The 211,136-nt window shown below is 42.4% G+C and overlaps 1 protein-coding gene across 1 annotated transcript; it reads left to right on the top strand.

Annotated features, from left to right (window-relative positions):
• Positions 1-54,430: 54,430 nt before the first annotated feature.
• On the top strand, positions 54,431-199,833 carry LOC121291459 (mannosyl-oligosaccharide 1,2-alpha-mannosidase IA-like). The gene is made up of 12 exons (XM_041212665.1): positions 54,431-54,991; positions 86,805-86,901; positions 98,667-98,782; positions 105,129-105,209; positions 108,025-108,119; positions 118,735-118,858; positions 155,587-155,680; positions 163,300-163,415; positions 175,724-175,943; positions 180,260-180,432; positions 189,655-189,770; positions 193,677-199,833. Exons 1-12 carry the CDS (start codon positions 54,482-54,484, stop codon positions 193,804-193,806), a joined length of 1,872 nt encoding a protein of 623 aa, XP_041068599.1. The 5' UTR covers positions 54,431-54,481; the 3' UTR covers positions 193,807-199,833.
• The last annotated feature ends 11,303 nt before the right edge of the window (positions 199,834-211,136 follow it).

Raw genomic sequence — 211,136 nt, 5'->3', positions numbered from 1 at the left:
AAACAGAATTACCTGGAAAAACTCAGCAGGTCTGGCAGCATCGGCGGAGAAGAAAAGAGTTGACGTTTCGAGTCCTCATGACCCTTCGACAGAAGTTCTGTCAACTCTTTTCTTCTCCGCCGATGCTGCCAGACCTGCTGAGTTTTTCCAGGTAATTCTGTTTTTGTTTTGGATACCGCCCTTTAAGTCTGTTCTATTTGTTTAGATAATGGCTGATCTGTTTCTTAGCTTAGCTCCCTTGGTTCCATAGCTCTTAGTACGCTTGCCTAAGAAAACTCTTATCAATCTTAGTTTTGAAATTTTCAACTGATGTTATCTTAGGTGCTTTTGAAAGAAGAGTTACAGATTTCCACTATCGCTTTGTGTGAAAGCTTCTGACATCACCCCTGAGCCTTTTAGCTCTACTATTAAGCCTACACCCTCTTGTTCTAGACTCCTGCATCAAAGGAGATAATTTCTCTCCATGTATCCTATCAAATACTTTTAATGAATTACAAAATCACAGAAACGTTGCAGTACAGAGGGAGGCCATTCAGCCCATAGTGCATGTGCTGGCTCCCTGAAGGAGCCAGAAGGGGATTGTGCCATTCCCCTACCTAATCTCCCTGTAGCTCTGTACATTTTTCCTTTCCAGATAATAATCTCTTGAATGCCTCGATTGAATCTACTTCCACCACTCTCATGCAGTGCATTCCAGATCCTAATCACTTGCTGTGTAAAAATGCTTTTCCTTGCTGCTGCTTCTTTTGCCCATTGCCTTAGCTCTTGCAGCAACACATTCCTGGGAATGTAAATCAACTGATGTAAAAGCTGCATTTTTGCAGGGTGAGAAATTTCTAAGGGAAGTGTTTTTGAAATCATTTAAAGAAGCTGGCAATATAGAAGGGAAACTGTGGTTACGAGCCCTAAAGAGAAAAAAAGGAAGAGATCGGGCCTCGGAGGTTGAGAACTACAGTTCCAGGGAACCGTGGTGGTCTCTGTGCATGCACCAGCCCTGGAATAGCTGCTTTGTCCTGGACGGTGTCCAGCTTCTTCAGTGTTGTAGAAGTTGCACTCATCCAGGCAAGTGGGGAATATTCCACCACATTCCTGATGTGCCTTGTAGATGATGGTCAGGCTTTGGGGTGTCAGGAGGCGGGTTATTCATCACACGATTCCAAGCCTCTGACCTGCTCTTGTAGCCACAATATTTAGATGGCTAGTCCAGCTCAGTTTCTGGTCAATGGTAACCCCCAGGATGTTGATAGTGGGGGATTCAGCGATGGCAATGCCTTGAACATCAAGAGGCGATGGTTGGATTCTCTATTGTTGGAGATGGTTATTGCCTGACACTTGTGTGATGCGAATGTTACTTGTCATTTGTCAGCCCAAGCCTGGCTATTGTCCAGGTCTTGCTGTATTTGGACCTGGACTGCTTCAGTATCTGAGGAGTTGCGAATGGTGCTGAACATCATGCAGTCATCAGCGAGCATCTCCACTTCTGACCTTATGATGGAAAGAAGGTTAAAGATACTGCCTGAGGTGTGGTCAGAATAGAGGCAGGGCACACTTGCAGAATGGCTGGAGAGAGGAGACCATGAGTCTTCTTTTTGCTGTTACCCACTCTGGGGCGGGATTTTCCCCCAATACACTAAGTGCAGGGATAGGCGTGGAAAACGGCATTTTACCCACCAGCCACAATGGTGGGTTTTTGTACCATATCATCCACTTCCCACAGCATTAATTATGCACCCACGGGAAACACACCTGATTTCATCCGCCCCACTGAGAGCTCACTGCTTCCTCACTCTGGGCTCCATATTTAAGCGGCACCAATGTACAGCTTTTTTAATGTCTGCAGCCCGGGACTGCTCCATGGCTCCAAAAGGGAAGAAGCATGCTGTTCCAAAATTCAGTGATGCCTCATTGGAACTCCTGCTCGACACAGCCAAGTCCTGCCATGATGCCCTGTACCCCCGTGATGGCTGGAGGAAGTCCACCTACCTCACCACTCCAGCTTGGCAGGCGGTGGCAGCAGTGGTCAGTGCCAACGCAATACAGAAGAGGTCAGCCACTCACTGCAGAAAGAGGGTGAATGATCTCATCCATGCTGCCATGTAAGTCAACCATCTCAACACTCTCAACAGACACACTCATAGGTTCATCAGACGTTCGCTGGCATTTCATATGCTGCCAACTCAAGGGACATCATCACTCAAACTCTCACACACATCTTCCCATCTCTATCTGGGCTCAGCCTTTGGAGCTTATGTCCTCATTCCCTCCATAGCTGCACTCACCACCCACACATGCCAGGCATCCTTATCATCTGCCCTGGCATGCATCCTGCTCACACTCTGCATGTCTTTATGCAGGACAAGCTCACACACAATTGCAGGGAGAGGTTTCAGGCAGGGGGTGGAATGCCGGAACTCAAGGTCCTCACTGCCTTTAAGAACAGAGCCATCGAGCTGGCCAGAGAGGATGTGCGTGCCTGTGGCAACGTTGAGGTCGGCAGACACAGCCACGTCAAGATCTTGCACCAGCTCATCCCTCTGACAACCACAATGTGAGTGCATTGTCCTGTTTTAGAGTTGCTTGCCATGCACTAATCATCTCTGCTTTCTTTTGTAGGCACCTCTCCGTAGCACCTGAGGCCCCCAACCAGCCAGGCCCTTAGCTCAAGCCCCGACGACACCTAGATGAGGAACCTTAGGACAGCACTGTTGAAGACCCGTCACAGTGCTCACCCACACCCTCCAGCTATGCAGACACACACACACCTCAGTGGGACCTAGTTCTAAATCAGCCTCAGGGTCAAAATCTAGTGAGCACACACACAATCTGGTCCACAGCAGGCAGAGGCAGGGACATCCAAGGTCACTGGCACTCAAAGGATTGTTGGAGGCCAGAAATCTGCAGGATCCAAGTCAGATGACGAGCCTCCAGACTCGGTCCTAAATAAGTTGGTGGAGTTACAGCAACAATCATGGGAACATCAGGAAGGGGTGTCAGCTGCATTCCTCAGATTGCAATGTATGATGGAGGAGTTTGTCCACCTTAATCTGAGGTGATAGCGCTGGCAAGCCAACTGGTAGGATTATGCGCCATGGTCTAGGACATTGGTCCTGCACTGCTGCAGGAGCAGCACTCCATCGTTGTAGCCATTGGTGGCATCCATCAGTGGCTATACGAGACCGGGGTGGGGCGGTCAGAGCACTTAGATCTCACTCCAGCTTCCCCTTCTTGTGGAGTCAGCCAGGGGCCCTCGGGCACTCATAGGGAGGAGGACCAGCAGCCGGTCGCGGGGCCAGCATTCCATTACCTAAACTCTTGCTGAGACTTGAGATGCTAATTGCAAATAGTGATTTTTGTCAGTCAGTAGAGCCTTTGAGCATGCTCTGAAAGTGCACATCGTAACTTTACAAAATGTTGAGGGGAGCAATGGGATAGGAGCAAGGATGTACTGTAGCTGAAGTGTGCTCTTTATCAGCAACAACTCATCACCTTGAGGGCTTGATGGTGCCTGAGCATTTTGGAGTTCACAAGGGCCAGGGCTGGCCATGAGGGCCATAAGACAATGTGTGTCTTAAAGAGAAGGCATTTTAATATCTGGCATACAAGTGGTTGAATGTCATCATCCTCAGATGATCCACATGCATATTAAGGTGCGGATAAAAGCAGGCATGCATCCCTAACTGAGATGCTGGATGTTAATATGATAGAAAAGGTGATACAGAGGATTGAGTCGTCTCTGAATAGTTGCACACCTGCAGGACTTCCTTGGCTGCCTTGTCTCAGTGTCACCTATCAGTTTCACCATCGAGGGTACACAGGATATGTTATCAGTTGCTGGAGATGGATCTCTTTGAGGAGCTTTGTCAGATTGAAGGCATGCAGCTACAAGCCCATTGAGGATACTGGAACAGCTCCTGGCACTTGAAGAGGCAGCACCTTCTGACCTCTGATGCTGGGACTCCCTCCGCCAGTAGGCACCTCATCTTAACAAGGATACATGGTCCTGAGGCTTCATCATCCTTCAAAGGATCAGTACAATGTGAGCCTGATGTGTAACTATTCACTGTCATATTGAAGTTGACAAGAAAACAAGAAATTGTAATATTTTTCATCTGCTAATATTTCTGTCATTTTTCTTATGTACTGGAAGATAGGCAGTTAACTGGAGTAAGAGTCAGAGTAACTGCATGAGTCTAAAACCAACAGTAAGGAGTGGATTTGATATATTAATGATCCAAGAGGAACTTCAACAGAGTTGTACATAAAACAATAACAGGAGTGTTTTTGAATTGAGTTGTTTTAGTTCAAAGGGGAATATATGCAGGTTGTAAAAGATGTAAATAAGGAAAAGATGGGGTAAGTTTGTTTTCACAAGTCTAAGAGCCAGAGTAATGAAACAAGTTTAATCAATTCTGGGAACAAAGCATTTCTGAAAAGACTGGTTGAGACAATAGAGAGATCAAAGGGAAGAAATGCATTTAAGGAAATACTGATGCCTAGGTGGGGGTAGCTGGTCAGATCTCCCAAAGGGCAGCAGGGTAGCTGTTTAGAACTCCCTGAAGACTGTCAGGGTGAACAAGGCCAGACTGGGAGAAGCAATTGTTGTCAGCCTTAAAGGACACCCCAAGGAAAAAGGCACTATGTGGTAACAATACTGGAATTCTATAGATTTTAAAATTTGTAAGGATAGTTGTTGAACAGAAAAGAGGACGGTTAGCTCTGACAGTAGTTCAGAGCTTGTGGAACTGTTTTAAAGTATTGTTTACTGTGTGAAGCCATTCTTGTGTTTAAGTGCTATTATGTATTTTTTTACTTTATTCTTTTAATAAACATTTACTCAAATATAAAATAATCACAAGCGGTTGGGGACATCATTTCTTGATTTTAAAACCTCTCCTCATACAATACAAATTGGAAGAACTGTTTTGGCAGCTGTTTCAAGTTTTCCTTTTGTGATTTGGGCAGCTCACCATTTACCATCAGCTGTGCCATAACAAAGTGCATGGTTGAAATGAGAGGAATAGTAATGCTGGTGTTCATGTTGACCCATGATGGAGGGCACTTTCCAATTGGGTACTCACTGCAACCCGTCATCCTCCTCCTGGAATCTGGTGGCCATGAGGGCCTCATGCGCATGCCTGCCTCATCTGGCACATGCTATGGCCTCTTCCCCTGCAGCCTCGGCTTCCTCACACTCAACACCCTCATCCTCCTTGATGCCCTCCTCATCAGAGAGATATGCAGCTCCTCCATGTTGGCATCTGGCATGTCGACCCCCCTTTGCAGTGTCAGGTTGTGCAGTGCCCAGCAAGCCTTGATGATCCATGAGACCCTCTGGGGAGTATACTGGAGTGCTCTGCCAGATGTCCTGACATTGGAATCCTGTGGACCCTGGATCCTGTGTGGTCTCTCAAAGATGTCCGAGATCTGTGATCTACTCAAGATGTATGAGTTGTGAATGCTTCCTGGGTATCAGCTGCAAACCTGCAAGATAAGTTTCTTATGGTTGCAGACCAGCTGTACATTGAGTGATTGGTAGCCTTTCCTGTTTATGTATGGGAGTGCCTGTTGCTAGGGAGCTTTTATAGCAAAATGAGTGCAGTCGATGACACCCTGCACCTGTGGGAATCTGGAAATTTCAGCAAAGCCCAGTGCTCTGGAGTCCTGGCTTGCTTGATCTCTGTTGAAGTTGACATAATTGTGTGCCTTGGCAAAAAGGGCATCTGTGACCTCATGTATGCATTTGTGCATGGACACTTGAGAGATTCCACAGAGATCCCTAATGGAACCCTGAAAGGTGCCACTGACGTAGATGCTGAGTGCAGCCATTACTTTCAGAGCCACCAGCTGTAGATGCGAATTATGTATACCCTCAGTCTTGCGAGCCGCCTACGCATGACATTTCTGTGACCCTCACTCTCTGTGTCCAAAGGGACCTCTGCTGCCCTTGGTCTTGAAGGTTTTACTCCTCCCTTTGGTGAACCAGGTGCCTCTGTCACAATCTTCTCCTTCTCTTCTGCCTGTAAGCGATTATGCAGGCAGCAATAAATCCAGGCTCCATCTTCCTTATGGTCTCCTCTCTGCAGTATCAATGAGAAACAATGAGAATGAAGGATATTCATTCACTGCACTCTAATACTACACTCTTTGGAATAAACATGAGGGAAAATGTTTTGTCAGGAAACAAGATTATTTGAGGGGGGACTGAGACTTCTCTTCTGTGAAGCTGCCAATGCCATGATGGAGCCTGTGATGGCCCCGCCTGGGAGGGAGTGGCCACTTCCAGAACTGGCACCTCCCCAGTTGTTGCAGCCTCAATGGATGCAACGGTCACTGGCAGAGGGGCGGAGGAGCTGCTGCCCTCATCTGGAGCACCCTGAGAGGAGCTCGCAGCGACGACAGGCAGCTGCTGTGCCGACGTGAGGTCACATTGGACCTCCCTGCTCACCGTAGATGCATGGACACCGAGTGGCGACACTTGGTACCCAGAACATCTCCCACATTGCGAATGACCACCTGTGGCTATTACCGATGTGAGGGTTTGCAGGTCAGAGGGTAATCCAATCAGAAGGGTCTCAATCCGATCGAAGCCCCTCTCCATGAGAGTCGTCAATTTCTCAGTGGAGGCAGCCTGAAGCTTGGTCCTGAGGTTCATGCTATCACTGACACTCTGCCTGGACTCCTCCACCACAGAGACCAACTGAAGCATACCCTCATGCAACCCTGCCAGATGCTCCCACGCATCCTACCGCTTGTCCTGCAGCTGCTGCATTGGTGACATCTCCAGAGGCACATCCGGACTCAGCATGTGCCTGGTCCCCTGTAGTCCTCCGGTTGCTGGCGTCATCAGCACTCTCTGTTCGTGCCATCTCCTCCAGTGATTGTGAAGTGCCCTCTCCACTGTGCCCCGGGACACTATCGGACATCATATTCCCCACCGAAGTATTTGTCGCTGCGCTGGTGCCTGGCTGGCTGAAATGATGTATCACAAGTTGCAAGTCTTGGCCCTCAGGTGTGGAGGGGGGCTCCGGACTTGTTGGTGGCAGCCATGCAGTTGTGATGCTGAAGTTAACAACAAGGACATTGCATCAGTTAGCGTTCAGTCAGTAACACCTTTCATCCCTTTCCCCCCCAGCCTCATAAGTTGCTCACCCTACAAGAACCTAAGGAGACCAACATTGGTAGGGTGGTAAATAGTCATGAGGAGGCCCAAACATTACAGGCACATACAGACAGGCTGGTCAGGTGGCCCAAGGAATGCCACATGGAATGTTATGTGGACAAGTGTTCAGTTAAGCACTTGGGCAAGACAAGTAAGGTACGGGAACACATGAGTAATGGTAGGACTGTGGAAAGTCATGACGATTACAAGGACCTTGCTGGGCAGACCTGTTAAGGTAGCAGAACAGGAACATAAGGCGTTTAACAAGGTCGAAGCCAGACATGCCTTCATTAGACGAGGAATAGAATGTAGGAAAAGGGAAGTCATGTTGCAAGTGCAGAAAATGCTGTCGAGGCCACATCTGCCCTTCTGCGTTCAGTTGTGACCTGTGCTTCATGGGAGGGATGGCATTGGAGTGGGGAGAGTGCAGAGGAACCTGACCTGGATGCATGCTGGCCTGGAGAGTTGGAGTGATGAGAAAACATTGCATACACTTGCGACATTTGCCGTGGAGCACAGGAGATTGACAGGTCATATTATTGACCTTCATACCGTTATGAGGGGCATAGAACGGGTGGAAAGAAGGTAACATTTCCCCTTGGCGCAGGGATGACTAATGTGGTGGCATTTATTTAAGTTGAGTGCCGTGAGGTTGACAGGTGAGGTGCTGAGCACCTTTTGGACAGAGTAATGTGGGATGCACTGGCTGAAAGGGTGGTGGAGGCACAAACCCTCCTAAGATGCAAAACGTCTTAGTATGTGCAGCAGCGATGCCATGGCATGTTAGGCCATGGGTATAGTGGTCACAAATGGGATAAGGCGACTTTGGAAGGTGCTAGAGACGCACATCCTCAAGGGACTGAGGGACCTTTGTATATGACCCACATGTCTGACTGTATCAGTCTGTGAATGAGCAGTGTTGCTGCATTAATGATTGCAGCAATCATCAGCGCTTTGGATGGTGGGGAGACAGAGAGGATGGGACTGTGGGCCTCAAATACCCCAGCCTCGCTGACACCTGCCGCCCTGGCTGCCTGCCTCCTCCCCATCTCCATGGCCCGCTCCTTGTAGGTGGTGAGGCACTGCAGCATGGCATGCCCACCACCAGTCCGCTGGCGCTCCCTCAGATTGTGCTCTGTTTTTGCCTGCAGAACAGAGAAGAGCATTTATTGGGGCTGTTCGCTCATGTACTCTGCACGCGCACGCTGCACCCCAACCACAGTGGCCCATCTGAGGTCTCCAGCGGTCCTGTCCACACTACTGGTGATCAGCCCCTAGAAGATAGTACAGCTGCTCCCAACCCTCTCCCCCAATGGACACCTTGGACACATTCGGTGTCCATCACTTTGAATAACACACAGGTCTTAGCGCCCATGGCAAGGAGGCGCAACTAGGTGCGGCACTGAGGCTAGCAGATGCCTCTTGGTCACGATACCTTGAGGCTCCCCTTCCACCATCTCATCACCACCAATAAGACATGTGTTGGTGTTCTGAGTATGTGTCTAGCTGCCTCCCTTGCAGGTTGCCCCCAGACTACTTAAATGCGACAAACACCAATATATGCTGCAGTGAGAACCCATCTTCTCCTCAACCACTAAGGCTAATGTAAGCATGGTCACTATCTGTTTGCCCACCCAGCGTGTGCCAAATGCCCAAAGCAGTAACGACACTCAGATGTGGCTGGGGCAGGGGGGCTCAAAGGCTAAGGTTACCTGCTGGGTAAAGAGGACAAGGCTGACATGGTACTCACCCTTCCAGAGCGCAACAAATCATTGAAGCGCTTGCGACACTGCATCCCGGTGCACCGCACATCATCATGGGTGCTTACAGCCACAGCCGTCTCCTGCCACGCCTGCCTGGTGACGTTGGGGGGGCCCTCCTCCTCCCATCCTCCGGAAACAAAATATCCCGATGGTTGGACATCTCTTGGAGGCTTCTGAGAACCGTGGGGCACAGTGGACCCCTGCTGGCCTACCCTGCAGCCTGCCATCCTCCTCCTCCTCCTCCTCCTCTTCCCTCAAACCAGCATGTCCTTCTCTATGAGTGGCCATGGTGCACTGCCTAAAGGAGGCTGCCTGGCCGCTCTTTATACAGACTGCCGGTTCCCCATTGGAACCGGCGGTCTGAATACGCCCGCCGCCGATTCGATTTTCCCTTTGTACACAGGAGTAGCAAACTCACTGGGCAGGCCTTAGTTGGCCCACCCACGCAAAATGGCGGTGCGGCCTGTTCAGCTGCCCGCCCACCGCTGAGTCAGTCGGGCTCGCCCGTCTGACAAGGGCAAAATTCAGCCCATTAACTCTGTTTTTCTCTCTCCACAGATGCTGCCAGGTCTGCGGAGTATGTCCAACATTTTCTGTTTTTGCTTCAGAATTCCAGCATCTGCAGTATTTTCCATTTGGATGAACAGGCTGGGACTGCCATTGCTTTGGAGAAACTATGATTGTGATGTGCTTGAAATGATTATCAAGACTTTTTACAACATGACACATAGCACCTAAGCAGTAACACTGCGCCCACACAGTAAATAAAGCAATGCACTATTCTCTGCCAGCCACTTAGAAAACAGGGACTGGATCACTTTATATGTGGAATGATAAGTTCATTCCAGCTGTGCTTTAAGATGTACTTATGAAACAAGATAGGAATACTGCGTAAGGCCAAACAGGATCCTAAGTGGTATAATTCAGGAGTTACACTCCAGCTGGATTGCATTCTGAGTGGTCCTAATATGATCTGGTAGATGGGGGCAGAAAGTTACAAAGGGAATTGATAGATTAAGCAAGTGATCAAAACTGGCAGATGGGAGTTTAATATGGGGAATTATAAGGTCATCCATTTTGGATCTAGGAAAAACATGTCAGAATATTTTCCAAATGGTGAGAAGCTAGGAACTGTGGATAAGCAGAGAGATTAAAGGTTCCATGTACAAATATCACTAAAAGCTGGTGCGCAGGTACAAAAAAAATCAAAAAGGCGAATGGAATGTTGGCCTTATCTCAAGGGGGCTGGAATACAAAGGATTATAAAGTTATATAAAGTTCTGGTTAGACCTCTATCTGGAGTACTACCCTCCATTCAAAGCACTGCACCTTAATATTGGTCTTGGTGGGGGTGCAGTGCAGATTCACCAGAACACCATCAAGGTGGAAGGTATGAGGAACAGGCTTGTATTCCCACGGGTATAGGAAATTAAGGGGCAATTTAACTGAGATGTTCAGGATGATTAAAGAATTTGATAAGGCAGATAGAAACTATTTTCTCTCATGGGAGAGTCCAGAACAAAGGGATGGAACCTTAAAATCAGAACCAGGCTGTTAAGGATAATATAAGAAAGCACTTCTACACTCAGGTCCCAGGTGCCCTGCTTCCCTCATTGTGCCGTATAAGCTTGCACTGTCAGCAACTTTGTCGATAAAATGTTTTGAGTGTGCCCAGCTTTCAGCTGAAAAGAGTCATAGAATGATACAGCACACAAGAAGGCCATTCAGCCCAATGTGCCTCAATTCTATTTATTTATGACACTGTTCCCATTTCCAAAGAAACATTAGTTTCTCTCATTTGTGCAGCATGTCACTAACAGGACAAAAGGAATTCTTTTTACCAGTGGAATCTCAGGGGTTAATTTGCTTATCAAAGTGGTGTCAACATGTTAAGGCTGTTGATTTAGATTCAACCGAGATTGAAGATGGGCTATGCCAGTGGAGTTTTATACCAGATGATCCAGCACCTTCAATAGAAGAGTGGAAAAAAATTCAGAGAATATTTTTAAAAATTGCTGAAAAAAGATGTATTCCAAATTGTATGGTGTGAATGTTTTTCTTGAAACACAGTATGTTATAGTTCCATCAATGGTTCAAAGATAAATAATCTAGCACTGCCTGGCATTTAGTACCCAGCTCAAACATTGATGTCATTCACAAGTACTGTGATGTGCAGATCAACACAACACCTTTTAATGTTTCTGGTGACAGGCAAAAGTCCTGAATTATTTCTCAATTTTTTAAAATGTGGGTTATAACATAAACCCCACAATCATTGATGAATAATGGAGGGATTGTGACTGTTCTAAACTCTACAACTGCACCCTGCCAATATCCTCAGTTAAACTGGAATGTTCCTGCAATGTTACTCACATCCAACAACAAGCAATCAGTTCGACTCAAAGCTTTTAATCTATACATTATTCATTTCTTTGAATTTAACAGTCTCATAGGTATCAGCCTAAATATTTAAGTATAGCCAGGAAAATGGTTTGGATTAGTGAACCCTTTCATCAGCAATTAGCTTCTGACTTAGAAAGCCAACTCAATTAAATCCTCCTATCTGCAGCTCTCCAAATTATGGTATTACCGTCATCCCTGTGTTGTACAAATCAATTTAATCTCTGTGGAGTTGCTCTTGTTCCCCAATTATAATTTAATTAAGATCACATCTATGTATTTCCTTATGTAATCTAACTGTTGTACAATTAACAAGGGCTAGCTATATGGTTAAAGAAAACTGACAGCTTCAAATTAAATAAAATACGTAGATGTGACTGAAATATTGTCACAATCTGATCTGGGCTGTGGTGTTATAACTTTAGTTCAAAAAATAACATTTTAATTAAACTTTCAGAGATTTAAACGTTGTTCTCAGGAATTTAAACTCTATTCGCAGGTAACTGAGAAGCACCATTATTGATACCAGAAAACCCACGTATCAGGACATTAAGATTTCTAACTGGTATCCTAGAATTTATGACACAGAACGCCATTCGGCTTGCTATGCCTATGTCAACTATCTGATAAAGCTTATACAAAGTATAATACTGTGAAAGCTGGAAATCTGAAATAAAAACAGAAAATGCTGGAAATACTCAGTAAGTTTGGCAGAATCTGTGGAGAAAGGAGCAGAGTTAATACGGGTGTTTAATGGACATGATAGGCTCTCGGTTGCCTGCTGAAGAGCTATTGAGAGCCCTGCATCACCTGTTTTCGGGAAAGCCCGCTCAATTAGACACTTAACTGGGCAGTGGCAGCCTTCACCAGGATCAAGGACCCCAGGGGTGGATGTGCCGCCCACTGAAGTGCCAGGCTCTCAGAGGCCAGCAGCTCTTCATTGCTGACAATACCACCAGGGAGGCAGTGGCTGCTGCCGATACTACACCCACTTGAGGCCTAGGATCACCATGGACATGGGCATGGTGGAAGGGAAGCCAGCAGTAAGGGCAGGGGGTTGCTCTCAGCGGACGCCCCTTCCTAATGCTGCGTCCCTCGATCAGGCACAATGAGGCTTGACAATGAGGGAACCCCGGGCTTGCTTTTTAAGCTTCCTCCATGGCGAGTCCCATGCCCGCGCTTGGGTAAATATGAGCGGCTGTGGAATGAGGACCTTAAATGTGTATTAATTGCCCACATAAGGGCCTCAATCGGTGGTGGATCGGGAAGGCCATCGACAAACAGAGGAGGGAATGCAGCGGGCACTCCACCTGCCACCCTCCTTCCTGGTTAAATGTCCCCCAATAAACTTGTCATGGGAGGAGAGCATTAAATATGTTGCAAGTTTGTGCCTTTTCATTAACACAGAGATGCTGCCAGGCCTACCAAGTATTTCCAGAATTTTCTGTTTTTATATCTAGAAAAGCTTTCCATTTGGTCTCATTCCCTTGTTCTTCCCCCATTTGGCCCAGTAAGCCTGTGTTGGTTTGTTCACTTAATCTAATTCAACTGTTCTTTCCCCATACTCCTTTAACTTTTTCTTTTATCCACTTTCGCTTTAAAAGCTACAATTAATCCTGCTTCTACCACTGTTTCTAGTTGGATGTTCAATGTCTCAACACCCCTCTATGTAAAAAAAATCTCCTACCCTCAGTTATGATTATTTTCTTGATGATCTTAAATTTAAGCCCTCTAGTTACTGGCTCAGTGACCACTGGAAATAGTTTTATTCCCAATTTACCTTATAAAAAAGCCTCATAATTTTTAACAGCTCTGAATTCTCCTTTTAACCTTTGTTCTAATTAAAACAGCTCTAGTTTCTCTAATTTCTCTTCATAATTAGAACATTTCACCTGTGATATTATTGTATTAAATCTCCTCTGTATTCTCTCCATGGTATTGACCTCCTCCCTAAAACAAAACTGGACCCAATATTATAACCTTGGTCTAACCAATAATTTTTCATAGGTTCAGGGCTCTTTGCCTTTGCGTTTTATATCCTTTGTTACAAATTTCAAGCCTTTACTAGATATTCTCTCAGGTTCTACAAGATCCAAATCTTTTACAAGTTAGGATTTATCTTTACTGTCCAATATTCAGTCAAATGGTAGTGTAACCCAGGAGCTGTTAAACTGAAATCTCTCGTCATGTGGACTGGATGCAGTACTGTAAGCTTGCACATGCCCCACTGCCTTACTCCAAACATCCAGAAGGTGGAATAATGAGCACTGTCCTCAAATTAGGCCAATTGTAAACCAACAGGCTGGCTTACTTTTTTAATTTGTAAAATATGACTGAACAAATTCACAGTGAATTTCAATGTATTTCGTAACTCTGGAAACAAAATAACAAAGCACACTACCTTACTTATGTTAGTGGACTAACTTTTATTGGCCAACAAGTCTCTGAAGCTGGTCAGTGAAAAACTTAAGGATTTAAAGAGGTTTCGTGCAACTTCCCTGCTTTTATGCTCTACGCCTCTATTTATAAAACCAAGAATCCCATATGCTTTTTTTTTAAACAACCTTTGCAACTCATCACCCCACCTTCAAACATTTGTGTACATTAACCCCCAGGTGTCTCTGCCCTGCTCCCCTTTTAAAAATGTACCATTTTATATAAATTGCCTCTCTTTCTTCCTTCCAAAAGGCATTTCTTTACATTTCTCTGCATTAAATTTCATGTCACTGTAAAGCCTGATTATCATGAGGGAAGTTTCCCCACACAAAGTGCAGCCAGGTGTCAAATGGATGTCAGATTAACCCAATGGCTGATATTTCCTTGATTTAGTTTCCTACTGATCAGTGTACTTCTTCAGGTCTACTGTTTACATTACTTCTCTTTATTTTCCTACCAAATGCATCGCTTCTCTGCATTAAATTGCATCTGTTATGCATCTGCCCATTTCATCACACTGTCTATTCCTCCTGAATTTTGTTACTAACTGCCTCACTGTTTACTACATTTATAGGTTTTGTGTCAGCTGCAAACTTTGAAATTATACTCTATACAGCCTACATTCAAGAACAGGTCATTAATATATATCAATAAGAGCAGTGATCCTCATGTCAACTCTGGGGGACATCACTATATACTTATCTCCACTCTGAAAAACAACCGTTCATCACTACTGTCCACTTACTGTCCCTCAGCCATTTTCAGGTTCATGTTGCATTGTTCTTTTAATCCCATAGGCTCAATTTTGCTAGCAATTGTGTTATGTGGTTCTTCATCAAATTCCTTTTGAATGTCGATATAAAAAACATTAATGCACTATCCTCAACAACCATCTGTTACTTCATCTAAGAACTCAAATGACGTTAATCAAACAAGACAAAAACAGAATTACCTGGAAAAACTCAGCAGGTCTGGCAGCATCGGCGGAGAAGAAAAGAGTTGACGTTTCGAGTCCCCATAACCCTTCCACAGAACAGTTCTGTGGAAGGATCATGAAGACTCGAAACGTCAACTCTTTTCTTCTCCGCCGATGCTGCCAGACCTGCTGAGTTTTTCCAGGTAATTCTGTTTTTGTTTTGGATTTCCAGCATCCGCAGTTTTTTGCTTTTAATCAAACAAGATTTGCCTTTGACAAATCCATGCTGGTTGTCATTTATTAACCCACATTTTCCCCAACTGACAATGAATTTTGTCTTGTATTATTACCTTTAAAAGTTTCCCCACTACTGATGTTGTACTGACTGCCCTCCAATAATCAGGTTTATTCCTTTCCCTTTCTTTGAACAGGGGTGTAACATTTACAATATTCCAGTCTTTTGGTACCACTCATATTTTTAAGTAAGGTTGGAAGACTATATATAAAGCCTCTGCTATCTCCACCCTTACTTCCCTCAGCATCCCACCCGGATTTGGTGACACTAATACTTTTGAGCATGGCTAACATTTTTAGTACTTCCTCTTTATCTATTTGTCTTATGCAATATCACTACTACTTCTTCCTTTACTGTGGCAACTGTGGCTCAGTTGGGAGCACTCTCACATCTCAGAAGGCTGTGGCTTTAAGTCCCACTCCAGGACTTGAGCACAACAGTCTGGACTGACACTCCAATGCAGTACTGTGGAAATACTGTATTGTCAGAGTGTACAGTCATATAGATAAAACATTAAATTGAGGCCCTGTCTGTACTCTCATAAATAATTCTATGGCACTATTTTAAGAAGAGCAGGGGAGTTACCTTGTTTCTGGGCCAATATTTATCCCTCAATTAACATCACAAAAAAAGTTATCTCGTCATTATCACATTACTGTTTGTGATTAGCTGCCATGTTGCCTACATTACAAAAGTGACTACACCTCAAAAGTACTTAGATAAAAACAAAAAACTGCGGATGCTGGAAATCCAAAACAAAAACAGAATTACCTGGAAAAACTCAGCAGGTCTGGCAGCATCGACAGAGAAGAAAAGAGTTGACGTTTTGAGTCCTCATGACCCTTCAACAGAACTAGGTGAATCCAAGGAAGGGGTGAAATATAAGCTGGTTTAAGGTGTGTGTATGTGTGGGGGGGGGGTTGGGTGGGGGGAGAGAAGTGGACGGGGGGTGTGGTTGTAGGGACAAGCAAGCAGTGATAGAAGCAGATCATCAAAAGATGTCACAGACAACAGAACAAAAGAACACATAGATGTTGAAGTTGGTGATATATATCTAAACGAATGTGCTAATTAAGAATGGATGGTAGGGCACTCAAGGTATAGCTCTAGTGGGGGTGGGGGGAGCATAAAAGATTTAAAAATATTTAAAAATAATGGAAATAGGTGGGAAAAGAAAAATCTATATAATTTATTGGAAAAAACAAAAGGAAGGGGGAAGAAACAGAAAGGGGGGGGATGGAGGAGGGAGTTCAGGACCTAAAGTTGTTTGAATTCAACAACTTTAGGTCCTGAACTCCCTCCTCCATCCCCACCCTCTTTCTGTTTCTTCCCCCTTCCTTTTGTTTTTTTCCAATAAATTATATAGATTTTTCTTTTCCCACCTATTTCCATTATTTTTAAATATTTTTAAATTTTTTATGCTCCCCCCACCCCCACTAGAGCTATACCTTGAGTGCCCTACCATCCATTCTTAATTAGCACATTCGTTTAGATATATATCACCAACTTCAACACCTATGTGTTCTTTTGTTCTGTTGTCTGTGACATCTTTTGATGATCTGCTTCTATCACTGCTTGCTTGTCCCTACAACCACACTCCCCCTCCACTTCTCTCCCCCCACCCAACCCATCCCCCCACACACACACCTTAAACCAGCTTATATTTCACCCCTTCCTTGGATTCACCTAATTCTGTTGAAGGGTCATGAGGACTCAAAACGTCAACTCTTTTCTTCTCCGCCGATGCTGCCAGACCTGCTGAGTTTTTCCAGATAATTCTGTTTTTGCCTCAAAAGTACTTAGTTGGCTGCAAAGTGCTTTGAAATGCTGGTGTATGTGAAAGATGCTATATAAGTGTAAGTATTTTTTCTTTTGACGTTGACAGCATCCTGTTCTTTAGTGAAGGCATATGCAAAGTACTCATTTAGTCTTCTATTTTTAAATTAATTTATGGGATGTGGGCATCGCCAGCTAGGTCAGCATTTATTGCCCATCCCTAATTGCTCTCGAGAAGGTGGTGGTGAGCCGCCTTCTTGAACCACTGCAGTCCATGTGGTGTAGGTACACCCACAGTGCTGTTAGGGAAGGAGTTCCAGGGTTTTGACCCGGTGACAGTGAATGAACAGCGAAATATTTCCAAGTCAGGATGGTGAGTGGCTTGGAGCGGAATTTCCAGGTGGTGGTGTTTCCACATGTCTGCTGCCTTTGTCCTTCTAGGTGGTAGTGGTCGTGGGTTTGGAAGGTGCTGTCCACCAGAAGATTCTTTTGGTTCGTGATCAGCCCGACCCATCATTTGACTACCCTATTATTATTCATATGTTTACAAAAGACTTTCCTTTTATGATATCTTCTCATCTGACACACTTTCTTTGGCCTTCCTATTTCCTTTTCAGTTCTCCTCCATTGTTCCTGTATTCAGCTTGGATCTCTACTGTATTATGAGCCTGACATTTATCATAAGCCTCCTGTTTTCGTTTAATTTTAATCTCTATATTTCATCATCCAAGGATCTCTAGGTTTGGATGCCCTTCCTTCCCCATCTCTTGGGAATATGTCTAGTCTGTAGCTAACCTACCTTCCTTTTGAAGGCCCCCCGTCATCAGTGAATGTCCCCAGTTCTGACATCATGATGGACAGAAGGTCATGATTGGGCCGAGAACACTAACTTGAGCAACTCCTGCAGCAATGTCCTGTGGCTGAGGGGATTGGCCTCCAACAACCACAACCAGTTTCCTTCGTGCTAGGTATGACTTCAACCAGTGGAGGGTTTTCCCGATTCCCATTGACTTCAATTCTGCTTGGGCTCCTTGATACCTCACTTAGTCAAATGCTGCCTTGATGTCAATGGCAGTCATTCTCACCTCATCTCTTGAATTCAGTTCTTTTGTTGATGTTTAGACTAAGGCTGTATTGAGGTCTGGAGCCAAGTAGCTCTGGCAGAACCCAAGCTAAGCATCTGTGAGCAGGTAATTGGTGCCACATGATAGTACCGTTGACTACAAGATTCATCACTTTGCTGATGATCAAGGATAAACTGATGGAATGGTAATTGGCCGGATTGGAAATGTTAGGATAACTGAAGGTTCCCATCACCACCATAGGTCCATATCTTTCTGAAACTTGCTCCTCTATCTCCTGACCACTATTTGATGGCTGATTGTATATGCCAGTAGTCTTATAGCTCCCCTATTGTTCCTTAATTCTGATTAAATAGATTTTTTGAACATTTAAGTATGTCACCCTTTCCAATGCTGGAAGAGTAGATCAACAATGTCACCCTGCTCCTTTTTCTCTTTCCTATCTTTCCTGAACACCTTGTAGATGTAAGTGAGGGGTCTGTTATTTAGACCATATCATAATTCCATGAAGCAAATTGTAGCTGCAATTCACCAACTTTATTTACCATGCTCCATGTAATTACGTACTCATACCCCATTCAAATCGATCTCTCATTTCCCTTGCCATCATCTGATCCCTCGTATTTGTTAGGTCTGATTTATTATAATGCTGTTTGTCTCTGCCAGCCCTTTGTGTGCTTAATTTGTCTTCTCTGCACCTTGTTTCTCCTCTCATTGTTTGCTTCACTGCTGATTTTGCAGCAGGTCTTTGGCAGTTCAGTACTTAAGGCTTGAAATATTCTTGTCAAGAGAGAAATCATTATGCAAGGCAGGAAGGAGCGCTCCATTCAAATTTAGTACCTAATTTTCCAAGCAAGAAGATGAGTTACTTCCTTCAATGCTGAGTCTTATTGCATGGTGTTTAAAGTGCAGCACTGTTTCTTTAAAGTATTCAGCAGCAGATCCAGATCAGGAATGAGGAAACAATTTTCTCAGCAGTTTTTCTGAAAACTGAAGTGGGGATCCATGAGAAGTACCTTTGGGCATGTGGATGCATCCTTGAACTTTCTTTCAGGATTGGTTAAGTTACTAGAGATGGTCAAGAATTCTTCCCTTCTTTCTACTAGATCTGTTGTGGAACTAGGACGTAACCTATGAGATCTGGCTGTAATCTAAAGCCAGTCCTAAACTGGGAGAGGGTACAAGGCATCTGCTTCTAACTTTTCCTTTCATAGGTGAAGAAACTTGAGGGGAACTTCTGGGTGGTGATGTTCCCATCCATCTGCTGCCCTTGTCCTTCTAGACAGTAGTAGTCGTGGGTTTGGAAAGTGCTGTCTAAAGAGCCTTGGTGAATTCCTGCAGTGCATCTTGTAGATGGTACATACTGCTGCCACTATGTGTTGGTGGTGGAGAGAGTGAATATTTGTGGATGTGGTGCCAATCAAGTGGGCTGCTTTGTCCTGGATGTGTCAAGCTTCTTGAGTGTTGTGGGAGCTGCACTCATCCAGGCAAGTGGAATGTGTTCCATCACACACCTGACTTGTGCCTTGTAGATCATGGACAGGCTGTGGGGAGTCAGGAGGTGAGTTACTCGTCGCAGGGTTCCTAGCCTCTGACCTGCTCTTGTGGCCACAGTATTTATATGGCTAGTCCAGTTCAGTTTCTGGTCAATGGTAACCCCCAGAATGTTGATAGTGGGGAATTCAGTGATGGTAATGCCATTGAACATCAAGGGGCAATGGTTGGATTCTTGCTTGTTGGGAATAATCATTGACTGACACTTGTGTGGCATGAATGTTACTAGCCACTTGTCAGCCCAAGTCTGGATATTGTCCAGGTCTTGCTGCATTTGGATAGGGACGGCTTCAGCACCTGAGGAGTTGCAAATGGTGCTGAATATTGTGCGATCATCAGCAAGCATCCCCGCTTCCAACATTATGATGGAAGGAAGGTCATTGATGAAGCAGCTGAAGTGAGGGCACTACCCTGAGGGACTCCTGCAGTGATGTCCTGGAACTGAGATGATTGACCGCCAACTACCACAACCATCTTCCTTTGTGCTAGGTATGACTCTAACCAGCAGTGAGTTTTCTCCCTGATTCCCATTGACTCCAGTTTTGCTCGGGCTCTTTGATACCACAGATGGTCAAATGTGGCCTGGGTGTCACATTTCACACCTCACCTCGGGAGTTCAGCTCTTTTGTCCATGGTTGAACCAAGGGTGTAATGACGTCAGGAGCTGAGTGGCCCTGGCGGAACCCAAACTGGGTGTCAGTGAGCAGGTTATTGCTAAGCAAGTGCCACTTGATAACACTGCTGATGACTCCTTCCATTACTTTACTGATGATCGAGAGTAGACTGATGGGGCAGTAATTGACTGGGTTGCATTTGTCCTGCTTTTTGTGTACAGGACATACCTGGGCAATTTCCCACACAGCTGGGTAGATGCCAGTGTTGTAGCTGTACTGGAACAGCTTGGCTAGGGACGTGGCAAGTTCTGGAGCACAAGACTTCAGAACTATTTCCGGTATATTGTCAGGGCCCAGAGCCTTTGCAGTATCCAGTGGCTCCAGCCATTTCTTGATATCACGTGGAGTGAATCGAATTGGCTGAAGAATGGCATCTGTGATGCTGGGGACCTCTGGAGGAGGCCTAGGTGGATCATCCACTCGGCACTTCTGGCTGAAGATTGTAGCAAATGCTTCAGCCTTATCTTTTGCACTGATGTTCTGGGCTCCTCCATCATTGAGGATGGGGATATTTGTGGAGCCTCCTCCTCCAGTGAGTTGTTTAATTGTCACCACCATTCACGACTGGATGTGGCAGGATTGCAGATCTTAGATCCCAATCAACGGGAACAATAAAAATGAAAATGTGCAATAAATTGGAATACATATTCTAACCAGTTGCAACAAACCAAAAAATAAAAGATTTGCATGTTGGCATAGGTGCAAAGGGGTGGATGGCCATCTATGATGTATGGTTCTACATTGGAAAGTATGATGTCAAAGTGTGACAGTGAAGTGTCTTAAAGTTGTCAATGTATCATTTACCAAACTTCCACCAAGGACTCCCCCTGCTTAAGCCCTGAACTTACATCTTTCTCTAATTCCTCTCCCATCTTCTCTCAGGCTTTCTCTGACCTCACCTTGTCTCCGGGTCCCACTTTCTGCTCCTCATCCCTATTCCCACCCAACTGCTGATCGCCTAACTTTCTTTCTGGCCCTATATTAGTTGATATTGAATGATACCCCTTGTCCCTGTCCCTTTCAAACTCCTGTCACCACCCCCTCCTCAAATGATACTCTACAGTCTCAATCCCTCTGTCCCTGAAAACTACAGCCTCATCTCAAAACTCCCTTTCCTCTCCAAATCATTGAACATTTTGTTGCCTCCTGTGCCTATTTTTTCACAATTCCGTTTGAACTTCTCCAATTAGGTTTCTGCCCTGCCACAGCTGAAACGGCTTGTCTCAAAGTCACAAATGGTATCCTCTGTAACTGTGATCACAGTGCATTATCCCTCATATTTCTGATGCCTTTAACACGGTTGACCACACCAGCCTTCATCAATATCTCTTCTCTGTTGTCCTGCTCAGTAAGACTGTCCTTGTTAGGATCCTTCTTACCTATCCAATCATGGGCGGAGAATTTTTAACAAGTACTTCTCTTTCGACCCTTTTACCATTATCTCTGAAGTCCCACAGGGATTTGTCCTTGGCCCCATCCTTTTCTTCATCTAAATTCTGCCCCTTGAAGACATCATTTGCAGACATGAGATTAGCTTACAAATGTACATTGATGATACCTCAGTTCTACCTATCTTTTATCCCGTCATTGGTTTCCATGCCTTCTATCATTTAGGCATCACTGGTTTGGTCTGTATGTGACTCTAGCCACACCAAAGTGGTTGCCTCTTAACTGCCCTAGCAAACCAGTCTGTTGCATCAAACTGCAGCAGTTCAAGAAGAAAGCTCACTGCTACCTTCCAAGGGCAACCAGGCTTGGACAATAAATGTCAACCTTGCCAGCAGTGCCCACATCCCGTAAATGAATAAAATAAACCTCACATTTGCACAGATGCTTGGCAGGTGGGATGTCAGACACTATCTTCCAGATGATATCACACTAGTCAAAAAAACATTAATCTCATTATCTCAATTGAGACAACAAGTAACCCCGTTGGTCTTGGATCAATAAAGCAGAAGAATTGTGAGCATACTATTTTAGTTACATTTATATTCAATAAAATTATATTTAGTTATTAGGGAGAGTGAATGGTACAGTTCCTTCTAAAGCTACAGTGAAAAGCTCAACTATTAAAATTCTACATCTTTTACTCAGTATTAATACAATACAATAATTAGAGAGTGATCGTAATAATATTGACCTACATTGGCTCCTGGTCTCCAACCATTCAGTACTTTGACCATCCAGGCCTGGAGGGAAGATTCTTAAAAGAAAGTTATCAATTACTTTTTGGGAGTCACCTGTTTTAAATGACTAGAAATTGAATTTCTGCTTGAGGGCTTGGTGCTATGTTACTTCTGCAGGGACCTTCTTAGTAAGATTTAGTATAATTCTTTAATTAATGCAATTAAAGGATAACTGAAACGTAATGGGATTACACGTGTCAGCACTGAATTCACTACAGCTTTCATACAGATTTGACAAAGCAAGTGACTGGAGAACTATTGAGTCAAAATGCTCTCTAAAACATCCAGTGGCCATTAACACTTGTGCCAAAAGTGGATATAAGTATTACTACCAGCTGTTTCTCTGCACCTGCAAAGTCATTGAGTGCCAATCCAACACAGTTCCAATTTCTAATATCTTGTTGATATTGACAATTTCTCATTTGTTTCTACCAGGGAAAATTACCTGCTATTTCAGCAACTTTCCATACATAAAGACAACTTGACCATATTCTGCACAATGGAAACGAGGTGTGATTGATTCTACAGTTCTGACTCTGTTTGAATCCATATAAATCTCTTCCAGAACAAAGTGAGTTCATCTGCAAAGATGGTGCAAAACAATAAACTAAGAATAAACTATTGGCAATATATAAAACTGAAGGGAATGTAATAATAGTATTTGAATGCTCCATCTATTAGTTTGTGAGTCTGATTCATAATTGTGAAAATGTTACAAAAGTTGCTCAAAATCACAATTTCAAATGAAAAACCACCTTACATAATCTTTCTTAATAACTTAAGATTTGATATAATCTTTATAATGCTATGCTGCGTATTCAAAAGAAAAATATTTCTTCCTATGATATGTGGGCACTACCTGTAGCAGTCACTTGTCTAGCATATCAGTCATATTTTAAAATGCCTTATAGTACTTGAAAGTGTCATATAAGCAGAAGTTTGTGTCACAGTGTACCTAAATTATTGAAGGTGGCAGGACAGGTTAAGGGAGCATTTAATAAAGCATATGGGATCCTGGACTTTATAAATAGAGGCATAGAGCCCTCAAGCAAGGAAGTTAAGATAAACCTGTAAAAAACACTGGTTCAGCCTCAACTGGAGTATTGCATCACACTTTAGGAAGGATGTGAAAGCATGAGAGAGGGTGCAGGAAAGATTCACAAGAATGGTCCCAGGGATGAGGAAATTCAATTACATGGAGAGGTTGGGACTGTTCTCCTTTAGATCAATGAGAAATTTGATAGAGGTATTCAAAGTCATGAGAGGTCTGGACAGAGGAGGTAGGGAGAGACTGTTCCCTTTGGTGTAAGTGTTGAAAACCAGAGGACACTCATTTAAAGTGATTGGCAAAAGAAACAAAGATGACATGAGGAAAATGGTTTTTCTATGCAGCAAGGGGTTAGGATCTGGAATGCACTGCCTGAGAAGGTGGTGATGGCAGATTCAATCTGGGTTGTCAAAAGAGAATGGGATCATTATTTGAAGAGGAAAAATTTGCAGGGCTACGGAGAAAAGGCGGGGGTATGGTATTAGGTGAATTGCTCTTGCAGAGAGCTGAAGCACACACGAGGAACCTAGCAACCTCCTCCTGTGCTATAACCATTCTATGATTCATTCTATGATTCAGGAAGTTTCATGAGTAATTCAACTGAAACATTCTCTCCAATTACATAGAATTCAAATAGAACAAACGATTTCCAATTTTCTGTTGAAATTATAACATGGAAACAGGCCCTTTGCCCCAACCAGTCTGTGGTTGGTGTTTATACTTAAGAGAAGTATCCTAATCCCATGTGCCCGTCCAGTCTCTATGTCCCTTCAATAAAATGTCAAACCTATTTTTAAATGTTGTCATGGTCTCTGCTGTAACCACTAACTCTGGTGCATTTCACGGTCTCACAACCCTTTCTGTTGAAAAAGGTTTCTGTTCTGTCCTATCTTTGCACACTCAGTCCAGACCTGCCAATCATTGGAAACAATCTGTTTCTAACAACTCTGCCTATCCCTTCATAACTTAAAACAACTGTATCAAACCAACCCACAACCTCCTCTGTTATAATGAACACAGCCCCAATTTTTCAAATCTTCCTATTTGTATTTTCTCAGACCATGCAACATCCTGGTGAATATGTACTGTGGCCTCTCTATTGTTTCAAAATTTTTATGCTAAGGTTTGGCATTACATTTTGAGTCTTAGATTCTATGCATTTTACCACAAAACCCAGTTCCCATTATGTTTCTTAATTGCCTTATCTACTTGAGGTGTTGCTTTCATTGTCTCATGAACCTGAATCCCCAAATTCCACTTCTCTTCTACATTGCTCAGCTTTCCCCATTCAAAATATAATTATTACCTTTCTTAAGCCAAAATGTATCATCTCCTCATCTACTGACATTGAATTCCATCTGCTACATTTTTTATTCATTCCATTATCTCATGGGAACACCTGGTTTGATCATTCACATGTTAAGGAACCAGACAAATCCTTAACTCTTCACTTTAACTCCTTATTAAAGAGCCATCTGGGGATCTCCTACCCAACTTAACTCTAGTAGTGAATGATGACTATGATTTTAGTAAGTTCAACTGTCTTAAGTCACTAATTTGGATTACGTTTGAGTTCACTTACCAACCCTCAAGATATTAAGTGAATTAATTAACTTTTTTTGGCCAAATCGTCAAACAAAAAGTCAGAAATTTCAGGCATTAATAATTAATAATTAACGATAAACTACAACTGTCATTACTTAAATTTAAACATTGAGTATACAAATAATTAATTGGAATAGTCATAGACATGGCCATTAAGCAAATAATTAATGGGGTTAATTAACAAAAGGAATAACTTCAGTTTTAAAGGCAATTCATTAATCTTACCATAATTTATCATTAGCTGGATCACTAATTGTCAAATTATACTTGAGATCAGTTTTTGATATTGATACTTAAGAGTATTGCTTAAGAGACCAGAGTCAGAGGAACAAGTATTTTGGGTTCGGGGAGAACTCCAGATATATTGGATTGGAAGAAAAGCCAGTAAAGCAATAGTTCAGTTGGTAAGAGTGGAACAAATTGAAGGTGATTCCAACTGGCTGGACAACAGAGGAAAGATAGAGAAGGAGAGTGTTGTGGTCAACTACGTCAAAAGCTGCAGAGAAGTTGAGGAGGACAAGGAGGAATTATGTACCACAGACAGATGATGTCATTTGTAAGTGATAAGACCATTTTAGCGTCATAACAGGGGTGGAAACCTGATTGGACATGTTCAAATATGAAGTTGCAGTAAATGTGGGTGCAGGTTTGGGAAATAGCAACCATTCCAGAACTTTGGAAAAGAAAGGGAGGTTGGAGATGGGTCAGTTGTTTGCAAATCAGAAGGGTTGAGAGTGGGTCTTTGAAGAGGGGTGATAATAGTGATTTTGAAAGTGAATATTTGAGGAAAGGTTATCATTTACAATGTGTGCTTGTGAGCATATAACTATGAGATTACAACTCTTTTATATTTGTTTAATGAATATTTATTGAAAAAAACAATGATAGATTACATTTTATAAATGAGGATTATATCATAACATAAACAGTAGTTAGGGCTAGTTATAACATGCCAGTCCTACTTAAGATGACATACAATTTTTAAAGCACCTTAATCAACAGTTTGGATATGCAAACAAATATTGATTAAAGAAAAGTATACTTACAATCCAGTATAATTTCTTAAAGACATTGAGGGTCTTTGCCTTAATTCTTAGATGAATTTTAAAAGTGAGAACTCGACCCTTGTGTACCAAGATAGCTGACTGACTGTCTCTAGCTATGGAGTCATTTTAAGAATATTCTAGCTGAAGTTAAACAAGATTCTATTGTCTATTGTTTCATACTAAAACAAGTTATTAATAAATCTTTATGAACTTAAGAATCCCTGAGGAGTACATTTATGTGTCTGGAAATTGCAGGTGGCTGGCTTTTTGCTGCCTCCCATAAGTAAAGGCAACCCAATGACTTCTGATAAGTTCTCGCGCTTTCTGTGGCAATAATTCAAATATTGCACAGTGTTCTTTAATTTTTTGCTTCTTAATTCAATTAACACCTCAATTTCTGCATTAAATGTGTTATTTCCTTTACAACGTAAAAGATGAATGCAGAGAGAACATGAGAGGAGAGGGGAGAAAGATATGGGTTGAGGCTAGGGCAAGGTGGGGAAAAGCAACAGCGGGACCTGAATGGACGATCTGAGGCTGGAATTTTCCGTGCCCAGTGGTGTTTGGCATGGGCAGACAATATGGCGAGAAGTCCAAAAATTGGTTTCATGATGTCATGAAAATGTTTGCAATCATTTGCTCTGCCCGTCAATGGCAGGCCATGGTTCCCACTGTCGGATGTCGGGAACCTTGTTGTAATACACCTGCATATTATTATAAGCCCAGCCTGCCGGAATCATCCCTTGCGATTGAGACAAGTTGGGGGGAGATCAAGGGCTGCCCTGCAGTTGAGGTGAGTTGGCGGGCAGGGTGGGTGGCAAGGGCTCCCCTGCAGTTGATGGTAGTGTTGATGGGTGGGTGGGGGAGGGAAGTAGCCACGCATTAGGGAAACATTGTATGAAGTGACCATTCCTCCGCATCTGAGACAGTTCAGATGCAGCCACATTGATATGCTTGGAGTCGAGCCTCTGGCTTATCTAGTCACTCAAGCAATGCAGACATGAAAGTGCCAACAAGTGCTCCAGAACTTTTCACCGCTCAGGCACATACTGCAAACTAATGAGCATTTTAGTGGACTGCGGAACAGTTGTATGGCTGCACACATTGTACAATCTCCTTGCGAAAGCTGGCCATGGAGCAGTGGATGTGCTCACATTCCCTTGCAATGTCATAATTCCAGTTTGGACCAGTCTCCACCATGGTTCAAGCTAACAGTGCAGCCTTGCAGTGTGGTTAAGAGAATGCCTGCACCTGAGCTGAGAGCACAGCATGCAGTCCAGTGGGCAAAGCTGTTGCCAATCGATCAGGTGGAGTGGACGGAGGAAAGTGGTGTTTTGGGTGGCCATGCAACGTACTAAACTCTGGCCATCCAGAGTGGTGGCAAGCAGTCTCCGAGATGTGTTAAGGAGCCTTCAGACTTAACCAAGAGAGGTTCTTACAACACCCAAGCTAATTCATGCATCTCTATCTTTCATCCTGCAGGAGTACATCAGGAACATGAAGCCTGGTGAATTAGTTGTATGTCTTGTGGCGTATAGAGAGCGGAGATGACAGAGAAGAGAGCGAAGGAGGTGCCTGGCTGCGCAGAGGGAGGAGCAGCAGCCTCAGGAGGATGGGGCTGCTGGGGCTCCCACATGTGCCCATGAAAAGCCACAGCGAGCCAATGCTGGTCGATGCCTAGCAAGATCCACGGTCTACAGATGCCACCTTTCATTCCTGCAGCTGACTGACAACCAGTGTCGCTGAAGACTGCACATGTCTAGGGAACTGGTTGGTCACATCTGCCACCTGCTGCAGGATTTAGTGCCACGGGGATGTGGAGGGCACCCACTGCCCGTGGTCTCGAAAGTGACCACGGTGCTCAATTTTTATGCCAGTGACACCTTTCAGGGCTCCAGAGGTGACCTCTGTGGGATATTGCGAGCCTCCATCCACAAATGCATCCATGAGGTCAAAGATGCCATCTTCGCGAGGGCACATAACTTTGTGCATTTCGCCCAGGACCAGGAAAGCCAGAATGCAAGAGCAATTGGATTTGCCCAGATCTCAGGGTACCCTGCATCTGTGGCAAACATCGATTGCGCTCACATGGCACTCAGACCTCTGTCGCAACATGCGGTCAACTATGTCAACCACAAGGGCTTCCATTTGATTTGCAGCTGGTGTGCGACCACCACAAATGCATCCTGCAGGTCTGTGCTCAATTTCCAGGGAGTGTCCATGACTCCTACATTCTCAGTCAGTCACAGATCCCTGATGTCTTCCAGGGTCCACAGAAGCTGCAGGGATGGCTCCTTGGGGACAAGGGCTACCGCAGAGGACATGGCTGATGACATCGGTGCAGCGGCCTCAGACTGCAGCAGAGCGAAGGTATAATGAGGCTCATGCTGCAACTTGCAAACCATTGGGATGCTGAAAATGATGTTTCGATGCCTGGACCAGTCTGGTGGAGCCCTGAAATATAGTCCACAGAAGGTATCACACCTCATTGTCACCTGCTGCACCTTTTACAACCTGGTGCTGCAATGGGGAGAGGAGCTGGCTGAGGAGGAGATGGAAGAGCTGGACGTCAACGGGGATGAGTTCCTCGAAGGCGACAATGACGGCGATGAGGCCATTGCACTGGCCAGACGAGGCAGGCGCTCTCAGGAGGCCCTCATAGCTGCTAGATTTGTGGAGGATGATGACGACATGCAGTGAGGAGACACAATGATTCTCAATTGTGAATGTTTGACAGCTATGGCAGTGCACAAACCATCTATGATAAGGGTCCGGTCATGGAGACGCAGCGGAGGCCCTAATAGTTGCTCAATTCCAGGAGGATAATGGTGACATGCAGCGAGGCACTACATTAAGGTATGTTGCCTCCCAGGTGCCAGGGTCAAGGATGTCACTGAATGGCTACAGGGCATTCTAAAGGTGGAGGGCAAATAGTCAGAGATTGTAGTACATATTGGTACCAACGACATAGGTAGAAATCAGAATTTAGGGAGCTAGGAAGCAGATTAAAAAACAGGACCTCAAAGGTAGTAATCTCTGGATTACTTCCGGTGCCATGTGCGAGTGAGTATAGAAATAGGAGGTTAGTCCAGATGAATGCATGGCTGGAGAGATGGTGCAGGAGAGAGGGGTTTAGATTTCTGGGGCATTGGGATCATTTCTGGGGGGCGGTGGGACATGTACAAGGCGGATGGGTTGCACTTGAACCAGAATGGGCCCAACATCCTTGCAGAGAGGTTTGCTCGTGCTGTTGGGGAGGGTTTAAACTAACTTGGCAGGTGGATGGGATCCTGAGAGGAGGTTTAGCAGGGGGAGATGCACAGCCAAAATTATAAGAGAGCAAGTGAGTCTGGAAGGCATAGAAATTATAGGCCAGTTAAGGCACAAAGGAGTTTGGCAAGGTTGGATGGTATTTATTTTAATGCAAGGAACCTGACGAATAAGGCAGATGTAAAAACAAAAAAACTGCGGATGCTGGAAATCCAAAACAAAAACAAAAACAGAATTACCTGGAAAAACTCAGCAGGTCTGGCAGCATCGGCGGAGAAGAAAAGAGTTGACGTTTCGAGTCCTCATGACCCTTCGACAGAACTTGAGTTCGAGTCCAAGAAAGAGTTGAAATATAAGCTGGTTTAAGGTGTGTGTGTGGGGGGCGGAGAGAGAGACCCCCCACACACACACCTTAAACCAGCTTATATTTCAACTCTTTCTTGGACTCGAACTCAAGTTCTGTCAAAGGGTCATGAGGACTCGAAACGTCAACTCTTTCCTTCTCCGCCGATGCTGCCAGACCTGCTGAGTTTTTCCAGGTAATTCTGAATAAGGCAGATGAGTTAAGGGCACAAATTAACACTTGGAAGTATGATGTCATTGCCATCCCAGAGACCTGGTTGAGACAGGGGCAGGATTGGCAGCTCACTATTCCAGGATATAGGGTCTTCAGGTGAGACAGGGAAGGAGGTAAAAGAGGAGGGGTAGTCGCAATATTGATGAAGGAATCAATTACAGCAGTAAGGAAGGATGACATCTTCAAATGAAGCCATACGGATAGAACTTAAAAACAAAAAAGGAGCAATCACATTGCTGGGAGGCCCCCAAACAGTCAGAAGAGTGTAAAAATAATAAGGTAGTGATAGTGGGGGATTTCAACTTCCCCAACATTAACTGGATTAGTCATAGTATGATGGGTTTGGAGGGAGCGGAATTCTTAAAATGCATCCAGGAGAGCTTTTTAAGCCAGTACATAGAAGATCCTACAAGAGAGGGGACAGTCCTGGACTTAATTTTAGGGAATGAAGCCAGGCAAGTGGTAGAGGTATCAGTGGGGGAGCATTTTGCAGACTGTGATCATAACTCCATTAGATTCAAGGTTGTTATGGAAAAGGACAAGGATGGGCCAGAAATCAGAATTCTAAATTGGGGGGAGGCTGATTTTAATAAGGTCAGATATGATTTGGCCAGAGTGGACAGGGAGCAGCTACTTTTAGGTAAATCTGTGTCAGAGCAGTAGGGCTTATTCAAGAAGGAAATAGGGAGAGTACAAGGCCAATATATTCCAGTAATGACAAAGGGTGGGACCAACAAATCCAGGGAATCCTGGATGTCAAGGGATATACAGGATTGGATAAAGAGAAAAAGGGAGACTTATGGCAGATATCGAGGGCTCAAAACAGCGGAAGCCCTAGAGGAGTATAGAATGTGTAGGGGGAACTTAAAAGGAAATTAGGAGACCAAAAAGGGGGCATGAAAAAATATTGGCAGGAAAAATAAAGGAAAATCCAAAGTTATTTTAAAAGTACATTAAGAATAAGAGGATAACCAGGGAAAGAGTAGGGTCCATTAAGGACCATAGTGGAAATTTGTGTGTGGAGCCAGAAGATGTAGGTAGGGTTCTAAATGAATACTTTGTGTCGGTGTTCACAAGTGAGAGGAACGACATGGATATGGAAATCAGACAGAAAGACTGTGATATAATTAAAGAAATTAGCATAGAAAGGGAGGAGGTTCTAAGTGGTCTGGCAGGCTTAAAAGTAGATAAATCTCCAGGCCCGGATGAAATGTATCCCAGACAGTTGAGTGAGGCAAGGGACGAGATAGCAGGGGCGCTGTCAATAATTTTCAAAACCACTCTGGCCACAGGAGAGGTGCCAGAGGACTAGAGGACAGCCAATGTGGCCCAGTTTTTCAAGAAGGGAGGAAGGGATAAACCAGGGAACTACAGGCCAGTCAGTCTAACTTCAGTGGTGGGGAAACTATTGGAAGCAATTCTGAGGGACAGAATTAATCTACACCTGAAGAGGCTGAGATTAATTAAGGACAGACAACATGGTTGTGTTAAGGGGAGGTCATGTCTGACCAATTTGATTGAATTTTTCGAAGAGGTGACCAGGTGTGTAGATGAGGGCAATGCATTTGATGTAGTCTACTTGGACTTCAGCAAGGCTTTTGATAAGGTCCCACTTGGGAGACTGATAACGAAGGTAGAGCCCGTGGGATCCAAGGCAATTTGGCAAATTGGATCCAGAATTGGCTGAGTGGCAGGAAACAGAGGGTGATGGTCGAGGGGTGTTTTTGTGACTGGATGCCGGTGTCCAGCAGGGTTCCACAGGGGTTGGTGTTGGGTCCCTTGCTGTTTGTGGTATATATAAACGATTTATACTTGAATGTAGGAGGGTTGATCAGTAAATTTGCGGATGACATGAAAATTGGTGGGGTGGTAAATAGTGAGGAGGATAGCCTTAGATTGCAGTAGGATATAGACGGGCTGGTCAGATGGGCTGATCAGTGGCAAATGGAATTTAATCTGGATAAGTGTGAGGTGATGCACTTGGGCAGGACAAACTATGCATGGGAATACACAATGAAGTGGTAGTACCATGGGAAATACCAAGGATCAGAGGGACTTTGGTGTGCATGTCCACTAGTCCCTTAAGGTAGCGGGACAGGTAGATAAGGTGGTTAAGAAGGCATATGGGATACTTGCCTTTATTAGCATTGAATATAAGAGCAGAGAGGTTATGCTGGAACTGTATAAGTTGCTGGTTAGGCCACAGCTAGAGTATTGCGTGCAGGTCTGGAACCTGAATTATAGGAAGGATGTGATTGCACGAGAGAGCGTGCAGAGAAGATTTACCAGGATGTTGCCTGGGCTGGAGAGTTTTAATATGAGCAGAAAATGCATAGACTGGTGTTATTTTCCCTGGTGCAGAGAAGATTGAGGGAGGACATGATTGAGGTGTATAACATTATGAGGGGCATAGATAGGGTAGACAGGAAGGAACTTTTCCCCTTGGTGGAGGGATCAATAACCAGGGGGCATAGATTTAAGGTAAAGGGCAGGGGGGTTAGAGGGGTTATGAAGAAGGATTTTTTTCACCCAGAGGGTGGTAGGAATCTGGAACTGATTGCCTGAAAGGGTGGTAGAGGCAGAAACCCTGATAACATTTAAGAAATATTTGGATGTGCATTTGCGATGTCATGGCATACAAGGGCAAGGGCCTAGTGCTGGAAAGTGGGATTAGAATAGTTAGGTACTTGTTTGACCGGCGCAGAAGGACCTTTTTCTGTGCTGTAAACCTCTATGGCTCTATGAGATCTTCACATCGCCTCTGTGAATGTCTGACTCCTGTCGGGCCGAGGGCAGCTTGCTTGCGCTCTTTGATCAGGGTCATATACATGGAGACACAGCCCTGAAAATTTAAATGCATCTGATCCTGTGTCAGCCTTCAACATGTGACCCCTTCAGGAGCACAGTGTCACTGGTCACAGATGCCGACATGGTGGGGGCCAGCCCCACCTTAAAGATGCTGAGAGCACACAGCGAGAATGACGGACTCTGTGATGCCTGCCCATAACATTCTGGCAGCATTAATAATCACCATTGAGGTGCAGGCATAAGGAATGTGTTCAGAGAGGCTGAGGTAGGACCATCACCTTGGTCTGAAGGCCGCACAAAACACAGGGAAGAGGCCCTGGTTTGAGACACCTGCCTTTATCTTGTGGAGGAACCAAGGTTTCAAATCTGAATGACACGAACACTGCTCATCAGAACAAGGAGACTTAGGCAGGGAGACATACTTGGGAGTTTATTTACAATAGTGAACATTATGTACAAGTGATTAACACCCATGCCCAGGCTGTTCTAAATATCCAAGTGGTTATGGTACTGGGCTTGTAACCCCAAGATCAAGAGTTCAAAATCTCACAATGGCAAACTATGAAACAATGTAACTTCATCTGAAACAGATGGAAACAGGTTTGTACTCGAAAGAGTTACATCTTCTAACTCTCAGGACACATGCCCTTTTTGCGGTCTTGTGGAGTCCGTGGACCATCCATATATAGGGTGTGGTAGGTTGCACTCCCTTTTTAGTTATTTGAAAAACCTTTTATTGATGTTTTGTTTGCACTTCAGCCCCACGCTCCTGATCTACGGGCACCCGGTGCGGAAGGGGGTCGGGAAGGAGGAGGACCTCCTCGTGAACCTGCTCCTGGGCCTGGCCAAGTTGGCCATTAACAGGTCCAGGCAGCGGGCGATCGACGGGGGGAGTCCTGCCCGATTGTTTGTCCCTCTTCCGTGGCTACGTTCGCGGCCGGATGTCCCTGGAGAGGGAGCACGCGGTGTCTGCTGGCACACTCGAGGCCTTCTGTGCTCGGTGGGCACCGTGGGGACTGGGGTGTTTTGTTGACCCCTTTAATCACATTTTGATTTAAAGCTTGTAAGGTTCCTTTAAACTTTGTTCTTGGTTTTACAGCTGACCTGAATTAGGGGCTGTGCCTGATTTATCCCAATTTTGTTAATTTGGTTTTATTGTTTTGACTCTACAAGAGTTACATCTTCTTAACCTTCCTCACCCTGCCGCTATGTCTTGGTGCTCCCCAGACATCCACAGCGGAGGTAAAGGCAGCTTGCTGACTGCTACACCCTGTCTGTTATGACTTTGGCAGACATCCTTTGGAGGGCCGGGACCTGGAGTGCCCTCGCCTGCTTTCAGGGTCCTGCTGTGTGGCAGTGGCAACCTCCTCAGCCTGTGGAGCTGGACCTGCTGGGGTCACAGGAAAAGGGATTCGGATGGGCCAGACTCCCAGAGTCATCTGGTTGGGTGGCCCTGGGGTGTGCACCTGCTGATCCTCCTCCCTATGGGTGCCCAAGAGGAGAACTCCTTAAGGAGAAGAGGTAGCTGGAGTGAGATCAAGCTACCCCATACCCTTATCGCGTACACACTGTTGGAGGCCAATTATGACGTCAGTGATGGAGTTCAGCCCGCCCAGCAGTGCAAGAGCGATGTCCTAAACCAACGTCTTCATGGCAGCTGCCATTCTACCAGTGTTGACTTTGGTGCATTGGACATGGTGCATTGGCATGCCAGCACTATCATCTCAGCCTGAAGGAGGATGGACTGCTCCATTGTGCCTTGCAATCTGAGGAGTGCAGCGGTCATCCCTTCCTGATGTTCCTGAGGTTTCCTTTGTAGATGCAACAACTGAGGTATGACTGAGTCTAGAGGCTGGTCATCTGACTCGGACTCAGCAGATTTCTGGCCTCCAGCTATCCTCTGTGAGCCAGAGACCTGGGAAGACCCTGCCGCCACCTTCTGTGGATCAGACAGTGCAACATGCTCACCAGATTGTGATCCTGAGGCTACGCTAAAGCTAGGTCCCACCAAGGTACGTGTCTCTGCACTGGTGGGTTGTGTGGGTGAGCGCTGTGATGGGTCTTCAATGAAGTGCCTTCAGATTCCTCTTCAGAGGTTTCTTTGGCACTTGATTGGAGGCTCTGAGTAATGGACTCCATCGGCTGTTTCCCAGATACGCCTGAGAAAGCAAGGAGAGATAATTAGTGCATGGCAGGGGCTGCAGAATAGGACACATCACTCACAGGATAGTTACCTGATGGATGTTGCACTGCTGGATCCTGACTTGGTAGAGCACTGCCGACCTCACTGTCAGCACAGGAATGGTCCAGATCCTCGCCAGCCAGTTGGCTGGCTCTATTTTCAAAATCTGAGAGAATCTTGATTTCAGGCATTCCTCCACCAGTCTGCAACCTCTCCCTCTTGTTGTGTGCCAGCTTGTCCTGCATGAATAGAGATGGAGAGAGTGTAAGCAAGACACTTGTCAGGCCAGATGATAAGTATGCCTGGCATGTGTGGATGGTAGGTGATCCCACAGATGGGATGAGGACAATGAAGGTGATATGAGAGAGTGAATGGTGATGTCCCTTGAACTGGCAGCGAGTGAGGTTCCTGTGGATGTGTGATGGGCTTGTGCAAGTATGAGTTGAGAGTTATGAGAAGAGTAACTTACCCTGGTGGAAAGGAGGAGATAATTCATCCTTTTTTGGCGCTGTGTAGCTGTTCTCTTTTGCAAGACACTGGCACTGACCACCGCTGCCAGCTCTTCCTTTGCTGGATTAGTGATGTTGCTGCTCATCCTGCGGCCACAGCAGGGGTACAGGGCGTTACGGCAGTCCTCCACAGCTTGAGGGAGGTGTCATTGAACCGGGAGTTGGCAGTCCTCTTGCCTTTTGGGGCCTTGTCTTATTTTCAGCAGTTGTGGTCTGGAAGCACTGAGAGGTGTGTGCACGGCTGAACTTAAAATATGGTACCCGGTGTAATGAAGCAGCGAGGTGATGAAATGGCAGGCAAATGGGAGCCTGCCCGCCATTATAACGGCGTGTTTCCTGGTAATGCATAATTAATGATGCAGAATTGGTGCAATATAGCATGAAAAGCCACCATTGTGGCCAGGAGGTAAAACATCCTTTTCCCCACCCGCCACTTAGTACAAATTTGGGATGATTCCACCCTGAATGTTATTGTTAAAGTAGTCCATTCGTTCCTCACACTTGTTATTGGAAGTAAGGATGGAGACAACATAGGAGTGGGTTTTGACAAGAGATGTTGATCATGGGGAAAAGAAGCCAGTAAGTACTGATTCCAAAGTGATCTGGAAGAGCATGTGGTTTTGCAGAAGAAACTCCAGCTCAATGTGGTTCGGCCAGATGTAGCAATGGATGCCAGAAATGGTCAAGTCTGCAGCCATTAAACTTCAGGGAGCATACCATTGGAATCGACTAGGATGTCTGAGAATTAAATATTACTGAGGATAAATGTTCTATTTCAGAAAACCAGTTGCTGGAAGATAGAACTTGAGTCCATTTTCACATACTTGTACACATATTTACAGAGTTAAATAATACACATATGTACTTCCGAACCCAGCACTCAGACTTCCAGTCCGTTGTTTTTATTTTTTTGTGAGTGCCCAGTTAATGGCCACCACCTGCATACAATTAAACACAACTAATATACAATTAACAAGGGATCAGAAGTTGATGCAAGGAAGTGGTTAAGCAGATCAATGGCTGTAGTTGTATGGTGGCAAATGAATGGTTATGGGTTAGAATTTAATTGCTATTTAGAAAGTGCATAGAAACATAGGAGGCTATTCGACCCATTGTCACTGTGTCAGTTCTTCAAAGGAGGAGTTGAATTAGTCCTACTCTCCATTTACTATTGAAGTTACTACTGAACTTGCTTCAATCCCCCTTCAGGTAGTGCATTCCATTCATAACTAGCTGTGTAATAGGATATTATTACATAAGCTCCACGATTTTTTTGCCAATTACATTAAATCTGTGCCTTCTAGTAACAGATGCTCTTGCAGTGGAAATAGTTTTTCCGAATGTACTTTATTAAAATCCCTCATAATTTTGAATACTTCTATTAAGTCACCCCAAAATCTTCCTTGCTCTCATTAGAACAAAACTGGCTTGTATAATCTATAATGGAAGTTCATAATCCCTGATACCAGGTTAGCGTATCGCCTCTGCACCCTCTCCAAGACCTTGACATCCTTCCTATATTGTGGTGCTCAGAATTGAACATGATACTTCAGCTCAAACCTATTATGGCACAGCTGGTGGTAAATGCTGAGCTGTTCAAATCCCAGAGGGAAACTTGAAACAACTGTCTTAACCAATTTTTGCAATTTTTATATTTTGAGACGCAGGCTTTGAATTCAGTTATAATAAGACTACCGAGTCTCAAGGTTTTCATAAATTAAATTAAACATTTCTTAATTAAAAGATTGTAAGCACATACATATGTCTACAAATTACTATTATAACAATGTCTAAAAAAATCCCTTAATTAATCTGACTCCCAGTTACACTTCTGTTAAGGCAACAGTAAAACACATGGATTTAAACAGACCCCTGGCAAATCACACTCTGGACAGTTGCTTTCAAAATGAGTTTCTTTCAACTTTGGGTCCTTGGAGACAGTGGCTTGAGGCTTACAGGCTCGAGGTTTTAGATCTTAGAATCCCTCTTCCTTTACCAACAGCCTTTTTTTTCTTTATACATACTTTCCTCTTTGAATGGAAATTCTCATTGTATCACTAGGTTTTTTGAACTTTACCTCTTCCAACAATAAAACCCTTTCATAGCACCAATTTTATTCATAAGCTTTGGAAAAAATAAACACATTTTTTGGCTTCTTCTGGCTTGGTGTAATATTTCACACATTATTTTGAATGGTTTATTTAAAAATGCAAATTGCCCCCTTTACACTTCACCTTCTAACTTCCCTATGTTTACCTAATTAACAGTTCCAACCTACTTCTCTTCTATACATCAAAGCCTCTAGACCAGCTGGCTTTAATCCAATAAAGACACACACACATAATATGACATCACTAGAACTCTATTTTAAAATAAAGAAATATTATAGACGTTATTATACCTTCTTGACAGACCTAACTAGTGATGGATAAAGGTTCAGCATACCTTCATTAATTTTGTAATCGATGCCTGTATTTATAAACATCAGAATCCTGTATACTTTTCTAATAGCCATCTTAACTGGTCCTGCCATCTTCAAAGATTTGTGTAGTTCAACCCCCAGGTCTCACTGTCCCTGTAACTTCTTTAAAATTGTACCATATAGTACAGTTGTAAAGTATAAATGTCGGGGAGAATTTGAAGGATGCAGAAGAATGTGATGTTGAAAAGGATAGCTGGATTTGGATGGTGACAGATACACCACAGTAATTGGAGATGTCCTTGTCTGTGATAGACACCATGGAAATAGAGAGGGCACAGGAGGACAAGATTGTGGCTTTGTGTATGCATCGAGGGCAGCACAAAAACAGCAAATGGAACTCGGATGAAGATTTAAATCACTAAGGATGAGATGCTGTGTATGTTATGCTCTGGAATGCTAGGTGGTGAAGATAGAACTGGAGCCAATTTTTATACGTGTTTAGTTACAGAAATACATTACAAACATGCATTTCCTCATTCACTCCATGCAGTTTCAGGCTGTCCTTTTTTCAGGGGCACTAGTGAATCTCCATTTAATGCCCACCACCTGCATACAATTAAGTGCACAATTAACAGTGTTTCGGCTCAGGGAGGAAAGAAAAAAGTGGCGATCTTATTGGTCACTTTGGGGTGGGGGGTCTGAGAATGTCAGTTGAGAAAAAGGATTGTAATGGAGAGGCGTGCAACAAGATGAGGTCCTCAAAGGAGGAGACAGTTGTCGAGGAGTAGGGGGAGATATCAAGATGGGGGAGACCTCAATAAGGGTAAGGTGCAGCTGGCCATAAGCTACGTTTCTGCCAAAGCCATGATATCAATGCAATCATGCACATTAAGATTGTAGGTATAAGAGCATTTTTGTGAGTGAGCAGACATTTTTGAGGGAAATACAGGGAAATTTGTCAAGCATGACCTTACTTTCTGAAATCCATGTTGGCTTCTTCTAATTATTTTCAATACAACTGGTTATTTACTAATTTCATCTTTACTTACGATTTCCAAATGTTTCCCTAAACTAACTGGTTTGCAATTGTATCAAATCTTGACACTTCAAACCTCACCTTACCTTTCTGTCCTGTTTCTATTCTCTTACATCACCCTTCTTTTACCCCATTCCCCCTCCATTACCCTGACTGCCCCTCTTATCATATGTGAATCCATCCTCCCCTCCCTCTTTTACACCATTCCTTCTTCTCCCCATCCTCACTCACCTCATTCTCCTTTTATTTTTCTTCCTGTATCCTTATTCGCTCCTTTATCCATCTTTGTGTTCTCATCTCCTTCTTCTCCCATTTCCCCTCTTCTGGCCATCACTTCTTCCGACTTCCTCCTCCTTTCTCTTACATCCATTTGAGCTCTTTCCCTTCCCTCCTTGCACTTCCACTGTTTTCCTTGTCACTGTTCACCTCATTCAACTACCCTCTCCCTCTCCCCTCCCCTTTTCACCTCCTAGCCCCTTCTTCCCCTCCCACTTCCCTCTGAAACCCCCTCCTTCTTCTCTATTCCTGGCACCCTCCCATCCATTTCTGGTCTTTTTAAAAATTCATTTGTGGGATGTGAGCATTGCTGGCAAGGCCAGCATTTGTTGCCCATCCCAAATAGCCCTTGCAAGAGTGGTGGTGAGCTGCCTTCTTGAACTGCTGCAGTCCATGCAGTGTAAATAACCCACAGTGCTGTTCGAGAGGGGGTTCCAGGATTTTGATCCAGCAATAGTGAAAGAACGGTGGTATAGTTCCAAGTCAGAATGATGTGTTACTTGGAGGGGAACTTGGAGGTAGTGTTTCTATGCATCTGCTGCCTTTGCCCTTCTCGTTGGTAGAGGTTGTGGGTTTGGAAGATGCTATTGAAGAAGCCTTGGTGACTTGCTGCAATGCATCTTGAAGAGGTTACACATTGCTGCCTCTGTGTGCAGCTGGTGGAGGGGTCCCGATTAAATGGTTGCTTTGTTCTGGATGGTGTCAAGCTTCTTGGGTGTTGTTGCAGCTGCACTCATCCAGGCAAGTAGAGAGCAAAGCCTCACCTCTTCCATCCTCCCAAACTCCTTTTTCTCCTTCTATTCCCTATTCCACTTTCCTTCCTGTCCCACTTCCTCCTCCTTTATCCTTTTCTCTTCCTACCCTATCCCTTCGTAATATTTGAAGGTCCTAAGGAGGTAAGAGAGAAAATTGCAGGAAATCTGGCAATTGCTGAATACTGGAAAAGTAGCTGAGGACTGCAGAAAGGCAAGTGTTACTCCTGTTTGTATTTAAAGTAGCAAAAGAGACCTAGGAAATTACAGACCAGTAAGTTGTATGTTATAAAAATGTTCATAAAAGATAAAATCATGGATAGAAATAAAATCATAAAAGATATCAAATTTAGGTTCATAAAGAGGTCTTGCAATCTAACTTACTGTTTTATTTTTGAGCATGCGACAAAGGCACTTGATCAGGCAAACCAGTCGTGGAGAAGGGCTGTCAAACAAGTGTTTGACCATTTATTTGCGTATGCAAGAGAGGCTAATGCCTACTTCAAGCATGGGCAAAGAAACGCCTCCCGTCTATCTTTACCTAATATGGTGGGCAGTGTGCTTCTGGTTGGAATGTTGGCATGATTCCTATACTGAGGCTTTAGCAGGTTAGACTAATTTCTAGGCTATAATGTTTATCCATAGCAAGTGGACTCAAACTCTATCATTTCTCTCTTCTCCAATCCTTTTAATTCTCCCCATCTCCCATGTCCCTTCCCTCAACAACAACTTGTATTTAAATAATGTCTTTTATGTAATAATATTCTCTGAGTCATCGGCTGTTATAAAGCAAAATTTGATTTGGGCAACATAAAACAATATTAGGGCCAATGGTCAAAACTTGATCACAGAGATAGGTTTTAAGGGGAGTTCCAAAGATGGATAGAGATCTAGAGAGGGTTAGGGAGGAAATTCCAGATCTTAGGGCTTGGCAGTTGAAGACATGGTTGCCAATGATGGACCAATGAAAATCGGGGATATCTTTGAAAGTTGTGAGGCTCAAGGAGATCATAGAGATAGGGAAGAGCAAGGCAATGGAGGAATTTGAAAACAAGGATATAAATTTTAAAACTGCGGTGTTGCTTAACTGGGAGCCAATGCAAGTCAGTGAGCACGTGAGGGATGGGGGAACAGGACTTGGTATGAATATGGACACAGAGTTTTGGTGGATCTCAAGATTAGAGGGTAGAATGTAGGGGGCTTGCCAGGAGAATGCTGGAATAGAGGCCACAAGGGCATGAATGAGGGTTGTAGTAGGAGATAAACTGAAACAGAATCACAGAATCTTTACAGTACAGGAGGCCATTCAGCCTATCGAGTTTGCACTGGCTCTCTGAAAGAGCATTCTACCTAGTGCCACTTCCCTGCCTTATCCCCATAACCTTGAACATTCTTGCTTTTCAGGTAGCAATCTAATTCTCTTTTGAATCCCTCCATTGAACCTACCTCCACCACTCTTTTAGGAAGTTCGTTCCAGAATCCAGCTCTGGGTGAAAAAATTTTTCCTCACTTAACTATTACTCTTTTTGCCAATTATTTTGAATCTGTGCCCTCTCTTTCTTGAGGCTCTCTTGAGTGGAAACAGTTTCTCACTATTTTCCCTGGAAATACACCTCAGGAGCTTAAATAACTCTATCAAGTCTACTCTCAGCCTTCTTTTCTCCAAGGAAAACAATCCCAACTTCTCCAATCTATCCTCATAGCTACAGTTCTTTATCCCTGGAATCATTCTTGTGAATCTCCTCTGTACTCTCTCCAATGCCTTCACATCCTTCCTCAAGTATGGTGCCCAGAACTGGACACAGTACTCCAGATTAGGCCTAACTAGTGTCTTATACAAATTAAACATGACCTCCTTACTCTTGTACTCTCTGCCCCTATTAATAAAGCCTCAGGTACTATATGCTTTATTAACTGCTCCCTCAACAAGCCCTGACATCTTCAATGACTTAAGTACATACACCCTCTGTTCCTGCACCTCCTTAATAGACTCTCCCTTTATTTCATACTGTCTCACCATATTCTTCCTGCCAAAATGAATCACTTCACACTTCTCTGCATTGAACTTCATCTGCCACTTGGCTGCCCGATCCACCAACATATCTATGTCCTTTTGAAGTTCATAACTATCCTCATCACAGTTGACGACATTTCTAATCTTCGTATCATCTGCAAATTTTGAAATCATGCCCAAAACACCACAGCCTAGTCATTAATATATATCAGGGAGAGCAAGGGCCACAACAATGACCCCTGGGAAACTCCACTACAAACCTTCCTCGAATCTAAAAAACAACCATTTATCACTATTCTCTGTTTCCTGTCACTCAGCCAATTTCTTGCCTACTTTCCCTTTTATTCCATGAGCTAGAATTTTGCTCACAAGTCTGTTGTGTGGCCCTATATCAAATGTCTTTTGAAAATCCAAATACACCACATTAACAGCACTGTTCTTATTAACCTTCTCTGTTACCTTCTCAAAAAACTCCAGCAAGTTAGTTAAATATGATTTTCCCAAAATGAATCCATACTGAATTTTGTTAATTATCTTGCACTTGTCTAAATGACTATTGATTTTGTCCTGAATTATAGCTCCAGAAGTTTTCCTACCACTGAAGTCAAACTGGTCTGTAGTTGCCAGCTTTATCCTTGCACCCCTTTTTGAACAGGGGTGTAAGATTCACAATTCTCCAGTCCTCTGGCATCACCCCTGTGTCTAAGGAAGATTGGAGGATTATCACTTGTGCCTCAGCAATTTCCACTCTCACTTCCCTCAGTACCCTTGGATGCATCTCATCCGGTCCTGGTACCTTATCTATTCCCCTTCTCAATTGTAAATTCTTCTAGTGTACCAGTTACCTCCTCTCTCACCTTGGCCTAGATACCATCTTCTTCCATTGTAAAAATAGATGCGAAGTGCTCATTTAATACTTCTGCTCTTTCTGCTGTGGCAGCCTAGACAAATAGGGAACCCATTTAGTGCTGAAAGGGTTAATGGAGAAGTTGAATTATATGCCTAGGCCTAAGAGAAAGATACTGCAGCCTTGAGAACAATACCATCTTGTCTGACCACAGTTGTAGGATGAGCCCTGAGACAATCCATTTTGTTCTTTCTCAGGCCAATGTAATCAGGATTGTGATAAGCATTTGTGTAAGCGCAACATCTGTTGTGCTGGGAACGAAAATTTACCAAAATATGGATTGTCAGTAAACTTATGCAAATAAGCGGATTGACTTGTGCAAAATTTACTGATTGGCTGTAAAATGCTTTTAAGCAAGTGTTTGTGTATTCTGCTTTGAGACGGTACAACAGCTTTCATTGTATTGTTCTCCCTTGTGAAGAAGTAATAAATGTATTAATGATGCCTTGGTGTGATTAATCTCTGACAGTTTCTTGGAGGTTCCGCAGAGATGACTAACCCCTGGGGTTGAGTCACAGAGCGTCAGCGTTAGGACCTCGCAGTTCAAGGACACCTCAGTCCACGGCAGCCCCATTTGGGCTTCTGGGGTTCGTTGACCTGCAATCTGCCTTCGCCTGCCTGTGGCTGACTCTTAGGGTAAGTCATCTATTTAAGTATTTAGGAGATTAGTTTGGCCAGTAAGCTCAGGGTGGGGTTGGAGCCCCTGGAGCCTAGATTTAGTGTTCTCAGGGTTCGAGTCCCCTGGAGTTGTAAGTAGATTTAGTGTACTCAGGGTTCGAGTCCCTAGAGTTGGAACAGTGTGTGTGTGCTCAGGGTTGGTAGCCCTTCGGAGTTGGAATGCTGAGTGTGTGTGTGACTGTGGCTCGGGGTCTGGGACCCATGGAAACATATGAGTGAACTGATTGGTGAAGGCTCCTTGTAGTAGTAGACTGGGGGGTCGAGGACCCACCAAAGACTGGCCTTTTTTTTGTCTATATTATTAAATAAAAATGGGTAATATGGCATCAAAGAAACCCCAGGTTCCCCCTTTGAAGGGAACCTCAAATGCTTATATGTATGTCCATTACAGCCCTGAAATTGTCCAATATGTTTCTGATTGGGTTAAATGGACTCAAGGTAAAGCAGAGAGCTTCCCATCAGATGGAACTTTTAATCGGGACAGAATTGAGCGCTTATAATATGTTTTAAGGGAGGTAGATAGTCCGCTACTGAATTTTCTGTAACTTAAAAAAACTGAATTGATCTAAGTTACAAGAGTTGATTGTGCTGGAGAGAGAGAGAGAGATAGAGAGAGAGAGAGAGAGGGTAGCCCTAGGGGGTTAATGGGCATTTGACAAGCAGCAGCAGAAAAAATGTGAGCTTTCGTCAGCTTGAAGGTCCCTATAGGTGGAGCCTTCAAGATCCATTTATTCCCCCCAAAGCTACTTGAAGCTTTGTTTAGAGTTAAGTTCAATATTATAGGAATATCGATACATATCTTTATCTATGTGTTTGTGTGCAATGAAGCACTTGTATGTGAGCTTTAATGTGTTTTCTTCCTTGAATTGTCTTTTGTGTGTGTAATTGAGTCAAAAGCCCCATATTAGATTAAAGGAAAAGTATACTCAAACATTCCAAAGTTTTGAGTATAAGGTTTGAGTTGAGATTTCTGGCAAAAATCGTAATTTGAAGGTAGAGTAAAGATAAAACAGGGCTTGCCTTTATTTGAGATGAACCAACCCTTGTACCACCCCCTTGCAGACTAGTAGGGTATAACCCTCATTATCAGCTTCCAAGCTGATTGGGATTAATACATACGAGTTAGTTTTCTAAAATTCTGAGGAAAAAAATTACTTGAAATTCAGAAAGATTCTAGGAAAACCAAAAGACATAAACACAAGGTCTAGGTGGTTCCAATGGATAAAAGGGGTTTCTTATGAAGAGATGAATTAAATATTAAAGGAAATCTGCTTTTCAAAAGCACTGGAATTTGAATCTGGGACAATCTTGAGATGTAAAGTGCAGTGTAATTTAACAGGTTACTTTGAATAACGAGGATGCTATCTAAGATAAAGAATGTGTCGATAAACATACGGAGATTATAACTTGGATACAAATCATTACAGATGAAAAAGAGGTTGTTTTAATTTTGATAGTGTAAATTACTGTTCTTAGAAAGTTTAAAAATTTGAGGTTTGGTTCTTGATAAAGTTCTCAAAAGGGAATTTTCATTTTAAAAGGTTTGACAACAATTGGCACTAATTCAAATGCTGCAAACTTTTGTATTTGTAAAGTCTGTTTCCAAAATATAAAGCTAAGCTCAAGACCTTGACAAAGTTTGGCAGAAATCCAAGTTTTGGCCGAGTTAATGAATCTGGGATAATTCTAAAAGAAAAGGGTCAGACACAATTTAGTGGGTTGCTTTTGAGACAATAAAATGTTTGAGAAGATAAGGAAGCAAAACCTGACTTCTGTTTTTAAAACTGTTATGAGAATATTTTATTTATTTTAAAGTCTCTCCAGGCAACATGAACAAGATAAGATGATAGCTGTTGCATGTGTAAAATGGTATGAGGCAAGTAGGAGAATGAGTTTTGGAAAGAGGACATAATGTACAAACTGTTTTAAGGGAAATGAATTTGATAATCTGGCCATCAACTGAGGCATTGGAACTGCCTAAAGAGTAAGGAAACATTTTAAACAATCAAGACAATAGAGAAACTGACTTCAAGAGAATCAAGATGATCGTGGTCAGGAAAAAAAAACCTTGGAGGTAAAATAATTCAGTGTCTGTAGTTGAAGCAATTGAAGGGCAAGGAGTGGGGGTGCTTGCCCAGATGGATTCAGATCAGGAAACTCATTTCACAGGGAGAGTCATTAAAGAAGTGTGTAATCTTATGGAGATTAAACCGAAATTCCATACTCCTTACCACCCCCAGAGTCCAGGGATGGTGGAAAGGATGAACTGAACTTTTAAAAAAACATCATTCAAGAGACAGGGAACAGCCCAATCTAATGTGCTGTGGGCTACCCCAAGCAGGACCGCTGGGTTCACCCCAGTTGAAATGAAAACAGGAAGGGCCATGGAATTACCTGAAGGCATTATAGTAGGAGGTGTAGGGTCACTGAAAGGAAAAATACAGGACAATGTAAGGGAATTAAGTAGGCAATTACATGAGTTGAGAGAGGAAGTTAGAGACTGACAGGTGATTAAGGGTATGGAAACAGGCAAATCCAAACAGCAACAATGGACCAAGTGGGGAATAAGGTGATGGTCAGGGTGAGGTCGGAGCGAATAGGCATGGACCATACAAGGTAATTATGACAGATGATACATGCTCACTTGTAGATATGAGAACAAGAGCCAATGTTAATGTCTCCATAGATCTACAATCCTGGTTGAGGGCATTTCATTACTGGCAACAAGGTCGGGGATCACTGCAGGAGGAACTTTGGTACAGCACCGACAGTGCCGAATGACTCGCAACGGGGAATGATAAATGTAACAGTAGGAGAACAAGTGCTTTCAAATTGTAGTAAGGGTTTACTTCAGATCGGGTATGGGAGGTCCGCCACTACCCAGCCACCTCCCACCTCTACTTTCACAGTCCAAGTAGAGATAATTGAAGCCCCTCAAACCACACCGACTGACCCATCTTGTCCGACTATGCATCCAGGACTGGTGAATGGTTTGGTACTGGTTAATCAGAAGTTTTGTATGATAATATACATCATGGGCTGGTACTCGTAGTCTTGAATGTATCCGGTGTCATCCTGCCCCAGTGGTGCTCAACCCATACCCAAGCACTCTATACGGCTCTGACGTGCTAATTGATGACTGAAGCAGTTCAGTTCAATGGCGAGATGCGATCAGGCTTGGGAGGGAACCACGTTAAGCGCAGCCTGATAAATGATGCTGCTACGATATTCAATATAGGGACATTAGTGGTTAATTCAGAACCTGGCTTCTGTTGACCAGAAGGTCTGTACCCTGAGCTTTAAGCTTAAGGAGATTCTAGAGCGGGGACAGGGGATCCAGGATACCCAATTAGATACGGACTAGGACGTGACACGGTTAATCCAAAGCCTGGCTACCGTGCTCGAAGGTCATGCGGAGACTATCAATAAATTAATTGAAATAGGGAAAGATATTTCAGATGAAGCGAGTAGAAATGATGTATGCAGCACTTATGGATCTTGGGCACTGGAACAAGCCCGAGAAAATTTAAGACAGATTAAAGAAGGGGTAGTCCCTTTATGGGTAACTAATGAGCATTTATTTAATCACTCATGACACAAGAATCATGACTTGACCGGTTGCCAGCTCAGAGGTTTAACACATGTATATAGAATGAAAGTTGAATGTATAGTGAATAGTAATATGCTAATAGGCATTGTATTAGTAATACCTGTCACACCTATGTCAATGACATAACCCAGGCAAGACGCCCAGAGTGACTGCGGGTACAGGAACCCAGCCAAGGGGCCCGTTTGTACACCTACAAATGGACTTTATACAAATGTCTAAATGTATGGGATATAATTATGTTTTAGTTATAGTTTGTTTGTTCTCGCAATGGCTGGAGGCATATATCACCCGACAGAATTATGCTGTTATTGTTGTAAAATTGTTGTTGCGTGAATACATACCCAGATTTGGGATACCAGAGATTTTATCGAGTGATAATGGGCCTCATTTTACTACTAAATGATAAAGGAACTGTTGAGGGCCTTACAATGCAACCATCACCTTTCCTGCCCATATCACCCCCAGACTACTGGGGCAGTGGAAAGACAAAATGGTATTCTGAAAAACAAACTAGCTAAATTATGTGAAGAAACAGGTTTGAAATGGCCTGAAGCTCTACCCTTGGTGCTCATGACTATGCGCTCTCACCCTAACCGTACCACCTCCCTCTCTCCTTATGAAGTTGTAATGGGACATCCTATGTGCCTCCCAGTGGCCCCACCTTTGTCTGCTAGGGAAATGGACATCCAAGCTATGGATGAGGGAATGATTACATACTGTATAGTGTTTACTAATTCTCTCAAAAGCTTACATACGCAGGTCGTAGAAGCTCAGAAAAAGCCCATCATTGAAGACTGCCATCAATACCAGCCTGGGGATCTAGTCCTGGTAAAGACCTTCAGGAGAAAGAACGGTTTGGAACCTCGATGGGAGGGGCCTTTCCAAGTCCTGCTCACCACCCATACGGCTGTGAAGGTTGAAGGACGACCCTTGTGGATACATGCATCGCACGTCAACCAGACGCTGACCTCGGACAGAAGTGCTTGTGCAGGAACTTTAACTGAGCTGTCAGAACGCTGACTCTGATTTGGATTCTGTCCTGCGTGGTCTTTGTGGGGGCATGGACTACCAACTCTGCAGTTCAACGAATGCAGGCCATAGCCTCGCAAGTTAATCGGACTAAATGTTGGATTTGTACCATCTTCCTGTTAACCCCTCCTCCTCAGAGATGCATTTTTTGGCTTTCCCCTCAAGATTCTACATGGTCCTTAGGTAATACAGGTGCCCTCATTCATCGAATGCCCATTTGGAGACGGGAGCCCACCTTTGTGGTTGTTAAGGGGCCGGCCTGGCTACACATCAGGAGAAATTATAACAAGGGTGGGCAAGCTGCCATTGGGTTCCTGTGCCTACCTTGCTGATCCAAGCCGGCCATCTATTCCCTCCCTCTCCTCAGGGATCAAGACCCCTCTGAGGATGAAGCCCGGCGGCTCGGATACATAGAACTTGGCTAAGGGTGGTGGATTGTCCTTGTAGGACAAAAGCAGGGAAGTGTGGTGGCCTAGACAAATAGGGAACCCATTTAGTGCTAAAAGGGTTAATGGAGAAGTTGAATTATATGCCTAGGCCTAAGAGAAAAATACTGCAGCCTTGAGAACAATACCATTTTGTCTGACCACAGTTGTAGGATGAGCCCTGAGATATTCCATTTTGTTCTTTCTCAGGCCAATGTAATCAGGATTGTGATAAGTATTTGTGTAAGCGCAACATCTGTTGTGCTGGGAACAAAAATTTACCAAAATATGGATTGGTCAGTAAACTTATGCAAATAAGCGGATTGAGTTGTGCAAAATTTACTGATTGGCTGTAAGATGCTTTTAAGCAAGTGTTTGTGTGTTCTGCTTTGAGATGGTACAATAGCTCTCGTTGTCCTGTTCTCCCTTGTGCACAAGTAATAAATGGAGTTTCTATGTATTAATGATGCCTTGGTGTGATTAATCTTCAACGCTGCTGCCAACCATGTGCAAGTCCCCTTTTTCATCCCTAATTGGCCCTACTCTTTCTTTTACCACCCTTTTATTATTTATATGCTTCTAGAAGACCTTGGGATTCCATTTTATGTTAGCTGCCTGTCTCTTTTCATGCTCTCTCCTTGCTTTTCTTATTAATTTTTTCACTTCCCCTCTAGTCCTTCTGTATTCAGCCTGATTCTCCATGTATTTTCTACAAGACATCTGTCATATGCACACTTCTTTCTTTTCATTTTCACCCCTATCTTTCTTGTCATCTAGGGCACTCTGGATGCATTGTCCTACAAGGGAATATCCCTTGACACTGCCTGCAATACTGTTTCTCTGAAAGTGGCCTATTGCTCATCCATGTCTTTTCTGGCAACATTTGATTCCAACTTACTTGACTCAGATGCATTCTCATCCCAATTAATTATCCCTGCTCTGGATTGTTCTTTGTCTTTTTCCATGGCCAACCTAAACCTACAATGGTCACTGTCCCCTAAATGCTCTCCTACTAAAATTTGATCCACCTGGGCCAACCCACTTCCCCAGAATCAGGTCCAACAATGCCTTCCCTCTCATTGGACCGGAAACATACTGCTACAGACAATTATCTTGAACGCATTCCAGGAATTCTTGCCCCTCTTGTCCCATTGCACTATTCCTATTGTTATGGCACGGCTGAAGCTAAATGGCAAGCAGCTCAAATTCTAGAGGGAAAGTTGAAACAGCTGCCAAAATGGTTTTTGCAATTTGTATAATATAAGGAGCAGTTCTGAAATCAGGAAATGATTTCCCAGACAACTTGTGATGATTTTACAGTAAAGTAAACATTTATTAAAAGAATAAAGGAAAAAAAACACAATTGCATTTAAACATAAGAATGGCTTCACACAGTACTTTTAAAACAGTTCTGCAAATTTTAACTTAACTACCCTCAGAGCGAACCTTTCCCCTTTCTGTTCAGCAACTATCCTTATAGATTTTAAAATCTATAGAAGTTGAGTAATTTTACCACACAGTGGGGCGTCCTCTGAGGCTGACAGCAACTGGATCTTCAGGTCTGGCCTTGTTCACACTCTCTTCTGGGAGTTCTGACCAGCTACCCTGTTGTCTTCTGGGAAATCTAAGCATTTATCCCGTCACATAGGCTTCAGTATTTCCTTAAATGCGATCCTTCCCTTTGTTCTCTCTATTGTTTCAACCAGTCTCTTCAGAAATGCTTTCTTCCCAGAATTGATTAAATCATTAAACTTGCCCTATCTTTACCTCACTTCCTTACACCTGTTTACAAGCTGCAGAGATCCCCCTTTGAATTAAAACAACTCAATTGAAACTATTGCTGTATTGCTTTATGTAAAACTCTGATTGAAGTTCCTCTTGGTTCATTAATGTATCAAAACCACTTCTTACTGTTGACTTTAGACCCTTGCCGTCACCTTAGCTCTTAATCCAATTACAGCCTGACTTCCAGTCCATAAGAAAATGTGCCAGGGTTATTACCAGAAGAAAAATATTACAATTTTTTATAGTTTTCTTGACACTATTCCGGTCTATATTTGGATCACTGAAGTACCACATTACAATTACTCTATAGTTCTTGCACTTCTCTGTAATTGCAAATTTGTTTCTCTACATCCCATTCCGCTAGTTGGTGATCGATACACTATACTGATCAATGTTGTTGCACCTTTTTCAGTCCTCATCTCTAGCCAGAGAGATTCCTTCCTTGGCCCCTCTGGAACATCCTCTCTCTCAAGTTCTGTAAGGCCATCTTTGATCAACACTGCCACTCCCCGACCACTTTTATTCCTTTCCTGTCTCTCCTAAACACCCTGTACCCCAGAATTTGTTTAAATTCATTCATGGGATGTGGGCTTCGCTGGCTGGGCCAGCATTTGTTGCCCATCCCTAGCTGCCCTTGAGAAGGTGTCGGTGAGCTGCTTTCTTGAACCGCTGCAGTCCATGTGGTGTGGGTACATCCATAGTGCTGTTAGGAAGGGAGTTCCAGGATTTTGACCCAGTGACAGTGAAGGAACAGCAATATATTTCCAAGTCAGGATGTAAGTGACTTGGAGGGGAACTTCTAGGTGGTGGTGTTCCCATCTATCTGCTGCCCTTGTCCTTCTCAATGGTAGTGGTCGTGGATTTGAAAGACGCTGTCGAAGGAGCCTTGGTGAATTCCTGTAGTGCATCTTGTAGATGGTACACACTGCTGCCAGTGTGCAACTGTGGTGGAGGGAGTGAATGTTTCTGGATGTGGTGCCAATCAAGCGGACTGCTTTATCCTGGATGGTGTCAAGCTTCTTGAGTGTTGTGGGAGATACACTCATCCAGGCAAGTGGGGAGTATTCCATCACACTCCTGACTTGTGCTTTGTAGATGGTGAACAGGCTTTGGGGAGTCAGGATGGGGGTTACTCGTCGCACTCTTCCTAGCCTCTGACCTGCTCTTGTAGCCACAGTATTTATATAGCTCGTCCAGTTCAGTTTCTGTTCAATGGTAACCCCTAGGATGTTGATAGTGGGGGGTTCAGTGATGGTAATGCCATTGAACATCAAGGGACGATGGTTGGATTCTCACGTTGGAGATGGTCATTGCCTGACACTTGTGTGATGCGACTGTTACTTGCCACTTGTCAGCCCAAGCCTGGATATTGTCCAGGTCTTGCTGCATTTGGACACAGACTGCTTCAGTGTATGAGGAGTCATGAATGATGAACATTGTGCAATCATCAGTGAACACCCCACTTCTGACTTTATAATGGAAGGTCATTGATGAAACAGCCAAAGATGGTTGGGCCGAGAACACTACCCTGAGGAATTCCTGCAGTGATGTCCTGGAGCTGAGATGACTGACCTCCAACAACCACAACGATCTTCCTTTGTGCTAGGTTTGACTCCAACCAGCAGGAGGTTTTCCCCGATTCCCATTGACTCCAGTTTTGCTAGGACTCCTTGACGCCACACTATGTCAAATGCTACCTTGATGTCGAGTGCAGTCACTTTCACCTCACCTTGGGAGTTCAGCTCTTTCGTCCATGTTTGAAACAAGACTGTAATGAGGTCAGGAGCTGAGTGGCCCTGGCTGAACCCAAACTGGGTGTCAGCGAGCAGGTTATTGCTAAGCAAGTGCTGCTTGGTAGCACTGTTGATGACTCCTTCCATTACTTTACTGATGATGGAGAGTAGACTGATAGGATGGTAATTGGCTGGGTTGGATTTGTCCTGCTTTTTGTGTACAGATCACACCTGGGCAATTTTCCACATAGCCAGGTAGATGCCAGAGTTGTAGCCGTCCTGGAACAGCTTGGCTAGGGGTGCAGCAAGTTCTGGAGCACAAGTCTTCAGTACTATTTCCGGTATATTGTCAGGGCCTGTAGCCTTTGCAGTATCCAGTGCCTTCAGCCATTTCTTGATATTACGTGGAGTGAATTGAATTAGCTGAAGACTGGCATCTGTGATGCTGGGGACCTCTGGAGGAGGCCTAGATGGATCATCTACTTGGCACTTCTGGCTGAAGATTGTGGTAAATGCTTCAGCCTTATCTTTTGCACCAATTTGCTGGGCTCCTCCATCATTGATGATGGGGATATTTGTGGAGCCTCCTCCTCCAGTGAGTTGTTTAATTGTCCACCACCATTCACGACTGGATGTCCCTTAGGAGTTGGCCAGCTTGGTCAGTGGTGGTGCTACCAAGCCACTCTGGTGGTGGACATTGAAGTACCCCACCCAGAGTTCATTCTGCCCCCTTGCCGACCTCAGTGCTTTCTCCAAGTGGTGTTCAACATGGAGGAGTATTGATTCATCAGCTAAGGGAGGAGGTACGTTGTGATCAGCAGGAGGTTTCCTTGTCCATGTTTGACCTGGTGCTATGAGATATCATGGGGTCCATTTAAAGCCCAATCTTGCCCTTCTTTAAGCCAGGTCTCTGTTATAGCAATAATATCATAATTCCATTTGCCTACCTGTGCTTGTAGTTCACTAGCCTTACTAACCACACTCAATGTATTCACATACATGCATATTAACCCTGATTTAGGCTTTTTTACTTTCCCCTTATTCTGACCCCATCTAATGACTTACTATTGCCTACTCCAATTCTATCAAACTCTCCAAGTATTCTATTTATTTTAATACTACTCTGTTATGTCCTCCTTATCAGTTAATACTTCTCTTCTTCCTACTGCCAGTTTTTCTCATCTCCACTCTGAATTTCTGCTCAGGTTCCCAACCCCCTGCCATATCCCTTTCTCTCATCGCCCCCCACCCCCATTCCCGTAAGGGGCTGAGTCAGGTTACGTTACAAAGGTGGAAATAGGCGACTTGATGATAGTGCAGTTATGTAGTTGGCAGCTCATCTCTGGGATCAAATATGACTACGAGGTTGTGAACAGTTTGGTTTCAGCCACAGACAGTTGCCAGGAAGAGGGATGAAACTGGTAGCTAGGGAGCGGACTTTTGAAGGGATCGAAGACAATGGCTTCAGTCTTTCCGATAGCTATCTGGAGGAAATTTCAGCTCACCAAGTATTGCATGCTGGACAAGCTGTCTAATAACTTAGAGACAGTAGAGGAGTTGACAAGAGGGAGTAGCGAGATAGTGCTGAATTTGGTAAGTGTGCATATGCAAACTGATGTGTTTTTGAGCGAAGTTGACAGTAGGCAGCGGGAAGAGGAGAAATTGGAGGCAGCGGGCAAGGCTAGATCCTTCGGGGATACCAGAGTAACAATGCAGGAACAGGAAGAGAAATCACTGCAGATGACACTCTGGCTATGATTAGATAGATAAAAATGGAACCAGCTAAAAGCAGCTCCACTCAACTGGACGATAAAGGTGGAGAGGTGTTAGGAAGAGGTCGGTGTGTAACATGCCAAAGGTTTCAAAACAGGTCGAGAAAGAGGATAACATTGTTTCCTCCCCTGTCCCTTTCTCTCATTCCCCCATTCCCTCTCTTTCGCACCCTAGACTTTATGTACGACTACAATAAAAAAAAATGTCCTGCTCTTTATATTGCAGCCCTCTAGTTATGAAGGCCAACACTGCAGTGGTCTTTCACATTACTTTTGATCTACCTGCATACGTTTCCGTCGCGTGCGCGGACTGCCTCTTCCCGCCTCTGTATTATCTTAACTGACAACCGAGGTTGACTAATGCTGGAGGCGGAGGCGGGATTTCCGGTGCTGTGTGTGTGTTTGAGGGATTGTGACGGGAGAAAAACACGGCGCGCGAGCGGACGGAGGCTAACGGTCAGTTGCGAGGCAACGGAGCAACGGGAGGGAAGAGTGAGGCTGCGCGGCTCTAGGGTGACATCGAGCCCCGGGGAGGGGAGGGGAGAGGAGGGGAGTGAAGGGGGTTAGGGGGTTAGGGGGGGGGGGGGTTTGTTTCGGACTGAGCCTTTTGAGTTAGAATTTTTTGGCGAGGGGCGGCGGGGCGGCGGGGGGGCGGCGGGGGGGGGGCGGGGGGCGGGTGGGGGGGGGTGGCTTTGAGGGAGATCCCATTGGGGTTTGCGACCCACCCTCACGCTCAGTCGTTGCCTTGTTGTGCTGATGACCCGAAGGCTGTGTTCAGGGTCCGGGCTGGGGCTGGGCAGTCGCTTCGGGGGTGTTCGCCTCTCCAAGCGGTTCGTCTTCCTGATCCTGCTCAGTGCCTTGGTCACCGTGTGCTTCGGGGCCATCTTCTTCCTCCCGGATTCCGTGCGCCTCCGCCGCTTCTTCTTGCTGCCCGCCGAGCCGCAGCGCATCGACAGTGCAGGAGGGAGCGGACTGGGGCTGGCACCGGGACCGGGACGGGGACGGGCAGCCCCCGCGGGCCCCCGGCACAGTCAGACGGAGGCGCACATCGGTCCCGCTCGGCGAAGGGAGGAGGACAGATTCGGAAAAGAGCCGGTGCTGGAGCGGATCCGCCAGGAGGTGACGGAAAGCGAGCACAGACTGAAGGGTTCGGAGAACGGGGCAGAGGTGCTGGAAGCCAGCAACAGCCGCTCCCCACCACTGCTGGAAGCAGGGACAGAGTCGGCAGATCAGGACGTGAGGAGCCACCGGGAGAAAGTCAAAGAGGTGAGAGTTGATGTGACCCCAAATGTAAATCGGAACTAAAAATGAAGAGGGCTAACCAAAGTTAACGATCCAAAATAAAACCCGCTGAAATACTAGCAGCAAAGATGTACATTGGTGTTAGAAGCGGTTGTGGGAACACAATGGATTCGGTCCACGTTGGAGTGTATTTATTATCGGGCCAGTTGCATTACCATTAACTTGGAGCTCTGGATGTCGTGGTATGGGAGACCCTTCATAGCTTTTCAGATAGTTGTACTGGGAAGTTGTGTCTGATTATAGTGATGGTCTAATTGCATATAATGAAAACTGGGGATATACATTAAAAGTAAAATACTGCGGTTGCTGGGAATCTGAAACAAAAACAGAAAATGCTGGAAAAACTCAGCAAGTCTGACAGCATCTGTGGAGAGAAAAAGTGTTAACGTTTGGAGTCCATTATGACCCTTCAGAGGTCCACAGATGCTGCTAGACCTGCTGAGTTTTTCCAGCATTTTCTATTTTTGTCTGGGGAAATATATTTATGTTTCAATAATCGTTGGAAGACGAAAAGCAAACAAACCTAAGAGTATTCAAAGCAGTGTGCCAATCTTTCTATTTCTTCCATTCAACAGATCCTTTCACCTCCAGCATTCTCCCTTCACCTGAACCCCTCCCTCTGGCCTCTTACTTGCTCTTGATGTTTTCTTTGAGAGCTGTTGGTGTGAAAGCCGTGGTCTTAATTTCTCTGCTCCTCGTACTCACTCCACCCTGTCTCTTTCTGAACTTGCTGCACTCTGTTCTGTCAGATCCAACCCTGACTTTGTCAAAACTGCTGACAAGTGTGATGCTATTGTTGTCTGGCATGTACCAGCCCCTATCTTGCAGAGGCTGAGCGCCAACTCTAAGACACTTCTTCCTACCTCCCCCGGACTCTGACACCACCACTGAATATCACGCCATTGTTTCCAGGACTGTCACTGACCTCATCTCCTCTGGCGATCTTCCCTCCACAGCCTCCAACTTCATAGTCCCCCAACTCTGCACAGCCTGCTTCTACCTCCCTCCAAAAGTCCACAAACAGGAATGTCCTGGTAGACCTATCGTTTCAGCCTGTTCCCACCCCACTGAACTCATTTCCTACCTTGACTCTATTTTCTCTGCCCTTGTGCAGTCTCTTCCCACCTACATTCATGATTCCTCTGATGCCCTATGTCATTTTAACAATTTCCAGTTTCCTGGCCCTGACCGCTTCCCTTTCACAATGGATGTCCAATCCCTCTACACCTCCAGCCCCCACCAAGACAGTCTGAGGGGTCTCCGCTTCTTCTTTGAACGGAGGCCTAAACAATCCCCATTCACCACCACCTCCTCTGCCTGGCTGAACTCATTCTCTCATTGAACAATTTCTCCTTTTATTTGGATGAAGTTAGACAAGTTAAAGGTGTGACCATGGGTGCCCACATGGGCCCCAGTTATGCCTGTCTTATTCTGGGGTATATGGAAAATTCCTTGTTCCAGCCCTACTTGCGCCCCCTCCCAGTTTTGAGCAGCACCGATACAGTCATCGATGCACCGGAAACCTTCTGTTTCCAGTTCATTGATGGCTGTATCGGTGCTGCTTTGTGCTCTCATCTGGATCTGGAAAAATTGATCAATTTTACTTCCAATTTCCGCCCCTCTGTCACCTTCATATGGTCCATCTCCGACACTTTCTTCTCTTCCTTGACTTCTCTGTCTCCATTTCTGGTGATAGACTGTCTACCAATATTCGTTGCAAGCCCACTGACTCCTATAGCTATCTTAACTACACCTCCTCACACCCTGCTTCCTGTAAGGACTCCATCCCATTGTCCCAATTTCTCCACCTCCATCGCATCTGTTCAGATGATGCCACCTTCCACAATAGCGTTTCTGACATGTCTTCCTTTTTCCTGAGCTGAGGTTTCCCTCCAACTTTGGTTGACAGGGCCCTCAATTGTGTCCAATTAATTTTCTGCACTTATGCCATCACCCCTTCCCACCCCTCCCAGAACCATCTCTTGTCTTCACTTTTCACCCCACCCAGCCTCCGCATTTAAAGGATTATCCTCCAGTCACCAGTTATCAGTAATGGGGACTACGAAATTACAGGATTGGCATACTAATGCAGTAATATGCTTTAGGCAAGAAAATCCACTGTCCTTAGTTGGACGTACTTGATGGCCCACTCCTTGGGTCTTAAAGGTGTGGCTGCAGAGAAAGTAGATGCATTGGTAGTGATCTTCCAAAATTCCCTAGATTCTGGAAAGGCACCAGCAGATTGGAAAGCTGCACATGTTAACACTCTACCAAACACCACCAAACACATCTTTCCCCTCACCTCCGCTGTCAGCATTCGTAGGGACCGTTCGCTCCGGGCCGTTCCTCTGTGACCCAACACCTCATCCCTTTCCCGTACAATTGCAGGAGGTGTAACACCTGTCTCTTTACCTCCTCAGCCCTCACTGTCCAAAGCCCCAAACACTCCTTTCAGGTGAAGCAGCGATTCACTTGCATTTTCAATTTAGTTTACTATATTCACTGCTCACAATGCAGTCTCCTCTACATTGAGGAGACTAAATGCAGACTGGGTAACCGCTTTGCCGAACACTTCCGTTCAGTTGGTATGCATGACCCCAACTTGTCTGGCACTTGCCATTTCAATTCACCATCTTGCTCTTATGCCCACATTTCTCTTGACCCTTGTTTTACTATTAACACGTTCAGCTAACTGAACGTTATGTCGCTATTAACACCTGCTTTAGTTTTTCATTATTATTACCACTCCTGTCATCATGTGTCCATTATATCTTTATCAAATTTCTCCTGAGCTCCTGCCTATCCCTGACCTTCTATTTTGCTCCACCCCTTCTCTTCAACAGCCTAAAACCACATTTCTACCTCTCTTCAGCTCTGAAGAAGAGTCAAATGGACTCAAAAGATTAACTCTGTTTTTCTCTCCATAGATGTTGCCAGACCTGCTGAGTTTTTCCAGAATTTTCTGTTTTTATTTCTAGTTTTCTTTGTAATTTTTATTGAGGTCGAATATGTCATTTTAGGAATAGCTCTGCCCTCTTGACCAGGAGGTGGCCACAATACCTGAAAATGGACTTCCTTCTCTGGATTCAATGCTGCACACAACTCAAACCTACGACTCCAAGTAGTTAGTTGTGCATGGTGACAGCAGCACCCTGGGCAAATGCATTGGCTTCATTAGGTGGAGGGTAGTCCTTGGGCGAATGTCCTTGAGTGATAACAAGATATTCATTTTCCTTACTAATGTACTAATATACTAATTTCACTTGTCTTGAGAGTGCATAGTCGCAAAGTTCTATGTTAGCTGAAGTCATTGGTGCTGGTGCATTAGATATTGTGGACCAACAATTGCAACAAGCCATCTGCAGCTCTCTTGCCTCTGTGTTGCCACTGTATCTTGATGAAGGAAGCCTCTCGAATGTTATTCCTCAACTCTACTCATGTACTTCATAGAATCAAGAAACAGACAACACAGAAAGAGGCCATTCGGCCCATCATCCCTGGCCTTTTGAAAGAGCAGTCATGCTTAGTTCCCATACCCCTAATTTTTGTCTGACCCTGTAAGTTGCGCATCCTCAAGTACCTGCCCAATTCCTTTTTTAAGTTATTTATGAAATTAGGATCCACCTTTTCAAGTAGTGTTCCAGATTCCAACAACTCTGTGTGAAAACAGCAACTCTCTTCTAGATCTTTTGCTGATTGTTAAGACTATGACTTATGAGCTAGAATGAATAGTTTTTCTCTACTCTGTTAGGCCACCTCTTTACCTTCTCTGCTCGAAGGAGAACAGCTCTAACTTTTGCAACTTCCCATCATGACTGAAGTCCCTCATCCCTGGTAGACATCCTCTGTACTATTTCAGAGGTCTTTACATTTTTCCTGAAGGGTGATGCTCTGAATTGTTCACGATATTGCAGAAGCCCAACCAGTGACACAGAAAAATTCATCATGACCTCTTTGCTCTTACATCCTATGCCTCTATTTATAAACCCTTTATTTGTAAACCATTTGCCTTTTAAAATACCTTATCAACTTGCTGTGTCACTTTTTAAGGATTTGTGTATCTGGATATCAAGGTTTCTCTGCTCACCTACACTTCTCAAAATCATGCCATTTTATGGTATACAGTCTTTCCATGTCACTTCTCCTGAAGTGCATCATCACCATATGTTTTTGCATATAAGACCATCAGCCATGCTTCTGCCCATTTCTTTGCCCTGTCTATGTCATCCTGAAGCCTATTCCATTCCACCTGCTGCCCTTGTCCTTCTAAGTGGTTGAGGTTGCAGATTTGAGAGATACAGTTGAAGAAGCCTTAATAGGCTTCTCTAATACATCGTGTAGATACCACAGAATACAACCATAGTGTGCTTGATGGAGAGGAATGCCTGATTAATGTGGTGGTTGGGCTGCTGATTCAGCAGGCTCTTTTGTCCTGGGAGCTTTGAGCATCTAGAGTATTGCAGCTGTATCCATCTAGGCAAACTGAGAATATACATCTCAACCTTGATTGTACCTTGTGTGTGCTGCTGGATACCCAGCCTCAGACTGCTCTCACAGTCACCAAATTATGTGGCTGGGCAAGTTGAGTTCGTAAATGTGTGACCCTCAGGGTATTGAAAGTGAGAAAGTCATAGAGAGGTGGTTAAACTCTTGTATGTAGGATGTTGTCCACCACTTTTGTGACATAAATGTTACCTGGCACTTATTGGCTCAACCCTGGATGTTATTTGTTTTGCAGCATGTGGGTGTGTGCTACTATTTTGCAAATGGGTCTGAGTACCACAATCATTAATGAACAGCTCTACTTCTGATCTCATAGGGGAAGGTCATTGATAAAACAACAAGTGCTAGAATGCTGTCCTGAAGAATTCTTGTAGCGATGTCCTGGTGCTGAAATGTTTGACCTCCAGTAACTTTAAGCATTTATAAATGTGCTAGCTATTTTTCTGGCAGCTGGAAAGTTCCCTGCTCCTGCAGATGCCCAGCTGCAGCCATCTTCCTTTGTGCTAGTTATGACTCTGGCCAGTGGAGACTTTTCTCTCTGAACATTGACTTGAGTTTTACTAGGGCTCTATGGTCCCATACCTGGTCCATTGCCCTCTTGAATCAGGGCAATCATTTAACCTCATATCTGGAATTCAGCTCTTTTATCCAAGGCTGTAATGAGATCTGGAGCTGAGTGGGCCTGCAGAAGTCCAATTGAGCATTAGTGAGCGGATTATCGGTGAGTAAGTGACACTTGATAGCACTTTGCTTATTCAGAGTAGTTTGATAAGGTAGTAATCGGCTGGCTTGTGTCTGTTCTGGTTTACTTGGAGAGGACATTGGGCAATTTTCCACGTTTTCTGGTAGATGCTAGAGTTGTAGCTGTACTGGAACAACTTGACCTGAGATGCGGCTAGTTCTGCAGCACAAACTTTGGCACTGCTGCTGGGAACATTTCAGGATCTATGACTTCTGTGTCCTGTGTCTCAGCCATTTATTGATATTGTGTGGAGTGAATTGAGTTGGCTGAAGACTGACATCTGATGTTGAGGTTTTTGGGAGATTACCAAGAAGGATCATCCAAAATTGGCACTTGGGGCTGAAGATGGTTGCAAACGCTTCAGCCTTGTCATTTGAACTCCCATGCTGGGCTCCGCAATCATTGAGGATAGGATGCTCATGGAGTCTTTTCTTTCTGTTACTTGTTTAATTGTCCATGGCCACTCAATACAGCAGGACTTCAGATCTTTGTCTTGATCCATTGGTTGTTTAATTCTCTCTATAGCATGCTACTTCTGTTTAGAATGCATATCATTGATTGTTTGTAGCTTTATCAGGTTAGCGCTTCATTTTTAAAGTATACCGGGCATTGTTCCTGGCTCTTCTACATGGCTTATTGAACCAGGATTGATCACCTGATTTGTTGATGGAGTGAGGAATTTGCCAGGCTATAGATTACACATTGTAGCAGAAAAGAATTGTGCTCCTCATGCTGGCTCATAGTGTCTCATGGGTGGCTTATTTTGAGCTGCCAACCTCTTGCCTAATCTGTCCTATTGGGTGCAGTGGTAGTGCATAGTGAAAACAGGACTTCATCTCCAAAGGGACAGTGTGATGGTGTTACGGACACCTGTGACAGGTAGATTGGTGAGGACGAGTACAAATAAATTATTTACTTGTGTTGGTTCACTTACTATCTTTTGCAAGTCCAGACTGACAGCTATGTTCTTTAAGTTTCTGCCTGCCAGTGGTGATGATACTACAGAGCCATTCTTGATGATGGGATGTTGAGTTTCCCCCACTCTGAGTATATTCTGTGCCCTTGCTATATTTATTGTCCTCCAAGTGGTATTCAACATGGAGGCCCACTGATGCATCAGCTGAGGGATGGCGGTAGCAATCATCAGCAGGAAGCTTAATCTGAAACCATAAGACATGAGCTATGGATTTCCAGGGTCACACCCACTCAACATTGAAGAAGTATTTAGATGAGCACTTGAAAGGCCATAGCGTACAAGGCTATGGGCCAGATGCTAGAAAATGGGATTAGAATAGATAGGTGCTTGATGGCTGGCATGGACACGATGGGCCGAAGGGCCTGTTTCTGCGGTGTGTAACTCTATGATTCTAACTATGTTCCCATCTCTGGGCCTGCCATCGTATCGGACATTCCCAGGATAGGTGTTGAGAGATGTTGGCTGGTAGTCATGCTCACAAAGTCAATCATATCTGTCAGGCTGTTGCTTGAATATTCTGTAGAACAATGCTCTCAACTTAAGTATCAGTTCCCAGATGTTAGTGAAGTGGACTTTGCTTGGTCGACTGGGTGTGCCTTGCTGTACCCGAATTTTATGGTGGTTTTTGTTATGGCAGTTTTTGAAATGGACTAACAAACCGCTGCATTGTACAGAGGGTAGTTAAGAATCAACTACATTGATGTGGACCTGGAGTCATGCAAAGGCCAGACCGGATTAGGGCTGACTTCCCTAAAGGACAGCAGTGAACCAATTGGGTTTTTACAATAATCTTGATAGTTTAATGGTCACTTTTAATGATGCCAGCTTTTTATTTCAGAATTGGAGCTGAATTGAAACTCTCAAACTGCTATAGTAGGATCTGAATTTGTGTTCTCTGGATTATTAGTCCATGACTCAGTTCAGTAATGTAAGAACTATGCTACTGTACCCATTTCAGTAAACCTGAAGTGTTAACTCTGCTGCTTTCTCCACAAGTGTTTCCAGCATCCTCTAGGTTTTGGATGCATGTTTCATTTCACTTATTTCTCTCATTCTTATTGTTTTTGTTTCATGCTGATACTGCTCCAGTCATCTTATCATCTCCTGTGCTGGAAAAACTCAGCAGGCCTGGCAGCATCTGTAGCGAGAGATAGAGTTAACGCTTCAAGCTCAATGTGACTCCTTTGGAATTGAAGAGAGGCAAAAATGTGATGGGTTTCATGGTTGTTGAAAAAGGGGAAGGTCAGGTGGAACAAAAAGGGAATCTCAGGGATAAGTTAGAGGACAGGGGAGATTAAATTGCAAAGATGTCATGGAACAAAAGGCAAAGAGAGTGGGAATGGTAGTAGTAAAAGAACAAAGCATTGGTCCAGAATAGGTGTTAATAGCAGAATAAGGTCAGTGCTGTCTGAAAGCAAAACATGAGATCAAGATGCAGACTTGCTCTAGGGGAAAAAAAATACAAAATGGAGGATAGAGTTCATGGTCCAAAGCTGTTGAACTCACTGTTGAGTCCAGAAGGCTGTAAAGTGCCTAATCGGAAGATGAGGTGCTGTTCCTCCAGTTTGCATTGGGCTTCTCGGGAACATTGCAGCAAGCCGAAGAGCATGAGAGCAAGGTGGTGAATTGAAATGGCAAGCGACAGGAAGATTGGAGTCATGCTTACTGACAGAATGGAGGTGTTCTGGAAAGCGGTCAGCCAGTCTACGTTTGACCTCCCCAGTGTAGAGCAGGCTGCATTGTGAGCAGCGAATACAATAGACTAAGTTGAAAGATGTACAAGTAAATAATCCCTGCTTCACCTGGAAGGTGTGTTTGGGGTCTTGGACAGTGAGGTGGGGAGGATATAAAGGGGCAGGTGTTACACTTCCTGTAACTGCATAGGAAAGTGCCATGGGAAGGGGATGAGGTGTTGGAGGTGATGTAGGAGTGTACCAGGGTGTCACAGAGGGAACGGTCCCTTTGGAATGCTGATGTGGAAGGAGATTGTGTTTGGCAGGGCATCATGCTAGAGTTGGCATGAATGATGGAGGATAATCCTTTGAATGCGGAGGCTGGCGGGGTGGAAAGTGAGGACAAGGGGAGCCTTATCATGGTTCTGGGAGACGTGGGAAATAGGTCGGATACAGTAGAGGGCCCTGTCAACCACAGCGAGGGAGAATCCTCAGTTGAGGAAAAAGGAAGTGCTTTTGTGGAAGGTAACATCACCAGAACAGATGCGACGAAGATGCGTTTATTTAGTTGCATTTAATACAATATATTGGCCTTGTCTGGGTACAATGCTGATTCAAAAGAATGGCACTGGGACTTAAAACATTATGTGGAAAATTGGATAATCTTGACATGTTCCTTTTGGGTTTAAAAGGTTGAAGGGTGATATAACTGAGGTGTTCAAAATGATAGAGGTTTGATTGTGAAACTATTTCCTCTGGTGGCAGAATCAAGAACAAGTGTGCGCAATCTTAAAATTAGAGCTAGGCTAGTTAAGAGCGAAATTGAGAAGCACTTTTTTCCACACAGACTGGTGGAACTCTTTCAATTCCCTGTACCCACCCCCAATCAAAAAGCTATGGATGCTGAGTTATTTGAAATTTTCAAGTAAGTGAGCAATGGATTTTTCTCGGGTAAGGGTGTTAAAGGGTATGGAGAAAAAAACAGGCAAATAGATTTGAGATAGGGGTCAATCATGATCTGTTGAATGGTAGAACAAACTTAAGAGGCTCCTTTTCCAGGATCTTATTTTTATTCATTTTTCCAGGGTGTGTTTCATGAAGTATGTTTAATAATTATTTCTTATCAACAGTACTGTGTTCCTTTAAGTCTATTTGAAGTTAGCTAATTACTAAGTAAATTTGTTCTTGTAAAGGAGGCAGAATAGAATCTAATTAACTGTGTAACAGATTAAACCTGATTGACCTGAGCCAGGATTAGCATAACTATGCAGATACTTGTAACAAAGTAAACTAAATTCATTGATTGCTCTTTTATATTCATCTTGTAGTATTAAGGCAAATTGTGCAATTTACCAATTCAAGTTGATTTGGGAATCTGTCGTCAAAATAAGGAAAAGCAATACATTTCAGTAATACAAGAGCAAATTACTGCAGATGCTGGAAATTTGAAATAAAAATAGAAAATGCTGGAAATACCCATATGTCTGGCAGCATCTGTAGAGAGAGGAACAGAGTTAATGGACTGGATTTTAGGCTCCCCAACAGCAGATTTGAAGGCAGGGGGACATGTAAAATCCAGAGGTCAGCTTGCCTGTAGCCTATTTGCCCGCTTCTGCTCCCACTGCAAATTTACAACTGGCAGAGGTGGCACCAGTGGCCCGGCCGCCAGTGGGGCAATTTTTAGCCGGGGGGTGGAGTTGGGGGTGTTGAGGGAGGCAGGTGGGTGGGGTTGGGGTGGGAAATCTAGCATCTCGTATAATTCAGCCCAATGTTTCAGGTCGGCGATCCTTTGTCAGAAATGGGAGTTTTATGAGGTGTAATAGTTTTTAAGTTAGACAGGGAAATGGGGGTGTGGGTGTGGGAGAAAGAGAAAAAAAGAAAGGATGATAGGATGGAAGGCTGGAGAGATTAAAATGACAAAAGAGATGGTGGTGAAAGGCAAATGGGAAAAGTAATGGGGCAAGTAAAGAAACAAAGGTGTGTTTAGAGAGGGTGTAAATGGGAAGACAGAATCACCACCAACAGCTGATGTCCAAGAAAGGGGGCAGAGGTTTTGAATGGAAATTGTTGAACTCAATATTGATTCCGAAAGGCTGTAAAGTGACTAGTTGAGAGATGAGATGCTGTTCCTCAAGCTGTATATTAATTCAGTCTTCGATTGAATTGTGAAGTATTTCGCTGATTATTTCTCCAGGTTGCATGTCTGTATGCACAACATGACTGCTAGTTGAGGAACTAGAGGAGTATTTAGTGAGAAGATTGAACATCTGAAATTAATCTTCAAATGTTGCAATATTTTTCTATGTTGAAATTCAATGTATTGGAATTCTGTTTAGAATTTAATTCAGTGAAAATTTCCTTTGTAGACAGGGGCATTTAGTTTAAAATAAATCATCTTGTCATCATCTGCTTTAGCTTGCTGGACGTCTTGCGGGTTTAGACCTGTTACATTGGCTAACATTTCATCATCTGCCAGCTTTTTGTTGGCAGCTTCTTGGTTGTTGATTTCCAGCCATGCTTTCTTATCATTATCTAATTCGGCTCCCAAGTGTGAACCTGGAGTTGTTTAAATTGTGGGCATTGAATCTCTCATAGTCCACACTTAGAAATTCACTTTCATTTATTTGTTCTTGATTGAAGCCTTCGAATCATCTTGTTGCTTTTAGTTTCTGTCTTGAATGTAACACATTGTGCATGTTTCCAAGAGTTTTAGATAGTTGATTTATCACTTTTTGCAAGCCAAAGGCGCATATGTACATTCCCTTTTTCCCTTTCAGTTTCTTCAGGCAAGATGTCACGTCGTCTTTACTATCTATCAGTTCTCTTCTGCTGAAGATTGATGTGATGCCTCGGTCAATTTTTGAAGTTGTGTTTTTCAGCAGTTAGATGCATTTGGTATTTGCATCTTGTGTTACCAGATTCTCTGAGGGTGGATGTGCAGAACGAACAGTTGTCAAGTAGCAAGATGACCTTCTTTGGTAAAAACAAAAAAACTGCGGATGCTGGAAATCCAAAACAAAAACAGAATTGCTTTGAAAAACTCAGCAGGTCTGGCAGCATCGGCGGAGAAGAAAAGAGTTGACGTTTCGAGTCCTCATGACCCTTCGACAGAACTTGAGTTCGAGTCCAAGAAAGAGTTGAAATATAAGCTGGTTTAAGGTGTGTGTGTGGGGGGCGGAGAGATAGAGAGAGAGGTGGAGGGGTGGGGGGGGGTTGTGGTTGTAGGGACAAACAAGCAATGATAGAAGCAGATCATCAAAAGATGTCAACGACAATAGTACAATAGAACACATAGGTGTTAAAGTTAAAGTTGGTGATATTATTTAAACGAATGCGCTAATTAAGAATGGATGGTAGGGCACTCAAGGTATAGCTCTAGTGGGGTTTTTTTTAATTTTTTTAAATAATGGAAATAGGTGGGAAAAGGAAAATCTTTATAATTTATTGGAAAAAAAAAGGAAGGGGGAAACAGAAAGGGGGTGGGGATGGGGGAGGGAGCTCACGACCTAAAGTTGTTGAATTCAATATTCAGTCCGGATGGCTGTAAAGTGCCTAGTCGGAAGATGAGGTGTTGTTCCTCCAGTTTGTGTTGGGCTTCACTGGAGCAATGCAGCAAGCCAAGGACAGACATGTGGGCAAGAGAGCAGGGTGGAGTGTTGAAATGGCAAGCGACAGGGAGGTTTGGGTCATTCTTGGGAACAGAGCGCAGGTGTTCTGCAAAGCGGTCGCCCAGTTTACGTTTGGTCTCTCCAATGTAGAGGAGACCACATTGGGAGCAACGAATGCAGTAGACTAAGTTGGGGGAAATGCAAGTGAAATGCTGCTTCACTTGAAAGGAGTGTTTGGGTCCTTGGACGGTGAGGAGAGAGGAAGTGAAGGGGCAGGTGTTGCATCTTTTGTGTGGGCATGGGGTGGTGCCATAGGAGGGGGTTGAGGAGTAGGGGGTGATGGAGGAGTGGACCAGGGTGTCCCGGAGGGAGCGATCCCTACGGAATGCCGATAAGGGGGGTGAAGGGAAGATGTGTTTGGTGGTGGCATCATGCTGGAGTTGGCGGAAATGGTGGAGGATGATCCTTTGAATGCGGAGGCTGGTGGGGTGATAAGTGAGGACAAGGGGGACCCTATCATGTTTCTGGGAGGGAGGAGAAGGCGTGAGGGCGGATGCGCGGGAGATGGGCCGGACACGGTTGAGGGCCCTGTCAACGACCGTGGGTGGAAAACCTCGGTTAAGGAAGAAGGAGGACATGTCAGAGGAACTGTTTTTGAATGTAGCATCATCGGAACAGATGCGACGGAGGAGAAGGAACTGAGAGAATGGGATGGAGTCCTTACAGGAAGCGGGGTGTGAGGAGCTGTAGTCGAGATAGCTGTGGGAGTCGGTGGGTTTGTAATGGATATTGGTGGACAGTCTATCACCAGAGATTGAGACAGAGAGGTCAAGGAAGGGAAGGGAAGTGTCAGAGATGGACCACGTGAAAATGATGGAGGGGTGGAGATTGGAAGCAAAATTAATAAATTTTTCCAAGTCCCGACGAGAGCATGAAGGGGCACCGAAGTAATCATCGATGTACCGGAGAAAGAGTTGTGGAAGGGGGCCGGAGTAGGACTGCAACAAGGAATGTTCCACATACCCCATAAAGAGACAGGCATAGCTGGGGCCCATGCGGGTACCCATAGCCACACCTTTTATTTGGAGGAAGTGAGAGGAGTTGAAGGAGAAATTGTTCAGCGTGAGAACAAGTTCAGCCAGACGGAGGAGAGTAGTGGTGGATGGGGATTGTTTGGGCCTCTGTTCGAGGAAGAAGCTAAGGGCCCTCAGACCATCCTGGTGGGGGATGGAGGTGTAGAGGGATTGGACGTCCATGGTGAAGAGGAAGTGGTTGGGGCCAGGGAACTGGAAATTGTTGATGTGACGTAAGGTGTCAGAGGAATCACGGATGTAGGTGGGAAGGGACTGGACAAGGGGAGAGAGAAGGGAGTCAAGATAACGAGAAATGAGTTCTGTGGGGCAGGAGCAAGCTCTCTCCTCACTGTCCAAGGATCCAAACACTCCTTTCAAGTGAAGCAGCATTTCACTTGCATTTCCCCCAACTTAGTCTACTGCATTCGTTGCTCCCAATGCTCCTCTACATTGGAGAGACCAAACGTAAACTGGGCGACCGCTTTGCAGAACACCTGCGGTCTGTCCGCAAGAATGACCCAAACCTCCCTGTCGCTTGCCATTTTAACACTGCACCCTGCTCTCTTGCCCACATGTCTGTCCTTGGCTTGCTGCATTGCTCCAGTGAAGCCCAACACAAACTGGAGGAACAACACCTCATCTTCCGACTAGGCACTTTACAGCCATCCGGACTGAATATTGAATTCAACAACTTTAGGTCGTGAGCTCCCTCCCCCATCCCCACCCCCTTTCTGTTTCCCCCTTCCTTTTTTTTCCAATAAATTATAAAGATTTTCCTTTTCCCACCTATTTCCATTATTTAAAAAAAAAACCCCACTAGAGCTATACCTTGAGTGCCCTACCATCCATTCTTAATTAGCACATTCGTTTAGATAATATCACCAACTTTAACTTTAACACCTATGTGTTCTATTGTACTATTGTCGTTGACATCTTTTGATGATCTGCTTCTATCATTGCTTGTTTGTCCCTACAACCACACCCCCCCCCTTCCACCTCTCTCTCTCTATCTCTCCGCCCCCCACACACACACCTTAAACCAGCTTATATTTCAACTCTTTCTTGGACTCACTCAAGTTCTGTCGAAGGGTCATGAGGACTTGAAACGTCAACTCTTTTCTTCTCCGCCGATGCTGCCAGACCTGTTGAGTTTTTCCAGGTAATTCTGTTTTTGTTTTGGACCTTCTTTGGTAGTTTGTTTTGTCTGAGATGTTTTCTGACATTTGGTATGAATTCATGATGGAACCAGTCTTTGAAAATTGGTGAAGCCATCTGGACTTTGGTGTTATTTGAGTATTGGCATTGTAGTAATTTTAGGTTCAGATGATGGAAGCAGTGTGATTTAATGAGTTTTCCAACGAATAGTGGTGTCAGCTTGTATCAACCAGTTTTGTTTCAGCTAAAGAGCACACTCAACCTTGTCTTTGTTTGTTTAAATCTGATGTTTTATTGGTTTTGTTTCTTGTCATCTTTGCTAACAATTTATCATATACAGCCTTCTCATTGCAGTGGTAGATTTATTTTTTGGTGAATCCTCCTTCATCCAGAACCATCTTTAATTCAGCAGGGAAAGAAGCTGTGACTGGATCTTTTCAAAATGGATGCTAGTGTAGTGCCTTCCCAGATCTGGTCAATGATATCCAGTTTCTCTGCAATGGTTTAAGATTTTCTCTTTTGTGATTCACTAGACATTATTTTATGGTGATCATCTATGTATCAGTGCAAGTACAGATGGTACTATCCTAAATTTGACCCATTTTTTATGCAGAGAAAAACAGCGTTCAGTTACAGTGGAAACATTTCACTGGATAAGCCCTTTATTTAGTCACTCGGCTGCCGTGTCATTGGCTAGTTTTAAACCTAATTGTGTTTTATTAAAAATTTATTAAAATAGCAATGAAAGAGTAACTGATAATCCAGCAGTTAATAAAGAACTGATTTCTGAATATTAAATATATATTTAAATTCATTTTTCCGTATAAAGTGTGACTTGAAATTAAGAAGTTTGACGGTTTAATTTTGTTGAATTGTTTGTTTGGTGATTAAACCTAAATGAAAATTTTAGGGCCTAACACAAAGACTTGCATTATACTAAGCTTGCTCTGTCTTGAATCCCATTATTCCTGGGCCCCAGTGTATTCAGCCGCTTTATTTTACAGCCAGAAACACAGGGCTACAGGTATAATCAAATCATAATTTAATACCACTAACTTTCGTGGATATGATGAAAGGCCGGAACCCTTAACTCTACCTTCCTCTCCATAGTTGCTACATGACCTGCTCAGTGTTTCTAGCATTTTCTGTTTTTAGTTCAGATTTTGTACTTGCAGTATTTTGCTTTATCGTTAAGTTTTCTGTTCCTTTCTCATGAACAAAATTTTTTTTTCTTTTTAAAGAAACGTGCTACAATATATCTAATAGAGAGTTCACATAACATTTTCTTCTTGGTGTCACCCCTGATCTGACCAGCTGTCTGTAGTCCTAGTTGATGCACTCTCTTAAACAGGGGAATGAATCTGTTTGCCTACTAAGAATGTGATATCTTCCACAAACTGATCATTCTAACTTTAATACGTAACCTCCTCTCCCCTTTTTCCACCACCCGATCTCTCATCCTTTTGCAGCTATGGTAACTTCAATTACCGGAATGCTGAATTTTAACTTGAAGGTAACATTTTTAATTTAAGTCACGCCAAGGTTACCTATGTGACAAATAGGTCAGAAATCTTAATGTGCAATGAACTTCTCGAAGATTATATTCTTGCGAATAAAATAACTGCATTACTGGTACAGGACTGTTCCGGCTACTACCTATACAACTACATGACTAGTGTCTGATGTGTAAACAATGATGTCCATAAGACATGTTTTCTCATTTCAACTGAAATCCATGAATAGGAGATTATTTGAGCCAGAAGCACCAAAATATGCAACTAAAAAAACATTTGTTGGACTCCTTCGACTCATGCTAAAAATTTACCTTTACAAAAGCAGCTAACTAAAAATTTAAGAAAACAAATTTAATGGGTACTTTGGCACATTGAATCCAATGGTTGTATGGAATTTGACTTTTTTCCTTGGCCCCTGAAGGTAATGGATCACATTTGAGGATCAATGCACCATTGCAGTGTACATTAATCAACCATAAACTACTTGTGTTGCACAAAAAAAATTGATTTCACCAGCACAATAATTATAGAATACTTGTTCTAGCCATACCTGTTCCTAGTTTCTTGTACTTAAAGATGATGTTTGCCTTATTTTCAAAAACAATAACTAATCCAGTGGTAACTACTCCTGATGGGAATTTATTCTATGTCCACAAAAATGAGGAAACATTTTTGTTTCTCTGATTTTACTTGTGTCTAATAGTCATATAGTTTTGTGATCAAGTTAATTTTAATTAACTTGTTTACACTTAGATTGTCCGCAAATATATGCAGTACTGTATGATCTCTAAACAAAATAAAATCTACTTCTGTGTGTCTTGCTTAATAAGTTAAAGCCCTTGGGCCAGAACCTGAACATCTTTGTTCTAAAACATTCAAGGAGCACTGAAGTAGGAAAAAAGTGCTGATGGGTGGCATCTTTAATTAAAGATTCCATTACAGCACTAGAATATAGGGATGGTGCAAAATTTGAGTTGAGGAAATTAAAGTTAAGGAAGAAGAATGGAACTTTAACTCTAGAAGTATATTATGGACTGCCAAATAGTGCAAAGGAGATAGATGAATTACAGAAAAATGCAAGATCAGCAGAGTCATTATAATCAGCATCTTTACTTATAAATTGAGGTATTAGAGAAACTGGGACTCTTTTCATAGAGGAGATTTAAGATGATATCTGATAGATGTATTCTAAATTAGGAAGGTTTTTGACAAAAATTGGAAAATCTGTTTCCAGTAGTTGAATTGCGAGCTCAAAGGCGTAATTTTCAGATCATCAAAAGAATAAAGCACAGAGTCGTTTAGGGTATACAATGTGCCACCACACACACACACACACACACACACACACACACACACACACACAAACACCCCCCCCCCCCCCCCCCCCCCCCCCCATGTGCCTGTGCCATTTAAATTCGGAGGGCACAGTGATGTAAGCAAACCAACAGCAAAGTGGATCAAGTGCCAGTAGGGGAACAGTGATCATAGTATCATAAGGTTTAGATTAGCTATGAAAAAACCAGGAGGAATTTAGCATAAAAATGCTTAATTGGAGGAGGGCTAATTTCAGTGGGTTGAGAATGGACCTGTTCCTGGTAAACTGGAATGAAAATTTGGCAAAACGAATGGAACAATAGGCTGCTGTTAAAGAGGAGGTGGCTTGGGTAAAATTGAAGTACTTACCCACAAGGGGGAAAGGAGAACAACCAAAGCCAGAACTCACTGGATAACAAAATACAGGAGATTAAAAGTGTACGTGCGTTAGTTATTAACTATGGCAGCCCTTCTCAGCAGTGCCTCACTGCCTGGTTCTCTCTGAAGCCACCATAACAAGCACCTGGAGAAGAGATTTAAACAACAACAGCTGCATCTTTGTCACTGTTGGTAAATTCACAACTTTCAAAATTGCAAATAAACATTAAGGAAGCCTTTTTTCTTAATAGTCATTTTAAATATTACCTTGATAATATTTAGACTGAAATGAACAAGTAGATCTAAGTGGTCAGACCCCTTGTTGAAATTCTTTGCCATTGTGATATTTTTGGTTGAGCAAGATGCAAGTAAGCATTTCAGGACTAAAGGTGAAAATTTCTTGAACAAATCAAATAATTATAATACGAGTTGTAAAATGCGAAACTACTTTGGCCATATCTCTCATATCCTGTAGATCAGGAGATCTATTTTTCTAAAGTAATAGAAAAAAACGCACGATTGTAACTTTTGATTTTAAACTTTGAATATTTTGAAGTTCATGATTGTCAGAACTAATTGTGAAAACTACATTGAGTACTTGTTAATTGTTTATACACTTGGGATTGTTAAGATAACCAAGTAATGAGCACTTGTGTATTAGAATCCTGGTTTCTTTTGCAGCTTGATTCCATTATGTGCATGAAGCACAGAAAGACAATTCTGGTGTGCACAACACAGTTGAAATGGAATTCCCATACAAGCAATTATAAACTCCTAGTAATGTCCTTTGTTTTATTCTGGTGACTGGGATTCCTTCTGTGGAAATGTATTTCTACAAAGAACTTTTCTATCTCGGCTGCTGTAGTGCAAGTATTAGCAAATGTAATTATGGTGTCAGATCAGACTATAGAGGGAGAAATGGAGGCAGTGAATTGAAGCAGCTGAAAAAAGGCTGTTCAAAGTGGGAATATGTAGCAGATCAATAGGAGTGAGGGCAATATTCCCGAGCAGGGGAAGAAGCAGAATAAAGTTATGGGTGGAACTGCTGAAATCAGAGTTTGGGCAAAGGGGCAGACAGGGCCCAGCAGGAGGGATGCTAATGATATGGAAACATACTGTGGAGGCCACGGAGGTGGGAATTGAATGGCCTATAACTAGTCAATACGGAATTATGAAAAGAAAAATTTAAACATTAAAAATTATAATTCATTTTCAAAATAAAAGCTTATCTAAGTTTACTAACAGGTGTGATGCTTTGAACGGGGAATAACAACTCCCTGATTTGCTAGTGCTGTTTTGTGGCCTGGTTGTGCAGTTAGAATGTGACATTTACATAAGCAGACCCATTATAAACAAGAATATAGTGATATATCATGGGGAAAAGCTGGATAGGTTTGTATTTAGGAAGTACTGTGATCAGATTAAAGATTTATTTATAAAAATCTATTTAACTGTTTATCAAAGAAGAGAATTTTGCCGAAACTACAGTAGATGAGGATGTTGTTGGGATAGTGGATAATAAAATAAAGAGGTACTTGAAAGGCTGACATGTCTTAAAGTGGATAATTTAATTTGTCCAGATGGAATGCATCCTATGTTGCTGAGGGAAGTACAGATAAAAATTGCAGAGGTGTTGGCCACAGTCTTCCAATCTTCCTTTGTTATGGCAGGCAGATGGTAAATGTTAAGTTGCTCAAATCTCAGAGGTAAGCTTGAAGCAGCTGCCACAACTACTTGCAATTTGTATTTATGTTGAGATGTGGGGCTTTGAATTCAGTTTGAAGAAGGCCACCAAGGCTTAGAGGTTTTTTGCAAAACTAAATTAAACATTTATTAATAAAAGATTATAAGCCCGTGCATATGTCTACAAATTGCTGCTATAATAACTTCTAAATCCCCTAATTAATCTAACTCCCAGTTACACCTCCGTTAAGGCAACAGTAAAATGCAAAGATTTAAACAGACCCAGGCAAAGCACACGCCCTACACAGTCGAATTCAGAGTGAGTTTTTCCTCAGCTTTGGTTCCTTGTAGACAGCAACTTGAGGCTTTTCACACTTGTGTTAAATCTTAAAAATGCCTTCCCTTGCACACAGCCTTCTCTCCTTTAGACATATTTTCCCCTTTGAATGCAAATTCCTGTTATTTCATTGTCTTTGGACTTTACCTCTCTGATAAAAATCTATCATAGTACCAATTTTACAAGTAATCTTTGGGAAAAATAAGCATATTGTTTCTTAACTTCCGATGGCGAGGTGTAACATTTCACCCCATATTTTGAATTCAAGCTACTCTGGATTATTTAAAAATGCAGATGCTCTTTTTACACCTTACATTCTAAAACTTCACCTGTGTTTACCTATTTAGCATTTCAAACCTAGATCCTCTTCTTACGTCAAAGTCTTCAGACCAGCTATCCTTAATTAAGTCTCTCCCCCCCACCCACACACACACCACACACACACAGTCACACACACACAGGCCCCGCTATTACCCTACTTTACAATAAATTCCAAATAATATTATGAAAATTATAACATCTTCCTGACATCCTTAGATACAAGTGGTTCCAGCTGACTGGAGGATTATAAACATTACATCCTTGTACAAAAAAAAAGAGAAGGATAAATTTGAAAATTACAGCCCAATCAATTTACTGTCAGTAGTTGGGAAGATTTTATAAAGAATAATCCAGGAAAAACTGAACAGCCACTTGAACAAGTGTAGACTACTAAAGAAGAGCCAGCAGGCGTTTGTGAAGGGCAAATCATGTTTGACTAACTTGTTTGAGTTTTTTGATGAGCTAACAGAGTGGATGAGGACAGTGCAGTTGCTGATGTGTATATGGACTTTCCAAAGGCATTTGATAAAGTACCATATAATAGGCTTGTTAACAAAATTGAAACTCAATATAAAAAGGGCAGGAGCAGCATAGATACAAAATGGGTTTAATGGACAGAAAATAGTGTTGTAGTGAATGGCTGTTTATTGTGGGCATATAAGAACAGGGCATTTAGCCACTTGAGCCTGTTTCACCATTCAACGAGCGCATAGTTGTTCTGTGATCTAATTTCACATATCTGCCTTTGTCTTCTACCTTTAATACCCGTGGATAACAAAAACCCATCAATCTCAGAGTTAAAATTAACAGTTAACGTTACATTAATTGCTGTTTGCAGAAGAGAGTTCCAAACCTTTAAAACCTCTTAATTTCACTGCTGAAAGAGCTGGTGTTAATTTTAGACTTACTGCCACCAGCCGCCACCGCCCCCCCACCCCCCAACAAGAAAAGTCCTAGGATCCCCAACCAGGGAAATAGTTTCTATCTATTGTATCTGTTCCCCCAGATGTCTTGAAACCTTTATAGAGACACCCATTAACCTTCACAATTCTGTGAAATATACAATCTTAGATGACTCTCCTCATAATTTAAACCACGGAGGCTGAGTATCATTCTGATAAATCTATGCTGCCATGTGTCCTCACGTGCCAGTATTTGCTTCCTGAGCTTTAATGCTCAGAACTGCTTACAGTACTCCAGCACTTTGTATAGCTGCAGCATGAGCTCTACCCTCTTGTATTTTGGTCCTCTAGATAGAAAGGCCAGTATCCAGGCCTTTGATTATTTTCTGTGCCTGCTCATGACATTTTAATGATGTATGTACATGGACCTTTCAGTCTCTGGACCTCCGAGGTTTCTAGCTTCTCACCATTTAGAAAGTACTCTGCTCTATCCTTTGTAGGTCCAAAATGAATTATTTTGCTTTTGCTGACATTGAAATTCATTTGGCACAGCTTTGTCCATTGATATTGATATTGTTTTGTAACATAATACATCCATCTTCACTGCTTACAAAACCTCCTATCTACGTATTATTGGCAAATTTGGATATGGAGCTTGCTAAACCATTAATACATGAATAGGCTGCAACAGTGGTTCTTGCGGGGCACCACTGTCCATTATCCCTACTCTCTGATTCCTGTCACTCAGCTAATTTTGGAACTAGGTCATTAATTTGCATTCAATTCCATGACCTTCAAGTTTAGCAATTTAGTCTCTTATGAGGGACTTTATCAAATGTGTCCTGGAAACCCATATAAATAACGTCCATAAATATTCTCCTGTTCACTACTTTAGTTCATCCCTTCAATATGACCTTTACACAATAGTTAGGATTTGGAATTGTTGGTGGATACAGATTCAATAATAGCCTTCAAAAGGGAGTTGGATAAATACTTCAAGGAGAAAGAAATTGCAGGAATATGGGGAAAGAACAGTTGAATGGAACTAACTAGATTTCTTATCAAAAGTGCCAGCGCACTTATTTGACCAAATGGTCTCCTTCTGTGCTGTATGGATATTCTATGATATATATGTAAAACTTTAAAATATTACATAGTGTGCATTCCCGTCTACATGCGCTACTCCCTGTAACACTTGCCTACATTTGCAATGGAAACTGCCTATTGTAAACATTTGTGATGGGAATAACCTATTAATTATGTTCATGTATTATAATATTGAAAGCCAAATGTAAACATTTCAATGTAGTGGCTTGTTGATGGATCAGTAAAAGCATTTTATATGCTTTATGGAAAAAAATCTGTTTTCTTGCAGCAATTGAAACTTCTAATTTCCAAATTTACATTTAACCAAAATAAAAATTAAGAAATTCCATATTTCAAAAGATTATTAAACCATAATTTTGAGCAGCTGGAGGCTTTGATTGTAATCAAGCAATATTGCAGATTGTTTTGAAACTGCCAGAAATTGCTGGGCTCTGCAGATGGAGAGTTGGAGAGTATCTAAAGGATGTACAAAATTTACAGCTGTGAGATTCATTTGCATTATGTAAATTAGCTATTAGGGCTTATTTTCAAACGGTTGTATGTTTTTAGAAAGATTGTGGGGTAACTGGTATGCTCCCAGACTGATGGCATCCATATGTTGGGGTTGCACCAAGCTTCAACTTAAATCAGCCAAGCAAATGTTAACTGAAGTTACTCAATTTATTGTGTTTGCCTTGAGAAATAAACTGCATGACCTATAGAAATGATATGGACATGCTGATATAGCAAAGGGTGGTAGACACTAAAAACAGAAGGCATCAGTTCTCTAAAATTGAGCTTTTATTGTTACTGCATAGTGCCAAAAAAAGTGTTTCTTGAAAGCCAGTCAAATTCATGAAGGAAAAAAAGCCTGAAAGATGAAAAAGTAAATCAATATTTCAAAATGTATAAAATTGCAGAGAATTGTTACTGAAGAATAAACAATCTGAAGAGGCTTGCAAAATTAATTCATTGCAATAGGTAAACAAAATAGGAGAGCCAAAAATGCCTTGGACTCAAAATTATTGCATAATTGTTCAGGTTCAGGGACAATTGTGAAACCAACTTTACATTTGCTGTACTCAATCTGCTAAATATTATCTGGTGCTGCATGTGATCAGTTTTTAGGAACTCCCCTCTAGTGCATAGGCACATGGTGCTTAGGACCTCTTGTACTGCTCAAGAAATAATGCCTGTGTCCGTAATTTGTTTTGCATCTAGTAAACGAAGTTGTCTTTTGTTGCATAGTCCAATGGAGTACAGCAAACTGTATTTCATGCTTCTGAAATAAATCTCCAAAATTCAAGCTATTGCCTGAGACCATTGCTTTTGCCAAGAATATGAGAACTTGTTTCTAAATGGGTGAACAGTACACTTCTACGAGTTAGAGCATTTAAAATCTACATGGACATCTTTGTTGAGGGTGACGGGAAGGCGTGACACATGACTGAATCCTTCAGAGTGGCCTCTCTGGACTGTGTAATAAAAGCCAGTAGGTCTTGGAACATACCTGTTGGACTTGACAGGCATTAGTCCTTTTATAACAAAAACAGAATTACCTGGAAAAACTCAGCAGGTCTGGCAGCATCGGCGGAGAAGAAAAGAGTTGACGTTTCGAGTCCTCATGACCCTTCGACAGAACTTGAGTTCGAGTCCAAGAAAGAGTTGAAATATAAGCTGGTTTAAGGTGTGTGTGTGGGGGGGCGGAGAGATAGAGAGAGAGAGGTGGAGGGGGGGTGTGTGGTTGTAGGGACAAACAAGCAGTGATAGTCCTTTTATCCCCATTTCATATCTACAGCAGGGTGGAGAACATTTGTCTGCTTCATAAAACAGTCCAAAATGTTGAAGTTGTGGTACCTTTCAGATATACTAGATGGATACTGGCATCACACTGCTGTATTTAGGCTGGAAATAGTCGAGGATTGCCTTTCCAAGCAACCTGGTTGTTACGTTGGGTGTGAAACCAGCAGAAACCTCTGTCCAAGCTCCAAGACTTTGCGATTCACATTTACCCCAAATTGTCTGAAGACCAGTCTTATAGGGGACCTTAACTTGCTGTGTACTCTTTGCACTGATGACTATTTTTTAATTGGAAAAAAGGGGATTCAGGACTGATTTGATAATGTTTAAATATTATGACAAAAGTGGACAGAGTAGATTGAAACAAACTGTTTGTTTCCAGCAGTTGAGTCCAGAACAAGGAGACTTAAGATGAACTTATTTAACACCGGATTATGAGGCTGTGGACCTCATTGGATTTAAGAGACCATACCAACATTTAAAAGTAGTTTAGATAGACAGTTGAAGATAAAGGGATATGGAAACATATAATTAGAACTACTGCTCATGATGTGGAAGCTAAGCCTGGACTGGTTGGGCTGAACAGCCTGTTTCCATGTAATTTGTTTTTAATTCTATGTGCACATCTATGCTGTACTGACATTTGTACCTGTGTCAGCCCATCTGTCACTGAAGTTATCCTTTCCTTTGTATTCTCCTGATTTGACTATTTTGATATATTCTGATGTGTTTTATCCTTCATCCACCATAGGTTCTACTTTCCTATCCTATCCCACATTAAGTCCGACTGATCTATCATCCCTGTCCTTAGTGCCTACATTGGCTCCCGGCCTCCCAAAGCCTCCAATTTTAATTTCCCATCTCATGTTTGAAACCCTTCTGCTGCCCTACAAACCCTGAAGCATCTTCGTTTCTCTGGCTCTGGACTCTGTACAATTTTCCTCCCTTCACTATACCACTGGCAGCCTTGCAGTCAGCCATTACATGCGTTCTGTAATTTGCTTTTTGAAATTCCTGCTTTTCCACCTCCTTTAAGACTCTCCTTTAAATCCACCCCTTTAACCAAACTTTTAGTGATCCTACCTAATATCTCCTCCTTTGGCACATTGTCCATTTTTGCCTTCTAATTCCTCTTTGATCCATCCAGGAATGTTTTTATACATTAACGGCGCTGTACAGATGCCAGTTCTTGTTGAGAAGAGGACATTTTTAGATATAGAGGGGTAATGAGGAGTTACAGCCACCTGAAGCTTTTCTTGATTACCAAACAAAGGGAAGCAGAGAATAATTTCTTTTTTCTTAACTGGCTGAAAATTCATTGCTTCTGAGGAGATTGCTTTGTTAGGAGTGGCTCATTGGTTTAGGGAGCATAAGAATGAGAGTAGGCCATTCAGTCCCTTTAACCTGCTCCTGATTCAGTTGGATCAGTGCTATCCTGTAGCTGAACTCCAGCCACTTTCCCAGCTTGACTCCTTCAGGTAACTTTGTGCCTTGGATGACATTCTCAAAAGAGCCCTTCAAGGCACTTCCCTGCTTATGAACAACAACTCCACCCCATTTTCTCTTGACACCCTTTCCACCAAGCATACAGGCTTGGGACTAATCTTTCCAGCCCCCTTGGATGCTATCAGGTGATTAAGAAATCACTGGGATCTCTCCAGTTCTGCCAGATTATCCATCTACTTGCAAATGAGGCTCTTATTGAGGGTGACTGCATGCACTAACATTGGAAACTTGGTACATGGGTGACAACATCTTTCTCTCTACAGAAGCCTCTCTGTATGACTACCTTCCACCACCAGGTCCACCCAACTGTGGTGATGACTTTCTGGCAACCCTTAGGCCTTAATGAACAGCACTGAAAATGGTGTATTTCTGCAGCTTGTGAACTTTGCTGTGTGTCAAATGGCTTCTGCATTTCCTGGTATTTAATCAAATCTCTCATTGATCTGTCCCCCTACTCCTCTGGCACCTTCTCCATTGAGCAGCTGATTTGTGTTTCATGCCTCTCACCTCTTCTTTAAAATTCTTGCTCTCCAATGCCCACCCAAGCCCTGTCCTGAGTTTCTCACTGAGATATCCTCAATTTTTTGTTCCCTTAGCTTCTGTATTGAGTGTCTCCTCATCTTCGGTGATTTCAACCTCTATCTCAATCCACTTTCCCCTTTCTCCAGTTCATTTGCTGAGCATTTGGCCTCCCTTAACTTTTCCCTCCACAAACTCTCTCTTGCCCCTATTCACAGCCACCCCCCTTATTTTGCCATTTCACATGGCCTTTCTGTCCTTTTATCTCAATCACAGAGAAAAGCCATCTTGGATCAGTTTGTTATATCCCTCACCTTTCACGCCCATTTTCCCACTTCCTCTGCATCCACCCCAAAAAATTGAGTCACATAGAACTGTGTCTTTCTCTTGCTTCTCTCCTGTCAGGGAGGAATAAACAGGCTATTCTCAGGTTGACAGGCTGTGACTCGTGGGAGGTTCAGTGCTTGGACCCCAGCTATTCACATTCCATATCAATGATTTGGATGCGGGGATCAGTTGTAATATTTCTAAGTTTGCTGATGACAAAACTAGGTAGGAATGTGACTCATGAGGAAGATGCAAGTAGGCTTCAAGAGGATTTAGACAGGCTAAGTGAGTGGGCGAGAACATGGCAGATGGGTCATAGTGTGAAAAATGTGAAGCTATCTGCTTTGGTAGGAAAGACTGAAATGCAGTGTATTTCTTAAATGGTGATTGATTGCAAAGTGTTGATGTCCAAAGGAACCTGGGAGTTGTTGTTCATGAAGCTAATATGCAGGTGTAGCAGCAATTGGGAAGGCAAATGATGTTAGCCTTTATTGCAAGAGGACATGAGTACAGGAGTAAAGATGTCTTGCTGCAATTGTACAGAACTTTGGTGAGACCACGCCTAGAGTATTGTGTAAATTTTTGGTTTCCTTACCTAAGGAAGGATATATTTAACATTCAGTGAGATCACGAAAGGTTCACCAGACTGATTCCTGGGATGGTGGGATTGTTGTTCTACGAGGAGAGATTAAGGAGACTGGGCCCGTATTCTCTCGGGTTTAGAAGAATGAGAGGTGATCTGATTGAAACGTACAAAATTCTTAGCGACAGGATAGATGCAGGAAGGATGTTTCCCCAGGCTTCTGCAGAGAACTGACACAGACAATGTGCTGAATGGCCGCCTTCTGTGCTGTAATTATTTTATGACTATAGTATCGATACATTCAAGGAACGTGATAAACACACATGAGGAAGGAAGAAGCTAAAAATTACCCTGATAGTGTGATCAAGAAGGATGGGAGGGGGCTTGTGTGGAACATAAACACCAGCATAGATGAGTTGGGCCAAATGGCCTGTTTCTGAGCTGTAAATTCCATGTAAAGCTCCAGCAGGGAATACAAATACTATACTGCATTTCACATCTTCAGGCCATCACAGCCAAGGAATTAACGTTCAGTAGACAGATATGTTGGGGATATTGATGCTGCTTTAGGTGCAGGGAACCTTGAGCTTCAAAGACCCTGAAATGTCTGTTTATGAGAAAGCTGTGTGCAGGAAGTTGCAAGGTCTGTGTTTTTTTTTACAGTCAGGGAGCTGTAGAAGTGGGTTACTGCTGTTGCTGCTGCACGTTCAGCAGCAGCAGTGGGGTCCTGGGCCCGGCCTTCCCTCCACCCCCTCTGCCACCTCTTAACCTCCCCAGGCTCCGGATTCACAGCCACGCCGTGAGCTCTGGACAATCCGGGCAATTTTTAGCGTCCAGCCTGAACTGAAACTCATGGCCAAACTTGCCTTTGTGCCCCATATAATAACACAGGTAGAATTCACTCAACATGGCCCCCGTGCCAGCCGCCTCTGTGTCACAAGTCTCTCAGCCCCACGTGGTTGCGAGAGGATTTCCCTCCAGTTCTGATTGTTGCCATCATCGAGCCAAATCCTCCTGCTTGCGTTACTCCTCGAAACAAGTCACTTCAGCATTGGAGGCAGTGAGGATTAAAATCAGCACCAATCTTACAGATTGAAAATCCAGTCAGACTATTAATGGAGTGGGTTCCATGATTGGAAGAAAAAAAATCAAGTGGGCATATAATGAAAGGCCGATCTTAAGACACCAAACCCAAGCAATATGAGCAGATGAGAGAGGTGAGTTGGAGAGCAGGTGTCAGGGACAGACACAGACACAACAGACATTCAAGCACGAGACAAAATACCAAAGGCAGGATTTAACTTCTGCAGAAAGTGCAGCTGGAATTTGAATCAGCTACTTGCTGCTGTTTAAAGTTGCGTTGTGTTTTCAGCATAAAAAAAGCTGCAAGTATAAGGCACGTGGTGTATAATGTGACATGTATCCACTGTAATACTGCATTGTATCTCCATCCACACTGCTTTAAATACCTTCTATACATCAAGATTGCTCAGTGTAACAGCATTGTAAAAATATTTCTGAAGAGTTTCCTTGGTTAATAGTTCAAATAAAGCTCTAGACATGTGTATTTATGATCTCACTAAGATCTCACCAAAGGAAACAGAGCCATAGTCATTAATGGCACAGAAAGAGGCCATTCAGCCCATTGAGTCCATGTTGGCTCTCCTTGGAGCAATCCCATATCCCCACTCTATCCCAATATCCTGTAAGTTTATTTCCTTCGAGTGCCCATCCAAGTTCCTTTTGAAATCATTGATTTTTCTGCTTCTACCGCCCTTGTGGTCGTTACCACTCGCTGCATAAAAAAGTTCTTCCTCACATTCCCCCTGTATTGCTTGCCCAAAACTTTATATCTGTGTCCCCTTGTCTTTCTACCATATGTTAATGGGAACAGTTTTTCCTTGTCTACCTTAACCAAACCTGTTATAATTTGTACACCATGAATGCACCTACAACATCACCACACATGCTGTGAATGCTAAGTGATTTCTTACTGAATTCCTTTTTTTTAAGGGACTAGGATTTCCAGCAGGAATATCATAAAACAGAATTGAAAGGCTGATTCCTCAAAATAATTCACATAATTTGACAATCAGCGACATAAATTCTCATCCTCATGTTGAAATTCCTTTATGGCCTCGCCCCAATCTTTGCAACCTCGGCCAGCCCTAAAACCCTCCAGAACCCTGAGCTACTCCAACTCTTGCCTCTCCCACACCGACTTAGCCCCATCAATGTTGGCCTTGCCTTCAGCTGCCCAAGCTCTTACTTACATTTGGGGTTAAAGACTCTATTTAAATGCTATATAAATGCAAGTTGTTGTTGTCAAGCAGCAATAATCAAATTTTCACCAACTAATTTAAGGGGGAAATTGGTCACAGTCTGTCCTTGAACATACCACAGACTAGCTTTGCACTGTGATGCTTATAGGGCTAGCAGTCTGGTCGGCCAATTGGTTTAGTGAATGGTTCTCATTAACAAGGAACCTTCAGTTCCACATGCTCTCTGCTCCATCCCTTCAACCCACTCTTTGATGGCACCAATAGATTTGGCTTGTAGCAACAGAAAGACCATCTTTTACTGAACAAAGAATCAAAAGGGCTGGTGCCCCCTAACTCACATGCCACCCCTACTCTTATACACAAAAAAACACAAAACATGTAATGAAAATGGGTGCTTACAGAAAGCATACACAGTAGCGGATATTATATCTGCTGTGCAGCAATGAGGCTGTCATGCAGGGTACGGTTCTACTTGAACAAGTTTCTCCAAATTCTCAAATTCAGCAACACTTTTTTAAAGTTAGAAACCCCATTTCATCCACATAGTTTTTGCCTGGTGTCTGATAAGTTTCACTGCTGTCTCCCTCCCACCCCCTATAATTTCCTATGGTCTCCCTCCCTGGTTTTTGTGATGTGCCTGTCGTAAAATACTCATTTTTAGTGGCATTGATGAGTGAGGTCCTGTCCTTGATTGTTTGATGAGAACTCCGTTTAAAACTGAGCTTGGCCCCCAGTGTTTGGAACAGTCTGCTGCGGCCCCCCAACACCGCCCACCCCCCCCCCCCAACCACCTTCCTCACTCTCCTGGGCCCTAGTTGGAGGTGCCAGAATGGTGCTCCAGCAATAGTAAGCCCATAGGTATGCCATTTAGAACTGAGATGAGAAATTTCTTCACTCAGGGTGGTGAATCTTTGGAATTCTCTATCTCAGAGGGCTGTGGTGGCTAAGTCATTGAGTGTGTTCAAGACAGAGATCGACAGATTTTTAAATATTAAAGGCATCAAGGGATATGGGGATGGTGTGGGAAAATGGCATTGAGGCAGATCCTGTTGTATGGTAGAGCAGGCTGGAGAGGCTGAATGGCTTATACCACCTATTTCCTCTGTACCTATCTGCCTTCATGCAATTGTGTGTTCATCTTGCCCAAGAGATCCATCTCCTACTCTTCCATCCCTATTCCCACAGAACTGCTGACCACCCAAGTTTCCTTTCTGTCATCATGCTGTCTGAAATTGTAAACGGTTCGCTTTCCTCAGGTATTGTCCCTGTCCTTTCAAATCTACCATCATCATCTTTTTCCTAAAAAAAAAAACACTCTCTAACCCTCTGTTCACCACACCATCTCTATACTTCCTTTCCCTTTCCAAAGTCCTTGTGTGTGTCGTCACTTCCCAAATCACAGAATCACATAGTGCAGAAGAGGCCCTTTGGCCCATCGAGTCTGCACCGACATGTGAAAAACACCTGACCTACCTACCTAATCCCATTTACCAGCACTTGGTCCATAACCTTGATGTGCCAATTGCTCATCCAGGTACTTTGTGAAGGATGTGAGGCAACCCACCTCCACCACCCTCCCAGGCAATGCATTGCCTCTGGGTAAAAAAATGTGTTTCCCATCTTTCCCACAACTCCATTTTGAACATCTCCAACCAGGTTTCCATTCTTTACACAGCACTGAAATGTCCCTAACATAAGTCATGATTGACATCCTATGTGATATTTCTCCTCATCCTTCTTTATGTCTCTGCACTCCTTTACAGGGTTGAATGCACCATCTTCCTCCATCGTCTTTCCCCCATTATCCAATTGGGTGTTCAGTCCTTGCCTTATTCCATTGTTCCCAGTCCGCTTGTCAAGAGGATCTCCTGCAATGGCTCCTCTCTCTAACTTGCAGAGTTACTTCTGGTTTCTCACAAGGGTTTGCTCATGACCCCTCCTATTACTCGTTTACATGCTGCCCCTCAGTCACATCATCCAACCAACAGTATCCGACTCTACCTCATTACCACTTCCCTTGATCCTTTGCTGCCTCTTTGTTATAAACCTGCTTGTCCAACATACAGCCCTATTATTTCCTCCAGCTAAACATTGGGAAGACGAAGCCATGATCTTCTCTTCCTGGCACAAACTCCATTCTCTCACCATTGATTCCATACCATCCCTTCCATGTCAAGCTGGACCAGACTCTTCACAGCCATGGCATTCTATTTTACCTTGATCCAAGCTTCTGACCCATCATAAAGACTGCATACTTCAGATCTGAACATTACCCATCTCCATTCCTGCCTCACCCCATCTTCTATGAAAATTCTCATCTATGCTTTTGTTACCTTCTGTTACAATGTGATCCTGGTTGGCACCCTCTATAATTCTTTGCTGCTGAGAATAGTTGCCAAGAGTAAATCTGCCCAAAAATGGAAAACAGTGACAGAATTGGAGGTAGAACTTGTTTACAACGCAAGTCTCTGCTTCATTGATCCTCTGTGATTCAGTTTTGGACCTGAATTTGATTTGTGTCGTTGAGCTCAACCAAAACTCTGCTTCCCAAATTTTTATATATCTCAAGAACTGTTCACCAATCACCCCTGTGTTCGCTGACCTACATTGGTTCAGCAATGCCTCAAATTTAAAACTCTCATGGTGTTCAACTTCCTCCATGGCCTGGTCCACCCCCCACCCTCTCTGTAACCTCCTACAACCTGCTGAAAACTCTGCATTGCCTCAACTCTGGACTCTTGTGATTTGCCACTTTCTTCATCCCCTAATGGTGGCTGTGCCCTCAATCTGAGCAATAAGCTCTGGAATTTGCTCCCTAAAACTCTCCAGCTCTCTCTTCTCCTATAATGCCATTTTAAAATGCACCTCTTGAATTAAGCTTTTAGTCATCCCTTCTAAAATAGCTTGCTGCTAATCAATCTGCGGAGAATAGCAAGGCCAATATAGTTTCTTGTAACCAAGGGACAGATGTGACAATCTGTAGGTTACTGAATGCTAGCAAAAAGATGAAGTTGGAGTTGACAAAACCCACTCTGACCTCCCTCTCTCAATGCCTGTTTCCTCATGTTGATGAGTCAGGCATGAGATGTCATAAATTTTATGGAGTTTATTGTTATGGAGTTTAAGGAGAGAGGTTAGGAAGAATGTTTCTGTTCATTTTATTTTTGGAGCTGGAATTCTTTGCTACTGAGAGTAGTTGCTGAGAGTAAATCTGCCCAAGAATGGAAAACAATGACAGAATTGAGGCAGAACTGGTTTACACACATTTTCCAGCCTCTGCTTCATTGATCCTCTGAGATTCAGCTTTGGACCCAAGTTTGATTTCACTGTAGTTCACAGTCTATGTATTATTATACTTTCAGATATAAGTTTTTTATATTTATTAAAGTTTTATCCTTTGCTATCAGCTCTTCCATCATCTTTATCCATGTTGCTGTTATCACATTTACTTATACACACACGGAATAACTTTTGATTGTTTTTCCTGGTCTCTAGATGATGAAATTTGCTTGGGATAACTACAGACAATATGCATGGGGAACCAATGAACTCAAGCCATTGTCGAAGAGTGGACATACAAGTGGCTTGTTTGGTGAGTCATTTGCCAAAATAATTATTCTTTACATAGAAATTTTATTGAACAGGGGTATTGTCTAGCATTGTTGGTATGTCTTTATTAAGAGAAAATTGTAGTTAATTGAACAAAAGCTAAATATGCTTAACCAGGTTAACCAGGTTTAGACATAGAGACTAATGGAAGGGTAATAATGAAATTAGTTTGGGGGATTGGGGCTATAATGGAACCAGTGTGGCTGAGGGGGGATGTATTTTGCAACTGTGGGCATTTATAATAGAACTGGTGAGTAGGAGTAGGGTGATAATGGACCAGTGTGCAGTGTTGAGGGGGAGATAATGGAACCAAGGGGGTAGATAATTAAACCAATTGCCAGGGGGTTGGCGGGTAGGGTGGAGCTACTAAGAGTACTAGAAACAAAGTTAGGACTGTAGACTGAAAACTGAATTCCTTATTTTGCAAAGAAACCCAGTCTATTTCTTTGACCAATCTGTGTGATGTTTGTTAGGGGATTTCAGCCCCCTGGTCTCACCTTGCAAAGCCCTGTTGGAATAAAAACATCCCAGTTTCTTTCAACTAATTTTAGCAGTTTTAATCACTGCTGTGCTGTTAGTTCTTCAGCCAGGTGGAATACCCTGACTTCTTGGGTCTTAGTTTCTAAAAGTAGACCCATCTCGGACATAATGGTCTCCTGCTCTCTCTTTGGTTTCAGCAGATTAACATGATGGTTCTACTTCTTCCATCGTCTTCCAAGCTGACTACCTTTGCCATTTACATGCTTTATTCATTCCACAATCTTGTATAGGCCCTGCCCATTGAGCTGCCAGGCGTTGGAATCAGAAGCAAAACTCAGTTGGCCTGATGGAACTGCTTCTCTCTGTCCTGCTTATTATTGTATAGACAGTACTTTTCTTGGGCCTTTTTCAAGTGTTCCCTTATTATAGGAGTGACTGCTTCTACCTTCTCCCTTATTTTCAGGGTGTGTTCCAGCACATTCCGAGAGAGCTATTGAGTTCCTCCCATTCTTCCCTAATAACATCTGGAAGACCATGGGGTTGTCTCCCATAAAGAAGCTTCAAAGGTGAAAACCCCAGAGGCCTGAGGAACTTTCTGAATTGCAAATATTATGTACGGTAACAAGACATCCCTGTTCTTGCCAACCCTGTCTACTATTTTTAAGCATGCTTTTCAAAATTTTATTGAAACACTCTACCACTTCATCGGTTTGGGGTTGTTATATCGAGATTCATTGAGCCTTACTCTTTAACAATACACAAAGGTCTCACGTCGTTTGGATTTAAACAGAGTCCCTGATCTATGAGAATCTCTAGGAATTCCTATCCACTGTTATCCTGGAACACACCCTAATTAATTGGCAAAAGTTTTTTGATGCCATATTAATTGAGGGAGAGCCTCTGAATACCTGGTTGCATAATAAACTGTGAGGAAAATATATTTTTATGCTCTTAGCAGATCCTTCCAGAGACCGCACGAGGCCAATTGGAATTGTTCTAAATTATATATGGTTAGAGGGACTAATGGAATGCAGAAATGTGGTTTAGGTCTTGCCAGTTGACATTTTGAGCTGGAATTGCAGTACGATTGAACTTCTTTATAAATCCCTGGTCAAAAAATTGTAAGATTTTCTCTGGATTTGAGCTACTTACCCAACAAGTGTTTATTGAAAGGGTTTTGAAATGGATAGTTCTACATCTACCTGGTCACCCTGTACATATATCATTCTTATTGTTACAGTAATATCCAGCCCTTTTTATTTTGCCTTCTACTGGTTGTAAATAAACTGAAACCACTTCTGTTTTCACAAACTGAAAGGACATTTCCCCTTTTGGGAGAGGCTAGAACTCAGGGACACAGTTTATAAATAAGTGGTCTCCCATTTAAAATGGAGATTAGGAGAATTTTTTTCTGAAGGTTCACAAGTATGACAAGTTTCCAACAGGAACAAGCGTGCGTGTATGTATATATATACACACACGCTTGTTCCTGTTGGAAACTTGTCATACTTGTGAACCTTCTTGTGTCTGACAGGTGCTGTACTAGAGATCAACAGCTTATCAGATTTGACATTTGTAGTTTTGTCATCAAAGAGGCTACAGTGTCATATGAACATATGAATTAGGAGCAAGAATAGGGCATTCAGCCCCTTGAGCCTGCTCCATCGTTTGATAAGATCGTGGATGATCTAATTGTGGTCTCAACTCTGCAGTACTTTCCTGTCTACCCCTATAACCTTAGGCTCTTGATTAACAAGGGAGTCAGTCTAACTCAGCCTTAAAAATGCTCAATAACCCTGCCTCCACTGCTATCTAGGGAAGAGAGTTCCACATATTAACGACCCTCAAGAGAAAAAAAATTCTCCTAATCTCCATCTTAAATGGGAGACCACTTATTTTTAAACTGTGTCCCCGAGTTCTAGCCTCTCCCAAAAGGGGAAATGTCCTTTCAGCATGCACCCTTTCAAGTCCCCTCAGGATCATTTATATATTTCAATAAGATCCCCTTCCATTCTTCTGAACACCAGTGAATACAGGCCCAACCTGTCCAGCCTTTCCTCATAGATAACCCCTTCATCCCAGGAGTCAATCGAGTGAAAGTTCTCTGAACTGCTCTAATGCAATTATATCCTTTCTTACAGCCTCCTTACAGCTTCTTGGTGCACTTCAGATTTTCCCCACACCCGTCTCAGTGTAATTTCTCTGGTTCACCAGGCTAGGTTGGCAATCTCGGGGTTTTGGAGGAATTGCCTGCTCAATCATGAGCTAGTTCCTCCACCACTAGATGTCACTCTACTATGGTCACCACCCCCATGGACGCCTGCAGGCTTTCTTTGTCTGACTCATCTCCTGATGTTCAGCTGTAGAGTTTGGGGGGGATGGTCTGTGACAATCAGATCCACAATCTTCGCTGGGAGATTTGTCATGGGATGTAGTCATCTGTGATTGTGAACGTTTCCTTACCTCACAAGCTGAGGCTTGAAACCATCCAGCTCTCACCCTGGGGTTTATCCCAGTATGCCCAGGAATTCCTCCTTCAGTGTTTGAGATCAGCTCCGTCTGTCAGTTCCAAGACAAAGCTTGTCTTTTGGGCATCTCTTAATAAAAAAGGAGCAACAATCCATGCTGACTATTTTTTTGGCTGTTTTCTCATTCTGTATGTCATTGGAAGACCAGAAGATTTGGCTCTGCATTGCTGGCTGGAGTCATGCTTTGCAATACCAAGCTAGGCTGGATAAGCTGTGGGTCTGTTGCCTTGGACTGTCCCAGTGCTAGCCTCTGCATCAAATGCTGCATCACAGCCTCAGTTCTTTCCACTGTCACCTTCACCATCTGATTTGTTCCTTGTTGGATTTCTGGTTGTGCTGTGATGACATCTCTTGACCTTTCTCAGAGTGCCACAAGTTCACTTCTGGCACAATATGTAATAAACTAAGCAGGCCCAGGACCCAGTGGTCAAATAGACTTGCAGGCGAGCTTAATGTTCATAACAAATGAGGGTTTATTCACTCATGACAGTTGTTTCTTTAATTGTAGAGATGAACAAAACATTAACAGTGATTACCTTCCAGCATTCACTTTCTCATTCATGGCTTTTTTCCTCCCCAATCTTTCTTAATTTCTTCAATTAATTGAGAGACTTCTTAAAGCTGTACCATGTTGCCTTGGTCATTCTGCCATTTTATACAGTTTCTTAAAGCTTTATCCTGACAGTGGATACAAAGCTGTCAAAAGTCTGTGGCTTACATAGCAGTTGTCTCTCACTTTGTTACTCTAGGGACATAGAATACAAAAGCCACAGTGCCTGATTGAGGGACCCAGCATCAGGAGGAGGAGGGGTGATGGAGGTCCTTCTTTGAAAGGCCACAGTTCTCAACCAAGGGACCCAGTGTAGGGAAGAGGATGGCCACTGAAAGCCATACCTCTGCCCTTGCTTGCGACCACCCTGCGCCCCCTCTCCCACAACCCCATCCTGTTCTCACTCACCTGAGTCCAGGAATCCCACAGCGATCCCAGGAGCCCTGCCAACAGCTCCCAGATGGTGCTGTCGGCAATGGAAAGCTGCCAGTCTCGGTACGGGGTGGTTGGAGGAAGGCAGAATTGACACCCCTGGGATCCTGAACCCTGGAGAAGACCCAATGCTGGCCAGTTAAGTGCCTAATAGGCAATTAATTTGGTCAGCCCTCCCCACCCTCAGAGGCGACTCTGGTTTCCCACCGGTTCTTCAACCAGTGAGCTGAACCTGCATCAGTTATTTTAAATTCCATACTTCATTTTTTCTACTATGTCAACTTAGATTTGTAGAAGATTATTTTTGGAAAATTCTGAAGGTATTGAGATATGTCCTATTGCACTAAATATGTTCCTCCCTGTGTCCCAGATTTTTCAGGTCATTGGCCTTCTAATTTGCACAATGCATTATCTAAATAAGCTTTAGTAATGCTGAGATCATAGTACCAAAGACTTTAGAAAGGATGTCAAGGCCTTAGAGGCTGCAGAAGAGACTGACTAGAATGATACCATGGATAAGGGGCACAGTTACGTGGAGAGACTAGAGACCTGGGATTGGTCTCCTTAGAGCAGAGAAGGTTAAGGGAGATTTAACAGAGGAACTCAAAATCATGAAGGGTTTTGATAAAATAAGTAAGGAGAAACTATTTCCAGAAGCTGAAGGATTGGTAACAGATTTACGGTAATTGGCAAAGCTGCCAGAAGCAAGCTGAAGTGTTTTTTTTTAAGCACAACAAGTTATGACATGGAACACAATGCCTTAAAAAAATAGTGAAAACAGGGTCAATATTAACTTTCAGATGGTAATTCAGTATATAACTGAAGTAGAGAAAATTAGAGGGCTACCGGGAGAGAGCAGGAGATTGGGATGAAATGGATGGCTCTTTCAAAGAGTCAGTAGAGGCATGATAGGCCAAATGGCCTTCTGTGATTTATACTTCTACAGATGAGATAAAATTTGTGGCATGTTGTCCTGTTTCACCACCAGCCTCCCACCCCCAACCCACAGTAATTACAAGAGTGAGTTTTAGGATATGAAGCCATAGTCATCACAGTATAGGGAATACGTAGAATAATATGTGCTGTCTAAGTAACTGGGGAAAGCACCTCATTCAGGAATACTGAAATCTGAAATATATCTTGTATAGAGCTAAGAACACTGGCCGGAAATTGTGATGTGAATAATAGTGATGCTGTCGGCTTTCTCCTTACAATGGAGGAAATCCGCCAGCAGCTGCTGGAATAGATGTGTGCAGCCAGATGAGGAAGTCCAGAAATTCCTGTCAGAGATGCCCTGCTCTTCATTCGATGCGCTATTGTAGTCTTTGCTAATGGACTCAGCACTGAAATGAATGCAATGCAATGATATAAACGTGATGTACTTTCCCACTAGTTCTGCACTAGAAATGACTGAAAAGGTTAGGGCTGGTGCATTCAGTAGTGAGTTTTTAAACCGTGTGATAAGTCATGATTATTCTTGAACAAACTCTTTGGCTCTAAAAAATTAAGTTTACAAGTGTGGAGTCCTATTCAGAGAAATAAATGTAGGACATTTAAAAAAAGTCTTGTATAAGACTGATCACAATGTTGCCCAGAATTTGGGATGAGAATAATGCTGAGGATATCAGCACCCTTGTTATAATGGAAGAAGTCTGACAGAAACTTCTGGAGTATTTTTAACTATTTCTGTCTGTCTCTTTTATCTTGGTTTCTGTACATTTAAATCTGATTTATATTTCCTACTTTGTACTTCCTGGTTTGGATACCTAGGGCCGAATTTTCACCACCAAGGCGGGTAGCCCACCACTCAGCTGATCTGCCTTGAAATAAAAGCAATTGTTAGTTGCAATTTTTGCTCTTGACAAGGGGGTGGGAGGTTGGATTGAGTCAGGCCTACTGACCCCAGAAGCAGATTGGAGGTGGCCATGGGGGTGGGCGAATGGCCAGATGGGCTGGTTAGAATGCCAGCCTCTCTTCTCTGGGACTTTACCCCCACTTACTCCCCATGTCCCCTCCATGCTACACATGGCTCTTCCATGCCCCCGTACCACTTCCACGCTCGCTCACCTAGTATGCACTATGTACAGAACCAATAAGTCATATAATAACAATGGCAATTCTTGAAAGGCTGAGGGGAAAAATAACACCCATTCAGAAATCTGCTTTGAAAAGAACTAATGTTCTTACAACCCTATGAAGGTATCAAGCAGACAGAGCCATTCATAATATCAATAATAAGCTTCCCTCACTTCATATCTCTGAATCTTGTCCAGATAAACATACAGACATTATCAAAACAAAACAAAGGATAACTTATTATATCATCATAAAGATGTCAGTCAAGCAAAGCCAACACTCCACTTGTACCTGCCAAAGCAGAACCCCTGAAGAGCTAATCCATTTGAGTTCTGGAGCTCAGCCAGGCATTCATAATGAGGCCACCTTGGAACTGTATCAACAAAGACAGATGGTCTGACATCAGTTTCTGCAAAAAGGTATGCAGGTGCCATGGAGGGCACGGTAAGGACATGGGTAAGACTATTTAAATTTGCCTTTCAAGAAGTTCTCTAATCCAGACTATATTTCATGACTCTTCTAAGGATCTGTGAACCTTGAAGCTGGCAAGACTCCACAAAAGTTGCTGGCTGAGGGGGCATGAGATGCTCACTCCTGCAATAGAGTCAGCCAGGTTGGGAGTGTAGGGGCATTACCTGCACCCTTATCCCGTGCCAATGAAACATCATGCCTGTGTTTCGACATGGATGGCGGTATGAAAATCTGGTCCTTTGTGTGGCTCATTGAGTACTCTACAGTCTGATTGCTTGAAGATCTCTTGTTGCTTGCCCTGCTCATATGCTACAGATTTCACATAAGGGCGCTTTGTAGGAAAAGACTGTGGATTAGAGGAAATCTCTGCTGACAGATGTGCGAAAGTCTGTGTGTAGCTGTCAGTGAGGTGAGCAGCAAGCATTATTCTTTCACTGCTGAGAGCAAAATCCAGATCAACAGGACTGGGCATACTGATGAACTCTTTGGAATTTTCCTATTCCTAATTTTCTTTGTTTGCAGTATGTATGCTGGAGTTCATAATCTCTGTACTTGCACACCTTGTCTTTGTGTATTGTAGGAATTATCACAGCAGAGACTAAAATGCCAACCAATATTCACATAGAATTTCTGAACTAATCCGATTTTGAAATCTAGTGTAGTTTTCCCCTTCTTAACCTTGGGCATGTGAATTGAATGTTAGACTTTTACCACCAACCAACTGGGATTAAAGAAATTTAAATGAGGATTGAACCTGGCATGTTCCAACTCTGTATGAAAGAAAGAACATGTTTACATTTATTTAGCATCTTTCACATCATAGGACATTTCAAAGAATTTTACAGACAATTAAGTACTTTTGAAGTGTGGTCACTGTTGTAGTATAGGGAAATGTGGCCAATTTATAGCACAGCAAGGTTCCACAAACTGCAATGAGTTAAATGAGCAGATAATCTGCTTTAAGTGACGTTGCTTGCGGGATAAATATTGGCCAGGAAACCGGGAAAGCTTGCAGTTCTTCGAATGGTGCCAAGGGATCTTCTACATTATTGTAGGGCAGATGGGGCCTCAGTTTAATATCTCGGGCAGCACTTCTGACCTTGCAGACCTCCCTTAGCACCGCCTCAAAACTACAGTTCTTATTACCACATTCACTCAGCACTATATTATACTGAAGACCTCCCTTAGCACCTCACTGTCGTTAGCGCACATAAATGTCAGATTTTGTGGCTTAAAGCCACAACTGCTGACACAGAAGTCAGAGTACTAGCACCAGATCAAGGTTGACATAATGTAAGGGTAACATTGTGTCTTGAACAGATATTCATCCAAATGTTATTCAGCCATCACTAGATTCATTGCATTGTTTCAGTTTTGAATGTTTCAGGTTTCCTGTTCCAGTCTGCCTAATTTTAGATTCTTCTACACCTGCCATTCTTTTTTCTGTTCACTTGATTGGTCCAAATTCTTTCGGACTGCCATAAATTCTCATGCTGATAACTGGCTTTGTAACTTCAACATCATCAACAAATTTTATAAATAATACTATAGTGGAATATAAGCTTACAACATGAAAGGAAATCATGGTACACTATACAGGTGCCTCTTTCCAACTTTCCTGTTGTCTGTTTCCTGTTTTCTCCACAATCACTTGTATCTTCCTATATTTCAAAGCTTGAACCGCTCTCCTCTTAAAAATTGCAATGGTCTTCCACACTGACTTCCTGTGAGAAAGTATTCCATGCTCTTTACAATATCCTGCACAAAGAAATTTCTATCAACTCCTCTTGCCTTACTTGTAAATGAATTATCACTCATTGCTGACGACTCAACCAGGGGCAGTTGTCTTTCCTTATTCGCTGCATTAAGGCACTTCACAGTTTTAAAAACTTCCATTAAATCCCCTATTCATCTTCACTGCTCTCCTAATAACTGTAGTTTGCCATTCCTGGGCATCATCCTGATCTCTGTATGTTGTTTATGGCTTCAGTGCCCTCCTTATTGTGGGAGTGCTCAAAACTGGGCGCAAACTCTTTGACTATGCCTACCCGTTGCCTTATATAAATCTGTGCCCCTATTTGTCAAACTCAAAATGGTATTGGTCATTTTTATAGTTTTATTGACTTGTGCCCGCATTTGCAGGGAATTAGATATTTGAAATTCTAGATCACTGCTCATCCACATCCCTCAGCATCTTACATGACTTTACTGGTTATTGGAATATCTTACAGAGATGTTGTGGGGCAAAGTAGTTTGGATATCATTGAGGCAAAATTGGACAACTGTCTTGAAGAGAAACATCAGATATAACTGCTGGCCCAGCTTCCCCTAGGCCTGTGTTCTAGGAACACAGAGCACACCCAAAATGTGCTGTTACTAACCTGATGTGAAACCAATTCTATGTGTAGATTAAAGTCATTTTAATGGCCTAGACACTCCCCAAGCACAGGGTGACCTTCTAGCAGTTCTTAATGCCTGGGATTGGGAGAGAAGTGTCAGCTACAATTATTGGAACTTTTTGACCGTTTTAAAAATGAATCAGAAAGCAACTAGCTGACCCTTGGTGCCTTGCCCCTGTTAAGGGCAAAGAAGACTTACTTTTAGAGAAGGATACAGGGAATTGAGTCTGTTGCTTCTGGGACAACTCGAAATGAGAACCTGGTTGCTGAAGGAACAGCAAAATGAGATGATAGGACCTGGAATGTCTCTTCCCACCTTATTTAAATGACTAGTTCCACCCACCTCCTCGAAAAGCTGCAGGAATCTAGAAGCAACATGAAGAGGGTGGAGACTTGGCCTAACAGGCTTGTGATCCTATTTGTTGTGCTTTGCACCTGGGGAATAAGTGCACCCTGAGCTCTAATCATAGGGAAATAAGATTATTTTTTTGTGTGCCTTGAGGTTTCTATGTTTCCATTTATTAAGTTGAATGATATAGAGCTACAATATTCTGACAAGTAAAAGATTATGGGGTAATAGAGAAATTTATGACCCATCAGAGAAGTGTTTAGCCTGAATGAACAGTAAGGTACAAGACAGAATAATACATATGCAGGAAGTCTGAAGTAAAAACAGAAAAGTGCTGCAAGTACTCAACAGGTCTGCATTTGTGGAGAGACAGTGTTAATGATTCAGGTCAATGACCTTTCACCAGAAGTGAAAAAAAGTTAAAGATGTTACCGATTTTAAGTACAAAAGCGAGGAAAGTGGGGAGAAAAAAAAGAGGGAAAGACCTTGATAGGGTGGAAGGTAGGAGTGATCAAATGACAAAAGGAATGGATGGTGCAAGACAAAAGGGGTTGGAAATGGGATAAGAAACAGGATAGGTCTGGAAGAGATGTAAATGGTAATAGCTGAACCACTACCAAGAGCTAATGTCTGGAAAAAATGGGAATGATGGTTCTGATTTGAAATTGTTGAACTTAATGTTGTGCCCAGAAGGCTGTAAAGTGCCTAATCCAATGATCAAGCTTTCAGTCAGCTTCATCAAAACGGTGTAGGAGGCCAATAAGGTTAGAGTGAGAGTGTGGCTCAGAATTAAAATAGTATGTGGCCAGAAGCTCAGAATCACCCTTGCAGACTGAGCAAAGGTGTGCTCCAATGCGATCACCCAATCTCTTTTCTCTCCCCAGTGTAAAGGAGATTATTCTGAGCGGGGGTGCAGTATACTAAATTGAAAGAAGTACAAATAAATTGCGCTTTCACCTGGGCATAGTATTTGGAGCCATGAGTGGTGGGAAGGGAGGAGGTGAAAAGGCAGTTGCTTGCATTTTCTGTGCTTGCATGAGAAGTTGCCATGGAAAAGGGGAGGATCTGTAGAGAGGATCTGTAGAGAGCGATTGACAAATGGAGCAGGGTGTCAGGGTGAGAACAGTTCCTATGGAATGCTGAAAGGGGAAGGGAAGATATGTTGGGTGATGCAGAGGATGCTCCGTTGAACATGAAGGCTGGTGGGGTGGACTGGGGGTTCCTGCAATTGGAAGCTCAAGCAACAGCACCTCATCTTTCCATTAGGCACTTTATAGTCTCCTGGACTCAACATTGAGTTGAACAATTCTCAGGTCATAACCACTAGTGCCGTTTTTTCAGGTAGCAGCTATTGATAATGATTCTGTTATTGCCATTTATACCTATTCTAGACCCCTTTTTTACTTTTTCTGTTACCACTCCCTTTTGCTTTGCACCATCATCTCTTTTCTTTCCACTTTATCATAGACCTGTCTTTCTGTTCTTTCCTTCCTTCCTCTTCATTTTTTGCCACTATAAGTTGCTTAAAGCCTGTTAAAACTCTAACTTTTGTTCACTCCTGATGATTGACTATCGAGCTGAAACATTAACTGTTTCTTTCTGCACAGATGCTGCCTGACCTGTTGAGTATTTCCAGGATTTTCTGTTTTTATTTATGCTAAATAAGGTACTGGGTTGCAGACATAGTGCCAATCTGAACGTGGAATTGTTACTATGCAAGTATTGGTCAGCTCTCACCTCTAGTTACTTTCTTGAATTGAGTCATTCCCAGAACCTATAAAGGCATTCATGAAAGTTTCATCGTTCTTAGCAAAGCAAGAAGCAATAACCAACAATGAATGAAGATGATACATCAGAGCTTGAAACATTGAATGTAAAAGTTACAATTAAATGACCAATTACTTTGTAAGAGAGCCTGAAAAAGGAACTTGCTGCTATATTATGTTGTGAACACCGAATAGTTTTCTTCAAAATAGCTGGAGCTTTTAAATTTTTGAAATGGTGGAAGATTGATGTTTGAATAGATTTTTCAATTTTTTTGTCAATGAAATGATATTCTGTTTATATTTTTATTTTCTAACTTGTTTCTAGATCCTCTCCATTCTCTGGTAGCTTGGCCCTATTCTATTGTCTTGCTTTTCTTATATAAGATTCTGCCTGCACTGACCATCTTCTCAATGGCCTCTATGATCCTTGTCTCTTCCCCTACCTAGACAGTTGATTAAAAAATGGCCCTTTTGTACTTTGGTTGCTTTGCTCTTTCCCTATGAGTGTCACAAAGTTCCATTTACTGCTGCATTGTCAATTTTATTGTCTTTTTGAGGAATTATTTATTGTTTATTTCTGTTATTTAGTTTTGATTCAATGACACAATAAAGCTAATATCATAAAGATGAAAGATTATGCTATAAAAATGATCAAGTTGCGAGTAGTTGATGAAGCCCTATTATTGTCTTACTGCAGGAGGGCTTCTGGGAGCTACAATTGTGGACTCTTTGGACACACTCTACATTATGGGCCTTCAGGAGGAGTTTAGAGAAGCCAGAGAATGGGTGGAAAGCAACCTGGACTTTAATGTGGTGAGTTTGCTGTTTTGAAGCAGATCCCTTAGAGAAAACTCTAGTTTTCACTCAAGGGTTTTATTCAGATATGGAAGTAGCGCCAATGGATTGAAAATATAACGCCCCTCTACTAAAATGGAGGAAGGAATAAGGCGGATGACAAAAGAGAAATAAACCTGGCATCAGTAGTGGATGGAGTCTATAATGCAGGAAAAAAATCTCACCTTGAAACCTATTGGTTAATTGAGAATGGTCAGCCCTGTAAATGTCATGTCTGGAAAATTTTAATCAAATTCTTGAAGGAAATAATATGTTGAAAAAGGAAAATCAGTAAATGTGTATAGATTTTCGCACATTTTAGAAAGTGTGAATAATTAGTGTGCTGGTGATGGATAATGAATCTAGTAGCAGAACCACTGACCAAGCAAACTCCTCTGGCCTGGATGATGTTCAGCTACTTAAATCTTACTGGTGCTGCATCCATCCAGGTGAATGGTGAATATTCCATCACATTCCTGACTTGATCCATGTAAATGAAATGTTGGAGAGGCTTTGAGGGGTTAGGAAGCAACGGCATAGTGGTATTGTCACTAGACTAGTAATCCAGAGACCCAGGCTAATGCTCTGGGGACCTGGGTTTGAATGGTGGAATTTAAATTCAATAAAAAATCTGGATGACCATGAAACCATTGCCTATTGTTGTAAAAACCCATCTGGTTCACTAATGCAGTTTCGGGAAGCAATGGCCTGCATGTGACTCCAGACCTATAGTAATGTGGTTGACTCATAAATGCCCTCTGAGCAAAGGCAATTAGGGATGGGCAATAAATGGTGGCCTAGCCAGCGACGCTCACACCTCATGAATGAATTTCTTAAAAATGAGCCACTTGTGCAGAGTTCCCATCCTCTCCCCTGTTGTAACCATTATGTAGGTATGATTGGCAGTTCAGCTTCCGGTCAGTAATGAAATCAAATAGTTTGCTGGCAGGAATGGGCTGATTCCTTGTCAGAGGAGCTGTGAATGGACCTGAATATTGTGGAATCTTCAGCAAATGGCCCCAATCTTAACCTTATAATGAAGGGAATTTCATTGATGAAGTAATTAATGATAGTTGGGCCATGACGCTTCCCAGAAGAGCTTCTGCACTTATGTGCTGGGGCTGTGCTGATTGGCTTTGGACAACAACTGCTGTTTTCCTTCATGTCAGGTGTGACCCCAGCCATTGGACTGAGTTTTATTTGACTCCCATGGAATTTAGATTTGCTAAGGCTCTTTGGTGTCATACTTCGTCAGAGGCTGCCTTGATATTGAGAGCAGTAACTGTCCGCTTTATTTTGACATTTAGCTCTTGTTTGGGTCAAGGCTACGTTGACGTCCTGGCAGAATCTTAACTGTGTGTTGTTGACTGGGTTTTATTGAGTGATATCACTCCGTGGCACAATCTTTGGCTTGTGCAATCACTTCAGTGAAAATTGGGAAGAGGCTAAAAGGTCAGTAGTTGGCTTAGTGAAGTTTAACTAGCAGAATAAGGGGAACCAATGAGTTGTTTGTTTTTATTAATTCACAGGATGTGGGCTTCACTGGCTGGGCCAGCATTGATTGCCCATCCCTAATTGTCCTTGAGAAGGTGGTGGTGAGCTGTCTTTTTGAATTGCTGCAGTCGCTGTGGTGTAGGTACACCCACAGTGCTGTTATTAAGGAAGTTCCAGGATTTTGACCTAGCGACGGTGAAGGAATGGCGATATATTTCCAAGTCAAATTGGTGAGTGGCTTGGAGGGGAACTTCCAGGTGGTGGTGTTCCCATGTGTCTGCTATCTGTGGCGTATTTGGATTTTCAGAAGGCTTTTGATAAGGTCCCACATAAAAGAGGTTAGTAAGCAAAATTAGAGCACATGGGATTGGTGGCAATATACTGGCAGGGATTAAGAATTGGCTAACGGACAGAAAGCAGAGTAGGAATAAATGGGTCATTATCAGGTTGGCAGGCAGTGAGTCATGTGGTACTGCAAGGGCCAGCGCTTGGGCCCCAACTATTCACAATCTATATCACTCAGGATGGTGAATCTTTGGAGTTCAGTCATTGAGTATATTCAAGATAGAGATCGATAGATTTCTAGATATTAAAGATATCAAGGGATATGGGGATAGTGCAAGAAAATGGCATTGAGGTAGAAGGTCTGCCATGTTGCTGTTGAATAGCAGAGCAGGCTCCAGGGGCCAAATAACCTACTCCTCCTATTCCTATATTTATCATGTGCTTTGTGAATAGGTCTACTCAGGCAGTCTTCCTCTCAGCTAGATGCCAGTCTGATATATCTGTACTTGAAGCAGCTTGACAAGAAAAGCAACTAGTTCTGGTGCACAGGTCTTCAGTGTGACAGTTTCCTTCTTTGTTGTAATAACTATTATTCTGACCTTTGCTGTGGCCAGTGAACTTAACTGTGAGTGAATTTATGATGTTTAACTAAAGATACGAGCATCATGCTGAGATCCTCCGTGGTTACAGATGGTGATGTTCAAGGTGCCACCTAAGTTGTTGCCCACGTTTCTTGTCTGTATATGATAGAACTGCAGGGTTTTGCTTTGATGTATTCTGTATTGGTTATGTCATCAATTAGCACCTTTTATAGCCTGCTGCTTTTGACATTTAACATGTTGGTATCCCCATGTAACAGCTTAGTAAATATGCCTGGTACAGCATCAAGCATGCCCTTCTGCATTTTGCATTGAGCCAAAGTTGGTCTCTTCGCTCAGTGGTGATCAAGAAGTGAAGGATTTGTTAGTCAGTGAGGTGATACGTTTTGGTGGTTATACAGTTCTGTTGTTGACCATAATGCTTTGTGGATGTCCAGTTTTGAGCTGCTTTATCTGTCTTTAATCTGTCTCATTAGCACAGAGGTAATGCCACCCGACAAGAAAAAAGCAATCACCTCCCTGACCTTGAATGGGGATTTAATACAGACTGTTGTGGCGGCAAAGATGGCAGCTAGGCCCACTTGATCACGGGAGAGGACCCCATGTTAGCGTCCTGGCAGTGGCAAAAACCTCCCCCACTTAAGTGAGGCTGAAGGGGCTGACATGGGGCCCTATGACTTTGCTGCACCCTCAGAAGGCCGCCTAACAAACTCTACTGTGTTTGCCAGCAGCTGGCTGGTGGGTTTCCTTGTAGTCAGGCACTCTGTGCCTCCTTGAGGGACTCGGCATCAAGACGGTGGGGAAGCCTCTGAAAGCCACCTCACTACCTCACTTGCCTTTACCTTCGAACACCACCACTGCCACCCCCCCCCAACACACACACACACACACACACACACACACACACACACACACACACACACACACACACACACACACACACACACATACACACACAGTCTCCCATCTTGTGATCCCCATTCCGCCATTCCCATCCTGCCCTCACTCACCCTCACGATGGGGCCTCACGATGATCCTGGATCTCTGGTGGCATTAAGCAGCTCCTGGGTTTTGATTGACTGGCAGCTTTCAGTGGTTAGGATTTCTGCCGCCAGGTACCTCAATCGCAGGGAAGGCCCAATGGTAGCCACTTAAGTGCCTGAAAGGCATTTGATTCCATCGGGCCTCTCTCATGGAACTGCAGTATTTATCATCTACAGAATGCATGCAGCAGCTGTCTGTTTTCTTTAACAGCAATTCTCATACTTATAACCACCCACCCTCAAGAAGGACAAGAGCATTAATATCATGAAAGTACTATTATCTCCAAGTTCCCCTTAGTCATGCATCAACAGCATACGTCATGTCCTTCTTCCATTGTCCTTATGTCAATATCCTGGGATTCCCTACCTGACACCATGAGGCACAATCACCACATGGATTGCAGCAGTTACCATCACCACCTCCGGGCAAGTTGAGGTGAACAATAAATGCAGATATGCAGTGTCACTTCATCCTGCGACTGAATTTTAAAAAAGTCTTTTTTGAAACTGTGGTAAGCCCAGTTTACAATATTTTGCATTTGTCAGTTTGAAAGGCAAGTGACTGGCGCAGCTGATTGCACTATTCTGTGTTTCATAGCTGTTCCCGAAGATCGCTGAGTGACTCGGTAAAGGCCAAAGCCTTTTTATCCCTGCACTCGGGAATGGCAGGACCTATTTTTTTCTAGCCCCTTGCATGTCCATGAAACATCAGCTGAATGTGTGAATAATTATAGCCTTCAGTCCTTCTCATCATTATCTTTCAAGTTATCGTTTTTGATCTGTTGTACTAATTTTCAATAACCTTATTGCTTTCACTTGTGCTGCAACTCCCACAGGTTGCAGGGTCAGTTCATGTTAACTGTACTAACCTGTGAAAGCAGACATTTTTGGTGTTGGTAACTTAGTTTGATTGGTACAAATGGTTTTCTATGTAGATGGCTGTCGATATTTATTCAGTCATCCTAATTGCTCACTGTGACAATTTTATGAAGTCAAACATTTTAATGCAGTTGTCTCTCCAGCTTCTCTAGTTGTGGTGCAAGAGTGCTCAATACCAAGGCAATGTTCTCCCACCCCTGCTTATATAATCTTGGTACTGGTGAGTTGTCAGTGAATAATTGATTGGCATCCTTCCATCTGCAAAAGATGATGGGATTTCAGCCTCAGAACTTTGGTAGGATCAGATGAGATCATCTGCACCTCTTGATGGGTGAACAAGCTGATTCTGGAAAGGAAAGGTCTGCCATAAGTGACAGGCAAAGTTGTCCCTTGTTGGTGATGCGGGATGATCTCTGCTGATGCCTTGTTTGCAGGGCTGGCGTATGCTTTGGAGCTTCTGAAACCATTTATTGTTGTGGTGGTGAACTCCTGCCCACAGCTGGGGTCACCATTTGCATCAATCATCAGCTAGAATTTCCCACTTATTGTAATTGATGTTGAGGACTTTCATGTCTCTTTTGAAAGCATCCTTGCATCAGACCCTTGGGCACCCTGTTGGTCTCTTGGCATGGGCTACATCCATGTGTAGCATCTCATTAGGGATGTGGCCATGTTCCATTCTGTGCACATGCCCAAGCCAATGAAGCTTCTTTGTTTGATTAGAGCTAGCATGCTTGGCGTGTTTGCCCTAGAAAGGACTGCTTCACTGGTGACTTTCTTTCCTTGTAATGCCAAGAATGTGTCCTCTGCTATCATGGATCTATGATGGCAGACAACCTGTCTCTTGACGAAGAGCTCAGAACATGCATTGGAAAGCCAGCCACTAATTTCGGCCAACTAACAAAATCATCATGGGAGAACAATAAACTGACCTGCAGGACCAAGATGCTTACCTACAAGACCTGTATCCTCAGCACGTTGCTGTACGGTAGCAAAGTCTGGACAACTTACACCTACCAAGAAAGAAAGGACTTAGTAACTCTCACCTTTGGTGTATACAACACATCCTTGCATAATATTGGCTGGAATTCTTAATGCCCTCACTTTATGCATTACAAAATGTAGCTGATGCTAAGTCTTGTTTTCATTTTTCAACATTGTTTTTCCATTTTGCAAAGAAATGGTCTAATTCATTGCTGAATTGGCTTACAGTTTATCATTTATGCTGGTTAAAGAGGCTGTCAAAGTAGTTGAACAGGATCATTGCAAGCTTTCAGATTGACAGTTCAAGCATGTATTAATTTAATGTAAACCTTAGTTCTGAGTGTGCATAGAATATAGAGTATATATTTTTTTGAAATGGCCAGTGACCAGAAGACACTTAACACATTTAATAGAATGTTGGTAAGCACACAGGAAATGAGTTCCTACATTGACAGGAGTAGAAATTGGCCTGTACAGCTTGTTCCAATTTTAGGGCAAAGGTCCTGAGCCCTAAAGACACTTGGAAAATGTCCAACTCTTAAATGTATAGATGATGAGCCTAATAATTGTTTAGACCATCTTAGAGAAATTGGGCAGTGTGAATGTAATCAGAACGAGATTGAGTTTTTCAGAATTTTTTCAAGGAAATGTTCCTGTGGATCCAGAAGGAGCTGAGTCTAGTTGTTGCAATCACCCTGGCATACTCCTCTTCCTGGGATTTAACTTCAAGTCACTCTCAACAAGGCTGATCGTCCTATATCCTTCTGTATCAATGTGAGCTGCCTCTGTACGCAGAGGTGCTGGCCGTTCACATACCAATGTCAATTTTAGACTGACTATGCGATGTGCTATTTGCAAGTTTCCACCCCATATATTGTATCAATGAGTTAACCTGATTATAAATAATACTCGATACTTTGTCATTCACTATAAAATGTAACCTTTTTTGTGACTTAGTTATTGAAACCAGTAGATTAGGGAGGTTTTGTAGGTTGTATTTATAATATACTATAAACTTTGCTCCTCTTTTTTGCCTTTCAGAATGGAGAAGTATCTGTCTTTGAAGTGACCATCCGTTTTGTTGGTGGGCTGCTGTCAGCATATTACTTGACTGGTGATGAGGTGAGGCACAACATGTTTGCTTGACACTGTATGCAGTTTCTTGAGAGAATTTTAACTGATATATTAGAAAATTGCATTTTTTTGCAGTTGAATCCTGTTCTCAAACAATTACATTAAAGTCATTTAATGTGCAATTATGTGAGGGAAAAAACTGAAAATGATGAAATTGGCGCAAGTTTGATGGCTTAATCTGTTAATGACAGGGAAACAACCCAGTAACAAGGGTCAGGAACTAGTTAATGACATCTGTCATCGGCTTAGTAATATACAATGTTACAAAGTGAAATAAGACCATTCTGCCCAAACAGCTCATATCATGGTTTATCCTCAGATAATTCTACTCGTATGTACTGTTCTTGTATATCCTTTCATCTTTTTTAAATTCACCTATCAATCTAGAATAGTTTCTGCCTCAACCACTAACCATGGCAGTGAATTCCACAGCTTCACAACTCTGTATGGAGAATAACCTCTTGCTCCCTTTTAAATTTCTTTCATTTAACCTTGTATCCATGGCCATTTTTTCCAGATCCCTCTTACAAGATTATTTGGGGTACAGTGTTCTGTGGCAACAGTTACACCTGTAGTTGCATATTTCTGTCACCAAAGTGAAGATTCAGAGGCTATAACAGTTGTACCTTTACTCACAGCATCACTAATGTTCTTAGGGGGAAGCTTCCTCTTACCTTCAGTTTCCATAAGCAAAGCCATGAAAGAACAACTAGCTTTTGTGAAAGATGTTGTTTCTCTGTCCAGAAGTGAAGAGGTGGGCCTATTGTCTATGGAATAGGTCAGTCATTGCAATCTTTAGAATAGAATAGATGAACATACGAATTAGGAGTAGGAGTAGATCACTCTGCCCCTTGAGCCTGCTCTGTCATTCAATAAGATCATAGCTGATCTGATTGTAACCTTAACTCCACATTTCCACCTACCCCTGATAAGTTTGTTCAATAAACAATTATTTACTTATTAAGTTTACAAACCTGGTGCTCATATTCTGTTAACCTAAATTAAACAGAGTTGGGGCAATCTGGTGGTTTGATCAGATTTTTTCACATTTCTCATGGCTCAGGGAACAATGGGGCTTGATATTACAGCGCACTATCCCCAGTGAGTCGTGACAACTGGTGAAACCATATCTGGAGTACCATGTACAGCATTGGTCTCCTTATTTGAGGAAGGAAGCAGTTTAGAGAAGGTTTACCAGACAAATACCAGGAATGGTGGGTTCACCCCATTGCTTATCAAGAATCTGTCGAGCTCTGCCTTAAAAATATTCAAAGACTCTGCTTCCACTGGCTTTTGAGGAAGATAGCTCTAAAGATTCGTGACCCTCCGAGAGAAAAAAAAAATTCATCTCTGTCTTAAATGAGCAGCCCTTTATTTTAAAACAGTGATTCCCTAGTTCTAGATTCTCCCACAAGAGGAAACATCCTCTCCACATTCACCATGGCAAGATCTCTCAGGATCTTTATAGGTTTCAGTCAAGTCTCCTCTTACTCTTCTGAACTCCAGTGGATATAAACCTAGCTTATACAGACCTTCCTTTATAAGACGACCCACCCATTCCTGGTATTAGTCTAGTAAACTTTCTCTGAACTGCTTCTACCGCATTTACATCCTTCCTCAAATAAGGAGACCAGTATTGTACATGGTACTCGAGATGTGGTTTCATCAGTTGTCATGACTCACTGGGTAATATCAAGCCCCACTGTTCCCTGAGCCATGACAAATTTGATCAAATCGCCAGATTGTCCCAATTCTATCTAACTGTTTAATTTAGGTTAACAGAATACCAGCACCAGGTTTGTAAACTTAAGTAAACAGCTGTTTATTGAACAAACTGTCGTTAATCAGTGCCAAAGAGAGAAGTATGAACTGCTAACTTCTAACACCATAACTTAAACTCTACCCACTTCTTAAATCCTTATATACACACACACACACACACACACACAAGGTGGATAAAACATTTCAATAGTACCATTCTGGAGTGCAGGATTTGATGGGTTGATTTTGATCGATATCTTCCAAATTCCTTTCAGTTCATGTTGATGACATGAGGCACTCTTCCAGGACTTTCAATATTTAGTTCACTGGTTGAGCACTTGCCTTTCAATGTCTCTAACAGTGGTTTTCCCCTTTGCCTCTTTACAGGGGTTTCCTCAGAGACAGAGCAGGTTATAGAGATATGAGGAAAAGGGACTTTAGATGTTTTCTCTTTGCAGGCCAGGAGCTTTTTGCTGCACTGCTACCGCACCCAAACCCTGGTCAGGAGCCAGTTAAAATGCTGTCAGGCAGCTCCCTTGTCCAGGACTCCTTTCTGGCACCATCCTGTCTTTCATGGCACGCTCTGTTCCAGGACTGCAACATTGTATATATCTCCATGTCTCTCAAACTGCAGACCTTGTAATTTTAATTCGGAGTCAACAGAAAATAAAAAGCTATGTTCCTTACACAGTGCCCTGTACAACTGAAGCATAACCTCCCTACTTTTGTATTCAATTTTCCTTGCAATAAATAATAACATTCTATTAGCTTTCCTAATTACTTGATTTATCTGCACACTAGCCTTTTGTGATTCATGTACTCGGACACCCAGATCTCTCTCAAGCTCAGAGCTCTGCAATCTCTCATCATTTAAATAGTATGCTTTTTTATTCTTCTTGCCAAAATGGACAATTTCACATTTGGCCTACCTATCTTTGTGTCATCAACAAATTTAGCAACCATATGGTACGATGTATTATCGTTGAGATTTTTTTTACTTTTTGGCATCACAGCCTCAATTATCGTGTTCTCTTTGTTGCAGTTATTCAAGATGAAAGCAATTGAATTAGGAGAGAAGCTACTACCGGCATTTAACACCCCGACAGGCATCCCCTGGGCCTTGATAAACCTCCGTAGGTAGGTATCCTAATTCAAACGTAATACATTCAAGGTGAATTGCATTAGAATAATATTTAACACCGTTATATCTTCCTCAAAAGACATTTGAACCCTTTTTTCTTAAAATATCTAAAACAAAAAGGAACTTTCAGTGTGGATGGTTGATGATTCCCCATCACTTGCTACTATGTAGGCAATAGGAATGAGAGGGCAATTGCACCATACTCCAAGTTGCCATTCATGCACCACTTTCTTAATTCCTCATATCTCCCTCTGGATCATGACTCCACTACTGACCCTCAAATAATTTTTTCCCAGAGCTTCACTGACCTCCTCTCTAGAGATCTTCCTCCCCAACAACCTCCACCCTCAGACCTCCAACCCTGCATAGCCTACTTCCACCTACTCCCCAAGGACCACAAACAGGACTATCCCATTAGACTGTTTTAACCTGCTCCTGCCCCACAGAACCTTTTCCTCTTATCACAACTTAATTTTTATCTCCCATCAACCATTCCATCCTACCTACATCTGCATCTCACTTGATGACCTCCATCACTTAACTAATTCAAATTTCCTGGCCCTACCATCTCTTTTTCACAATGGACATCGATTCTCTTAACACCTCCATCTCCTGCCAGGCGGCCTGTGAGCTTTCTAGTTCTTCCCTGAACAGAGTCCCAACCAGTTTCCATCCACTATCATCCTTTTCTCCAGGCTGAACTTGTTTTCACTACAAACAACTTGGTCTCTAACTCCATTCACTTCCTCCAAATAAGAGCAAAAATTGGCCAAACAACTCTTCAAGTCTGCTCTGCCATTCAATATGTTCATGGCTGGACTGCCACTTCAATTCTTGCTTTCCCACCCTGTTCCTCAGTACCCAAAAAGCTATTATCTCAATCATAGCCTACATTCTCAGCCCTATGGAGTAGAGAATTTCAAAGATTCACAATCCTCTGAGCGAAGAAGTTTCTCCTCATCTCAGTTCTAAACGGCTGACCCTTTTCTCTTGAGACTAAATCCCCTAGTTCTAAACTCTTTAGACATGGGAAACGGCCTTTCAGCTTCTGCCCTGTCATACCCTCTAAGAAATCTATTCATATCAGTGAGATTACCTCTCACTTTCCTAAACTCCTGAGAACAGTATGTCCTTTCCTCTCAATCCTTTTAAGACAGTCCTCTCCTTGCATGAATCAACCTTTGTTGCATGCCCTATAATGCAAGTCTATCCTTTGTTGGGTAAGGAGGCCAAAACTGTTCGCAGTGCACTTGGTGTCATCTCACCAAAGCCCTGTATGGCTGCAGCAAGATTGCCTTATTCTTAGCCTTTTTTGTAAGGAGGTTGAAGGTTTTTAAAATTCATTCTTGGGATTTGAGCATCGCTGGCAAGACAAACATTTATTGCTTATCCTTACTTTAACTGCTACGGTCCATGTGGTATAGATACCACCCACAATGCTGCTAGGGAGGGAGTTCCAGGCTTTTGATCCAGCAACAGCGAAATAGTCCAAAGTCAGGATTGTTTGTGAGATAGAGGAGACCTTGCAGATCGTATGGTGTTCCATGTGTCTGCTGCCTTTGTCCTTCTAGGTGGTAAAGATCGCGGGTTTGGAAGGTGCTGTCAAAGGAGCCACGGTGAGTTGTTGCAGTTCATCTTGTAGATGGTACATACTGCTGCGACTGTGGACTGAGTGAATGTTTAAGGTGGTTGATGGGATGCCAATTAATGAAACATCCCATTGCCAGTTCCCTCATCATCAACGTCCTGAGGGTGTGATCATTTACCAGTTTAACTGGACTAGCCATATCTACATTGTGGCTAGAAACGCAGTTTAGAGCCTGAGTACTCTGCAACAAGTGGCTCACTTTCTTATCCTTCGAGGGCTATTTGATATCTACATGGCTGAAATCAGGAGTGTATTGGTGTACGTGCCACTTGCCTGGATGGATGTGGCTACCACATTTTTCTTGAAGTAAAAGCAAAATTCTTTGGATGCTGGAAGAACTCAGCAAGTCTGGCAGCATCTGTGGCAAGAGAAAAAGTTAACATTACAAGTCGAATATGACTTCCGTATATATTTTACTTGTAATGTAAACTCTGTTACTCTCTCCACAGATGCTGCCAGACCTACTGAGTTTTTCCTGCACTTTGTTTTTATTGCAGCATTTCTTGAAGGCCTGTCATCATTTTCTCAGGCAACTCAAGGCGAAAAATATAGGCAGCACTGCTGCACTACTCATGTCTTAAGAATAAATAATCAAAACATGTGAAGCTACTTTTTGCAGATTTGCATACCTACACAGAACATTACTGTCATGACTGAGCATTCCTTAGGAACATAGGAACAGGAGTAGGCCTTTTGGCCCCTCAAGCCTGTTCCACCATTCAGTGAGGTCATGGCTGATCTGTGACCTAACTCCATTGATCTGCCTTTGCCCATAACTCGTAATATCTTTTGGATAACAAAAAATTATTCATCTCCGTTTTAAGTTTAATAATTGATCTAGGATCAATTGCTGTTTGCTAAAGAGTGTTCCAAACTTCTACCACTGTTTGCATATAGAAGTGTTTCTTCATCGCACTGGAGAAGTGTGGTTGTAATTTTGCATTTTTGTAAGCTTTATCTTTTAGTTTTGTGTTGTCTCTTACTCTTTAGTTGTCCATGGCTGTCTTTTTTGGCAAATAGAGTTCTTCCCCCTTAGGGGTATAAATTGATTCTGTATCACAAATTTGTTTTTGAACGACTCCTACTGATCCTTTTTTTTTTTACCCATTAACAGATTTTCCCAGTTTACTGTGGACTGTCTCTGTCTCATCTCATTGAAACCAGCCTTACCTAAATCTAGAATCTTAGTAGGTGTCCTGCCTTTCTCCCTTTCAAATGCTACATTGAACTCTATCATTATTAGATAACTGTTGACGCATCATTAGGCTGTTAACTAAATCTTGCTTCTTATTACTAAATGTAATATGGCACTGCCCCTTATTTGCGCTAGGACAAAATTGTTGCAGACAACTATCCCTGACACACTTTAATTTCGTTGCCTTTCTGACATGTGCAAGTCTGCTTATCCCAATCTGTATGGAAGTTGAAATCCACTATTAAAACCACTCTATCTTTGCTACATGCTTGTCTCATCTCTGCATTTATACAATCTACCACTTCATACCTTCTACCAGGGGGTCCATGCACAATACAGTACTCAATTATTTTCTATTTCTATTTCCACTGGTGGTAGGATCAAGAACAAGAGGGCAGTCAGCAGCATCTAGAGGAGAGTGCGAGAGGAGGACCCTGGGACAGGCAGTCAGAAGCACCTAGAGGAACGAGTATCTCTAGAGGATCTAGCATCTAGTCTATACTCAAGTAGGGGTAAAGGTAAAATAAAAGCAAGGGTCCATATTCTATTTAGTTAAGATATGTCTGGGGAGCTCAGTCCCGTGATTTGCACATTCTGCACTATGTGTAAATCCTAGTCGCTCCTGGTGGCCTGGATGATCATATGTGCAGGAGGTGCCTCCGACTGGAGCAACTCGAGCTCCAGGTTTTGAAGCTTGAGTGGCAGCTGGGGGCACTATGGTGTATTCACAAGGCTGAGAGGTTCGTGGATAGCACGTTTCAGGACCTAGTCACTCCTAATATGACACAGCTGATGGTAAAGGGCTGAGTTGTTCAAGTCCCAGAGGGAAGCGTGTAACAGCTGTCATAACCCATTTTGCAATTTGTATGTTTCGAGATGCGAACTTTGAATTCAGTAGTAATAAGACAAGTCTCAAGAGGTTTTTATAAAACTAAATTGAGCATTTGTTAATACAAGAAAGATTGTATGCACATACCTGTGTCTACAAAATTACTACTATAATGACTACAAAAATCCCCTAATTAATCTGACTCTGTTGGGCCCCTAGTAAGGTAACAGTAAAGCACACAGATTTAAACAGACCCCTGGCAAAGCACACCCTGGACAGTCGCATTCAAAATTAATTTCTTTCAGCTCTGGGTCTTTGCAGATAGACTTGGCTTACAGGCTGGAGGCTTTAGATCTTAGAATCCCTCCAACTTTTACCAACAGTCTTCTCTACCTTTATATATATTTTCCTCCTTGAATGCAAATTCTCATTGTCAGTAGGTTTTTTTTAAATTTTAAATCTAACAAAACTCTTTCATTGTACCGACTTTACGAGTAAGCTTTTAAATAAAATAAACACATTGTTTCTGAGCTTCGCCTGTTAAGCGTAATATTTCACCCGCTCTTTTGAATGGTCTATTTAAAAATGCAAATTGCCCCCTTTACACCTCACCTTCTATTCCCCTATGTTTACCTAATTACCATTTCAAACCTACTTCTATACATCAAAACCTCCAGATCAGCTGGCTTTAATCCAATTAAGACACACACAGACACAGACACACACACACACACACACACACACACACACACCCACCCCCCCGCCCCCAACCACTAAACTCTATTTTAAAATAATTTCTAATAACATTATAGAGATTATTAGGTCTTTTTTACAACCCTGCAGCTTAAGGGAATGCGGAAAGAGAGGGAATGGATGACCGGTAGACAGGTAGTGAGGGAATCCCCTGAGTGCATCTCGCTCGCAAGCTGCTCTTCGGCCTTGGAAAACGGTGAGAGTGACGGTCCTCTGTGGAGGCCAACCAGAGCCAAGGCCGTGGTACTGTGAGTGGTCCAGCTGCTCGGGGGGAGGAAGAAGTGTGGAAAGGCAGTAGTGGTAGGAGATTCATTAGTGAGGCAAGTAGACAGGCGCTTCTGCAACAGCAGACGCAACTCCAGGATGGTATGTTACCTCCTGGGTGTCAAGGTTACGGATGTCACGGAATGGCTGCAGGGCATTCTGAAGGGGGAGGGTGAACAGCCAGAGGTTGTGGTCCATGTTGGGACCAATGCCATAGGTAGAAAGAAAAATGAGGTCCTGCAAGCAGTCTTTAGGGAGTTAGGTAGAAAATTGAAAAGCAGGATTTCAAAGAGGGTAATCTCTGGGTTACTCCCGGTGCCAATGGTAGTGAGTATAGGAACAGAAGGATGGAGCAGATGAATGCGTGGCTGGAGAGATGGTGCAGGAGGGAGGGCTTTAGATTCGTGGGGCATTGGGACCATTTCTGGGGCAGGTGAGACCTGTACAAGTTGGATGGGTTACATCTGAACAGGAACGGGACCAACATCCTCACGGGGAGTTTGCTAATGCTGTTAGGATGGATTTAAACTAAATTGGCAGGGGATGGGGTCGTGAAAAGTAATTCAGGTGGGAGAGAAGCTGAGATGGAATTAGAAGTTAAAATGCGAGTAAATGAGTCTGGTAGGCAGAGAAAACATAGGCATGATAAGAAAGAAGTGAGTTTAGCAAGGCTAAATGGAATATATTTTAATGCAAGGAGCTTGAGGAATAAGACAGATGAGCTGAGGGCACAGTTAGGAATGTGAGAGTATGATGATATAGCTATGACCGAGACTTGGCTAAAAGAAGGGCAGGATTGGTCTGCTCAACGTTCCTAGTTATAGGGTATTCAGACGAGATAGAGAAGGGGATAGAAGAGGAAGGAGGGCCGCAATATTGATCATGGAATCAATTATAGCAGTAATGAGGGATAATATCCTCGAAGGATAATCAAATGAGGGCATATGGGTAGAAATAAAAAACACAAAAGAGGCAAACACGCTGTTGGGTGTGTACTATAGGCCCCTAAACAGTCAGGGAGAGATAGGGGATCAAATATGTAGTCAAATTTCAGAGAAGTGTATAAGGCACTAATAGTAGGGGATTTTAATTACCCAAATATTAACTGAGATAGTTTTAGTGTGCAAGGTAGGAGGGAGCAACATTCTTAAGTTGCATCCAGGAGAACTTTTATAGGCAGTACATAGCCCAACAAGGGAGGGGACAGTTCTGGACCTAATATTTGGAAATGAGCCAGGGCAGGTGGAAGGCATATCAGTCGGGGAGCATTTTGGAGATCGTGACCATAAGTCAGTTAGATTTAGGATAGCCATGGAAAAGGACAAGGTTGGGCTGGGAATAAAAGTTCTGAACTAGGTAAAGGCTAATTTTACTAAGATGAGGTGCATTTTGGCCCAAATGGACTGAGAGCAGCTACTTGCAGATAAAACTGTGTCAGAGCAGTGGGAGGCATTCAAGGAGGAAAGTGAGAGTACAGGGCAAATATGTTCCCGTAAAGACAAAGGGAGAGACCAAGCACAGAGTACCCTGGATGTCAAGAGATATGAAGGTTACGATTAAGAGAAAAAGAGAAGCTTATGGCAGATATCGAGGGCTCAATACGACAGAGTCCCTGGAGGAGTAAAAAAAGTTCTGGGGGAACTTAAAAAAGGAATTAGGAAAGCTAAGAGAGTACATGAGAAAGCATTGATGGGTAGAATAAAGGAAAATCTGAAGGGGTTTTTTAAATATATAAAGAGCAAGAGAATAACTAAAGAAAGAGTAGGGCCAAGTAGGGACCATAGAGATAAAAACAAAAAAACTGCGGATGCTGGAAATCCAAAACAAGAACAGAATTACCTGGAAAAACTCAGCAGGTCTGGCAGCATCGGCGGAGAAGAAAAGAGTTGACGTTTCGAGTCCTCATGACCCTTCGACAGAACTTCTGTCGAAGGGTCATGAGGACTCGAAACGTCAACTCTTTTCTTCTCCGCCGATGCTGCCAGACCTGCTGAGTTTTTCCAGGTAATTCTGTTTTTGTTTAGGGACCATAGAGGTAAGGTGTGTGTGGACATGGAAGATGTGGGTACAGTCCTCAATGAGTGCTTTGCATCGGTCTTCACAATGGAAAAGGACACACTGGTATAGACATCAGGGCAGAGGAAATTAACATAGAGAGAGAGGACATGTTAGCAGGTTTAGTGGTCTTAAAAGTGGATAAATTCACAGGCCTGGATGAGATGTATCCCAGGCTGTTGAGGGAGGCAAGGGAAGAGTTATCAGTGGTCCTGGCAGTAACTTTCAAATCCTCCTTGGCTACAGGTGAGGTACCAGAGGACTGGAGGACTGCTAACGTTGTCCCATTATTAAAAAAGAGAGGAAGTGATAGACCAGAAAATTACAGGCCAGTCAGTCTAACCTTGATGGTGGAGAAGTTACTAGAAAGAATTCTGAGGGACAGAATATATCTGCACTTGGAGAGACATGAATTAATCAGGGATAGTCAGCATGGATTTGTTAAGGAAAGGTCATGTTTGACAAATTTGATTGAATTTTTTGAGGAGGTAATCAGGAGTGTTGATGAGGGTAATGCATTTGATGTGGTCTACCTGGACTTTAGCAAGGCTTTTGATAAGATCCCTCATGGCAGACTGGTCAAGAAAGTAAGAGCCCATGGGATCCAAGACAAAGTGGCACAATGGAGCTAAAATTGGCTGAGAGGCAGGAAGCAGAGGGTGATGGTAGAGGGATGTTTCTGTGACTGGAAGCCTGTTTCAAGTGGGGTTCCATAGGGCTGAGTGCCGGGGCCCTGTTTGTGGTGTACATAACTGATTTGGACTTAAGTGGATCATATGGGGTATGATCAAGAAGTTCGTGGCTGACACAAAAATTGGTAGGGTGGTAAATAGTGAGGAGGATAGCCGTAAACTACAGGACGATGTCAATGGACTGGTCAGGTGGGCAGAGCAGTGGGAAATAGAATTCAACCCAGATAAGTGTGAGGTAATGCACTTGTGGAGGGCTAACAAGGCAAGGGATTACATTATGAAAGGTAGGACCCTGGAAAATACTGAAGATCAGAGGGACCTTGGTGTGCATATCCACCGATCTCTCAAGGTAGCAGGACAGGTAGATAAGGTGGTTAAGAAGGCATATGAGATACTTGCCTTTATTAGCCGAGGCATAGAATACAAGAGCAGGGAATTTATGCTGGAACTGTATGAAATGCTGGTCAGGCCACAACTGGAGTACTGCGTGCTTTTCTGGTGGTCATATTGAATAGGTGTGATTGCACTGGAGAAGGTGCAGGGGAGATTTACCAGGATGCTGCCTGGGCTGGAGGGTCTGAGCTATGAGGAAAGATTGGATAAGCTGGGGTTGTTTTCCTTGGAGTAGCGAAGGTTGAGAGGCAACCTGATAGAGCTGTATAAGCTTATGAGGGACAAAGATAGGGTGGATAGGAAGGCACTTTTTCCATTAGTAGAGGGGTCAATAACCAAGGGGCATAGATTTAAGCTAAGAGGTAGAAGGCTAAGAGGGGAATTGAAGAAAAATTTTTTCACCCAGAGGGTGGGGGGAGTCTGGAACTCACTGCCTGAAAGGGGGGTTGAGTCAGAAACTTTCATAACATTTAAGAAGTATTTAGATATTCACTTGTGTTGCCATAGCCTCGAAGACTATGGGCCAAGCACTGGAAAATAGGATTAGTGTCATCAGATCTTTATTGACTGGTGCAGACACAATGGGCCGAATGGCCTCCTTCTGTTCTATAAACGTCTGAGTCTATGAGGCACAGATTTGAGGTAATTGACAAAAGAAACAATAGATATGGAATTTTTTTAACGCAGTGCGTGATTAAGATCTCAACCGCGCTACCTGAATGTGTGATGGAGGCAGATTGAATCAAGGGGGAACTGAATTATTATCTGAAAAAGAAGAATGTGCAAGGTTCCAGTGAGAAGGTGGGGAAGTGACTAGGTGAATGGTTCATTTGGAGAACTAGCACAGGCACGATGGGCTGAATGGTCTCTTGTGTTGTAACAATTTTGTGGTTCTATTTTTTAATACTGTCCATAAAGCCTCCACCACCTGCTTATTTAGCATTATTTCCTGCCTTCTTATCAAAGTGATTTCATCCATGATCACTAAGGGTACTGTTTACTGTCTTTACTGATGGCTGGGGTTCTTGCCAAAAAGAATCTTCCATATTCCCTTGAAGTATAACTTGGTACTTCTTTATTAATGAGGTATGTAGAATGAATATGAAAGTTTATGTACCTTTTAGGATGTTCTTCTTTCTTTAAGTCACATGCTCCACACACACTTTTCTGTCTACCAGACTCTGTATAGAGTGCACATTCTATTACTTGGTTATTTATTTTGTTCAAAACAATTCATACCATGTGGAACCTGATGCATGCATGCCTGCTATCACTTGACATTACTACTTGATAATTTAAATATTATCACAGGGGACACTGACCCAAGGCATTTTTCCTTAACAGTGAAAAGATCAGCTTTAATGGGGAATGGGTGAAGTCTGTTCAGAGCATGAGAGAGGCAGTACAAGAGGGTCTTTGTGAAAAAAAAAGTAAACCTCCTTTACAGGAGCACGTTCCAGAAGGAAGAGTACTAATAGAAACTTTTGTAGGGAGGAAGTAAGATTACTCGGCTTTAAGGAGTTTACTAAACTTTCTGGATTTAAATAATCAAGGTGTATGCTCATCCAAGAAGATGTTTATCTGTTGTGCAGCAGTTTAATTAGTATCACTGGAATGAAATTGCTATTATACAGATCTGTTGATATGATTTGCAAGTGGTATAATAAATGTTAACAGATCTTAAAATGCATATATGTTTCCACAGAAACAATGACAAATAAGTTGAAAGTATTGAAGCATAGAACCAAAGTATTTTATAGCACAACAAGTAGGGTGACTATGTTTGCGATACTGAATTGGGGATGCAGAGCCCAATGCTCACGTGACCACTGAAGCCACGGAGTGTGTTTGATCTGGCTCCTGGAACATCCACACGGTGCAACTCCAGTCAGTCTGGCTACCAGTAGCCTGATTACTCAGGTGTTTTAACTCTGGGGCCGTTCTCTCTTCAACTGAATTTCACAAGAAAACTGTCTGCTCTCCAAGGACTCAGTGGGGAGGGTGGAGTGGCTGAATATGAGCCTAGTGGCTACAGAGCACTAAGTTCACCCCTTCCATTTGTTGAAGACAGGAAATTTATATCTCCCCAACCAATATGAACCTGTTCTGCTGCACAGCCCCTCCTATTTGATTGACCAAAGACAGGATAACTTGAAATCACAAGGCTCCTGATTTGAATCCCATGCAGTTGTTTATAGTTAGGGTATTCATTTGGGTATGGATTTTCTAAACTGGGGATGCTTCCAGGGACTTTGCTTGTCTGAGGACACAAATATTCCAGATGCAAAATTAATCCTACTGCTGTGGGATGATTTGAATTGTTTTTATTGTTCCAGTAAGAAGCTGGACTGATGTTTTTGTCCATTGAACAGTGTTAATAGTATATTGTTAGTTAATAGAATAAAGCGAGAAGATACAGGATGGCTGTAATCCTAACTTGCTTTCATTCTCTTTATATGTAGCTCATCCACACCACTGATTTGTTATAATTACTGCTCTGTTTTTCAATGTTGTGATTCAGTTATTCCCTTTTTCCTATCCCTTTTATGGCCACTATCTATCCAATTCTTGTGGTCTTGTGATTTCCCCTACCAATGGAGAAAGGACAATAACTCCAGTAAAAATACATTCACTTGTTTTTGACTTATTTATTGTTTGTTCCAAATTCTTTATGTTGTGTTCCAAAATTAGATCTGCCAAGGTAGGTGCTCCTTGCTAATGTTTTGCTGATCATAGCTTCCTCCTAAATGGCAACATTAACATTTTCATATGTGTTTTGCAGTGGAGTTGGTCGGAACTGGGGCTGGGCCTCAGGGGGAAGTAGCATTCTGGCAGAGCTTGGCACCTTACACCTGGAGTTCGTGCACCTGAGTGAGGTGTCAGGCAACCCAAAGTTTGCTGAAAAGGTAAATAATGAAAAACTGGCAATCATAGATTTTCAAAGTTGCTGAACTTTTATAGTCAAGCTTCAGTATTCAATTTCTTTTTCTATACTATAGTGTAATACCAATACATGCTTTCAGCATTGATACCCTGGAGATAGAGGCTGGAATTTTTCATCTCTACACTCACCAACTCCAGATTTGCTACCTGTTTATTTTAGTGGCTGAGAAGTCTCAAGCTGTGGAGCAAGTAAAGCATAAATCTCCAGCTGGTATTTTTGTATGAATCTTTTTTGATTGAAAATTGTGTTTGTGTTTTTCTCCATGTAGTTCTGCCTCCAAAGCAGTTACAGTTCCCTACCCAAAAATGTCCCAAGTGCAACCTTTTTGTATGGCAAGGTTTTGAAGGACACAACAGACTACAACCATATGTGATATGTGACATGCTGCTAAACTGCTCCAGACCTGTCGAAGCAATGAAATGATCCGCTTTGGTCTGCTTGATGACAGCTCTGTTGAAGGCATGTGGATTAAAGGTAGCAGCCCTTTGTTCTTCAAGCCATTCTCAGTGGAGTCATCCTTGGGAGCAAGGATTTGACTTTTTCACCCAAGGCATTGCTTGACATAATTTTCTTCCCTGCAGAGGTCAGAGAGGGTTGGACTTCAGTGCTTGAAAGCACCAAGATAACTCTAGCACAACTTGTGTGGATGTGTAGAATCTTTTGCATGTTGTCACTCAACCTATGTTCAGGAAGTGAAGCCTATCTTAGCAGTTGACCCTGGACGTTAGGAACGCCAGCAACGTCATAAAACTGGTCCCTTTGTCACTGCTGCCAGGGTGTGATGCAATACAAACTAATTGGTACAGTTTTAAAAGGATGCAAGAACAGAGAGACCTTGGGTGAATATTCACAAATTTTTGAAGGTCGCAAGACAAGCTGAGAAGGCTTTTAAAAAGGCATTTTAGACCCTTGGCTTTGTAAATAGAGTGCAGAAGCAAAGAAATAATGCTTTATCTCTTCTACAGGTACCATCCTTGATTATTCAAGGGTCGCTGAAATGCGGTTTAGGTGCCATTACTTTACTATAGCGCAGGGTGAGGAGGCAGGCCCCAAGTCCACCTCTGCCAGAATGGGGATTGGACCCCACACTGTTGCGGGTTATTCTGAACCTCACGCTAACCTTCTAGCCAACTGAGCTAACCAACCCCCTGAAATTATACTAAACCTATATAAGACATTGGTTAGGCCCCAGCTGTAGTATTGTGCCAAGCCCAGGCAGCATACTTTAAAGAAAAAGAAAGACTTGCATTTATATCACATCTTTCAGGACTTGAAGATGTCACAAAGCGCTTTACTGTCAATGGAGTACCGTTGTAATGTAACGTAATCACCTGCAACCTCCTGATTCAGAAGTGTGATTACGACCATCTGAGCCACAACTGATATTGCACTTTAGACATAATTTTATTAGAATGGTACCAGGGATGAGAGGTTTAATTTATGTGGAGAGACTAGATAAGCTAGGACTGTTCTCCTTAGAGCACAGAAGTTTACAGGAAGATTTGAGAGAGTTGTTCAAAATCATGAAGGATTTTTATAGAGTGAATAGGGAGAAACTGTTTCCAGTGATAGAAGGGTCAATAACCAGTGGGTGCAGAATTTAAATAATTAGCAAAAAAAAAACCAGATGTGACAGAAGAAAAATATGCAGTAAAGTTGCAACCTGGAATGCACTGCCTGATTCAATGATAACTTTCAGAAAGGAATTGAATAATTTGCACAGCCTTGAGGAAAGACCAAGGATGGAAATTGAACAACTCTCAGAGCAGGCATAGGTGGAGTGGACTGAATGGCCTCCTTCTGTACCATACAATTCTATGATTCTATGCTAAACTTGATTAGTTCCCTAACTCTCCTGTAAAGTGGATGTCCATCCTGCGGTGTTATTGGTTACAGAAATCACTTTGTGGCTGTCTAAAGTAACTTTATGACATAAAAGTTGAGTGCAGTCAAGACTATAATGACCACAGGTAGAACATTACAGACAGATAACTGTGACTGTGGGTTCTCGTAGCAATTGTCACTTCAAAGTGCACACTTCATAAAAAACACTTTTTGTAAGGCCCTTATATGGCCATGTTTATATATTCTATGAAGTGCAGTCTATCATCCCTTAAGTGCTACTTGACACAACTTTGCTCTGTCCTTTATAGCTCCTCTTCGTTTTCCATGATATTGCACATAGAAATATGCCCAGATTTAATGCCATGCCTGCTTATAAGAAGCCCTGACTGTAAATGGGGGTGAGGTCGAAGGATGAAAATCTCTTGGTGGTCTCACACTAACAGAAGCACTGGGAAGCAAATCCAGGTGTGTGTGGGCAGGATGCCAAAATAATCAGTGCAAGAAGGGCTTTCCAGCTGCAGAGGTTGCTATTGCAACTCTCTGCACTTTCAGCTCCTCAATAACGTCTGTCTCAGATAATCCTGGAAGCAAACTGGTCATTCTCAGTCTAATTCACCCTTAACTGCTTTGCGATTATAAACCAAGAAAGTGTGGTGTCACTGGTTCTCATATTTTATGTAAACAAAATCACTCACACCTTGGTAGATAGATTGAAGGAAGGGCAAAATAGTACAAGAGTTTATGGTAGGATTGATTTTTGGTGCAGAAAGCTAGTGGAAAAATTTCTGCCTCATTTAGCTGCCAAAAAAAGTTGCTTGCCCCAATTATGCATTGAAAATGGCGTGGAACTTCTATCTCTCGATGTTTAAGCATAGAAATGCACATCACATTTTAAACAGTTGTAGCTCCAAGTCATGTTGATGATTAAATAAAAAGGACTTTCAATTATATATTATCTTATCCTATGCACTGGTTTGCATTGTTGGTAATTGTTTCATAAGCAAATACAACAGCTATTTTGTGTACAGCAAGATGTCACGTACAGCAATGAATTGAATGATCTATTTTTCAAATGTGTTGAACGAGTGAGAAATGTAGGTTAAGACATCCGTGGATCTACCTTCTCATCTTTGAATAATTGGCATGGGACCTTTAATGGTTGATGTTTATGATGTTGGTTAATGTGACCTTAAGTGAACTTGGGAAGCTCATGCAGAATTTGAGATAATGTTTGTATTTACCGTTTAACTGCCAGGTCTCATCCACGGACCTAAGCAGGGCGATAGAAGCTATCCACTGGCAGCAGCTGAAATAGTTAATTCAGGAAACTAGCTTGAACTGGCCTGGGCTCAGCTAGTCCCTTTGTTTAGAGCATATAAATTTAGGCATTCGCAGTGCAGCCAGCACTGTATGCAGCCTCAATGGAGTAAGAGTTTGGTGGCCTGTGGAAGTTGGTTGAGGAGAGGAGGGAAGTGCTCCTTTGTTTTTTCTAAACTTTTTCACCCTGTAGGAACTGGTTCTTGCTCTACTACAGGGGAAGAAGCTAGCTGTTTGGTGAGTATCTGGTAAGTAGTCAAAGTCTATTTTATTCCTGAGGTTTAAAATAGTACAGGAATTTGTGATAAGATTAATAACTATATAAAAGAAAACAAATAATTGAATAAAATAATTAAATAATTAAAGCACATAAGTGTGGTAGGACAGGTGATGTATCATGGTTGCAGCATGTGGGAGCTCCTGGATACCAGTGTTATCCAGGCCAAGCATGTCTGCAGCTTGAGGAGCTCTGGCTCAAAGCCATTGAGGTGGAGGCTAAGCTGCAGACACTCGACACATCAGGGAGGGAGTAAGTTACCTGGGTGCTTGTACCAGGAGGCAGTCACACCCATTAGGATAGGGTCTTCTGATTTGCAAGGTGGCCAGGGACAGGAGGGTGTGACTGTAGTTGAGGCAGGTAAGGTGACCCAGAGACAGGAGTGTCAGCCTCTGCAATTATCCAACAGGTTTGAGGTTCTTTCAGCTTGTTTGGATGAGAGTGGGGGCTGCAGGGTGGATGAGCTGACTGATCATGGCACTGTGATATAGGAAGCCGTTTAAGTGGGGGGAGTACAAAGGGATTGAGTGGTAGCAGGGGCCAATATAGTAACGGGGATTGACACTGTTCTCTGTAGCAAGGAGTGAGAGCCCAGAAGGTACTGTTGCCTGCTTGGTGCCAGGGTTTTTTTATTCATTTACAGGATGTGGGTTTTGCTGGCTCAGCCAGCATTTATTGCCTATCCCTAATTGCCTTTGAGAATATGGTGGTGAACTGCTTTTTTGAACCGCTGCAGTCCCTGTGCTGTAAGTACACCCACAATGTTGTTTGGGAGGGAGTTCTGGACGTTTGCTCAGGACTGGAGAGGAACTTGCAGTGGGAGAGGGAGGATCCAGTGGTTGTGGTCCATGCAGGTACCAATGACATAGGCAGGATGATGAAGGAAGTTCTGCATAGTCAGCATGCGGAGCTAGGCACCAAATTAAGAAGCAGAACCTCAAAGGTAATAATTTCTGGATTATTACCTGAGCCACATGCAAATTGGCAAAGTACAAATAAGATTAGAGAAATGAATGAGTGGTTCAAAGACTGGTGTGGGAGAAGTGGGTTCCAGTTCTTGGGGCATTGGCAGCAGTTTTGGGAAAAGTGAGATCTAAACCGTTTGGATGGTCTACTCCTGAACCATGCTGGGGCTGGTGTCCTCACGAGTCGCATAACTAGGGAAGTAGAGTGGGGAGAATAATGGGGGGGCAAGGGATCAAATTTGGGAAGATGTGACGAATCAAAGAGTAGAGACAAGGCAAGAGAGAAAGGTATTAATATGGGAAATGATAGACAGTGACAGGAAGGGACAGAGTACAAATCTAAGAGTAAATCAGATAAGGGCAGATGCTATAAAAAAACAATAAAAAGACAAAACTAAAGGCTCTGCATCTAAACGCACATAGCATTTGAAACAAAACAGATGAACTGATAATGCAAAAGAAATAAATAAATACGATCTGATAGCCATTACAGAGTCATAGCTACAGGTTGTCATAGATTAGAACTTGAATATTGAAGGGTATGTGACATTTAGGAAGGACAGGAAGTTAGGAAAAAGTGGAGGGATGGCTCTGTTAATTAATGATGGTATTAGCACATTTTAGAGGGATGGCCTAAGTTGAGGAAACCCGGTTGTAGAAGCGGTTTAGGTTGAGATGAGAAATGATGATGTCAAGAAGTCATTTGTGGGACTGGTATACAGGCTCCCTAATTGTAACGACGGGGTAGGATAGAGTATAAAAGAAGAGATAATGGAAGATTGTCAGAAAGGTACGGCAATAATTATGGGGGATTTTAATCTACATATAGACTGGAAAAATCAGATGGGCAATGGTAGCGTAGATGAGGAGTTCATAGAATCTTTTTGGGATAGATTCTTAGAACAGCACATTCTGGAGCCAACCAGAGAGCAGGCTATACTAGACCTGGTATTGTGCAATGAGATGGGAGTAATTGACAACCTCATAATCAAGGCACCCTGTGGTAGCAGCGGCCATAATATGATTAAATTTTACATTCATTTTGAGGGAGAGATGAGTGTGTCCAAGACTAGTATTTTAAACTTAAATAAAGGCAATTGTGAGGGCATGAAAGCAGAACTGGCTAAAGTGAACTGGCAAATGCGGTAAGGGATAGGTCAATAGAGGTTCAGTTGCAGATATCTAAAAGGATATTCTGGAATACACAGAATAGATACATTCCAATGAGAAAGAAAAATTCCAAGAGGAGGGCCCACCATCTGTGGTTGACTAAAAAAGTTAAAGACAGTATCAACACCTCCAATATTCTCCCTCCACCTGGACCCCTCCCTCTGGATTCTTACCTTCTCTTGATCTTTTCATTGAGAACTGTCGGCACGACATTAGTCGTCTCAATTTCTCTGCTCCTCTCACCCATTCTAATCTCTCTCTCTCTGAACTTACTGCACTCTATTCTCTCAGGTCCAACCCTGACATTGTCATCAAACCCGCTGACAAGGGTGGTGCTGTTGTTGTCTGGCGCACTGACCTCTACCTCGCGGAGGCTGAGCGTCAACTCGCAGACACTTCCTCCTACCTCTCCCTGGACCATGACCCCACCACTGAACATCAAGCCATTGTTTCCAGGACTGTCACTGACCTCATCTCCTCTGGGGATCTTCCTCCCACAGCTTCCAACCTGATAGTCGCCCAACCTCGGACGGCCCGCTTCTATCTCCTACCCAAAATCCACAAACAGAACTGCCCCGGTAGACCGATTGTCTCAGCTTGCTCCTGCCCCACAGAACTCATTTCTCGTTATCTTGCCTCCCTTCTCTCTCCCCTTGTCCAGTCCCTTCCCACCTACATCCGTGATTCCTCTGACACCTTACGTCACATCAACAATTTCCAGTTCCCTGGCCCCAACCACTTCCTCTTCACCATGGACGTCCAATCCCTCTACACCTCCATCCCCCACAAGGATGGTCTAAGGGCCCTTAGCTTCTTCCTCGACCAGAGGCTCGAACAATCCCCATCCACCACTACTCTCCTCCGTCTGGCTGAACTTGTTCTCACACTGAACAATTTCTCCTTCAACCCCTCTCACTTGCTCCAAATAAAAGGTGTGGCTATGGGTACCCGCATGGGCCCCAGCTATGCCTGTCTCCTTATGGGGTATGTGGAACATTCCTTGTTGCAGTCCTACTCCGGCCCCCTTCCACAACTCTTTCTCCGGTACATCGATGATTACTTCGGTGCTGCTTCATGCTCTCGTCGGGACTTGGAAAAGTTTATTAATTTTGCTTCCAATCCCCACCCCTCCAACATTTTCACGTGGTCCATCTCTGACACTTCCCTTCCCTTCCTTGACCTCTCTGTCTCAATCTCTGGTGATAGACTGTCCACCAATATCCATTACAAACCCACCGACTCCCACAGCTACCTCGACTACAGCTCCTCACACCCCGCTTCCTGTAAGGACTCCATCCCATTCTCTCAGTTCCTTTGCCTCCGTCGCATCTGTTCCGATGATGCTACCTTCAAAAACAGTTCCTCTGACATGTCCTCCTTCTTCCTTAACCGAGGTTTTCCACCCACGGTCGTTGACAGGGCCCTCAACAGTGTCCGGCCCATCTCCCGCGCATCCGCCCTCACACCTTCTCCTCCCTCCCAGAAACATGATAGGGTCCCCCTTGTCCTCACTTATCACCCCACCAGCCTCCGCATTCAAAGGATCATCCGCCGCCATTTCCGCCAACTCCAGCATGATGCCACCACCAAACACATCTTCCCTTCACCCCCCCTATCGGCATTTCGTAGGGATCGGTCCCTCCGGGACACCCTGGTCCACTCCTCCATCACCCCCTACTCCTCAACCCCCTCCTATGGCACCACCCCATGCCCATGCAAAAGATGTAACACCTGCCCCTTCACTTCCTCTCTCCTCACCGTCCAAGGGCCCAAACACTCCTTTCAAGTGAAGCAGCATTTCACTTGCATTTCCCCCAACTTGGTCTACTGCATTCGTTGCTCCCAATGTGGTCTCCTCTACATTGGAGAGACCAAACGTAAACTGGGCGACCGCTTTGCAGAACACCTGCAGTCTGTCCGCAAGAATGACCCAAACCTCCCTGTCGCTTGCCATTTTAACACTCCACCCTGCTCTCTTGCCCACATGTCTGTCCTTGGCTTGCTGCATTGTTCCCGTGAAGCCCAACACAAACTGGAGGAACAACACCTCATCTTCCGACTAGGCACTTGACAGCCTTCCGGACTGAATATTGAATTCAACAACTTTAGGTCTTGAGCTCCCTCCTCCATCCCCACCCCCTTTCTGTTTCCCCCTTCCTTTTGTTTTTTTCCAATAAATTATATAGATTTTTATTTTCCCACCTATTTCCATTATTTTTAAATCTTTTATGCTCTCCCTACCCCCACTGGAGCTATACCTTGAGTGCCCTACCATCCATTCTTAATTAGCACATTTGTTTAGATAATATCACCAACTTTAACACCTATGTGTTCTTTTGTTGTGTTGTTTGTGACATCTTTTGATGATCTGCTTCTATCACTGCTTGTTTGTCCCTACAACCACACCAACCCCCTCCACTTCTCTCTCTCTCTTCGCCCCCCCCCCCCCCCCCCCCCACCCCACACACACACACACACACACACACACACACACACACACACACACACCTTAAACCAGCTTATATTTCAACTCTTTCTTGGACTCGAACTCAAGTTCTGTCGAAGGGTCATGAGGACTCGAAACGTCAACTCTTTTCTTCTCCGCCGATGCTGCCAGACCTGCTGAGTTTTTCCAGGTAATTCTGTTTTTGTTAAAGAGAAAGTATACAATTGTGCAAAGATGGGTGGCAGGTCAGAAGCTTGTTAAGAATATAAAGAACAGTAAGACTGACAAAAAGATGAATGGGGGCAGGGGGGGCGGGGGGCGCGGAAATTAGAGTATGAGAGAAAGCTAGCCAGTAATATAAAGACAGATAGTAAGAATTTCTATAGATATTTAGGTAAGAAAAGAGTTAACAAAGTGAGCATTGGCCCTTTAGAAAGTGCATCTGGGGAATTGATAATGGAAAGTAGGGAGATGGCGGATGAATTAAATAGGTATTTTGCATCAGTATTCACTATAGAGGACAGAAGTAACATCCCACAAATAGCTATAAATCGGGAAATGGAAGGGAGGAACGCAGGAAAATTATAATCACCAGGGAAGTGGTATTGAGCAAATTGTTGGGGTTGTGGGCTGACAAATCCCCAGGTCCGCATGGACTTCATCCTAAGGTCTTGAAAGAAGTGACTCGTAAGATAGTTGATGCCTTGGTTTCAATTTTCCAAAATTCCCTAAATTTGGATAAGGTTCTATTACATGTGAAAATAGCAAAGTACCTCCTTTATTCAAAAAGGGACGGAGACAGAAAGCAGGAAGTTACAGGTTAGTTAGCCTAACATCTGTCATGGGGAAAATGTCAGAAGCTATTATCAACGATGCAAGGCACTTAGAAAAAAATCAAGGCAATCAGGCAGAGTAAAGATGGCTTTGTGAAGGGAAACCTTGTTTAACCAAATTATTGGAGTTTTTTTGAAGAAGTCACATGTGCTGTGGATAAAGGGGAACTGGTGGATGGGTGTACTTAGATTTCCAGAAGGCATTGGGTAAAGTGCCATATCAAAGATTATTGCGGAAAATAAATGCTCATAGTGTAGGGGGTAACATTTTGCATGGATAAAAGATTGGCTAGCTAACAGGAAGCAGAGAGTTGGCAAAAATGGGTCTTTTTCAGGTTGGCAGGATGTGATGAGCGGTGTGCCTCAGGGGTCAGTGCTGGGACCCCAGTTTTTTAGAATTTATATAAATGATTTGGATGAGGGGACCGAAGGGATAGTTGTTAAATTTGCTGATACATAAGTAAATTGTGAAGAGGACATAAGGGGGCTACAAAGGAACATATATGAAATGTGAAATTGTCCATTTTGGTAGGAAGAATAAAAAAGAAGCTTATTATCTAAATGCTGAGAAGTTACAGAGCTCTGAGATTCAGAGGGATCTTGGTGTTCTAGTGCACGAATCACAAAAGTTAGTGTGCAGGTACAGCAAGTAACTAGGAAAGCTAATAGAATGTTATTGTTTATTGTGAGGGGAACTGATTACAAAAATAGGGAGATCATGCTTCATTTGTACAGGGCACTGGTGATACCATGTCTGGAGTACTTATTTAAGAAAATATGTAAATGCATTAGATGCAGCTCAGAGAAGGTTTACTAGACTAATACCAGGAATGGGCAGATTGTCTCATGAGGAAAGGTTTGTATCCACTGGAGTTAAGAATAAGAGGTGACTTGATCAAAACCTTGAAGATCCTGAGGGGTCTTGACAGGGTGGATGTGGGGAGGATGTTTTCTCTTGAGGGAGAATCCAGAACTAGGATTCACTATTTAAAAATAAGGGGTCACTCATTTAAGAAAAGACAGAGAATTTTTTTCTCTGAGGGCCACAAGTCTTTGGAACTCTCTTCTTCAAAAGGTGGTAGAAGCAGAGCCTTTGAATATTTTCAAGGGCAGAGCCAGAAAGATTCTTGATTGCTCTGCTTCGAAAAGCCCTCAAGAATATTTTACCTGAGAGTGCAAACAAGACATAAATTTAATTCTAATGCAAAAAAATTATGGAATTTGATTAGATAGTTTAGTGCCCATTTTTTAGGCACTATGCAGTTAACTAAAACTTGAAAATGTGGTCTGAGTTGCGTAGCACACCTTGTTAATAAAAGGTTGTATGTGTGTGCCTATCAAATGGCCAGCAGCATGCAGAGCAGCAAAATAATAATGCAAATCCAGTGCTGCCATTTTGGAACATCACACTGCAGCCAATACCCTGTCTTAACCTCATACATCTGAAGACCGATGTGAAATGTCATGAAAAACCCTTTTCCCACCTCCTCCTCTTCCACTTCCCCCCCGCCGCCCCGTGCCATTTAAAGGGTTCTTATAATATTTAAACGTTAGTTGTTAGATTATTTCTTCTGGTTGCTGATGCTATTGTACACATTCTTGGAGTTTTCCTATACTTAGCTAAAGTTTAAATAGTTACTTTACAGTAATTAGTCTGCTGACTGGTTTTGTAGTGCTTTGTGTTATTTAAAATATTGTGCAGAAAGCAGTCGCTTCCAAGCATGGGTAGCCTCTAGTGATTTCTCTAGGAATTGAACCAAATCAGGAAAATGGAAAGAGGCCAAGTAGAGCAGGATAAGCTGCTAGCAGAGGGAACAGGAGGCATTACCAGCAAAAAGTAAGATTAGGAGTAATGTATTTTCTGGATTGGGTGTGGATGACTTGGACACCCAAGAGGGACGACCCTTCTATTAAAGTTTTTGGATAAGTTTTACAAAAAGGATGATTGTTGGAAGTATATGAAGTTTCACCTTGAGATCCCGGGGTCTGAACTAGCATGTAAGTAACTCAACTGTGCACGCATTTCTCACGTCGATAGACTTTTGATATTGACAGGGGTTCAATTCCATGGTAATGACTGTCTCCTAGACCAAATGGCTGCTGCCCTAAAAACAATCCGAACCAGTTAGTGCACGGAAGGAATCCGAAGTTGCCTTCAGTGCTATCAGATGCTCCCCATGCTCTCGAAGGGACTAGCATTAGCTCAACTTTTTCTGTTCATCTGAATGCTTTGTATGCAGGCAGAAAAGCTTTCATTAAAGCTGAGGTTTCGGAGGAAATTTGGTGAGCCTTATAGCACCACATAAGGCCATCTGGAATACAGTTTAGACAAGGAGGCATGGTATATTACAAAAGAGAAGGGCGGAAAGAGTGGAAAGACACTGACAAAGAGATAGGCAGTGATGGATAAATAGTGATTGTACAACACAGGAATCAAACTGTTAGGGCACATTCTTCAAGGTTATTTGGCACTGACTATACCTTTACAGGTTCAGAACAGGACATAGAAAGTGAAACGACGCCGTGCACTTCACATACATCCCCGCGCTTGCAGGTAAAAAAGTCCATCTCTGATTGCTAGAAGCAAGTCACAAATCAGCAAAGCCACAGTCAAAAAGGAAACAGGACGCTACTTTCAGCTAATCTGCAGAACCAAGAATCTCTAAACTAACTGCTCAACTGCCAAAGTCAGCTCTATCGGAATCATCCAACATAACAGCCGCAATTACTTTACCATCTACTTCTCACAGACAAGCCAAAGACTGATTTGTATATCTTTTTTAATTTTTATTTCTGGACTCACTTCTCATTTCTAATCTGTGTGTATGTGTATTGTGTTTTTATTATTTTTTCTCACGTTTTATTAGATAATAAACTCACTCTTTCTCTGACTCAAGGAAGCCTGGATAAATTGGCTCCTTTTAAAACATAAATACATTTGGACTGGGAAAAGGTATCCATGAGGGAAGGGATTCTTTTTAAATTAACCTTGTTGAGACCAACTGACAGGGTTGAATAAGGAAGGGGAGCCAGTTCACCCCTCCTCACCCAGGAGCGTAACAATTTGGAGGAACCTCCCCCAGGGACCAGTCGTAACAACATTTAGCCAATGTTTGTATTTGTCAGTAGCTTTTTCTGCTCTCCTCATGATGGTGGCATCCCTCTATACACTGGCCCCTACTGGCATATATATATTACCCAAGTTCTTACTTCTGATAGTTGCCCTTTTGGATGAATAGCCTTACACTGTGCTTCAGTGTTACTTTGTTCGTAGTCTGCTCCTCTTAACTGCCTCTGTCTGAAGTAGGCCTTGACACCTTTTTAGGTGCAACATTCCATTCTCTAGACCAGTTAGTCAAGTGTAATCTATTTGGAATTTTCATAGAATCTCACAGTGTAGAAGAGGCCCTTCGGCCCATCGAGTCTGCACCGACACATGAGAAATACCTGACCTACACACCTAATCCCATTTACCAGCACTTGGGCCCATAGCCTTGAATGTTATGACATGCCAAGTGCTCATCCAGGTACTTTTTAAAGGATGTGAGGCTACCCGCCTCCACCACCCTCCCAGGCAGCGCATTCCAGATCATCACTACCCTCTGGGTAAAAAAGTTTTACCTCACATACCCCGTAAACCTCCTTGACTGACCCTTCAACTAAGGGGAACAGCTGCTCCCTATCCACCCTGTCCATGCCCCTCAATCTTGTACACCTCGATCAGGTCGCCCCCCTGTATTCTCTGCTCCAGTGCAAACAACCCAAGTCTATCCAACCTCTCTTCATGACTTAAATGTTTCATCCCAGGTAACATCCTGGTGAATCTCCTCTGCACCCCCTCCAGTACAATCACATCCTTCCTATAATGTGGCGACCAGAATTGCACACAGTACGCCAGCTCTGGCCTCACCAAGGTTTTATACAATTGCAACATCACCTCTCTAATTTTGTAATCAGTGCCTCGATTGATAAAGACAAGTGTCCCATATGCCTTTTTCACCATCCCATTAACATGCCTCTCTGCCTTCAGAGAACTATGGACACACACCAAGGTCCCTTTGTTCCTCAGAACTTCCTAGTGCCATGCCGTTCATTGAATACTTCCTTGTCAAATTACTCCTTCCAAAGTGTATCATTTCATACTTTTCAGGGTTAAATTCCATCTGCCACTTATCTGCCCATTTGACCATCCCATCTATATCTTCCTGTAGCCCAACAAACTCAACCTCACTGTTAACCACCCGGCCAATCTTTGTGTCATCCACAAACTTACTAATCCCACCTCCCACTTAGTCATCTATGTCATTTATATAAATGATAAATAATAGAGGACCCAGTACAGATCCCTGTGGTACACCACTGGACACTGGCTTCCAGTCACAAAAGCAGCCTTCTGTCATCCCCTTCTGTCTCCGACAACTAAGCTAATTTTGAATCCACCTTATCAAATTACCCTGTATCCCATGTGCATTTGCCTTCTCCTCTTGTCCTCTGGTTTTGCTGAAATCCCAATAAACTACATCAACTGCACTATCCTCATCTACACACCTGGTCACCTCCTCAAAAAAATCAATCAAGTTTGTTAGGCATGACATCCCTCTGACAAAGCCATGCTGACTATCCTTGATCAAACCTTGCCTCTGCAAGTGGAGATAGATTCTCTCCTTCAGAATTTTCTCCAATAGTTTCCCTACCACTGACGTGAGACTCACTGGCCTGATGTTCCCTGGCTTATCTCTACAACCCTTCTTAAATAGTGGAACCACATTAGCTATTCTCCAGTCCTCTGGCACCTCCACTGTGGCCAGAGAGGAATTAAAAATTTGGGTCAGAGCCCCTGCAATCTCTTCCCTTGCCTCCATCAGCAGTCCGGGACACAAATCATCCAGACCTGGAGATTTGTCCACTTATAAGCCTGCCAACACCTCTAATACCTTGTCATTCCCTGTATCAATTTTCTCAAGAACCTCGCAGACTTCCGTCCAACTTCATTCCCCAGAATTAGGTCCAACACTGTGCTGTCCCTTGTTGGACCCTCTACATATTGATCTAAAAAGTTCTCCTGTACACATTTCAAGAAATCCACTCCATTCAAGCCCTTACCACTATATGTCTATCCCAAGTAATGTTGGGAAAGTTGAAATCACCTAATATAATTACCCTATTGTTATTGTTTTTGCACACCTCTGCAAATTGAGCACATATTTGGTCCTCAATTTCCCGCTTGAGGAGTCTTTCATAAACACCTAACAATGTGGCTGCCCCTTTTTTATTCCTAAGCTGTACCCTCAAAGCTTCACTTGATGCCCCCTCCAAGATATCATCTCTCCTTACTACACTAACTGACCCCTTAACTAATAATCCAATGCCGCCTCCTCTTCTGCCCCCTCCCCTGTCTCGCCTGAAGATTCTATATCCCGGAATGTTGAGCTGCCAATCCTGCCCCTCCCTCAACCACATCTCAGTGATTGCTACTATATCACAATTGCATCCGTTTTAACTGTAATACTCCTGGCATTAAAGTAGAGGCCATCCAGCCTTGCCTTGCTCCCTTGAAACTTATTGCAGCTGTACTCCCTCTGACTTGATTGTTTTATTGTATTTTGATGTGTCCCTATTCTGCTAACATTGTGTCCCCTCCCCCTGCCGAATTAGTTTAAACTCCTCCCAACAGCACTAGCAAACCCGTCCGCAAGGATGTTTGTCCCGCTCTGGTTCGGATGTAGACCGTCCCACTTGTACAGACCCCACCTTCCCCAGAAACGGTCCCAGTGATCCAGGAATCTAAAGCCCTCCCTCCTGCACCAACTCTTAAGCCACATATTCATCTGCACTGTTCTCCTATTTCTGTGCTTGCTGGCATGTGGCACTGGGAGTAATCCAGGGATTACAACCTGAGAGGTCCTGCTTTTTAGTCTACTGCCTAACTCCCTGAATTCTTGATGCAAGACCTCATCTCTCTTTCTATCTATGTCATTTGTACCAACATGTAACATGACCTCTGCCTTATCACCATCCCCCTTCAGGATGCCCTGCAGTTGTTCAGTGACATTCCAGACCCTGGCACCAGAGAGGCAACACACCATCCTGGAGTCACGTTGATGGCCACAGTAGCGCCTATCTGTTCCCCTGACCATAGAGTCCCCTATTACTATTGCTCTTCCTCCCCTCCTGTACAGACAGGCTGTTCGTGGTGCCAGAAGCTTGGCTCTGTCCACACTCCCTGGAGGAACCAGCACCCTCATCAGCCTCCAAAATGGAATACCGATTTGCGAGCAGGATCTCAGGGGACTCCTGAACTACCTGCCTGTTTCTCTTGGACTGCCTCTTGGACTCCCTTCCTTCCTCAAGTCCCTTCAGCTGCGGTGTGGTCACCTCTCTACATGCTATCCACGATGCTCTCAGACTCGCGGATGCTCCACAGTGTCCCCAGCCGCCATTCCAGCTCTGAAACCCGAGCTTCCAGGTGCTACAACTGGACACGCTTCTTGTACACATGCTGGTCCCAGGCACTGGAAATGTTCCCAGCTTCCCACATGGAGCACGAGGAGCAGAGCACACCACGGCTTTGAGCTCTCCTGCCATGACTTATCCCTTTAAATTAAACCTTTTAAATCAATTATTCTAGGGCCTTTCTTTCCTGATCCTCGTTACTATAGAATATACCAACCAATTTTCCAGCAAATGGTTACTTTACAGTCCCAGCCAGCTTTTGCTTGTAGGTTCTTCTTTAAAAAAACATGCCTGTCTTAAAAGTTCAATATATCCATAATTTGGGGCTATTATCTGTGGTTTTGACATCTGCACAGATGAAGTACAGGAGATAAGACCGATGGATTGGCAAAATGAGGTAAAGATGTGTAAGGCCAGAAAGCACAGTGGGAGTTCTGACAGTGGACCAGAAAGTGGCCGTAACCCCAGGAAAAGGTCACGGATTTGCAAAAGGGACTTTGCTCATATGCGGGAAAGATCATGTAGCAGTATCCCAGAAAGAGAGAGGAGTGCGAGTAGAGGTCGTAGCTTGACAAGAACGAACACTACAGAACAAGCTAGGAGTGTCACTAGAAATAGAAGCTCTTATGATTGAGAGATTTTAGTAGCTGCTAATAAAATGGAGGATAAGCTGATGAAGGAAGCCAATCAAAAGGAGTTGGAAAGAATTTGGGGCATACATTGAAATACCAGACAGGGGACAGCCAGCCTTATCTCACAGGTGAATATATTCGGAAAAGGTGCTTCCTGACGACATGTACAAGGCTAAAACTAGTCTAGTAGCTCGAGCTACTTGTACTTGGTGATCAAGATGTCAGGTTGGACTCAGCTACTGCAGGGAAAGTGACCCTGAAGATTTCTTTTTTAGCTATTTTAGCAACATATTCCTGGGAGTGCAAATTGATTGATACAAAAGTTGTGTTTTGCAGGGTGAGAAATTTCAAAGCGAATTATTTTTGAAACCACCTAAAGAACTTGGTGATAAAGAAGGGAAACTGTGGAAATTGTGTTTTTTATGGGTTGGAATGTGTCACGCGTATGATATTTTTCAGTGAGGTCTGTCCTGTTGATAATGAGTTGCAATCAGTTAAAGGCAGACCCTGCGATGTTCTATTGGTGTCACAAGGGGAAACTAGCAGGAATCTTTATCATGCACATTGATGATTTTCTGTGGGGAGGTTATGTAGAATTTGAGCAATGGGTGATCAATAAAATAAAGAAAGAATTCAAGGTTGGAAGTCAGGCTTCGGAGGCTTTTAAATACATAGGTTTAGACATTAAGTAGAGCAAGTTACGAGTAACATTTGAATCAACAATCTTATTTAGAAAACGTTAATTGCATCCCAATAAATCAGGTCAGATCCTCACAAAAGAGGATCCTGCACCCAAGGAAGAAATGGAGCAATTGAGAAGTTTGATTGAGCAGTTAAACTGGCTGTGCACTCAGACTTGACCTGATGCTAGTTATGACGCGTTGGAACTGAGTACAATGATGAAACATGCTACAGTTGAGGAAATTCTGAGAGCAAATAAAACATTAAAGAAATTAAATTTAGAGAAATGCACATTCAAGTTTCTAGCCTTGGGCGAACTGGAAGAAATGAGATTGGTCATTTTAGCAATGCTTCTTCACATGCCAGTCTTCCAGCTGAATATTTCAGCACTGCAAGGTTTATCATATTCTTGGTGGGAAAGAATGATGATAAATGTTGCCCATTGGCTTGAGAAGCCACAAAAATAAGAAGAATAATGAAAAGCACCTTAACTGCTGAAACACTGGTGTTAGTAGAAGCAAAAGATATAGGGGTCCAATATACCGACGGAAATCCAATGCAAGATGCAATGTGAGAAAAGTTTGCCCATAAAATGCTATGTTGATAACTGGTCTCTTTGGGACAATGTCCATTCAGTAAAAAATGTCAATGATAAAGGGCTAAGAATAGACCTAGCTGGCATAAAAGAAATGTTAGAGAGAAGGGAGATCTCAAAGATACAATGGGTTGACACAAGTCACCAATTATCATACTGTTTTAGGGAAAGAAATGCCTGCTCCAAGAAATTACTAGTAAATGTATTGGAAGAGAGGCATCTTTTGTTATAATGCTGAAATGGAAAACTGATTATTCTATGCTTTGTAATTATTTATATATATGGTAAAGGAACTGTGGAATTTGTAATGTGAAAATACATGACTTTGTTGCCTATGGTTTGACCTAGAAAAAATTCTAGAATTTTTCGAAAGCTTCAATTTAGATGAAAAAGAGGGGACTCTGTTAATGTATCAGTAATTACATTGTCAAGGTCCATAATAATCATCATGTTGACTGACGATTACATTGTATAGCACTTAAATTGTTCTGACAATAGCATTGTCAAAACAGGTGATGGGTATTGGCTCACCTATAAATGGGTATAGCTGTAAAACGGGTGTGGAAGGAACTGGGAGCATCTGGCACTCTGCTGAGCTACCTTAAAAATAAACCTGCTTGAGGTTAAAGACTAGCTTTTTATTCATTTTTGGGATGTGGGTTTCGCTGGCTGGGCTAGCATTTATTTCCCATTCCTAGTGGCCCTTGAGAAGGTGGTGCTGAACTGCCTTTTTGAACCACTGCAGTCCATGTTGTGCTGGTACACAGTGCTGTTAGGAAGTGAGTTCCTGGATTTTGACCCAGCAACCGTGAAGGTACGGTGATATTTCCAAGTCAGGATGGTGATTGACTTGGAGGGGAACTTCCAGGTTCTGGTGTTCGCATCTATCTGCTGCCCTTGTCCTTCTAGATGGTAGTGGTCGTGAGTTTGGAATGTGCTGTTGAAGGAGCCTTGGTGAATTCCTGCAGTGCATCTTGTAGATGGTACACTCTGCTGCTATTGTGTGTTGATGGTGGAGGGAGTGAATGTTTGTGGATGTGGTGCCAATCAAGGGGGCTGCTTTGTCCTGGATGGTGTCAAGCTTCTTGAATGTTGTGGGAGCTGCACTCATCCAGGCAAGTCCTGACTTATGCTTTGTAGATGGTGGACAGGCTTTGGGGAGTCAGGAGGTGGATTACTCGTTGCACTATTCCTAGCCTCTGACCTGCTCTTGTCACTACAGTATTTGTGTGGCTAGTTCAGTTCAGTTTCTGGTCAATGGTAACCGCCCCCAGGATGTTGATAGTAGGGGATTCAGTGATGGTAATGCCATTGAACATCAAGGGGCGATGGCTGGATTCTCTCTTGTTGGAGATAGTCATTGCCTGACACTTGTGTGGCACGAATGTTACTTGCCAATTGTCAGTCCAAGTCTGGATATTGCCCAGGTCTTGCTGCATTTGGACAGGGACTGCTTCCGTATCTGAGGAGTCTCGAATGGTGATGAACATTGTGCAATCATCAGCTAACAACCCTACTTCTGACCTTATGATGGAAGGAAGGTCATTGATGAAGCAGCTGAAGATGACTGGGCTGAGGACATTCATTCTTCCACAATATACAATTATTGAAGTTAACACACATTACCTTGCATGCTCGGCATCTTAGCTCAGCTGTATTCATCAATAGAAAAGAACTCCATTTCCTTAGTGGGCAGCTGGTGTGCATCCACGGGCCTTGCATCATGCAAATGAATGACAGCTACCTTGGCAACATTCATGACTCTCTCATCCTGTGCTAGTCCTCTGCTCAACTGTATTTGAACCAGCAAGGCAAGCCACAGGTTGGCAATTCAGAGGAATTTGAGTCTCCTTCTACAGAAATAATAGGAAGTTAACATGTAGGTACAGTAAACAATTAACACCAACAACAGCTTTTATTTTTATAGCCCTTTTAATATAATGAAAATCCCAAGGCATCTCACAAGAGCATTACAAAACAAAATATAACACCAAACCACATAAGGAGCTATAAGGCCATATGACCAAAAGCTTGATCAAAGAGGCAGGTATTAAGTAGTGTCTTAAAGGAGAAAAGCGAGATAGAGGGGTGGAGAGGTGTAGGGAGGATTTTCTAGGGCCTAGGCAGCTGAAGACTCAGCCACCACTAGTGGAATATCTAAAATCTGAGATATTCAAGAGGCCAGAATTGGAGGAGCGCAGATACTTGAGGTTTTTAGGGGCTGGAGAAGATTACAGAGATATGGAGGGTTGAGATCATGAGGGTATTTGAAGACAAGGAAGGGAATTTTAAAATCAAGATGTTGCTTAATTGGAGCCAATCTAGATAGGGAAAAGGGACTTTGTACGAGTTAAGACACAGGCAGCAGAATTTTGGATGATCCTGGGAAGTGTGTCCTCTGCAGTCACCATCATCGTGAAGCAGTCTGGGAAGAGTGTCCTCTGCAATCACCATTGCCGGGAAGCAGTCTGAGAAGAGTGTCCTCTACAGTCACTGTCGCCGAGTGTAAAAACACAAAGAGTGGCATCACAGGAAAACCGTAAGTTCATTGGTTGGTAAGTAACTGCTAGTTTGGACTACCTGTACTAAGTTGATTTCAGATTAAAAGTGACTACTGGGACCCAGGATCAGAGGCCTAACACTTAAGCTTCAACTCAGCAGAGAGAGCAAGTTCCAATTGACATGTGAGAAACACCTGACCTACCTACCTAATCCCATTTACCAGCACTTGGCCCATAGCTTTGAATGTTATGACATGCCAAGTGCTCATCCAGGTACTTTTTAAAGGATGTGAGGCAACCCACCTGCACCACCCTCCCAGGCAGCGCATTCCAGACCGTCAACACCCTCTGGATTAAAAAAGTTTTTCCTCACATCCCCCCTAAACCTCCTGCACCTCACCTTGAACTTGTGTCCTCTCGTGACTGACCCTTCAACTAAGGGGAACAGCTGCTTCCTATCTATCCTGTCCATGCTTCTCATAATCTTGTACACCTCGATCAGGTTGCCCTTCAGTCTTCTCTGCTCCAATGAAAACAACCCAATCTATCCAACCTCTTGCCATAACTTAAATGTTTCATCCCAGGCAACTTCCTGGTGAATCTCCCCTGCACCCCCTCCAGTGCAATCACATCCTTCCTATAATGTGGCGACCAGAACTGCACTCAGTACTCCAGCTGTGGCCTCACCAAGGTTCTATACAACTCTGTTAGGGGGAAATTAAAAATGCTAAAAGAGAATACAGTAAGAATTCACTTAAAATTTCCAGGCAGACATGGCTGCTAAACATATTAAGAGTTAAGGATTACCAGATGAACATTGCACAGCTTTGAGAATCAGACTGGAGACAAAAGTATGACATAAATTAGATTAAGTGTACTCCCCACTCATGTAGGGAAGGGGCAGATGGTTTTAGCTTAGATATGAGAAGATGAACAATGGACAAAGAGAGGGCTTTGATGAAACACAAACAGTCTGGAGTTGTAAGAACCAAGGTCTTTGCGTAGGTGTTTTAATTCTGATTGGATAATATCATTATGTATACATCCTTTAGAATTATTGATTAGCAAAATCACATGTTTATGAACTCAGTAGGATAGGGATCGCATGAAACCAGTGTGTTGATTACAGATTGGGTGTATTCAAATGTACTCAAATGTGTTATGATAAGAAAAGGTACAAAAGTAGTGACATGTAATCAGTCAGGGAGCTGGGCCTTCATTCTTAGGAATGATTGTAGCTCCCTTGCATATGCTTGAATAGAACTGGTTAAAAGGAAGCCTGAATCTCTGTATTTGTTGCGGGATCAGAGAGTGTCACAACCCTCTTCAACTCCAACATGACCTCCCTACTTTTGTAATCTATGCCTCAATTGATAAAGGTAAGTATCCCGTATGCCTTTTTCACCACCCCACTAATGTGCCCCTCTGCCTTCAGAGATCTATGGACACGCACGCTAAGGTCCCTTTGTCCCTCAGAACTTCCTAGTGTTGTGCCGTTCATTGAATACTTCCTTGTCAATTTACTCCTTCCAAAGTGTATCACCTCACACTTTTTAAGGTTAAATTCTATCTGCTACTTATCTGCCCATTTGACCATCCCGTCTATAACTTCCTGTAGCCCAAGACACTCAACCTCACTGTTAACCATCCAGCCAATCTTTGTGTCATCCGCAAACTTACTAATCCTACCCCCTACCTAGTCATCTATGTCGTTTATATAAATGAAGAATAATAGGGGACCCAGCACAGATCCCTGTGGTACACCACTGTACAAAATGGCTTCCAGTCACGAAAGCATCCTTCTGTCATCACTCTCTGTCTCCTACAACTAAGCCAATTTTGTATCAACATTATTAAATTACCCTGTATCCCATGTGCATTTGCCTTCTTTATAAGTCTCCCATGTGGGATCTTGTCAAAGGCTTTGCTAAAATCCACATAAACTACATCAACTACACTACCCTCATCTACACACCTGGTCACCTCCTCAAGATTGGGAGAAATGAGTTCGAATTAATGGGACATTGGCACCAGTACTGGGGAAAGAGGGAGCTATTCTGTTCGGATGGGCCCTACTTGAATCAGGCTGGGACCAGTGTCCTGGGGAATCACATAACTAGGGTTGCAGATAGGGCTTTCAACTAAATAGTGGGGGGAGGGTTTAGTTGCATGGAAATATAAAAAATCAAAGTTTAAGGAGAGGGTAAGAATGCAGGTTAGTGACGAGGCTGATTGTTACCAAAAAGTGAAAGGAAGGGACAGAGTCTGTGAACGCCATATTGCACCAAAGAATCATAAGAGTAGAGAAAATTGACGATATGGCTAATTTAAAGGCTTTGTATCTGAATGTGTGTAGCATTCAGAATAAAACTAATGAGTTAACAGCACAAATAGAGATAAATAGGTATGATTTGGTGGCAATTACTGAGACGTGGTTACAGGGAGAACAGGTATGGGAGTTGAATATCCAAGGATACTCAGTGTTTCGGAAGGATAGGCAGGAAGGAAAAGGAGGTAATGTAGATTTGTTAGTAAAGGAAGAGATCAATGCTATAGTGAGGAATGATATAGGCAAGACTCAGAGCAACACGTAGAGTTAGTCTGGGTAGAAATAAGAAATAGCAAGGGAAAGAAGTCCCTGGTGGGAGTAATCTATAGGTCCCCAAAGAGTAGTTCAGCAGTAGGGCACAGTGTAAACCAGGAAGTAATGGGGGGCATGTAAGAAAGGCACGGCAATAATCATGGGTGATTTTAATATGCATATAGACTGGACAATCAAATTGGCAAGGGTAGCCTCGAGGGAGAGTTTATAGAGTGTATGAGAGATTGTTTCTTGGAGCAATATGTTGTTGAACCAACCAGGGAACAGACTTTTCTGGATTTGGTTTTGTGTAATGAGATGGGATTAATTAATGATCTCAAAGTAAAGGATCCTCTAGGGAAGAGTGATCATTGCATGATAGAATTGCAAGTTCAGTTTGAGAGCGAGAAACTTGGTCCCGCACTCATGGAGTTAAACAAAGGTAACTACATAGGCATGAGGGCAGATTTGGCCCTAGGGGACTGGGCAGGAAGACTACAAGGTTGGACAGTTAATGAACAGTGGCAGATATTGAAGGAGATATTCAATTCCTCCCAAGTAAAATATATTCCAAAGAGGGGGAAAAGCATCTATGGCTAAGCAAGTAAGTTAAATATAACATAAAGGCACAAATTAAGGCGTACCAAATTGCAAAGGTCAGTGACAGGCTGGAAGATTGGGAAACTTTTAAAGATCAACAAAGGGTTACTAAAAAAAAAAATAAAAAGAGCAAAGGTAAATTATGAAAGAAAACTAGGGCAAAATGTAAAAACTGATAGCAAAAGCTTCTACAAGTATATAAAAGGAAAGTAGAGCAGCTAAAGTGAATGTAGGTCCCTTGGAGGATAAGACTGGGGAATTAATAGTAGAGAACGTAGAAATGGCAGAGACGCTTAATCAATGTTTTGTCTGTTTTCACGGAGGACACTAGTACCACCCCAATAGTAACAGTTAGAGCAGAGGGTATAGAGAAAGAGGAACTTAGAACAATTGCCATCACTGGAGAAAAAGTACTGAGCAAACTATTGGGATTAAAGGGTGACAAGTCCCCAGGACCTGATGGCCTACATCCCAGGGTCTTAAAGGAAGTGGCAGCGGAGATAGCAGATGCATTGGTAATAATACTCCAAAATTCCCTGGATTCTTGAAAGGTTCCAGTGGCTTGGAAAAGTGCTAGTATAACACCCTTATTCAAAAAGTTGGGGAGACAGAAAGTAGGAAACTATTGACCAGTTAATTTAACAACTGTTATTGGGCAATTGTTGGAATCCATTAATAAGGAAGTAGTAATGGGGTGTTTGGAAAGTCAAAATGCAATCCATCAGAGTCAGCATGGTTTTATGAAGAGTAAATCATGTTTGACTAATTTGCTAGGGTTCTTTGAAGATGTGACAAGCAAAGTGGAATATGGAGATTCTGTAGATGTAGTATATTTGGACTTCCAGAAGGCCTTTGATAAGGTGCCGCACAAAAGGTTAATACACAAGATAAGATCGCACGGAGTTAGGGGTAATATATTAGCTTGGATAGAAGATTGGCTAATCAACAGAAAGCAGAGAGTCGGGATAAATGGGTGTTTTTCTGGATGGCAAGCTGTAACTGGTAGGGTGCCAAAGGGTTCGGCCCTTGGGCTCCAACTATTTACAAGCTATATTGATAACTTGGATTCAGGGATAGAAGGTACTATGGCTAAATTTGCAGGTGACACCAAAATAGGTGGGAAATTAAGTTGTAATGAAGAAATAAGAAATTTAGAAATGGATATGGACAGGTTAGGCGAATGGGCCAAAATTTGGCAGATGGAGTTTAACGTGGATAACTGAGGTTATCCATTTTGGCTAGAAGAATAAAAAGGCGAGTTATTATTTAAATGGAGAGAAACTTCAGAATGCTTCAGTGCAGAGGGATCTGAGTGCCGTCGTGCATGAATCGCTGAAAGCCAGTATACAGGTAGAGCAGGTAATAAGGAAGGCAAATGGAATTTTGGCATTTATTGCTAAAGGAATAGAGTATAAAAATAGGGAGGTCTTGTTGCAACTGTCCAAGGCATTGGTGAGACCGCACCTGGAGTACTGTGCACTGTTTTGGTCCCCTTACTTGAGGAAGGATGTAGTTGCATTGGAGGCAGTTCAGAGGAGGTTCACTAGATTGATTCCAGAGATGCAGGGCTTATCTTATGAGGAGAGAGTGAGCAGTTTAGGCCTATACTCACTAGAGTTTAGAAGGATGAGAGGAGATCTAAATGAGATATATAAGATGCTAAAGGACATAGACAAAGTAGACGAGTGGATGTTTCCCTTTGTGGGGCATTCTAGAATGAGAGGCCATAGTTTTAGGCTAAGGGGTGGTAGATTTAAATCAGAGATGAGGAGGAATTACTTTTCTCAAAGGGTCGTGAATCTGTGGAATTCACTACCTCAGAGTGCAGTAGATGCCGGAATGCTGAATAAATTTGAGGAGGAGATAGACAGACTTTTAATTAATAATGGGTTGAAAGTTTATGAGGAGAGGGCGGGAAATTGGAGTTGAGGCCGAAATGAGATCAGCCTTGATCATATTGAATGGCAGGGCAGGCTCGAGGGACTGAATTGCCTACTCCTGTTCCTAGACCTTATGTTCTCAAGTGTACAGTGGAGGGAGGGGGCAGGTGGTGCAGAATATGGGAGACCGGCTAGAAAAGTGTTGAAATAGTCAAGTCTACAGGTAATGAAGGCATGAATGAAGGTTTCAGCAGCACACGAGCTGAGATGCTGCGAAGTTAGACAATGTAATTGAGGTGAAGTAGGCAATCTTATTTAGGGTGCAAATATGAGATAAGATACATCTTGGGGTCAAATATGACATTGAGGTTGAAAACAAATTGATTTAACCTCAGACTGTTGCCAGGGAGAGGATGGATTATTCGCTAGGGAACACAGTTTGGAGCGGGGACTGAAAATGATGTCTCCAGTCTTCTCAACATTTATTTGGGAGAAAATACCTGCAATTGGTATGGAGTATGAGAGTAAATAAATATTGCTGCAATTATATAGGGCTTTGATGAGACCACACCTTGAATACTGTGTTTTGCTTTGGTTTCCTTCCAAAGGAAGGATAGGCTACACTTAGAAGGGTAAATAGGTAGAACATTAAAGCCTTAAGATTGGAGTATGCAATATTAGTGTGCAGCTGCTCTGTGAGCTTATGCAACATTCCAAAAATCCTTTTCTGTATTTAAATGGATGCAATAACCCTTTGATTAAAATAAATGAACAAAGGAATTGTGTAATCTTTTAAAAGTTTAACTGCAAGGCTTACTTTTTATGTAGTCTTGCTTTAACAAGAATTTACCTATAATGAGGATTCATTGTTTCATCTCACTATATTACATTAGATGCCTCTTGGGCATGAAGTAAGTAGGACTCTGTTGAAATCAAAGCAGCATATTATTGGACATGTATACTAAGTTAGTGAATTGTGGATGAAAAGTTTGTTATATATCAGTCATAAATGTTTCTAATTACTTCCATTACAAAAGGCAATACGGCACTTCATTCTTGTTTGGAACAAACAAAACTTGTACAGCACGTTAATCATGATCTGAAAGAGAAAGATTGGTTAATATTTTGTGTAACTGTATCAGAACTTTCACATTGCTAACAAGGTGGAGTTTCTAAAGTGTTCTCAATTTCCAGGTATAATATTAGATCCCAGAGAAGTGGCAGAAACAGGTGTTTGCACCATTTCTGCTAGGCTTTTTCTAATCTTCTGAATGTTTAGTGGGATATTGGGAAAGTCCCTGCTGAAATTCTACACCAACCTATCTTGCTATTTTGGCTTCTGGTGAACCTGCTGTGCATTTTTGATCTTATTTCAGTGCACACCAATTTATGTTTTTTTGTTTATATCCCTATTTTAGTTATTATTAGTGGCAATGTGAGTGTGACATGAATCATGATCAGCTGAACCACAAGCACAAAGTTACTGCTTTAATGTGAAAAAGCAGGATTTGAATTGAATCATTAAAGTTACCACACAAGATAATTTGGTCTCTTATTTCTGTCAATTATATTTAGACAAATTGATTGATTCCTGAGATGTGAGGGTTGTCCCCTGAAGAGAAATTGAGTAGTTTGGGTCTATATTCACTGGAGTTTAGAAGACTGAGTGGTGATCTCATTGAAACATTTTTGGAGGGTTTGACAGGTTAGATGCTGCGAGACAGTTTCCCCTGGCTGGAGATTTTAGAACTAGGGATCATAGTCATTTGTTGGTCGGTCAGCCATTTAGGACTGAGATAGTGAGAAATTTCTTCATTTCGAGGGTTGTGAATCTTTGGAATTCTCTACACTACAGGGGTGTGGACGCTCAAAAAATGAGTAAGTTCAAGTCTCAGATTTTTAGACTCCAGAGGAATCAAGGAATAATGGGGGTTGATGGGAAAATGAAGGTGACATTAACAATCAGTCATGATCTTATTGAAATTTGAAACAGGCTTGAAGGGCCTTATGGCCCACTCTTGCTCCTATTTCTTCTGCTTTTGTTTTCTTACTGGGTGACCAGGGTTATTCATTCATGACTGCAGTCAGGAAAATGTGCATATATCTGTAGCAGGGCTATAACAAGAGCCATACTGCCACAAGTTACCTTATAGAGCACACCATCGGCCTCCTCAAGTAACTCTTCTGGACCACTATGGAGGAGCTCTGCAATATTCAACTGAGTGGGCACCAGGATTTGTGGTAGTATGCTGCATGCGGCATAACCTGGCCGAAGGAACAGTTCTAGCTCCACTTAATGAGGTGAGAAGCGGAGGAAGAGGAAGTGCAAGAGGAAATGGAGGAAGAGGAAGGGAGGCTGAAAAATAGACTAGCCCTTTCTGCCTGGATTCGATGTGATTAAATTATTTATGAGCGATATAAGTAATTGAAACGACACTTTCATAATGACCAACAGCCCCACACCCTACTTTTCCTCTTATCACTAACCATCAATCGCAACCTCTTTCTGACAATCATATCGGTTCCTCCCTCAATTCAATGCAGAAATAAAAACCACCACCAAATGGAAATTCAAATTGATCAATTCACTCATTAAATAATGCATAAAAAGTAAGTTAATTACCCTTGTGCATTCCCTTAGTGCCTGTATTCCATCTACCTTTTTTTTAGTGCTACTATTAGGTACTTACCCAGTGGCTGCAGCATAGTAGGTGGATTGCTGCTGATCTTCAATTGAGGAAATTGCAGATGGTTTTGGAGGACAACGTTGAGCGGTTCTGGGCCTAGGGAGCCTGGCTTCAGACTGCATGTTCTTGGCTAGGGCTACAACACTTTGGAATGGTTAGCTAACAAGCAACAGCAAGGGCACTGATGGATGGAGTGGGGGAGGGGATCAGGAAGGCTTCTTGTACCATTTGCTAATTGGATGTGGGTGTTGCTGACAAGACCAGCATTTATTTCCCATCCCTAATTGTCCTTGAGAAGATGGTGGTGAGTCGCCTTCTAGAGTTGCTACATCCACAGTGCTGTTAGGGAGGGAGCTCCGGGATTTTTATCTAGCGACTATGAAGGAACAGCCATATAGTTTTGCTGGCCAATGCTGCACTGTCGGTGTCACACCACTGACTGCCCAATGAATTGCTGTAAGTCAATGTAGCGCTGTGTGGCAAATGAATTTCTCCAATTTATTTGTCTTCAAAATTCAACATGTACATTTTTTTGCCCTTTTGCTTTAAGCTGTAATTTGCACATCAAAATAGCAGTTTTATTAAATAGTTTCTTGTCTTTAAATAATTTTGAAAAAGCAACTGAACAGAAAACTGGAAGCTAGCAGTTAGTATTCTTTCAGTACAGTTAATTGATGCTGAAGCATCCTGAAAAATTGTTAGCTCTAAGTAGAAATATAAATTCCAAGCCTAGACTTGCAGATAGGCTGAAGCTTTCAATAAAAACTTGAGTAAAGACACTAAAAGCCTCAAAAGAAAATTAATTGGTTGAAAAAAGAAACATGCTATTGAAGCGTCATCAGGACTTGTTGACCCTTCTGCAGCTATTCCTGTTTGACTTCTTTGCAACAACTCTTTTCTTCTGCCATTAACACAATGCAGCTCCATGCTTTGTGGTGAATATTTACACTGACCTATGACTACATTTTTCTAGGTTTCTAATTGAATGTCACATTCCTTTAAGTAATTGTTTCACATGTATTCCCAAAGAAAGGCACAGCTGAGAGAGGTTAATGTCTCATCCAGTTCACTGTGCCATATAACAAGCACAAAAATATTTAACAGTATTCTGCTTAGGTTACCTTGGAGAACTGGTATAACTTGAGCAGAATCCTGTCTGGTATGTTTTGAGTTTATTATATCTTTCAGATCTTTTGTGCATCCCTTCTAAGCTAGTTTAACACCTTTTATTAGGAAACTACATGCCCATTTAAAAAATTTTGCACAACCTGTACATATTTAATTGTTTAATTTCACCTGATGTAGTTATTCCCACCTGTAGGTTTTGCTTGGATTTTTCTGTCGTTTTGACCACCTCATCAGGTATTAGTCCAACCATTAGCTGTCATCTGCAAATTTGACCAACTGCATTGCTTTTCTGAATTCAGATTCTTTATGTGTTGGGAAATGTGGGGCCCCAGCACCAATCTTGGGGCAATTCATTATTTGCAGCTTCAGCTAGAGTATAATGTCCAATTCTGGCACCACAGATTTGGGAAGCAATGAAAGCTTTGAAGCAGGTGAAGAGATTTACTAGAATGGTTCCAAGGGTGAAGGATCACAGTTACATGGAGAAGCTGGGGTGGTTGTTCTTCGAACAGAGAAGATTAAGTGGAGATTTGATAGTGTTTAAAATCATGAAGAATTTGAATGGAATAAATAAAGAGAATCTGTTTCAAATGGTTAAAGGATATGAGAGGGTGCAGATTTCAGGTGATTGGCAAAAGAACCATAGTCAAAATTAGGACATTTTTTTTACACAATGAGTGGGAAGGATTTGAAATGCAATGTCTGATAGAGTAGTGTAAACAGATTTAATAGTTTTCAAAAGGGAATTGGATATATGTTAAGGAGAAAATATTGCAGGTATATAGGGAAAGAACAGAACAGTGGGACTAGGGACTAACTGGATCACTCTTCGAAAGAGCCAGTGCAGATTTGATGGGTCAATGGCAGCCTCTTGCACTGTACTGTTCTATAATCTTTCGGTCCTTTTTCTTGTCCTAGCTGGCTGTTGAATGCAGCTTTGGGAAACTATTTGCCCATTGTGCAAGATGCATGTCAGTGCCACTAGAGCTGTGTTTGTATAAACATAACTTTGTGCTTGTTATGTTGACACATTGCAACATTTCAATGTTTACCGCTGTCTTTATCCTAAGACTGTTCATATGCCATTTATTAATTTTTCCGATATATGCCAATGATAGATTCTAAGGGCTGCATCTTCATCTCATCAAGAGGTCCTGGACACTAAAACTGATAAATTCTTTGGATAATGTTATGATCCTTGGCCAGAATCCCCAGGTTGTTGGTGAGATCCAGTTAGGGACCAATAACGTTTTGTTTAAAGTGGACAAAGTTTGAGGTTCAAGACACTTGCTCAATGCAGAAAGCCACAAGGATCCATGGGTTTTGAACAAACAAAAATAGAAAGATTAGAAAGTTAGAAAGATAAAACAATTTATAGTATCTATCTTATACTCTTAAACAGTCAGGGTTAATATAAAGTACATATCAATTAACAGGCGAACTGTGATCGAACACACCACACAATAAATGCCAAGTTCTATGCAGATTCCATGGATTTCTTAACAACCCACCCAGATGTTCATAACATTGAGTCCACCAATCTCTCAAAAGCTTCGTCTCTCTCACGAGGGTTTCCATCTTCACCTTTAAAGATCTTGCCTTGGAATTTTCTCCAAAAGTCGCTCCAAATCGGAAGGCGTCAATGATGGCCCACCTCGCAGGGTTTCAATCTCTCCTCCTGATCTTCCATTCCCCCTGGATTCCCAAAAGCGACTTTCGGAGAGAATTCCAAGGCAAGAACTTCAAAGGTAAAGATTGGAAACCCTCATGAGAGAGACGAAGTTTCAGTGAGGTTAGTTGACTCAATGTTATGAACATCTGGGTCGGTTGTCGACTCAGACATCAATTTCCAAGCACAGTTTCAGCTCTTTGGCCATGCCGAGCAGAACACTACTGCTCCAAAGGGGTACCTTTTCCCTAGCAGCCCTCTTCAATTATCTGGGCTTCTCACGAGCCCTCTATCCTTAAAGTCTGCTCCCCGCAGCCTTTCTCTAACTTGGAGCCTGTTTCTCTCCTTTTCTTATAATTGAACTTAACTGAGACCTAACTTCGCCCCCTAACTGGGACCTCTCTCTCTCCCCCTCCCTTGACCCCTTCCTGGGACCTCTCCCAGTTCTCCTGACTGGGATTCTTGCTGGCTATGGCACGCTGCACTCGGTCACGTGACCTAGGTTTTTGCGCCCTCTTTTCTCTTTGTGTGCAGGACCTGTTCTGGGCCTGAAGAACATAAATTATGTCGAACTGCACATGTGCAACCTGCTCCCAGCCTGCGCAGAAAGTTCAAGGTCTGAAGACTGTCAGGATTTGGTGTTTCCGACCTCCAAACTGAACACAAAGGTATGTCTGAGTTTCAAAACGCTAGTAACGAAGGTTCTCGGTACAGTCAAATTCAAATGTTTGCAAGCCAACTGTCTTGCTCAGTTATTTAATAACATGGGAGCTATAGTGATAGACAACAGCAACTTGTATTTATTTGGCACCGTTAATGTAATAAAACATCCCAAAACACTTGTTACAGAGGCATTATAAAACAAAAAATGCCACCTAGCCACATAAGGAGATATTAGGGCAGATGACCAAAAGCTTGTTCAAAGAGTTTTTAGGTTTTGAGAAGTGTCCTAAAGGAGAGAAGCAAATTTGACTAACTGGCATTGCTTTTCTGAATTCAGATTGTTTAAATAGTTGGGAAATATGGGGTCCCAGCATGGAGCAATTCATTAAGTGCTGCTTCAGCTCAAGTTTGGTGTTCAGTTCTGGCACAACAGGTTGGGAAAGCAATGAAAGCTTTGGAGCAGTTAAAGAGATTTACTAGAATGGTTCCAAGGGTGAGCAACCACGGTTACATGGTGAAGCTGGGGTGGTTGTTCTTAGAACAGAGAAGATTAAGAGATTTGATAGAGCTGTTTAAAATCATGAAGAGTTTGAATAGAATATATAAAGAGAAACTTTTCAAATGGCTAAAGGATTAATAACAAAAGGGCACATTTAAGATGATTGACAAAAGAACCAGAGGCAGAATAAGGAAAAACTTTTTTAACACAGTGAGTGGGAAGGATTTGAAATGGAGATATTTTGGAAGGGAATTCCAGACCTTAAAGCCTAGGTAGATGAAGGCATGGCCATCATTTGTGGAACAATTAAAATCGGGAATACTCATGAGGCCAGAATTAGAAGAGTGCAGATATCTCGAAGATTCTTTCTAGGGCTGGAGGAGATTACAAAGATAGGAGGAGCAAGGCTTTGGAGGGATTTCAAACCAAGGATGAGCATTTTAAAATCGACACGTTGTTTAACTGGAAGCCAATGTAGGTCAAGCAGAAAGGTGATGGGTGACATTTGGTGCGTGTTAGGAAATGGGAAGCAGAGTTTAGGATGGCCTCAGGTTTAGAGGGTGGAATATGGGAGGCTGGCCAGGAGTGCGTTGTAATAGTTCATCTGATCGTAGAAAATTGATAGCTATTATTGGCGATATAGTCTTCAAGTGCTTAAGTTGTGCCATGGGTTGCATTTCTTATTTATAATCCAGCATCAGCAAGCCATCTTTTTAAAAAGCATACGCACATCCCCTTTGAATACTATAGCTAGAAACATTGTGTAAGTACAATCAGAACAATCATTTCTGAGACTAGATTTCAATCTAGATTTTATTAATTGAATTTTAAATTCTACCAGCTGCCATGGTGGAATTTGAACCCGTGTTCCCAGAACATTAGCCTGAGCCTCTGGATTACTAGTCCAGTGACTACCATCTCCCCTTTGACCCAGTCTTATTTTCCAATTCTTTATTTCCTTTTCTCACCTTGTTTGACATTGAATTCACCCCCTTTCTAACTCCTTACTGTTTGTTTATTTCTCAATCCCTTAATCTCATTGGTTAAGGAGATACCCTATTTATATTATTTTTTACCAAGATCCCAGATGCCTTGTTGCCTACACCATGCCATTATCAGCTTCCTATTACAGCAACTTGTGGGCAACATTTTTTAAACCTAAACTTGCAGATACAAATCTAACTAATGGGGCATTCTAATATTTCCAGAAAGCCCCAGCATAATTTACCCAGCAGAATATCCAAGCAAAAAAAATCAGAGAACACAAAGCTGACAACCACCAAGTCTTCCTTTAAATTGTTCCAGATTTTAAAGAATTTGATATTCCTCCCAGCAAATGAATGTTTATCCAGTTCCAGACCCTTCATGACCCTGACACACACCTCTGTTATGCTTAACACCCAAGTTTAGTGAAAGGGGCAGGTTCAGGTGCTTCTAAGAGGAAGTTACACAATAGTTCCTCATAATCGCGGTCAGAAGAATATTGTCACATCAGGTGCATTTTACTTTCGCTAGCTTGAACAACAAAACACAGGACTGTAATTAATTCTACAACAGATGTAATACATTTTTATCAGAACTGCTGTTGACATTTTAAAACTAAAGTATTTGAAAACACGAGCTTGTTACGTTATTTGACAGCCATGGTATCTACTTCACTTTTCCAATAAATACTGTAGGTAGAACCCTAAGGCATTCAAATTAGAATACTGTCACAGCCTTATTGGCATGACAATATTGTGACATTCAAGATTGAAATTTAGCTTTTGTGGATTACAAAACAGTATCTTGTCTCCAGAGAGGACCATCTTTCTGATACTGACTCAGTGTTTGTCAAACCAGATAAATGAAACCCCATGAACACTTTCATTCTGAAACAAAATGCAAATTTGCCTTTCAGACACAAAAGGCTACTGAACCCACAGGTGGGAGAAGAATCCAACTGCTTAATGGGATAACCACAATACCTTATTTGGACCATGACTCAACCCTGTTGTGAGGTCACATAATATAGTGGCCATCTTTGTTCCCTGCTCACAGATATTAATAGAACTTCAAATCGACATTTGAGAAAAACATCTTCAGAGACTTCAAGACTGACTTCCCTCGGGGAGAGAGAATGTCTTGCTAAGAGCTAGTCGCCACTGCAGCCAGCTAAGTGGCCTAAGGATAGTCCTTAGTTCTGATGAAGAGCCATACGGACTCGAAACGTTAATCGTATTCCTCTCCACAGATGCTGTCAGACCTGCTGAGTTTTTCCAGCTATTTTTGTTTTTGTTGGCCTAGGTATATGCCTGCAATACCTTGCAAGAGGAACAAGGACTTTCTCCTTTATCCTATTTCCCCATCAAGTTCACCTGAGTGCTCAACCTCTGGCAGATCTACTACAAGAGCCTTCACAGCCATGGAGGAATCCCTGCTTTTCAAGATCTTCACTTCCAGCCAGAACATCAACTCAACCAAGAAACCTTGGGCTTGCAATGAAATTCAATTTTTATAATTACTGTTTAACCTTGACTGTACCTAGTTTGTGTGTGTGATAATGTGGGTGAGTTGTGTGAGTGAGAAATCAAGCTATCATTTAACTTTCAGGGCAAACGTGAGAGAGAAATAAAGTAACCACCTTCATTTATAATACATAAAAACTTGCTGTGGTGTACTTAAATTGACTCAATCAATCAAGGGTAGTAAATTAGACACATCCACATACAAATATATTTGATCATTGACAATTTTAATTGTTACCTTTTATTGCCCGTGACAGTACAATATTAGTATACAGTTGCCCTGGGTAATTGTGCAAAATTTATTTTCTAGCAGTAATTCATTGGTTAAAATAAATGAGTAAAAGGAGTTTCAAATGATCTCAATTTCAAGGCATAACAGCAGATCCTGGAGAAATGGTGGAAATAGCTGTTTGCACCATTTCTGCTAATCTTCTGAATGTTTAATGGGACATTGCAAAAATTTTATCCTGATTTATTTGCTGTTTTGTTTTTTGGTGAACTTGCTGTGCATTTTTGACTTTATTTCAGTGCGCATTGATTTTCTTTTTCTCCCTATTTTGATCATTGTTCGTGGCAATGTGACTGTGACATAAATCATGATCAACTGAACTGCATAAAATTGCTGCTTTATTGCAGATACTTGTCAGAATTTTTGGAATTCTCTGCCCCAGAGGGCTGTGCATCATTATGGTTCTTCATCATCTCCTTGGCAATCCCTTCCTGGATCTCATTGCCTATGAAGGTGGTAGAAGCAGAAACAATCAATGATTTCAAAAGGAAATTGGAAAGGCAATAAGGAGAATAAATGTGAAAGACTATGAGAATAGAGAAGAGGAATGGGACTGACTGGTCCACAGAAAGCTGGCATGAACTTGATGGGCTGAATGTGCCATTATGATTCAGACTCAAACTTCTTCGATGTCCTGAAATAGATATTCACACAATATACCTCCCCCTAGTTGCAGGGATGGGTGGGATTTTGAGAGAGTAGATAGGGAGAAATTGTTTCCAATAACAGGAGATTCAAGAGCCAAAGCAAACCAGATAATAGGCAAAAAAAGCCAGAAGGACCAAAAAGTGAAATCTTATTATGCTGCATGTTGTTATGATCTGCATTGCACTGCCTGAAAGGATGGTCAAAGCAGGCTCAATAGCAACTTTCAAAAGGGAATGGGACATTTACATGAGTTGAAGAAGTTTGATCAGGTAATGGAATAGATATATATGGACTTTAGGAAGCATTTGGCAAAGTACTACATAGGAAGCTTGTGAAGATGGAAGTCCATGGAATTAATAGGTAAGTGGTGGTATGGATGTGAATTGGCTTAGTGACAGGGAACAGGGGATGGTGGTGGATGGATGTTTTTCAGTGTGGGAGTGGTTTGCAGATGACCTGAAATTTAGCAAAGTAACAAGTGGTGGGTGTAATTGAAGACTTCAGGATGCCACATGCAGGATGGTGAAATGGACAGAAGCAGAGCAGATGGAGATTAATGTGGAGAAGTATGAAGTGATGCACTTTGGGAGAACTAATATGGAAAAACGATATATGAAATGTGGCATGATTTTGAAAATATGGATGAGCAGAGAAACCTTGATATCCATCTACATAAAACCTTAAAAGGTGCCAGGGCGAGTAGATAAGGTGGCTAAAAAAGCATTTAAATTACTTATAGAGACATAGATTGTAAACGCAAAGAAATCGCCCTTGAACTTCAAGTTACTGGTTAGTCCTCACCTTGAATATTGTGGCAGTTCAGCGCACCACATTTTAGCCTTAGAGCATATAAGATGTTTACCAGGATGTTAGGTGGGATGACTGCAGTTAAGAGCCGAGGTTGGAAAAGTTAGGGCTGTTCTTGTAACAGAGAAGGTTAAGAGGTCACACTGTTTGTAGGTGAGAACAGCAAGTTAAAAAGTGACATAGACTAAATGGACAGAATTTAGTAGAGCCTGCCTGTGGGGCACGGGGAGCAGGAGAATCTGACAAAAGTACCTGCATCGGATCTGTATTCAGAAAATTGTCCCCAGTTAAGTTGACGGGAAGAATTTTAATTGGGTTCCTTAATGAGCCACTTGACACCAATTATCCCTGGGCCCACTGGAATTTAGTGATGAGATTTATGAGACTTGCATGGCTCTGCCTTGCATCCCGAAGGCTGCCTAGCGAACCCTAACCTGGCGGGGGCTGCAGCAGCGGTGACCCTTGTTGACAGGCACTCAGTACCTGCTCGAGGGATGGGGGAGAGGAGATGTTAGTGAGCAGGACTTTGTAGAAATTATTGGGCTAAGTTAGGCTTTATCATATCTCATGCCTAGGTCTATACCGGGTGGACTCTCCTGCTTTATTGTTATTCAACTTTTCCGTACTGGTTTTGATCTAACGGAGTGTCTTGCAATGCCATTTTTGAGAGCAGTTTAGAGTGAGCCACATTTCTACAGGTCTGGAGTCACAAATAGGCCAGACAGGTAAGAACAGTAGATTTGCTTCCATGAAAAGAAATTGGTGAACAAGATGGGTTAACATCAGTTCAGTAGTTTCATGGTCTTATTGCTGAAATTAGCATTATGTTTCATTGAATTTAAATTGCCCTAGCTGCCATGATGCGATTTGAATTCTTGTCTCCAGAGCATTAGTCCAGACCTCTCATTACTGTTCCAGTAATGATACCAGTATGCTACTGTTCCCATATCAATACAACAAAAACACTTTGTGGATTCTGAAACACATAGTAGTTAAACTTGAATTTGTATGTTTCAGGTGATGAAAATCCGGAAAGTTCTGAATCGGCTAGAAAAACCTCATGGGCTTTACCCCAACTATCTGAGCCCTGTTACTGGTCACTGGGGGCAGCGTAAGTAGCAGTACAAATTCGCCAGCACTGTCTTTCACTTCCATGATTTAATCTCCAGGTTTTATCTGTTGACTACTCAACAACATTTCTTGCATAGAGACTATTTTGCTGAGATTGTAGCTGACTGAGAATTGCTGTATTTAAAGAATGAAATATAATAATGATGAAATATAGGTGTGGAATTTAATTTCAGGATAGTTTTGGGTATTTGAGGGAGAGGTGAGTTGGGATTTCATCTGGTACTCCAGAAATGAGATTGGATTATTTTTTTTCTCCTGGAGCTCCTTAACATGCTGCGGATGCACTTTCTGCACAGAATGGACGGGAAGTGAGTTGGAAACAGCTTCTGGCATATGGAAAATTGAGTGACTCATTTGCTCCCCATCAGCATGGGGAGAAACTGGGCTCCGGGGCAAGGAAGACCTATGTGGTCCCAGGGGAACGCTTCTGGTCCTCTTGTAAATTTATCAGTTTTCTTCGGGGAAAATCTGACTTGATTTAAATTGCTAGGAAAGCCACAGCAGGTCAGGGTGGAGTTAAAATTTCAGTCAAGCACCCACTGTTTATTTACACAAGGACCTCTCTGGTTTTGTGGAGGGGAGAGGAGGAGTTTAGCTGCCCATCCAGAAGACCACATAAAACAAAAGAATTTGGGCAGCTTGACAATGGATAAGTAGTCATCTGGGTGATTTCAATAGCCACCTTCCCTGGTTTCCCGCAGATGGATCGGGATAAATTCATCCTCTCTCTCTGTTTGCTAATTGTAAACCAAATTCAAATTGACTAAAGTTATCAACGTTTAGTATAGTTTTAACCTGAAGGCGCTGTTGGTTTATGAATCAGTATTGCACATTGTACACCAGAATATATAATGTATATACTCATATAAAAGTCAACCTCATGATTTTCAGCCTAAAAAAGTGCTCATTCCATAAACCTCATGTTGAAGTTGAACCTAGTTTTTCAGGGATCAGAGCCCAAAAACTCCAGAACCAAAGTATAATCCTGGAGATGTTAATGATTCAATTTCGTTGTAAATATATACAGTAAATACTAATGAAAATGAGTACTGGTAAGTAAAGCTTAAAATATTTGTGTTTTATTCAAATTAGTGAGCTGATTATGAATGATAATTAATATGAATATCTTAGTATTGTTTCTATTGTGACAGTCTTTCTTGAATTTCACTTCAGCCTAAGTGAAGCATGCATGTCAACCTCAAAAACATTACCTGTGTAAAAGTCAACCCCGTGAGTTTTGGCCTAAAAAATTGGTCTTTTACACTCTTACGGTACTGAAGTTAGACAACGTAACCAGGCAGTTTGGCCCAACCGCTCTCATTAACCCTGCGCATGAGCAAGTAGTCACGTTATTTGCCCTTTTCTATATTCTTTTTGCCTCTTTTTCCCTTCACTTATCTAATCTAATTTTGAACGCTGACTTAGAAACAATTTTAACCCCATCTGACCGGTGGTAATGGGGCAGCAGACGAGTTAATATTAACTGTGAAAACTTACCACCCTGTTACTGGCTTAATTGGGTCCTTTATTACCCAACCAAAATGTTTGCTAGACTTGGGTGGAAGCCTGTTAATAAATGCAGACTGGTACTATGACATCATTTATACCCCAGTGGCATGTTAACCACCAACTATGTGGGGAGCCCCCATGGGCACTCTGCTGAATGAAACCTGGGCTGTGGTGACAAGAGCTCTGTAAGGAAAGTGTTAAACTTTTTTGTGTAGGGTCAAAGGTGCTGCTCTGGAGTCCACAAGAAAAAGCCATGCCTCTGCTGCCCTGGATACTCTTCTCTCCCCATTCCTATATTCAAGACTCTATCATTCTCAGTACCGCCCCAGCAACTTATCTGAGTGCTGGGAGGTGTCTTCTGGGCCACCTGATCTTCAACAGTTGGCTATCTATTTCCACCCATTTCAGGTGAGGAACTGCCAGAAATATGTAAAGTAGGCTCAGTTAAAATAGCCCAAAACTCAAATTGATGACATTAGGCTTGCACGATGCTCAGCCTGTATAGAATCCACTCCCAGTTGGAGTCAGACCTATCATAAAGGAAGATGGTTGTGATTGTTGGATATCAATCATCTCAGTTCCAGGACATCACTGCAAGAGTTCCTTAGGGTATTGTCCTAGGCCCAACCATCTTCAGCTGCTTCATCATTGACCTTCCTTTCATCATAAGGTCAGAAGTGGGGATATGCGCTGATGATTGCACAATACTCAGCACCATTCACAACTCCTCAGATGCTGTCTATGTCCATAATATGATTGAATTTTACATTCAGTTTGAGGGAGAGAAGAGTGGATTCGAGACTGTTTTTAAACTTAAATAAGGGCCTAACAAATTTGACCAGGTGTGTAGATGAGGGCAGTGCAGTTGATGCAGTTTATATGGATTTCAGCAAAGCTTTTGACAAGGTCCCATATGGGAGACTTATAAATAAGGCAAATGCACATGGGATACAGGGTAATTTGATAAAGTGAATTCAAAATTGGCTTAGTTGTAGGAGACAGAGGGTGATGACAGAAGGATACTTTAGTGACTGGAAACCAGTGTCCAGTGGCGTACCACAGGGATTTGTGCTGGGTACCCTATTATTTGTCATTTATATAAACAACATAGATGACTGTGGGGGGTAGGATTAGTAAGTTTGCGGATGACACAAAGATTGGCAGGATGGTCAATATATGTCTTGGGCTACAGGAAGATATAGACGGGATGGTCAAATGGGCAGATAAGTGGCAGATGGACTTTAACCCTGGAAAGTGTGAGGTGATACACTTTAGAAGGAGTAATTTGACAAGGAAATATTCAATGAATGGCATGATGCTAGGAAGTTCTGAGGAACAAAGGGACATTGGTGTGTGTCCATAGATCTTTGAAGGCGGAGGGGCATGTTAGTGGGGTGGTGAGAAAGGCATATGGGACACTTGCCTTTATCAATTGAAGCATAGATTACAAAAGTAGGGAGGTCATGTTGCAATTGTATAAAACCTTGGTGAGCCACAGCTGGAATACTGTATGCAGTTCTCATCACTACATCATAGGAAGGATGTGATTGCACTGGAGGGGAGTGCAGAGGAGATTCACCAGGATGTTGCCTGGTATGAAACATTTAAGTTATGAAGAGAGGTTAGATAGACTTGGGTTGTTTTTGTTGGAGCAGAGAAGACTGAGGGGCAACCTAATCGAGATGTACAGGATTATGAGGGGCATGGACAGGGTGAATAGGGAGCAGCTGTTCCTCTTATTTGAAAGGTCAGTCACGAGAGGACACAAGTTCAAGGTGAGGGACAGGAGGTTTAGGGGGATGCGAGGAAAAACTTTTTTTACCCAGAAGGTGGTGACGGTCTGGAATGTGCTGCCTGGGAGGATGGTGCAGGTGGGTTGCCTTACATCCTTTAAAAAGTACCTGGATGAGTACTTGGCATGTCATAACATTCAAGGCTATGGGCCAAGTGCTGATAAATGGGATTAGGTAGGTAGGTCAGGTGTTTCTCACGTGTCGGTGCAGACTCGATGGGTCAAAGGGCCCCTTCTGAACTGTGATTCTGTGGAGGGCAATTATGAGGGTATGGAAGCAGAGCTGGCTAAAGTGAATTGGCAAATTAGGTTAAGGGATAGGCCAATAGAGATGCAGTGGCAAACATTTAAGGGAATATTTTAGAATACACAGAATAGATACATTCCAACCAGTAAGAAAAAGTCCAAGAGATGGACACACCGTCTGTGGTTAACTAGAAATGTTAAAGATAGTATCAAACTTAAAGAAAAAGAACATAATTGTGCAAAGATGGGTGGAAGGCCAGAAAATTGGGCAGAATATAAGGAAGAGCAAAGGATGGCTAAAAGGAGAGAAAAATTAGCCCGAACCATAAAAACACTTGGTAAGAGTTTCTATAAATATTTAAAAAAGAAACAAGTTAGCAAAGTTAGCGTTGGTCCTATAGAAGAGTGAATCTGGAGAATTGATAATGGAAAACAAAGGAATGGCAGGTGAATTGACCAGGTATTTTGCATCAGTCTTCACTATAGAGGATACAAATAACATCTCAGAAGCAGCTATAAATTAGGAAATGGAAGGGAGGGAGGAACGTGGAGAAAATTACATTCACCAGAAAAGTGCTACTGGGTAAATTGTTGGAAGTTGCGGTCTGACAAGTGCCTGGATCCTGGTGGACTTCATCCTAGGGTCTTAAAAGAAGTGGCTAGTGAGATAGTTGATGCATTGGTTTTAATCTTCCAAAACTCCCTAGATTTGGAGGAGGTCCCGTTAGTTTGGAAGTCAGCAAATGTAACTCCATTATTCAAAAAGGGAGGGAGGCAGAAAGCGGGAAACTACTGACCAGTTAGCTTAACATCTGCCATAGGGAAAATGTTAGAATCTATTATTAAAAGGCAATATTGGGGCGCTTGGATAAGTTCAAGGTAATCAGGCAGAGTCAACATAGTTTTGTGAAAGAGAAATCATGTTTAACTTTTTGGAGTTCTTTGAAGGAGTAACATGTGTTGTGGATTAAAGGGAACTGGTGGATGTACTGTCTTTAGATATCCAGGAGGCTTTTGATAAAATGCTACTTCAAAGATTATTGCGTAAAATAAAAGCTGATGGTAAAGGGGTAACATGTTGGCATGGATGCAAGATTGGCTGGCTAACAGGAAGCAGTTGATAGGCATAAATGGATCTTTTTCAGGTTGGCAAGATGTAACGAGTGGTGTGCCGCAGGGATCAGTGTTGAGACCTCAACTGTTTACAATTTATATAAATGACTTGGATGAAGGGATGGATAGGATGGTTGCGAAATTTGCTGATGACATAAAAGATAGGTAGGAAAGTAATTTGTGAAGAGGACATAACGAGGCTACAAAAAAGATGTGGATAGGTTAAGTGAGTGGGCAAAGATCTGGCAAATGGAGTATAATGTGGGAAAATGTAAAATTGTCCATTTTGACAGGAAGAATAAAAGAAGCATGTTATCTAACTGGTGAGGGATTGCAGAGCTCTAAGATGCAGAGAGATCTGGGTGCCTTAATGCATGAATCGCAAAAGGCTAGAATGCAGGTACAGCAAGTAATTAGGAAAGCTGACAAAATGTTATCACTTATGAAGGGAATTGAATACTAAAATAGGGAGGTTATACTTCAGTTATACAGAGCACCAGTAAGACACATCTGTATTGCCCATGTCATTTAAGGAAGGATGTAGATGCATTGGAAGCAGTTTAGAGAAGGTTTACCAGACTAATACCTGGAATGGGTGGAGAATCTAGAACTAGGGGCCACTATTTAAAAATAAGGGGTCGTCCATTTAAGACAGATGAGGTGAAATTTTTTTGTGAGGGTTGTGAATCTTTAGAACTCTCTTCGTGAAAAGGCAGTGGAAGCAGAGTCTTTGAATATTTTTAAGGCAGAGGTGGATAGATTCTAGATAAGCAAGGGGGTGACAGGTTATCGGGGGTAGGTGGGATGCAGATTTGAGGTTACTATCAGATCAGTCATTAGATCTTACTAAATGGCAGAGCAGGCTCGAAGGACCAGGTGGCCTACTCCTGCTTCTTGTTCATATGTCACATATGTCATTTTACCAAATGAAGCAAGACCTGGACAATTTCCAGGCTTAGGCTGACAAGTGGCAAGTAACATACACACCAGATAAGTGCCAGGCAATAACCATCTCCAACAAGAGAGAATCTAACCATTGCCCCTTGACATTCAGTGGTATTATCATCGCTGAATCCCCCACTGTCAACATCCTGGGGTTATCATCGACCAGAAACTGAACTGGACTAGCCATGTAAATACTGTGGCTACAAAAACAGTCAGAGGCTAGGAATTCTGCAGTGAATAACTCACCTCCTGACTCCCCAAAGCCTGTCCAACATTTACAAGGCACAAGTCAGGGGTCTGATAGAATACTTTCCACTTGCCTGGATGAGTGCAGCTCCCACGACACTCAAGAAGCTTGACACCATCCAGGACAAAGCAGCCCCCTTGATTGGCACCCCTTGCGCCACAAATATTCGCTCCCTCCGCTGCCAACACACAGGAGCAGCAGTGTGTACCATCTACGAGATGCACTGCAGGAATTCATCAAGGCTCCTTAGACAGCACCTTCCAAACCCATGACCACTATCGTCTGGAAGGACAAGGGCAGCAGACACATGAGAACATCACCACCTGGAAGTTCCCCTCGAAGCCACTCTGACTCCTTGGGAAGATGGTTGGCTCAGTGGGCTGGACAGCTGGCATGGGTTAGATTGGTGCCAACAGCACAGCATTTGATCCCTGTTCCAGCTGGGGTTTATTTGGGACCTGCCTCCTTGCCCTACCTGCGGTGGAGATTACGATGTTGTGGATCAGACTTGTCTTTGGGCAGAGAACTCAAGATTATAGGCAAATGTTCAGTGACCTCCTAGCTGGGCTTATTTTTGTTGCTATGGTGAACTATCCTTTGCTGTATGGTGTTTTAAGAGCACTTTTCCTTCAAATGTGTTAGAGCTGATTTAGTATCAGGCTTTTGTTTGTCATGAATTTTCATTGCACTGAGAACGTGGAAGCCGATTTGTCTGCAGATGATTTTAAAAAAAAGAGGGACCAAGGATAGATCCTTGGGAACTCCAGAGATAACAGTAGATGTGGTGAAAACGAAGCTGTTGCTGAAAATGTTCTGACTACAATAGATATCTAAAAGTTGAATCAAGCAAGTGAAGTCCCACTAATAAGTGGAAAAGCATGGTGTGGACCACTATGTCAAAAGCTGTAGACGGTGGAGGATGTTTTTTCATTCATTAAATGGGGGCATCGCTGGCTAGGCCAGCATTTATTGCCTATCCCTCATTGCCCTTGAGAACTGAGTGGCTTGTAAAGCCATTTAAGAGTTAACCACATTACTGTGGGTCCGGAGTTACATGTAGGCCAGATCAGGTAAGAACGGCAGATTTCCTTCCCTAAAGGATGTCAGTGAACCAGATGTATTTTTACGACAGTCGACAATGGTTTCATGGTCATCATTACGCTTTTAATTCCAGCTTTTTTTATTATTGAATTCGAACTTTACCATCTATCAAGGTGGGATTCGAACCCAGATCCCCAGAGCATTACCCCGGATCTCTGGATTACTAAACCAGTGACAATATCACCGTGCCCTCCCCCTATGGATGATGCACTATGGTCGCAGATACATAGAATGTGATTTGGTTAGGGCCATTTTGGTGTTGGTGGAAACCTGTTTGGACATTCAAGTTGGGAGTTATTGATAAATGGCCAGAGAGTTCTTTAAAACACTACTCCAGTGACCTACTTGTTCCTGGTTTCTCTTGAAGAAAATGAGAATGTAAAGTTAATTTTCAATTGTTCTGTGGATAAAAGAACTGAAGATAGTGCTGGGGTTGCAATATTTCAGTTTATTGTATGGGAAGATGTCATAACAAGAAACTGGTTTCTTGGAATTAATAGTTTTATTTTATTGGTACTATAGACATGACACCAAAAGGTAGGTACCTACTTCCTTATTTGTTTGATTCTTTAGCGTATAATAGTGAGAATGAGGTAAGATCCCAACACCTGATAAATAACTAACTCTTTTGCTCTTTGTTTTCTAGATCATGTCTCCATTGGTGGGCTTGGGGACAGTTTCTATGAATATTTGATCAAAGCCTGGCTTATGTCTGACAAGACTGATGAGGAAGCCAAAACTATGTATTATGAGGCTTTACAGGTACAAAAATCCACAAGTGTTTAAAATATTGCAGTAGATCTCAACCATGTTTTGTCTTAAAATGATGACAATTTGAAGCTGGACAAGGGCAGTTAGTTCATGTAATTACTTCAACATGGATATTTCCTTTTCCCATCACCAGTTGATTCCTTAAATTATGGAAGGCTTCCCTGGGCTAAAAAAGGCAGCACTATTATTATTAAGAGACAAATGGAGTGAAACTGAAAAAGTTAAATATTGTTGAATGAAGATAAAGCAATATGGCCTGAACATTGCTTTAAGCGCTGTGGGTGAGGCTGTGGCAATGGTGCTCGTAAGGCTATTTATTTGCCCCACATGCACCCCCCCCCCCCCCGAAAACCTCCTACTCTGAAGTCGATTGCAGCAGTTTGATTTGAGGGAGACTAAGAGCAGAGTTAGTTCCTAATGCTTCCAGACCATGGTTTTTATAAGTCCGGCTTCAAGCAAAAAGAGGTGGTAATGCCAAACCTACACGAATGAAGACGAGTCATACTGACTCTAAACATTAACTCTCTTTCTCTCTCCACAGATGCTGCCAGACCTCCTGAGTTTTTGCAGCATTTTGTTTTTACTACACAAATCATTGACTGTTAAAATAGACAATATTCTTGGGTACCCTACTTTGAAGTTTGGGAAGGCCATGGAGTGGGTATAAGAGATTTACTAAAATGACATGAAAGATGAGGCATTAGTCATGGAGACAACTGGGAATCTTACACTAGAACTGAGGATGAAATTACAATCACTGAAAACAATGAGACTCTTCTAACTCCAACTCCTCTCCCCAGTAGTTTGACCTGGTAGGGAAACCACAATGGCTTCCCCATTCAGGTCCATGATAATGTTATGGGGGAGAATGTAGGGGTATAGTAAGAACTTATTGAAAGGGAATGAATTACTTAAAATTTCCAAGCAGCCGATGCTACCAAGCACATTGGCAGTTAAAGGTTACCAGATGAACCTTGCACAGCCTTAGGGTCTGCAAACAACAGAAAGGCCTTGGGAGCTGGACTGGAGTCAGAGGATGGCAATAACATCTAAGATTAAGTGTGCTCTTCAACAGAGAGAGGAAGAACAGATGGTCCTAGTTTAGGTAGGTGGGAAGGTCTCTGCCTGGGTGAAAACAAATAGGGACATACGGTGCATGTACTTGTTACCAGAGATGTCTGATTAATACTATATGTTGACGAGATTGGAATCTGGAAACTGTTCTTGTACGTAACCAATAATGTATAAATATACTGAACACTTGTAATTTAGCATTTTCAAGCTGCATTGCAATTGCTCGAATAAATGATCGTGACCTGTACCTGTGACTCCTGTGGTCCGTTTGTCAAAGTGACCACAACAATAAAAATAGCAATAGTGCCTGATGTCATCAGAACTTAATCTACATATGTAAAGAAGGATCCCACTGGCTGACAAGTGCTCTTCTTGCAGGCTCAGAAAAAAAACCTTCACAGAATCACAGAATTGTTACCGTGTAGAAGGAGGCCATTTGGCCCATCTTTTTCTGCACTGGCTCTCTGAGCATTTTAACTTAGTGCCAATTTCTATTTAAATCATCATCCAATGCCCTCTTGAATGCCTCAAATGAACCTGCCTCCACCACACATCCAGGCAGTGCATTCCAAACCCTAACCACTCACTGTGTGAAAAGGTTTTTCTCACCCCACATTTGCTTCTTTTGTAAAACACTTTAAAACTGTGCCCTCAGGTTCTCGATCCGTTTAAGAGTGGGAACAGTTTCTCCCTATCTACTCTATCCAAACCCCTCTTGATTTTGAAAACTTCTATCAAGTCTGCTCTCAGCCTTCTCCTTTCCAAGGAAAACAGTCTCAACTTCTGCAGTCTTTCTTCATAGCTGAAGTGTCTCATCCCTGGAACCATTCTCGTAAACCTCTTCCGCATTCTCTTCAGTGCTTTCACATCCTTCCTATAGTGTGGTGCCTAGAACTGTACACAATACTCCAGCTAAGGTCTAACCAGTGTCTTATATAAGTTAATAAACCTCCCTGCTCTTGTACTCTATGCTGCTATTAATGAAGCCTAGAATACTGTATGCTTTAGAAACAGCTCTCTCTACAGGTCCTGCCATCTTTAGTCACTTATGTACATATACATCCAGGTCTCTCTGCTCCTGCATATCCTTTAGAATAGTATCCTTCATTTTATACTGTCTCCCCATGTTCTTTGTACCAAAGTGTATCACCTCATACTTCTCCTCAATGAACTTCATCTGCACCTATCTGCCAACCCAACAATGTGTCAATGTCCTTTTGAAGTTCTGCACCGTTGTCCTCAAGTTTACAATTCTCCCAAGTTTTGTGAACTCCGCAAACTTTGAAATTGTCCCCTGCACACCAAGATCTAGATCATTTATATGCATCAGGAAAAGCAAGGATCCCAGTACCGATCCCTGGGGAACTCCACTACAAACCTCCTTCCAGCCCAAAAAATATCCATTAACTATTACCGTTTCCTATCCCTCAGCCAATTTTGTGTCCACATTGCTACTGTCCCTTTTATTCCACGACCTATAACTTTCCTCAAGTCTGTTATATGGCACTATATTGAATGTTTTTGGAAGTCCATATACACCACATCAATGGCCTTGCCCTCATCAACCATTTTTGTTAGCTCTTCAAAAAACTCCAAGTTAATTAGACATGATTTTCCTTTAACAAATCTATGCTGAGTCGTCTGAATCAATCCACATTTTTCCATGTGACTATTAATTCTATCCCAAATAATTTTTCTAGAAGTTTCCCCACCACCGAAATTAAACTGACTGATCTGTAATTGCAGGGCAGATCTTTAGAAGCTTTTTTGAACAAGGGCGTAATGTTTGCAATTCTCCAGTCCTCTGGCGCCTCCCCCAAATCCATGGAACAATGAAAGATTATTGCCAGTGTCCTTGCAGTTTCCACTCTCACTTCCTTCAATATTCTTGGATGTGTCTCATCAGGTACGGTGCCTTATCAACTTTAAGTACCGACAGCTTATCCAATACCTTCTCATCAATTTTAAACCCTTCTAGCGACTGAGTTTCCTCCACTGTCACCATGGCCTGGGCAGCATCTGCCTCGTAGGTAGACAGATGCAAAGTACTCATTTAACACCTCAGCCGTGCCTCTTTTCTCTGTGTAAATTCCCTCTTTGGTCTCTAATCGGCCCTACTCCTCTTTACTATTGATGTGCCTAAAGAGTACTTTGGGATTTCCTTTTATGCTAGCTGCCAGTCTTTTTCATAATCCCTCTTTGCTTCTCATATTTGCTTTTTCACATCCCTTCCGAACCTTCTGTATTCAGCTTGGCTCTCAATTGTATTTGCAACCTAACATCTGTCGTAAGCACATATTTTCTTCTTTAACTTAATTTCTATCACCTTTGTCATCCAGGGAGCTCTGGATTTGTTTGTCCTACCCTTCTCTTTTGAGGGAACATACTTTGACTGTACCCAAACTATCTCCTCTTTGAAGGTAGCCCATTGTTCAGCTACTGTTCCCGCCAACATTTGGCTCCAGTCTATCTGGCCCAGCTCCATTCTTGCCCCATTGAAGTGCGCTCTCTGCCAGTTGATTATTCTTACTCTGGATTGACCAATGTCATTTTCCACCATCATCCTAAACCTTATGATGTAATGATCACTGCCCCCTAAATGTTACCCCCACTGTCAATTGATCCACATGGCCTACCTCATCCCCAAGAGCCAGGTCTAGCAGGAGGCCTCCTTACTTATTGAACTGGACACAAACTGCTGTAGGAAATTCTTCTGAACACAATCAAAGAACACTTGTCCCTCACTGCCCTTTACACTACCACTATTCCAGTCTATATATAAGCAATTAAAGTCCTCCATTATAACTACTCTATGATGTTTACACCTTTCTGTGTTTCCTTGCAAATTTGTTCCTCTATATCCTTCCCACTACCTATATCCTTCCCACTAGCTGGTGGTCTGTATATTACACCAGGCAATGTAATTGCACCCTTCTTATTCCTCAGCTCTAGCCAAATCGATTCTGTCCTTGAATCCTCTGACACATCCGCTTTCTACAGTTCTGCAATACTCTTCTTAAGCAAAAATGTCACCCCTCCGTTTTTCCCCTTTCTATCTTTTCTGAACGCCTTGTAACCAGGAATATTTAATACCCAAATCTGTCCTTCCTTAAGCCCGGTCTTTGTTATCGCCACATCATAATCCCACAAGGCAATCTGTGCCCATAACTTCCCAATTCATGTACATGCAGAGTAACCCTGAGTTAGACTTCATTACTTGCTCCCTTACTCCAACTCCATCTATTAACTTACTATTCCCTATTTTAGTGTTATCTGCCTCTCCCAGCATTCCATGCACTCTGGTATTACTTTCTAATATTCTCTCCTGGTTCCCACACCCCAGCTGAGTTAGTTTAAACCCTCCCTTAGTTATTTTAAACCTTGTGGGAAGAGAATGAGTTTGCACAGTGTTCTGTACCATTCACGACTCAGATACTGAAGCAGTCTGTGTCCATAAGCAGCAAGACCTGGACAACATTCAGGCTTGGGCTGAAGTGTGACATGAACGCTTGAATGCCAGACAATGACCATCTCAAACAAGAGAGAAGAATCTAACCAACTCTCTCACTCCTAGGAGTTACCGTTGACCAGAAACGTAACTGCATCAGCCATACAAATACTGTGGCTACAAGAGCGAGCCAAATGCTGAGAAATCTGCAGTAAGTAACTCACCCCTGACTCTCCAAAGCCTGTCCACTCCAGAGCATGAGTCAGGACTGTGTTGGAATATTCTCCACTTGCTTGGATGAGTCCAGCTCCAACAACACTTAAAAGCTCAACACCATCCAGGACAAAGTAGCCCACTTGATTGTGACCCCATCCACCACCTTAAACATTCACTCCTTCCGCCACCAATGCACAGTAGCAGCAGTATGTGCCATATACAAGATGCACTGCAGCAACTCACCAAGCACCTTCCAAACCTATCACCTGTACCACCTAGAAGGACAGGGGCAGCAGACACATGAGAACACCGTCACCTCCAAGTTGCCCTCTAAGCCACACAGCACTCTGACTTGGAACTATATTGCTGTTCTTTCACTGCTGCTGGGTCAATATCCTGGAACTTCCTTCGCAACAGCACTGTGAGTATACCTGCAACACATGGACTGTAGCGGTTCAATTCAACAACTTGCCACCAATTTCTTAAGGGATATGCAGGATGAGCAACAAATGCAGGCCTTGTCAGCAATGCTCACATCCCATGAAAGAATAAAAAATGCTCAATTTTGAATGTATCTATTAGTTCTCTTTGTTCCAAAGAGAACAGTGTCAGGATTGCAACATAGGTAAAGTCTTCCATTCCTGATAATCATCCTCTTAAACCTTCTTAGGCCTTTCCAAAGCCTTGACACCCTTCTTAAAAATTGGTGCCCAGAATTGTACACAGTGTTGCAGCTGAGCTTAACTAGTCATTTGTAAAGGTTTACCATGCCTTTGAGATGTATGTACAAAGACCCCCAAATCAGTCTGAATACCAATATTAAGTCTCTTACCTTTTAAAAAAAATGTTGCTTTACCATTCCTCTGACCAAAGTGGATAATTTCACACCTCCCCACATTATACTCCATCTGCTACCTTCCTCTCCACTCCCCCCCCCCCCCCCCCCCCCCCCCCCCCCCCCGCTCCATCCCCAAATCGCTTAACTGCCCTATATTTCCTTTGCCTCATTATGTCATCCTCACAAATTTCCAATGTACCTCAGCAGCAACAATGTTCAATCTTCCAGCACCTTAAACATGGTTGAACTTCCCAAGGCATTTCAAGAGGCGTTAGCAAACAATTTGATAAATAAACATTAGGGCAGATGACCAAACACTTGTTCAAAGCAGTAGGTTTTAAAGGAGTGTTTTAAAAAGAGGCAAAGAGGTTTAAGGAAGGGAATTTCAGAGCTTAGGTCCTTGGCAGCTGAAGGCATGGCCACCAATGGTGAAGCACTTAAAATCAGAGATGCTCAACAGGCCAGAATTGTAAGCTCACAGATATCAGCAGGTTATAGGGCCAAATGAGGTTATAGAGATAGAGGGGCGAGACCATGGAGGAATTTCAAAATAATTGTTTTGTCTAAATTTAGGATTCTAGTTTTGGATTTAACTACATCACATTCAACCATAATGTGAAATGCTATTACCTTATGATCACTCTTCCCAGGAGGGTACTTTGCTACAAGATTATTAATTAACCCTTTTTCTTACACAAATCTAGATCTAAAATAGCCAGTTCTCATGCTGGTTACTTAACATATTATTTCAGGAAACTCCCTCAAGTTCTTTCCGTGAACTTCCAAGCTACTTTTGCCAATTTGGTTTGTCCAGTTCACATGAAGATTAAAGTCCTCCTAGATTATTGCATTACCTTTGTTTCCTGCTGCATACTGTGTCCAGCGCTATGATTAACTTTAGGAGGCTAAAAACTCTTCCTACCAGTGTTTTCTGCCCATTGTTATTTCTCAGTTTCATCCATACTCTGTATCCTGATTTTCTGAGTTTAGATCCTTTCTGACTACTGCTTTTCCATATCCTTTATCAGGACTACTCTACCTCCTTTTTCATTTTGCCTGTCTTTTTTGAAATTCATGTATCTTGGAATAAAAACAGAAAATGCCAGAAATATGCAGCTCAGGAAACATCTGTTGAGAGAGAAACAGTTAACATTTCACATGAATGAGCTATCAGAAGAGTATTTAATTTTCAACCTTGGTCATCCTGCAACCACATCTCAGTAATAGCTACAGGGTCAAACCTATTTATCTCTATTTGTGCTGTTAGTTCATCTCTTGCTACAAATGCTTTCTGTATCCAGTAACAGCACCTTTAAAACTTTTTACTATTTTCTCCCTGATGTAACCTTAGACATTAAAGCTCTTAATATTATTTAATTCTTTAATCCCTTCCTAACACAATCTGCTTAATTTTATCCAGCTCACTAACCTGCTGTATAGCTTTGACTTGACTGTTAAAGACAAAAGAAACCTCTCACAAGAAATAGGAACCGGAGAAGGCCATATGGCTCATCAAGCCTGCTCTGCCATTCAATACAACCATGGCTGCTCTTGGGCTTCAACTCCACTTTCCCGCTCACTCCCCATAGCCCTTGATTCCCCAAGAGACCAAAAATCTGTCTGACTCAGCCTTAAATATATTCAATGATGGAGCATCCACAGTCCTCAGGGGTAGAGAATTCCAAAGATTCACAGCCTTTTGAGTGAAGTAATTTAGCCTCATCTCAGGCTTCTTCTTTCTCTGCAATCTCTGGTTACAGTCTGTGCTACAGCTCTGTTTGTACTCTAGCAGAAACCTACTTTTATACAGTTTGAGACACACCCAGTTTACAACTGTCCAGTCAACTTACAGCTCATTGTGATTACTTGTATTCAGGGAATCAGTTACAGCTGATACGGCTAGCTGATACGGTTAACTGCTAACCTGACTAGCACTATTACCTACTAACCATTAGCTAACTTTCAGTTTTTAAAGTTCTAAATGTTAAAATTAAATTTCCATTTGACCTACTCACCAGAGAACTCTCTCCAAATTCTCAGCTTCCCCCTCTTTACGATCTCCATTCATTTTACAACCATGATTATATACTGCTGCATTTATATGCTCTATAATAACCTCCTACTTTTATACACCTTTTGAGCCATACTTAAGTTGCAACTGCCTCCAGCTCACAGTACTTACCTCCAGTTCAGACCATTAAAACTAAATATCCACCTGGCCTAATTACCAGAGTCTCACTGTCACCAAATGTGTATCTTCCCGCTCTTTTTATTATCCTTTCTGTTCAGACTGCGATCCATGGTAATGCTTTGTGCTACAGCTCTCCCTTTTTTGAATAAGCTGTAATATTTTCAGAGCTTCAATCCTCTGACAACATGTCCATATCCAAAGAAAATTGAAACATTATGGTCAAAGCTTCAGCTATCTCCACCCTTGCTTCCCTCAGCAACCTAGGATGCATCCCATCTATACTGGGTTACTTACTAACTGAGTGATGCCAACCTATTTAGCACCATATGTTGCCTTTTGGTTTATATTGGACCTCCCTAGCAATACATTTTAATAGTCTATTTGCTTTTGTTAAAGCCTCTGAGCACTTATCCGCTAGAAACTCAGGCATTGTAACACCCAGGTCTTTTTCCCACTCAACAGACTAAATGGTGTACACATGTTTGACATTAGCCCTACCTACATCTGTAATGTGAATTTATCAGTATTAAATATGAATATAGCTAAAAAGAGAGACAAGTTGCCAAAGTCTTTCATGTTGCACTCATCAGGACAAACTCAAGAATGCCAAATTTCAAACTATCACAACAGGTTATATCACAGGAGAAAGGGGGTGCCGATTGGTCTCCAAGTCGACTAGCCACGGTGTTGCCATGGCAAAAACAATGGGGAAACAATAGGCTCCCCATGCTTCCTGGTAATTCAAAAATAATAAGTGTCATCTGAGATGGGTGGCACACTCATCACATCTAGACCTTATTTTAATCTTTAATTACAAGGAATCTAAAATGAAGATAATCTGTCTTAATCTTTCCTCTCAGCAGGATGGGCTGGATTTTACAGGGGACCATGGTCCCCGCCCCCATCCCCCAGCTAAAATGTCAGGGGGGAGCCCATGATCCCAGTGGCTGGCCCACAGCACTGGGAATAGCATTAATTGCTTTAAGGCGAGACTCCTGCCCTTATCTCGGTAGGAAGTCCCAATTAGAGAGCTGCTAGACAATTGGATGTCCCACTGCTCTATATATGCAGCAGTGCCAGACAGGAGTGGTGGCCACTGCTTGGACAATGGGCAGCTCCACCCCAAGGAGCCCAGGTGAGTCCAGGGTCAGGAGTCTGAGCAAGGGGGGCGGTGGAGAGTAGGATTCAAGAGGTTCTGGGATCGGTTAAATGGAGGATGAACTTGGGAAGGTGGGGGTGCTTCAGATGGGTCTGGGGGATCCACAAAGGAGGCTTCCTGCCCTACCCACCACCACCACCACACACACACACCCACCCCCCCCACCGATCCAACAGCAGCCCGCATAGTGTGAGCCTCCCCCAGCATTACTGGCGAGGGTAGGATTAATTGGCTACTTAAGGGCCTCAATAGGCCCAAGGGTGGACGGGCTGCCTGCCACTTCTCGAGCCCACCAAAAAATTTGAGACAGATTGGGGGTGGTGGGTAAGTGATGGAAAGGGAACCCACTGGATTTTACATGTCCCTGTGCATTCAAACCCAGCAATGGGGAGAGTAAAATCCAGCCCTGTACTTCCCCAGATGTCGAAATATATCTTTCATTCTCCTTTTGCGCAACCTGGGGTCAGTATCATGAGAGGTGTGGATCTCATGTTCTCAACAAGAGTCAGGGGACTGAAGTGGCCTTTGTATCATGGCAGTTTGGTCCTGAAAGGGAATCACTAATAGCTGTATCTCTGGACTTCATACCCAAGCAACCTAATGTCATCTTTTAACTGTTGCTGGTGTATTTTTTGAGGGAGAGCAGTGGAAGTTTTATATGTGCTACTGTTATGAGAAACAGCAGCCATAGCCGAGTTGCTCCAGCTGTTACTATTGTATTGGACCCTGGACCTGTATACCCACTGCTCAGCCAGTCTATTGGCCTTGCGGCAAATATCAGATCCTTTGAGCGTTAAGAGACATCATCTCTCATTCCAGTGTCTGAAAGCCAATATGTAGGGTTCTTTCTCATCAGTCCCCCACTGCCATCAGGAGTCTGTGTTTCCATGGTGTCAGCCACCAATTTTCCCCATCCTGTTTCTGAGGTGGAGGAGGCTGTCACAGATTCACTGAAGCTGCTATCTTCTCTGCTGATTCCAGTTTAAAAAAAAAGTTCACATATATGCTATAGCAGAGATAACTGTTAATTGCCACACAGTCCCAATAACTGACCTCAGAACTTGCATGTATGAATTTTTTAACATGGATACTCATGAGTTTTGGGCTTCATGACTTTAAAGACATGGGGAACCCTCTCCTTTGCCTCTGCTGGGAAGATAGTACATACCTATCTGTTCATCATCTGTGAATCACTTGGTGCTACATGATTCACATAATCTAATTCATCTGCCACATGCCGGTTAACATTATATGAGCTGGTGCATGATTTAGCAAATCACTGATGCCAAGGCTGCATTGAGCAAGTTAGGCACCGGGCGATGTGGGGTAGGATCTTGTTCTATGTGGCCTGTTTTCATCATTTATTCTTCAACATCATCCTCGTTGCTATCATCGTAAGGAGAAAGTTTCTTCCTTGCTGCTTCTCATCATCATCCTCCTAATCGTCATTATTCTCTGCCCCCAGTTGCTGTAATGAATTTTCAAGAAAGGACAGGATAAGCTAAGAATGGGTGAGCAATACTCCCTTGGGATTAAGGAAGTAGAGAAGGGTATGAAAGCTTCGATCATGTGCTGTTTCAGAGTGATGCCATGGTGACTGTCTGTGTCTGCATCCACTAACCTGCACTGTTCTGCTGATCTCTCCATCCCCCACTACTTGAGCAGTGTGTCTTCCCATTGGCTTTATGGCAAGGCCATAGAGGGTGAGCTTTCTGATCATTGAATGATATAACACTGATCATTCTGCTCATCATGTTGGTCCCAGCTCTTTGAAAGAGCTATCCAATTTTATTTTATTCTTTCATGGGATGTGGGCATTGCTGGCTAGGCCAGCATTTTATTGCCCATCCCTAATTGCCCTTGAGAAGGTGGTGGTGAGCTGCTGCCTTGAACCACTGCAGTCGATGCACAATTCGTCCCATTCCCCTGCCTTTTCCCCATATTCCTGCAATTTTTAATTTTCAAGTATTTATCCAATTCCCTTCTGAAAGTTATTATTGAATCTGTTTCCACCACCCTTTCAGACAGTATATTCCAGATTATAATAACGCACAAAAATTTTTTCCCTTATGTTACCTGATTCCTTAGCCAGTTAATTTAAAGCTGTCCTCTCATTATTAACCCCTCCACCAGTGGAAGCAGTTTCTTGTTCTGTCAAAACTTTTCATGATTTTGAACACCTCCATTAAATCTCTTAACTTTCTGTACTGTAAAAAGAACAGCCCCATCCTTTCTCGTCTCTTCACATAACTGAAGTACTGCATCTTCTCTGCACATGCTCTAAGGCTCTCACATCCTAAAGTGTGGCACCCAGAGTAACACACGTCTCCTGTTGGGGCCCTAACCAGTAATTTATTGAAGTTTATCATGACTCCTTTGCTTTTGGACTCTGCCTCAGTTTATCAAGCCTGTGATCCCATATGTCTTTTTAACAGCCTTCTCAACTTGTCCTGCCACTTTTCAAAAATTTGTGTATGTACATATTCCAATCTCTCTGTTCCTGCAACCCTTTAAAATTGTACCATTTAGTATTGCCTCTCCTTATTTTTCCTACCAAAATGCACCACTTCACACTTCTCTGCTTTAAATTGCATATGTCATGCAACTAACTTGTCTATGTCCTCCTGAAGTAGCTTATTAATGGCGTTACAGTTTACCATGGTCTCGTTATTCCACCCCACCGCCCAGGCCCAGATCATAAAAATAAGAACAATGGTTCAAACTCTGACTGTTATAGGGTACCACTGGTTGCATCTCTGTAGTCAATGAAGTGTCCACTCATCAATGTACTACTTTCCATCCTGTAACCAACTTCCTACTTATGTTTCTGCATTTCCTTTAATACCATGTGCCTTCGTTTTATCAACAATTCTCCTGTGTAGTACCTTATCAAGCACCTATTGAAAATCCATATAAATAATACCCACTGGATTTCCTTTATCCTTACATTCTGTTAATTTCTTCTAAGAACATTATTTAATTTGTCAGACACTACTTACCTTTTACAAATCCATGCTGGCTGTCCCTAATTAGCCTATATCTTTTTTGGTGAGTATTAGTTTTATCATGTGTTATAGCTTCCAGAAGCTTACACCAATTTTTTGCATTACAATTTTGCTATTTGTAATATTCAGCTGTTAATTTCCTCACAGCAGCTGTATAAAATGTTGCATGTCTATTTTGTGCTGGAATATAGTACTAATGGACTTTTATTTGTTCCAAGAAAATATTTGGAGTTTAACAATCATTTGGTAATCTAGTTCAGCAACTTAACAAATGACCATTGCAATTTCAACTAACATCAGAATTAGTAAAGGAATATTACATAATGCCACATAAACTAAAATGTGCTGTTCTTTCTGTGCCCCCACAGGCAATAGAGGCAAATCTAGTGCGAAAATCTGCCAGTGGTTTGACCTATATTGCAGAATGGAGGGGAGGGATACTAGACCATAAAATGGGGCATCTGACATGTTTTTCGGGAGGGATGTTAGCCATGGGAGCTGATGATGCACCGACAGATCTGTCTAAACACTACATGGAATTGGCAGCAGAAATCACCATCACCTGCCATGAATCATACAGACGTTCAGGTGAGAGATCTATTTTGCACTGTGATTTTGAGAAATATATCAACAGATGTATTAATATTTAACAACTTTAGATGTCAAATAGTGATTGAAGGAATTTCTTACAAATCCATCAATGCAATTATAGAGAATCCTTTTGTGTGCTTCTAATGATCACATTTGTCATATTGCACTGTGCAATTTTGATGCAAAAATAAATTATTGCGCATAGCATAGCAACACAAACGTGTAAATTGCTGTATGTGTGCAATCACAGAATAGTAATGCAATATAATTTAATTTTTGATAGAAACCTATTTTCTCATTTTTCAATTCTGCCTTTCTAGAAGTACATTAAATTGTCTCTTAACCCATTTATAAAACATAGAATTATGTAAAGTCTACAACACACCAAAAGGTCATTTGGCTCAGCTGTTCTCTGCTGGTGTTTGGGTTCCACACAAACCACCTCACATTCTAAATATTTCATCTCACCCTATCCCCATATACTTCTATTAATTTCCATCTCATGCATCTATCAACCCTCTCCTTAAAAATGTCAATGCTATCTGCTTTAGTCACTCCACGTGGTATCAATTTCCACAATCTCTCCATTCTGTAATGAAGTTCCTCTTAAACTCTTAGTTTGATCTATTATGATGCTTCATTCTGAACTCATTCACACATGGAAACAATCTCTTCACATCCACCCTACTGAATTGCTTAATAACATTAATGACGTTTATCAGGTCACCTCCAAATCTTTTCACTCAAGAGTGTTCCAGACTGTTCAATGTTCCTGATCGTTTCCTCCATTCAATCCTGGTAATACCCTTGTAGATCTTTTCTGCACTTTCTTTCTTTAGTAGGGAGAACTACACACAGTACTCAAAATGTAACCTAACCAAGATTCAATGGCAATTTAGCATACCTCCCTACTTTTGTATTCAGTGCCTTTAGAAACAAAACCCCAGGACTCGTTTGCACTCTTAATGGCCTTATCAACTTGTGATACTTCCTTTAGCGATTTATGTATCTTCATTCCCAGATCTATTTGCACCCCTGTTCTGTTTAGTTTCCTACCTTCCAAGGACTAAATGCCTCCTGATTCACCCTACTAAATAAACCTCATCACACTGTTCTATATAGAATGTTAGTTGCTATTTATCTACCTACTCTGCTAGAGTACATTTTCCTGTATTTTGATGTAGTCTTCTGGATTATTACTTACACTTCCCGCACCGCCTCCAACCCCAGCCCGCCCCAGTTTGGTGGCATTTGCAAATCTCAGCACTTGAGAAGGTATTGGTGAGCTGCCTTCGTGCGGTGTAGGTGCACCCACGATGGTGTTAGGGAGGAGTTCAAGGTTTTTGACCCAGTAACAGTGAAGGAACAGCAACCTTGTTCCAAGTCAGGGTGATGAGTGATTTGGAGGGGAGTTTGCAGGTGGTGGTGTTCCCACACGTCTGCTGCCTTTGTCCTTCTAGGTGGTGTAGGTCATGGGTTTCGAAGGTGCTATCAAAGGAGGCTTGGCACGCTTTTGTAGTGCATCTTGCATACGGTAGACCCTGCTGTCACTGCATTAGTGGTAGAGAGAGTGAATGTTTAAGGTGATGGGTGGCCTGCCAATCAAGTGGGCTGTTTTGACCTGAATTGTCAAGCTTCTTCAGTGTTGTCGGAGTTGCACTCATCCAAGCATGAGGAGAGGTTTCCATCATTTTTCAACAACGGAAAGTCCAGCACGTTAGTGCAAAAGATAAAGCTGAAGCATTTGCAACAATCTTCAGCCAGAAGTGCCGAGTGGACGATCCATCTCTGCCTCCTTCGGAGGTCCCCTGCATCTCCGATGCCAATCTTTAGCTAATTTGATTCACTCCACACGATGTCAAGAAACGGCTGAAGGCACTGGATACTGCAAAGGCTATGGTCCCTGACAATATTCTGGCAATAGTACTGAAGACTTGTGCTCCAGAACTTGCCGTGCTTCGAGCCAAGCTGTTCCAGTACAGCTACAAGATTGGCATCTACCTGGCAATGTGGAAAATTGTCCAGGTATGTTCTGTACACAAAAAGCAGGACAATCCAACCCAGGCTTTGAATGTTTGTGGATGGGGTGCTAATCAAGCAGGTTGCTTTGTCCTGGATGGTGTCAAGCTTCTTGAGTGTTGTCAGAGCTGCACTCATCCAGGCAAGCGGAAAGTATTCCATCATACTCCTGACTTGTGCCTTGTAGATGGCGGACAGAGTTCAGGGATTCAGGAGATGAATTACTTACCTCAGAATTCCCAGCCTCTGACTTGCTCTTATAGCCACAGTATTTATGACTGTTCCAGTTCAGATTCTGATCAATGGTAACCCACTGGATGTTGATCGTCTGAAATTCTGCACAGGTAGTACCATTGAATGTTATGGGGAGATGGTTAGATTCTCTCTTGTTGAAGATGGTCATTGCCTGGTACTGGTGTGGTATGGTTGTTACTTGCCACTTAATAGCCCAAGCCTGAATGTTGTCCAGGTCTTTCTGCATGTGGGCAAGATGCTTCAGTATCTAAGGAGTTGCAAATGACACAACACTAGTGATCAATGAACCTCCCCATTTCTGATCTTATGATGAAGAGAAGGTCATTGATGAAGTAGTTCAAGATTGTAGGATACTACGCTGAGGAACTCCTGCAGCGATGTCCTGGGGCTGAGATGTTTGGCCTCCAGCAACCAAACCATCTGCCTTTGTGCTAGGCATGACTCCAACCAGTGGAGAGTTTGTCCCCTGATTCCCATTGACTTCAGTTTTGTTACGGCTTCTTGAGGCTGCATTTGGTCAAGTGCTTTCAAGGGTAGTGACATTCAGCTCAACTTTTGAGTTCAGTTGTTTAGTCCATGTTTGGACCAAGGCTGTAATGATGTCTGGAACTGAATGGCCCTGCAGAACCCAAACTGAGCCTCTGAGCAGGTTATTGCTGTGTAAGTGCTGCTTAATAACATCTTCAATGACGCTTTTCATCACTTTGTTGGTAATCGAGAGAGGACTGAGATGGGTGGTAATTGGACAGGTTAGATTTGCCCTGCATTTTGTGGACAGGACATAGCTGGGCAATTTTCCACATTGTTAGGTAAGTTCCCAATGTTGTAGCTACACTTGAACAGCATGGCAAGGGATGCAGCTAGTTCTGAAGCATGGATCCCTGCATGGCACTTAACCTGAAGTCTGAGAAACTTCTTTCCCTCCTGTTTCCTGCTTTCCAGTCATCTTTCAATCCCCTGCCTTACAAAATTGCTAGTTTTTTACCCCATTTTATTACCTAAAGATGGGTGAACCAGGGTCCAGTTTTTAGTCCATTGTTTTTAGAGGTTGGAAATTGAAGGGGAACATGCAAAATGTGCACCCACCTGAGTGTCACCATGCAGCAAGATAATGTAAAAAAAAAATTAGGTATTATTTTGGTGAAAGATGTGAATGTGCGAAGATTTAAATCCTTCTTGAGGAAATGTTACCTGAATATGATTTTTCATGAGATGCACAGAACAATCTATAAGGTTATGTGTTGACTTGGCCTGAATGAGAAGCGCATATGGAACTTGCAACATCTTGCAAGAAACAGTCTTTGGGCTATTCACAAAGTGCGTAATACAGTTAGATGTTGTTTTCTTGTCATAGTTCTTCAAATGCGCTGCCCTTTTCTCCATCTGTTCCCAGGTTTCACTGCTCGTATGGATAATTAAACACAACATAGCCCTGGTGTGATAGTGCCCTGAAGTGTCTAATTTGGGAAATATGGTTGCCGCCTCTCCACAAAGCTGATTTCCACTACTCATCACTAAAATGTGGGCCACTTATTCACTTGCCCATAGAATCGTTCTTGCGCCCAACATTAGAATTGCTTTCACTTGGTTATTTCCAGTATTTCCCTCCACCCTCGATCTTGCCTAAGGCTTATAGATAATTGAACTTGATTTTAAAATTTGATAAGAGTTGAAATAAATATTTCTCCCCATATGTAGACACTTATCTTTAAGTATCATCCTTTTAATTTGGAATTGAAGGCCAGAAGTTCTGCTTCCTCTGTGAGACTGCTTTCTGCATTTGAGGATGCAACCAAAACCATGTTTAATTATTCATAATAGTTGATGCAGAAATTTCAGGGCAGCCAGTGCACTATTCAATAACAGTTTGTGCAGGCAGTACTGCAATAAAACCTACATTACACCAGAAGCAGAATTTCAGACCCTTCTCCATTCACTAGCAATGCAGAAAAGACAGAAGTGATTCATTTTATGTTCATTTTAAAGAGGCATTATTTGAATACTGTAATCTTTTTGAATGTATAACTCCCTATTTTTAGCAACTAAGCTTGGTCCTGAAGCATTTCGTTTTGATGGTGGTGCTGATGCTGTTGCTACAAGAATGAATGACAAATATTACATCTTGCGGCCTGAAGTGGTTGAAACCTACATGCACATGTGGCGATTTACCCATGACCCCAGGTATAGAGAATGGGGCTGGGAGGCAGTACAGGTACGTGAAGACTGTTCGCTTTTTTATGGCATATGTGACCTTGGAGACATTTTTAATTGTTTAATCAGAAGCGCTATCATTTTAGGTAACTGCCTCTTTTGAGTCCACTGTTATCCACCCAATCAGAGCCAGAGTACCAATTGTTTCTTTTCCCACTCCCTCTCTGTCACCATGGGAGTTCTCCAGGGATCTACCCTCAGTCCCCTTGTCTTCATCTACATACTGGCCCTTGGCAGCTATTACAAATTAAGGTGTGGCATAGATATCTCCTTGTGTTCAGTGGTGTCAGCTACTTCCTTACATGGATGTGAGGTCTTAGCTTCATGTGAGTCAACTCGCACGATCCTACATGTCAGGCAGCATAATTCTTGTGAACTTGAATCTGAACCAGATGATGCCAAGTTTGATACAAAGTATAAGCTGCTTTATTTCACAATAAAGTGCACATGCAAAGCAATAGTTATAGTCACCTTCACTTTGTTTCATCAATACAACTTTTCTGCATGAATGACTGAAAAATATTTTACTTGAGTGGGCCATCTTGTCTAACTTAGCACTAATTTTTTTAACTCTTCTCTCCTGTACTTTCCTTCTCACAGCTTTTTGGCGTCTGACTCTCCATGTGACCTTTGTTTACTTTATCCTTGTCTCCACAGGAAATTGGGGCTTATTTCCTGACTCCTTTCTGTCTGCGGGGTTTGGCCACAAGAACTGTTTATCAAAACTGCTATTGCACTCCTCACTGTGAAACTAGTTTCATGGAAAGCTGAAAAAATATGACATTTTTTACCTCCCACCCAAAGTGGAATTGTTTGGAGTCCCAGGATAAGTTAATGCCTTTCCTACATTTTCCAATCATCCTGGGTAACAGTATCAATGTCTGGCTTCATAATGCATTTGGCAAATACCTGCAGAGTGTGATCTTTTTAAATCTGCACAAATTCACTTTCTTTTAAAACTCTTTTTAAACTGTACTTTTCTTTTGCAAATCATTTCTTTGGAAATAGTAAAAATATCCTGAAACGTAACAGATGATTTCATCAGGTCAGTTTCCATATGTTCTCTGATGACACCCAGGCCTTTGTCATCTTCATCTTTCTCGATCCCTCCACACCATGCTTGGATGAGCTAGAATTTTCTCCCGCTATATGGTGGAAAGATCAAAGCCATTGTCTTTGGCCTGCATCATAACCTCTGGACCCTCAACACCAACTCCATTCCCCTAACTAGCCACACCTCTCCAGTTATTGCCATATGTCTCCTTATATATAAACTCTCCTGCCTATATTCACAGCTATTCCCTCAACCTTGCCATCTCCCATTGCTTCGTGTGGTTGCAATCATTGGCAAGATTAGCATTGACCACTTGGTCATATCCCTAACCATCCAAATTCCCTTAACTTCCATAATTCTCACTTCCTTGTATCTGCCCCTGCAGCAAGTATCCTCCAAGTTACTCAGCCACTCTCTCAAACTCCAAGCTGCTTAGCATTGGCCCTCTATTCATCACAGTGTATTCGCAGTTGTTAATTTGCTCAACTACTCCCAAACTTCCACTGTTGATGCTCTATTGAAGCAAAAACTTCATGGCCTGTCATCCTTGTTGCCTCTACATGACCCCATCTTTATTCCCTGAACTTCAAGAGGCAAAACTTGAGCATACTTGGCACGCAGCTACTCAACCATCTATTGCCAGATCTGGCCAGACCACCTTGAGCTCTACTGAGCCTCTTTCTCCTGACTCACTGTATACTAGGATAATCCTAGGGGGTAAAGATTACCCCAGGCTTTTCTACAATCAACTGCATCCTACGACCCCTGCTCCTTGCCTCTTGCACCTCACCTCTAACAACAAGTGCAAGGAGCTCATAGTTTCTATCTTGGAGACAAAGTAATCTATCAGTTGAGCTATCTTTGCTGCTACTCCCTCTTCCCATTGTTCACTAAACCAAACCTCCCCTAATTCCAATTCCTGAACCCTCATCTCTCTCTAGTAGGACTACTGTAAACTCATCTCATCTGTGAGACTGACAAATTGGTCCTCCAATTTAATTCCCACTAAAAACCTGATCATTCAACCTCCCTTCTAGGTCCCCATTTTAGCTGATGATATAAATAATACCCTCTCCTCCACCATCATCACTCTCCATCCTCAAAAATCCTACCTTTGACCTCTGTGGCCTTACTATTGTCCCAATCCCAACCAATTCTTCCCAGAATGTGTTGTCACCTTTTTTCTGGAAGTTCCATCAATCTCCTGCCAGAGTTAAGAAAGGAGAAAAAAAAGACTTGCATTTATATGGGAGACTAGTGGGAATCCCATATTATATGTCACTAGTGGAATTTCAGTATCTGCAATTTAAATCAGTACACTTAGTCCCATAACTATGTAATCTGTCTAATGCAACAGCTTGTATTTATATAGTGCCTTTAATGTAATAAAACATCCTAAGGCACTTCACGGCAGCAATATGAAACAAAAATATGACATTGAGTCACATAAGAAGATGTTGCTCAGATGGCCAAAAACTTGGTTAATAAGGTAGTTTTTAAGAAGTCTTGAGAAGGAAAGTGAGGTGAAGAGACAGAGAAGCATAGGGAGGGAATTCAAGATCTTGGGGCCTAAACAATTGAAGGCATGGCCACCAATGGAGGGATTAAATTTGAGGATGTGCCAGAGGCCATACTTCAATGAGCACAAATATTTCAGAGTTGTGGAGCTTGAGGAGATTACAGAAATGGGGTGTGGGGGGGAGGGGTGGTGATGACAGGAAGAGATTTGAAAACACGCATAGAATTTTAAAATCAAGACATTGCTTGACCAGGAGCCAATGTAGGTCAGCGAGTACAAGTGAATGGGACTCATATGAGTTAGGACATGGGAAGCAGTGTTTTGGATGATCTCAAATTCATGGAGGTGTAGAATGAGAGAGACCAGTCAAGAGTACATTGGAGTAGTCAAGTCTAAAGGTAACAAAGGCATGAATGAGAGTTTGAGCAGCAGATGAGTTGAGGCAGGGATGAAGTTGGGTGATACTATGGAAATGGTGGCTCAAATATGTGATTGTAAGCTCATCTCGGGATCAGTTATACTTGCAAGGTTCTGAATAGTCTGCTTTAGTTTTTTTTAAAAATTCATTCATGGGATGTGGACGTCGCTGACTCGGCCAGCATTTAATGTCCATCCCTAATTGCCCTTGAGAAGATGATGGTGAGCTCCCTTCTTGAACTGCCGCAGTCCATGTGGTGTAGATATACCCACAGTGTTGTTAGACAGGAGTTCTAGGATTTTGACCCAGTAGTAGTGAAGGAATGGCGATATATTTCCAAGTCAGGATTGTGAGTGATTTGGAGGGGAACTTGCAGGTGGTGGTGTTTCCATATGTCTGCTGTCCTTGTCCTTCTAGATGGTAGTGGTTGTGGGTTTGGAAGGTCTGTCTAAGGAGCCCTGGTGAAATTCCTGCAGTGCATCTTGTAGATGGTACACACTGTGCGTCAGTGTTGGAGAGACTGAATGTTTGTGGATGGGGTGCCAATCCAGCTGGCTGCTTTGTCCTGGATGGGGTCAAGCTTCTTGCACTCATCCAGGCAAGTGGAGAGTATTCCATCACACTCCTGACTTACGCCTTTTAGATGGTGGACAGGTTCTTGGGAGACAGGAGGCGAGTTACTTGCCGCAGGATTCCTAGCCGCTGTCCTGCTCTTGTAGCCACAGTATTTATATGGCTAGTCCAGCTCAGTTTCTGGTCAATGGTAACCCCCGGGATAAAGATTGTGGGGGATTCAGCGATGGTAATGCCATTGAATGTCAAGTGGCAATGGTTAGATTCTCTCTTGTTAGAGATGGTCATTGCCTGGCACTTGTGTGGCGCGAATGTTACTTGCCACTTGTCAGCCCAAGCTTGGATATTGTCCAGGTCTTGCTGCATTTGGACACGGACTGTTTCAGTCTCTAAGGAGTCGTAAATGGTGCTGAATCTTTTGCAATCATCAGCGAATATCTCTACTTCTGACCTTATGATGGAAGGAAGGTCATTGATGAAGCAGCTGAAGATGGTTGGGCCTGGGGCATTACCCTGAGAAACTCCTGCAGTGATATCCTGAAACTGTGATGATTGACCTCCAACGACCACAACCATCTTCCTTTGTCCTAGGTATGACTCCAACCAATGGAGAGTTTTCCCCTTAATTTCCATTGACCCAGTTTTGTTAGGGCTGCTTGATGCCACACTCTGTCAAATGCTGTTTTGATCTCAAGGGCATTCACTCACACCTCACCTCTAGAGCTCAGCTCTTTTGTCCATGTTTGAAGTAAGGCTGCAGTGAGGTCACAAGCTGGGTGACCCTGCCGGAATCCAAACTGGGCGTCAGTGAGCAGGTTATTGCTAACTTAAGTGCCACTTGATAGCGCTGTTGATGACCCCTTCCATCACTTTATTAGTAATCAAGAGGAGACTAATAGGGTGTTAGTTGGATTTGTCCTGCTTTTTGAGTACAGGACATATCTGGGCAATTTTCCACATTGCCAAGTAGGTGCCAGTGTTGTAGCTGTACTGGAACAGCTTGTCTTGGAGTGTGGCAAATTCTGTAGCACAAGTCTTCAGTACTATTGCCAGAATATTGTCAGGGCCAATAGCCTTTGCAGTACCCAGTGCCTTCAGCTGTTTTTGATACCATGTGGAGTGAATTGAATTGGCTGAAGACAGGCATCTGTGATGCTGGGAATCTCCAGAGGAGTCTTAGGCAGTTGCCAGGGACAGGATGAAGTCAGTAGCTAGGGAATGGAGTTTGGATCTGTAACAAGTGAGACTTCAGTCAGCAGAGCGGGGTTGTAACAAGTGAGACTTCAGTCAGCAGAGCGGGGTTGTAACAAGTGAGACTTCAGTGAGCAGAGCAGGATTGTAAAGAGCAAGACTTCACTGAGCAGAGCGGGATTGGAAAGAGTGAGACTTCAGTGAGCAGATCAGTGCTTAATTTTAAGGGAATAGTCTTTTGATTAAAAACAAATAAAAAGTATGGCTAGGGAGTTCAGTCCCATGTGTTGTACGGCCTGCAGCATGTGGGAATTCTTAGACACTCCTTGCAGCCTGGACGACCTCATGTGCAGGAAGTGCCACCGGCTTGACCAGCTTGAGAATAGGAATAGGAGGAAAGGGAGGATGAGTGTATGGCTGAAGAGATGGTGCAGGAGGGAGGGCTTCAGTTTCCTAGATCACTGGGTCTGTTTCTTGCGAAGGTGGGGCCTGTACAAGTTGGACGGATTGCACCTGAACTGGAACGGGACTAACATCCCGAGGTTTGCTCGTGCTGTAGATGGGGGGGGGTTAAACTAATTTGACAGGTGCATGGGATACAGAATGGAGGTACAGCAGGGGGTGATGCACAGCCAAATACAGAAGAGAAGCTAAGTCATTCTGGAAGGTGGAGCAAATATAGATCTGTTAAGGCACAGGGGAATAATACAAGGCTGGATTGCATCTATTTTAATGCAAGGAGTCTTACAAGTAAGGCAGATGAATTGAGGGTGTTGATTAACACATGGGAATAGATATTGTTGCTATCACAGACATGGTTGAAGGAAGGGCAGGACTGGCGGCTCATTGTTTCACAGTATAGAATCTTCAGGCGTGATGGGGTGGGGGGTGTAAAAGAGGAGGTGGCATTGCACTATTGATCAAGGAGTCAATTACTACAGTAAGGAGGGATGGTACCTTAGAAGGTTCCTCAAATGAAGCATATGGGTAGAACTTAAAAACAAAAAGGGGGCAGTAATTTTGCTGGGAGTGTACTATAGGCCCCCAAACAGTCAGGGGAGATAGCGGAGCAGATATGTAGGAAAATCTCAGAGAAGTATAAAAATATTAGGGTAATAATAGTGGGGGATTTCAACTTCCCCAATATTAACTGAGATAGTCTTAGTGCAAAAGGCCTAGAGGGGGCGGAATTCTTAAAGTGCATCCAGGAGAGCTTTTTGAGCCAGCGTGTAAAAAGCCCTACAAAAGAAGGGGCTGTACTGGACCTAATCTTACAGAATGAAGCCAGGCATGTGTTAGAAGTGTCAGTGGGGGAGCATTTCAGGGATAGTGACCATAACTCTAAGGTAGTTATGGAAAAGAACAAAAATGGACCAGAAATAAAGGGCCTGAATTGGGGGAAAGCTGATTTCAATATGATAGGACTGGATCTGGCCAAAGTGGACTGGAGCAGTCACTTGTAGGAAAATCTACATCAGATCAGTGGGAGTGATTCAAAAAGGAAATAGTGAGAGTTCAGGGCCAACATGTTCCAATATAGGTGAAGGGTAGGACCAACAAGTCCAGGGAACCCTGGATGTCAAGGGATATAGAGGATTGGATAAGAAAAAAAGGAGGCTTATGGCAGATACAGAGGACTGAAAACAGCGGAAGCCCTAGAGCAGTATAGAAAGTGTAGGGGGTCCTTAAAAAAAGTAATTAGGAGAGCGAAGAGGAGGCATGAAAAAACACTGGCAGGCAAGATAAAGGAAAATCCCAAGGCATTTTATAAATGTATTAAGGGCAAGAGGATAACCAGGGAAAGAGTAGGACCATTAGGTACCAAAGTGGCAATCTGTGCTTGGAGCCGGAGGATGTAGGTGAGGTTTTGAATGATTTTCATCTGTGTTCATTATGGAGAAGGATGATGTAGGTGTGGAAATCAGGGAGGGGGACTGTGATATACTTGAACCAATTAGCATTGAAAGGGAGGAGGTATTAGTGGTTTTAGCAGGCTTAATAGTGGATAAATCTCCAGATCCAGATGAGATATGTCCCAGGCTGCTATGTGAGGCAGGGGAGGAGATTGCAGGGGCTCTGACGCTAATTTTCAAATCCTCTCTGGACAAAGAGGAGGTGCCAGAGGACTGGAGGACAGCTGATGTTGTACCATTATTCAAGAAGGATAGTAGGGATAAATCAGGTAATTACAGGCCAGTGAGTCTAACATCACTGGTAGGGAAACTATTGGAAAAAATTCTGAGGGACAGGATTAATCTCCACTTGGAGAGGCAGGGATTAATCAGGGATAGTCAGTATGGCTTTATCAGGAGGAGATCATGTCTAACAAATTTGATTGAATTTTTTGAGGAGGTGAATAGTTGGGTAGATGAGGGTAGCGTAATTGATGTATTGTACATGGACTTCAGTAAGGCTTTTGACAAGGTCTCACATGGGAGAATGGTCAAGAAGATAAGAGCCCATAGGATCCAGGGCAGTTTGGCAAATTGGATCCAAAATTGGCAGAAGGTAGAGGGTGATGGTCGAAGGTTGTTTTTGCGATTGGAAGCCTATGATGAGAGGTGTACTGCAGGGATCGATGCTGGGACCCTAGCTATTTGTTGTGTACCTTAATGATTTAGACTTGAATATAGGAGGTACGATCAGTAATTTTGCAGATGACACAAAAATTACTGGTGTCATAAGTAGTGAGGAGGAAAGCCTTAGATTACAGGACAATATAGATGGGCTGATAAGATGGGCAGAGCAGTGGCAAATGGAATTTAACCCTGAGAAGTATGAGGCGATGCATGTTGGAAGGACTAACAAGGCAAAGGAATACACAATGAACGGTAGGACCCTAGAAAGTACAGAGAATCAGAGGGACCTTGGTGTACATGTCCATAGATCCCTGAAAGCAGCAGCACAGGTAGATAAGGTGGTTAAGAAGGAATATTGGATATTTGCATTTATTAGCCGAGGCATAGAAGATAAGAGCAGGGAGCTTATGTTCGAGCTGTATAAAACGCTAGTTAGGCCACAGATAGAGTACTGTGTGCAGTTCTGGTTGCCACAATATAGGAAGGGTGTGATTACACTGGAGGGTGCAGAGGAGATTCACCAGGATGTTGCCTGGGCTGGAGCATTTTAGCTATGAGAGACTGGATAGGCTAGGGTTGTTTTCTTTAGAGCAGAGTAGGCTGAGGGGGGACCTGATAGAGGTATACAAAATTATGAGGAGCATAGATAGGAAGAAACTTTTCCCCTTAGCGTAGATGTCATTAACCAGGGGGCATAGATTTAAGGTAAGGAGCAGGAGGTTTAGAGGGGATTTGAGGAAAAATTTTTCACCCAGAGGGTAATTGGAATCTGGAACACATTGCCTGAGGGGGTGGTAGAGACAGGAACCCTCACAACATTTAAAAAATATTTAGATGAGCACTTGAAACGCCATAGCATCCAGGGCTACAGGCCAAGTGCTGGAAACTGGGATTAGAATAGATAGGTGCTTGATGGCTGGCATGGACACAATGGGCCAAAGGGCCTCTTTCTGTGCTGTATAACTCTATGACTGAGGACAATGGCTTCAGTTTTTCCAATATTTAATTGGAGGAAATTCCTGCTCATGCAGTACGGGGTAAGCAGTCTGATAATTTAGTCAAGAGAGATGTGGTGAGGTAGAGCTGGGTGTCAAAGTGTGAAAAATAACCCTGTACTTTAGGATGATGTTGCCCAGGTGAAGCATGTAGATAAAAAATAGGATGGTATTAAGGATAGATCCTTGGGGGATACCAGAGGTAAGTCTACAGCAGCTGGAAGAGAAGCCATTGCAAGTAATACTCTGGCTACCATTAGATAGAAGAGAATGGAACTAGTTGAAAGCAATCCCATCTAGCTGGAAGAAAGCGGAGAGGTGTTGTAGGAAGATGGTGCGATCAACCATGTCAAAGCCTGCAGACAGGTCTAGAAAGATGAGGATGGTTAATTTACCTTTGTTGGAGGCACATCGGGTTTCATTTCTAACGATGGTAAGAGCCATTTTGGTACTGTGGCAGGGGCAGAAACCTGATTGGAGTGATTCAAACATGGAGTTCTGGGAATGATAGGCATGAATGGGAGGTGACAACATGTTCAAGGACTTTGAAGAGGAAAGGAAGGTTGAAGGTGGGGGTGGTGGTAGTTTGCAAGGATGGTGGAGTCAAGGGTAGTTTTTTTATTGAGAGGAGTAATGAAAACAGATTTAGAGAAAGGGACAACACCTGAAGAGAGAGAATCATTAACAATATTGGCTAGCATGGAAACCAGCAAGGGAATTTGGATGGTCAACAGTATCATGGGAGCAGGAGGTGTGTCTCGTGGACAAGATGAGCTTGAAGAGGGCAATAAGGGAGAGAAACTAGAGAAAGATATGAGTTCAGGGCTAGGATAGTGGGGGAGCTTTGAGGAAGTGCACTAAGCTAAATTTAGCCCCACTTTTCTATTTGCACAGGCTCTGGAGCAGCACTGTCGAGTAGAGACTGGATTTTCTGGGATAAGAGATGTCTACAGTACCCTGCCACACCATGATGATGTACAGCAGAGCTTTTTCCTTGCGGAGACGTTAAAGTAGGTATCCGATATATTCAGATAAGCTGCATGGAGCACTAAAACTTAAATTCCTCCTTTGAATCCATTTAATCCAATGAGTAGCCAAATTGGACAGAATTGGAAGCTTGCAGGTTTAATCCCTGATAAATGCTGAGTGAATTAGCTTAGCCCAGGAAGTAGCACAGCTGTTATAGTTAGCCTCAGGGCCCTGAGGATAAAGAGGGAAAAAACAATTAAGGTTCCTGTTGCAGGTGACGATTTAGTGGTCATGGCTGAGATTGCATATCTTGAGATATCAGGACATAATCGTGCTATATTCTATGCCTCAGCTACTATGTACCCTCCATGGTAAAATAGTCAGCTACATTTACAATCTGGACTTGCATCTTCTTAATAGACACTCAGGTGAAATACCAGAAGGAAACTCCTGCCTGTGGAGTTTACCTTAGCAAGAGTCAACGGGCACTAAATCAGTTTGCCCCTGAAATTAGTGGAGCACTGTATCCAATTTTGGGCACATTTAGGAAGAATGAGAAGGCTTTAGAGCGAGTGCAGAAAAGATTTGCCAGAATGGTTCCAGGGATGGGGGACTTGAGTTATATGGATAGATTGGAGAAACTGGGTTTTTTCACCTTCGAGGATAAAAGGTTGAGAGGAGATTTGATAAGAGGTGTTGAAATCATAAGGGGTCCAGATAGTAGATAGAAACTGTTCCCATTGACAGATGGATCAAAAACTGAAGGATACAGATTTAAACTGATTGATTGGCAAAAGAATCAAAGACAATTTGAGTGAGTAGTACAGGGAAGAGGCAGGACAATGGCACTAGGTCATAATGCTCATTTGGAGAGCCGGTGCAGACACAATAGGCCGAATGGCCGCCTCCTGTGCCATTAAATTCTGAGAGTGACTAGGGGAGAGGCAGTTGTGAAGAGGTGTGTCGGGGAGGTGGTGTGCGTGTGTCTGAATCGTACATGAGTGCATAAGATAATATTTTTACAAAGTGCTTAAACATAGATTTTCATATTTATATATGTTGATCTATGATACTCAAACTTTAATGATTATGCTATGAATGTTATATGCTGCTTTATTGCTGTTTTGTTTTTGCCTGCAACTGGGTTCATGTTAATTTTCAGGAGTTTTTTTAATATATAGTCGTTCATGGGACATAGCCATTGCTGGCAAGGCCGGCATTTGTTGTCTGTTCCTAAATGCCCTTGAGAAGATGATGGTGAGCTGAAATGGAGTTATATTGGAAAATAATTTGCAACACAAGCCCTAGACCTTTGTTTCACTTTGTATGTACACAAATCAGCAAAGTCATGTTCGATTGTTAGTTTGGACTTCATCCTGTATTACATGCACTAACTGCATTGAATGCTGAGGTCACTTTGGTGATTTTATACAAGTGCATTGGTCCACAGTCTAGGATAAGCAAGGGGGAAAATAATATTTCGACACACTTAAGGTCTAATAATTCCACCAATTTGAAATGGCCTAGAAATATTTGCATTTCACTGCAGATCATAAAAAGTGCTATAATTACATGGTTCCTTGTCACAAAAAAATTTCAAACTTTTTTTGTCTTTGGCCACTAATTTTCGGACCTTTCTGTCTTTAGTCACCCTCAGCCCTGTCCTCAGCATCTGGTGGCAAGGGCTGTTCCTTTATGATGCAAGGTTGTGCAGCATTCCATGACAAGTCTTGGGACCTATTCAGTCAAGTACTGCAGCTCCTCCAGTCCAAGCAGTGGAAACCTACTGCCTGCTCTATCAAATCTTTTGTGCAACATGGCTCTTGTATCCCTGCTGTACATATGTTGCAAACAAGAATCGGGAACCATGTCGTCAGCAGATACCCTTTGTCAGCCAGTAGCTACCCTTTTAGTTCGGCGTGGTGGTTGATGTATAGCTGGCACAAAGGACTGCCACAGAATGAATGCATCATGGCAGCTGTCAGCACTAGTTGTGGTCTTACACCAGCTGCATATTGAGGGAGCAGAAATCCATTTGGTTCAGTACATTGCTGGGTTGACATGAGGCGCATGCAGAGCAATGTGTGTGAAGTCAATTGCACCCTTTGCCATGGGGCAGCCTACAAGCCGTGCAAACCCTCTTGTTGCTCTTCCAACTTCTCTGCCTAGCGGGTATGAGATGAAACTGTCCCTCTTCACACAGCAATCTTCAGTGACCTCCCTTATATAGCAATGTACTGCAAACTCCGAGATGTTTCTGATATCTCCACCAGCAGCTGGGAAGGAGTCAGATGCATAAAACTCCATAGTAGCATTCATTTTCACAACCACTTGCAATGCAGTTCTTCGCTGCTCTGAGATTGGGGATGTGACTGCAGCAGTTTACATGTTTCAGTGTCACCTTACCTTTGTGAAGCACAGACGTTTCAAACAAAGGTTGTTGAAGTTTAGGTAAGTGAATTGCCCCCTAAAGACCCTGGGCAGATCTGGCCTCCAGCAGAGACCCCTTCTCCTCCTTCCTCTTCGAGCAGCTTCTCTGCTGTGTATGGCCTCTATTCATTCTCCCAGCCATGCTCGTACCAAAAGGAAGGCCTACTACAGCATTCATGACTGGGAACAATTGGTTTATGCAAAAGCCTTCGAATCAGCAGAAAAGTACTTCAGCACCTACCAGACATCTCCTTGTAGATGTTTGAAACTTTAAACTATAGAAAGCACCACAACTCGTAGAATTGCAGCAACATCCAGCAGAAATGAATCAACAACTAACCTATAAATAGTTGGTGATCCCTTTTAATTAGCACATGCTGCTTAATATCGTGTACAGCTGATCGAGATTTAAGATAGGGCGCATACTTTGTATGTACGGAGATCCTGTCTAAAACAGGCATTAAGCAGGCCTTTAGTATCAATGAGGTGCCCACCACCACCAGCCCATAACCATTTCCCCATCCCCTGCCGAATATTTTTCAATTACTACAAACAACACATTGATGCAATGAGAAATCCTCCCTATGCTCCTTCTCAAGCACATATATACTGAGAGAAACACTAGGGCATCTAAAGTCCCAAACCCAACAAAGCAAAACATTCCCCTCAACCAACTGAAATTCAGATATTTAGACACACTCTTATTAAACCGTGAATGTTGGACTCTTAATAATGTGAGTCACACTCAACGGAACTTAATGTAGATGACGGGCGTCTGCGGTGGGGGAGCTCCGCATCACCTCTTTTCGGGAAGCCTACTACATCAGGTGCTGATCAGGCAACTAACTAGGCAGCAGCAGGCTTTTCCCAGGATCAAGGAGCCCAGAGGCAGAAACCCTGCACGCCGAGAGCTGCTAGCAGCTCGTCATTGCTTAGTAATGCCACCAGAGAGGCAGTGGTTGTTGCCAGTATTGCACCCATCCGAGGTCCAGGTCTTCAAGGGACCTAGGCCACAGGAGAGTGAGGGAGAAGGGGGATTGTGGGGTCAGGATCGCAGGGGAGATGGGAGAATGGGGTCAACTGCACGGACATGGGAGTGGCCCTCAGTGGGATGCCAGGTCCCTCAAATCAGGCCAAGGGAGCTGCCCTCTCCATCCCACGGAAGCCCACAACCAACAGGATTTGCTTTTCAGGCTTCCTGCATGGCGTGTCCCCCACCCACCGTTGGGTGAACACCAGCGGCAGCGGGATGAAACCCTTAAGTGGGCATTCATTGTTGTCCACGAGCCTTCCTTGCGTGGTCTTAATTGGGGCAAAGGCAGGAAGGCAGTGGGGTCCCATCCCCACCTAACTCCCTCCCACCCAATTTAATGTCCCTGCACCACTAAACTCGCAAGTAGGAGGCATTAAATTCAGCCCAGAGAGTAAAATATAATTGTTGCAAAATGTAACATTCTGCGTTTTCATTATTTCAGGTGCTACATTAACCCTTTTTTGCATTTACCTCCTAAAACAAGGTACCTTTATATACTGTTCTCTGAAGATGAACTGCTGTCTCCAGAACACTGGGTGTTTAACACCGAGGCCCATCCACTGCCTGTAATACAAAGGAACACACAGGAACAAGTGATCACAAATGATCAGTAAACAAATCTACCCTGAAGAAGGGTTAACTTTTATCAGTCGTTTGGGTTGAGATACATTTCCTTTCCAGTAAAGGACCTTTATTGATTTAGATAGAAATGAGTTAAGAGTCAGCAGTGTAATCGATGTGTTGTGTTTGATCTACTCTGGACACATTGATTTCCTCTGTGAGGAGTTGCGTGGCCTGTTGACTGCTTGTAGTGGGTCACACTAAAAGCAAAGTCTCAGAAATATTTTACTCGTACACAGGGTTTGAATGAGGGAGAATGCAAGCATCAATTTGACTCTGTTCTTTCTGACCAAAGGATTAAATTTTCATAAGTGTAAAGGCTGTTACTTTACTTTACTTCTCATTTTATAAAAAAAATATATTTGTGTAAAGCAAAGTAAATGCATATTCAGTTGTTTATATTAATAATTAAAGTAGCATCTCTCTGGTACTACGACCAAATATTTCATTGACATGATCATCTGAGAATTCTGCAGCTCTAATATCCATTGACTAGAACTTTCATTTTCTCTGGGTCACTGATTTGTGTATTTGCATAAAATGTTTTTCTGTGCTACCTTAACATGTTTGTTAATTAATTTAAGTAAATTAGCAAATATGTTAAACAGTGTGGATTAGAATAAAATTAGTCAACAACTTATGAAGAAAAGAAGCAGGAAATTAAATATTAACGGTGTGAAATTCATCTTAAGCAGTAGCAGTTTTGGATCTTTTACATTCTGCCCATTTTACACCACTGCCCAAGGCAAATCTTACAACTTTAATGTTTATTTTTTATATCCCACATTGACTCTACTTTTTTTTGCAATATACACAGACTGAACCAGATTTTTCTGCAATATTGAGAGAGTGAAATTGGTCCATGCCAGCAGCATGAAATGGACTGTTAGCTGTTAGTTTTTCCAGGTAATTATGTTTTTGTTTTTGTTTTGGACTGTTAGCAGACTGGCAGCCAATTTTTCACCTCACCTGATTTTCTTTCCATTCAGGTTCACAGAAAAATAGTTCAAACTGTTTTTTAATCACTCCTTTCCTCATCTCACAGTTGCTTTAAATTCAAAATCTTGGCAATATTTTCCAAATTAGTAGAAAATAATAACTGGCTCAGTGAAAAATCATCTGCCAATTCACTACAGGCCATTTTTTGTGCTGCTGGTGTAAACCAATTTCACTTCCATTGTGTTTGAATCCAGATTTTATTTGATAATTATAATCAACAAGAAAATGATTTAATGAAGTGTTTTTTTGACCTCAATCCCACTTTACTACATAATCATGTAACACCTAATCAAAAGGTATCATATGTATTGCTCAAAAATAATGTACACTTTCATCAGATGTTATACATTGAAATTCATTCTGATCTGTTTCTCAGTTTGGTTACACATTTATGCCATTTATTTTGTTCTTAGTTATTTTATTCTGTTCTAATCCCAGTTGTGCTTTTACAGTGTTTCAGATTGAGCTCAATTATACATTTAATGTATTTTTCTGTTGTCAGTTATACATCTATATCATTTGATTTTGATGTCTACATTTGGACAGTTACAAACATATGAAAACGACAGTCAGGAAAGGATTCACTGGTCTATTCAACTTGCTCCACACATTATGCATCATAAAACATACAGTCCACACCAACCTAGTGCTGTGTAATCTCCTGGGAGAGGCAAAAAAACAAATTAAAATCCCCAAGCCAATTGTGGGGGAATCTGGAAAAATTCCTCTGAGTCCCGGAGGTGATCAAAACTAGTCCAGGAGATCACATTGTCTCTGATTTACATTACAGGATAACCTACATTTTGTAATATTATTCTGATCACAGAATTATATGGCTCAGACAAAGGACATTCAGTCTTTTGGGCCTGTGTTGGTGCTCACTTTTCTACTCTAATTCCATCAACCTTGTGTAGTTTTATATTCTTATTTTCAAATAGCTATCTAAATTCCTTTCAAATGATGTCTGACTCACCATACATGAAGCATTACATCTAATAATTATGAAAATTTATTTAACACTTGCCCTTCTTCTTGTGATCATTGAGTCTGTGCCCTTTGTTACCAATTTACCAACCAGTGAAAACAATCTTTTATTACTTATCCCCTGTACCAATTATAATTTTGAAAACCTCTTTCAGATCTACCCATTAAACTTTTTTCCAGTTAAAAAAAATTGCCTAATGTTTCATGATATATTCTCATTTAACTTCTCATTCCTAATAACATTCAAGTAAACCTTCACTGTCCCCCTTCCATGATTCAACCTCCCTATAATGAGATATCCAGGACTGCACATACTACTCTAACTGTGGCCTTAACCAATGTCTTGAACAAATTCAACATCATTTTTTTTATATATAGTATTACCATAAAGAAAACTGAGAATGCCAATTGGCTTTTTATATTTTATTGGGATGTAGTGGAGGGCATACCAGGTACATGCATTTTATTATTGGAGACGAGGATGCCCATTTTTGGCAGCATGTAATGAAGGACATGCAGAGTATATTCACTTCTTATTGTTCCAAATTAAGGTCCAGTCTCTAAAAGCACAAAATGGTAAACCACATAAGGTTAAGGTGATGCAGATGTTTTGCTGAATCCCTTAAGACTATGTGACAGCTGCTATTACAGCTATTATTTGGACTAAATACTGCTATATTTATAGTGATTCATTATGAGACCAAAAACTTAGAAGTTACTGTTGATGATGTTTGTGGACAAATATTTAACAGATATAATCAGAGGAATATTTACCAATATTGTCAACACTAATTTCTCATTACTGGTAGAGCAAGAAACAAATTTATTATGTGGTTAAAAGATTACCTGAATGTCTATGATACATTGTATAGATTTGGGTCCAGCTTATTGGGTGTATTCTCTCATTTGAAGCAGTATATACAATACTTGTATCTTTAATATATTAAAAGTCTTACAATATAGCATCACTCCCTGTCACAATTAGTTCCCGCAATGCTTTCCTCATCATACCCTAATTCACTCAATGTCACAGAAGATCTGTTAATATATAAGAAATCTACACCGAATCCTTGAAAATGCACTGAATATGTCAAAAAACTAAATTTCTTTGAGGAATCTCCTCAGCACATTCCCACAAAAAAATTCTCAGACATAATGTATAGAATAATCACTTCTAGAATTGCCACTACTTCCTTTGCCTAGAATTCTTTGTTCCTCTATCCTGTTAAGAATATTACTATGTTAGGGAATAATTCCTTTCACTTTTCTTTCTGTAAAAACTACTCCTTCACATTTTTCTGCATTAGACTGTGGCTACCACCTATTTCTCCACTCCACCAATCTATTTATGTCCTCCAATTTTCTGTATTTTTCTTCACAAATTGCAGTCCTCATATTGGGTATTATCAGCAAATTTCAATATCATTCCTTGTGGCTATGTCCAATGTATTTCTATAATTGTGAAAAAAGACATTACAGCAAAAATTGTCGAAGTACACTACTACCAACTCCTAGCATTCTAAACCCTAGCCACCTCACTGTCTATTTAGATTTATTCTTTTTAACACAAATGCCTTAATGTTCATAACAAGCCTGTAAATGGCATCTTATCAAACACCCTTTGAAAGTCCAGCATACAACACTCTCTATATTTCCTTCATGTATGCACTCTGTAATTTCTTCAAATAAATTCAGTTAAAATTGAGCATGGCCTGCTTTTCTAATCCTTTACTAATTTGTCCCATGTTATGAATCCTAGTAGTTTATCCCTAACTGAGTAAGACTAACTGGCTTATAATCTCCTGGTACATTCTATTTCCATGGAATTTTTCTCCTGGAATAAATTTGCACTATTTCAATCTGATCTCAGTTATATATTTGCAGTTTCATGCATTTTTTGTTTGTCATGTATGTACGGTGTGCCTTCAGACAATGACAGTTGTGTTGTTTAATCTGGTTAATGTAACAGAGTAAGATCATTTAGTTAAACACATAGTTACTGAATGAAATAATTACAAATCCTTGTATTGTGTGATTTTTGTTCATCGTCACCTTGAAAGGGAATGGTGTATTTGTTTTATCCAAGATGATTTGACATAAAATTGCATGAATAGAAGGTAATTTTATAATGAGCACAATGCAGAGATATTGTAATCCGGAATTTTTGAAACACATTCAACAGTAGTAGCACTGCACCAGAAGTCTCTGTCACAGAAATTACCGCCGTAAAATGAATTATATATTGCTATTAGCTTGGATAACTTAAGTTCATCCGAATACTGAACTTTGAATGTTACAAACCCAATTTCTGAAAATATACAGCTACCACAGTTACAGTGCCAAAATACTCTGCTCCATATGTACTACAGTCCTAATATTCTGAGGTCTACTGAGATGTCATTTCCTTTCTGCTATTAATTGCCCCCTTTACTCAACCTCCCAGAGTTCATCTTGTTCAACTGACCCCTCAACAAATTATAATACTGCCTACTCATGAACTTTAATGCAATCTTTAATTTTCTTCTGGATGCACTTAAAAACCTTTTTCATTCTGCCTTTCAACATTTGTTAATAATTCTTTCCCTAGCCTTTCATTTCATTTTTCATCATTCTTTGACCCACCCTCAAAGTTTAATACCCCTATCATTGAGTGACTCAATGCACTTTAATAGTTCATATAGCCAGAAGGAGATTTTTTTCTTCACCTCCTGGGCAGAGATCAATCATTGTGGATCCCAACCCTTTTTCATTCCATGGAGGGCAAAAAATCTACCACTAGGTTAGGTCAGTGCACTTCAGTACTCTTCTCACCTGGTGCCTGTGCAATAGTACTCTGCTTATGTGGTTTCTGCATCTTAGTACACTGCTCACCTAGTAATACTTTGCTCACCTGATCTTGGTGCTTTCTTACATCTTTCACCCGGTCTCTGTGCTTAAATACTCCACTTACCTGATCTCTGATCTTTAATGTTCTGCTCACCTGGTCTCTGCACTTTATTATTACACTTACCTGGTCTCAGTGCACTTTAATGCTTCCCCCACTTGAACTCAGTGCACTTTAATGCTCCCCCCACCTGAACTCAGTGCACTTTAATGCTTCCCTCATCTGGTCAATGCACTTTAATATCTGGGTACACTTCTTAACTCTCCCTTTCCTTACGACAGCAACATACTGATGTGTTTATTCAAACATATTTTGTCTCTGTTTCATTCTGACCAGAGCATACATCACCCAACCTGTTGTTAACAATGTTTTCCTTAACGGCTTCCTATCATGTACTGCATTAACAATCCAGGGGTAAGTTATCCTCTGATTTTCCACTTCCAACTTGATACCTGACCCATGCTCAGCCCTTTGCACTGCTGCTCAGTTCAGGAACTGAAAAGTTTGAGCATCAAACATGCACCCCTTTTATGGACATTGATTTGTGTTCCTCTCATTTTACACACAGCCCAGTGTCCAGTGCCAGAAGTAGACCTGACACTATTGGTTTGCATACTCATTAGGTGTCTGGCAGTTGACTGAATCAGGATCCTTAATGAAATTGCTATCCATACATGCTTGGAATATCACTTGTTTACCCTGTTCAACAATTCGTGGCATGAACAGTTGACAAGCCACCATCACAAGCGTTATTTAAAGGAATCGTCACCTCCATTAAGTTAAGTTTCTGGTTCTTTGTTTTAGCTTGCCAAATTTTTGGCTGCTTTGGCTACACTTTGCATGTGAAATGCTTTGGAAGAAGGAGTTTGTTGAGATCATTAACACTTTCTCAGGATTAGCTTAATCAGACCAGGAAGAGTAGTAGAGAATACTTGCAGAAGCTGCTAGAAGAGAGCAAGAAAGCAATGCCACTTTTGTGAGATGACAACAGTTCATCACTTTTCCCTTGGAGGCAGGCAAGCAGAAAGAAAGCCTGGTTTGCTGGATTCCAGTAGTGCATAGACTGCACCATGGTATTAACTGAACTTAACTGGTATTAACTCAATAGCAGTCTCCATATGCGGGGAGCATAATGACCAAACCCATGTGGGGTGGAGGGGGGTGGGGCGGGCGCGTGGGAGAGGAGTTTCCTCGTTCCAAGGTACTCAGTGCCTCATTAAGAGACCCAACATTGGGAAGCCGGAGCTGCATGCTCCCTAGAGCCAACCCCTGACTTTGCTGCTGGCCCCTTGCCCTTCCTTCACCTCGACCTGACCCCTACCCTACCCTCTGACCTCCTTCCTGCCATTGCTCACCTGTAATTTGGGATCCAGTAACGATACTAGGCTTCGGGTTTCTGTAGTACCAGCAGCAGCAGCCACTGCTTTCCCAGTGCTGCTGCTGCCCTCTAATTGGCTAGTAGCTTTTGGTGGGCGGGACTTTTGCCTCTGGGGTCTTTGATCCCAGACAAGGCCTGCCGCTGCCCCATTAAGTGCCTGAGTAGCACTTAAGTTGGTGGGCATTTCATTAAAGAGGTGACGTGTTCCCACCAACTCTTCAACCAGCAAGCGAGACTCCGTTAAATGGCGTCCAATGGTTTCATTGCCTGGTTGGAAGCCCTTGTGTACAGCCCAGAAGAAATTTCACAATTTAGAATAGTATGCTGCATGTTCTGTAATCCTACAATAGAAAAGGAATTGGCTTGGCACTTCCTGAGGAGGAAGTACTAGTGAAAAATGAAGAAGGGGATGAGGGACCAGAGGATGTAGAGGAAGAGCACAGTCCACAGCTGTGAGCTGCCAGAACTACAAGACAGAATTTATTAATGAGAGATTCTTCTGAACCTTCCCCTCCTCCTCCAGAGAGCATCAACAGTCCTTCCATCTGATCCAATCTTGACATCATCATGACCCTCAAACAGTAGACCTTCATGGGTATTACTGTTGCATCATTAGGATTATGAAGACCAACATCAAACTAAAAAGATTTCACTTTACTGTTCCAAAGAATCCAATCTTGATTTGACAAATAGTTACACAATTGATGCCTATTTTTAGATTACTCATGTAAAACTGTAGTGCATATCTTCTGTGCTTGCTTACTTATTCTAGTACTCCTTTGAAGTAGTTTCTACTGGCTACAACTTGAGAGGTGAAAGGCTGCTGAACTTTCACTGAGGACATTTGAAATGGCTCTGATAGGTGACCTTGAGAAGTTCTGACTGTTAAAGGCTTGACTGCAGACAACCTGAGCTCACCTTTGCCCCAGGGCAGTCTGACTCTTCTGCCTGTCTGCAGAACAACAGCACTGGTTGACAGGATGCTATGGGTGCACGTGTGCTGAGATAAGGTAGCATGTGCCTCTCCCATGGAGTTAATACCATTCACGGGGGGCTATCTTCCAGCACTCAGACGACTCTGTGTAAGATCAGAGTGTAGGTGTATGTGAGGGTGGGATTTAAGTGAGGAAACAAGTCCTTGTGGGACTTGTCCTCCAACCTTGGCAAAGGTCATGCTCCTGACATGCCCCCCTCACTGAGAATGACGCTGGATGAGATGTGACCACCCTCTGTAGTTGCCTGTTCCTTCCTATTGTGTGCAAGTTTGACCTGCAAGAACAAAGGGAATGTGTTAGTGGTGGAGTAGTGGGCTGCTTTAAGTCAGATAGAATAGTGTGCTTTTGTGTTAAAGATGACAGACCTGTGAGAGGAGTAACAGGAGAGTAGCAGCTGTAAAATGCTGCAGTGGAAGCAGAAGAATTGAAGAAAGAAGGAATTGCACTGCAGTGATTTGAGGGGAGAAATAGGTGCTTAGAATGCTGAGACCAGAAGCAGTTCAGGGCTAAGCAGAGAATATTGAGTATTGTAGGGTAGGAGGCGTATGTTAACAGGCCTGATGAGATCATTGCACCATGTCCTGGGGTCATTGCTCACATACTCTGTCATCTCTGTCCACTCGTGCCATACAGCTTTCCTGCATACCTTCTTGCTGCCCTCCTCCACTAAAGCAGCATCACAAAAATGAGAGGCCTTTGCTTCTGCCTACCATTACCAGCAATCATCAGTGAGAGTTCCCTTTTGAAAGGTGTGGAGTTGCCTTGAAATGGTTTTATGCACTCATTGTGACACTCCCATTAGCTGAATTGCCACTGAACAGTGTTGAGTAGTGATGGCGGCTCAACAATTCTATTTAAATTAATTAAGCGGACCTACGATATCTCTGTGATTGGGTATGTGCTTCAAATATGGAATCCATTCTATGTCTGAAAGCAGTCTTAAATTAGTTTCTACCCCACCGTTTCCAAAACATTTAGTCTTCTGGTATATTTTGAGTGCTGCTTAAGGCTGTATTTTCAGTGTGATTCATATCTGCTTCGTTGAGCTTTCCAGTACTTTAATCCCCCAATTCCAGAAGATATAACTGGTTATGGCTTTGATAAATATAAATGAACATCAGATTATTGCCAACTAAGCACTTAATGTTGGTCAGGACAAGACCATGAATCTCACTAGTAATAGGTTGAAGACAAAGAGAAAACTCAAGGTGGAGCAAGGTACATTGTCAAGATTTAAAGACCTACTTCAATTTAAAGGAGCAGATACTATGATGGGCTGATTTTCTTTTAGTGCTGATGAGCCAAGCTTCTACACAGTCCTTCTGCTCCTCAGCTTTTCCCATCAATAAGTAAATCATGAACAATTGGATTCCCAAATTTCTTAATGCTTCCTCATAACAACCATGTCTCTGGGTAAGAGAAATCATTGGTGGAGACCGTAGAACTAGAATGCAAACTACATTTTCCAATCATCAGGTAAACCAAAGAAACATATAACAATCGATATGAAGTAGGTCAAAAGTTTGACAATTTACCTTTACATTTGATGTAGTGGGGGTGAGAGCTGCCTCTGTTATATATTACAATGGATTTAGTCTGGCACATGGAAACGTAGAAGGGATGGAATTTAGGAGAGGTAACATCATCACAACCTAATTCTAGTATTTGCATGACAATGCATTGAGAATACTGTCCATTTCCACCAAACGAATGAGATGAACACAAACATTTGTAAGAAAATAAGTAAGCTCCATGAATCCAGATGTTATGCCTGAGGATGGGAGATTACCTTGTGCACTGCATATTCTAAACAGGAGTCAGATATAATTCAGGAAATTGTAGTCTACTTTGCCTGATGGTGCTAATGCCAATTTTAACATATAATTCATCTATTTTCTCTGCTCCACAATAATATTTGTCCCTTTTTAATCACAGTTCCTTTTATGCCCCATTCACCAAGCCTGTCGCTTCTCATTCTTTGCTTTTTTAAGTTGCTGTCCCCATTAATGCCCCTTCATCTAATTTCTTGGGTCTATGTTAATATTGGATAGGAAAGGTTATTGTGTAATGGAGCATTTAATGTCCACATCATTTGCCTTAAGCATATGTTTAACACCCATTTTTTTAAATTTGTTCTTGGGATGTGGGCATCACTGGCTAGGCCAGCATTTATTACCCTTCCCTAATTGCCCTTGGTGGTTGTATAAGATTTACTTCATTACAGCTATTTTGTTCTTCATCAATATTAGATCAAATAAATGATTAATAATGTGTTCAGACTGAATATTACTTGGAGAAAATATTCACAGGTATTTTTTAGAAATGAAATAACTCCCTGCAATAGCTGAGTGAATAAATGTGTTCTGCATCATGAACAATGGAAGATTTAGGCCAGGGTGCTTCAGCCTGACATCTGCAACTGAGATCAGTAACGTAGAACAAAAATACCTGTAAAAGCTCAGCAGGTCTGACAGCATCAGCGGAGAAGGATACAGTTGACGTTTCGAGTCCGTATGACCCTTCACCAGTTCTAATGAAGGGTCATACGGACTCGAAACGTCAACTGTATCCCTCTCCGCCAATGCTGTCAGACCTGCTGAGTTTTTCCAGGTATTTTTGTTTTTGTTCTAGATTTCCAGTACCCACAGTATTTTGCTTTCAGCTAACTTAGAATTGATTGAGGATCAAGAACACTCTAGTTATGTGGCTCAGTTCCACACTAGAATCATAGAATTAATACAGAACAGAAGAGAGCCATTTGGCTCTTTCGAAGACCAATCCACTTAGTCCTGTTCCCTGCTCTTTCCCCATATCCCTGCAACTTTTCCTCCTTGCAGTATTTATCCAATTCCCTTTTGAAGGCTGTTATTGAATCTGTTTCCACTACCCTATTAGGCAATGCGTTCCAAATCTTTACCTATTGCGTAAGAAGGTTTTTCCTCAGTTGCTTCTGGTTCTTTTGTCAGTCACCTTAAATCTGTGCCATCTGGCTTTTGACGTTTCAGTTTCTCTTTATTGACTATCTAAATCTTTCATGATTTGCTTCAAGGAGAACAACCCCAGATTTTCCAATCTGTTCACATAACTATGATCTCTCATCCTTGGAACCATTCTAGTTAATCTTTTCTGTATCCTCTCCAAAGCCTTCACGTCCTTCCTAAAGTGTGGTGCTCAGAATTGGCCACAACATCCTTGCTTGGACCAAACAAACATTTTATATGGGTTTAGCATAATTTCCTGGCTTTTGTATTTTTTGCCTCTATAAAGCCCAGAATACCAGAGTTCTTTATTAATTGCTTTATTAACCTGTCCTGCCACCTTCAAAGATTTGTGCACAAATACCCTCAGATTTCTCTCTTCATGCACTGCTTTTAAAATTGTATCATTTAACTTGCATTGTCTCTCCTCATTCTTCCTACAAAAATTAGCCCTGCTCCAGTTAAGTATTTTTATTCTAGGTTGCTCCTTGTCCTTCTCTGTAACTCATTTAAATCTTATAATACCATGACCTCTATTCTTGAGAAACATGTTCACTGTGACTTTTCCACTTGACCTACTTCATTTCCCCAGGAATAGATCCAGCAATGCTAGATTTCTCATTGGTCAGGAACCGTACTGATCAAAAGTTCTTCTCAAAACACTTCAGATATCTTTCCCCCTCTCTCCCCTTAACACTGTCATTGTCCATTCAATATTGGGGTACTTTAAATATCCCATTATTAATACTCAACCACAACAACTTGCACTTATATATCACCTTCAACGTTTTACTCTGCAGTTCTTGCATGTCTCAGTAATTTCCTTACAGATCTGATCCTCTATCTCCTTCCCACTATTTGGTGGCTTATATAATATACCAAGCAGTGGGATCAGCAAGAAGGTGAAACTGGTGTAGAGATTCAGCCATAACCTTATTGAATGGTGGAGCAGGAATGAGGGGCTGCTTCTCTTTCTTCAGTTATATTCTTAATAGCTTGTCTATTGTTCCTTAACTCCAACCAAATGGATTCTGTCTTTGATCCCTAAAGAACATTGTCTCTTTCTAGCACTATAATTTTTTTCTATAATGGAAACTGCTCCCTAAGGAGTTTATCGATTCAGCCTTTTTAGAAACTAATTCCCTTTTTAAAATACTTGCAGTGAGCAGACTTTAGTCTGAACTTTTATTAATTATTTTATCTAATATTGATTGAAAATAAAATAGCTGTACTGCAGTGAAGCTTACAGATGATTGCCGTGTTTTTTTTCTCGAAGATGATGTGATGAAAGAACCATCGAATCAAGAAACCCTTCAGGGTAATTGTAAAAACATTTCCTTTTAAGCTAATCAGTTAAATAAAATTTTGAGTCTACAACATTATTTAAAAAGTATGGAAACGATTTGTAGAGTTCTATCATCTTACAGCATTACTTGACTATCAACAGGTTACAATGGCCCAGATTGATATATTAATATGTCAGAATAATTGCTGACTTAACAAGTGCATGTATTGACTCGTTGAAAACAGTAATAATTGTTGTTTGTGTGCATTTTGCATTGGTTCCTTATCTTTTAAGGTCCACAACAGGCTAATGTTTACACACTAAAGAATGAGCAATAATCTGAAGCACATGGAATGCATATTCATAGCTTTGAGGCATGGGGGGGGTGTGGGAAAAATCAAGATGTTTTCCTTTCAGCAGCAATGATTTTGCTTTTAGCATTGGGCTTAAGTGTCCAGTTATCCTCTTAACTATTTTAGCTCTTAGATTTCATTGCACTGCCTCCAGCAAGCTGACATATATTACATTTAAATTCATCGTGCTTGATTCCAGTAGAAATACTTGAGGTTCAGTTGTCAAGAACCTTTTGCTTTGTATTATACATTCACAGCATCTGTATCAAGTGTGCATGGAATTTGTGCTAGTGCTGTGTCATGTTTAGCAATGTGTACATCAATCAGTTCTCTTTGAGAAAGGCCTTGTTAAAATCTGCACTTGTCAAGTGCAGCCCTATTAAAATATTGTTTCCTGGTTGAGTTATTGCTAAATGGTGATTAGAATTAATAATGTATCTTTACTGTATAATTCACATATTTCACACAGTCAATATATGTTCTTAAAGGAAAAACAGTGGAATATACAAAGACCAATTTCATTTTAATATACTGATAATTAGTAGAACTATCTGTTGCACTAGTTTACAAACCGAGTGTTACTTGTACAATCCATTGAACAATTGTGAACACTGCATACAGTGTACATGAATTGAATTCTGTGATTTATACAGTTAAGAAAATTACTAAATATGATTTTGCAAATTGCAAGATGGACGAGATGAGTAAAATGAAATTGATTTGTATTTGATTGTTGTGCTAGCATTGTGGTAAGGGACTCTAGCTGGAATAAAGACACAACATGTTGTAAGATACTCTAATTTTCTTGAGCATACTTATATATTATTTTTCTTTTAGGACACAACGTTTGCTTCTGGAATTGTATTGATAAGTATTGTAATTTCATTTTATTTTAAAATTGTAATGGAAGCTAACTGCAAGATTGCAGTTATACAATGGATGCAAAACTGATGTGAACTTTTTCTAGTGGTTTAATATATGTAATTTTTTCAAGTCATGAAAGACCAAAATATGTAATAAATTTGGTATATTGTAACTAATATACTTTATAATTAAAGGTTGATATATTAGCATGTGTGCAATCAAACTGTTCTGGCATCAGATAATGACACCCTTTTATTTTTGTTCTTTTTTACTGTTAGCTAGTACCTGTTTAAATCAGTGCAACCTTACTTATATTCGATTTACATGTAGTGAAGATTGAATACAAGTTCTTCACAAGTTTTAACTATATATTCTTATAAATCTCACACATACTAATAAAAATAGGACAATACTTGCATGAAAATACCAAAGTGCAGAACTAGTAAAAACTCTATACCTCTTCCACAAATATCTGTGCCATTTCCCACTTAAATTGTTCCATGCTATCTCACTCCCTAGGCATTCTATTCCACATATTCACCACCATGAATCAATTCTGGGTGTCTTATTATCCTCTCCATCATGATGTCTTCTATTAGCATGCAGCCAGACCTGGACAAGATTCGGGGTTGGGCTAATAAGTGGCAAGTAACATTTGCGTCACATAAGTGCCAAGTAATTACCATCTCCAACAAGAGAATCTAACCATGTATCCTTGACATTCAACTGCACTATCATCACTGAATGCTCCTCCATCAATATCCTGGGAGTTACCGTTGACCAGAAACTTAATTGAACTAGCCATATGAATACTGTGTCTACAAGAGCAGGTCAGAGGATGGGAATTCTGTGGCAAGCAACTCAGCTCCTGACTCCCTAAAGCCTTTCGACAAGGCACAAGTCAGGAGCATGATGGAATACTCTTCACTTCCCTGGATGAGTACAGTTCCAACAATACTAAAGAAGTTCCACACCATTGAGAAAAAGCAACCCACTTGATTGGCACTCCAACTACCACCTTAAACAATCACTCCCTCCACTACCAACACACAATGGCATCAGCGTGTACCATCTATAAGATGCACTGCAGCAACTCGCCAAGACTCCTTCGACAGCGCCTTCCAAGTCCGCAACCTCCACCACCTAGAAGAGCAAGGGCAGCAGACACATGGGAACACCAGCACCAGCAAGTCCCCTTCCAAGTAACACACCATCCTGACTTGGAAATATATTGCTGCCACTACACTGTCGCTGGGTCAAAATCCTGGAATTCCCTCCCTGGTAGCACTCTACATCACCACGTTCTAAAATGCAATTAGGTTCAGGAAATAAATGCTGGCATCCCAGGGATCAAAATCCTTTTGTTGAGGGCTCTTTTTTGAGATTTTCCCCAAGGCTACTTTTCATTTCTCGGGCTACTTTTTCATTGTCACGAACTCCTTTATTATTGAATGTAGTCATGTAGTATCATTATCTTCAGTACTTGTGTTGATTTTTTTTTAGTTTTCTTCTTTAGGTAAATAAGGTAGAACATATAGCAAAGACTATATCATTAAATCTTTTAACTATTGGTGTTACGATCAGATGAGGAGGGGGTCGAATGGCTTAATTGGCACTCCAACTACCACTTTAAACATTCACTCCCTCCATCACTGGTGCACAGTGGGAGCAGTGTGTATCATCTAAAAGATGCACTGCAGCAACTCGCCAAGACGCCTTTGACAGCACCTTTCAAATCTGCAACCTCTACTACCCACCCTAGGAGAACAACGGCAGCAAGCACATGGGAACACCAACATGGACAAGCTCAATTGTCTGCCCACTCCTCATTTGCCAATTCAGTGAGTGTTTAACCGTTTACGTGCTGTGACTAAAGGACACTTATGAACAAATAGGAGCCGAAGTAGGCTATTTGGCCCCTCAAGCCTTCCCCTCCATTCATAAGATCATGGCTGATCTGTTTGTGTTTTGAATTCCATATTGTCATCTACCCCCCCGCCCCCCCGATAATCTTTGATTCACTTGCGTAACAAGAATCTATCTACCCCTGCCTTAAAAATAGTCAATGACCCTGCCTCCACCACCTTCTGAGGCAGAGAGTTCCAAAGTCGTACAACCCTCAGAAAAAATTTCTTCTCATCTCTGTCCTAAAAGAGCAACTGCTAATTTTAAAACAGTGCCCTCTAACTCTGGACTCACCCACCAGAGGGAAAATCCTTTCCACGTCCACTGTCAATACCATTCAGGATATTGAATACTTCATTCAAGTCACCCCTCACTCTTCCAAACTCCTAAGTTTACAAGCCCAGTCTGTCTAACCTTTCCTCATAAGACAACCTGCTCACTCCAGGTATCAATCTAGTAAGCCTCCTCTGAACTGCCTCCAACACATTTACATCCCGCCTTAAATAAGGAGACCAAACCTGCACACAATATTCAAGATGTGGTCTCACCAATGCCCTCTATAACTGAAGCATAACATCCTTACTTTTATGTTCAATTCCTCTTGTAATAAAGGATAGCATTCCTTCAGCCTTCTTAATTACATTTGTTCATTTCATACACCATTTCCTTAATATCACTATTAACTCCCCATTGTCACTCTCTAAAGGACCAACACTCACTTTACTTACTCTTATCCTTTTTAAATACCTGTAGAAACTCTTGTTGCCTGTCTTTACATTTCTAGCTAGCTTCCTCTCATGCATAATTTCTTTCGCAGAAAAAAGCAAAATACTGTGGATGCTGGAAATCAAATAAAAACAGAAAATGCTGGAAAAACTCAGCAGGCCTGACAGCATCTATGGAGAGAGCAACAGGGTTAACATTGAAATTGTATGACCCTTCAACTCTGAAAAAGGGTCATACAGACTTGAAATGTTAACTCTGTTTCTCTCCACAAATGCTGTTAGACCTGCTGAGTTTTTCCAGCATTTTCTGTTTTTATCTCTAATTTCTTTCTCCTAATTAATCTTTTTGTTCTCTGCTGTTCTTTATATTCTGACCAGTCATCTGACCTGCCATTCATCTTAGCACAGTTATATGCTTTTTCCTTCAGTTTGATGCTGTCCTGACTTCTTTAGTTAACCACTGGTGGTGGGTTCTCCCCTTAGAATTTTTCTTTATAGTAGGAATATACTTATTCTGTGTATTCTGAAATATCCCTTTAAGTGTCTGCCACTGCTACTCTATTGATCTATCCCCTACCCTAGTATCCCAGTTCACTTCAGCTAGCTCAGCTTTCATGCCCATACAGTTGCCCTTATTTAAGTTTAAAATGCTAGTCTTAGGCCCACTCTTCTTCCTTTTAGACTGGATGTAAAATTCAAACATATTGTGGTTGCTGCTACCTAAGGATGCCTTCACTCTGAGGTCATTAATTAATCCTTTCACATTATACAATAGCAAGTCAAATATAACCTGCTTTCTGGTTGGTTCCAGAATGTGCTGTTCTAAAAACACTATTGAAAGCATTCTATGAACTCCTCAACCAGGCAACTGCTGCCAGTTTGACTTTTCCAATTTATATGTAGATTAAAATCACCCATGATTATTGCTGTACCTTTGTCACAAGCACTCAATATTTCTTCTTGTATACTTCGTCCTGCATTGTGGTTACTGTTAGGAGGCCTGTAGACCTCTCCCACTAGTAATTTATTTCCCCCACTATTCCTCATCTCTACACAAGCTGATTCTAGATCCTGATCTCCTGAAACAAGGTCATCTCTAACTATTGCATTAATGCCATCCTTGATCAACAGTGCTGCCCCTCCACCCTTATCTAGCTTCTTATCCTTCTTGAATATCATATAGCCCTCAATATTCAGGACCCAATCCTTGTCATCCTGCAGCCATGTCTCTGTGATGGCTAGCAGAGCATATTTTACTTCAATGTGCGATATCAATTCATTTACTTCGTTATGGACACTATGCACATTTAGATACAGAGCCTTTAGTTTTGTCTTCTTATCCTTGTAACATCTAATCTTGACTATTGGTGTATTCTTAGGTTTTATCTCTCTGTCCCTTCCTGTTATTCTATGACCCTCATTTCCCATGTTACTATTATGGTCTCCTGCTTTGAATCTATCCTTTGATTTGCCACATTTATCTAAGCTTGATCTCTCACCCTCCTTGTTTAGCTTAAAGCCCTTTCTACTTACCTAGTTATGCGATTCGCAAGAACACATGTTCCAGCATGGTTCAGGTGTAGACCATCCCAATGGTACAGCCCCCCACTTTCGCCAGTGCAGGTGCCAGTGCCCCACAAATTGGAACCCACTTCTCCCACACCAGTCTTTGAGCCACGCATTCATCTCTCTAATTTTATTTGCCCAATGCCAATTTGCACGTGGCTCAGTTAATAATCCAGAGCTTATTACTTTCAAGGTTCTGCTTCTTAATTTGGTACCTAGCTTCTCATACTGATTATGTAGAACCTCCTTCCTTGTCCTACCAATGTCATTGGTTACATGGACCACGATGACTAGATCCTACCCCTCCCACTACAAGTTCCTCTCCAGCCCTGAGCAGATGTCCCAAATCCTAGCATCAGGCAGGCAACACGGCCTTCTGGACTCTCAAACTCTGTTGCAGAGAACAG

This window comes from Carcharodon carcharias, chromosome 19, assembly GCF_017639515.1.
Source record: "Carcharodon carcharias isolate sCarCar2 chromosome 19, sCarCar2.pri, whole genome shotgun sequence".
Lineage (NCBI taxonomy): Eukaryota > Metazoa > Chordata > Chondrichthyes > Lamniformes > Lamnidae > Carcharodon > Carcharodon carcharias.
This window is presented reverse-complemented; position numbering and strand designations above follow the sequence as displayed.

Coding starts and splice junctions, on each gene's coding strand:
- LOC121291459 (XM_041212665.1), top strand. CDS start 54,482: ATGACCCGAAGGCTGTGTTCAGGGTCCGGGCTGGGGCTGGGCAGTCGC. Junction 105,210..108,024: donor ATTACTTGACTGGTGATGAG/GTGAGGCACAAC, acceptor TCTTTGTTGCAG/TTATTCAAGATGAAAGCAAT. Junction 108,120..118,734: donor GCCTTGATAAACCTCCGTAG/GTAGGTATCCTA, acceptor TGTGTTTTGCAG/TGGAGTTGGTCGGAACTGGG.